This window comes from Prunus avium, chromosome 7, assembly GCF_965620075.1.
Source record: "Prunus avium chromosome 7, drPruAviu1.hap1.1, whole genome shotgun sequence".
Taxonomy (NCBI): domain Eukaryota; kingdom Viridiplantae; phylum Streptophyta; class Magnoliopsida; order Rosales; family Rosaceae; genus Prunus; species Prunus avium.
Genome location: NC_142290.1, coordinates 32902056 through 33170771, shown reverse-complemented (window position 1 = coordinate 33170771; position 268716 = coordinate 32902056). Strand labels below are relative to the sequence as shown.

Here is a 268716-nt window from a genome sequence, read left to right as displayed (position 1 = left end):
CACCGTTAAGAAATATAAAATATGAAAATTTCCATTATTAAGAAAGTTCCTTTCGAATTTATTCTAATTGTACTGATGCTCATTTAATTGCAACCATATATCCACGAATAAAATTGCATCAACTAATTTCATTAAATATCTAAACTTTGATTGATAAATTTATAGCAAAGTTATATTGAATATTTTGTAGCATTTGGAGGAGACGCAAATACGATAACGAGAACCTTCGTTTACATCCAATATATATGAAACAAAAATCCGATGAATAAAATGTAGATGATTTTTTCCCAAGACATTCTACGTGGAAAATTCACTAGTCAGCATCTCACATGCTTTCTTTTTTAGGCCATCACCTGTCACACATATCCTAAAAATATACTATTATCAAAATATATTGTGCTAGAACCATGAGATGTGGTGTGGTGGTAGCTTACCTCATTCCTTAACCATGAGGTTGGGGGTTCGATCCCTGCCCATGGGAATGGAGCGCATTTCGTGGCCAGCCGTTTACCTCCATTGGCAGAGCTCCCGCGGCGAAAGGGATTAGTCACTGCTGTCGGCGGTGGATACCCTTGGGTCTCACCTAAAAAAAATTATATTGTGCTAGTGATTTTCATTGGCATCTTGTTGTTTTGTTGTCCTTGGAATTTTTGGTGAAGAAGAAGTAGCAGTGCATTGGTGGTTTCATTGGCGGATTTGGAGACATACTAGGTGGTTTAATTATTTCTTATGTGATTACTGTTTCTTGAGTTGTAATAATTGTATAAACTCTTTGTAAGTGTTTGTTTGTAGTTTAACGGCTTTTGTGTCAAAATTTCTTTGGCCTTATGTGGCTAATAGTGGAAATACACTTTGTGGGCTTGATATTTCTAGTGTGTTTCTATGTATACGGATTAACCTTACGTGGTTATCATGTTTCTATCTTTACATTAATCCTTATGGGTATTTATATTGTCTCTTATGATCTTTGTACATAATTTATGAATATAATTATCATTTTTCTCGCAAAAATATATTATTATCAAACGAACTTTCAACTATAATTAAGAATTCAACTTCCATCTATATAGAAAAAAATGGACATTGACTGACTCCTAATTTAGTGATTCTCATACTTTTATTTTTAATATTGAAAAATATTTCAAATTAGAATCTCCTTAATAATAAAATTTAAAGCATATAATTATACACACAATATGTTTCTGCCATCTATTAAAGAAAACAGATTTTTGTATAAATGTCACTTGAACTTATATCTCAATTTCAAATTGTCACCATAAAGAAAAATTTAAGAGAAATGTTATCTTAATTTTTCAAAATCCATGATTTGTCATATGACTTTAACACCATTCATTTTCAAGGGGCCCCTTCCTCCATTCCCCCCTCCCCCTCATCCCTCCTCCTTCTCTCTTTACTATGGAACACCTACCCTCCGTACACAAAATTTGTGGAGAGAGAGAAACAGAGGGGAGGGGGGGGATGTCATGTGTGATGTGTTTTGGGGATGGCTGGGGGTGTTGGGGTGGGGGAGAAAGGGAGATAGAGGTCTCTTTTCTCTCTCTTTGTTTTCATTGAAAATGGAAAGACTAAAAGACCCTTAAAATGGATGGAAAATTGAATGGTGTTAAAGTCAAATGAGAAATTATGGATTTTGAAAAATTAAGGTGACATTACTCTGAAACCATGGTATAAGTTTAGGTGACATTTTTACAAAAATCCCTAAAGAAAATGTTAAAAAATAGAGGGTTAATAAAAATAGAGGCAAGGAATGTGCTACTATTTTTGTTACATTTCACACCCACACCACATCCACAGTTTTATAAAAGGAGAGATAATAAGTAAAAGATTATCAATAAATTGCTAATCATCTAACATATACCTTATTTATTAAATAAAATTATGAAGTAGCTAAAAGTTTTATAAAAAAAGAAAATAAGGGAAAAAAAAGAATTTCCACTAATAAAGGTAGCGGCATTAAGTTCTTCGGATTAGCTCAAGTAGTGATGGTGGTATGCAATTGAGTTATGATTTTACTAAGTAAGGCTTCTATTCCCTTCATATGTAAACAAAAGAAAATTAGGGGCACTAGCCTTTTAAATTGACCACATTTAGGAACTAAAGTGAGAAAAGAGAGAAAACCCTAAGGTGATAAAAGTTCTAGCCGTTGCCCTCTTGGGGTCGGTGGCCTCTATCCCTCTACTACTATCCTTCCCTCACAGACGTTCCCTCCCTTTTCCTTCGTTTCCCTCTACCCCCTCTCCTCCTTTGGGCTTTTATTAGTTTTGGTTGGATTTTGGTGTTTTGTTGTCTTGGGATGACGTGGTGGCAGATTGACGTTTATTTTTTTTGTTTTGTGTTTCAATTTTTTGAGTTGCAATAAATGCATCAACTTTTTTGAACTTCTTGTGTGTTTTTAGTCTTACTTGTAGATTTTACTAGTAAGAGTTTAAAGGTTATAGTTGCAGTTGTAGTTTTGTGCGTTGAGGTCTTTGCATGGATTTTCCAGGCTTGTGGCTTTCATGCCATAATTTCTTTGGCCATGTGTAGCTATGAGTGGAAGGTACACCTTGTGGTGTTCATTGTTGCCCGTGGATTCCTCCATATTTGGATGAACTATTTTATGATTATCGTGCTTATGTATTTGTATTAACATTGGTTACTTATATTTGTATTGGCTTTCATGATTGACGACCTTTAGGCATGAATTATGAATACAATTTATTGTATTTCTCTCAAAACAAAAGATATGTATACCATTATTTTTGCAAAGTTGATTAATAAAATATCAATTGATATTAACACTCACCATCAATGCATTTTTTTTCGCATTGTAATTACATGAATATATCTCTAATAAAAAAACTAAAAATTCCCTGTATTTTAATCTTATAAATCTCCTAAACATACTAAAAGATATCAAAATCAATTTCATAGCATGCTCAAGTACACTGAACTAGCTCATAATCAATTTCAATGAGATCAAAACAGAAGGGGCAAAACATACCAAGTTAAATTCTTTGTACACATGTTTAAAGCGTTGAACAAAAATTCAAGGTGGGCCCCACATGCGATCACCTTTCCTGGGTGCCCACTCACCACGTGGTGCTCGAGATGAGAGAATCAAAACTCACAAGAGCCGCGTTTGACGCCTTCTGTATGAGAAAGAGAAAAAGGTACCCGGCTTGCCTTTGCCCACCCAAACAACGACCCCTTTCCTCTCAATTTCCCCTCTCTCTCTCTCTCTCTCTCTCTCTCTCTCTCTTCCTTCCACTTCCACCCAATACCAAGTGTTCGCCTTTCCACAGCTCCGTGTGTCGTCGGTCCTCCTCACTTTTTCTTCTTCCTCCAAGCCCCATACCCATATCATAAATAAACCCAAGGTTTAAAAAACAAAAGTCTGTTGCGCAACGCAACCCGAAACCCGACCCAATGCTCTGTCACATCCTCGCCCGGTCCTCCATTTCCATGTGCGCTGCTTCTGTAGCCACTTCTCATAATTGCAGCTCAAACACCTAGGGTTTTCAATCTCTCTCCTCCAATCCCCTTTACCATTCAATTTTATTACTTCAATTGTAGCTCATGGAGCTCCAGAAAGCTCAGCTCTCCTCCACCTTCTACAGAACTAGTCTAGAGGAAGATGGAGGAGGAGGAGGAGGAGGAGAACAGGCCTTTGACCGGTCGCTGCCGGCCGCGGAGGACCGCATGAGTGTTGATCAATGCGAAGCGATCGGGGACCTGGATGATTCGCAGCTCGTCGGAGCTCCCCAGACGGTCGCCGGCGGCGGCATGGTTGCTGGTAGGGTGGGGCAGGGGATGGCGGACGTGGCGGTCAAAGTGGCGGCGGAGAAGAGCTTAGGGAAACGGAGGCGGGGTCGGCCGCCGAGTGGGCACGTCAGAGCGGCCCCGGTGAGGAAGCAGAACGAAGAAGAGGACGTTTGCTTCATTTGCTTCGATGGTGGAAGCCTCGTGCTTTGTGACCGCAGGTCAGAGTCTGGTTTTTCCGCAGTCTTAGTCAATTGAGTCCAATTATGATTAGTCCTTGCTAGAAAAATCCGAACTTTTACTTAATTTAGCTGTTGTGGGTTAGTTCATTTCCTTATTGGCAATCAAATGGATATTTCATTTTGCGAATGTTTGTTGGTGCTCATTTGCATTGCTTAATTCAATGCTTTGTGGATTGTTACTCGTTAGGGGCTGTCCTAAGGCATACCATCCATCGTGCATCAAGCGGGACGAATCTTTCTTTAAATCAAAGGCCAAATGGAATTGTGGTACGTTGCACTGCATTAATAGCTTGTTCATTTTTCACCAATTTTTGTTTAGTTCTGTAGGCACTCTAGAAATGAGCCATGGGTTTTAATTTTAACTTTTAAATAGTATTCATGGCAGTTTTTGTGAACAGAAAGTTAAGCATCAGGTTGTGAAGGGGTCATTTTTTAGTTAGGGTTGGGCGTAAATTTTATTATCCTGTTATTTATTATCCTTTTAGCGTTAAGTTTTCATCCCTTGGTTGTTTAATTTGTTCACAATTTGGTGTTCTGGTTCTGATGCATTTCAGGTTGGCATATATGCAGCAGTTGTCAGAAGGCTTCACATTATTGGTGTTATACTTGTACTTATTCTCTGTGCAAAGGTTGTACTAAGGATGCTGATTATCAATGCGTACGAGGAAACAAAGGATTTTGTGGAACATGTATGAGAACTATCATGCTAATTGAAAATGTGCAAGGAAATAAGGAAGTGGTATGCTGAAACATGTTTTGGCCTATTTAATTATTTTATGTAGTTATTACTTCCAGTAGTGTAGTTTTTCCTATGAACTGAGGATTCTCAGTTTTTTGGCATTTGGAGAGGGTTTGGATTGATTTAAGAGCAGAAAACTCTTTCATATCAAGAATGCTTTAGGTTTTTGTTTGTTTTATTTCCTTCTTTATTTTTTATTTTGTGCCCCCAGTAGTGCATGCTTATTTGCTGCTGATAGTAAAGTGGCGTTCCATCATGTTCTACCTTTTTGGAGTTTCTTAGGAGACAAATCACCTTGTTTCTATTTTTATTTTAAATTTATTTCCGTCTGGGGGTGCAATTTTATCTCTTTCCTTTCTCATATAACTTTTGTGCAGGCCCAAGTAGATTTTGATGACAAAAGCAGCTGGGAGTATCTGTTCAAGGTTTACTGGAATCTTTTGAAAGGGAAACTATCATTAACTCTGGACGAGCTCATTAATGCTAAAAATCCATGGAAAGGAGCTGCTGTTGTGGTTTGTAAGAGGGATTCTTCGGGTGAACTATATAATGGGGATAAAACAACAGATTCAGGTTCTCTCAACTCTTTTGCAGACCTGGAAGCAACACATTCAAAAAGAAGTAATAAAAAGCCTAGAATTTCCAACAAGGATTTGACTGTTGAAAAATCACTTGGTGGTAGAGGGATGCCTTTCTCTGAAGGCACAGTTTGGGCATCAAAGGAGCTCCTGGCGTTTGTTGCTCATATGAAAAATGGTGATATATCTGTGCTATCTCAATTTGATGTCCAGGCACTTTTGCTCGAGTACATAAAGAAAAACAATCTTCGTGATCCTCGCCGGAAATGCCAAATTGTTTGTGATTCAAGGCTCATAAATCTGTTTGGGAAAGAATGTGTGGGTCACTTTGAAATGTTAAAGCTTCTTGAATCTCACTTCCTTATAAAGGAAAGTTCCAGGGCAGATAATATTAGCAGTGCTGCAGTTGTTACTAGTGTTTCCAGCCAAATGGAGTTTGATGGGATCCATGATAATCAAATGATGATGGGTAATGATAAGAGGCGTAAAACACGTAAAAGAGTAGATGAGAAAGGACCACAGACTAATCCAGCTGCATATGCAGCGATTGATGTTCACAACATCAATCTGATTTACTTGCGCCGTAACTGGATGGAGATTCTTATTGAAGACATTGATAAATTTCATGAGAAGGTGGTTGGTTCAGTTGTGCGAATAAGAATTTCTAGTGGTGATCAAAAGCAAGAGATTTATAGGCTTGTCCAAGTTATAGGTATTAGTTAACACGACCAATGCTTCAAGTTATTTCTTATATTTCCACTGTAATCATGAAAAGTTATGTTGTTGACATCTTTGTGTACAGGTACCAGCAAGGTTGCTGAACCTTATAAAATTGGCACAAGAACAACTGATGTCAAGCTTGAAATCTTGAACTTAGACAAGAAAGAGGTTATACCAATTGATGAGATCTCTAATCAGGAATTCACCCAGGTGAGTAAACTTATTGCCTACTCTCCTCCTCCCAAGGGTGCCTTGATATCACTTACTTGCACATACTAGAACTTTTAGTGATTATTTAATGAATACTTTTGGAACTCAAGTTTAGGAAAGGCGTATAGAGATTGCAAGTAGTGTGATAGTTTAGATATCAATAATGAAGGTGCTTGGAGCGTAATTATTTATTTGAACCCTGCTTTCTTCAGTTATGTGAACTAGCATTAAAGGATGCTTGGGGAACATGTACACTTACAATTAATGACGGACTTGAAATCCATATGCATGCTATTTTCTTGAACCCTCCTTTGTTCAGTTATGTGAGCTAGCATGAAATGGCTTGGGGAAGGTGTACACTTACCATTAATGACTGACTTGAAATCTATATGTACACTTAACATTAATGACTGACTTGAAATCTATATGCACCCTGTTTTCAATCTTTCGTGACATGGAATTAATGATGTAACCAAACAAAATTGGTTAAGGCATGCTTGTGGGTTCATATTTAAGTTTTTCATTCAATCTCTGACAAAAAAAAAAAAAAGTTTTTATTTGGTCTCAAGACGATGGGGATGCTGTTTGTTGCCCATGTTTTAGATGCTCTTTCTTTGTCATCGGTTTTTTTTTTCTTTTCCAGTTGTGATATTTTACTTATGTGTACAGGATGAATGCAAACGATTACGTCAAAGTATAAGGTGTGGGCTCACCAAACGTTTGACTGTGGTAGGTTTGCTTGTTATGCTCTGTTATATGTTATGCTCAAGATATTTGCAACTCGTTTTACGAAGGATTTTTGTGCTTGGTGTGTCAGGGTGAGATTCAGGAGAAAGCAATGGCACTTCAAGCAGTTAGAGTAAATGATGTAAGTTCCGTTACTTTTAAATCTGAGGCAAAAAGAGGATACATGTTTGTTTTTATGGAAGGATTGTAGATAGATTTGGTTGTCTTTTATAGTTACTAGCCTCTCGACCCACGCAACAATATCCTTTCTTATTTTAACTTTATCCCTATATATAGAGAATTTTTGTTAGACGCATACTCTTATTTCCTTTTTGTTTTTTAACTCTTATTTCCTTTTTGTTTTTTAATTATTTGCATTTCAACAGACTATTGTTTTACGCATTTGCCCCTTTAAAATAAAGTAGTTGTGTTTTGAATTTTTTTTTCTTTAAATTGGGTTATTTGAAAATTTAACCACAAGGGCCTTTTGCTTCATATATATATATATATATATAGATTCCTCCAGTTTAAGTATATGCATTGGTTGTTATTGTTTCTCCCAAACAAGTCATCAAGTGCTATTTCTGATACTGGTTTTTGGTTGGCATGGTCTTGCTCTCCGATGTAGTTGCTGGAAGCAGAGGTATTACGGCTTAATCACCTTCGCGACCGAGCAAGTGAAAAAGGACACAGAAAGGAATATCCTTTTTTGTCGATTATTCTAATGCTTTTTTTTCTTTTCCCTCTAATGATTTTGCTTGCACATTGTTGGTTATTCTGTTTGCACTCTCTGTTTACTTTAAATTACTTGTAGCATGTTCTTAAATTGAGAGGTGGTTTCCGTGAGTACCTGTGTACTCTATTCTCGATATTGCCTTGTGCGAGAGATATTTTGGTCCATGTAATTTAAAGTATTCCTTGACCATAGTTTACGCTTAGGGAATGTGTGGAGAAATTACAGCTTCTGAACTCTCCAGAGGAACGTCAGCGCAGACTGCACGAAATTCAGGAAGTGCACCCTGATCCTAGTATGGATCCAAGTTATGAGTCAGAAGAAGACAGTGCTGGAGCATTCGATAAGAAACAAGGTCCCCATTTAATAGACATGGAATTATATCTTATCATTTTCTCCTTTGAAATGGAAGTCTTCTTTTGGAAATGTTAATTTGGGGTTAATTGTGGTGATGTGTATGCAGATGACAAAGTCAAACCAAGGAAATCTGTCTTTGGTAGAAAGGGAAGGGAACCTTTCCCTCAACCATGGGAAGGTGACTTTTCAAATAATATTGGAGGCAAGGCACAGAAAAATCGGGGTAGAGAAACATTTGGAATAAATGGATGCAGTACAATAAAGAATCAGGTCAATCCCACTGGTTTTACGGCTTTTGATTGGAATAATCAATCGGTGGTTGAATCTAATTCATCTACAGAGCTTGCATCAGAAATTTCATCGCTACCCTTATCTGCAGTGATAAAGACGGACCTATCTGTTGATAATTTTGAGACAGACAAGGTATGGCACTACCAGGACCCAACTGGTAAAATTCAAGGACCATTTGCGATGATACAGCTGCGTAAATGGAGTACAACTGGGCACTTCCCTCCTGATCATAGAATATGGAGGATAAATGAGAAACCAGATGACTCCATCCTTTTGGCTGATGCAGTGAATGGACAGTATTATAAAGAACCATTATTGCCACATGACAGCCACTTACTTTCTCAGGGATTTACAGTGGCCTTGGATGAAAGAAACAATGGCCAGGATGCTGGATCAAAGAAGAGTATGAATGCAACTCAAATAGATGGTAAAAAGGTTGAAGAGAGCTGGAACATGAAGCAGGATGGCCAAAGCTTGCATAATAATGGCAACGTTGAACCTGTGAGGTGTACTACACCTGTAGATGTTGTCAATTCCAATGAGGAACAAACCAGAAACCATTTGCAAGGCCAGGATCCATTGAAGGTTAATAGTTCTTCACCCGATAAAGCCCAAGAGAGTGGTTCACTACCTTCACCTGTAGTGCCTGTGAAACCATATGAAACACTAGTAGGAGAAAGTAGAGGAGCAGAAAATAACTCTGATCAGAACAATGGAAATTTGGATCCACCAAAGACAGCTCAGGGTCAAATTATGAATGGACAGTGTACTGAGAACCGATCTGATAGTGAGGGCCATTCAGGCCAATCTTCTGGACAAAACTGGAGACCTCCACCTGTAAGTAGTCCTTCAAATGGCTGTGATTCCAACTCTGATTTAATTCCTTTGTCTAAATCATGTGAGACGTCAGAACAAGATCAGAGGGAACTTAGTTTTCCAGATATTCCCAGTCCCACTCCAAAACCAAGCAATGGAGATTTACTTGGTCAGGCTGCTGAAAATAAGCAGTCTGTATCTTCAAATTTTCCTGTTCAGGATGCTGGACCTAGCTGGAGCACTGCTTCTAGTTTAGGGGGTGGTGGGGCACAACTTCCCGAAGTAGGTGGTGAATGGGGTGGGTATTCCCCAACTCCGGCCAAACCTACTTCTCTTGAGGAATGGGAATCCAGTCTTGTCTCTGCATCTTCTCTAAAACCAAGCGAGATGGCAGGTGATTGTGTTGCTACCGCGGTTTCAGTGAGTGGTCAGCTGACTCATTCTTCCCCATCCCATCCTACCTCTAATGCATCTGGTTGGCAGGACATTCTTACTGGATCCACTGAATTTTGCACTTTAGCTGGTGAATCAGTTTCAGATCTTCTGGCTGAAGTTGAAGCAATGGAGTCTCTCAGCGGCTTGGCTACCCCGACATCAATCATGAATTGTGGAGGTGAATTTACAGAGGGTTCCAAAAATGAGAGTATCAGTTCTGTAGAGGGATTTAGCCCCCCCGACCCTGGTAAAGGTGATGCCTTAAGCTCCAGTGGTGATTTGCGGGTACCTATGGTGTCGGATGAACCACTTGGGGAATGCCAGGGAAATGCTGTTGATCTGCAAAAAGGATGTGGTGTGCATTCTTCCACAAGCACTGAAGCGGAGGGAGACAGAAAACCGAGTGATGTTTCAGTCAACCAATGGGAGGCAGGAACAGAGATCCAAACCACTGCACCACCCAAGGAAAATTGGGACATAGCTAGTACAGACAATCAATGGAAAGCCAGGTCAGAAAGCACAGAAACCAGTTGGGAAGCAGCCCAGGGAAATGCAAACATGGGCTGGGGAGGTGGTCAGGGTATAGTGCAGGGAAACACAAGCATCCATCCAGGTACTCCAGCTGGGGCCATGTTGGAAAGCCAGTCGAGGTACGGCGGAGACAGATTCATCGGTCCAAGAGATCTGGGTTTTCAGAATAGGGATGTAGGTTTTGGTAGGGGTAGGTTCCAATGGAACAGGCAGACATATGGAAATGGAGGAGGTTCATTCAGGCCTCCTCCCAAAGGCCAGCGGGTATGTAAATATTATGAAAGCGGGTACTGCAAGAAGGGAGCATCATGTGGTTATTTGCACCCATGATTTTGGGTGCCAGAACAATTAGACACATTTAATTCTGTAATCATTACTCATAATTAGGAGGCTCTGTTGTTGCCAATGCTGTAATTTAACATGTAAAAGTAGCCATCAAGAGGCTTTAGTGCATAATAATATTTTTTGGGTTAGCTTAGAATTATTCAGAGTACCATGTTGGGTATTCATTCCATGTTTATGTAATATTTGATGAACAAGGTTGTCCACAATGGACGATTACTACTCATAATTCCTTGTGTTTCTTCTTGACTCAGTTTTAACAAGCATTTTGATAGTTTGCTTGATCCATGTGTTTTGATATGATTGTTTACTGGGCTTGGACCATTTAAATTCAAATTCAAGGACTCGTTTGGAATGCTTTTAGGAACCACTTGTGTTCATGAGCATTTTTATAGAAGTGCTTCTATTTAAAGAATGCCTATAAAATTTCTTGAAACTAGTGCTTAAGTGATTCCAGATGCTTCTGTCCAGAAAGTGCTTTAGTGCTTTTGTAAGTTGTAACCCTAGTAGGTACTATCAAATGCTATCACAAGCGTTTTTGGTTGTTCAAAAATGCTCACAAGCGTTTTTGGTTGTCCAAAAATGCTTTTAGACCTTTCAGAAGCACTCTCAAATATATCCTAATAACTAATTAGCTATTCCTGTAGGAGTATTTTACTTTTTAAGGAAATGTTGGAAGGCGTCCCAATGATAAAACAAAAAAGTTTAATTGTTTTTTTTCACTGGAAACCTCTTTCCCAATTGATAAAACAAAAAGTCTCAACATTAGTCCAATTATGAATAAATGCTGTCTAATTTAAGGATAGAAAATGGTTATTTGATTTAATATTTTTATATGATAAATTAGCAATTTGAAGTGAGACATGTAGCAAATGTATCGAAAACAACTCTTCACGTTGCTAAACATGTGCAGAGTCTATTGGAAGAGTTCCTGGGACTGTAGCATCTTTCATGTTTTCAGGGAGGTTAACTTTGCTGCTGACTCTCTGGCTAAGATGGGGCATGAGATGGAATTGGGTGTTCATTGCTTTGTTTTGCCTCCTGGTGGTATTACTGGTGTCCTCCAAGAAGACAGGGATGGCTTTTAAGGTCTAGGTTGATTTATGTTTAGTTGTTGTTTGGGCTTAGCCCTCTTTGTTACCAAAAAAAAAAAAAAAAACAACTCTTCACGTTGCCGCGTGGGCAAGCAAATAAAAACGACGTCTGGGCTGGCTGTCTCTGGTGCGGAGGAGCCAGGAGGAGGAGAAGAAGTTGAATATTTATTTCAATTTAAAACTCGAGCGTCGAGGAGGGCTTCAGGTTGAATCAACAACATTGCCAATTCTCGCGCGATTGAATTTTGTTCACTATTAGTTTGACCGCAAAATAACTACTACAATTAACACAAAAATCACCAAACTCCCATGAATTCAGTTCTCTGAGACTCATGGCAACGACGTCGTTCTTGACGCCGACGCAGAGGTACGCCGCCGGAGCTCTGTTCGCGTTCGCTCTTCACCAGGCTCAGATCCACCAGACCCATCCCCTGCGATTGTCCTCTGAAGAAGAAGAATCAACCGAGGAGCGGACCAGTAGTGTCAGCAGCGCCGACTCCGTCTCCGACGGCCCGGAGCTTTGGGTCCATGAAAACTCGGGTCTCCTCCGACCCGTTTTCAGGTCCATTTCACTCCTCAATTTCATATTTTTATATATTTATTTTATCTGATCTTTCAACCCTGAATATTAGTGGAGCGGTGCAGTGAATTTATATAATAAGGGATTTGAATTGTTGGACTTTCGCTACCCTAAGGCATTTTCAATATTGCTCATGTCGTGAATAGGTTTCTGGAGATTGATTCTGCAGCCTGGTCCGGACTTCAGGAAAGCGCTGCTACTTCTCCTGCTAGCCATCATGTTGGAGCAGTACGTCTGTTTGTTCCAATATTTTGATCACCATTTTATTTTGGGTTAATTTTATATTTTGTTTTTTTAATTGTCTTTGCTATGTTTTTTGACTTTATCATAGTTCTTGAGGTTGCTTGCTGAAGAAGGTGGTGATGGTGATAAGGATGGTTCACAAAGTGCAGATCAAGAACTTGCTTTGTCCAGAACTGTTGATGCTATGGCACTTAGCATGGAAAAGACTTCGGAGTCTTCCCAATCTAAGAAGGAAAAGCATCGTGAATATGAAAATGAATGCCGTGAGAAATTCTCCACAGCTGAGGTGAATAAAAACATTGAAGCAGCGGATGAGCATTTGGAAAGTCCGCAGGAGAAAAGGACCACAGCTGAGGTGAAACAAAAAATTGAAGAGGATGTGCAGTTGGAAAATCTGATGCAGAAATGCTCCACAGCTGATGTGAAACAAAACAGTGAAGGAGTGGGTGCACTTTTGGAAAATCAGCAAGGCACTGGTGGTAATCTGGTTAGTGCCAAAGACGCACTTGCGGCTAGCAGTGAGATTCGTGAGAAAACTATTGGAGAGTTGACAATGCTCAGTTATCAGAGGAAAGTTATGGTTCTCTATGAGCTCCTTTCAGCTTGTCTGGCTGATAAACAAGAAGACAACAAGAAATGTACCCGTCGAAGAAAGGGTTATGATGCTCGGCATCGCGTAGCTCTGCGATTGCTTGCAACTTGGCTTGATGTCAAGTGGATGAAAATGGTATCTATGTTCGCCCTCTGAGTTCCCTCCTAATTTATTCTACATGTGCTTAGGTTGAAATGTTCTTAGGTTAGTTAGGTGTCTTATGATATGATCAGTATGAAAAGATACCTCCTCATTTTCGCTTTTAATCACCAAGATCAGGATAGTATCGTATTTCGATACAAATTGACAGCAACTACATTCCCTTCTTCATTATGGTCACGTTTTATGCTTTTTGTCCTAAACTTTGCTTTGTAGGAAGCCATTGAGACAATGGTTGCTTGCTCTGCAATGGCATTAGTGAAAAAGGAAGAAGAAAAAGAAGAAACCCAGTCACCAAAAAGCAAATGGGCTAAATGGAAGCGTGGTGGTATCATTGGCGCAGCTGCAATAACCGGAGGAACGTTGCTGACAATAACTGGTGGTATGAGACCCTAAAAAAATCTTTGCTTATTGTAGAAGAATTTAAAATCCTTCTACAAATTTTTCAGCTTCAACAGTTTTGGTCTTGCAATTCGTGTAGTTTTACTTTTCTACAGGATTAGCAGCCCCAGCAATTGCTGCAGGACTTGGTGCTCTAGCTCCAACATTGGGCACTCTCATCCCAGTAATTGGAGCAAGTGGGTTTGCTGCAGCTGCAAGTGCTGCTGGAACTGTTGCTGGTTCTGTTGTTGTTGCTGCATCATTTGGAGGTGAATAGGTTTTTTTGGTTGTTGAATCATCTGATTTGCTCTTTATTGTTTCTGTGGGATATATCTTTTGTTTCTACAAACAGTTTCATATTTCATATTCATATTGTATTTGTGCGAACTAATTTATGGTCTACTGCTCACTCTCCATTCAATCAAGCTGCTGGAGCTGGACTCACAGGGAGCAAAATGGCTAGAAGAACTGGAAGTGTCGATGAATTTGAGTTCAGCGCTATAGGAGAAAATCATAATCAAGGCGTGAGTTTTTTTAAGCTCCAAATTCTATTTTAATTTTTTTTCTTCTTATTATTCTACCTTAGGGAGAACTTTTACTATAGTCCGGTGGGCTATAGTTTTGTTTTTACTCTCTCTCTTTACACACACATATCTATAATTAGTGGTTCAAACTGTAATTTTTCTCACCTTATCTCTCAGAGGCTAGCAGTTGAGATCTTGGTTTCAGGATTTGTTTTTGATAAGGAAGATTTTGTAAGGCCTTGGGAGGGACAGGATGACAATTTGGAAAGGTACAGATATTTTTACTACTCTTCAACATGTTTGAAGAACCTGAAAATTAAACTGAACTGATCCAGGCCTTTGAAATCCATAAATGGAAGTTACAGATGAATTATCTATTATGACCTTAACAAATCTATAGGTATGCGCTGGTCTGGGAATCGAAGAATCTAATTGCAGTCAGCACTGCAATTCAGGATTGGCTTACTTCAAGTAATTGGTTTGGATTATTGTTATTTACTGGTAATATGACGATATAAATTGCACATGATATTGAGATTACCTCTGGTTGATGTAGGAATTGCAATGGGGTTGATGAAGCAAGGTGCAATGATGACTGTGTTAGGCACTCTTGTTACTGCACTGGCTTGGCCTGCAACATTACTTGCAGCTGCTGATTTTATAGATAGCAAATGGGCAATTGCTGTGGACAGGTCCTTTTTCACCCTTATCAAGAAGAGTGGGAAAATCTTTCTTTTAAGTTCATTCTTATTTGTGATTTCCAGAAGCTTTGGTCAGGAATGCTGGAGTTACTCCAGAGTAGCAATGTTTGTTGTGAGTTTCTATCTAGACTTGTTCAACCTTTTTTTTATTCCAGGTCAGACAAAGCAGGAAGGCTGCTTGCTGAGGTGTTATTAAAAGGAATTCATGGGAACAGGTCAACATCATAACTTGAAATTATTGTTATCTCATTACTTCAGAAATTCCTGAAAAACCAATCCGAATAATTTTTGTTCGCTCGGGATTTCGTGGACTTCAGGCCTGTAACACTGGTGGGTTTCTCACTTGGAGCACGAGTAATTTTCAAGTGTCTGCAGTGTTTGGCAGAAACTGAAAAGAACGGTAAGTGATAATAATTGCTCATCTATCTCCTCTATCCTGGATTAATAATTATTTCTTTATATTGGCAGCTGAACTTGTAGAAAGAGTTGTTCTTCTTGGAGCACCCATCTCGATCGCAGATGAGAAATGGGCAGCTGCTAGAAAGGTGATAGCAAAATTGGTTTTTTTTGTTTTTGTTTTTCCTTTTTCTCCACCTCCGAAGTTTGCAGAGTTTTATTACAACTTTGGTGCAAGTGTTTACTACCTCCGGATATTTGCAGATGGTGGCTGGAAGATTTGTCAATGCCTACTCCACAAATGATTGGATGCTTGGGATTGCTTTCCGTGCCAGGTATGCAGAATGGGAGATTGTTTTAGTAGAGCCTTTGGTCATACCTGCAAATTTTAGGAATTAGTGGTTGATTTACTGTAGGAAATATGTTAGGCAGGTCTCTCTCTCTCTCTCTCTCTCTCTCTCTCTCCCCTTAGTGCCCAAGCCCACCAGAGAACGCATCTCAACCTTGAACTAGCTTACAACTTGATGGCTATACACTTGTTTATGAATACAATTACGTGCCCATTTCAAGGATTTGATAGAAGGAAATGGGATGGGGTGGGGGTCAGTTTATTGCAGCTCTACTATACTGATAGATTGTTATTTGTTGATTTCCATAATAGTAACTAATGATCACTTTTGAACAGTCTACTTTCTCGAGGATTAGCCGGAATTCAACCTATAAAAGTTGAAGGGATTGAAAATGTAAGTTTTCTCCTCATCTCTCTCTGTCTCTCTCTGCCATCTCAGTTGCTCTTGGGAGGCGCATTACTTCAACTAGAATTCTGTGTTCCCTGAATAGAGCTTACTGCTTGAGATAGTTGCTGAAAAGCAGTACATAACTTAGAGTTCGAAGGGGGATAACGATTGAAACCCTTAACAACATCAGTATGCTTTCTTTGGTATTTGCAGGTTGATGTAACTGATGTGATTGATGCCCACTCTTCCTATCTTTGGGGCGCACAGCAGATCCTGGATCTGCTTGAACTGGAGGCCTATTATCCTGTTTTCCGAAGCACTATTTGCATACAATGAAACTGTAACTATACTACCACCACTCTTCCTTTTCCTGGTTTGCGTGGGGTAAGAAGAACAACACTCGGTGGATCTAGATACTTGTTTTTGTACTTGGTCACTCCATCCATGTCTGTCTTCCATATCTTACTGTAAGAGAACAAAAAAGCGTCTCAAATGCTTGAATAAAATGTGTACATATTATGAGATATCTTGCTCTTTTGGTAATATCCTTGTGTTGTGCCCTTTGCCTGTTATACTATTTGACAAGGCTGGATATCTTCATTTAACCTCATTTAAAACAAAGTTTCTGGGCAGATGAGGGTTAGGCAGTTAGACAGGGCAGTGAGCCCGACTCTTTGCATCCAAGTTCGAATTCATCTTCGTATATTAGATTAATTTAGAGTAGTTAACTTTAAACTATTGCTCGTATTTAAAAAAAAAGTTTCTAAATATCTTCATTAAAAACCAAATACATATAACTCACAGTAAAAATAAAATTTCACCAAATCAGATGTTAGTAAAACTATGGATTGTAAGATGATTCATGCAATGCCTTGCTGAAAATGAGAAGATAAATCAATATACTACGGTAAAAAAGAATTGTTAAGTAAAAAAAAAGAGTCCGGTAAATTCGTTAAAAACCTACTTGTCACACTTTATTTTATTATTCCGTGCGAGTAAAACCACGTGTGACGCCACCTGAGCAAAATGGGGTACAAAAATACGAGAGAGCCAAACCCGCGTGACAGAATGAGAAGAGAGTGAGAGTCACAGTGAGGACGACGACGACGCCATGGCTACGAATAAGAGTACGGAGAAAGAAAAAGGCCCAGAAAAGGTCTCGAACAAAGGGAGATCATGCAAAGGAACACTTTATTATTCAACCGCTCTCAAATCCAAAGCTTACAATCCTATCTGCCTCGGCGTTCCTCGCACCCTCCCTCAAGGTCTCTCTTTCCCTGTAAAACTTCCCTTCTCTCTTTCCTTGTTATTTTCCGTTTGGTTCTCGAGAAAAACAAACAATTAAACATTAGTTCCATCACCAACCGACCTATTTTTTATTTATTAATTCATGAGACACCTGATCGATTGCGGAAGTTTCGATTCTCTTAGAGAATTCTAACTTTTAGGGTTTCGATGTTTGAATTCTATTTTTTTTTAAATTTAAATTTTGTAAACCAGGTTTTAGCTTTTCACCTTATATTTGAGATTCATTCGTGAAAGTTTAGGTTAGGAAAAAGTCATCATCTTTGAGCTGCAGACAGCTTATTTTTTTTGCTTTTCCTATAAAGGATTAATCTTTCTTTGCTAGTTTTGTAAATTTGATTTTAGAACACATTTATTTTTTCTGGATTAGATTGTTTGCTTTGTGCTCTCCTTTTTGCCAGTTGAAACCTTTTTTTATATGAAAGTCGTATGCCACCTACTAATATGTAGATTTGGTGACCAGTGCCTGACGCAGTAGTTGTAGCAACTGAGAGGGAGGCTTCTAGAGAGGATCGACATCTTGCTGATTTTCGTTATGCTTGTGCTGGTTACTCTATGTATTTGGATCGAATTAAAGAAGACCCTTCTCAAAAGAACACATTAGAATTGCCCGTTTGTATTGGCTTGGTGGTAATCTCTCACCCTCTCTTTCGCCCAGAGACTCACACACAATGAAACATTTTATTATGTGCTTATATGAGATGTGGGGGTTCATGTGCTTGATTATTGACTTTAATTGGTTGCTTAAATGCATGGAGATTTGCAATTGTTTTTCTTTGTCTTTTAATTTTAATTTTGATGTTAATTGGATTAGTTATTACTTTACCTTGCTTTACAGTTTACGTAATGAGATCATGTTTAACGAGATCTCAATATATTGTATGATAATGATAATCAGCTATGAGCTATTCACGGAGGTTGTGACTTTTGGGTTTTTGGTGCAAATTGGAGCGGGATCGTTCTTAGATAGCTGGAAGTAATATGGTCTGTGACTTTATGGGCGCATGAAATTTCTAATTAAACAGCTCCTTTTGCGTGCATTAGTTTTTGTTTAGCAAGCAATCTGACTAAATGAGTTGCTGCAGTTTTTGGTTGGCAAAAGAATCCATAAAACATCACCAGCTGCCGCTCCTGTTTCTACCCATGTTCATCACAAAGAGGGTAAGGAAAAAAAAAAAATTTGTTTACCAGTCTCTATTTTTTTTTTACTTGTCATTCTCTTTCCAGGTGTTTCTTACAATAGTTTGCCTTCAATATAGTCAAGGTCTTCCTGCAAAAATGACATGTAGATAGTGAGGTCGTGTGAGTATAATTCCACTGAACTTAGCTTAATTCTGCTAGTTACTGATATGCATTCCAGAGATGGTCGCGTTGGTTAAGAATATATTAACTATATAGTATTTGGTTTCTATAAATGATTTAGAAAAAGTTGTGTACCAAAAACAAGTACTGTTTTTTCATTAAATGTTACATTATCATCTGTTGTCAGCTATTTATCCCTTTTCTTTACCTTCTAGATGTTCGTGAAGTCCCTCAGACTCAGAGGCACCAACCACCTACTCAATCTGCCGGAACTGTTTTCTTGAACAAGTAAGCATATGATTAGACTATCCAAGTGAAGAATATGAAATCCTGGTTTTACGAAACTTTAAGCCTTATTTCGTAAGGGTTATCTTATCTGGTGTTTGTTAATGAATGTGTAGGTTTTCAAGAAATGCAGATCTTGTTGCTTCAGGGGTGACTAAGAACGTGTATAAAGTAGGTAACTACATAAAAGGAAGTCTCTCAGATTTTTTGTTCCCATACAGAGGGAGATCAAAGTAAGATGGCTTGTTGAAGATATCGGACGAATGAATAAATATACTGAAGAAGCGGGATTCGGCTTCAAGTCGACCTGGTTTCTGTGCTTGTTTATAATACCTCACTCCACATTTTGAGCAATATAATGTTAGTGCAACTGCTAGTCGTAGTCGTAGATGGCGATTATTATTTGTTCTCTAACTGTTTATTTAGTTGTGGAGGAATGTGACAAGAGGTTCTGTTATGTATGATACAATGAAATCCAAATTGTGCAATTTGCTAATCTTACCGTATGATTCTCATAAACAACCTTTGTATAACCTTCCTCATAGAACTGGTCGCATAACTATCATGTCAGTGAATTGAATTTAGCTGAGGAGTTTTTGCAAGGAAGGAATGGAGTTTATGTCTCTTCTCTACACATGCGTTCGTCTGTGAGCGACACGCACGTGTGAACGACATTAATGTACCTGCACACGCACATCTTGATATTCATTTTTCTCTTGCCATATTCGAATTCCAATCCATATTCTTTTTCTTTTTTCTTTTATTTTGGGGTAATGGGGGTGTCTCTGACTAAACCAATAAGATTAGATGAAGATAATGTATTGGTCTTGGTTTACTGCCCTATAAATGAGCAACTAGCAGATATCTTCACAAAGTCATTGGCTAAGGATTGATTCCACTACCTTAGGGATAAACTTGGAGTGAAATCAGCTCAAAACTTAAATGGGAGTGTAGAAATGTAAGTAAATGGGAATGTAGAATTGTGAGTAATAAGTTGATTAGCATAAGTATAAGCCTAGAACAATAATAGTGAATACACTTAGCCTCTTAGAATGGCAGGTGTAACGCTCCAAAATATAAGGCTGAAATAAGCTATGTGTAGTGATCTTAGTATAACTAGATGAATGGCTGAGATATAATATGATGCTTGTGTGTATCCAGCTAAGGCTAAACGTCATGAAGTACACGTTTTTGTGTGCTCATTCTCAGATAAGAAATATACATTCCTCTCTGCACTTTCTGGTAGAGAGAAGTAGAGCATTTCATCATTCTTCTATTCTTTCTTCTAGAGCATTCCATAACTCAGCTAGAATACAAAAGCACTAACATGGCCTTAGAACCAGGTTCGATCAATTGAATCTGGGTGTTCTCAATCTGTGAAATCGAGCTACATTAGAGCTCAATCGAGGCTCTGTGAAATTGCTAGAGTTCGATCAAAACCTAAATACAGTTTGTTCGTGGCTTACCTGAGATCAAAGATGGCTGGATTTGGAAGTTCAGAAGTAAGAACTCCGATCTTCTCTAGTGAGAACTATGAGTTCTGGAGAATCAAGATGGTAACTATATTCAAGTCATATGGGCTTTGGAATTTGGTGAAAAAGGGAATTCCGATCCTTGATTCGAAGAAGAAGACCGAGGATACTTCAGAAGATGACTATGATGAAAAAATGGCTACCATCTTCATGAAAGATGCAAAGGCTCTAGGCATCATTCAAAACACAGTTTCCGATCAATTCTTCCCTCATATCACCAATGCTGACTTTGTAAGATGGCATGGGAGCTGCTGTATGGAGAATATCACGGTGGTGACCACGTTAGATTGGTAAAACTCCAAAACCTCATACGTGAATTTGAATACAGTAGAACGCGTGATAATGAGTCCTTATCTGTTTATCTTACTCGATTGAATGAGCTAATTAACCAGATGAAAACCTTTGGTGAGACTCTCTCTAATGAGAGGCTTGTCCAAAAGGTTCTGATCAGTCTTAGTAAGGTTTATGATCCTATTTGCCTGGTGATTAAGAATACAAAAAGTCTAGAAACTGTAGAACTTCAGGAAGTTATCTCAATATTGAAGAGTCAAGAACAACGGTTCAAGCTACATAATGTTGATACAGCTGAAAAGGCATTTGCCTCATTCTCTGTGAGTCCAAAAGGCCAGAACAAGGGTGGCACTCAATCTGGTTCATCTAAATTCCAGAAGAATTGGAATCCTAAGGGCAAGTCATAGGAATCAAAGTCCAAATTTCAGCAGACTAGTTCTACACAGGGTTTGACCTCATCACCATTAGTGAATCAAGAAGGGGCAAAGCCATAGTGCAAAGTGTGTTCGAAGTTCCATTTTGGTGAATGCAGGTATAAATGAAAGCCTAAGTGTTACAATTGTGACAAGTTTGGACATTGGGCTAGAGAATGCACTGCAAGTAAAAATGTGCAGAAAACTAACTATACAAATCAAGTGGAAGTGACAGGAAACTTATTTTATGCCAATAGTACCATCTTTGGAGCAAGTGTTAATGGTGAATGGTATATAGACAGTGGTTGCAGCAATCACATGATTGGAGATAGGAAGCTGCTAGTTGATATAAGAACAAACGTGATAGGCAAGGTACAAATGCCAACTGGAGAGCTTGTTGATGTAGTTGGAATGGGAACTCTAGTGATTGACACTAGCAAAGGTAGAAAGTACCTCAAAGAAGTGATGTATTGACCTGGGTTGAAAAAGAACTTACTAAGTGTGGGACAGATGGATGAGCACGGTTACTATTTGCTATTTGAGGGCAAAATGTTCAGCATCTTTGACAATTCCTCACTGGAAAGTCTTGTTATCAAAGTGGAGATGAAGAGGAATAAATTCTATCCTTTGGCACTATTACCTAATGATCATATTGCTCTGAAAACGAGTGTATCACACTCTACTTGGACTTGGCACAAAAGGCTAGGCCATCTACATCTAAGGGGGCTAAACCAACTCAAAGAAAAGGAAATGGTGCATGAACTTCCATACTTAGAAGAGCTTGATGAAGTATGTGAAGGGTGTCAACTTGGAAAGCAACATAGATAGTGGTTTCCAAAGAATCAAGCATGGAGAGCAAGCAATCCCCTTGAGCTAATTCATGTGGACTTGTGTGGGCCTATGCAAAATGAGTCTATAGCCGGTAACAAGTACTTCATGCTTCTTATAGATGACTGTACAAGAAATATTTGGGTTTACTTTCTCAAATACAAGTCAGATGCACTGAACTGTTTTCGAAAGTTCAAGTCCATGGTAGAATTGCAAAGTGACTTTAGAGTGAAATGTTTGAGAAGTGACAAATGGGGTGAATTCACATCTTGTGAGTTTAACAAGTTGTGTGAAGATGAAGGTATTCAAAGACAACTCTCTATGGCTTACACTCCACAACAAAACGGAGTGGTGGAGAGAAAGAATAGGACTGTGGTTGAAATGGCAAAAGTCATGCTTCATGAGAAAGGATTACCTTACTACTTGTGGGTAGAATCTGTACACACAACTATCTACATACTGAATAGATGTCCTATAAGAGCACTTAGAGATATAACTCCATTTGAAGCATACAGTGGGAGGAAACCAGGGATTGCACACCTTAAAATCTTTGGTTGCTTGTGTTATAGGCATATACCAAGTGAGGTGAGACATAAGCTAGATGCAAAGAGTACCAAGGGGATATTTGTGGGTTATGGAACCTGTGAAAAGGGATACAGAGTGTATAATCCAGTCACTAAGAAGCTTATACTCTCAAGAGATGTTGTGTTTGATGAAAATGCAGCTTGGGATTGGAAGGAAATGCCTGAGAATCATGTATCTGTGACCAGCCATGAAGAGCAATCCAAGGTACCTGAAGCTACATCACCAAAGACACCTCTTGAGAGTCATGATCAAGTTCAGTCACCAAGAGAATCATCTCCTCATGAACCATCAGGTGGCATAAGTAGCAGCATGAGGAATTCTCAAGCCTTTGATCACACTCCGCTAAAATGGGTGAAACTTGGATGATGTTCTAGCACAATGCAATCTTTGCATCATGGAACCTGGGAAATTTGATGAAGCTACTAAAGATGAATCATGGATAAAAGCCATGGAAGATGAACTGTCAATGATTGAGAAAAATGCAACATGGAAGTTGGTGGACAGACCAACTGACAAACCTATAATTGAAGTTAAATGGGTGTTCAAGACCAAGCTCAATCTTGATGGCTCAATACAAAAAATAAGGCAAGACTAGTAGCCATGGGTTATGCTTAGAAACCAGGTGTTGACTATAATGAGACTTTTGCACCAGTGGCTAAACTTGATACAATTCGAACACTAGTTGCATTGGCAGCACAGAAGAGTTGGAAATTGTATCAGCTAGATGTTAAATCTGCTTTCCTAAACGGTGTGTTAGAAGAGGATGTTTATGTAGTCAGCCAAATGGTTTTATGGTCAAGGGGAGTGAAGACAAGGTGTACAAGCTTCATAAAACTCTGTATGGCTTAAAACAAGCACTAAAGGCATGGTATGGTGAAATTGACACCTACTTTGCTCAATGTGGATTTGCAAAGAGTCAAAGTGAGGCCACTCTTTATACCAAAACCAGAGGAGAAGCAGAAATTATGATCATGTCTATATATGTAGATGATATTGTGTATACAGGGAATAGTCAACCAATGTTTGAGGAGTTCAAGAGAGACATGATGGTAAAGTATGAAATGACATACTTAGGGCTCCTACATCACTTTTTGGGAATGAGAGTCATCCAAACTCATACAAGTATCTTTATTCATCAAAGAAAGTACACTGCATCTTTATTGAGTAAATTTGGCTTGAGTGACTGTAAACCTGTTTCTATAGCCTTAGTTACAACTGAAAAGCTGAGCAAAGATGATGACAGTGGTCTAGCAAATGAAGAACAGTATAGGAAGATTGTGGGAAGTCTATTGTATCTCACAGCCACAAGACCTGATGTGATGTATGCAACTAGTCTACTTGCTAAGTTCATGCACTGCCCCACTAATAAGCACTATGCAATTGCGTCAAAGGAACACTTGACTATGGCTTGGAGTATGTGAAAGGAAGAAATGTAGTCTTAATTGGCTACTGTGATAGTGACTAGGGTGGCACAGTTGATGACAACAAAAGCATCTCAGGATATGCTTTTTCCTTTGGTAGTGGAGTCTTTGCTTGGGCCTCAGGTAAACAAAACTATGTTGCTCTCTCTACTGCAGAGGAAGAATATATCAGTGCATCAGAGGCAACTGCACAGGCAATTTGGCTCGGGTTTGTGTTAGAAGATTTTGGCAAATTTCAAGCTGAGGCTACTCCACTTTAGTGTGATAATATTGTTGCAATTCCCATCACAAGGAATCCTGTGTTTCACCAGAAAACTAAGCATATTGATCGATGTGTTTCACCAGAAAACTAAGCATATTGATCGAAGGTATCACTTCATCCAGGATGCTCTGCAAGAAGGAATCATCGACTTGGTTTATTGCCCTATAAATGAGCAACTAGCAGATATCTTCACAAAGTCATTGGCTAAGGATCGATTCTACTACCTCAAGGATAAATTTGGAGTGAAATCAGCTCAAAACTTAAAGGGGAGTGTAGAACTGTAAGTAATGAGCTGATTAGCATAAATATAAGCCTAGAACGATAATAGTGAATGCATTTAGCCTCTTAGAATGGCAGGTGTAAGGCTCCAAAATATAAGGTTGAAATAAGCCACGTGTAGTGATCTTAGTATAACTAGATGAATGGCTAAGATACAATATGATGCTTGTGTGTATCCAGCAAAGGCTAAACGTCATGAAGTACATGTTTTTGTGTGCTCATTCTCAGATAAGAAATATACATTCCTTTCTGCACTTTCTGGTAGAGAAAAGTAGAGCATTTCATCATTCTGCGTTTCTTCATTCTTCTATTTTTTCATCTTGAGCATTCCATAACTCAGCTAGAATACAAAAACACTAACAGGTTGGGGGTCAGTTTATTGCAGCTCTACTATACTGATAGATTGTTATTTGTTGATTTCCATAATAGTAACTAATGATCATTTTGAATAGTCTACTTTCTCTAGGATCAGCCGGAATTCAACCAATAAAAGTTGAAGGGATTGAGAATGTAAGTTTTCTCTTCATCTCTCTATGTCTCTCTCTGCCATCTCAGTTGCTCTTGGGAGGCGCATTACTTCAACTAGAATTATGTGTTCCCTGAATAGAGCTTACTGCTTGAGATAGTTGCTGAAAAGCAGTACATAACTTAGAGTTCGAAGGGGGATAACGATTGAAACCCTTAACAACATCAGTATGCTTTCTTTGGTATTTGCAGGTTGATGTAACTGATGTGATTGATGCCCACTCTTCCTATCTTTGGGGCGCACAGCAGATCCTGGATCTGCTTGAACTGGAGGCCTATTATCCTGTTTTCCGAAGCACTATTTGCATACAATGAAACTGTAACTATACTACCACCACTCTTCCTTTTCCTGGTTTGCGTGGGGTAAGAAGAACAACACTCGGTGGATCTAGATACTTGTTTTTGTACTTGGTCACTCCATCCATGTCTGTCTTCCATATCTTACTGTAAGAGAACAAAAAAGCGTCTCAAATGCTTGAATAAAATGTGTACATATTATGAGATATCTTGCTCTTTTGGTAATATCCTTGTGTTGTGCCCTTTGCCTGTTATACTATTTGACAAGGCTGGATATCTTCATTTAACCTCATTTAAAACAAAGTTTCTGGGCAGATGAGGGTTAGGCAGTTAGACAGGGCAGTGAGCCCGACTCTTTGCATCCAAGTTCGAATTCATCTTCGTATATTAGATTAATTTAGAGTAGTTAACTTTAAACTATTGCTCGTATTTAAAAAAAAAGTTTCTAAATATCTTCATTAAAAACCAAATACATATAACTCACAGTAAAAATAAAATTTCACCAAATCAGATGTTAGTAAAACTATGGATTGTAAGATGATTCATGCAATGCCTTACCGAAAATGAGAAGATAATTGTTTTCTTGATACAAATAAAAAAAAACCATTAGGATAGATTTTTTGAACAAATCAATATACTAAACTATTTATTTTATTATTAAGTAAAAAAAGAATTGTTAAGTAAAAAAAGAGAGTCCGGTAAATTCGTTTAAAACCTACTTGTTACACTTTATTTTATTATTCCGTGCGAGTAAAACCACGTGTGACGCCACCCGAGCAAAATGGGGTACAAAAAAACGAGAGAGCCAAACCCGCGCGACAGAATGAGAAGGGGGTCAGAGTCACAGTGAGCACGACGACGACGCCATGGCTACGAATAAGAGTACAGATAAAGAAAAAGGCCCAGAAAAGGTCTCGAACAAAGGGAGATCATGCAAAGGAACACTTTATTATTCAACCGCTCTCAAATCCAAAGCTTACAATCCTATCTGCCTCGGCGTTCCTCGCACCCTCCCTCAAGGTCTCTCTTTCCCTGTAAAACTTCCCTTCTCTCTTTCCTTTCTTGTTATTTTCCGTTTGGTTCTCGAGAAAAACAAACAATTAAACATTAGTTCCATCACCAACCGACCTATTTTTTTATATTAATTCATGAGACATCTGATCGATTGCGGAACTTTCGGTTCTCTTAGAGAATTCTGACTTTTAGGGTTTCGATGTCTGAATTCTTTTTTTGTTTTAATTTAAATTTTGTAAACCAGGTTTTAGCTTTTCACCTTATATTTGAGATTCATTCATGGAAGTTTAGGTTAGGAAAAAGTCATCATCTTTGAGCTGCAGACAGCTTTTTTTTTTTTTTGCTTTTCCTATAAAGGATTCATCTTTCTTTGCTAGTTTTGCAAATTTGATTTTAGAACCACATTTATTTTTTCTGGATTAGATTGTTTGCATTGTGCTCTCCTTTTTGCCAGTTGAAACTTTTTTTTATATGAAAGTCGTATTGGCCTACCTACTAATATGTAGATTTGGTGACCAGTGCCTGACTCAGTAGTTGTAGAAACTGAGATGGAGGCTTCTAAAGAGGATCGACATCTTGCTGATTTTCGTTATGCTTGTGCTGGTTACTCTATTTATTTGGATCGAATTAAAGAAGAACCTTCTCAAAAGAACACATCAGAATTGCCCATTTGTGTTGGCTTGGAGGTAATCTCTCACCCTCTCTTTCTCTCTTTCGCTCAGAAACTCACACACAATGAAACATTTTATTATGTGCTTATATGAGATGTGGGGGTTCATGTGCTTGATTATTGACTTTAATTGGTTGCTTAAATGCATGGAGATTTGCAATTGTTTTTCTTTGTCTTTTAATTTTGATGTTAATTGGATTGGTTATTACTTTACCTTGCTTTACAGTTTACATAATGAGATCATGTTATACGAGATCTCAATATATTGTATGATAATGATAATCAGCTATGAGCTATTCACGGAGGTTGTGACTTTTGAGTTTTTGGTGCAAATTGGAGCAGGATCGTTCTTAGATAGCTGGAAGTAATATGGTCTGTGACTTTATGGGCACATGAAATTTCTAATTAAACAGCACCTTTTGCGTGCATTAGTTTTTGTTTAGCAAGCAATCTGACTAAATGAGTTGCTGCAGCTTTTGGTTGGCAAAAGAATCTATAAAACGTCACCAGCTGCCGCTCCTGTTTCTACCCATGTTCATCACAAAGAGGGTAAGGAAAGAAGAAAAAAAATTTGTTTACCAGTCTCTTTTTTTTTTACTTGTCATTCTCTTTCCAGGTGTTTCTTACAATAGTTTGCCTTCAATATAGTCAAGGTCTTCCTGCAAAAATGACATGTAGATAGTGAGGTCGTGTGAGTATAATTCCACTGAACTTAGCTTAATTCTGCTAGTTACTGATATGCATTCCAGAGATGGTCGCGTTGGTTAAGAATATATTAACTATATAGTATTTGGTTTCTATAAATGATTTAGAAAAAGTTGTGTACCAAAAACAAGTACTATTTTTTCATTAAATGTTACATTATCATCTGTTGTCAGCTATTTATCCCTTTTCTTTACCTTCTAGATGTTCGTGAAGTCCCTCAGACTCAGAGGCACCAACCACCTACTCAATCTGCCGGAACTGTTTTCTTGAACAAGTAAGCATATGATTAGAGTATCCAAGTGAAGAATATGAAATCCTGGTTTTACGAAACTTTAAGCCTTATTTCGTAAGGGTTATCTTATCTGGTGTTTGTTAATGAATGTGTAGGTTTTCAAGAAATGCAGATCTTGTTGCTTCAGGGGTGACTAAGAACGTGTATAAAGTAGGTAACTACATAAAAGGAAGTCTCTCAGATTTTTTGTTCCCATACAGAGGGAGATCAAAGTAAGATGGCTTGTTGAAGATATTGGACGAATGAATAAATATACTGAAGAAGCGGGATTCGGCTTCAAGTCAACCTGGTTTCTGTGCTTGTTTATAACACCTCACTCCACATTTTGAGCAATATAATGTTAGTGCAACTGCTAGTCGTAGTCGTAGATGGCGATTATTATTTGTTCTCTCACTGTTTATTTAGTTGTGGAGGAATGTGACAAGAGGTTCTGTTTTTTTATTTTTTTTGGGTCTGAACAAGAGGTTCTGTTATGTATGATACAATGAAATCCAAATTGTACTATCATGCAAGTGAATTGAATTTAGCTGAGGAGTTGTTGCAAGGAAGGAATGGAGTTTATGTCTCTTCTCTACACATGCGTTCGTCTGTGACTGTGAGCGACACGCACGTGTGAACGACATTAATGTACCTGCACACGCACATCTTGATATTCATTTTTTTCTTGCCATATTCGAATTCCAATCCATATTTTTTTTTCATTTTTCTTTTATTTTGGGGTAATGGGGGTTTCTCTGACTAAACCAGTAAGATTAGATGAGGATAATGTATTGGTCTTGTGAGCTGGTTCATTAGAAAAGCCAAAGTTATAAAACTAATTAGCAGCACCCCCATGACCAATGGACCTGCCTGCCTCCAGCTAAAAAGGTCTGAATTATCGTAGAGACGATAATACAACTACTTAATTAAGAAACGTGCTTAAGATAATTAGCAGTTTGTGTTCAATTATTAGTAGTTTGCAAAAATAAAATAGAAAAAGGTGGTGCGCGCTGTTTTGGGCAAAAGCTAATCAAATAGCAGCAAGCAAGCAACCGCGAAATCAAACCCAACTCTTTCTTCTCTTCGCGAATCCCAAGAAGGACACAAGGACAACAAGCCTATCCAGGTTCATCCTCTCTTCTTGGATTTCTCAGCTAACAATAAAACCTTCTCTCTCTACGCTCTTAGCCCCGTTTCGTAGCTTTTCCGATACAGGTACTGGATCGGATTCAGTTTTTGTTTCATTATTGCATTCTCGCGTTTCCTTGCGTTTTCTCAGTAACCAAACGGTTCGCATTTCTCTTCCCTGTGTGAAGATTCTCTCATTGTTCTTCGCGCGATTTGTTTGACCGATCAAAGGAAGGTTTCGGACGCCGATTCAGAATCGATTGATATTTTTGTGGGTTGAGATTTTCAACTAGCATTCGGAAATCAGGTTCTGCGGAAATTGAATTCGAATGGCCGCTGCTGCGGCGTGTAAACGGGTCGGGCAATTAGGAACCAATTCGGGGTTCGGATTGTCCGGTTTTGCTTCGAAAGTTGCGGTGTCTCCGTCTTTGGAGTACAGGCATTTGGATTGCAGACTAACTTCTCAGCTCGTCAAATCTAATGGAAAGCGATTGTTTCTCGTCGACACATTAGCCTTGGTGAGCAATCACATCGCTTTCTCTTGCATTCAATTTTCCAAATTCACTTATCTATACGATGTTATTTGAATTTCTGAAAATGATATGTTTGTGAAAAACTCAAATGGCAAAAGAAATTACAGTGACATTGGAGTAGGATGTAATTGAGCCTAATTATATGCTGCATTTCGTCTAGGTTAGGAGATTAGAGGGCCAAGGGGTGCCCTCAAAGCATGCCGAGGCAATAACAGCTGCCATTACTGAAGTGTTGAACGATAGCTTGGAAAATGTGTCTCATTCATTTGTTTCCAAAGGAGAGATGCAGAAAGTAAGTGATTCTCATTTTTACTGTTACTTTTCTATTCTTGATTACCTCTCTGTATATTGGCGTTCATCAATTCATGAGGAGACAATTTAATTATCCGATTGGGTTTTTTGTGTGCATAATATCAGACCGAGATGATCCAAGAATCCAATTTGTCCAAATTCAAATCCGAAATTCAAAGCGCACAGGTACTTACTAGTTCCTTATGTTAATCACTACGTCGGGCTGGTGGTTTTCTATTTGATTGTTGTTGAATTTTCTTTCTGGTAATGTCTTTGTTGGATTCTTTTGGTAAACCAAGAACTTATGTCGCCTGTTTAACTTCTGTTGATTATGAGCAGCCAGGAATTGTGGATTATATTCTTCTAGTTCCCATCCCAAATCTTATTATTGTCTTGCATGCAAACATTGTGACTGAGTGACATTTCTGGAATACCCTTTGTAATTGGTCACAACTGTTTCTTTTTTCAGTTGTGTTTGTCGTGCATAAATAACCACCAAATCATTGATGGTATGCCAATCCAGATTAGATTTCAACTGAAACTGTTGTCTCTAAGCTCCCGTTAACACCAATAGACATGACTTTAGTGCTTCTCCTATCTAATTTTGAGTTAGACTAAATAGTGATCTTCATGAAATATGCCCCCAGTCCCCACTGTTTTTGTATGTGTGTGTGAGAGCATTATGATAAATGATTGTGCCCCAATCATGGCTGATCATAATATTTGGACATTAATATGTTTAGTAGTGTTCATGTACCTAAAGTATGATGCCTCCATTTTCTGGGTGGCTGTTGCATGGTGTGGTGTGCTTCTGATTGTGGATCTTACCAGCAACTATAAGCCAAACATTTAGGATTTCAGTCATACATTTGGTTACTTTGGTTGGCATTTCAGTCTCCTAATCTTCTACATTTGATTTTCTGGGCATGAATTTACTAAACTATTCTATGAAGACCATAATTCTCATTTCATAGGCAGCATATGGGAGATGGAATGAAATTAAGGAACCCATTTGGAACCAATTTTAGATTAAATTGAAATTTTGTCAATATATTGGAAAGGATTTATTAGTTTTTTCGATCATATGTTTCAAAGGTTGACAGCCATGTCTTTATCTCTCTTTAACTTTCTTGCCATATTTACCAATATGGATATAATTGATCACAAGAAGGATAGTTATTGAGTTATCTTTTCAAAGTGACCTTGATTTGTTGGCTAATTTGTTTAAAAATTCCTGCAAGACTCTAAAGAGGCTGAACTCTTATGTTATCTAAAGAATCCTTGCAATGAAAAATAAGGATTTCTTAGTTCCTGGGCTAGCTTCTATTGGTAATTTCATTGAAAAATATGTGATGCAGGGACACCATTTTTCTTCGTTGCAACACGAGACTGAAAAACTTAGGAATGATATAGAGAAGATGCGTAGCGAATTGAGGTCTGATTTACGGAGTTACTTTACTGTCGTTTTCTGTCTGTTTCCTTGTCAGTATGTGTTGGCTTTTTCGTAATGATCTTCACGATGCAAATATTTTCATTGTGATGCAGGTATGAAATCGACAAAGTTACTGCAGGGCAGCGGTTGGACTTGAATCTTGAAAGGGGGTAAATGAATACATTAAAACTTTTTATCCTCTGAGCATCTCAGGAACCTCTGTTTCAGTCACGATATTCACCCTCCTTGTTCATTCTTATGGTTATCGAGTGTAGGAGGATACGGGAAGAGCTATCAAATCAGAATGCAGAAACCAATAACCTTACTAACAAACTTGATCGGGTGAGAATTGGAGCTAATACTTTTCCAATTGAACTAGGAGTGGATGATTTCTTATACTAACTATTACTTGTATATTATTACCAGGAAATTCATGCTCTAAGGGCACAGGTGGAAGCAGCAAAATATGATGTCATAAAATACTGCATAGGTACTCTTGTTTCCATTTCTGCTGTTGGTCTTGCTGTGCTTCGTATCTTGATGTAAACGTTTTTTTATAGCTGACGATGACAAAACCCAATAGGGGAAAAGGTTCATTCTTTTCAAGCTGTTGTATTTTTATTTTCAATTTTTTTGGGTTACAAGCTGTTGTATTTTTAAGAAATATGATAAAGATGTGAAAGATTAGGACATTGTAAGTGGGGCCTAGCCCAAGGAAGAATTCAATTACGCAAACCAAATATTCATCTTGTTAGAATTCAATTAAGTCCTCTTTGCCTCTGTCTTTGTCTCTCTCTGTCTCTCTCATGTGCCAATATGATGCAAGTCCAACGTCAATAAATGATGGGTAAGGAAGTTCATGGGCTGGGTTTGGCTGGGTCTAATATCTATTTATAATTTTGTTCTTTTCAAAAAATATTTAAAAAAAACATCCAATAATAGCTCTGCAACTAATCAATGGGCTATTAAAGACCTCTCATTATATAACTCCTAATTATTCAACACTAGATGAACGGGTCAACTTGACCAAAAAAAAAAAAGATGAACGGGTCAAGTGGACAACTTGTAACCCTTATTTTGTGACTGAAAATCTTTGGGAGTTAAACTCAAGTGGGGTGAGGAATGAAATTGGAGTAATAGGATACGACGACGAGTAGTTAAGAGTTTGGTTGGGCTATTAAAGACCTCTCATTATAACTCCTAATTATTCAACACTAGATGAACGGGTCAAGTGGACAACTTGTAACCCTTATTTTGTGACTGAAAATCTTTGGGAGTTAAACTCAAGTGGGGTGAGGAATGAAATTGGAGTAATAGGATACGACGACGAGTAGTTAAGAGTTCGGTTTCCTCCAATCTAGAAATTAAGAGTTCGGTTTCCTCCAATCTAGAAAATAACAAGGCATTCATCAAGCTATACATACACCTATGTCATCTGTCTCTAGGTCTTCTCTGTACACATCTACATCCTGGGGTGATCCAAAGTTTGATCTCAAAACTCATCAGTCTAATCTGAATGCTGCGTATACACGCAACGCAACTACAGAGACCTTAAAAATAAAAAACAAAACCAGATAATATATTTGGATGGAAATAGGTTGGTGGGTTTGGACTGGATTGGATGGGGTAGTATTCAATCCCACTCCATTTCCCAAACGCAAGGTAAACTTGTAAGCACAGTGGGGTCCTGTTCAAGCACCAAGCCACCAACTTTACAAAAAGGGACAAGGATGGATATATATAATATACAAATATCCCACTGAATCTGATTGGATTGCATATTGGTGGCCCATATGTCTTCTATTGTCCGTATCCCACGTTTGTTGAAGATGGGAAATCTCAGATGGAGCCTCCCCCACCTCACCTCTCAATTGCCCTCATGCCCAGTCTCATTATTCTACCCAAAGAAAACACAAGAAAGGCCTCACGTCCTCCTCACTTGTCCTCCTCACTTGTACTCACTGCACACCTAAACTCAATATATTTTACATCTCTCTCATCTTTCTCTGTATCAATTGTACCAAGTACAAACACGTTTTGTTGCCACCAGGCCCATTACAACACTTTTTTGCACACATGTTTGATTCCTAATTTTCGTGAGTACCTAGTATATTACACCAAGCGCATTACAACACTCTTTTGCATGCACATGTTTGATGCATATTGCACCACGGGCAGGGCCTCCACTCGAATGCTCGTACTCGTATAATTGTGTCTATCTCTTTCATCGCATGATTTATATTGTCAATGGACCCACCAAAATACTCTAACTCATTCATGCCCCACAGAGTATTGGGCTTGACATTTAGCACTAAATAGCAAGCGAAAGAGTCAAAAGTGTCAATTCTTGGAGCTGCTGATGACAGTATGAACACCTTCAGTCGCAAGCATATACAAACTTAATATAAATATTCACACATCCAGCCACAAATATTCCCCAAAGTCACGAGAACACTTTCACTTGCATCCAAAAAAGAGTTACAAATTACACAAAATTATATACCAAGTGTTTGCAATAATAGTATTTATTTTTTTCCACTGTGACAAATATATATATATATTTTTTCAAATTGATCCATTATTTGAATACAATAGTAAGAAAATAAAAATAAAAATAAAAGAGGAAAAAGAGAGGAAATCCAAGACAAATTTCCATACATATGAAACAAATCAAAGAGAGTGTTTATACACAAAGAAAGAGAATACAAATTCCTTCATTTCTTGTTTCCAAAGTCTCTTTTCAATTATTTGTTTTCTGGGTTCTTCCCGAATATTTTAAATATAAAAAAAGGAAAAAAAAAACCCTGCAATTTACCTGTGCGTTGCCGTTTCATTGTTCTGTATACTTGAAATTTTGGGACACCAATTAACCCATGCAAACTCCGTTTTTCTCATCCTCGTCATGAGATCATCAGAGTGGACAAACCACCCTTTTACTCGGTACGGCAATGAGTCGACTCGCTCTGGGAGCGGTGAGTCCAAACACGTCGTTCATGTCGAGCTCACTGGGTTTCATCCCATCAGGCAACTCCCACGTAAAACAGTGGAGCAAATGCCCCACCGCCAACTCCAGCGAGTACAACCCGAGCTGCATGCCCGGGCACGACCTCCGACCGGACCCGAACGGAATGAACTCGAAGTTGCTCCCCTTAAAGTCCGGCACACCTTCTTTCAAAAACCTAGAGGGCTTGAAGGATTCTGCGTCCTCCCACGAGTCCTTGTCACGCCCGATGGCCCACGAGTTGATCATAACGCGTGACTTTTTAGGGATGTGGTAGCCGGCCACCTCCGCGTCCTCCGCCGTCTCGTGCAGGAGCAGTGGAATCGGAGGGTGGAGCCGCAGTGTCTCTTTAAGTGCACATTTTAGGTAAGTCAACTTCTCAAAGTCTCCCTCTTCAGGTCGGCGATCAAGACCCACCACGTCAGCAAGTTCTTGTTGGACCCTCTTTAGTTCCTCTGGGTTCCTCATTAGCTCCGCCATGGCCCACTCTATCGCCGATGCCACCGTCTCTGTCCCGCCAAACATAACATCCTGCATGCAACACATGTCAATTAATTTGTTCATTTATTTAGTTTACTAAATGACTGATATATATGTAATATGTTACGTTGTTAGAATGTCAATCTGATTTGTAATCAATTCAAAACAATATTATACGATAGAAATTTACCGTCTAACAACATAATATGTTAGCATTTTCAGATTTTTCCGAATCTTTTGCCTAATAATTGTGGTTTTATATGGTATAGAATGTGCAATAATTTACCATGATGATGGCCTTGATGTTATCTCTAGTAAGGTTGATGGCGTTTTGCAAATTGTCATCAGGCTCATTTACTTTGGCTTCATCACTGTAAAAAGCCAACAAATCATCCACCATATCAGTTTCACCGCCATTCGATCCCTCACTGTTCTTCTTTTTCTGCATGTGGTCGTCTATGATGCTGTCGATAAATCTATCCAACGACTCACGAGCCCTAGCCAGCCTGTTGTTGAGCCCCTGAGGGTCAACCCAACCAAGGCAAGGAATAAAATCCGCAATATTAAAAGCCCCGAACAACTTCGAAAATTCCTGCAATATCCCAATAAACTCATCCTGCCCTTCCTCCGAGCTCGTCCCGAAGGCCGCCCGATAAATAATATTCTTCGTCAACGAAAAAACCAGCTCCCCGATATTCACAGCCGAACCGGCCTGAACCGCGACTGTGCGGACCGCCTTGTCCACCTCGTCCCTCACGGCGTCCCAGGACTCGGCTCGCTTCCGGCTGAAGAGCTTCATGACGCAGAGCTTACGCATCTGGCGCCAAAAGGGCCCGTAGTGGGCGAAAGCCATGTCGGCGCGGTCGTAGGTGAGGTAGCTGATGGCGATGGTGGCGGGGCGGTTGGAGAAGATGTTGTCCTGGACTTGGAGGACCTGGCGCGCCACGTCAGGGTTTGAAATGCCGACCATGTGGAGGAACCCCATGCGGAGGTGGAAGATGCCGCCATATTGCTTGGCCAGCTTGGCAAGGCCTCGGTGGGTTATTTGGTCCATCATCAGCATGTTGCCGATGATGGGGAGGCCTGTGGGGCCGGGTGGGTAGGGGGACCGTCTTCGTGACCGGTACAGGAAGACTAGGCCGGAGAGGAAGAGGAATGGGATGATGAAGAAGAGTGTCATGGGTTGTAGGGGTTGCAAGGATTGGAGAAGAGAATCCATGTGGTTTATATTTTTTGGGTGTGTAGTGTAGTTTGGTGTTGTGTGCAACTCAAAATGTTGCTAAGTTGGATGAGATATTATGGGGCCTTTTATATACAAAGTTTGTGTGCTGCTGTTGAATTTTAGTCACGCGATTTAGAATTCAAATGAATTGAATAAATTGAAAAGGGTTTGTCTTTTATTTTTGTTTTAATATTGTTTTATGTTTTGTGGTGTGGATGGAAGTTGGACTATTGTCTCTGAATGAGTAAACGTAAAACTAGAAGACGGTGGGAAAAGACTGGGAGATTTATTGATTTCCAAACTGCTTTGACGTATAAGATACGTACCGACATTCTTTTGTATAAACGGTGATGAGGGATATTATCTGATATATACATGAGTTTAGGTCTATTAGTCAAAGCGGTATAAAGGTATTATTTGCTTTTTTCACTCGATTTCGATGTAAAACAAAATAAAAAACAAACAAAAAAGAGAGTAGGTAGCTTTTACTTTTTTTGAGAAAATTGCTTTAATTTGACTTTGTCTGAAGTAAAGCAATTGAATACTTCTAGAATTAATGAACTCAACAGAGAAAATAAAAATTATGAATTATGAAGCTTCCATATACGATTGATTTTCCTTTTTCATTTAAAGTAGAAGAGGGTTGAAATAATTTGTTTTTAAGGACTTTTTCTATTGAAAAAGGAATACTAAACTCACAATACGAATATTAGAACTTGAAGTCAGGAACTTTTCTAAAAGATTATATTGTAACTTGCAAGAAACGAACTCAACTTTTGCAAATATCATCACACTTAAAAAAGAAGAAGCAAGTTCAATAATAACTGGTGTGCACGAATTTCAACAAATTTTAAATGAATCGTCCTAAAAGTTCTACCATGGCTGCAAGACAAAAAACATATGCTGCAATTGTGGACTTTCCTCAAACTAGCCACATATAACGTTGGGTCCTATCTCCTATCAACCCAAATATAAAATAAATGCATTCACCAAATAGTTTGTTTAATTCACAAAATTAATCAGGAAAAACACTTCATGATGGCATGCCTCATTCATCTTTGTTTTTATATGAATTTTGTTATAAACGGTACTTAGAAAACCATCCATCTTAACCGTAACTTATCATTTAACATTTCTAATTCAAAGAATAGCGACCCAGATAGGTACATATTTCACTAGATAAGTTATTGAATCTTGTATAAATTTGTGTTCCTTAAATTTTAATTCAAATTGATGGTCCTTAGAAAACAAACCGAGCTTGTTTTGGGAGTTTCTATTTGTCTTTAGGGTTAAAGATAGCACAGCCAGCTGCCCACCTAATTCTTTATTTCTTCAATTTGCGTCATGATTCATTAGTATAATATCCAAATAGCAAAGTGTATGGTTGAGGCTTCGCATAGAAATTGGTCAGTGTGTCCATGTGAAAGGTGAAAGATTTGATGCAGGACCTTATGCATATCCAGTAGCTGTCGAGGTTTAGACATTCAAGCCATTGACTGTTCCATTTCACCATTTCAACCTCTTTTTTATTTCCCCAAATGTTTTTATAGTAATTGCCATATGTTAAATGGTTTTGTTTTGTTACATAATCTTTATTAATATACTTCAAAACTAAGATAAGATTACAAGATTAGGAGCCAGGTAGCTAGATTGCGTGTTTTAGCATCATGATAACATCATTATTATTTTAAAAATTAATTCAATGGCTGTGGTCTGTGGCCTGTGGGATTTGATTTGATATTTTCCCACTTGTATCATTTTCATCAAATAATATTCATTCCATGAATCCATTAGCAATGTGAATCGCACTGTGGAAAACCTCAGAGCACCCAAAACCATGCCTCATTAGTTGATAAATCATGGCCCATTTTGAGGTGTCTAAATCATTACATGACTTAAATCCCCCAAAATTGAAAAGTTCAGATGTGCTAGTGGACCACCACTTCAGGCCAAAAAAATCATGTGTATTTCCGGCCTATACCTTTCTAAATCAGACATACATCAAGTTAATATGTCTGGACCCCGGATAATGGAAACTAAAAACGACTGCATCACACAATTAATTAAGGGAAGTAACGGTCAACATCTTCAACTGCCACTTGTAAAAATTCGCATTCTTGACCTTGCCATATACGAATACAACACGTATCATGATAACGTGATACAAAATTAAAATTTAATAACGTACGTTATCAATAAAAAAAACAAAACAAATCATATCATAGAAAATCCAACACAATTTAGCCCTTAATAATTGAATAGAATATTAACTACCAGGGGACATTTCCAAAAGGGATTGCCATGCATAAATTCTTCTGGTTTACCTAAAATTTAAGATGAACAATAAGTAGAAGTTTGATAATCATTTAAGATATGCTGCGTTTGTCAAAGATGTAGACATGTATATTGTATCATTTGTATTGACCAAAAACCACAAATGATCCTTGTAGTTTACGGTTATTGGTAGCGATCGTGGTTTAATTTTGTCAATTTAATCTGTTATCATTTTTGATCGGACGTTCAGTTTTCATCAATTTGAATAACTTGGCATCCACTTGTACGTCAAAAGCCTACACTGTCTATGAAACGTCACTGAATCAAGAGGCGGTGGTAGCTAGTTTGGCCGGAAAGTTTGAATTGTAGTAGGAGAGAGAGGATAGCCAGAAGATTGATCAGCAAGGGGAACAGTCTTTTTTGACAAAAGATATGTCTTAGTTTTGGCTCACAGTGCACATCATCGAGGGTCGTCACCTTTTTTATTTCATTGAATTAATTCTCTCTTTTTTTTGGACGAAAACAGTGAATTAATTCTCAGTCAAGATTGCAATTTTACTATAACTTTGTTTTGTTTTGTACGTATTTTCCTTCCTTTCTTGATCAGACAGAACATTTTTTTACACGATTTGAACTTCGAAAACAAAACCCAGTGAATTATTTCGCCGACCCTTCTGGAAATTCGTAGAACTTGATAGAAACAGAGAGAGACATTTCATTTTCACCTTCCTGAGACCTAGCAAACAGATTACATATTTGCATTCATATTCCTATCTCACCAAAACGCGATGTCATTGTAGATCATGACTAGTTACCATGCATGCACCCGTTATACACAACGAGCGTCTCACATATGAGTAGCTGCACATGACCATTCTAATCAAGTCACTCAATTTAAAGATAATATGTTTCTAGTTAGCGAGTTGACATATCTTAATAAAGCTTACTTGGATTAGAAGTAAAATGACATTAACCCTGAAAAAAAACACCAGTAAGTTTGAAAGGTTCACTCGACATTTCATCTTAACTGACATAGAAATTTTGACTTGAAATACAATTGTTGTAACTTGTATGAAAAAACAAACAAAAAAGTGCTTGTTGAATACTATTTATTTCATAAAAAATTATACCAATTGCAAGTACGTAGCTGTCAGGAATCTAGTAAAGCAGAGGCAGTTGGTACCAGAAAAATATACAAGTGTCCCTGTTACTAGTTTTCATTGTTCATAACATGTTGGTGGGGGAGGAGGAGGAGGACAGGTGCATGAAGCTTCCAAAGTTTTCCAGTTTTTCAAATAAATCAATACAAGGACTTTTTGCTGCTGTTTTGATGATTTTGAGCCAACGAATTACCAAAATCCTCTCATCGAATTAATTGAGACTCCCAGTTTGAGGGAGATGGAAGTAGCTGGGTTTATCACAACGCAAACTGCTTGATGTGTCTTCCTTCCTGCAATCCCACCAGAGATAAGCAATAATAATTAGGTAAGCCATTCACATCATTCTTGTCTTAATCAACACACACTCGCCGTTTCATCTTTGTCAATGATCAAGATGGGCAACACTTGTTTTGATCTTATTGGAATCTGACGAAAACGACATCGTCCATGAAAAGATTTTACCCCAGCAATTGAGTGTGTGAAAAACCAACATAAAACAATGGACTGTCTTTTAAGTGTGGCTGTATTCAACAAAATAAAATAAATAAAAATAAAATCTAGAAGCTTACTTGTGACATGGTTCATCTGGCTATATATAGCCGGACAATTTCTTACTTCATGTTTAGTCATTGTGACCTCACCATCAATCTTCCTCCGTTTCATGTCAATCTTTTTACTTCTCTTGTTGCATAATGCTCTCATCACCATGATGGATTCATTTGCTTGTGCTGGTGCCAAAAGCTGCCAAAAGCTGTTTCATGTTTGAATTTTTTTTAAATTTATTTTTTTTTGCCTTTTTAATCATACAATTGTTGATGAGTGAGTGGTATATACTAGTGGTGGGAACATGTCACATTTCAGATAACATTGTTTTTTTGGATTTTCTCTTTCACTTCCAAAAAACCAAACCCCAAATCTTCAATTTGCTGGAGCACACAATTACAAAACTTGGTGGGAAACACCCACAATTTTATTTCATTAGGGTCTATATATATATAGTTATTCTCTTATTCGAATATTCGCACGTTATTATCGTGCGGATGCATGCCATTGTAAATAAAGAGGAAAACAGAGAGGGGTAATAGAAAATACATGCCCTAAAACGTACACCTCAAGTTATAGTTTCAAATCATTTTTCTTGTCAGGGACTTTTCCCCTTTTGTGCATGAATTCTGTCAAGGTGAAGAAAATTTAGGCCAAAAGTTTCGGCCATTAAGGGCATGCAGTAACTCTACTGCTGTTGTTGCTTTATGTATGCATGACATGTTGTGGACGCGTTTTTTTTTTTTTTTGGTGTTAATTATTATCTGCAAATAAATGGTGGTTTTTTTTGACATATGAAGTCCATGATCTCGTGTTTGACGTGTTCATATGAGAGTAAGTGCGGTGTTTTGACGACCATGAATTGTTTATTGGGTGGTTTGGCATTTTGCAGAGTTAGGTGTTTGCACAATTCAGATTAATTCCAGAACACAAAGCATGGAGTGGACCTGACCCCCGCGGTCATGCAACAATGCCTATATGGAAATTTCTATGCTAATTCCATCTAATTACCGAACAAAACATGTTTAATTAATTAATCAACAAATTAAGTGATGGTGATTGTTGAAAAAGAGAGGTCAAGAACTCTTATGTGGGTTTTTTTTCTTTTGCTCTTAAATTGGTTTACGTCTCCTATGGAAATTTGAAACGGTCTCAGCAAGATCACCCAAGTTCCACTAACTGAGATTTACCGCAATAAAAAAACACAGAGGGGAGGATGAAGTTCACTTCTTTTATTAGTTTCAGAAAGAAAATTGAGGAGTTGATGTGGAAATTTGCAACAAAATCTTAATATAAAACTACAATTCTTTTGATTTGGTCAGATTGTTTACTTGGGTGAGTTTTCTTTCCCCTAGATGTGAAACCAGATTAACACTTGATGACAGTCTGATAGGTCAAGTAATAAGATAATGGGTTCCGTAAATGGCTAAACAAAAGTGAAACAAACGAGAACATAAGCATATATGTCATATGCAAACATTGTTAGTTTGGGAAGAAAACTTAGGGAAGGGGGTAGAAAGTGAGGACAAAATCTAACATCACCAATTGAACTGGTGAGAATTGTTCAATTTTGAGTCTTTATCTCTTCAAGAAGTGATGTGAGGACAAATGTAACAGTTCCTTTACTTTTGCTTTTGTTTATTAGCATCCAAAGTTCGGAGGCCAGAAATCAAGCTCGATCGAACTTAGGGTTTAGGACTCCAAACCCAAGTTTGATGTGTAGTTTTAGGCCTATAATTTGAGGTTCAAATCGTAAAGTTTGAAGCTCAATGTCTAGTTAGGACTTAAGTCTCATATTTAGGGCAGAATTCTAAGTCTCCCATCTCCGAGGTCTAAAGTTTGAAACGTATATACTGAAAAGAAAAAAAAAACAAAATTGTTTTTAAATTAAGCCGCACTATTGATAATCCATTCTAACTTTTCTTAAGGATTATATTAAACTCGCATCTTCAAAACTTTATTTGAAAATAACCTACTTATTTACTATGTCCTAGTCCTAGTTTCACCATGAGGTGTACTGTGTATGTATTGGGCTGTCTCATGCTGACCACAAAACTACTTAAATTGCTTTGGGCTACCAGAACATTGGACCAGGCCCTTTAACTTTCTACCGATCAACTACTGTTCGAATTCAAATTCAGTCCACCATCAAACTTGGATCGTTTTGTAACCTGCCACATCCAATGGACCAAACCCAACTCTGAACTTTCTTCTTGTGACTAGTCTGAATGCAAAGACAAAAAATTTGAGACCAAAAGAAAAGAAGGCATAGCTTAAAGAAATGGCGATTTCATCACATGGAAAAATAATGGCATGCACCCACAACTATTGGGGGACCTTATGTGGATTGCACTTCTCAAAATCTCCACCACAAACCTAGAGCCATTATAAACATATATATACTAGACAGCACCACCACCACCCTCCCCTCTCCTCTCCTTGTACTTCCATTCTTTTTTCACGTGGCCACCACTTGTATTCTCATTCAATCGTGAAGCCAAAGGAACCTCAGACTCTCGTCCACCCACTTGTGAATTATTTAGTTTATGTGGAAGGAAGCACAGCTGAAAAAAGTCCAAATTGCTTTTGCTCAAAGAAGAAAACCTAAATTCTGTTTATTTTGACTTGTTACTCTCTTAATGAATCAAGCAAGTTTAATAGCACGAGATAGTACACACTAATCGAATTTGTATTGCAAAGGATCCATTAGTGTTCGAGTCCTAGCATCCGTATAGTGCATGTAAGTTCCTAAAAAAAAATCAAATTTGTATTAATTAATCTGAAGGACAGAGATTCGAACGTGCCTGACAGATAAACAAGTTGCTTATAGAGGACCAACTGGAAGCTTTTCAGTATGCTAATATACAACGAAAGTGGTGGGGGGCTTGGGATACAAACAAAACAAAGATGGGTCTTAGTCTTATAGAGTTAACCAGAGTGATGGAAACAAGAGACTTTGGCTTTTATAAAAAAGGAAAAGCGTGCAGAGGTCACGCAAATAATAAAAAGTGGGGACAAATTGCAAATTGCGCAACAAGTCATCAAATATGATATCTCACTACTACTCTTTGTATGTATTATCTCTTTTGCAGCCTTTGGGAGGGGTTAGGGTTTGCTACTTATTGGAAGTTAGTTATAGTGGGAGCTGCATTGCCAATTGGAAGTACAATATATTCTATTCGAAGAGTATAAAGAGGGTTGGGGATGACTTAGGTTTTTGCATTGATCTCAAGTTCATGAGGCAGAAGATGGAGATTAAGGGTAGAGTGTTTGGAGTTTGTTTAGGTCTCGCTGTTTTTTCGAGCATATGTTTGGTTGATGGGCTCGAACATTCTGATGCAATAGATGGTGGCATTAATGCTGGGTTTAATAATGCCACTGCTGCTGCTATGCCCAAGCTGAATGCTTCATCTGATGAAGTTTTAGTCAAAAGCAATAACAATCAAAATGGAGGTGGAAATGGAGGAGGAGGTGGTGGTGGTGGAGGAGGTGGAGGTGGAGGCGGAAATGGTGGTCGAGGTGGGGGAAGTGGTGGCGGAGCAGGTGGTGGGAATGGTGGAGCTAGTGGAGATGGAAGAGGTAAAGGAGAAGGTAGAGGCCACAAAAGAACAGGAAATGGTAGAGGAAGAGGAAGAGGAAGAGGCAGTGGTGGTGGTGGTGGTGGTGGTGGTGGTGGTGGTGGTGGTGGTGGTGGTGGTGGTGGTGGTGGTGGCGGCGGCGGTGGAGGTGGTGGAGGTGGAGGGAATGGCGAAGGCCATGGATGGGGCGGAGGAAGTGGTGGTGGTGGAGGCGGCGGTGGTGGTAGTAGTGGAGGAGGAGGTGGTGGGGGAGGTGGCAGTGGAAGTGGAGGAGGCGGTGGCGGTGGTGGCGGTCAAGGTGGAGGTTGGGGTTGGGGAGGAGGAGGTGGTAGTGGCGGCAACAACAAGGGTTGTTGGGCTTGGGGATGTGGTGGCCATCCAAAAGCAATTGGAGGAAGGAAAGGCAGTCCTTAGAGCTAATGCAAGGTTTGGTTTTGGGCATGCACATTGCATGAACAAACAAACTTTGTAGAAGGGTGCAAGAAATTGGACCAGTTTCCACGTTTATTTTGGATTATATTGCTTTTACTTTCTGAGCAAACTTTTGCCTCTTTTAAGATCAATATTTCTTTACACTGACAATGTGATGAAAATGTAATAAAAGATACCCAAGTAGGGAACTTTTAGTGAGTGGTGTGTATGTTGTGTTGAAGAGTTATTGGTGATTTGCCAAACACCTACCTATGCGATGCCAGAGAAGAAACTACGAATAAAAAGCTTATCATTTTATGTGCCTCCATCTCATATGATATCATTCTTTCTCATGTTTGCTTTAAATTGATCTTTTTCACTTTTACTGGAGCAGCTAATGCTTCACCTTTTGTGTTACAGATATTTCTTTGCACAATTGCACCCAAACTTTTCACGGAGCTTCTATAACGAGGGGTTATAATGAAGGGGTTCAATCCAACAGTCCAATAATAACTTTGCATTGAATCAAACCGTTATTGAGAACCTCCTCATTAACCCTTTACAAAAACCCCTCATTCTAACCTCCTAAGATTGAGTTAATGTAGAAATGTAAAGATTGCATTGACAGGCCTTTAGGGGAGTTAACTAGGGCCGGAGAGGCTGCCTTTTAGCAAATCTTACATCTTTCATCATGGGCCATTTGGCATTTTAAACTCTAAAACATACTAATATTAATGAATTGTGAGACTTATGAGGAAATCTGAAATGGGTTCGAATCACAAACAATCAATGGGCTCAATGATTGATACCAACTGCAAGTGAAACTATAAGCCTTGCACCAATATAGATAATGGTTTTTTTTTTTTTTTTGATATCTGCTATGTTATGTTGTCTAACGATTTATTAGCATTGTATATGAAAATAAGTAAATTTGGCAATGTGTCATGTTTTACCGTGTTCGTGTTGTGTGAGATTATGTTCAACTCAAACTAGACACGTTAACTTATCAGGTCCAAATATATAAAAACTCAAACTCATTCGCAAAGTTTACGTGTTGTGTCGTGTTTGGTCCGAATACCTAATTTTTCATGTCTCTTCGTATCATGCATATCATTTTGTCAGGTCTACAAATAAGAATCCGATAAATATTGATATTGCTTATCGAATTTGACAAGCAAACATTGCCTACTAGCAATACTGAAACGAGGCCAAACGTGTTTTTTTTCTTCTGATCACATTAAAGCCTAGAGCTTGGGAGTTGTGTTGCAGACCAATTGCATATGCAGATTGCCAGATTCAAGTTATAATAAACACATGCTAGCCTTATAATAATTCTAGATGAACGATCAAGTCAACAGAATTTAGACTTCTAATACTCAATAAACAAGTATGACTTGACAATTCCGATGATATTTTCTCATCAAATAATAACTCAATTCAATGGACCTACATATTGACTTTACAAAATCAACAACAACAATTTTTAAACATACGATAGGATTCAATAATGTGTGGGGGTCGTTTGATGCAGCAATCTTAGTGGTCCCTACAGCACATTCCAATGACTAAATCTTACTTCTCTTCTACCCCAAACAAAATAGCCATGCCGGCTCAATTTGCAAAGTCTATCGTCAATCACTCACACGTGCATGAACGATTTTCAACTAAAGTTCGTCCTTGTGCACTATGGCGATAAATATAGCAAAATTCATTTATGGAAATAACCCATATCTAGTTATCTGCAGTGGTAGCAAAAAGGTGTACCACTTTGGTAGATTAGATAGACATCACAGCACACAAAATGAAATCAACTTGCATTTCGCAATCAAATTATTCGTTGAGGTAATTAAGTCTAAGAGCAAAAGAGTAAAAAACAGAGGGATTATTGGAGTGAACAAGACTCGCACATTATTGGATGGGGCTGATAAGTTAAAACCCTCCTATTTGAAAACGAGTATAATTACAAGAATTTTACAAGGCAGAGGCCAAAAGGCCGTTGATTCTTGAACAAACATTATGGTCAAAAAAGGTTGGGTGAGGTGGGTACAATCACTACTCACTAGCATGTGGGTGTTGAGAGAGAGAGAGAGAGAGAGAGAGAGAGAGAGAGAGAGAGAGAGAGAGCTCTTTTGCCTTTGGATTTTCCAAATGGAGGGCACGAGGCAATCCATTCCGCACAACATCACTACTCTTTTAAGTGAAAGGCCGGCCCAAAATTTTGACCACCTAATGTTTATGCAGAAATAAATATCTTAATTCACCTAATTTAACCACACATCTGCATCGCCATCATCATCAACATCATCATTGTTGTTGATGGCCTTGGGGAGAAAAAACAATGCCAGAAATTTCTTTCTATTTTCTGAATGCGACACATTTTCTGTTATCAAAGGCATCAACTCGATTCAAAACCCTAATTGATTCTATCACTCTATGCGTTGGACGTGTGCTACACTTTTCTCAACACACATAATTTGATTATATAAAGTCCATTTGTATTTAATTAATGCATACTTCTTTTCTTCTCAACAAAGCGATATTTTAAACTACTCTTTTGCGTATACTTCTTTTCTTTTGGGTCATGGGCGTATTTTTCATTTTTTTTACTTGGGAGATATGATAAAGGTTTTGTGGAAGGGAAGGGAAAGCTGAGAAAGTCAAATACCTAAGCAAAATCAAAAGGCATGCAAGACCCACACAAGTGGACAAAGGCATCCCTTGTTAATGTTGCACTATTATGGACGTTGGAGAGAGTGGTTGGAACTGGTGGGAGATGGCCATCACGTAAATGCCACTCAACAATTATGGTAGGGCACCCAGTTGCCATGGCATTTTGCCCACACTTGGTAATTTCTTATGCGTTTAGGTTTTATGTTAGCTTTGGTTTTGGTAGGAAGGAGGCCCCGGAGGGGCCTGATTTTGAAATGCTCTTTCATTATTATGGCTACAACCAATGGAAGTAGCTGAAATTCTTGGCACTACTTTTTTAGCTTCTTCCCTTCAAAAATCAATATTTATAAATATTAAATAGAAGGAAGTTGAGTTTTCATTTCAAAATCAATTGACGATGGGGAAGTAGTCCAACACCTTACAAGTTCTTGCAAAGTTTTCTAACTTTCCAATGTTGGACATTTTCACCTTCACATTGTCACATGTCCCGCACGTGTGATGAATTTTCAAGTCTAACACGTAAACAACACATATTGGGTGACATGTAGCCGTTAGGCTTCACACATAAACAAACCCCATCTAATACCATAAAGAAAGTTGAGTTTCCACCTAATATATTAGTGTTTTCTTGTAAAGATGCGAGAACAAGAAAATACTTTATATTTGACTCTTGATAGTCATGTCTATGTTTGAGTACAAGAATGTGTTTTTTTCTACTTGGAGCCTTGGAATCTTTTATTATTCAAATAATGAAAAGGATACAATTGAGTATCCATTGGGTTGTAATATTTATTTAGTTCAATTCCAACACTAAAATATTTATTTATTTTATATAAAAAAAAGGTATAATTAAGTTGCCCATTGTGCTATTGAATATACAACAATTAGTCCAATCTTAGTTTGCTCTTGCTGTCTAATTCGGCAAGCAGCAAGGTTTACAAAGACAAAGAATAATAGAATGGAAGGGACTTGTATTTTGACTGAAGACAAATGTACAAGTTTTAGGCATAAATTTTGATATAATATTAGGGATGTGACGACAAATGGCATGCGCTTTGTAACTTAGCATTTCTATATGAATTGAATTCACATGGCATCATATTCCCGCCAGCAACAACGCAATTTCGAGGTATATTTGAAAACTTCTCTGCAGTTTTACCCCCACTCAACTCAACATATATAATATATCAAACCTAATGCATCTCTTTCCACACACACACACACACAAGCACCAAAAACACAAAAAGGAAGAAGTGTTTGTATTAGGTTAGAATCATAGGCCTCTAATTCGTACTTATTTTGCTTTAGCCAAAGCATGATATTTACGGCGGCATTCGCTTCTATCAGTTGTTGAATTCACTTACATCAATGGTTGAAAGCCGCCTACACGTCATCACTGTATTTAGTTAGCGTAAAGAGACTTATAAAACCGAAATTGTTGTAATGAATTTTAAAGGAGTTTCCGTTTCGGAATCAAGAAAGGGTTAGTGAACTTTTTGTACATACTTTGTAAGCAAAAAATCCAACATGGAATGATGAGTCATAGCTTGGTGGTAATTATGGCTGTCACCACTTATATGTGTGCCCGCGGCATCCTCTTTTAAATTGTGAAATGGACTGTGACTTAGTAAATGGCTTCGGCTTATCGACTGTTACCTGATATTTTTTTTTCGCCTTTAAAGCCTTCCATGGCCAATGCATGCTTTTAAACCTCGGACAAATATCAATATCCACTGTGAAATGCGAATGCGAATGGCTCCAAACCCAGCACCAAAACCCAAGAAAGAAAGAAAAAAATAACCCTCATCACATCAGGATTTGCAGGCATCGAAGCATCTCCTTTTAAAATCCAACGGTCAGGATTCAGCACAGAACGTGCAGTTTACGCCACGAGAAATTATGTCGTTTAGAGAAAAGCCTTGGCCTCTCTCGTGGCGCGCTCGCTCATAACATTCATGCTTTCCAACGGCCACCAAATTAAAAGGGTTTTGAACGGTTTCAAATTCACTCAAAGGGTCAGTTTCGACAGACCACCAAATCTCCTCCTTTTCCCTCTAAAAATCGAACCAAAAATTAGGGGCAATTAATTAATTTAATTATAACCCAAAAAGATTAGAAATAAAACTTTAATTAGGAGAATTAAATTAAAAACAAACCAAGAATATAATTTAAAAATTAAGTACATATTAAGTAAACTAGTAAAGTCCTGCCTAATCAGTTACATGCCTACAAACCTACCGCACCAACCCATGCAAAGGAAAAACGAAAGAAAAAATGTACACTAACCCGGCCTGTTCGAACCGGGTTCAATCTAATCTAACCCCGGTTCACATTGTCCTCTTCCCTACTTGCTAACTAAAGTTTTAAACCTTTTTCTTTCTGCCTAACCAAAACTGGGCACCACCGGAGGTCTGGTCAAACCGGGTTCGGGCACGCCGGGGACATCCTTCTTCTTCCGCATCTCTAGAACTTTACGGTGGTGGTTGGAGTGCAACTCGCTCGAGAAAGTCGGGCTGCATGCGGGTCGATATTCCGGTAAGAGCCGACCCGACTTGTAACGGACCCCACAGGCGTTACAGAGGGTCTTGGCTCCATTGGGCCCGGTTCTCCACTGCGGGGTCTTCTGCACCCCACAATGGCTGCACCGACGAGGCGGCTGGCTCGAGCTTCCATCCACCAGTCTTCTCTTGGGCTTCTTCGGAGGCTTCTCCACTGACGCGACCGGTTCCCCGCCCGCTTCGGCCGGCTCGTGGTTCTGGGTGGTGGGGTAAATGAGCCAGGGGCTCGACGGAGACGAAGAAGACGACGAGGAACTAGAACTCGAGGATGTCTCCGTCAACGACGGTGACCCCAGTGACCAGACCCGGCCGCCAGTTCGGGTTCGCTTGCTTCTGGCCTTGGCCGGAACCGGAGTCTTGAAACAGGGTTTTTCGGGTAAAGGCGTTGCCGGGTCGGGTCGTTTCTCAGTCTTGGGCTTCTCGGGGATGAACCCTGCCGGCAGAGACGTAGTGAATTCCGTGAAAGATTCCTCGACAAAATGAGACAACCACTCGAGGTTTTCCAAGTCGTCCGCCTGTAAAAATGGTAGCTGTTGGTCAAAAACCACAACCCAAGGCCTCAAAAAGGGTCAAAATCACCATTTTTAAACATGGAAATTGGGAAGAGAAAGTACCGGAACGCTGAGTTCGCTGGTGGGTTCGGGCCCAAGTTCGTTTTTGTCAGACAAATCCGAGTTCTCAGGGTCCTGGGGTTGTTTCTGAGGCGAAACAGAGGCAAAGCCCTTGACTTTATCTTTATCGTCTTCCTCAGCCTCTGTTTCCACAAACCCATCTTCGTTCGAGAAGTCAAGGAGGTCATCGACTGAGAAATCGTCACAAGCGACACCGTTTTGTCCATTGACGCCGCCCCACAACAAGTCATCAAAAACCACTTGTGGGCTCGCCTTGACAGCCATCTCCTTCCTAATACTGGTCTTCAGGGCCGCTTCCACGCATTCCATTTCAGTTTCAACCTAAGACAACAAAACCAGAAAAACCCAAAACCAAAATAAAGCAACATTCTTTCTTTCACTAAACACATAGCGGTTACAGAAAACAACAGGAGGAAACCCAAGCCTTTTTATTTGATTAATTTGAAGACAAAAATGACATTTTTTCATGTATACCTGTTGTGGAGGTAGAGGTGGACGACAGGTTAAGAGCAGAGGAGGATGAGGAGAGAGAGAGGAGAGGAGAGAGGTTGAGGTTGAGGTTGAGGTTGAGGTGGTTGAAGAAGAAGAAGGGATTGAACAAGTAAAGGGATGAAATTGGAATAAAAAGGAGTGGTGAGTTTGGTAAAGCATTGAATTAGGGCTGAAAGCGTCCGTGGCCTATACTAAAAGTGCCCGTTTCTTTCTCTCTCTCTCTCTCTCTCTTTTAATTTACCTTTTTTTTCTTCTCTCCCCACCCATCCACTTTATATATCCACCTATACTGTTCTCTGTATTTACACTTTGGATACGTTTGCAGTCTGTGTACTAAATAAACCGTACTGTTCATAAATAAATATATTTGTTTTTGTAAAAATAAATAAATATGGAAAAATATTCTTTTTTCTGTCTGAAATTACGAGGACTGCCCTTTTGACTGGATTTTTCTTCCCTGTCTGGGTTTTGTACATATATGGGTAGGCCAGGGCGGACCATATCCACAGACAGCTCCCACCCATCTTTATATAACTTCCATTTTCTTTTTTGTTTTTCTTTTTTGTTTTTCTTTTTTGTTTTAATTTTGTAATTTGTAATTTGGATTTTTGGGAGGTGAAGTGGGATAAGAATTATAGGGTGCGGTTCGTCCCACACTAACCACTGCGTCGTGAATACCTAGGAAACCGCCACCTTTGTGTATTTTTCCTTTCTTTTTACTTTTCTTTGAGAAGGAAAGGAATTGGCCATTTCTTTTGACTAATTTACAACATCATCCTACCGCGTTGATCGCCGCTCGTTTTGGTTCTTCACCACTCGAAGCTTTTGTTTCCCCGCTCATAGTTTTCGCACTTTATTACGAACTCAACCGAAATTGGCGCATTGCTTATTTGTTCCTCTTTTTCTTTTTTTGTTCTCACTAACTACTCGTTTGGGACTGCTTCTTTAGGAAGCACTTCTACTTATAAGCGCTTCTATCAAAAGTGCTTTTATAATAAAGACGTTGAAATTTTCATAAGAAATCGAAGTGCTTCTTGAAAAAGCACTTGGGAATGCTTCCTGAAGAAGCACATGGCAGGTGCTTCTCCATAAAGCGCTTCTATGGCCTAAAAGCACTTCTAAACTTTTTGCCAAACGCTGTAAGAAGCGCTTTTGGTTGTCAGAAAGCGCTTTTAACTGTTCCAGAAGCACTCCCAAACGGGCCCTAAATCTCTTGTTTTTTTAAGTGCTTATCAAAAAACTAAATTGAACTGGAATATATCCATTTAGCTTAGATTTTGCCGTTAGATCCTGTTTTAATTAATAGTCCATAATCACTTGCATTGACAACGTACGATCTAAATATAGTTCATTACTTCGAAAAAGTAAGGGAGCACAATTCTTTTGTGTTGAACATTACTTAGCTCCTTTCATTTAAGGAGGCAATTCATATGTACTTACAAATTACTGTCTAATATATTAAAAAAACTCATTCAAAACACATGTTAATAATAACTCCATTATTCTGAAAATTAGACAAGCATTTTTCTTCTAGTGTTTACTTCTATAATTGCATGGCATTGATGATTTCTTTTTCTTTTTTTTTTTAAATGGTGAAAAACATTGCCCCTTGGCTCATATTCAAAATTAAAATAACTTGTGAAATATAGAACACAAATATGAACTATGTTTGGCACACTTGATACATTTTTCTCTGTCCCGTTCGCTTAAGAATCTAAATATGAGGACCTGTGATATCCTGTTTAATAAAAGTTCTTGGATTAATACAACGGCACACATAATTAATAGTCTTTACCCTCCCTTATACTCCTTGGGTGAGCGAGACTGACATTTCCTCTATTAGAGAAGGAATTCTAAACTGCATTTGCTTAAAAGACAAAAAAAAACAAAAAACAAAAACTGTAGAGTAGTATAAATTAACAGGGTTTTCTCTATTTTCCTTCCATAATTCTTGAGAATTTGGAGTAAATGGCGGCAATGAACATGAATACGATATGAATTGTTTGATATCATAAATCATGGCACATACGCAGCTACCATTTGACACTTGTACTCCAAAATAATTAATACAGCTACTAATTTTCTACACGTTGTGTGATCATGACAACATATTAACGAGTTTTCTTCAAGTTGTGATTAACCAGGGCAATTAATTCAGGTTATATCCAACGTGTTAATGTTTTGTGATGTGTCGTAAAACTATTGGCCCGTAGACGCAATACAATGAGTCCAAGCATATTTGACAGGTCACTAATTAATTAGTACTGTATCCCACTTTTATCCACGTATATACATCACCTTAATTAATTTTCCATATAAAACAAAGAAGAGAATCACTGTATCTCAACAAACTGAGGCAAACCAAATTGAATTATTTTATTATTTTGGTCTGATAACCCAAGTTGAATTGATCCATAATTTTAATCAATTCATGAATTGAGGCCAGCCCAGAAATTGGTACGACCAAATTTATATGGTACCCCTGGACTGGAAAACCAAACTCCAATCTGCAATCTCCATAATGATCAAAGTTCAACGACAGTACATACATGGCTTAGAAGCAACGAAAGGCGCAGAAAAGTGATGATACGAACCAATGAGTCAATGACATGGGTCCAGCTTTTGTCTCCAACCTCTTCCAACTCAAATGATTCCCCTTCATTTTTATTTTTATTTTTATTTTTATTTCCATATAAATAGGTCTTCTTGTGTGCTGAGCACTGATCGAACCCTCATAGGTGTGAGCAAGGATGGACCAGGAAATTTTATAGGAGTGGACTAATATTTTTTAATACGAGATCCATTATATTACCTTGTTTTTTCTTTTTAAAAACAGGTTTACATGGTTAATTGGCTATAGGCTATATGTTTATTTTTACACGCAAACGCAAAGAAAATGAGTGGTAGCAACTATTCTTCAATTAACAATTTTTAAATTTTATGGGAGTACACATAAACACAGAGAGTGCAGTCATATAGATCTATAATTGCACAATCACAAGCTACAAGCATTCAACAAAACCAAAAGACAACTAGACTATATAAAAGCAGAGATCAAGTAATTAATAGATTTAATCATAAAAATGACGAGTCATCAATAAAATCCTAGTAAGTTGCAGAAGAAAAAAAATCCCCAAAATTTAATACCCAAATTCTAAATCATAAAAAGTTAACAATAACAATTGAAATTTGAAATTAAACAAAAAGTAAGAGAGAAACTTACTAATATTAAAGAACCCATTGAATATAGGTTGATACAATTTTAAAGAGGAAGAGACCTACTACTTCTAAGCTCTCAAGTTCAAATATAAAGTTATAGCTTACATGGATGGTAATAGAAAAACATGATGTTTGATGTGTGTGGTTGCCTATAGAGATGAAATCTTATGGTTGTGATAGGCTAATTTCAATAGAGAGGGGTGGACTATTTTTAATTAACTTGGGTTTGACTTATAAAATTAACATTAATTTTTTTCATCTCCAAATTTAGCACTAGGTTAGAGTCCCACACTAGCCCATGCCTAAATCCGTCCTTAGGTTTGAGTTGTGTTGTGACACTGCTGCGTGATGTTATTAGGGTATGTTGTTAAAAATAACAATAACATATGCTATAACATTATATTGGTGCACGACACCACGCGACGCTCTAAACCCCTACACTATCAAATTGAATAATTTATAATTAAAAAATTGATAAATTGATATGGCTATCAAATTCCGATCTAATAATATTATTATTAAAGTGGCAATTTTGCACTTAATGCCAAACCTACTCTATTTGTTGAAAAGGACTTGCATGTCACGGGTGATAACACTATTTTGTTATCTCCATCCAATCACACTTCATTATATGAAATTTTTATCATATATGACGGAATATAATTGATTGAAATAACAAAACAATTATTCATGTAATCTACAATTTTTTCTCCTCACTGTCACGTGTTCCAAACCCTCTCTTAAATTATTAGTGAACGCCAGTGGTTGAGTGACTCAGCTCAGATGCGGTAGGGGTGGTTTTGTAACTTCCCGCGGAATAAAAATCGTCAATGGAAACAAAAAAACGAAGAGAGAGAGAGAGAGAGAGAGAGAGAGAGTCAAAATACGTATTTTGAGATTCCAATAGTTGACGGTTTACTAGATGGGGATGGTAAAACAACAACATGTATAAAGAGCCGGCTTCGTAGACTTCCCTTGTCGTTTTCAGCCGCCCAGAGTCGTTTGCTCACGTGGTGGGTTACTATTGGACAGGTGACGTTGCCCAATAAGTCATACGTTATTTTTTCTTTCTTTCAATTATTAGAATTCTTTTTTTTAAGTTTTAAAATTTTGAAATTTGAAAATCAAATTTTGAAAATCAAAATTATGGAAAGGAATGACGACGAAATAGTTTTATTATTATTATTTTTGTTCGGAAAAAAGTAAATAAACGAGTGGGCTTGAAAATTGAATGCGGATTGGCCCTCCTCGGCATATGGAGCCCAACCAGGATACAACGGGGTGCCCCAAATGATATATTTTTTAAAAAAGTGATTGGACGGAAATGCCCTTGGAGTTGGAGCGTGCTGTTGTTTGTGATGATGGTACGGGAAAGTGATGAGAAGTGAAAATACAAACAGAAAGTACGGAATCTTGTGAAATTTCCAATGAAGAAGGTGACTCATGTCTTATATATGTCTGTCCAGTGTCTTTTGTTGGCAATACGGTGCCTTCTTTCATTATGGATATGGATATAAGGTATCTCCATCTATGCGGAAATCCCTCACGAAGCTCGCCAACCGGCTTGGAGGAGGTTTTAAGTTCGACATACGTGAATATGTGTTCGATAGTACTACAAGTGCGACAACTATTTATGACTCTACCCTATTGTAATGATTTAACTTTGTTGTTAGGGAGTTATCAGATTATAATTTCAGTTTTGTAAGTATCTGAACATTTATCAAACAATTAAATTGGTTAGAAGAACTTTCGCACAATCTGTCTTATATGGGAGAAAACAAAATGCAGAAACATCCGAATGCTTGATAATCTGTGAATGGAAAAGGGTCATGCAAGGCACCATTTTCTTAGGTAAATTAACCATGAATCTTCCCAATAGGGTAGTATATCTCTCTCACACTCTTAATAAGGAGGAAGAATTGGATTTAACTTTTAATAGTAATTTACATCTTTCACACTCTTTCTCTTGGTATAGGATGAGGTATTAGGTCTTGGATTTAACTGGGGCAAGTAATTTGAAGTCAGATGTGTAAATTTGGTTATATTCCTTTATGTAAGGTTTTCAATATCAATATACTTAAGTTATTACTGCAGACACGTTGGTTAGCCAAGTTGGCCAGGACACTGAATTCGTCCTCTTGTACCCAAGTTCGAATCTTCTTCCCGTTGATTATATTAATTTAGAGTAAACAAAACATACTTAAGCTACACATATTTTTTTCCTTCTTTGGAACCAGAATTGGAGAATGAAGATGTGTTTATGATGGAGGGCATAGATAAAGTGATAACACATTGGAGATGTGGAGGGTGGACTCTCTCTCTTTCTCTCCCTCTCTCTCTTTCTCTCCCTCTCTCTGCTTCCATGATTGAGTAGATTCCCTTGATTCGTGGTCCCAACCAAGCATGGGTAACATTTTGAGCTGCTTGATGTGGACTGCCATGAATCTGCTTTTCAGGACAAGGGTATGCCTATGCTGCAGGGAAAAGTAAAATTTTTGTCTGAAATTACTGCATCATGTGAGTGCAAACACAGTAGAAATCAGGGGTGAGATTGAAGAGGGGTTGGTATTGTAAGTGATAGATTTGATAGGTACATGAAAAATGAGAGGAGGGTTGAAAAAAAAGGATTGGAACTTACTTCAAAATGGTTGGGATATATTTTATTGGACAACAAAAAGTGTTTTGAACAATGTTATAACTTATAGATATAAACAACTCAGATTTCATTACAAATGCAGAAAAAAATTGTGTTTGATGTTTTCTTCATTGTAACAATAAAAGGTAAAGAGAGTTCCTAGGCCCATCATTCAAAAAAATTTGTCTCCATGAAGGGCTAGAGCTAGAGCCCATCATTTAAATCAAATAAGGAATTTCGGAGGCTGGGCTGTCTTAATAAATTTTTAAGGCAAGTGATTTGAGACACAAAAAAGAAGAACAGAGAAAGTCCCCTTCACTCGTGCACTGCAGAATTTGGAAAACATCCATCTTGCAAACAAATGTGTATGATTTTTTGGAGCTTAAATGCTAACAGAGCCCACTTAATCTGAAGTACAACCAACTGTGACTGACTGTCACAAACTCAATAACACATTCAAATTTGATCAAAGAGGGTCAGAGTTCAACAGTTGGAAGCTGGAACACAGAGAGAAGGAAAAAATAATTTAGAGGTTTTCACTTTTGGCTCCCGTTTCTTTCATTATGAACCCCTTTCAATTTTGAAGGTGTAAGTAGTTTAATGAGCTAGACTTCATACATCAACTGTCCAAGGAGCCTTTGATTGAGTGATATATTTGAACCAGAATACCAGGCAGGATCAATTGTCAAGTTGGTTGATCGGCTTACTGCTCACAACAAATTAGCCTTTCATTTCAGTACAAGGCTAGTAAAGCAAGCATGCTGTCTCTCTCACAAACACACAAGGCCACATACATAAAGACACTCACTTTCACATTGATTTCATAGTTTCAGAGAATGCGGGTGTGGTTGTTAGTCGTTGATGCATCACAGGGGGTGTATGTGCATCAACAATCACCCACACGCAAGTGGACGATTGATGTCTCTATCTGTGCGGCTATGCCTCGCTTTCCTTGCACCACAGTCATGTTTGTGCTCAATTATGGATAACTTGTCTATATGGGTTTTGTTTAGATTTGATGATCATGATCGATAGATGCATAATTGGCACCCAAAATCAAGTCCCCTTCCCTCTTTTTTCGAAGATAGATAGGCACAAATCCTAGTTAGGCTTTTCGTGAGGCAAAAGTATGGAATGCATGTTCTTCAATATATCACATACATACGTCTCCAAAGCTATGCATGTTCAAACAAATAAACATGTGGTGTGGTCCAAATTTGACAGCAAAAACTCCTTTTGGGTTGCTTTATTTGTCCTCAACTTTTTTCTTTTTTCTTCTTTATATATATATATATATATATATATATATATATATATATATATATATATATGTATATCCTTATTTGCATTTTTGTCACACTTTTCGGGTAATATAGTTTTCCAAATTTGGTTTAGCCTTAAGCGAAACGTGCATGAATAGTTTTCTGTGGCACTCGTGAGACACAGATATGAACTCAACAGGACACGTGGCGAAATCAGATGAAGACTGGTGATATGATGAACATTGAGCAGCAGAAGGGGCACAAGGCACTGTCACGTGATGGGCTGAGAAGCAGGACATGGCGGCCTTTGTAATGCAGGCACACCAACCAAACCAGTTGCCCAAAAGCAATTTGCAATTTTTGCAGTCTTCTTCTGCACAATGCAACGCAATTCATGCCTTGGAAACTGCCAACACACGGGCCTTCGGTACTCTAAACCCATATAATCTATCAAACACGTAACTATTTCCATTTTCTGCATCATCCACTTATTATTACAGCTTAATTTAAAACCATATCCCACCACCATTGAGCTTTGGAAGTGGAAACTCTTGATAAGTAGTTTTGTGAGACAATCATTAACGTTTATAAAGAGGGTTAGGATATTTGGACAGGGTAGTACGCTCGCTTCCTTGCACCCAAGTTCGGGTCCTCCTCTCCAAAAGTTCGAGTACTTTGATTATGTGGTATGTTGGATGTGCTCGATATATGAGTATTTTTTGCAAATGTTTTGCTGGTCCCAAAGGTGTTTGTGCTTTTGCTTTGAGAGAAGTGGTCAGAGCTTTTGCTTCTTATAACTAAAAAGAGGGTGAAGGGGAGGAAGTGACAATAATGAACAGGTTATATATATTGCATGAAAATGGTGCATGAAGCAAAGAGGGAGGAGAGTGTGCAGTGAAGCCATCAATGCAAATTGCAGGGAACTTGTTTCTATGTACTGTCAATAAAGGGTAATGCTAGACATACCACATTTTTCATACCACATTCATACCACCTCTCTATTAGAGAGGTGGTATGAATGTGGTATGAAAAATGTGGTAAGCATAGCATAGAGAGGTGGTATGAATGTGGTATGAAAAATGTGGTAAGCATAGCATTTTCTGTCAATAAAAGCGTGCTCTACATGATATAACTGCAGGCAGCAGGCACATATTAATTTAATTTCCAGTTGAAATGTTGTTGTAAAATACAACAAAAAAAATATCTGCACCAGCCGGGAATCGAACCCGGGTCTGTACCGTGGCAGGGTACTATTCTACCACTAGACCACTGGTGCTCTGCTTGTTATTTTTATAGCCAAATAACATAATATATAACATATATGTTTATCTGGTGGCTACGAAAGGATATCAATGGTCATTTAATTTGATTATGAATAAATATTAAATACCTTTCGATTGACATCTCTCTCTTTCCCCTCGTATTCCTATATAAATGCAATGCTTTGTTTTTCGTTTATGGAACCTTTTCAACATCAGAAATTTCTCAATGTGATTGTCACACAATAACGTGGTATTGTCAATTCATTTAGTTATAACACCTGTATTTATTTGTTAATACAATACTTTAGGTTCATGAAATATGAACAATCTCAAAATTTATTCCTTTCATCACCCCACTTTGTGAGGTGATATATCCTCAAAATCAATGCAACATCAAGTACTCCTATCAGCTTAATGTTATTACTTAATTCACTGATTGGGAGTTGTAGCCGGTGTAAAGTAGTATTCTAGCTCAGAATCATGGACATAGCATAATCCAAACACTAGACACCAAAACAAACAACACAACAAGGAGAAAAATACAAGACATGGTTTGAGTCTTGAGGATGACCAGCTTACCTCAATTTGTTTCCTTACAGTATTTTAACATGTTCTAAAACTAGGGCAACGTCGTCCATTGCCCCTATGGCCTGGCCAACATTAAGCTTTTTTTGTTATTTATTATTTATCTGCAACAGATTTGCTAGGGTAGTAGGTATGGACGGTGTTTTTATATTACAAGTAAATACCTGCCTCACATGGTGCTTCAAGGGGTTGAAGATTTAATTAGCCTCTGCTTTAAATCGTGATTCGAGGAGCTTAGGGCTGGAAAAATAGCCGTTAGGGGGACGTAAAGACTCAAACACATCAGAACTTTCAATATTTTAGTGATGCATAAACATTTAAGCCTGCACAAAAAGTAAAGATCTGAACTTTTTAAGTTTTCATCATTAATCAGAATTTCAAGATAAACTTTAAAAATGGAAATTTTGGGGAAAATGCTAAGAGTGGTTACAAGGAGGAAGTGGAGCTCCACACAAGCCAGGATTATCTGCGAAAGCAGACAAGGGGAAAATAGCTTTGTGAGGAGGAATTTTCCCTGACAATTGGTTTCCAGACACATCAAATTCTTGAAGATCCTTCAAATTCAGCACCTCCTTTGGAATAGTGCCACTCAAGTTATTGCTTGAAAAAAGAATTGTAGCCAATTTTGTGGAATGTGCAAGCTCCATTTGTATCCTTCCAGAAAGCCGATTATACACAAGCTTTAGGACCTGCAGCTCACTCAACTTCCCGAGTGACTTTGGTATGCTTCCTCTCAATGGGTTGTGTGATAAAACTAGACTTTTGATAGAAGTCATTGTGGATCTTTCTCCAATGTCCTCATCAATGGGGCCAGTGAACAAGTTGTGAGAAAGATCAATGGAATTAAATTGGCCAAGAGGGTTTTGGGATTCTTTTGAGAATATTGAATCCATGTGGCCAGAGAACTTGTTGGAATGTAGATCAAGATCCATTAGAAGTGAAAGGTTTTTGAATTCAGCTGGGATTGATGCATGGAAACCGTTGTTTGATAAGTTCAGAAATGATAGGCTACTCATGTTGCCTATCCAATGAGGTAACTTCCCTGTCAAGGCATTGCTTGATAAGTCAAGTATGGATATAGATGATGAAGATAACCAACTTGGAAGCTGCCCTTGAATACCAGTTTTTGCCAACAATAGCCTGAAAAGCTTTAATCTTGCAAACCAGGTTGGTATACTAACCAATCCCAAAGGATTGAATGAAAGTTCCAAAGTGTCTAGCCTCTGTAGTTTTGCTAGCTGAGGAGGAATTTGACCCGAGAGTCGATTTCTCGATAAATCTAGTGTTTGTAGGTTATGTAAATTGCCAAAACTTGAAGGAATCTTGCCTGTAAAATGGTTGTTGGAGAAGAAAATGTCAGTAAGAGTTGCTAGATGGCCAATGGTTTCTGGCAGTTTTCCTGAAAATTTGTTGTTCTCGAAAATGAGCCTTTCGATCTTTGGGAGCTGGCCTAGTGATGCTGGTAAAGTGCCTCTGAGCTTGTTTTCTGATAACTGACAAAACCGCAGAGAATTGAGCCCGGAAATCGAAGATGGAATGCTTCCAGTAATCTGATTATGATTGAGATAGAGCAAGACTAATTGGGAAAGTGCACCAATGGATTGAGGAAGTCTTCCACTTATCTGATTTTCTGACAAATCAAGATATATAAGGCTCTTTAGCTTGCCAATGCTAGTGGGAATGCTACCAGAGATATCGTTCCCATGGAGATCAAGCTTTGCTAGCAACACCAACTTCCCAACTGAAGTTGGAATTGGCCCTGACAATCTATTTCCAGATAGGCCTAGTTCCACAAGTGATCTCAAAGATCCAATAACAGAGGAAGGAACAGCACCAGATATATAATTGTCACCAAGAAAGAGCTTCTCCAATCGAAAAAGATTACCAAATGTAGTTGGTATTGAGCCAATGAGCTTGTTTGAATCAAGAAAGAGATGAGTGAGTTGAGATAGCTTCCCAAGTTCTGGTGGTATTGGACCCTTCAAGTCCTTGAGATTACTGAGGTCAAGAAGTTGAAGAGAGGACAAGTTTCCAATATAAGGGGACAAAGTACCAGACATGTACGTGTCGACGATGAAGTCATTGTCTGAAACAAGTCCCGAACGTGAGACATTGACAACTCTGCCAGAGGAGCTGCACGCGACACCTTCCCAGGCAGAGCAGCAGTCAGAGGAAACTGACCATGAATGCAGCAGCTTTGAAGGGTCAGAAATGATGTTATGCTTGAAATGGAGAAGGGCTTGTTTGTCTACAAAATGGCATGCTTTGGAGGCAAGAAATGAGAGGAGCTGTGAGAGAAGGAGGAGCAGCAAGGTTCTGCTGTGAATGGAAATCTTCATTTTCTGAGATAGTAGAATTAATTGGGTGATGGAGAAGGTGTTCTATAGCTAGCTGTGCAGCAGGGAAGAAGTGAAGAGAGAGATGGTAGCTATATTAAAGCTCAAAACTTTTTGTCATGTCTCTCATGTGTATGAATTTATTAAACTAAGCCTCACCTCACACTAAAGTTATCTTCTTCTAACTAGGATGCAAAGTACCCATTAGTGCAGCGTGTATGAGTTTAGTATATTACCGCCCATCCTAATAAAAAAAGTCTTCATAAAAAAAAACTTCCAACTAAGATAAGAAATGCTCTCCATAATTAGTGGGAAGTGACTAGGATTTGTAATTTGGGGTTTAGCTCCACTGTGGCTAATGCTAGTTTTGGTAAGTTGGAAACATAATCTTTTCAAACACAGGAATGAAATCAGTAGGGCCACCATTAAGCTGACTTATTATAGTGTGGCTGCTAATGAGTATTGTGGCTGGATCAATGTTGCCCCATGAATCATGCTGTGGTGGAGGTTGGTAGGTTCCATAATGGAAAGGAAAAATGAAGTCTGTAAATCAATGATTTAAGCAAGAAGCGAAGGTTTGGTATGAAGATAATGTAAACTAACCATTGGACTACTCTTTCAAATCGTGAACTCCGCCACACCACATATTTACTAGAACATCGTCACGTGGTATAAATTTTACTCTTTTTTTCGGACCAGTGGTATAAGTACCACGAAAAAAAGGTATAAAAACTGGAAGCTGTAAAACAGTACAAGCATATTCAGTCTATACGTACATACCGTATAAAAAAGGTATAAAATACCAAATAGTAATCTAAAGAAGTGAGGAGATTGGTTCATCAGAGTGGGGCCCTCAGGCCATCAGAAGCATAGAAAACCACGTGCGCCTAGCGTTCAGGTGTCAGAGGAAGATTAAAAAAAAATCTAGCAAGCTGATTTACTTTGGTCATGTACCACCAGACAAGGACGACCCTTCTCATTACTACAGTATTTAACACAAGATTTCCCACTTCAAAAAATAATCCAATAAAAATAAATAAAAAACCCAAAAAAAGAAAAAAAAAGAAGCAAAAACAGAACGAGAGGAAGCAATCAAAATTAGTAATTTTTATGTCATAATGTTACAAATAATAACGTTTTGATCATGGGATTATTGGGCCGAAGCTTCTGCACTCAGAGAGCGATTTCTGGTCACCACCTTGACAAAAAAAGAAAACTCTTGGGCATCTGTACAAGCAGTTATCGGCCAAACCCACATTTGCAGAACCCGGTTTGAGCACCAGCAACGGACCCGGGATGGGTCCGAATAAGTAATTCCCGCCCAGCAACAACCTCTCGAACGCCGAGACTCCGGATCCGGGTAGGGCCACTTTGAAGGCGTACTGGGTCGGAATCATACCCATGAACTTGTTGTTCTCCAATGTCAAAGCAGAGAGCTTTGGCATCATGGGCAGGAAAGATGGCAGGAGCCCTTTGAGCTGGTTGTTGCTGAGGTCCAGGGCAATCAGCTCGCTCTGGATGCCCAGAGAAACTGGGGGCTGTACGGACGAGAATTGGTTGAAAGAGAGGGTGAGTTGCTGGAGTGATGGATGCTCGAAGAGGTAAGAGGGAACAGAGCCACCGAGTTGGTTGTGACTCAGATCGAGCACCTGCAAAAAACCCAAGTGTTTGATATTTTCCGGGACTGTTCCTTGCAAGCGGTTGTTTCTCATGGAGATTTGGAGCAGAGAGCTCGGGAGGGTTAATGGGATTTGCCCAGAAATGGCGTTGTTGCTGGCGTCCAGGTAGAAGAGGTTTTGCAGAGAACCCAACTCGGGCAACTCGCCGCTGAGTTGGTTCCCTTGGAGCTCGAGTCGTTTCAAGCTCGCCAGCCGATTCAAACTCGGTGGGATTGCGCCATGGAGACCGTTGCTGTCGAGGTATAGCTCCTCGAGGTTGGAGAGTGATCCGATGGATGCGGGTATGGAGCCAGAGAAGGAGTTTCCGGAGAGACCGAGTCGAGTCAGCCGAGTCAGGTTGGAGAGCGAGTCCGGGATTGAGCCGGAGAAGAAGTTGTTGGAGAGGTCGAGGGTTTGGAGGTAAGGGAGGTTCCAGGAGATGGAGGAGAGCGAACCGGAGTAACCGGCCTGGTCGAGACTGAGCTCGGTGACTCGACTCGTTGCTGAGTCGACCAGGTCACACCTGAAGCCGCAGGTGAATCGGTCGCTGAAAAGATTGTCGCAGGGGTCGAGCTTGAAGTCCCATGAGCTTATGCATGAGCCTGGGCTCACTGAGGTGGGGTCCAGAGCGTTCTTGAGCTCCTTGAGAGCTTCTATGTCTCCCCAGAAGGTCTTTGATTCTGCTCCAAGTAGTTGCAGGGTTGTGAGTGTGATTAGCAAAACAGCAAGGGAAGAAGAAGAAGGAGATAAATTGCTATGCACACCCATTTGGTGTTTTCACTCAAGAGTGATGATGGTAACTGTTTGTAGGTTTGAGGGAATATGAATGAAGATAAGGAAGGGGTGTGGAGTTTGCAGATGAAGAGAAAGGACAGCAGGGTTGATCAGGACCGTTCGTTTCCGTGGAAAATCAGAATGAGAATTCTGATGTGGGAGAGAGAGAGAGAGAGCCTTTGCAAAAAGCTCTTTTTGTATTTTGGGGTCAGAGAGTTCAGAGATCTTTATATGATGAGTGGTTTTCTCACGGGCTCACGGCACTTGTCACAGAAATAAAGAGAGAGAGAGAGAGAGAGAGAGAGAGAGAGAGAGAGAGGAGGAAGGTCGTGTGTTGGTCCTAGAGTGGACAACTTGGCTGTATGTATACAGAAACAGTGACGTGTGTTGGTTAGCTGAAGCTGAGAGTTGTTATTACTACTGTCGAGCTGTCGTTGTTTCTCTTTTCTATATCCATGGCCATAATTTTCATAATAAAATGCAAGAGATAATGCGAAAATATTTAACAGTTCGTTAAAAATGAGGAACCAACTAACTTTATTTTTTGGACTCTAGACCAGATCGAGTTGAGATGTGGATTGACTCGTTGAAGCAAAATGCGGGCTCATATATTGAGCCCATCATACTCTGACATTAGGTCCAAAAACTTTTCTATGTCAAAGAATTATTTTACCAAGTAACCCAATATTCTTTCACACCCAAAATGTTTCAACAGTTTCTATAAATTAGTTATTGATTGTGTTTGTGTAGAATGAGGCGATTTTATTTTGCCTTCTTTATGCCAATATGCTTTGGACATCGAATAGGTTCTTTTGCCTTTGCCTATAAGCCACTCGAAATAGCCTCTTTACACAAAAGCAGAACCTACCGGTAAAAAGAAAAGATAAAAAAAAAGGGTGGTTAGAAATTGGAATCAAATGCCAGCAGCGCATGGAATCTAATCCCCTTTGATTCAGTTGTTACAAAGAGCGAGCTCTAAGTTGGTGGGTGATTTTAACAACCGATATCACTAATGTCAAATCGAGCGGTTGAGTTAAGCACTTTTATTATTAGAGCTTATTAGAGCTAACAAACTTGAAAATACAGCAAACTTTCCAAAAAGCCACCCCATTTCCAATATGCAGATTCGCGTTTGGTATTTCCAAGTCCAACCAACCACCATTCAGGAAGATCCTTTAGCATTCCTACTGTGAATTTGGGAAATTAAGCTTGCAAACAAGATGAGTAATGCTAGAGACAGCCATCGACGGGCACGGTGGGTGGCTGTCAGCCGTCGATAAGCATGATTCCTGCAGTGGGGTACCAGTCAACGATGTACACTAAGCGACTGCCTTTAGCATTCCTCAAACAAAATAGGGACCAAGAAATACATCAATTGTCAAAATCCTAGTTGTCTTTTGGTGGGGGTTCGGGATAATGATAAACGGCAAACGTCAACCGTTGAATAACAAACTACTATCAAAACATCGGGCAAAGGCAAGTTGAAATAACAAGGAGCTGGTAATTCCTGTTAGCAGGGGTTACAAAATTAGCTGTTATTTACTTATTTATTTATTTTTGTAATACATCTTTTCTCAACTAATTAATTATACATACATAGATGTAAAATAATAAATGCCTATACATTCTATAATCGAGCATACCAAGTATGAATCTATTTTTAAAAAAATGGAACAAGAAAAGTCACCTTTACAATTTTCTCCAATTATGGACCTCTCCCAGGCGACCATTCAAACTTGGTGTATTTGTGATTTATCTCAAAGACAAAGGCCATTTCCCTAATCTGCAGATTGTCATAAACAATAAATCAATTGGGCTGTCATAAGCCAAGAACACGAAAACAATCCATTGATGAATACTAAATTAGTAGGAGCAATCATGTTTGGGGAAGAAGGAACAAGTGTGGTAGCATAAGAGAAAGCAGAAACTTTGAAGGACGACAGGAGAATCCTACGAGGATATCTGCTGTTTTAGAATTAAGGATGGGAAACCATTACCCTCCTTCATTCTAATCACTTGAACCAAGACCAAGAAGCATATGCTTGAGATAACCCAGAACAAGGAATAAATAGAATTAAAGTAACTAGAGATTTGAAGTGTGACCAGAAAAATAGAAAACCATTTACCTCAATCAAGTTACTTGAACTAAGGCTAACAAGCTGTCCAGTAGTAACTTCTTTGCCATTCAAAAAAATTGAACCCTTGCCAAGATTCTTCAAAGAGAAAGAACCATCTCCTTCCATCTTTATCACAGCCTAGAGAATAAGTAACAATAGTCATAGCCAAATTTCTTGAAAGGAATTTAAAAACAACTAGGACAAATTAATACTTCCACTTTGGTCTAACATGCTGCAATCAGACTTGTGGAGACAATGGCCAAAGTCACATGCTTCATCAGGTTGGATATTTAAAAAATAACATTAAAGAGAAAAGGAGGGTTTTAAGATCATTAACCATTTATGCATATCAGATTCTAATCTACAATCTTAGCCCATCACATCTTGTCCGTTTTCACTCCTTCCTTGCAATATGCTTCAGTTCTCCTTTTGTTTACTCAATTACCAAAGCGCAAAAATAAGGGGGAGGACTGCAAATGGATAAAATGGGAATGTGGAAATCATGACCCTTATTTAATAATACCCTTCAGAAGATAGGGTGTCATGTTTAAAAACTAGTTATTTGACATCTCAATCCCATTCTACAGTTTGTATGAATTATCAAAGAGCAAGTAACTGGTTTCATATAAGCTGACCATCTGCAAATGCAAGTCCTGGAAACAATTGCATTAGGAGAACAAAACAATTCTCACCTGCCGTCTAGATATTTTGTTGTGTAGCCCTTCCTTTCCCAAATCAATATCAACTTCATTATCTTCTGTTGCCCTGCCAAGTATTACCTGCAAAGTAGGAAGAGGTTGCAATAAGGTCTGCAAAGGTGACGTGTGATTCTGAATCAGAACTTTAAAATTTGAAAAACATACCTCAGTTTTCTTAATATATTCCTTTACATGGCGACCATACAATACAGCAAGTGCACCTTTAGATGCAAGATCTCTTTGCATAGAGGATCGTGCACACTGTTCTAATCTCATGATATGCCTTTTAGAATCCTCATCTTGATATGCTGAGGCTGGAAATACCAAGGAAAAGAATTTTAAAAGAAAACAAAAGCTATATTCGAACATAATGGCAGACATGCTATACATTCAACAGTTACATTTAAGACTGAATGGCTGATATGTTCTCCTTCTCAATAACCAGATAGAAATGAAATACAAAATCATGAAAGGCGGTTTTTATAATCTTCATCACTTAAAAACTCAAATATAGATGTTTAAACCATAACAAAGGCCAGTACATAATGCAGAGTAGATTTATCTTACATTAAAAAAAATGACAAGTATAATGTAGTTCTTGAGATTCAAAATCATAGAATTTATACTAACATGGAAATCTTAATAAAGTTCACTTATATACAAGAGTAGCTTTCTTTATATAAGATATCAAAATTCAGAATTGATTAGAAACAGAAGCAGAAGGATCATCAGATACTAGCACAGCACCCAAATTAGAGGAGTTACCTATTTTACTGAAATATGAATCCTGATCATCTGGACATAAATCCATCTCAAGTATCTGAAAAATAACATAAACAAGTTATAGAAGGCAGATCCTAGAAATGAACTTAGTAGGACATAATTATTACCATCTGTTCAATATCAGATGTTATTAACAAAATTAGCTAATCAACAAATGATGTAGGATATGGGTGAATTGAAGATTTTGATAGTTTAGCGGAAGCGAAAACAAAGAAAACAGAGAATTAAACGACCAGACCTATCCTTGCTCGTTCAACAAAATTATTAATGCTTACCATCTGTTCAATATCAGAAAAATAGGGAATGTCAGCATCATCATCATCAACATCGTCATCAGATTCTTCCTCAGATTCTTCACAATCTAGTGCTGAGGGGTTAGCTTCTGGTTCTAGAAAAGTCATTTTAGTAGAACCTGGCTCTGTGATTACGGGTGCAAGTTCTGCAACTGTAGATGGAGCATCTATTCCCTGTTTAGAATAGAACAACCACCTTTAGTGATATATTTTTGCAACAGAAACCAAGAACTTCATAAAGTAATTACATATGAAATCCATTGTATGAAGTGACCCCAGATAAAAATTAACCTCTTCTTTTAGCACTCGATTTGTGATAGACTTAGGAGGTTGATGTGCTGATCTGCATTGGCTTGGGTTGGCGGGGACATTTTTATCATGTTTGGAGACTGAAGCTAGACCGTTACTATCACCATATGCAGCTTTAATTCCAAAAGAAACAAGTGCATGGTTGGGGCTGTTTTCTGTAATTGTGTCGTGTCTGACCATCCGAGGAACCTTAAAAGGTTGTGCAGGATCTTCTTCTTTCGTCAAGGTTATTGTTTGTTGATCACATTTTCTTTTGCCAGTAGAGGACGCTAAACCACTAGCTTCTTTTAAAGTTGGCTGCACTACAGCATGAACTGTTCCAGTAGGTGGAAATATATCATCATTGCATGGGATTTCAGGGTCCTCGGTATTCAATGTGCAAATCATCTCTTTCTCACGAAGTTCAGGAGTACGAGGATTTGGCACTGATGTAGATGATGGATTATTGGCTTCGGAAGAAGAAATATCACGCTGCTCGTCATGCAGAGAGTGAGATGGTTTAGCGGCAACATCCATCTCGGCAGCATGCACATTGTGTGAAACATCCTGGCATGTTTCTGAAATCAAATTTTGTGGTTGACAAGAGTCGGGCATCTTGGCAGTATGCACATTGTGTGAAACATCCTGGAATGAGTCTGAAATCAACTTTTGAGGTTGACAAGGATCAGGCACAACATATTCATGAACATCTTTGGGAGAACTCAACGGAATCGGCTTCAGGCTTTCATTAGAGGACTTATCCATTGACTCCTTTCCATTTACATCCATGAAGGTGAGATCATCCTCATTCGTAAGGTATATATCTGCATAATCACCTCCGGAGATAGTTACAGACCTATTTAGTTCATCGCAAACTTCTCCATCATTCAACATTGCCTCAGAATGGACAACTTCATATTGAGATGAACCAATATTCTCCCCATCCGCATCATCAGGAACTACCAATGTCTTTTCGGCATCCTCACCATTAACCCCGAGGCTCACATCAATTGGCATTTCTGGTGCTGGTACATCCTCAATCGTTTTCCAAAGAGGCTCATCTGTCGATGCATGCGATGGCCCTATATCTTCCACATCCAGGGCATTTGCAAAATCAATTAAATTTTCTCTCTGAGTAGGCAAATCTTCGCAAGCAGGATCGTGGAAAAAAGTATCCTCTCCTAATCCATTCGGCAACAATGAAACCTGTTCCACAAATCCATTAGGGCACCCTTCCCTCACAACTCCCTCCACACCATGATTTCCAATTGGGACACACTCTCCAGCACGAAATGCATCCGCAGCATTGCTCTCATTGCCATTGCAATCCATAAGCAAGGGTTGATTATGATCTCCAACCCCAAAATTTTCCTCTAAAGCCTCGCCATTATCAAGGTGTGGCGCGAACAGAAAATTAGGATCGAAAATTTTTTTGTGATAAGAGTTAGGATCAACGGAATTAGAAGTGCGGAGTCTCTTCTGCATAGCATAATAGTGTTTGCGTATGCTTTCGCCTTTTCGCTTCGAATCCCTAGAACTGCCGACTCTACTAGACTTGAACGCTGCGCTGGAATTGCAACCTTCGACTTCCAGCATCCGAGACGAGGCCTCGGCCGAGATATCGGCATCGTAGAGGAGCGAGGACCACCGCTCTCGCAATTCCCGGACTGAGAACTTGCGCGAAAATCGCACTGCTCCTTTGGCAAGTGCTTCCAGAGAAGCACCTGCCTGCAAATTGTCAAAAAGCACCAAAAAGATTCAAAAATCAAATTTAATTAACTAATCACTCTAATGTGAAAAGGCCAAATTCGAAACAGAAGATGATGATACTTAAGTGGCAGTAACGACAATAATTGAAAAGTAAAAGGACTGAAATGTGAAATGCTGAAATCGAGCGAAAATTTGCAGAGAGGTACCTCCATGGCCTTCTTCAAGCGAAGGTCGTCTTCAGGGATCCAAGGAGGAGCCGAGGCCGCTGCTTCCATGTGGCTTTGGTCCCTCTGATATCGTTTTGAAAATTGAACTTGAAATTGAATTCTAAGCTCTTCGTTTTCAAAATTTGAGAGATCTCTGTAGATTTTGAGGCCTCGAGAGCTGTTAATTTCTGAGAGTGGAGAGAAAGTTGCAGAGACTGAGTCACTGAGTCGACCGAGTTCTGGCGAGTGAAAAATGCCAAAGGTGAAAAGCACCGACTGAGTTGTCTGACTTTACGAACACGCGCGTAACGGTTCACGGACTCGTTGCTGAGTTAAATCTCCATTTTGATTATTATTCGCATTTCTTTCGCTCAGTTTTTTTCTTTTCCTTTTTTAATCTTAATTCTTATGGGATAGAATATTGCTTTCGCTGTGATTTGAATGCAGAATTTTTTCAGCGTTAATTTGTTACCTGTTAGCGACACTCTGTAATTTCATTGGTTGACTTTTCTTATCAGTTTTGTGCAAGAAACAAGTACGGTTTCACCACATTAATTTTGTTCTTTCTAAAATTGTACTTCAGTTTAAATAAGCGACGCCGTTTTCGGAGTGGCAATACGCAAATAGAAGCTCAAGCCCAAGCCCATGAACCCATTAACGTCTTTCTTTATTAAAAGATCAGTTGTATTTTTAGTTTTTGAGTACAAAGTTTACTCTTACTTTTTGGAGTAAGCATCTCAAATATTCCAGTTTTAAAAAGGAAAAAGGCAAATATAGCACAGAAACGGAGTGAAATGTCATCCAAAACCAGCATTCTGCACAATTTAACATTATGATCCGCGCTTGAACACGAGTCGATATGCTAAATGATTAATAACTCAATATATTACACTAGAACTCACGCAAAAATCAAGAAGCTAGTTGATTCGACAAATTAACATAATATACTAGAATTTGAAGAAAAACAAAAAGTATTCTTGTGTATCAATTAGTTCATAATTGATAAACCAATCCCTCTATATCTTAAATGGAAAGGTTGCTAGAGTTTGGAGCCAATACCATGATCAAGATCGCACTCAAAACACTATCAATAGCAGTGTCAGTCAAGATACATTATGGAATACAAACATTATACAAACAAACAAACCCACAAGCAAGAAGGGCACTCAAATTCATTTCAGTTCTTTGGGGCCATTCTCTTAATGCTACATAAAACATGATCATATATATATGCATCTATTTTTAGAAAGATTACCGAGTCCAAGTCCAAGTCTAAGTCCTTGCCTAATTACTTAGTGGCAATTAATCGTCCATGGATCGATCAAGCGAGGCGCAGATCGTGCAGATGAGTAATGGAGGAGCCAAGCGAACTTCCGCCGTGGTGGTGAAGGTTAGAGTGGTCGCGGATGTCTTGGTGGAGGTGGATAGTGAACAAGTTGGACGCCCCATTTGCCAATGCAACCGCAGATTCATATTCTCCCTCATTGACCACGTACCCATATTGTGGATCCTCAGAGGCTAATTCCTGATCAAACTCCAAATTTCCAAACAAAATTACTCAATCAATCAAAAGTGTTCCACATATAAAACTTTAATTAATTTTTTAGGGTGCACATATAAATGCTTGCTTACATAACCATGTAGCATATTTCCTCTTCTTTCCTCCAAGTTCTTCACCTGCAGCAGTGGGATTAATTAACAACACTACCAAATATATATACACATATGGAAAACTATCCAGTAAAAATTCTTAATTACCTTCTTCTTGCTGGTCTCTGTCTGAGTTTTGATCACGTGGTACTGTAAAGAATCCAGCAAAAAGATTAACCTCACACACAAACTTCCATAACAGCTGATTGACAGAGATTATTAAGGCTTCCTTTTAGATTGTCTAAGAAATTGTTTATTATGAAAAATTGTTACCCTATCTTCTCTGAAATTCTACAAAATTGTTTTATTAATGGGGATTTAAGATTTTCAGAATAAAACACAAAAAATACTGTGGAATTTCTGAAACCCTAAGTTAAGATTTAGATCCATGTCCAAGCAACACCAATTGAACTCTGTGATTAACTTATAATAGCAAAAACGAAAAGTTCGAAACAAAAATCTGACCTTCCTTTCACGTATGACCTCCAAGGAAGAAGCCATCTTATCCTCCAGAGAACGCAGCTGCGCATGGGTCAGGCCATTGAGATCATGACCCAACCTCTGCCTGTTAATTTCACAAATATATAATAATATTAATTACCCTGATCAGAAATATTCATCCACTCAACAATAAATTGATTTCTTCTTCAGCAGTTTCCCAATTACCTGATCTCTCTCCTCAGCTTATTGTTGATCTCTTTCAGTTTCCACAAGGTGTCTTTCATTGCCTGCACCCACCAAGAAGCAAACAAATTAACCAGAAACAAAAACTAACAATAATTTATGTATTTTTATCTATATAAAAAAAAGAGAAGATAAAATAATTAAGAGGGTTTGTGCTTGGTTAACCTGGTAGTGTGAGCTCCACAGATCGACCCCCATAGTTTTTTGGTAATCATCATACATCCTCTTGGTCCTGTTACATATATAAAAAATTAAACAAATTAAACAAATCGAAGTGGAACAAAAGGAAGGAAGAAATTAATTAAACAAAAAAATAAAAATAGGGTTTGATGAGAGAGAGAGAAAGAGAGGACGTACGTGGTGGTAGGGCTAATATACTCGTGCATTTTACCAGTGTTGGAGAGCATGATGAGAGAGACCCTGGCATCACAGAGGACGGTGAGCTCCTGAGCCTTCTTGAAAATCCCATTTCTTCTCTTGGAGTAGGTCACCTGCCTGTTTGTGTGGTTTTCGATCAGCTTGATCTCAATCTTCCCACGACCCATGTTTCCTCTCTCAATTTCCTCTATTTTTTTCTTTCTTTGAAAATTTCTATGTCCTTGGATCTTGTTTAATTTCTGAACAAATGGGGGAAGAGGGTTGGTTTGTTTATATAATGAAAGTGAGATGAGGAAGAAGAGAGAGGGTTTCTATATCGGGAAGGTGAGATGAAAAGTTAGTTTGTAGGGTAACCAAGAATGTCGTTGCTGATAAACTGCTAACTGCGTTAACTGCTAAGTAGTGTCTTGTAAAGCTTTATGTATATATAACTAGCCAGCCCTAGTAGACAGACATAGCTTTAGGCTTTAGCTAAAGGTAGCTATAAGGTTAAATTTTACACTATTGAGACCATGACAGCACAAGTCTTGTTCGGCGTGCTTGTTGCTCCGCTCATCAGTTGAAGTTGATCAAGGCCACTTGAGTAAGTGAGAGGAGCTCAAAATTTTAAATGTCTAGGACCAAATGAAATTAGAAATATATATATATATATTATCGTGCGGATGTCATTGTAAACAAAGAAAAAAACAGGGAAGAGTAGTATCCAAGTTCCAAACAAGCAACTCCATCTCCCCTTCTCTCTCTCTAGCTTTATAAGAGGGTATAATTTTTATACTATTCGACCACAAAACATAAAGAGTTTGTATACTAACATACTTTTTTCAAAGTTCAAAATAAGTTAGCTAGTGTCTAGTGATGAAGGTTGAGATTGGAGGAGACAGGAGAGCTGGGATGTGGGTTAAATCTACGTATAACGTATATGTACGTAAAGTTATGAATTTTTAAAGTGGAGACTTGAAGTATGTATCTTTATGCATATCTTTGAGTCTATCTCTTTGAGACTGAAGCTACAAGCCAGGCTCATCATGTTCAAGGTGTAAATCTCTAATTTACTTTGACCTCAATATCGAGGTTGAATGAGTGAGAGACTTCCAAGATATTAACGTTGTGGGTTAGCACACATCTTATGCCCTCTCTCTCTCTCTCTCTCTCTCTCTCTATCTCTCTCTCTCTCTCTTCCTAGGAGAGACATGGCTTCTGAAATATCATCAGAATGAGTGAATGTAAACTACCTCTCTGTAATGTAAAAGCTTCATGCCTCTATATATATATAAAGTTGCTGTTATAAATTCTAATGTTTTTTATTTTTCTCCAAATTTAGGCTCAAAGCCAAAACATGGAAGCCCGGGCTTGCCTCTACTATGGGCCCGAAAAGACTGCCTTCAATCTCGATTTATAAAACAAAACTTGATTTTTTTTCTTCTTCTTTTTAATCAGTGAAATGGAAAGTTCGTATCAAAAAGCAACTAATTCAAATTGTTTGGGGATGTTGGCCTCTTTGACTCACAACATATAGAAGGTCTTATTAATGATCGCTTAAGCAAGTGACTCTTAAGCAGTATGTCTTATTAACGGTCAGAAATCATCCACTTGCATGAGATATACATTTGCAAATTGGCCTGCTTATGATAGAGTAGCATGGCCCAAATCTAAATTCTAATGTTCTTCATTCTTCTCCTCCAAATTTAGGCTCAAAGCCAAGACATGGAAGCCCGGCCTTGCCTCTACTACGGGCCCGAAAAGCCTGCCTTCAAAACAAAACTTGATTTTTTTTATTGCAAGATTAAAGCAATTTTGAAATGTGAAAGATTTAATAATTTGGTTATTATATGTCCAAGATTACTATGTCACTTGTGTTGGACCAAAAAAATACAGAATTGCACCGACGAATGATAATTTTCAAATGTCCTTGTCATGAACCATAAATGCCAAGATATTACGAACCCTAGGAGGCATGCAGATGCCGGCAACCTAAATGGTGTATTCAGAGACTTAAAAGCATGTCCGAACAAGAAACAACACACCGAAAATAACAGGTTTATGATATTTTTCTTTTCTCACCGTGAAAAATAATAATATTGGAGAAGGTCCAGAAATAAATGAAGGTTAAATTAGTATCAACAAAATAAATAAAAATATTGATATCAATCAATATCAAAAGCTTAGAGCATCTTCAATAGCCTCTTCAACAACTTTGAAATGCTAAAATAGGTGAGCTACATAATCAAAACCCTCTCCAATAGCCATGTCGAATTTAGACATCAAAGCTGCATTCTCTTTTTAACTCTGCAGGACTGAGAAGTTGACATTGGCTCTTCAAAATATTTAATTTTACTTTGAAAAAATAAAACCTACCCTGAAAATGTTAAAAACATGCAATTTTTTCGTTAGATATTTATAAAAATACCCAATTCTAGACATGTATTTATAAAAATACCCAATCACTATTTAAACATAGAAACATACCCAAAATGGATTTTGGGTATGTGTGTAATGATGGGTTTTGGGTATGTTTATAAATGGGTTTTGAGTGTGTGTAATGATGAGTTTTGGGTATATTTATAAAGTGTTTTGGGTGTTGGGTATTTTTATAATTTCAGCCCCCATTTTGGGTATTTTAGTGAAACTCCCTTTTTTCGTTTCAAACAATAAATACATAGATATTTTTCACATGTTTTCATATTTTTCATTCTTTTCCATAATATTGCATTAATTGAATTGAAGAGTTTGTTGGAGCATAAATTATTAAAATAGCAAACAAAGCTTTTCAAATTGTCATGTAGGTCAACAAACTTCAATTTGAAAAGTTTAGTTTGCTACTACTGTTGGAGATTTGATTATGAAAGAAATATCTTTCTTCCCAATGCACATGGGGTTATTAATAGCCATCTATTTCATAATTATGACGTAATAATTAAATTAAACCATTGGCCCACTTCCTCTGGATTTCATTTATAGTTTATGGTTATTTGTTAATCGTAGAGGTGGGTTCGGTTTGGGTTGGTTTAGTTTTGGGCTCAACCCAAACACCGAACTATGGGCCTCGGTTTGGCTATTTTGGAAACCGAAACCAAACCATAACAAAGAAGAAGAAGAAGGAAAAAAAAAAAAAAAAAGGGAGACAGGGAGAGGGAGTGAAGACAAACGTAAGAAGAAGGAGAAAAAAAAATAGAGAGAGAGGGACTGATGGAGACAAGACAAACGAAGAAATGGAAAGAGAAGAAAAAGAAAAAAGAAATAAATAAAAAAGAGAAGACAAGATGCATGTGTGTGTTGGGGGTTTTTAAAAAAAATCAGTCAGGCATGTGTGTTGGCTTGCCCAACAACAAAAGCCAGCTTTTTAATTATTTTTTTACTTCGTTAAACTATGTATTATATATAATATTTTTTTAATACCATCGGTTTGATTTGGTTAAACCATGGTTTTGAATATTGCAAATCGTACACCGAACCATATATTTTGGTTTAATTTGGGTTCAAATCGATGACAAAAAAATTTTTTTAAAAAAACTAAACCAACCCAAACCATCAGTTTGATTGGGTGGTTTGACCAGGTTACCAATTTGAATGCCCAGCCCTAGTTTATGGCGACTATGACTTCTCTGTCTCTCCTGCCCCATGAATGTTTTTAGGTAGATAGTGGACTCTAGTTAGTTACCGTTTAACTACATGACAGCAATTGCTAAAAAAGCCTATTGAATCTCAACAATAATCCCTATTTTCAACTTTTTATAAAGATTTTGCTAAAATGTATTGTATGTGGGCAATTTCTGATTGTTGATCGCAATTACATGACACGTTGTAAAGCTGAACCAGCGAGACGTTACTGGAGATAAATAGTGTACACTTTACACCATTACCTAACTTTTTAAACTTGCTGCTGTTGGACATGTCCTCTGTGATCGGGTAGCACATGTGAACGATCCAAACTAGTTCCTTTTCCATTTATTTCTTGCCGTGGTTTTTGCTGATTGGTGGGTCAAGTAGCATTGATTTCTAGCTCGGTTTAAACCAGCAAGACGATAAATGAAAACCAAGTGGAAAATGGAACTTGTGGTTGGTTGCATCAACATAGAAATAGTTGGATTTCTTTTGATGCAACTTCCTTGGTGTCTGCAACTAAAGTTTGTTTCAAAGTTGGCAAACAGAGAACCAAACCAATAAAAGTTCTAGACATTCTTGGAGTTTCAGAGCTTATGAATACCACCATGGAAGCAATTACAGAAGTAGAAGAGACATTGTCTGAGCTGAGGCAGACCTTCAAAAGTGGCAGAACCAGAAGTGTTGCATGGAGAAAAAACCAAGTTAGTGCTCTTCTTCAGCTCATCCATGACCAGGAAGACAAGATTTTCAAAGCACTCTATGAAGACCTAGGCAAGCACCCAGCTGAAGCTTATCGGGATGAGGTAGATTGCTTCTTCTTCTTCTTCTTTTTTTATTTATTTTTTCCTTTTTCAAGGCAAAGAAATTAGTTTGTATATAATATAAGAATTGGCTAATTCTGCTTTTGCTATTTCATTGTATTGTAGATCGGAATTGTGGAAAAAACAATCAACTATACTTTGAGCAATTTGGAGAAATGGGTGGCCCCTAAAAAGGTAATTTGATTAAATGATCTGTTGTTGGGCATGGCTATGAACTCATGAACTTATGTTCAGACTGGGGGAAGATGACATACACATTGGCCTTAGGGTTTAGCTAAAAATGATCAAGGTGAGATGACAGAGTAAAACTGGTAATGAGATTTCAACCCTCCCATGATACTATATCCTCACTTGCCTCTGTACACTAAAACTGATTTTGGGCGTTCTGGTTATTGTCATCTATGTGAATTGCTGGCAATTTTATATTGGCAGAGTCGATTACCGTTGCTTTTGTTCCCCACAAGAGGAGAGGTGCTGCCCGAACCACTCGGCGTGGTTCTCATTTTTGCATCTTGGAACTTCCCAATATGTGAGTCCAGTTATATCCGGATCTTTGACATGATTGTTTCTTTTGCTACACAAGAAGGAAGGAATTCAGCAGTTGCTTTGTGACAACATTTGTAATTGTAACACTAGCGAAAACTGTTCGAATTTTGTTATGTTGATATAAGATTCTCAAATGGAAATATCTCTCGAGTTTTGAGACTTCTGTTGATGAATTAGGCATCCAAGACACCCTGCTTCTACCTTCCCAACTTGGCAATAACAATATCATAAAACTGCATGTTTTAGATTTTTGTTAACAGTTTAAAGGACAAAGTAGAAAAGCTCATGTTCTGCTATTTATGCAGCCTTGGCGTTGGACCCTGTGATAGGAGCAATATCTGCAGGGAACACAGTGGTTCTAAAACCTTCAGAACAAGCACCGGCTTGCTCTTCTTTTCTTGCCAACACCATCCCTCAGTACATGGACTCTAAAGCCGTTAGAGTTATTGAGGGTGGAGCAGAAATTAGCGAACTACTCCTGCAGCAGAAGTGGGACAAGATATTCTTTACCGGTATAGATCTCCACAATTGCCTCAGAATATAGAATTTCTTTCACAATGAACAGATTTCCTTATCATTCCTGGTTTCTTTGGTGATCCGTCATGAAGATTATCAAGAATGCAATACATACAACTGTCATCAATAACACTTTGCTTCAAACACTAATTTGCCTTTCACAATTCAGGAAGTCCGCAGGTAGGGCGCATTGTCATGTCTGCAGCTGCAAAGAATTTAACACCTGTTACTCTAGAGCTGGGTGGAAAATGCCCTACTATCCTAGATTCCTTCTCCAATCCTTCAGACTTAAAGGTTTTCTGAGTTGCTTTATTTTGGTGCCTCTTTAAACTATAAATTTACTCGTATTAAATGCTTTTTTTTTTGTGTTGGCCCTGAAGGTGGCTATCAAAAGAATTGTAGGAGGGAAGTGGGGGCCTTGCAATGGGCAGGCATGTATAGGAGTTGATTATATACTCATCGAGGAAAAGCTTGCTTCCACTCTGGTAAACTTGTCTTGAATAAATTCTTTGATTTATAGTTATGTGAGGACTTTGAGATGATTTCATATCCTAGTTGTATGTCTTTTAGATCGAATTACTAAAGAAAACAGTCAAGAGATTTTATAGTGATAGCCCCAAAGACTCAAAGTGCATAGCCAGAGTCATAAATAGGCGCCATTTTGAGCGGCTGCGCAATCTCCTCAAAGACCCTCTTGTGGCAGCTTCCATTGTACATGGCAGTTCAGTTGACGAAGAAAATCTGTAAGTTCTCAATCCTTTTAGTCGGTTTTTTGAATTGGATAAGATAACTCAGATTTCTTACTTTGTGTGGTGTCTGCTTTTTTTCTTCCCCCCCTGGCTTGAAGTTTGTAGTTTAACAATGCTTTTTGCTGGTCTGGCCCAAGCAACAAAATAATTAGTCTCTGTAGACGCTTATCGGTTTTGTTCTGCAAACTTTTCAGATTCATCGAGCCAACAATCCTGTTAGATCCTCCACTTGATGCTGCAATCATGACTGAAGAAATTTTTGGTCCACTGCTTCCAATAATCACGGTGAGAATTGCTATACCCCCTTTGTGATTATTAACTTCTCCAGTTCTCAAAAACGTTCTTTTTGTCTATTTTTACAGTTGAAAAACATTCAAGAAAGCATAGAATTCATCAACTCAAGGCCAAAACCTCTAGCCATTTATGCCTTCACTAAAGATGAAGAATTCAGGCAACGAATTCTATCGGAAACATCCTCAGGAAGTGTGATTTTCAACGACGTCTTGATTCAGGTACTGCATTTGTTATTTTCTAAGTGTTTTCCTTTTTCCTATTTGCTTTTCAAAACAATAAAAGGAGGCCAAAAACCTAACTACACATCTTTCTATGTACAGTTTATCTGTGATGCTCTACCCTTTGGTGGTGTTGGTCAGAGTGGCTTTGGCAGGTACCATGGGAAGTATTCTTTCGATACTTTCAGCCATGAGAAAGTAGTCATGCGAGGAAACTTCTTCGTTGAACTTGAGCCTAGATATCCTCCATGGAATGACTTTAAAATGAATTTTATCAGATTGGCCTACAATCTTGACTACTTGGGTCTACTTTTGCACTTCCTGGGACTTAAAAGGTAGAATTTCCATTGAGTCATACAAGTGATCTACAAGGTAGAATTTCTATTCCTATATCTTTATTTCGACAGGTCGATTTGGAACAACCTTGCCTGTTTTACTTATTGAGTGCTTTTAAATTTGTGCTGTATGTTTTCTGAAATATGTAGTTTGATACTCGTAACTATTTGTTAAGAAATAATTGGTTAACTGGAGTCTCACAAAGGCAATGCAATACCTGAAAGCATACAAGGAACTTTCTCCTACAACATCATCATGGAAACCAAAAGGATCTCAAAGCACAGGAAGAAAATTAAGACATGAACAAAAGAATTAAACACATTATGTACCAAGGAAATTGATAAAGCAATATTATTCCAAAATTTCATAAAAGTGAACGGTTTCGTCACAATCCAAAAAGTGCCTCTGGCCATTTCTTCTATTTAAATTTTTTTACAATTAATATTCTGGATTTTCCCAAGTCTGGAAATTGGCCTTCATCTATTTCAAATGAAGCAGGGTTTTTCACAGGGGGTTGCCGCCCTTCAAATCTACCATCCATCTGTGAATGATGTCCTTTAAATCTGCCATCTCCTTTGGAATGATGTCCTTCAAATCTACCATCCCTTTGTGAATGATGATTTCTTTCAAATCTACCATCCCTATGTGAATGATGATTTCTTTCAAATCTACCATCCCTATGTGAATGATGATGTCCTTCAATTCTACCATCCTTCTGTGAATCATGTCCTTCAGGAACACCATCTTTCTTCTTGTTCTGTGGTCTGTGGAATTCATTGATGTTAATAGTCTGTGTCTTGATCTTCACGTTAGCACCATCTTTCTTCCTGTTCACCTCTGCAGACTTATCTTGGGGCTTGGGGACAGAGACCTTCTTCTCCTCCTCCAATTTCTTCTTCCCAATAACTCGCATCGACTCAAATTCCTTAACAAGAGTCTCAGTCCTATCACAATCGCCATCAGAGCTTTTTTTCACAACTTCCACATCCTTTTTTTTGGCAACCTCCTTCTCATATTCTTTCAAAGTGAATGTATCAGTAAACTTTTTCTGAACAGAAACAGAACTTACAGCAGCACTGGTACCTTCAGGAGCTGCTGCTGCATTGTTGTCGCCTTGGTTTTTGTTAGCCTCTGCTTCCTTTTTTTGCTTCTTCAGCTTTCTCCGTAGACTTCCATTAATGTTCGGCTTTTTCTTTCCTTCAGAAGAACTCTTGTTGCTGCTTTCATGGACGTCATTACTCTGTATTTGTTGCTGCGTATTCCCCTCTTCCACACCACCCTGTTCTTGTTGCTCCTCCTCCACAACAACTTGAGACCCCTCCTCCTTCTCCAACCCCAACCCATTATTGTTACCATGGTTATTTTCAGCTTCAAAGTATCTTCCTCTTCCTTGGTAACCATTACCTCTCCACCACCTACCCCTCTCATTCCGAAAACCGCCTTGAGCCCTCTGCTGATCATAATTGCCATTATAACCCTCATTAACCCTTCCATAATTTTGGCCTCCATCTTCTACATGGCTCTGACCCCTCCCTTCATAACCACCATTACCCTCTTGGTAATATCGCCTCGGATAATTATAACCATGATTAGCCCTTCCATAATTTTGGCCTCCATTATTACTCTTTCCTCCTTCTTCTACATGGCTCTGACCCCTCCCTTCATAACCACCATTACCCTCTTGGTAATATCGCCTCGGATAATTATAACCGCGATTAGCCCTTCCATAATATTGGCCTCCATTAGCCCTCTGAGGAGGGCCATTGTAATGATTGGACCCCTCAGAGCCAGTACTAGCAGTACCGGACACAGGTCTTACAGCTTTAGGATCAGCACCATTCTGGGACTGGCCATTAATTGGATCAGACTGTGCTGAATCCTTAACCTGCACTCCGTTGCCTTCGCCTTGGCCTTGATCTTGATCTTTGTTTTTGCAAAGAACAATCTGGCTTTTGAGAAAACTGCGGGGAAGCACAAGACGCTTTGCTCGAATAGGCCTGGGATTAGAGTACCAAAACTCTGTCTTCCGCTGCCCTTGTGGCTTCTTCATTTTTTTCTCCTCCTCCCCCTTCTTCTTTTTCTCCTCTTCCTTGTTTTTCTTCACGACTGCCAAAAATGCATCCTCCGCCTTTGCATCGACAATGCCGATGAGCTCATTCTCATCCAAGAGTTTGAATGAGTTGATGAATGTTGCCATGATGGAATCAAAAGCAGGTTTTGCCTAAGCAAGTAGTGAGGGCTTTGCTAGGGTTTCTGATATCAAAGAGAGAACCTTAGAAAGCACAAGGAAAGGTCTCTCATCTTGGCTCTATTTATAAAGAGACCTATTTACTCGCTTTGCTTGCTCTCCAAGCCAAAATCAAATCCTACAGTTGTCCCTTTCCATTAGTAATTGATTCCTACTTGCTCCCCAAGCAAAACATAGGGAAACCAAAAACAAAACAAAAAAAGCTTTATTGTATTTACTTTTTTTATGGAAATCTTACACATGTTTTTTGTTGATGAAAATCTTATCTTTTTTATTATTTATAAAAATCTCCTGGAGGAGACCAAACAAATTCAATAGCCACCACGTGTCTCGGGGAGGATAAAAAGACTAAAATAGCCCTGGTAAAAACTGGGCTAGGTCCCCATCTGAGCCCAACACACCTGTACTTGGGCTCCGGCCCATCTATCGAATTATAATGCAACTTAAAACGAATAAATAAGCTCACGTGGAGAGTCTCAGTATACCCACCTCGTAAAGACTTTGACCACCACCATTCCATTACGAGTACATTGGATCCTAACCAGCCGTGTATGGACGCCGCGCATCGTCATTGTCTGCGCGCGTTCATACCGTACACCCCAGCGCCAGCAAATCACAACCCGCCAGAAACAGAGAATGCCCGAACCCACACGTGCCTGGCCATGAGAGGAGGAGCTATAAGCATCAGAATCTCCAGACTCAACCCAGCGCGACCACGACGACCCTTCTGCGTTCGCGCCACCACCACCGCCCAGAACTCCATGGCCGATCGCGAAGGCGATGCAGCTACAAAGACCCAAGCCACTCAACCAATCGAAACAGCGAAGTCGAAGGAAGAAGAATTGAAACCCGTCAAGGAAGCGGCTCCTCCGCCTCCGCCCCCCGAGAAGCCGGAGCCCGGCGATTGCTGCGGAAGCGGATGCGTCCGGTGCGTCTGGGATGTGTATTACGACGAGCTCGAAGATTACAACAAGCTCTACAAAAGTGATGAAAACTCCAATTCTTGATTTTTGCTTCGTTCGATTGGCTTCAATTTGATTGATGATGTTGTAGATTTGAAGATATTTGTATTCTGGATTTGATTATAGATTTTTTTAATGAAATTCATAATCACCCAAAATGAAATCTTTTTGTATATGCTGCTCAGCTGCTGTGAATCTCTGATGCTTGAAAACTTAAAAATGAAAATTTTGAAAATTGGGGGAATTTTATTATTGGGGCTGCTAATTAATGGGCCAGGCCCACGGGTTTCTTTATGCAATTCTGAATCTTGATATAATTGGAGAATAATAGAATGGTGGGAATGTCGTAACAGAGCGATCGTCGTGTCGTCGTGGGAAGATGCGTAGGTTAGAGTTGTTGGGCGGTGCTGCGATCGCGGCGGTGGCGGCGGCTCTGGTATTGTTGGGAAACGTCGTCGTCGCAGAAGCTTCGACTTCGCCTTCGGCGTTCGTACAAAATGTCATCTACTCCAACAAGATTGCCATCTTCTCCAAATCCTATTGCCCGTACGTTACGTTCTATCTCTGTTGCTTGTTCGTTTTAGCTTTTGTGATAAATTTGAGGTCTTGGGGTTGGGGTCTTAATTGGGAATTCAGAAAGCGATCAAATTGGAATTTGAGAATTACGAGTTGGTCAATTTGATAATTATAAGAGTGTTAATGTCGAGGAAATTTGAAACCATCATCTCAAATGGGACCTTTTTACTAATTTATAAATTACTTTAACTTTGTATTAGTATTTGATTATCAATAAGAAAATTTTCATTTTCATGGTTGTGTTGCATTGTTTTCTAATTCTGGGAAATGAATTGGTGCGTTTCATCTACTAAATCTTCAGTTTTCTGTTATTGAAATGGTTCTCAAGTTGAGTATAAATGTTTAGAAAAAGAACTCCGTGTGTGAATTTAAGTGATGTTGGAATGAGGGATTGTGTGCTGTGCTGTTTTGCTGCTAGGTATTGCTTGCGTGCCAAGCGCATATTCAGTGAATTACATGAGCAACCTTTTGTCGTCGAACTTGATCTTCGAGGTATGACATAGCTATGGCTTTTATGGATCTTTGAGCAGCTGCTTCTCCATAATGTGAAAAAGGTTTGGATTAATTTTCAAAATGTACTTGTTTAGATGATGGAGCCCAAATTCAGAGTGTTCTACTAGATATAGTAGGCCGAACCACTGTCCCACAAATATTTGTGAATGGAAAGCACATTGGCGGCTCTGATGGTGAGCTCTCATCTGTGTTTCTGCTTGCTAGCATGTTTGTGTGTGCTATTAAATATGTTTTCCCTTCCTTCTTTGCCCTGTGGTCAGTTGTTCATCTGCATTGTTACCTTCAGTCTACTTTTTAACTTGTGATTTTACAATTCAGATCTCAAAGCTGCAGTTCTGAGTGGTCAACTTCAGAAACTTCTTAGGATCAGTTGAGGAGATATATATGGAGCTGCATATGGCGATTAATGAGTTAGTTCTGTGACTTTGAAGTTGCTAAAATGGTTGGTGAGATTATGCCATTGTATCTGAATGATGTAACTGCAAAATAATTATCAATGTAGTATTGAATTTGCTTGACCTCATGGGTTTTGGGCATGATTTGACTGTTATTAGGCCGCCATCGTGACAATGTTCTTCTGTTATAACCCCTCACAGACATATATCACAATTGATCAACTATTAGCAACCTGTGTTTTCTATTCTGCAATCCAGATTGAAGCACTAACAACTGTCCCTCTTGTTGATGAGACCAAAGTGATAGTGCTTTCATTTTCCAAACGAATGTAATGTATGGTTTCTTGCATTTATGTTTTCGATGATTACATATATATCTCACAGGGTTACATGCAATTAACAACATGAACAAATACATCTCTATCTTGTTCAGTTCGTGTAGCAAAATTAGTTTGCATCCGAAACGACCTTAATGCTAGAAATTTGTTACATCAACAGTTCCGGCCTACAAACAGTCTGAGAGCACCATATATGAGCCGAATGCTCTGTTTTTTTGAATGTTAAGAAGAATTTCTATCTGCATATGTGTTTGGCCGCCATTTGCCTTTCTGTGCACTGAGCATCCCTTCTTGGTTTTTGGAGACGGTTAGACTAACCTCCCAATGCAGGGACTTCAACAAGTTCTCAACTTCCCCGATTGTGCTGGACTCATCACGGACTATGAATTTACCTCCAGGCCTGACAATCCTATCAATCTCTGCCAGTACAGGAGGAAGTTTGCATCTGCGACAACCAAAATAGGTACGGTTACCATGAATTCAAGATCACAATAGTGATTAGAATTATGAATGTGACGAGTTGTACCTCTTTTTAAGCTTTGAAAATAGATGGTCTGCATGGAGTAGGTCATAGGTTCTGGGATAAGTGCTAAAGGATTCACACCAGTCATGGTATATTCCGAAAAGACCGCGTTCATAGATTATGGGAAGTGTATCTGGTGAATCTACATTCACCACATTCATGACCCACACTTTAAGGTCCTTCAAAGCTGCAGCAAACCTGCACTCACGTAAGCACAACTTAGTTGAGATTACCACTTAGAACTAAGTAAAACAATTAGATAAATATAAGATCATCCTAATTAGTAGTAGTACCCTCCATAAACAGCTCTCATGTCCATGACATTTCTGACATTGGACCAATTAATGCCCAAACTTTTGATGTAAGTGTTATTGATGACTCTTTTCCAGTGTTCATAATCTCTTGCAAAATCTTGGGGTGCTGGCTTCCCATAGATGCCCATCTGGGAGCTGTTTAACCAGTAAGGAGGAGTCTGCAGTCGACTCGGCCATTTCTCAGGCCATTGAGTCCCTCTCTCCGATTTGTCAATCGGTGCCCGGTGCATGCATGCCTGCAGAGGTACGTACCTGCACAAAATACCCGAGTCATGATCAACTTGGCTGATCTAGTGATCTTAATCTTATTATGATCAACTTAGGCTATAGAACTAAAGTCATTATTGGAAGTTACCAGGCAGCATTGGGGTCATCATCGTTGTTGCACATAGGAGGCTGCTTTTGCTTTCTTTGCTCATAGCACTGATTTGAGGTGGGTTTGCGGTAGATGGCGGCCGCAACCAAATTTACCTTATCATTCTTGATGGCAACAACCTCCCAACACATGGACGCCGTCAGCGCAGACATTTCTACAAAATTGAAACATTCTCTTATCGAAATACTCTAGCATCGAATGTTGCCAATATATATAACGGGACAAGGAAACATTTTCCGCTTCACTATACATGTTACATGAAAAAGTTTGGTTCCCTACCCTTCCAAATTTCTACATCTTCTTTCTCCTTGCGGTAAACAGGAGTGGCTGACCACACAAAGTAACCCCCAGGCCGTAAAACCCGATTCAATTCCAAAAGTAGCATACCACCTGCAATGGTACATAAAAGAAATTGCCTAACCTTGTATATAATCAAGGGGAAAAACATTCCAGAAAGATCGAAGCTGATTAAATGAACCTTCTTTGTGCCAAGGGACCCTGCAACGGGCACAATGCACAACATCAAAGACCCTGCTGGGGAAGGGAAGCCTCTGGGAACCCATGACGGCAGAGATTGCAGGTATGCCCCTTTCAAGGGCAAACTGAACTTGAGCCTCATGCTCATCTTTGGGTGCAAATGACATTGTTAGAACCTCTCTGTCGAAAAGATAACCCCCAAAGCTAGCAACCCCACACCCGACGTCCAATATTACTCGAGTGTTCTTTCCCCATGCGATGCCCGGTACTGCCTGCATGCAACCAACAACATTAATTTCTTCATATGACCACTCAATTTTTGCCAAACTTTAGGCTCCGATTTGAGCTAATTAATTAAAACATTCCTAGATCTGTGATTGGTGTTATAATTCACTCCTATTATAACACTCATTTTACTTGTTGATCTTATACTCCAAAGTATAAACTTGTCATCAACTCATGTTATGAAATGTGGATTTGTTACATTATGTAGCGGTTTCTAGTATCATGCAATAATTTCTCGTAAATATATATTTTATAATAAATATAAATATAATTAAATTAGTAATATGGTATCTTCAATTGAATGATTGTTAAATCTAGTCACCTACGTGCACACGTGAGTGATTTCTAACTGTAGATGTATCTAAATTCCATAATGGAGTTCACATACATCAACGACATAAATTAGCTAACACATCAAGATCTATCATGCGTGGATTAAAACTATAGTACTTCTTGCATTACTAGTATACATGTGATAAAATGGTTTTATTTTAGAAAAGTATATCAAAGATGAAGAGATGCTTACGTTTTGAAGAAAGTCAATGTACACGAGGGCGCCATGTATGAACTGGGTCCCACCACCAGGAAAAGTCAACAATTCACCGGACACCTTAACCCAGTTCTGGTGGCCCTTCACCTCCGCCAGCAATGTGTGCGGTACATTATGGTACCATATCTGCTAGACCACAATAAAAAAGTTACATACCCACTCATCCAACCGTTGGATTAATTTCAATCAACGGCATTACGCACCTTGTCTCTGCTTTTCGGCCACTCGATAGATCTCTTGTAGCCTTCGGGGAGTGGGACCAGGCAAGTGGGCCCCTCCTGAGGGCAATGCCTCTCCCGGTGCTCGAAGTGTTTGGTCGAGCGCAATTGTTTCAAAGCTTTCTCGTTATCCAAACAAGGTATATAATCGGGACCCGCAGTGACGTTGCAAATCTGCCACGTGTAACCGTAGATGCCATCCTGACCGTCGGTTTCGTCCTTGCGCCTCTCCTTCTGGTTCTCCGACTGGTCTGCTTGCGTGGACCACGACTTCTTAGACTCCTTCGACTCCTTGGGAATGCCTGAGTTGTCCCCGCCCAGTAACGAATCGCCCGAGTTGGACTCAGTAGCTCCCTGCTTGCTTTGATCAGCTGCATTGCCCGCCTGCTTTTGCTGAGAGTCAAAGTCTTGTTGGGTTTTTTCTGGGCTTTGTTTATTTTGATCAGAAGGTGTTTGAGAAAAGTTCTGACCATCAGATGCCTTGTCTTGTACTAGCAGGGTCGTCGTCATTGCATGGTTCGTCACGTCTGAGAATTGTATTTCACCGATTTTGGTCATGTTGGATTCTGAATTTTGTTGCTCTTGCTTTAGCTGTTGGTTCTGTTGTTCTTTTGCTTTCTGTTGTTGATCACTCTCTGAAGTCTCATTTTGAGATTCTTGTGATGAACTTCCTTGCTGTTCATCTGATGATTGGTTTTGGGACTCTTGTTGTTGCTGACCTTGTTGTGCTGTACCTTGTTGCTGATCTGCAATATCTGATTTTTTGTCATTCCGAAAATCTTGAGAACTTCCTTCTCTGCTTTCAGAATTGTTATTATTTGTTTCTTGCTGATCTTGAGACTTGCTCTCTGAATTAATCATTGGATCATTTCCAGAACTACTGCCTTCTCCATTGCTTGTAAACATTTTCTGGTTGTTCTGATCAGATTGATCCTCAGAACCCTTCTGGCTGTTCTGATCAGATTGATCATCAGAACCCTTCTGGCTGCTGACGCTCTGTTCATCATGGTCAGCTTGTTGTTGGCTATGTTCAGCCACTGAGCTGGTCTGGTCCTCAGACAATTGGCTCTGGCTAATTTCTTTCTCCTTTTGATCCTGCAACTCTTCGCTAACTTGATCTTGCTTATTATCACCACCTCCACTACTATTTTGATCTTGTGTGCTACTGCCCTTTGATGAGTTGTGGGGTAGATCATCGGATTTGATGGCGTCGTCTGGGAGATCACCGGGGTTGTCTTCAAAGGCCTTAGGGTTTTCACCATTGTTATTACTATTGTCATTGCTGGTGCTTTTGGTGATCACTTGGGCCTGATCATCTTCGGAGGAAGCCATGTTCAATGCGGTGTTGGTTGTGTCATCGGGGGAGGCGGTCGTGGCGGTTCGAGTACTTCTGTTGGTGGTTTGTGGTGGAACTCCTGTATTAGAGTAGTTGAGCATCCATACAGCAAAAACACATACTGCTATGAACACCATAATCGTAACAGTTGAGGCGTAAGAATTTGATGATGACGACGACCGCTTGTTACTGCGTGACCTCATTGTGCTCTCTGTATCAGTGTGTGTGAGAGAGAGACAGAGAGAGATGAGGATTTGAGTTGTATTTTTGTGGGAAGAAAAAGAAAAGGATCTAGTTAGTGTGATTAGTTTGTCTAGAGGGATCTATGTTTGTGGAGGAAGATGAAAGCGAACATCGCAATTGAGAGAGACAGAGACAAATTCTAAGTTGGAATGTCTCAAGATCCAAAGGAGTCGGAAAAGGGAATTTGTTATACAACAAATATTTTCTTTTTTCCATGCAAACTAAGCAAATATTGCATGCATGATATATATATATATATATATATATGTGTGTGTGTGTAAGACTGCTTGAGCACACTTCCATGTAAATGTAAGTGTTGGGTTCCCATGCAAGCAGTGAAAGTAGAGAGAACATAAAATAAAAAAAACCCTTTTGGTAAGGCCCAAACCACACTGAAAAAACAAAAACTGGGCCTTGAGTAGCCTCTTAGGGCATTTTAAAGATCCACATCATTGAGACCCAAATAGAATTTTGGCTTATGTGCTTGGAAGGGCTTAATATATGGCCTTAGTTGAGGTCCTATTTCTTAAATATTTGATCAAATTTATTAGCCATTAAATCAAATTGGTTAGTATGATCCAACGGTTAAAAAATAGAGCCTCGCCTAAAGGCCATATATATAACTCTCACTATGAATTCTTGTATGTGCTTGATATTTAGAGCTTGATCAAAGTCTATAGCCCAAAAAGGAGAAGGTTGAGAGCGGGAGTAAAGTATTCTACCACTGAAGTTATAAACCTTCTTTCCATGATGTTTGCTCAAATGAGGATAAGATGTTTGATTAATTAACATTTTCCATGTTAATTACACACAAAATAACCAAAAAAGAAATGCGAGCGAAAGATAGCAGGTTCAAAATGAGTGGTCAGGGTATAGGCATGTATGTATCTTTCAGGTCCCGACTTCCATTGATATGAAACACACCTTTTGCCCCCTTAATTAAAGACACCATGCATGCTTTCTATGAAAACCAAGAACTAGGGAAGATGTGCAGGCCAGTCCACTGAAAATGATATACATTAGCTAGTCTCGTGACCTTCCTTAGGGTAAGGTAACCACCATGCCCAATCATAAACTCAAAAGAAACCATATATTTATATATATATATATATATATATATATATAGAATAGCGCCAAATTTCAATCCATAAGCTATATATATAGAGTTGCATTTGCATATGATCATTTAATTACATGCATGCATTCCAGGTGACAACGCCTCTATTCTATCTCAATGGGGCCTCACCTAACTAGTTTATTACCATGATCTCTCATGCACACATTTAATAATTTGGTTTCGCCGCAAAGGACCCACTAATGTTGTGGTTTGGAGCAAAATATTGCTCCTCTAGAAAAGGTCAAGATGAGTTTGAGTACTAGCATCCGTGTAATGCAGGAAAGGTCTTTTAAAATTAAAAATTAAAAAAAAAAAACTCATTGCTCACCACCTCCACTATGATTGAGTTTAATGTCATTTGGGGCTGTTTATTTTCAAAGTGTTACTAGAGAAATACTTTCTTACTCCACATTCTCCGATAATATATAATTGGATTAATAGTGTGGTAGTGTAATATATGCATGGATGAGTTGAGTTGAGTTAGGTATGGTGAAGAGTCTCATATCATATTGAACAAATACACAAAGGCTTTGGATTCATTGACAGACATAACTTATTGCAAGAATCATCAAACGAATTGTCTTTCTTTCCACGAGAGAATTATAAAAGTTGTATATTCCTTCCCCACCATCGATCAAATAAACGAAAATTTAATTACTTGATGGGTATTGGGTAACTCTTTGACTTGGATTACGACATCATAAGGAACACTATTCTGAGTTTGAATTTGATCAAGATTTGTGTTCGTCTCTTTGATGGTCAAAGCCCTAATAGAATTCAAAACATTGAGTACCGGTAGAACGAGAGGTTTATATTGTGTTCAAAGAGTACTTCCACTTGCTTTGCCAAATCAAAGGCAAATTAAAGGGCTGTAGAATTTATACCATCCATTGAGTGATTTGCATAAAGAATTATAAATTACGTACTATTTGCGAGAAGAAAAAAAAAAGGGGTTCCATATATAGTGTGTGAACATATTATATAATAATTAAAAGGTGTTGTGCCAAAAAAATATAAAAATACCATAAAATCAAAAGGGTTCATGGCAAAAGTTTGATGTTGCCATATTACTATTTTGGGCGGTGCATCACTTTCACCATGCACTGAGCAGGGATATATTGGATGGTATTTATGCTCTGCTTGTCCAATCGAGGCAACTTCAAAATCATGAAAATTCCAAAGGCACAATTCCACCATGTTACCAGCATCATTCACCCATTTTGAAAATGAGTTTTTGTTTAGTTTTTTACGTAACAGTAATACCAAAGGAATCAAAGTTTATATGAATACATTAATGATTGTCGGTGCAAATGGCCAATTGATGAAGACAGTGCGTTCGCCTCTTTGCACCTGACTAAGTTCAATTCCCCTCCTTTTGTCAAAATAAATATGATATATATGTACACATACTATTTACACAAATAAGGGGAAGGGATACAATAAAAACTTTACAATTGGAGGTCTGAAATTCTTGAGACAAGATCAAGTGGCATGACCGTACACAAACACAAAGTGAAGATTATCATCATCTAAAATCTTTAAGTATCAACTTTAGAAGTGTATTAATCAACTTGATGACATCCAATAGATTCTCTCTTTCTTTCTTTCTGCGTGGGCAGGCGTGTCACTGTGTGTCTCCATATTTGCTTGCATGAGAGCTTGAGCTCGGAGGAGGCAACCCATATTTCTTTACATCATTTCAATCCCCTTTATCTCTTTCCTAAAGGTTTGTTTGGGTGTCACGCACAGTTTCCCTTTGATGCTCTCACTCTATCCATTTATTGACTCATTATTTTTTTTTTACTGTAACTTTTCCCCCCATTAAAGACCTCTAACAGGTAAGTTTAAATATATATATATAGCCACGTTTAATTGATGTCCAATGATGGGGCTGAGACATAGGGCATAATATAGTACCAGCATGGTATAATATATATAGATAAGATTGAGTTCCTTTGTTCTTGTGTTTCAGAAATGTTGTTAAACCTTGAGCTCCGGGAACTGTTTTGATGACTTTGAGATGTCACTTTTTTTGTTCCAATTATGATTTAGACTGGCTACCTAATCTTGGACTGTCTTTAATCCTTGGATCCCCCATTCAAGTATGCTTGTTCAAAGTTTTTCTCCTTTTCTTTATGATGATCCACCAATAAATCTTAATTATTGTTTTCTGTTAATTTTGTTATCTAATTATGATTAACAAATAAGGTGATCATAATTTCCAAGGTTTCTATGTGTCTGTAAAAACCGTTAAAGTTGGGTGAAATTTTGAAAAAGTTGCACATGATATTGTTTGTACTAGAAGATAAGCCAAATTCACCCAAACCATCAACGATCCACCAGGACCTCTCATTGACTCAACAGTTGGTCTACACAGAAATTATTAGCCACAAGAAGAAGAAAAAAAAGGCTTAACATATGCTTTTGATCTTCATATCTAAAAGCCAGAGAGTAAGAACCCACTAGTATAGTGGTTTAAAGCAAATGTTCTCTCACAAGAAAGGTTCAGGTTCTAGGTTCGAGTCATTACACTCGTGTGGTGTGTGTAAGTTTAGTATGTTATCGTTTATCTCAATAGGAAATATCCTTAAACAAAAAACAAAAAATCATAAATGTGTGAAGATGGGTAAGTCAATGGCCCTAAGTTAATAATTAACTTGGCTTAAGCATAGAGTGGGGATCGATATAATAATGAAATTAAGTTTAAGTACCCTATGTACTTGTAAAATAAACTTGTGGGCTTATAGCTAAGTTTACTGAGGTTACTATTAGGAACTTAGGGTCAAAATGAAAAAGACTGATAAAATTATTTCCCCATATAATTGTGAATTGGAGTTACGCCTAGCTAGTGTCTAGTACCTAGATATATAGTATTTAATATTAGGGTTTGGACCTCTGAAAATAGCTCAGCTTCATGAATTGGCAATGTTATGGATGTATATGGAATTAGCCGTCTAAATAATAGACAGACACGTTTTGGACTACTCTTTTATTATTTACATTTTTCTTTGTTATTTTTAGGCAAATACTTATTTAACTAAGCTTAAAGGAAGATTATGTTTTGGTCATTTTAGTTAACAATAGCAATCAAGGAAAAAATCCAAATTTCTTTTTGACAAATCCAATAGTTAAATTATTTCAAACACGTGTTCCATAAGATGCTATTTATTTTGTTCACACTCATGTATGTATAGATTGGCCCTAAATGAATCAAAACACTTCTCAAATACATAAGTAAATACTTTTGATCACTTGAGCTACAATCACATTGCAGCTATGAGATATTCTTAAACGAAAGAACTGGCGACTCTACTAGAATAACCCATATAAAGTTTTTATTTTATATTTTTAATATCACAGTAAACGAGTATTTTTATGTTTACTATGAAGTGGATGGTTAACGACAAATTTTCATTATGAGTTAGTTCACACACACACACATTATCAATATATGTCATGTGAGTTCGAATTTGAGATCATTATTTCGCAAGTAAAAGCATTTTCCATTTGGCTAGACCTCATCAACATCTCTCGATAATGTTAAAAGAAGTTTAACAAAACATTTATATTAAAAAAAAAGTTTGATAGCAACGAAAGAACGCAGTTATAAAGTTGAATATTTTCATTGAATTGACATGACAACAAATATACACAGCCATGATGCATTTCTGACTAATAATCTGCTTCTATGGATCCATAGGCCATAAAGTAAATTAGGCAGAAATTTTGAACTCCAAATCCAGTGGTCCTGGGTTGCCTTTCGGCTTGATAACACTTTTAGTTAGGCAAGCACCAACAAATTGGCTCAATTTTGGCTAATATTGACTAATTGAGCGCTGATGAGCATTTAATGAAATTAATTCTACACCATTTTTCTAAAACTTTCACCAAACAATATTTATATCTAACTTTTTAACCGCCATGATAATTACAGACACTGACCTACCAAGTTTTTATCTGTAAGCAACATTGACCTCACCCCTGGCCTGACCCCCAAGGTTTTTCTTTTTCTGGTCAGTGAGCTAAGAGGGTGAGATATATAGACCCAGAATATAGGAACTAACCTGCAGAGAATGCAGAAAAAAGAATTGCTGAGGATTTGGTTAGTTGTTATGAAGGAAAATGGACATATAGGTGGTCGATATTTGTTAAAATATCATAGACCTAGAATATATATTTAATTAATAAGTAAAATGTTACAATATAAGTATATTAATAACAACATGTGCGGGTGTAATTTGATACGAAAATTCTATATTCTAAAGTATTGAGTTATATTTGAATTTTAAGAATTGATACTTGGTCCTTTTATTCTTACAATCTTTTTGACAACTAGTGAACCATGGAATATACAATTTTCTTGTTTATATAAAATTAGATCTCAGTTGGTCAACTTAGAAATGGGACCAAGTGTCTAATCTAGTCCAGTAAATCCAGTCCCACTCCAACAGTGGTTTCAAAGATGAGAAAGGGTGGGCCCAAATTCAGCTCATGATCAACGAAATCATCAACAACATCCACTGTTCATGAGCAACCAGAACCAGCTCTGAGTGAAAGACTGAAACAAACCCCAAGGAATAAAAATGTATGCATGTATGTATTTGGGCTGCTTCTTCGCTTCTTTACAATTGAGAGAGAGAGAGAGAGAGAGAGAGAGGAGGAAGGGAGGCAACCAAATCTTTTGAGCATATTTTTGACTTCCTGTGTATCACATGCCGGTTCCCATCAAACCCCAAATTTATTGCTTTGACAGCGACCTCCCTCCCCTCAGTCTCCTCAAACCCTCCTCTTTGCTTTATCAACCATTTCCCCTGCCACATACATTAATTTACAACTTACTTCAAATGTCAAGTAAGAAGAACCCACTTGAATAATTACTTTGCCCAATTCTTGAGTGCCCAAAAAACAGAAAAAATAATTGGATTGCAAAATGAAAAGGGTACTAATTGGGGTTTCCCAAAAAAGGAAGTTTTTTTTATAACCCTATAATCAATAGCATAACGTTGCTTGCTTGTGACCCAAGAAGGAGGGGAGGGGGTTAGTTAACCTTGGGATTTGTGGTATTTTTTTGGGGGTTACCCTTAATTCCCTTCCTTCTATTTAAATACCTCTTTCAATAATATTTCACTTCCAATAGTCGGAATTAGAGTAATACGAGAGATACCAATTATTATGATGGTGATCTATTTGTTTTCAATCTAGATTCACTCTGAACTTTATTTATTCGCAAATGACGCATTAAACTAAATAAACGCGTTTTGTTTTGTTTTGTTGGCTTCTACTACGATACAGTTGACACAGTAAGTATCCTCTTTCTCTCTCTCTCTCTCTTCTCTGTGGATTTTGTAGAGAAGGAAAGAAAAAGTTTCTCTCTCTTGTTTTGTAAGTTATACATGAAGCAAGCAAAGGAAAAAGGAAAAGGATGGAAATGAAGCATAAAGTAGCTAAGGTGGTAGTCAACCATGGGAACAAACACAGGGCTCGAGAATGACAGACAGACAGACACACCACTGCAGGTACACACAATTATTGGGACTCGCACACATCCATCATTATTCACTTCTCTTCCTTCCTTCCTTCCTTCCCACCACACAAACCCAAAAAACCCAAAACCAACAACACAACAAAAACATAACTAATAATAAATAAAGCCTCCCTTTTTCCTTTTTTTTTCTTTGTTTTTTTTTCACCCACCCTTTTATTTGGGTAACTTAATGCGCGTGCCACACAAGACAGAAAACTTCAACTATATCTTCATGATGTACACAACTAGTTTGTCTTCATGATGTACATAACACAACTAGTTTGTTTTCTATGGACTAAAAATTTAAGGAGGTGATTTTCCCACTCCCCTTTAATTCACATATATTTTTATTTTTTTAAAATATTTTTTATTATAAAATAAAAGGGAGTGTAAGTGAACAAAAGAGGAGGGAGAAGAACATACAATTTTAAAAAAATGGAGTGTAAGTGAATAAAAAGGGAGTGGGAAAATCAGTACTCAAAGTTTAAAACTAAATTGATAACAATTTCAGTTTTCAATTTTTAGTTTTTAAACACTACAAATTTGTTTGGTAACTGATTTCAATTTTTTGTTTTATGTGGAACTTATAAATTGAATATTTTAGGGTCAACTTGTGAATTTGAAATTATAGAATGAAAATGTATGTTACAAAGAGTTTGTATTATTTTTCGGTGAACTTTTTGAAATCATGATGATTTTTTTTTGTTGCAAATTTTGGATATGGAGGTCCCAAGGTTTGGACTGGGTCCGTGGCTAAACGCAATAATCGGGCAGCCGGGTCCAAGTCGGGAGGTTCCAAATATTGAGTTTTGCTAATTAGAGTGCATTTCATGTGCAGTTATGTAAAATTAGTGAATGAAAAATGAGCGCAAACTAAAAACAATTTTAAGTTGCTTTAAAAAATAAGGTTGATTTTAAAAACTAGTTTGCACTTTTTCTTTTTAAATAATGAATATATAGGCATTCTTCACATGATTTCATATATATATATATTTTTTTTCCATAAGACTAAAAACAAAACTAGTGATATTGTATTTGTTTTTTGTTTTGTTCGTTTTCCTTCTCCTCTTCCTCGGCTCCTTCCAATAAGTTAATAACATGTATACAAATTAGATCTTAACCAATTTGTATTAAATATTGAATCACATACTTCGCTTTCGCAAACCCCCTTCTACTAATTAATTAGGATTTAGTAGGTCTAAAAGGATTTTGTTTTGACCTTAAATTTCAATGACAACCCATGCAAGATTCATGAATCTAGACCCATTTCCATGCTTTTCTATTTATGTTCACAAAAAGTAATCATATATGTATTTATTCCTCACATGCATTCTGAATCGACGAACGAGATTCTCGTTTATAAGAACAAATTTCACTTATGCGAGAGATGTGATTATTAATATACGATTAATTATACAGACAAAAGCAGCAAAACAATGTTAAGTAACAAATATTTATAAATAAATTTAAAAGAACCAAAAAAAAAAAGAGACTTGCTTAGTGGTGTATGTCATCAAACATTATAAGCATGAGCATGCAAAGTTGTAGCAACAAGAAGTCCATATGATATATTATTCACATAAACAGGTAAAGTAAGTCGTAGTAGTTAGCCAGCTGTAATTTCAAAAGTTGACAATGACCCCTTATTAATTTACCTTGACATTTCTTTCAATTCCAATCTCTCAGTCTCAATCTCATATGCTATGAGTTCGATTTTATATAAAATTCTTGTTACCCTTGTTACTTTTGGCAACTTGGATGACAACAATACTTGTGCTTTTATTATACACTTCAAATTTATTTTTCCCTGCTCACCTAGTTGTGGATTGTGTTGTTTGTAGTTTTAAGTTGTATGTGCACCCGAATTTCTGTGTTCGAATCTTCCCCCATGTAGTATTGCTTGTATAAAAAACAATTGCGTTAGTAATTGCATAGTACCCAATAAAGAACAATTTAATATGACACTATAGGACCCACTAGTAGAGCAAAGGACCAACTTGTGTAGTGATTTGGAGTAATTGCTCGTCCAATCAAGATTCTGGATTCGGGTCATAACATCCATGTTGTGTGTGTGAGTTTAGCATATTATAAACCCCTTTCAACAGGAAATGTCCTAAAAATAAGAAGTGACATTGTACTATACATATGATTTTATCGTATGAATGAGTGATTGGACGAATTAATTTGTCCAACTTCCACGAAATTCAGTTTGCAAAATCTAACAAAAAAGAAAAAAAAACCCTAGTTGAGTTGAAGTTTCAAGTACAAATAAAAGAAGTGATGGCCTCCCACATAAATATCTGACTTTGAGAACTGAGGGTGGTCCAGTTTTCTATCAACAAAAAGCATTCAGCCACCTCCAACTCGTGATGCCAAAATTCTAGTTACGTATATTTTTGGATGGTTAAGATTTTATTGAGTGAGTGAGAGGTGAGAGAGCAGCTTGTCCTCAACATTTTCAACAGGAACCATGAGAAGTCTATGTCCAATTTGACACCCTAAATCTAATAATTTACCAAATAAACAGAAAATAAAAAGGAAGAGACCATTTTTTTATTATTAATATTTTCGCAAACTGACGAAGATGCCATTCACGTTCTTATGACGTGGCTTGATGTGACTGGGTGGTGCAGTTCCCAACCATGGGCCGATAAACATTCATTTCGGCCGTCGACCGAAATTGGTAGACACAAACTTACAAAAAGAAAATTAGAAATTCAAAACTCCAATTCATTTTTCATTTTAATTTTTCCAGATGTTATTATGAAAAATATAAAAGATAAACACACACACTTTGGGGGGAGACAGAATATTGTACGAGGAAGCTTTGCACTTGGCCGACTCATGTCCCACTAGAGCCATGCCAGGTCAGCTTCTGGGCCCAACAAAATGTTGGGTCCCCCATGACGTGGACAAACTTTTGGTAATTGGTAGGGTCGTAAAACGACCCAAACCCACAACGTTTCACTATTTTGATTTTGAGTGACTATGAAGCTGCATAAATTATTTACTACTACTCCATTGGAACGGCGCGTCGTCCAGCGGTGCGGCGGAGCCCGTAAAACTAACCTTTAACGCCGTTTGTTTATTGCATTAAAAGACGAAACTACCCCTTGATTCAAATAGTCAACTGCAGATCATATGGTCCCACAGTGACTAACTATTCATTAATAAAAGTTTGGAATATGCCGAAATTAGTTTAATTAAATTTTGGGAGAAAAATAAAACACAAATTAAATTATTAAAAGGGGTAATTTAAAAAAAAAAAAGTACGAGGAGGTGGCGCTGTGTTCCCCTATGTTACCGCAATAGATGCAAACAACATGCTTATATTCTAGAAATACGACAAAATACGCCTCTTTTTCACTGCCCAAATCTCTCTACTTCAATAAACAAATAGTAAAAAATAATCTAAAGTATTGCTGACCCCTGAATACTGTTATTGATAAGTTAAAAAATATTAAAACTTTGTACCAGGGTTTAATATGCACATCAATGTAACAAACGTGAGTTAGGTTAATTGGCTAATACAGTATATTAACTTCTTTATATCCGCGATCCATCCTCTACGTATCCTTTTCTCAAAAGAAAAACCATCTCATTGTATATTAGTAACGTAACATTTACTGGATAAATAAGATTTGAATTTACTAAATTGCCCTATGCAGACAAGTGGCCGTAAAAGAGTGGAGGAGAATTTTGCTTTACAGCTAAAGCTTGGTGTAATGACCAACATAATTTTCACCCAAAAAAAAAAAAAAAAGATAAACAATTTGGTCATGTGAAGTGAAAAGGAAAGGTGGAATAAAAGTCGGATAAAAAAAGTGTTAATTATTTACGTGCCGAATATTAATGGTGAATACAAGTGAGTTTTGGAGTGTGTTTAAAAAATAATATTTGGAGCAGAAATAAATAAATTAAAAATAAGGGGAAATAAAAATAAGGGTCTGTCATTAAAGAAAAGTGGCGGGTTTTCCGGTGCAAAAAGGACGAAGGAGCAAAAAGCTGGCGAGACGACACGTATCGATGGAATTGACCGTTGGATGAGCATGCGAATTTAACAGTGATTGATCATTCTTTCTTCCATTTGAGATGAGATTATGACATCCATAGCTAACGAAAAGAGAAAGGTGTTATGTTATACAGTCAGTCACAGAGAGAGAGAGAGAGAAACAAGAGGCACTGCTCTCAGAGCTAAAAAGCTCATCACCTGCAAACAAATCAGAGAGGGAGGGAGAGAGAGAGAGAGAGAGAGAGAGAGAGAGAGAGAGAGAGAGAGAAAGAGAAACTTAAATTTGTGTGAGCAGCTTGTGCAGTGCAGACACAGAGAAAGAGAGAAAGAGAGGCATGGCGGCGTAGCAGTGAGAGAGAGAGAGAGACTTAAATGCTTTGAAATTTACAGACGAACACAGCACAGCACAGCACAGTGAAGAAGAGAAGGGAAGGGAATTAAAAGCGCGATTAACGCTGCCAAACAGAGCCTAACGTCTGTCTCTCTCTCTGTAAATTTTCACCCATTTTCTCCAAACCCAACAAACACTAAGCACACCCAAAACTCTCATATACTCACACAAACTTCACAGATTACATAAAGATTAAAACTTTAAGCACAACAGTAAATACCCATCAGGGAATTGGGTGTGAAATTGGGTTCAGAATTGAGAGTGGAGCTTGATTTTGATATGGATTTTCGGTCACAATTGGGGCAGCAATGGCTGGTTTTTTCTCGTTAGGCAGAGGCGGCAACAACAACCACCAAGATCAAGACCACCATAACAGCAATAACCCACCCCCACCTGATCATCAAATTGCTCCGGAGACGTTCTGGTACAAGAATGAGGACGTGGCAGCTCAGCCGTACAAAGGGTTCGAGCTATGGCAGCAACAAGAGCAGCTCCTCCAGCTCCAAACCCAGCCACCACGCCTCTTCCACCACCACCCCCATCACCATCAAGATCTCTACGCATCCGCTGCCGCTCTAGGCGTGGGGCCCAGCAGCAGGGGCTCGGATGACACGTCGTCGTCGCGGTCGGCCGCCGCGTTGATGATGATGAGGTCGTCCTCCGGCGGAGGCGCAGGTGGAAGCGGAGGAGGAACCGCCAGCTGTCAAGACTGCGGAAACCAAGCCAAGAAAGATTGCATTCACATGAGGTGCCGGACTTGCTGCAAGAGCCGAGGGTTCGACTGCCCGACCCACGTGAAGAGCACGTGGGTTCCGGCGTCGAAGCGCCGCGAGCGGCAGCAACAGCTCATGGCTTTGCAGCAGCAGCAGCAACAACAGCAGCAGCAAGAACATCATCAACAACGACAGCAGCAGCAGCAGCTGCAAGTGATTCGGGGAGAGAATTCCAAGAGGCTGAGAGAAAATCCAAACTCCAATTCTTCCCTTCGCATTCTCGGCAACTCGTCAGGTACTATTATATATATATATATATATATATATATATCTATGTATGTACAGTTTTTTGTTTTTGTTTTTTATAGTTTGAGAAAACAGACTTACTCAGAGTTTCTTGAAAATTTGACCCTCGTCTGAGAGAGAATATTAGGCAGAAGTTCTGAAGAAAAAGAGAGAAAAGAAAGAAAAGAAAGAAAGGGTTTTGGAAGGTAGCGAGTAAAAAGATAAACACAAGAAGTAGAAGAGCATATCGATTGCGTGTGGAGTGGAAATCGACCTCCATAGTAAAAATCTTCTTCTTCTCCTCCATAGTAGAATAGCATATCAGACGTCGTCAGCTTTTTCCTCTCTTTCTTTCTTTCTTTTGATCATTATCTCCCCTTTTCCTTTTCCAATAATACTGTTATCCAGTCGTCCTGACGAGTTTCAACATTGACAGGGAAGAAAGACACACTATTTTTCTTTCTTGCCTTGGCCTATAGCTACAGCTAGCTTTAGCTTACCCTCTTTTGTTATGTGTGCGCTTGTGGCCATCTCTCTCCCTCTCTCCCTCTCTCTCCCCCTCTCTCCCTCTCTCCCTCTCCTTCTCCCTCTGGCTTGTTGATATCTGTGTTCATGTATGTGCGTTTCCTTGCTTTTGTGTGCCTTTCTTTTTCTTTTCTTTAAAAAATAAGATAAACAATTTCTTAATTTCCACTCTTTTCTTTTGTATTATTGTATATACCATGAAGAAAATATAATATAGTTTATATGATGGTTTTGGGCTAATATTACTTTGTGTATGTATTTATGTAGGGTTGGAGTTGGGGAATTTTCCGGCAGAAGTGAGCTCGCCCGCGGTGTTTCGCTGCGTAAGAGTGAGCTCCATCGAGGACGACGATGATCAGTACGCGTATCAGACGGCTGTGAACATAGGAGGCCATTTGTTTAAAGGAATTCTCTACGACCAAGGCCCCGAAACCTCTAACTACAACATGAACATGGCTGCTGCCGCTGCTGCGGCTGAAACTTCATCTGGTGGCGGTGGAGTTAATATCCAGCCGCTCAATCTCATTGCTGGCGCCACCACCGCCGCCAACACAGCCACCATTGGCGGCGGTGATGACGAGGGTGTGGCGGGGGCTTCCACGACAGTTATAGATCCTTCTTCTCTATACCCAGCTCCACTTAACACATACATGGCTGGTACGCAATTCTTCCTACCACCAAGATCTTGATCATCATCATCAAACAAAAGTTTCTCACCACATTCTTCATCCTTCTTCTTCTTCTTCTTGACTGCCTGCTGCGGTCGACTTTGGCGTAGTTAGTTAGTGTGGACTCTCAAATATTTGATAATATCTTTGTAGCAAAATTGACACCCCCTCCCATTTGAACTAGCTTAGCTAGGAGAGCTAGAGAGAGAGAGAGAGAGAGAGAGAGAGTAGAAAGAAACGAGAACCAGCTTAGAGGAAAATGATGCGCAACAACGAACGAGTTTGTTTTGTTGACAGTTTCCAATGCTTGTTAATTAGTTAATTTAAACATGATCATTATTATTCTTCGGTCTGAATTATTTTCTTGTTCAAATTCAAAGATGTTAGTGTTTACTTGATTTCTTCTTCTTTTTTTTGTTTAAATATATGATTTTGTTGTGTTTGGTGGGTATTTTTTCCTCTCCTGGTTTGAAACCCCGTAACACGTTTTGGTTGGATTTGAACTTGGAAGCTGCTTTATTTCCTGTTTACTCGTATGTTTGCCGGTTTGAAATGAATCACGAAAACTTGGTTTCTTCTTTTGTTGGACAAACTTCAAAGACTTCTTGTTTTTCATTTCGGTATGGGCGGTCCAGCCATGCATGACCAGCATTCAAGTTCAAAAGGTCAAGCAACCCTCTCTCTCTCTCTCTCTCTCTCTCTCTCTCAATTAATATTTTACTTCGTTTGACCCTAATCGTAAAATGCATAGATGCGACCTTGATGTTAAAATGGGAAAATTTGCTTACTATCTGCAGTGGTTTAATGCTTCTGCAGGAAGGTATATATAATTACAGAAAATGCTTCACATTTTTTGGAATATATATATGCACATGAACTTAAATAATATTGTTACTTACTGTATGAAAATTTAGGAATTGTAAAGAAAGCAGACAATTGAAAGGCTTTCCTTAGTTTACAAACTATTCTGACCGATTGCATGTTCTCTCATTTTTCATACATCAATGGTCTCTGCAGTTATCTATTTCTCCCTTCCCATTAGAAGCCCCCTTTAAACCTTTTAATTTCAGCTTTGCTTTGGTAATCTTCTTTTGTGCCAAAATATAAATGAATATATAAATTTAAGAGGGAAACATTCTAAGATTGATTAATTAGATAGTAATAATAGATGAGTTTTTCGAGTGTTGCAAGAATTTTAAATGAAGAAAGAATTAAGAATAAAAACTTGAAAAGGAGTCATCTACTAATCATAAATCAAATCTCTGTAAAGCCTATTTAAAGTAACTGAATGCACAAACACATCCCTAAACTCTACGAGCATCTCCAACATAGTTGCTATACCCTGATCCTCAATCATTTTGGCTAGAATGAGGGTAAAACGCAGCTCCAGTGGACTTGCTATATGGCTCTCTATTTTGGAGAACTCCCTATTTGAGTTTGGTGGTTCTCTACGTTTGGAGGACAGAGAAACTGAGGGTTCTCCATTTCTTTCTCTTCTCTCTCCCTAGGCACACAACCCTCACTCACCTCTTACTTTTGACTTTTTAATGAACTTTTTAGAGGGGAGGAGAGGAAACAAAATAAAATATTAGAGATTAACCAAAGTAGAGAACATTGCGGGATGAAACTACTTTTAAGTAGTTTGCTATACCGACTTTCTAGCTAATTTAGCTAAAATTTGGAAACTCACCCGGAGATGCACTAAATCTTAAACCTTAATATGAATACGATGAATTGGTAATCAATTCTGAAACATGTACATGGTTTTAAACAAAACCTTCTTGTTGAAGATAATGGAGAGATCTCCTACTTAATTAATATAGGTTAGGGAAATGATAATCAAATCTTACTGGGGAATACCTTGTATTGCATTACATGTAAACTTGAGCCAAATCTTACTAGGGAATACCTTCTATTGCTTACTAGTCATTTAACTTTGATTCAATGGACATTGGTGAGTAGAAACTTATATGATATATCTAGCTAGCGGTCTGTCAACTATATATGATCCATTTCTAACATATGTGATATATGCAGAGAAGATTTAAACACATCACAATTTTACACTATTTCTGACAATAATGTTGTAGCTACATCTCTCTCTTTCTGTGTGTGTGTGTGTCAGTCTCTGCAGTTTGGGTTTTGTTAATGGAGCAAGTTGTTCCAATCTTTGAAATAGCCAAATTATCTGTGTATGAATCAGTGATAGTACTAGTTTAAATTACAGGGAGAGGTTTTTCACACACACACAACCAAGATGCCATAAGAGTTTGAACTTGAGACCCTCTTATGTGCAAGTCAAGTCTCTTTTCCACTAGGCTAGACCGAATTAGCCTCATATAAGGATTTGCAGGAATGCAGGAATGCAGGAATTGGTTAGTAAGATTGTAGATATTCAATGAAAAAATTTATAACCGAGGACTTTATATCGACAGGTACTGCTTTACAGTAGATAAAATAATTGCACTTGAAATTATTTTGAAGTCCAGAGAGGGTGAATATAGAAATCAAGTTGTCTCCAAACAAAGCTTTCTTTTTTACCTTGATATAATTTTATGAGGAGTAATATGTGTATGACATGTCCTGTCAAAATAATTGAACACATAAATTTGTCACATCAGAAAAACAAAAAATAAGACAATAAAGAAAGGAATGGAAGTAGGTAAAACTAATGTGAAATTTACCACATGAAATGATGCCAGCTTCTCTATCTGTCACCCTCCCGTTAAGTCCTCCCTTAGTTTTCCTCACAATGATATACCTAAAAATGGGTCATAGTATATCATTTATGTGATAGTTTCATTGTGATCAATAAGTTATCATTTTAAATGAATAGGGTAATCCTTGTTACAAATTCAATGTCCATTATATCAAGATATAGTTTAGACACAGTTTATTTTCAAGCCTTGCACAAATTAAATACGAGAAAAAAAATAAAATGATATTTTCTAGTTACTTTCTCTACATTACTAAACATGAAAAATGGTTCATTTCCCATCCCTCCGAAGATATACGGAAAATGATTTCATGCGAATTTCTTTCCATAAACTGAAAGTTTCTTAAGTGATGACTCTAAAATGAATATGGTATATTCTTGTTACAAATCCAGTCTCCATCATATTGACATATAGGAAGAGGGAAAGAGCCAGTTTAGATTCGAAGGGAGATTTCTGTGGTCTATCCATGTTAATGCATGGAATGAGAACTGATTGAGATGTTTCTGTAGAAATTAACCCAGGTCTATGAGTGATGTATCATATCATTTTATGTGCACTTCTTCTTCTACAGGAAGCTAGAAATATATCACATCACGTTTTCTGGTAAATTACAGAAGGGCTTTTCTTCCGACATGTTTACGGCTGGGAATATAAAGCAAATGTGTTACTACAGTGGCGCCATGTGATGCAGCTGTTTTATTGTGGCTTCTTTCCCTAGGAAAATATCTCTTTTCTTCTTTAAATAAACAAAAAATTTACTGACTGGCCAACAGAAAATAAAAAAAATTTGCTCTTGGGATTCCGTAGGAAAATACCTAAATTGCATTTGCCAACTACCCCAAACCAAATTATTATGTTTGTTGAAAAAAAATATCATTAGTATATAATATAATATATAGGGAAAGCCAGGCATTCCCAATGCAAAAATAATTGATATTACTTTTACCAGAAATAATGATGAGAATGACGCCCATGTTTTTTGGCTCAAAAAAACCTTCCACTCAGAATAATATCATGTTTTCTTGAGCAGCACAAGATCCAGAATAAATATTCCTTCCCTGGGACAACTGCGCAAGTTTCTGTCGGGAATTGAATTTTCAGTATTTGTATTGTATCCATCCATTTTCTTCATCGACTGTTTCCCATTTAAAAGTATCTCTCAAGAGCCTATTTGCCATGAAAAATGAAAAATATCAACACGTATTGTATTCTAATTAACATATGTACACTGCAAGTATTGCGTAGAGTGGAGTGGTAATATCATCCTCGTATTCACATGGACACATTAAAATGCTACGTTTTCCGTCAAAATACGTACAAATATACAATCTGTAGTCATGTAAATGAGTAGGTTATTGTCAATCGGGACATTGATCAAGTGGAACTACTTGTAATCTAAATGCTTAGTTGAGAAACAAAAGCTCAGATTTTGGTTAAGTTGACCTAAGTTGCACCGATTAAATGTTAACGATATTCAAACTATATATAGTTTGCAAATGCATGGAAATTGTTGCCCGACTGCGGTCTAGCTGTATTTGTATACGCTTTAGACCACAGTTTTTCTATAGCCGCTGACAGGCGACTTTCTTTTACTATCTTCCAAATACAATGGAAAGTTTGTCTTGTATTAGGGAAACCAATTTGCACCTATAATTTCTCCAATACTTGACCTACGTACATTCAACTACTTCCTTTTTAAATTCCACCATTTTTGCCTAATTAATTCACTTTATCTTTATATGCCCCAAAATGAATTTGACGTTCAAGAAGGTATGTTCTAATCTAATCATATTATTTTGTATATGTAATATTATTATTCTGCAAATCAGATAGAGTCACATCAAATAATGTTATCACAACTACAACATTTGCATTATTCTTTACTCTATTATGGCACATTTTCTCAATACAATTATGAGAGAGCGTAAATCATTTAAGGAGGAAAATGATAGGAAGAATGGGACAATTAATACAACCGGGGTAGGGAAGTATTTATCCCACTAAAACATTGCTAGCTCTCTCCTATAGCAGGAAAGCTTTCAACAGCCTGTAACCCAACAGCTTTATTACTGTGTATCACATAATCACGGTCTAGAATATCTCAGACTTGTGTTTGCCACCAGACCAGCTAGCTAATAGCTCTCTCTCTCTCTCTCTCTCTCTCTCTCTCTATATATATATATATATACACACTTGCTTAGCTACTTTGGTCAGTACAGAAATGGGCAAGAAAAACCCAGACCCATATTATTAGGGTTCTTGTAATGTTTGGCAGTGAATTTTATTTGGCCTTTAATTTAATCTTTGCACATAAGATATATATTTATGTCTAGGGACCCATAGAGCAATATAGTTAAGCACCAGAAATAGCTAGATTCCCTAGTAAGCCAAGCCATGGCACAATCAAAGAGAGCACTAGGGTTTGTTATGGTATATTAGGGCAATCATAGGCAGGCGGGTTGGCATGCATTTTGATCAGCTCTAGGGTGGTAGAGTAGAGTGAGCCCAAGAAAGACATAATGTGGTTTTGTGTGTGTGTGTGTGTTGGGAAGCCATTAGTGAATTATTGTGGTCCCTCAACAAGTGCAATTCTGCTGCAAAAAAAGCTAATTTTGCTTTGGTCTTCTCTCTCATCTCAACTAGCTGTTTTCCTCCGTCCCGAGCCCTATTTGCAAATTCTGAGAAAGCAGTAGAGACTAGAGAGAGAGAGAGAGAGAGAGAGAGCAAATTGGTGCAAGTTAAGTTTTGTTGTTGTTTCCATAATTAACTCGAAAGCCTGTGTGTCTTCTGTCAGCAGCACAAAACAAGGCTGCAAGTAAAAAGGGGTTGAAGCCGTGACTTTTGAGGCACATTTTGGAAGACCAAGCCTTGTTCATCTGCGATGAATTGTCTCTTCATGGACCAGTAAATATTCTTTTGGTTGCTTCATCTCTCGACCGTTACTTGTAGTTTATTTTTATTTTATCCCTTCCAAAATAGGTTGACAACCCGTGTTGCAAAACCACACACAAAATCAATTTGAAGAAATTAATTAATTAAAACCCATCTTACTATAATTTAATATATATTTAAAAAAATTCAAAAATAAAAACCTTTCCCCAGGTTTTGGATCCACGAACAATGGCATCTTTGGGTATACTTGTTTGTATTGACTTTAGTCATAAGGTGCTTGAATGAGACCTAGACCTCCCACTAGCTTTCTGCCCCACGGAATTTTCTTGTGGCAATATCTTACTTTTCTCCAAGAAATCTCTTTGAAATAGATTGATATGGAGGACCTTTCTGAAATGACATGCATGAAAGTGAAAGCCATTTGGGATTTAAATAGAATGTCGTGAGAGGTCTGTCAACATTTCAATATAATGACATATGTATGTACTGAAATGCCTTTTTTTTCTTCTCTTTTTTGGTAAACAAAGAGAATTAAGTTGCACTCAATCAATCAATGAGAGCGCCGGTAATTCCAATCGCGTTGTATATCATTTTTTGTGCTAAGTGTTATTTTCAACAATCTTTTGTACTAAAGTTCGTAGCTGTTTGGAAAGGACCACTAATGTAGTGGTTTGGAGCAATTGCTCCTTGAAGGAAAGATCCTGGGTTCAAGTCCTAGCATTCGTGTAATATGTGTGAGTTTAGCATACTATCACCCCTCTCAATAGGAAGGTTCTCCAAAAAAGAGTTCTCCAAAAAAGAGTTCGTAGCTATTTCTTCTTTGAAACCTACTAAAAGTTCACTAGATTGGCATGATTTAGCTGCACCCACCCATTTGGCAAGCACCCTTCGGCAAGAAAAAGGAGACCCAAGAATTCATTAGCAAATAGAAAAAAAAGTAACTTGGAACGTCGCGTGAAGAACAAAATTAGGAACCAATAGATACACGTAATTTTTTCGACAAAAAGAAAAAGCAGGGGTTGAAATACAGCATATAAAGTTTAATTTGTAAGCTTATGAAAAATTAGATGAAAGAGGAAGCAGAACAGTAAAATTTATATACCAAAATTTTCTATATTAAAAAGAAAAAAAACAGTGAATCAGTCTGAAAGCTTCCCTCAAGTTTAAATATAAGGCTTTTACATGCAAAGCTAACAGGAGTAAATGAACTGCTACAGGAGTAAGGCAGAAAACACGGGAGGCAGGTCTATGGCAGCTCGTCAATCAGATGATGTTTCTAAGGCTAAAGGATACAACCCTCCGTCAGGCTTATGCCAATTTTACTTCATCAAAGGAAGATATCAATGAACTCTCTTTGCTTCTTCAGGGCTGTGGCAATCATTCGTTTAGTATATTCATTATGAAAGCAGTGCTGCTTTCACTGAGCAGATGAAGCACGGGGTTTGCCCTTTATGGAGTTGAGGTGTTGGGTAACAAATACGACTCCCATTACAAGTATGAGGCAACCAACCAGGGTGCTGAAGAAGAGGGCGCCTGGTTGCCTGGTCTGTACGAACCCGTACACCCCGGTGTTGGTCACAATGATAAGATCAGTGAGGCCATCGTTCGAGAAGTCCTCAGTGACCAGGGCGTGTGTAGGTGGTGCTGGAAGGTCAACTGATGTTAAAATACTTCCTCCAGGAGATATCACAACAGCCTCTTGCTCTCCAGCAGCAAGGATCACTTGTTGATTATCATGGACTCGTAACAAGAATGACTTCAGTGTAGGTATCACTATACCAGATTCCATCATCCCTGATGGAGATGGAAGATTTGACCATATAGCACCCGTCGAAAGCTGCCACTGCCAAACAGCACCATGACCATGCAACCCAGGGGAGTATGATGTTACCTGAGAGAAACAACACTTTTAAGATTCCAACTCAGCGTAAGAAAACAGAAGCCTGCACCTTGCCGGCTAACAACTGAATTATGTAAGCAATCCTGTGGGATTCATTTGAGCACCTCGAAATATAATCGTCCCAATCCATCATGCAAGGAATTTGTAATAAGCATAAATTATGACAGATTGGATAATCAACGAAATTTCATTCTGAAAACGTCCCAATTTGATGCCAACATTCTAAAGGTTCTAGCAACTTTTGGAGTGATATGACAACTATAAAGGCCAAACAACTTTTTGGTGCAATCTTAGATTCGTGTATTGAAATTAGATTCAAAACCATTTTGATCTGATAATCCAAACAAAGGTCCATTCTCAAGATAACCACAGGAAGAAGACTAAAAGGACCCAGATTAGCATGCATACCTCACCACGATTTGTCAAGAAGACAACATCACCATGGCTTCCCTTACGATGCCTATGGCCATCACTTCTTGGGATGAGAATGGGAGTTGCTACCTCCAATGAAGCTAAATCATGAGTTCGACCAAAGTTTCTTGAATATTCTCCATGTTGGAATAAGTTAAAAAGGGAATGATGGCATATAGAAGCATTAAATAGTTGTTCTCGTACAGGTACACCAGAGGTCGCAACAGCCCAACAGGGGCGGAGCACTTCCATGGATCCACTGGCAACAGTCTGCTCAGCACCATTTCCCCCTACAGCCTGAAGAGAAGGAACATATTCTGTCACGCTTTTAACCCAGGATTCAGCCAATAACAAAATGTAATATTCAAAGGAAAGGCCACCACTTGATTGAAATTCATATGCAAAATAAAATTAGCCACGCATTTTTTGTGGTTGCAGTCACCAATCATAAGATACATATCATTGTGCTTTAGATCAAATTTTATCCATATAATTGCACGAAAGGGCTGGATTAATGTAAGCTAAATTACTCAGCATGCTCCCTGTACATCACTGAACCTCTAAATAAATGGGAAATTGAAGAGGTAGGTAATCAAAACTCAACAGACATTAACTTCCAACATCCACTGAGCAGCTTTTGTTCATTTATTTGGCTGTTCAAGACCAACTGCAGTTGAGATATAAGACTAGAAAGCAAAGAGATATGCACCTGGACATGATCTAGGACTCCATCGCCATTTATATCAGCATGAAGGCCACCCTCTTGAAGATGAAGCTGGTGAGATCAACAAATTTTAATTTTACGGGCTAAGGCAAATATAACATAAATCTTACTCAACACAACATAGTTTAAGCAGAATATATTAATGTAGAGAAGTATGTCCACATTAGATACATAAGCAAAAGGTGGTGACCTAAAACCACAGGAATATTTCCAATTAAAAAAATGTTTAAAAAAAAGGGACTGAGCTGAAGCAGGGTGAATTATCTCAAAATTGAATTAAAAAAAAAAAAGAAACACGGTTGGCCATTTGTTGCCCAAACAGAGGCATGAACAGCTATTATATCAAGTGTAATTTCACTTTGGTTATGGCACTATGAGGGAAATTGTGTGGGCATTTTGTTTACCTTACAAAAAGTGCGACCAGATGCTAAGTGAATAGCTTCTATTCCTTCTTTTTGATGAGCTACAACAACATTAGGAACCCACCAAAGTTGTGTGTGGTTTGTTATGGTAGGAATATATGGAAATGGCTGCATCAGAAATATAAGCAGGTTAAAAAGCCATTTCAAAAGACAATAAAAAATTCTACCATAAGTAGTTCACAAGTCACACCTTCTTAGGTTTTGCAGAGCCAGCATACTGTGCAGCTTTTCCAATGAAGTTAGAAATTTTTTTTGTTGAGTCTTTTCCAGGAAGATGGTTTTCTTCAGGCTTGTGGAAAGGGTAGTTAATAGTCTTTCCAGATGTTCTCTTCAATATTTTCCTTTTGTGCCTCTTGAACCTTGCAAGTTCCAACAAAGTATCTTCTCTTCTATCCTGATGATGGCACACAAATTGGAAAATCACTTGCCATCTAAAAGAAATACAATGAATAGAACAAAAGTTCAATGAATCGAGTAAAAGACAGTATTTTTAACCTACCCAGTGATGTGGCATAACTCCAAGGATAGATTCTCTGAATTCCCTACATTCAAACTACAATTTAACCTGTATCAGGGAGCTTATCTCACAAAAACATATCAGAAATTTGACCCCAACAAGAATGAATCATAAGAAACTACAGCAACAAGAGAGAGAGAGAGAGAGAGAGAGAGAGAGAGAGAGAGAGAGAGAGAGAGAGAGAGAGAGAGAGAGAGAGAGAGATTTCCATAAGAGCTCATTCAGGCCCATGTCAAGGCAGAACTCAAACATGTTATATGTTTGGCCCATTTCACAAAATTACTATACAAAAAGCAATGAGTATAGGGACAAAGACATCTGACATTGAGCAACAGAAACAGGTAAACCATGCCATTTTATAAAATGGCAGAATAGCATACCTCTCCTGGTTGACGACTGTTCAAAGCCTGAACATCAAGCTTGTAGTTATGCTGTGGAATTAACCGTGATGCATCTGAAGAATGTTCTTCGATATTCTAAACAACCAATAATATAATTAGCTACTTGAGAAGCCAGATAGTTCAATAAGCTTAACCAAAAGATAAATCATCTATTTGAGAAGAGGTGGACACTAGGTAGTAGTGTAATAGCAACGCTCATAAATTAGACCCTACGATGAAAGCTTCTTGCTTCTACACCTGCTAAACATTATACAAGAGAAATTCTGGACATTTTACACTAAAAAGTTAATGTCTTGAGTGTTTGACAAATTGATGATATATTACAATGGCAGCACAGTTCTAAGTGTTTATAGACTGATATAAAATTCTAGGAGAGGTACTGAAGTATCTACACACCAAAGCTCAATGAAGATTAGTATTATAATGGAAAGCAACCCACGTTAATAGTTCTATTTTTGGACTCTTCAATAGTTTTCAATGAGTCTGCGACATACTTACTGATACCCAAGTTGTACACAAAATGGAAAAGGACAGGGAAAAGAGTCATCCTCCAAAATAGCAAAACCTCAAGAAAAAGGAACTGACTTTCTTTTCATGGGGAAATCCTTTTAGCATGTCATGAAGCAGAAAAGTGCCAAAATAGGAAGCATGTGAAAAAAAAAAAGTAACAATATAAAGCACCTCATTCTTTCTGGTCCATCGAATTGCTCCAGAGTCACCAGCAAATGCAAACAATGCAAAATGGCGTAAATCCACAGTTCCTGAATTCTCAGAAGCCTGAGACAAATAGAAATAATCATCAAAACACTCTACTACTAATAACCAAAAAACAAAACTCTACTATGAATAACTAAACAGAAAAAGAACTCCAGCTGTTATTACTGGCTTTCTATAGTTCATCCATTTAGAAGCTCAAAATATAAAGAGAACATATACACTATCATGCCTTACACCAAAAAGTTATAATGCTTCAGTAAATGTAAAAGACTGAAAAACAAATTATCTACTCTAACCACAAAAAGAGTAATTATGAAATCATACAAGACTTTTTCATGCATAAGCCAAAAAATGCTTTTACCTCCTTTTCAGTCAGATTTCTTCTATGCTGATCAGCACTTCTCTCTGCCCTCCCAATTTCTTCAAAAGGGTCCAGGGAAATCTAAAGATCACAGAAGAAATTATTTCTAAGAACATTGAGGAATGATTAACATTTAGAGTCATCAGATTAAACATTAATACAGCATCAACAGGTCAAAATGCAGATGCAGGAATGCTAAAAGTTTGTGATGACATTGGATGCAGGACTTCTAAAGTTAGTGGATAATGCCTCGGCCATCATACCCGATGAATTGTTTAGAAGTTATGAATCAAGAAGATGGCCTGCAAACTTTGTAAACAACCTTGGCGGTTGGGGGAATTTGTAATCATACATGCTTTATCCATTACTTCTCCATAACGGAAACCAGAAAGAGAAGTTTGACTTGTCAACCCAGAATAAATGTAAACAAAGTTAACATAAATACAACAAAAAACATACATGAGGCTGCATTTCCATCCTTCCACCAACAATCACCAATCCTGTATCCCCATGCCTCAAGGTGTAATTGCTTATGGAGATGGCAATCTCCCTATGATGAGCATTATGTGGAAAATCCTCCTGTGGAAATGCCAATAACAAGAATGTGCATTAAAACAAAAAGCACCATTACGTCACTGGTAGCTAATGAGCCAAGTAACCATTTTCCAAGAAAGGTGTGAACAAAATTGAAACTTGCCACAAACCTGCAAATTGACTTCCCAGAGCTTTTTGAGGTTGGAATCGAAGCACATGACAGACCAACCCGATGTAACAACCACCAAAACCTGCCTGGGTCTTTGCCCGGGTCTGAGCTTGTCGATAACCCCGGTAGCCATTGCCACAGGGCGTCTGCCGGAGGATATGCGGATTTTGTCAGGCAACAGGCTCACCTCCGCAAGCACGCGAGCATTACTGAATCCTTCATCCACACGCCTACTATGAGGCTCCAAAACCTAATGACAACAATAACACAAAACCCCCAACCATAGCCAACAAGTAAGCAACAACACTGCTTGTTATTAAAAGAAAGCTAACATGAAAATGAAGTGAAAGAGTGAGAGAGAAAGACCTGGATTTTGGCATCGTGGCTGGCCACGAGGACTTCTTTCTTGCCGTCACCGTTGAGATCGGCGACGATCGGCGGAGGGAGACGGTCGGCTTCGTACTTGATGGGGTAGTCATCGGAGAGATGCATCCATGCCTCTCTGAACGAGAAATCACCCTCGTGCTGAAATTCCAAAAACAAAGCCAATCAGAAACAATTCAATTCGATTAAAAAGAATGAAAAATTCGTTCGTGCTTAGGGTTTGTTAGGGTTTTTGGGGAGCTGACCTGAAGAGAAAAGAAGATGGCGAAAGCAGAGAGCATGAGAATGGCCAAATCTCGCTTCCTCATGTTGAAGCCACGTCCAGTGAGAACCCAATTTTGCAGGGGCTACAGTGCTTGCTTTGCTTGCTTAGCTGCAGAGTTGAGTTGAGCCTCTGAGTCTCTGAGACCGTGAGGCCGTTACTTTCGGCTAGATTTTACCTCCAGTTTCGGACGACGGCGTTCTGACTTCCGAAACCCCTTCCTCCCTCTTTGGCTTTTGCCACGTTCGTTAAGGCAATAGACTACTGCAACGGTAGTACACGTCACCATTTCTTTCTTTTTTTATAATTACATTTTTGCTCATCACCAATTTGTATGTTTAGATGGAGAAAAATAACTAGGAATTTACCTAAGAGTTGGGAATTGAAGAGTGGAAATTGATATTTCTATTGTTTGTCAACTTAAGCAAGGAACTTATTAGATGACATGCGGAAAAAATCATAGAAATTGGGGATCAAAATTCACAAGTTTAATTTCCGCCATAAGAGGCGTTATTTCGCAATTTCTATTGAGTAGGAATTCATTTTTCATTGTAATTTCTGTCATTTACAAAATTCAACATATATAAATCCAAATATTGAAATTATTAATTGTCAAAAATTTAGACGATAAAGATCTAAATTTTGTCATTTAAGAATTCTATGTAATTTTCAATTCCTTTACCCAAAGAGAGAGTTAAGAGTCAAAAATGTTAGCTAGAGAATGTCTTAATCTTCGACCCAGAAAAAAAAAGAGGCAAGGTCTTAATCGACCTGATGGCCCCAGTCCACCCCGCTGCTCGTGCTAATAAGGTAGTCCAGGCCAACCTTTCCAAGAATGAAGCGTCTCACACCACAGAGTCGAGGCAAAATCGTGGCTTCTTGTGCTATACTCTAATTGCAAGGAGAAGTTCTACCCGATGGAAGGAAGATAAATTCTTTCTGATCAAGGGGGCTTGGCCAGGTGAAGAGGAAGAGGGGCAAAGGGAAGAATGGGGCTTGAAGGGCTAGGACCTGAACCGCCAGAGATCTCTTTACAAGCTATTGTTGGCCTTCGCACACCGCAGAGCATGCGAGTTTAGGGACTACTTGAAAGAAAAGCCATCACCATTCTGATTAGGGACTCGTAGCTCACTGAACCTGAAGTCCTGTTTTTATTCCCTCTTTTCCAAAAACCAAAAAAATTATAATCCATATTAATCATATTAATCATAGTCTATATATTATAGTCCTAAAAATATTTTGGACTGTGCCCGCCAATTCGCACCCATGACATTAATCTGTAGTAATCTCGAGGGAGAAAACTAAGGCAACAAATTGTGTAAATGAGCTAGCACTGTAACAAAAGAAGGCAACTTAGAGAATAAAGAAGCTTTGAGGCTTCCAAAGAGTTGCATTCATTTTTTTACATTTCATTACATACGTTCATGTACATTCTTTTGTAGCATTCTTCAAAAACTGCTATTGTATCCAGAGCTAAGGTGGAGTAGGCCTGTGAAGCGCAGTCCAAAAGCACAAAAACACGTGATCTATAGTTAGGGTCTATACACATTCAGAAGGAGAAGTGTCGGCAGGTAGACCTCTTCAACGTTGGTCTAGTTGCAGTGACTGGTTCAGAATGTAGTTCTGAGATTTTATCAAACCGTTTCGGTAGGTTGTTTCATTATCTTTTGCTTCCTCTTTGTCTCTAAATATGAAGCAAGTTGAGCGCTCTTCCTTTTGGCCATCTCCAATTCCTTCTCTAGGTTTTCAATCTGTTTCATTCCAGAAACAAAAGGCAAAACTCAGTATCCCATTATTCAAGTAACTCAGGCAGAAAGTTGAAGTGATGAAGTATGAATCAAAGATGTAATTTGGATACGAGTTTATACATACCGTCTGCCTCAACTCAGTCTCCTTCTGCACCTGTGCCTCACACCTGTAGCAAAAGGGTTTTGTTGGGTTCAACACAACAAAATCATAAAGAGCCACATCATATAGCATGTGAATTCTAGCCCTACCCCCAACTAATATGTCTGGTACTTGAACCTAGAGGTGTTCATAACAAGGACCTACAAATGAATTCCAGACTATTTTATCAAATATAAAATTAAAATGATACCTCATGAAAAGTTGTATATTCTCTTCACATATCTCATCAACTGACATGGGCTCTCTATTGTCGGAAGACATCACTACTTCCGATGACTTCTGCATTTGCATTCAACAATGTAAGAATATTTCAACCAAAAAGAAAACTAAGGTAATGATACAGAGAAATAGAGGATCCATTGTGGCCTATTCCCCTAGAAACCATCGTACACAAGACAACATTTTTATATTTTATAAATGTTTGTGAACATGAGTGTGGTGAACCTGCTGATACAATGTTCACCTAAAACTTCAAGTGGCTGTGTCAATATATTCACAGTTAAGCATTTCAGGTGATTATTGGTTAATGGTATGTTCCTTGTTTATTTACTGACAAATAAGATTTTTCAAGTTAGAACTAATTCCTGCACATTGCAATACATAACAACATATGATAGTCATAGGAAAAAATGAACATTGCAAACATTTAAGACACTGAAGCTAGTGACCAGACTGTCAGCAAACTCATCAACATAACTCCTCAGCCATTTGGACATCCACGGTAAGGAGTTTAACCAAGAATGTTCCTAACCTGCATGTGCTAGCTGTCAACTATACTAAATAGATTGGGATAACAGTGCTAAGAAGCAAACAAGAAATCACTTACACTTCGCGAATCATTTTGAAGGACATTAGCAGAAAGACCAGCCATAGTTTGATCCAGATGCATATCTTTTGGTGTAACTCCAACAGAAGGTTTAAAAGTCTGATCCTTCTGCAGGTTGTGTGCACCAATGGGCTGATATCCCACAAAGTGACAATTGGTTTTCCTGTCTTGTCCAGAACAATTTCCACAACTCAGACCAGTGTAAAAATACGTCATTCCGTGTTGGAAAAACACATCAAACTAAAGTACACCAAACCATGTGTGTTTGTGTATGAGAGAAGGACGTATGGAAAGCATAAACGGACACTAGTAGAGCGATTGATAGTACATTGACATATTTCATGAGAGAAACCCTTCTGATGCATAAATGTATACTACTAGATAGCACACCTAATATTCCATTCATCTATAAATGCCAAGGGAAAAATGCTTGGAATCTAAAATGGAGACCAAAGTTTGCTTCTATGGTGCACTCGTTTTAACTTTTATGAATGTCTAGACCTTCAGTGGCATCAAGCTCCAACTCATGGAGTGGAAGCTTCTTCCCTGAGACCACTTTATAATGGATAAAGAAGTATGCAATTTTCATTTTTATTTTTGGATTTAGTATTGTTTACTTCTCTTTTATGCCTGGTATTTCCTACATACACCCCCCAGTGCGCCTATGATATAAACCCTTTTGCACCTTTTTAATGGAAGTAACTTACCACCAGTTTCTTTTTCTTTTTTTTATTAGGACCAAACATCCTCAACACTGAAACGACAAGAGTGTGGATTGGCGCAGCTAAAATGCTATCCCTAGATTCCCTACCCTTATGGGCAAAAAGTTGCCTGTAAATTGCAAGTTAAAGTAACTCACCAGTACTCATTTACCATTTGTTTCAGCCTAGATTCAAGACGGAAAAACAATGAAGATCTCTCAAAATCCTGCTTATCATGTGCTGGCTCTATAAAATTTGCTTCAAGAATTCCTGTAATATGTACATTAATAAAATTAAGTAAATGAATACATCCAGAACATATCTACGTGAGAAATACAGAGTTAAAGAATGATACCAACAACACCGTTCCCTTTCGAAGAACCATCAGCTGTGACTTTCCAAAAGGGCTGCAACAATGTAAATAAACTCACTGCCTTAGTAAACTAATTGGAATTACTGGCCCACAATTACACAATGCTCATCCTTATCATGTAACCAACTTGGAATCCCATAAACTTTCATGGAAGAACTCAGCTGTACAGGGATCAAAATAATCTACCGAAGTTCAGAACGCTGTGTGACTAAAAATTAAATTCCGATCTTGAACTTCCATATGAGATATATTAATTCACAGCGAAAGCAACGTAAAAATCAAATACATAGAAAGTGCACTTCAGCATTATCAAAACATACCCTGATGAGGCGATTTTTATGGTACAGGTTGAATCCACTAACTCCAAGATCAGGCGCCTCCTTTATGAATCCAATGGTTGTTTCCACTATAACCTTAAACAACGAAATCATGATTTTAAAACCTACTCTCTTTGTTTTTTCAAAACTATAGAACTTCCACAGTGACTTTTATTCATACACTTGAGATTACTTCTCCAAAACCTCAAGAAAACTTCAGAGCTCAAGAAGATTATTGCAGGGAAAAGGAAAGATCACTAGATAAGGATTGATGCTTTTATCTTACCTCATTCAATGTTGTTATCTGAGGCCTGTATGTTTTAACTTCTAAATATTTCAAGTCATCTTTAATATGATATTGCTGTATAGGTTTTCCCCTTAATACAATTTTGAAGTTCGTGAATGTTCTGAGGTACAGAATGGAAGCATATGCCTGACCAAAAGAATATGGTTGAATTAGAATCGTCTCAGTCTGTCAAACCAATAATGCTGAAAACAGAACATTCCATAAAATTTTGATAAGTTACCCTCAATGAATAGCGCATACGGTAAGATATATGGGATTGTATTTTCTGTTGTACTTTAGTTGACTTTCCACCGGCAGCTTCATCTCTCAACCGTATATCCTACATCAAACAAAAGAACCACAAATACTATGAATATTAGGATCCTCTAATCTATATCAATGAATATGTTCCCTCCAACTTTTGAAATAAAGTATATGGAGTACCCTGTTAACATTAATCTATTAAAATTGTACACAAAGTTTTGCATGCTTGATGTCACAAAAAATTTTGTGTATGTTTGCATTTGTGCATGTTTTAAGGGGTTGAAATATCATACAAAGCACTTTTATATTCATCATTGTGTAGAATAAGTTATAAGATAAAAGGATCATCTTCAGAATTGCTGAAAAAGAGAATTATAGCCAATTAGTGGTTATCAGGGCATAGTTTAACTGAGTTGACTTAACCAGTTAATGTGGAACACTATATCATTCAGTTATTCCGTTGAAATTCTGAAGTTCAGACATGTAGATGAATTTTTTTAGTAAATCAGTAATTCATAATAAGACAGTTCTTAATATATATAGCTAAAATATGTCCTTAAGAAAGCTTCTACAATTTACGTTCTTCTGAATAAGTATGGCATACCTCATCATCATCATCAAAACTCAGTTCATATATTCCTTCATCATTTAGCCACAAATTGTATATAACTATTCTTGTTCCATGGGCTCCAATTTCCTCAAACTGGAAAATAGAAATTATAAAAACAAGAACAAGAACAAAAAACTAGTCAGGGAACAACGTATGTTGACGGCAACCTATAAAATAGTAAGTAGTGCATGCAGTAATCAGAGCCTGTACATTCGGTTGAAAAAAAGGGCAGCCTGTATATCCACTACTGTGGTTGTAGAAATGTGATAGCTGAAGGCATCATGGCATGCTGGAAAAATTCAGTGCAGGCACTAACTGGGTGGCCTTAGTAACTTCAGATATTAAAACCTATTTCCCTATTTCTCAAAGGATATCAAAGAAAGGGCAAACCAAGCATATGTTTCTGCCTGCAACACCACAATGGGATTGTTCAAATCCATGTACCAATATAAACTCTTTGTTCTAATGGCTTAAGGAAACATGAAGACTGAAAGCAAGGGCATCTCCGGCATCATAAATCTGTAACATATCCACACAACCCCTTCCAACTAGGTAACAACCATCTGAAAGCAGATACTACCAATGTACAACTTCTGTCAAACAGTTGCTTTTAAGTTAATAAACTTAGGTAGATGATGATATTTCTGTAAGAAGACTCAAATCAAATAACCTGTAGCATGAGATCCTCCTTCGATGCAAAGGGAGACCATTCTAGGATTGTTTTCAAATTAGAAGTCCAGTCATCCTGCGAGCCATAAGTTATTGGTTCAACCCAGTTTCCAGAGATGTCAAAATCAATCTGCAATACAAATAAAACTGAAGTGTTAATTGTGTACACGTATTTCACTGCAAAGTCTCAAGGAGGAAAAGAGAAGCTTGATGTTAACGGGCCAAACAATACCATTGGAACAATAACATCATCCTGTCCAGTTCTCCGGAGGAACGTATAAGATAATAGACCAACACTCTGGGTAGCTTTGCTAAAAGACAGGTGTAAGGGGAAAGTAAGTCATAACATTGAATTTTTTAACTCAATTCTGCAAGCGGAAATTTTATTTATGTCAAGATAAAATAATTAGGGAAAAAGAATATACTAACCCACATGAGTGCGCATATATCAATCAATGAAAATTTTGGAAAAATCACACAAATCCAAGCTAAATGCATACACAACCATTAGGTTTAAATCGTAGCTTCAAGTCAGAACCTTTAGTTTCATGAGGTTGGATGTGTTAATCAACCATATTTGGGCATATGATTGTAAATGCGTGCGGACGTAGTGGAAAAGAAATATGGTAAAGGGCGGGAGTTGATTGCGTCAGCTAGTTTGACAGGAAAGTATTTAGAAAGAAAAAGAAATTAAAAATACCCTGCGCGAATTGCACGGCTGAAAACAATGACATCAGCACCTAGCCGCATGGTACTTGTCTTGAATCCATTACCATCTGAAATGTAAAAGCTTGTCAGACGGCAAGATGAACAAAAACATGCAAACACTTGCAAATATTTCTTTAGCATAAACAAAACAAATTCTAAAACCTAGCTATACATGCAATTCCTTGAAAATTGGTCCAACAAAAATGACATCGTTGAAAATAAACATACAGAATCACATAACTGTGCAAATGATATACTGACAAATCAAGCCAACAGCTAATGAAACAAAAAGATCGGTATAATTACATTGCCCAATAGTCGTGTTTGCCTTCTTAGTAGAATAACCCAAGCTCATGCATTTGCGCATACCTTCAGGATCCATTCCCCCACCATCATCTGCACAGAAAGCATCACCATTTGCAATTTTTCTTTACTGTTTAAGAAATCACATATCAACCACCAATTAATAAACTTAACAATTGAAGACATACCTTGGAAAAGTAAGGCTGGGGAGTTATCTTTCACAACATCAATTTTATCAACTCTCACAAAAGTTGCACCATTTTGTACCTTTATTAAGGTAGAGAAAAAAAAGAAGAAAAAGGATTTAGTGTCTTACTTTCCTTTTTCTTCACTTTTGGGTGCATAAACACATATAGAAAGGCATAACAGCATAAGCTAAAGCTCACCTCATCAACAGCATTGTCCAATAGCTCAGCAATGGCTGCAAACAAAAAACAAATAAGCAGAAATAAAATTGACTGAATTAGTTGAAAATTAGGAAGAAACCCAATTTCGCTAAACATGTAAAGAGGAAGAAGAGCTTACCGCCAAAAGCCCATTTATGCGAAGTAGCATTGGAATGAAGAAACTTGGGATGGACCCGGGCATGCTCCAGCTGCCCTTGGGCAATATAGGGCCTGGCGGTGGGTCCCACGGCATAGTCGCCGGCTTTCCAGAAACTACGAGAGTCTAGGGTTTGACAGTTGGGAGCCAAGGGCTGTTGCTGCGGTTGAGGTGTGGCTTGCGGCGGTGCTCCGGTCGACGAGGCATTGTTGTTCTGGTTCGGTGCTCCGACTCCGGCACCGTTATCGTCGTCGCTGTCTAGCTCCACGACAGGGATGGCTTCCTTCTCTCTTTTAGGCGCCATTTCGAAGGCTCTCGCGTTCACAGTAGAGTAGCTTCACTTCTTTTTTTGGCATGCTCCTCAATAGGACAAAACGCACCGTTTTGGAGGCGAAAGAGAGTAGTTTGGGCTTGGGCCGGTTGGTGAGGGCCATACTTACTAACCCACTAACCAAACATATCAAAAGCACCAAAAACACGCATTGTCTGATTTGGTCTGAAGCTTGAAGCATCGCTGGGTGCTGCTGGGCTCATTTTCTTGACGACGATTCCATTGCCATTCAAAGGTACTCTGCTTCTCTTCCTCTGTGTCTACGATTTGTGTTGTGATACTGTTTTTGCTTTTAGCTACGGTTTCTGCAACCCCTGAAGTTTTCCTGACAGTTTCTCTTATTGGGTATCTAATTTAGGGTAAAAGCAAAACATGTAGGCAGTTGGGTGATGCCTCAAAGTATTTTTATGGTTTAAGTTAGCTAGAAATGCAATTAAAGATGTTGAATTGGGGTTAATAAATGCTAATCGTGTGTGTGTGTGCGTTCCCAAACTAGATGAATATAGCAGACCAGTATAAGGAAGGAACAGTTTTACTAGCTTCTGAATTTATGTTTGCTCCCCGAATAAATAATTTTTTTGAACATTTTTGTGATATGGTGAAGAAATTTCTTTTGGATCTTACCCTTATTACAGTAGGCGATTTCTAAACCAACGAAGATATTATGGCATTACCGTGTCCCATAACCTTATTGGAATAATGGAAAATCTCTTTTTTTAACAAGAGGATTTAATTGTAAGAGTTATCTTGACCCCATGCCATTTTACATAGGAGAAAATAGACGACTACAATTTGATAATGGGGCAATCTCTACTGTTAATGATTTTTTGATAATAGCTTTTCCCGAATTTAATTAGAGTTCATAATGTGTCATAATATTTGGTTGCAATTTGTTTGATGATCTGCTGAAATATGCTGCTTGTTGGAAAATATTGTGTTCTGTTTGGGAAAGAAAGCATTTCTTTTTATTTTTGGGACAATGCATTTGTAAATTCTCTGTGTAAGTGAACTTGGTGCCTTTTATTTTGGAAGCACCTTTGCATTCCGAGCCAGATTTATGAAAAGTATCTAATGTTTTTGAGGCAATTCAGCAGCTTCCAATTTTGGCAATGGAAACAAGTGCAAGCCCTGAGCACAACTTGATGATCGATGGAAGTGCTTCGCCAACTCTGCAAATTGACCCTAGAAGAGCCCGGTTTCCATGCTGCATTGTGTGGACACCCCTTCCTGTTATTTCATGGTTGATTCCTTTCATTGGCCACATTGGCATATGCAGAGAAGATGGTGTGATTTTGGACTTTGCTGGGCCCAATTTTGTGTGCGTGGATAACTTTGCTTTCGGAGCAGCGACTCGCTACATCCAAATAAGCAAAGAAAAGGTATATGCAATCTTCATATCTGAACCCTGATTTTGGCTCCTATGTAGTTACCTTTTATAAACCTGTTGCCATTACTGGAGTGCAATTACTATAAACCTGCTTCATGAGCAGGGACATGCCTATATACCTTTATTTGGTGCAATGAGTAGATGGGAGCTGCTCCCTTAGTCCAACATTTTCGTTTATGTATTGACCTGCTATTCCTGTCTTAATTTGTGTTCATTAAAATTTTGACAAGCAGTGTCACTCTATTCCCAATCCATCTGTGTGTCAAAGCGAGGATCAATACGGGCAGGATGAACCCGGAAGAGACATAATGACATGGGATGATGCGCTTCGGAAGGGCACGCAGGAATTCCAACACCGATCTTATAATATTCTTACCTGCAATTGCCACTCCTTTGTAGCCAACAACCTAAACAGGTTAGGGTTTCGTTCTGGTGGGTGGAATGTGGTGAACCTTGCAGCTCTGATCTTCCTCAAGGGTAAATGGGTGAGCACGGCATCCATGGTGCGGTCCTTTTTACCCTTTTTAATAGCATTCGGTCTTGGAGTTGGATTTGCAGGTTCAACCTTCCTAACTTACTTAGGATTCTTCACCGCATTTCTTGTTGGATGGTTTCTTCTTGGTACTTACTGTTTCAAGAGTGTGATCCATTTGTAAGATTTCTGTTATTTGAAGTCAGTCATACAGAAACCTTGTTTTTAGAGACGTGTGATTCATGTGTATACAACAGTGGCATTTGCCAGCTACTTTGGACATTTTAAATAGCCCCTGATCTCTCCTGTTCATTTCTAAGTGTTTGTTTCCTCCTAAGAAGGCATGTGATCCAAGAATTGAGTGCTGTTCCAATTTTAAAGTTTATAGTTTGTTCTTTTATGTTGGTTTCTTGGATTTGAACTCTGCTTTGGTCTCTCCGACAGATCGAAAGCTTCTGTTACTATGTTTACGTTTATTGGCATTCTCATTATTTCTTAAATAATTAGTCAATTAGCAAGTCTCCAATGAATCAAACGTGCATTCGGACCTGACAACATTAAAACGTAATCATGGTTGGTGGGATAAACACTATTTACAAATTTAGATTTTGTGGGATTTACGTACCGTAAATAATACGGATTCTACTAATAAAACATAGCAATCTTAATGGTGTGAAACAAATCAAGATTGGATTTTAGACACAAACGATTAACCAATTAGCCCTTTACTACAAAATTAAATTATATGGGAGAATTTGATTCGATTGAACTAAACCATTACTTTGTTTGTTACTTTAAAAGGAATCCAACGATTAATTTATCCTAATCCAAGCTCATTACTCCATTCTTCACCGCTTGATTTCACCCCAAAGGCACTAAATCATAATTAGTTTGTCCTCCGACAACAATGATGGAGTCACACGTGGGCTTGAGGATTGCCCTACCCTACAATGCGACAATAAGAACATAACTTCTTCTTTTTTCCACGTTCAATCAAATGACTTTAGAGCAGTCCAAATTACATAGCAATGAAATGAAATGAATCTAGAGATATACCAACACAGCAAGCACAATCAAATCACATGATATATTAGGTGACCACCATACCTTGTTTGTCCGAGTATACCTAACCGGATGCCCTTGATTCTTGCAAGTCAACAGTCAAAGTCTACTCTATCAACGGTTATGATTTAAAGATCCACGGATCATATTGTGGGCTAGCGCACAATACGTCCACCTAACAGCAGCGCTACATTACGCTCGCATTAGCGGTACGTCCATTTACGTTGCATGGGAATCTCCTTTTATACATTGTCCTTATCGATCGTGGCACATTCGTAATTAAACCTAATACTAAGGCCAATTCGGCAGTGACAAACAACCGCGGTTTTTCCTTTTCTTATTTAAGCCAGTGAGAGAGTCCGAAACCAACATAAAAAAAAGCGGACGCGTTTATTCTGTGTGGTATTTTCTGTTTGTTTCTTAAGAAAATTGTAGAGAGCGAGAAAATAATGGCAGCAGAGGAGGGACAAGTTGTCAGTTGCCATACTCTCGATGCATGGACGGAGCAGCTCCAGAAGGGCAACGAATCCAAGAAGCTGGTATTTTATTCAATTGCTCACACCCAAAAAAAAACAATTTTTTTCATATATATATTTGGTTTGCTGTTTGTGGTTTTGGGGTGATTGGGTTAGTACTTTTAATGAATCTGATTAATGGGTTTTGTTTGGTTTTTTTTTTTTCGTATGGAAAAGAAAGAGATTTGGTTGGTTTTCGCTTGGTCTAGATTTATGTACAAAGCGTAAAGATTTGGTTTGGTATTCCTCATCATCCATGCATGAATGAATTAGCCTGATTGCTGCTGTACCGTAGGCAAAGAGGTTCTGTTTGTTTGAATTTGGAATTTTCTTTTGAATTTTGTGATTCTTCCATGGAAATTATGAAGCCCTTGGCTGGATTCGTTCTTGGAAAACATGTTGGTGAAAGCTGTTTAATAAATTGGCTTCGTTTATTTAGCATTTTGTTCAAATTCAAGCGTCTTTTGTTTCCTTTGTTAAAAGTAATATGGAACCTCTTGTTAAGTTTTGTTCGACTCCACTCCACCCTTCAGTGTGTCCTTTATTTGATATCATATAACTAGTTCTTAGGAGAAACACTTACATGAAACAGGATAACTTTGCTATTCCCAGGTAATCACAGTATGTTATGCGTGATAATTTTTTTATTCTAAGTTAGTAGACGCACAACTTTTCTTTTAGCTTTTTTATTATCTGGAGGAAACAAACAGCCAAGGGGCATATGTGTTCATTCTTCAATCTTAAAAGAATATTCCAGCTCAAAGATAATATTTTCCTACCACGTTTATTGCGTTTGCTACGATTGTACATATAAGAATCCTAGGTTGACAACGACTTCTTTGTGCCCCTTATCTTGATAAGGGTATATTGGTGGAACTACATCATGTTGTCTCTCTGACTTAGTCGTTCTCTGTTTTTTATTTTGACCCTCCTGTTACTTTTTCATTTTGGTACCGTGAAATGTTCTTTGTACTGTCGAGCTTCTCTGTGAAGCACTTTTGCTTATAAGTGCTTTTATTATAAAAACGTTGAAATTTTCATAAGAAATTCAAGTGCTTCTTAAAAAAAAAAGCACTTCTATATTTTTCTACCAAACGCTGTTAAAAGTGTTTTTCGTTGTTAAAAAATACTTTAAGCCCTTACAAAAGCACTTCCAAAGTATTTTCCTTCTCAAAGCAGCAGATGTGTCACTGGGACTAGGCTTCAAGAGGCCATGGTGTAGTCATAAAAAATAGTCATGATAGGATGGGGGGATAAGGTTTTTGTTTTACTATTCACATTTTTCTCACAGTAAAATTGTATTGTATTCTTTTACTTCTCTTTCATGTTCTGAGATCATCAATCAAATGCAGATGGTCATTGATTTCACTGCTTCATGGTGTGGACCATGCCGCTTCATCGCACCATTCCTGTCAGAGTTGGCTAAGAAACTGCCAAATGTCATATTCGTAAAGGTTGATGTGGATGAGTTGAAGGTAACATACAAAAATAAAATGAAATCTCTCCTTCTAAAAGTAAAACTGATTTTAGAATAAACTCATTTGCAAGTGAATTTTGTTTTGTTGTTGTTGTTGGTAGTCTGTGGCTCAAGACTGGGCCGTGGAGGCAATGCCAACCTTCATGTTCCTGAAAGAAGGGAAGATAGTGGACAAAGTGGTGGGAGCAAAGAAAGACGAGCTGCAGCAGACTATAGCAAAGCACGTTGCTTCTGCTTCTGCTTCTGCCTGATAACTTATGATATAATTTGCATTATATGCCTATTTATCTTAGACTACATCTACATATATAGCAAAAGCACATGGCCACAGACCTTATGATGCGCTATCAATGTAGACTTTTATTATAAGTTATAACCCCTTTCACTTGTTCTAAGTCTTGTGTGGTATTTTTCATATGGGTATTGCTGCATAAATACAGTTCTATTTAGCTCATTTCATGGTTTATGTTTGCACTTTATGCAAATCTATGAAGTTAGCAGATGACATGCTAGTTTGGCATACTGTGAAAATTCCGTATAGTTGCGGTAGGTACGTCCATAACTTGAGAAGGACCTAGGATGCATAGTTGCGGTAGGTACGTCCATAACTTGAGAAGGACCTAGGATGCATGAGTACATGCTCTTAACCACTTGAGCTACAAACCCCTTGCCAGGAGTACATACTCTTAGTCATTTGAGCTACAAACCCCTTGCCAGTTTGCGAGTCTGGTGTGTTTTTACTTTTACTGTTGAAGGCACTATCATCAAATCGTAAATCATGGGAAATTATTTGCCTTTTTTACTTTCCCTTTGATAGAGGATTCAAAGGATATGCCATCAGAGACAAAGCCGAAGTAACACATTGAAATGGACAACACAAATCTCTCACTTTTCTTTTCATTCATGAACTGCACAGTAAACAAATGGTCATGCTAGGATCCATTCCCAACATGAACCTTAAATACTTAATTAGTTCTGGGGCATCCTTTTTCCCCAACAACAGATGAACAGTAAATCATTCAACAGAAAAACACATCACTTCCCAGTGCCCATATATCCCGTTAAAAGGCCGGGGACCGGGGCTTGACCCCTAGGGACCAAATTGTAGGACCCCAGGTTTCCTACCAACTCACCTAAGTAACAAGTTCACTACTTTACACAACTTCATTAAGCTCACTTAAATTAACAGCTAATTGCCTTTTGGCTCCAAACATAGCTACTACTACTCTTCATCAGAAAGAAAAAAACTATGGCACTCCACCTAACTACATTTCTATCTCGCTGTACTTGAACTCTTATTCTTCTTTGCTTGCCTCTCTTGCTGTGGTGTATAATTATGGGATTAGGTGCAACAATTATGGTATGTTATTTCACACTTTCACTAATCCCTCAAATTGGGTTCCCCGGTCGTTGAAGCTATGGGAGCACAAACAGCTTCAACTGACAGCCGCTTCAACACTTTCGGACATGGATCTCCGAAGTTGCTGTTGGATATGGTGACTGCACATCTCTGCTTCCCTATGCACTTCTGTGATCACAAAAGACAAAAAAGATAGAACACAGTTTTTTAAAAAAAGAGGGTAAGAGTACTAGTACATTATGAAAACTAGAAAGCACTGTTAAGTACCTTCTGTAATACAGAATATGACGTGGCGGCATGGCAAGTTCCTTCTTGGTAGCTCCCACAGGTTCCCAAGGGCGTGCCGAAGCTAGCAAATTTAATGGAAGAGATAGCCTGGCCTGGGTTACACCGTAAATGCACCTTGGGGCTGTGGAAGTCTTCAGCTTTTCCATAGCTTTCGATGTGCCAATTCTTTATTGTTGGGTGGTATTCAGCGACCTCAGCACAAACACTGCTCACCGATCTCTTTACTAGAGAAATTCTTGAGGGATCCCCTCCAAGTTCCTCAAAAATTACCAACAAATTTTGCATTGGTTTTAACCAAGACCGAGGCACATGGTACCTGAAAATGAAATCCACGTGAAATTGAAGGGAAGAATTTGTTTGCTGAGTAAAGCCACGAAATGTTTATGCCATACTTTCATACTACAATTCATGTAATAAATTTTCATCATAGGGTTACTTACACTCGTTGTGTGGGTTGGCCACAACCCATTTGACACTTTGGAGGCCTAAACCCTCCAGCATAACTGCAACCATTGCAATTACCATTAGCAAATGCAGTCCAGTATCTCCCAATACTCTGCCCATTGATCCATATTTGGCCCTTTCCCATTCCTTCCATGTCCAAAGCCAATGGCTCATCCCCTTCGGGTGCATTGAAAAGAGTCTGCAAAGTTAAGTGAGTGAGTTTTAATAATTCAATTCCCAATTTTCCATTACAACATTGAGTTCCATTTCCTTTGTTGCCTACCTTGTGCCAAGTCAATGGCTGCTGTTTTTGTGCAGCTAATGATCCTCGCATCCAATCAACAGAGGAAATAGCATTTGGAGATACAAGATTCATGGCTTCTCCTTTCAATCCAACCTGTCAAAGTATCAGGGATAAGGGAAAACGTTCCTTTGAATATAAATAAAAAAATTTGATTTCTAAAGTAAGATCACTTACCTGGTAGGTCCACTTCTGCCATGACAAGTCCCATTTTCCTTGGTCTAGTCCATGAAGTGCAACTGGGCCAAGGATTCCAGTATTCCATGCCTCAAAGTGGCCCCCCACATTCTTCAACAAAAAACAATAATTTTAAGTCAGGAAGCAAAGAAGGAAAACAAGAAGAAACCTCACTACCAAAAGTAAGGTTTGTGTAGAATAGTAATGAGGTTAACTGTTCATTCATTTCATGATTGCAAAACAGATTCCTCTTTCTTTTCTACTAGGTTCACTATTACTCAATATAGAATATGAAAAATTAATAATCAAGGGCAATGGAACTAACTGGTAATCCAACAGCAACACTCAGCAGTGCGATTCTGTTTGTTCCTGCATGTAGATTGACCTTGCCAGTATATGTGAACCTCCTACTCTGCCTTGTTCCGAAGGAAGAACCTGTAATAATACTTGTTAAAGTTTTTACTACTAATCAGCTAGGGGATATCCATGCAATAAAAAAATGTACCTGAAAGTTGTCCATTAATGAAGATGTGCACAGCATGGCCTGTTGATTGAACAATAAGGGTCGGGAGTTCCCCTCCACGCAGGAAGGACTCAGATGAGCCAATATCAATGCTGCAGGCACATTGAAACAAATACGATGCTTTAATATCTATCTTTAAGGTCTTTTTAAAGCTCTCATATCCTCACTTAATGTTTTTTTTTCCTCTCTGGTCAGAGTCGGGATATCACTGAAGGCATATGTAACACTGTCCTGAGCATATTTGCTTGTTGCTTATGTCTTATGTCAAATTGCATATTAGGTACTTCCCATAGACCAAGATGGTCAAATCGGAACATTCTTTTGAAAGGCTTTCTAAGAATTCATTGCTAGATCTTTCTTCTGTGAATTAGAAATACTTCTGAGAAAAACAGACCAACTGTGGAGAAATCATGAGATGGTGATAAAAAAAAGAGTTAGGTTTAGGAAATTCTCACCTCGTTATGTACCACAGGTAATCAGTACTATCCCTCGTGACATTTATCTGTTCCAAGAGACCAGGAGCGGTGATTGTTGAGCTGTCATCCAGAGAATTAATATCTTCATCATAACTCTCCCATGATAGCTTCTGAATATTTGTTGGTAACATTTCCATTTGTGATGTTTGAACTCCAACCTGGGGAGAAGGAACAAATGACTTCATCTTAAAAACTTTAAAACCCTTCAATGCTACAAGAAAATGAAACAAAGGAAATAAAGATTTGTGTTCCTGAAAGTGTGGTCACAGATTCTGTCGAATACACATATCACATTCCAGAATTAATACCTTTGCAGTGTTAAAGACTACATTTCTGCAATCAGGAAGGATACTGATGGACCAAGGAGGCAGGTTGTAGTGCATGTTATTAAACATCACTCTTGCAGCTGACTTGGAATCGTGGTTTGAAAGAAATGCTGCGCAATCCCCTGATTCTGAAGTGTATACATGAGCCTGAATATGCAAAAAGATACCTAGAGTTTAGCAAACAATAACAACTTAAGCAAATACAAAAATCTAGTTTGAGAAAGAGATGAAAACCTGTTGAAAATTCCCCAGTGAAGTGATGATAGGATCGGCTGAAACTAAAGCACGTTCGCACATCTTAATAGCCCTATGAAGCTCCTTTAGATGACCGTACTTTGGTTGCCTGATTAAACCTATCAAGTTTAAGGGTGGAGCAGTTAGCTATATTATCAAAAGTTCAAAGCTTACATGCAGTGAACTGGTATATCATTACACACACAGATATCCAGCTTGCTTAAGCAATTACTAGCAAACTCATCATTTTGTGGCTGTAATATTTGAGATAAGACTGATGGATGCTGAACATCTGTGCATGTTCAGATCATCAGATACACCTGAAAGAATGCAACCCAGTAACCCATGTAACTCATGGTTCAGTTCATTTTGTGGTTGACACCCATCTCTCTCTCTCTCTCTCTCTCTCTCTCTCTCTCTCTCTCTCTCTCTCTCTCTCTCTCTCTCTCTCTCTCTCTCTCTCTCTACACACATAATAAATCAAACGGAACTCCTGTCACTCCTTGGAAAGAAAGCTGGTAAGTTTTGGTTCTCACCATATTCGTCTAATGGAGCGTCATAGTCATAGCTGGTAGTGATGAAAGGGCCGCCCGCTGTGCGTCCAAAATTAGTACCCCCGTGATACTGTTTCATAATGAAGCACAGGGATTCAGTTTTATATAGGTTTTAAAATTTCACATTCGTACCCTCAAAATAGAAAAAGGAAACTGACCATGTAATAATTAACAAATGATCCTCCTTTCTGTATGAATCTAGCAACTGCATATGCTAAATCCTGAACTGGTCGTTGGTGAATTGGACCGCCAAACTCCGAAAACCTTCACATTTTTGTTGAAGGAAAGAGTGAAAAGAATGTATTTTCATTTGTAGCAAATTAACAAACAAGCACAATAAACATACAAAGCAAACAAGCATAATAAACATACCAGCCACTCCAAGCCTCTGTCCAAATCGTAGGCTTGTAGGGTTTGTTGGGAGCGAAAGAATCACAGTAGAAACCGTTACATGTGTTTATCTGCCACCATCATGCACAAAACATTTCAGTGACCTCTTCGCAAAAGATAGAATGAAACTAGAAGAGATCTTTAATAAAGAATGAAGACACAAGTCACACAACTCTCTTTCTCTTTTATTCTTTTTTTGTTCAAACAAGTCACACAACTCTTTAAGAACTCCAGAATCGGTAACCCATTGCAGGAATGTTAACTAAAGGGAAAATGCAGAACAAGACAAGCTAAGATCTGCAGCACAAATAGTGTTAATTGCTCACCACTGGATCTGGAGCATCTTCTTCCTTGCACATCACCCACGGCACCCCAGTTCCCAACCCAACAGCCATATTTGCCGCCCAAGTCATGTAATTATGGCCAGCCGCTCCAAATAACTTACTCTGTGCTCCGTACTCATTCTCAATCTGAACCAAAGGGAAAAAATTAACAGATTTCCTTATAACTTGACTCAAAATAGTTTAATTTACTGCCAAAAATGAAATCATAGAGCAAAATGGAAAATCCAAAAGGCTCATATACCTGAGAGAGGATGATGGGGCCACCCTGGGATTCAAACAATTTTTCACTCTTCATCAGTCCCACAATCTTTTCGGTGAACCCTTGCATTGCCCTCTGCAACACCAGAAGTTGTACATTATAAAATTATACTGAATATATCCCAGCAAGCTCCCTAAATTCTTCTTAGACAGGTTATGCAACATAATTAAGAACATACAGTAAGGAAGATTAACCTTGAAAGGCTCATTGTCCGTTCTGAAGCTGATGCCCGGAACATACTTCAACCAAACGGGAAACCCCCTAAAAGTCAGAGAGTCAGAAAGGTTAGAAAATTTGTGTCTAAAAAGAAAAAGAAAAATGTAAAAATGGTAGTGAAAATCCTCAAATGCAAAACAAGAGCCAAGATAGTTAGATCGAGAAGCACAAAAAAGAGAGAGGGAGTACCCAAAATTCCATTCAGCACAAACATAAGGCCCAATGCGAAGGTGAGCATAGAGCCCTGCTTTCTGTATGGTCTTGAGGAATCTCACCAGATCGTACCTCCCTTCAAAATTGTACTGAAACCCAGCACAAACACAGCAACATGCATGATTAGAAGAGAAACTAAAAGGCAAACAGAGCAAAACAAAGTAGAAAACTTGGAATGTAAAATGAAAAGAGTAAGTGAAGAGTACATTGCCGGGAGAAGGCTCATGCACATTCCAGAATACATAGGTTTCAACCACATCAAGGCCTCCATCTTTTGCCTTCTGTATCAGATCTTCCCACATCTAAACAACCGACAAAATGAACAGAGGGAAAGAACACAATTTTATGAAACAATTGTTAGAATGGAAGACAAGTGAAATGGCAAAATGGGAAAGATTTGGGTACCTCAGGAGTGCTTCTGGGATAATGTATTGAACCAGAAATGAGGATTCTTCTTTGCCCATTTATCACAATGGCCCTCCTATCATAGGTGACAGTACATTGGACAAGCTGAAACCCCAAGAAGCAAACCAAGCCCAGGAACAAGCACAACTTGGAAACTGAGTTGGTTTCCATGTTTTGCCTTTTCTCTCCGTCTCTCTATCAACTCAAATGGTAGACAGAACTCAAAGCAGAGAATGAATTGTGAAATGTACAGAGAGAGAAAGAGCAAGAGCAGCTAAGAGTGCGGTGAAGCAGCAAGACCAGCAGCAACAAGGTCCATTCACTTCTTTGGTGTCCCACACTCACAGGCCTGAGACTCTGAACTGAGCTATATAATATATGTATATATATAAATTTGGTCACAGAATAAGATAGGAAAATACAGAATTGTATTTATGATTTTTTGTGAATAAATAAGGTAGAGTTACACATGGACCTCTTTACCAACTTGGGGTTAAGCGTTTGGTTTGGAGTGAACCTGTATTTATTACGTGTGTAACAGATACAAACAGCTTGCACCCCTTCACAGTTCACAAATCACCACAAGTGTCAAGGCTCATCTCTGCGTGGCTTCAGGCTACACATGGAGTGGAATTATAACCTGTCAAACAAGCGCAAAAAGGAAAAAGGCAAAGGTAAATGTTTGCATATATGGGCTTAGCCAAATTCGATAGTTCACAAATCACCACAAGTGTCAAGGCTCATCTCTGCGTGGCTTCAGGCTACACATGGAGTGGAATTATAACCTGTCAAACAAGCGCAAAAAGGAAAAAGGCAAAGGTAAATGTTTGCATATATGGGCTTAGCCAAATTCGATAGAATGGATGTGTTTTTTACTCTGCATCTGAGTTCGAATCCTTCTTTCTGTAGTTTAAAAGTCGAATTCGGTAGAAACGATGTGTTTTCCACTCTGCACTCAAGTTCAAATCCCTCCTTCCGTAATTTAGATTTTGAGTTTAAGAAGAATGATAGTTGCCTATTTCATATGCGAAGCATCCAAATTATACAAGTACTGGATATAAAATTAAATTGCTAAATTGCTGATAAAAGTTGGTGGAGAATTATTCAGATGGAGAAAATTAAGGACAATTAACACTTGGTATAAACTAGAACAATAAAGCATCAATCTCTATTGTTATTTTTAATTAAGCAGCCAATTAGTTAGGCCATGTTTGGCAGTAAAAAGGTTTTGACCAGCTAATGTGACTATGAACAAAGGGCATTATTGTCATTTACCAAGCTGAAATGAGAGAGAAAAGGGACATGACCTACAGTAGTCTGTGGAATTTTCCATTGCCATGTGAACCCCAAAACCCTTTTGGTTTCTTTTGCGTCATGTGCGTACCAGAAACTCCCGTAGTCCCTCTCAAGCTCAACTCAAAACCACATCCTTCACATATTTTTGTCACTTTTCTTCCTTCATATTGACACCAACCCAAACCCCACCACCCTTTCTGTCCCAAATTTAATCTCTCTCTCTCTCCTCTCACAGCACAGAAGCACCCAGTAGATCTCTTATCTCTGTCGTCGAAGATCACAAAGACTATCTGTCATTCAAGCCAGAAACCAACCCTCCTTCCTTATTATATTTCTGTGATCTTATTTATTATAGTGGTATAGTTCCAATTTATTGTAGTTATATGATAATTCTCTTTTGACCCAAGCTTCTATGTTACTCATAATTTATTATAGACTTGTGATGAATTCTATTATTCCAGTACGTATTGGGAATATTATATTGTTATGCAACAGAGCTCACATCTAGTGACACCCTCTGGTCAAACTTACCATATCTTTACAATATTCCTTCTTGTATTTTTACATGCCACTGCCATTACAAAGCTTGTTGAGAGTATAAATCCCACGTTTGCAGGGCCGGAGCTAGAGATAGATCGAGAAGTTTAAATATTTGAAGTTCGGAGCAATTAGATGAAGGTAAATGATTTTCTCACTCCCCTTTTATCCATCTACACTTCTTTTTGTTTAGAAAAATGAAGTGTAAGTGGATAAAAAGGGAGTGGGAAAATCAATACCATGAATTGTCCAAAATGCTACAAATGGAGTACATAAAGTTACATGTAAGTTGGTGAACGGGGGTATATCAAGTATATCATTTTCTATGCTTACTGCTATGAATTCAATAGTGGGGAAACATTTTTGTAATTAGGGTAATTGTCATCAATTGACCCTTAGGGTTAAGGAGAAACACTTTCATAAAACGGGGATAACAGTATTTCACGTGTCATATCATTATTAGCAGAGATAGCAAAATACTCCCGTTGAAACCAAGTTTTTCTGCTAGCTAAGAGAGAAACTCGATTTTGACAACTAGAGTTTGGCAGCGGAAGATTGCTACTTACTTGCCTAAAATGTCCAATCAATATTTGGCGCCAGTTCAAGCATATTGTTTCTTGATTAGCGGAAAATAGATTGGTGACCTGATTATTTTATAAATAAAATTCTTAATAAATATAAAGCCGTTGCAACTTTCTCTTTGTTAATAGGACGACATGTACTAGTATGGGATACCAAAATCATCAAAAGCGCCTGCTTTCGTTTTTAGATCATTATTAAAAATGGATTATGATTATAATAATCACATCCCTCATGTGCTCTTTAATTATAGTAAATTAAATCCGTTGTGTTGAGTTGAGAGTCAACAGGGTTGGTCATGATCTGAGTATTGATCTTCTGTCCCTCCCTTCGTATGGTCCCCATGTGCCATGCTTTGTTTAGTAGCCTAGCCTAATCAACCAACTAATTGACCAAAAATAAAATCAACCAATTAGCAGGAAGCTTCTCTGATCTTTCTTTAACTATGGTCCTTCCTTCTTTAGCTTTTTCTTCTCTCTCTCTCTCTCTCTCTCTCTCTCTCTCTCTCTCTCAACTAGCATTGCATTCATAGGCGTGAACAACGGAGAGAATTGAAATGAATTCAATGGAACCCTAACACAGTGGGGCCTTCATCGCACTCACCTCCTATTAGGTCATCTAGATAATACAACTTTCAAGGCTTCAACTAATTACTTGTGGGGGATCCGTTGTGTCGACACCCAAAGGGTGCAATACCAATATTCAATCCTAGTTGGCTTTGGGATCAATCCATGGCCATATGTGGTGGATCCCTAGCTATCCAAGCTGGTGCAAGATCCTATGTAATTAGGAGCTTCTCTATCCGAGCACAACTCAAACGGCATTTTGTTACTTTCAACAAAGCTAACTGTTTTTACTACATTTTTTTAAACCACATTCCAAATCGAATTATGAATAACACTTAGATCATAGATGTTAAAAATGAGGTTGAAAAATATGGTTATGTTATTATTAGTTAGAAGATAAACCGTCAATTAGGATATGCCACATGACTTGAAGATCTATCTTAGAAGTGTGTTGCTGCATAAAGTAGTTTTGCTCAACACTCTCCTAAGTAGCGTGTGTTCGGGATGGGATGTACACAACTAAGCATGTACATACTAAAACATGTATGAGATGAGTGCCTCAACCTTTTAGTCAAAAGCCAAAGGTGCATGCCTTAACCTTTCTGACAAAATAAAATTCGAGCTTATAGTAAGTAACCAGTGTGGACAGCTTTATTATGTTGTAATATTGTTTCATAATTGTTATATATAAGAATAAATTATTTCCTGAAAGAAAATAATTAATGAACTGCAAGTAAAGATATCAATATGGCTAGTAGCAAGGAATTATATGTATAAACTCTCCTATATTGGTGGGTCTTTTGTAAGTTGCCCTAGTAAAATGGGGAACACTACACAACTAACATCTTTCTCCCTATGACTCTGATTAAAGTAATAATTGAAAGACACTTGGGTGAGCACTTTTTCATGTCAAAGTATAAGGGCAGGCCGGCAGGGTTAGTGCCGAAGCCTACCGAAAAAAAGATAAAGTAGTGCATCCACTGAAGACGCAATTTCAGGTTATTTTCATATTAAAATTCACACAAAAAATACCAACCGACAATATTCCGGGTGTTTTTATTTGCATAATTTAGGTTTCCATAACCCAATAACACAAGAAAGCAGTCCAACATTCCCCTTATCACTATCTTCATTATTTTTTTATTTTTTAGTAAAAACGATAAAAATGATAGTCTAAATTATAGAAATAGGCATTTTTCACACACACACACTATGATGCTAAGGGATTCGAACCTAAAACTTCTGATATGCAAAACAATACCATTTTCCATTGGATTAAACTCCGTTAGCATCACTATTTTCATTATTAATTATATAGCATAACACCTTATGTATTACTTAATTTAATCTTGCACCGTACACATGTATTCAATCTCCTTTTTCTCTTCGTACCAAATATTTTTTATTTTTTATTTTTTCATACATACAGCTAATTATTTAACAAAAATCCCACCACTAATCACCTAAAGTATATACACATCGATCTCCCTCTCCTACAAGAAAAAATAATTATGGTATTTTAATTTTTATAAGTAGAAGAAAATGAAAGCACATTTGTCGTAAGCTCTTATGAAAAATCACATCAAATAATATTAATGGAAGGAAGCACGTGACACAGATTAAGGACAAGTGCAATGTTCTGATATATTAAGGACAGGTGCCTCCGTACAACAGCCGAGCGACGGCGGAGTGCATGGTGACGTGGCCGGTATATGGTCCATATATATGGAAGAAGGTGTGGGGTCCAAAGTGTAGTGCTTGGTGTGGGTCCATAGGACGTCGGTGCACGTGCCGTGCATTATTATTTGCCTTGGGGTTTCTCAGATTAACTGCGCGCCGTTTGTTGCACCCTTACCCATACCCTTACCCTTACCCGCCAATATTATTATTGAGAATTTGAGATTAATTAGACGGCGTGCGGGGATTGGCTAGAGACTCGTGATCCTCCTTCTGTTAACGTCGGTGGAAACGACGCCGTTATGGTTAAGCCTCGTTTGGGGAATATTCTCTCTGTTTTTGCTTTCCCTACGCGCCACCGGTTACATTCTGTGTGTTGTAAGGAATTGATTGGGTATGCAATGGAGAACATGAATGCTATTGGTTATTTAAGTAGAGGAATCACGTCACGGGAACTGAGATCGCGTCTTTGTGTGTATGTCCAAAGATAACGGGAGAGTAAGATGATATGGTAACATGAGAAGAAAATTTGGATGTCACCCTCTAACTATTCTTACTAATTCACGCGTTATAAGATGAATGAATGATAATATTGATTTATTATACGCTTTGATAACCTCACTAGGCAATATGATCGTTATGCCAATAAATTATTTGTAAGATAAGAGGATTTATGTTGGATGCAATTGCTAATTAAAATGCTATGTATGCCACCATGTGGTTGGATTAGGCATCTCTCAAGTGCATTATTAACTTCAAAATTATAAAAATTATATTAATGATCACCTCTCTAATATATTGTATAAGTAGACGTCTCTGATATAAGTAGGTACATATATACGTAGGATTCTTTAGAAGAGGGATCTCGTTTTTTATATGTGAAACATCCAAATGCATGCGCAATTGGCGGCCATTTCTCTATAATTCACTTTTGAATCTCATTATGCGTAATGTACTAGGTTTAATTTTTTTTTTTTGTGGTAAATATTATGAGGTGTCTGGGTCAGCTTGCACGCACCTCGACTAATCCCCACTAGCGTAACTGAGCTTGCCGCTGGCCACCAGGTGTTGTAACTACCGAGACTCGAACTGGGGAGCAAACCCAACCGAACCCCAGAGCCTTACCCAAATGACGGACAAACCACTGGGGCATACTTGGCGGTTAGGTTTACAATTTTAAGACTTAAAACCTAATAATACTTCTAAGATGTCACAAGTACGTCACAAAAACACACCAAAGCATTCGGTCAAGACATACATACAAGCTAATTATCAATAAAGAAAAGGTAATTAAGCCGTTGGAATAATGATTAGTAAGCACATGAGCTCCAATCACGGCAGTTAAGAGTAAATTAAGAGAGTGTGGGTGTGGCACACCAAACCCTAATTGCATGCACAAGTTCTGAAAAGAGGGGACTGTGATTCATTAGGGTTTCGGCACGCGCTTGCAAACTACCCATTGCTTCATCTACAAGATTTATTTTGGATAGCATAGATACATACTTTTCGAGCCCATCATTATCTTGAGGACAATTATCTTCTTCCCACTAAGAGGCCTCCTCCCCTTTAAGATGTTGGCCTTCATTATTCTTAGGGTTTTCCATGGCATGAGTCACCCCTGTCCTCTAGAAACTAATTATCATTTTGTGTTCCACTGTTCTTTCAACATGACCACACTTGCTGCAAAGTAGATTTGATACCTCACTTTTCCTTTTTTCCCTTGCTTGGCGGACCATCATCATCCAACGACTAGGACAAGAAAACCGTTAGTTAAAGTTCGAAAAGTTCATGGGACCGTTGAGATGTGCTCATAATTTCTGTGTTGATATTGTGCTTTGCAAACTAAATCTAACCACAAAATTTAAAAAACGCGGCATTAGATTAACTAATTTTGTTCATTAAATGATGTGACAATATTTCGTTTAGTAAAATTTGAATCGATGAGATACTTGACATATCATTGAATACGATTAACGCAAACCCGCCATTTTTATTCTTAACAACGATCACATTAGAGTTTTCCCCTCAAATGTTCTGTTATATAAATTGAAGGGTCCACTTCTCAAGGCATACAAATCAACAGAACCCCTGTGCTCAGTGCTATAATGTGGTTTTTAGTTTGTCAATTAAAACGCTAACATGGATTAGCAAGAAGAAAACAGAGCTTGTGATACCTCATGCATACAGTATAATTAAGTCCCTCCATTTTCTTCATCAAAAAAAAAAAAAAAAAGTCCCTCCATCACTAAACAAGAAGCAATAATATTATGATTCAATCCATGTTTTGGAAACTATAACAAGAAAAAGAACCCATAGCCACTAACACTAAGCTTATTGAAACAATTATGATAAGCAATAATACCGTTAAAACGTAACTATCAAGCGTGGAACCTTTTTTCTTATGAAACGACAGCATTCCGCATTAGCAATAATATAGTTCAGTTCTCTGTGTCGGTGCCTGCTTAATGTTGCATATTAAACTCCCCCCAAAAAATAACATATTACATTGTTGAGTCTAAATCATCATGTCCCTTGATAGTCTTCCGAGGGGCCAATGCAACATAATTACGTTTGGAGGAACAAACTGAACATAATTACTGCAACTAAATATTGCATACTACAGAGGTTTACTAATTTAATGTACGGAGAGGGGGATTGATTGAACTCGAGTGCCAAGGAGCGAGCACACTGCCTTGACCAACTGGACTAACCCACGTCTGCTCTGCTTGCAATTACAAAAATTAAGTATTCATACATATTGCAATTAAATATGATAAATATAATAAAATTATCAAAATTACCACAAAATTTTGGGCCTGAGAATAGCCAAACCATTTTTTTCCAATAAAAAACCAGAAAGAAACATAGCCCAAAATTTATACGAGTTTGGGCCACTGTGAGGCATCTAGCCCAATAATTAAACTATCAATTTGTTATGTGTTCAGTTTTTCATCGCCTAACTTGCGAAGGCAAAACTCCCACCATAGCAACTAAAATTCAAATCTCAACGGTCAGTCACTTTGAAACCAAATTAACGACGAACAACACATATGCTTCGACGCGCCAAATGTCTTTATGGTGTCATCCCCGGGCATGGTTCACTTGGGCAGCTGCAATCGACGTCCAGATATCGCTCCTATCGGAAAATCAACGGCGCAGATGACGACGGCCGTCGGAAAAGAGAGAAGGGTCAAGATGGGTATTTGCAGTTGCACAAGAGCAAAGGCCAACACCTCTTAACCAATCAACGCATTCTCGACAGCATTGTTCGAAAATCCGCAATTAAACCCACAGACACCGTCCTCGAGATCGGACCCGGCACTGGAAATCTTACCCTCAAGCTTCTGGAAGCTGCCAAGAGCGTCGTGGCCGTCGAAATTGATAAGCGGATGGTGGAGGTTCTCCAAAAACGTGTTGCGGAGTGTGGGGTTCAAGATAGGTTGACTGTAAGTCAAATGGCGTTTATGTGTTTGATGAAATGCGTGAACCAAAATTTTGCGCTTTTGCGACGAGTGAGATTAAGGTTTTTGATAATGCGTTTTGCAGGTTATATGTAAAGATGCACTGAAGGCGGAGTTTCCTCCGTTTGATATTGTTGTGGCGAACATTCCGTATGGAATATCTTCGCCCCTGGTGGCTAAATTGGTGTATGGGGCAAGGTCATTTCGGAGTGCCACGCTGCTACTTCAAAAGGAGTTTGCAAGGAGATTGATGGCTAAGCCTGGAGACTCTGAGTTCAACCGGTTGGCTGTGAATGTGAAGCTGGTGGCTAATGTGGAGTTTGTCATGGATGTGAGCAAGAGGGAGTTTGTTCCTTGCCCGAAAGTCGATTCGTCGGTGGTTATAATTCGTCCGAAAGCTGAAGTTCCAAACGTTAATTTGGATGAATGGTGGGCTTTTACAAAGGCTTGTTTTGGTAACAAGAATAAGACACTTGGGGCGACGTTCAAGCAAAAGAAGAAGGTGATGGAGCTGTTGCGGTTGTCCAAATTAGCAGGCTCAAACGGTGAAACTGACAATTATATTTGCAGCAACGACGACAACGGGGATGGAGGAAAGAGCAATGAAGAGGAGCTTTCTTCATCGTCTTGCTCGGAAATGGGAGCGAGTTCCGTCAAGGAGAAGTTAATGGGGGTTCTGAAATCAGCTGATTTTGAGGACAAGCGGCCTTCAAAGCTGTCAAATGAGGAGTTGCTGCATCTGCTTGCATTGTTTAATCAAGCAGGAATATATTTTCATGATCAGTCCAAGAGTAGTAATGCTGAGAATGAATCATTTCCTGTTGCTTACAGTTGATAGCTGTTAGCCTATTAGCTCGCTCATTAATTAGGATGTCATAATAGGAAAATCTTACTATAATATGACAATGATTTGTGTATTTCTTACTATAATAGGAAAGTCTTTTGAAAACAGATCAGTTTATTTCTTCCTGAAATGCTCATGGCTCTAGTATTTCTCTAACTGGATGTAATCTCATGACAGTTCCATAACTAAAATGAATCTAAAACCATGTTTTGAGTTCATTCATCTGATTGTTTTATGTAGAACATTAGTGATGGAAGAATCTTTGACGAAGTGGAACTCATTCCATCAAAGAAAATGATTATCTTGGTATTATTGGTTAAGAGCATTTACCTACACCCGACGACAGACTTCGAATCCCCTTTGTATAAAATCAGAGAGTAGTTAATTTTGCTATAAAAAAAATAAAAAGCAAGACAACAAATACTGGTACGGTACAAAACAATCAAGGCGTTCTGGGCCATTGCACTTCATCTTGGTGTGCATTATTATAGATGTCACTTACCAGCTTTTTAGTGGGTCTTTCTCACAGCATGGATCAAGGATCTTGAACCCCATTCTTTGTTTTTTACTTGGACCCTATCTTTTCTTGATATGGAATTGCAGTTGTCCGTTTCTCTCTTCCTGTACTTTTCTGGCCAGTAGTGCATTTATGCAAGTTTTATCTTCCATGAGGACCATAACTTTTATTCTTTGTAATTCATTTATAATTTTAATCTAAAAGTCTAATTTACAATGGCAGCAGTGGAAGACCAAATATTTTTTAGAGTGATTCTAGATAGGCTAATAATCACTTCTTCACATAACAAATTTAAGTGGTTTTAAGTGATTTTACGGAGAAGCACGTGTGAGATGCTTCTCCCCATAAGTTATCCTAACCCTCCCAAAATCTTTATTATAATCTTCTTATATAACCGACACAAAATTATCAGATTAAACATAAAAATTAATAGCTGGGGACTTAGTACATGTGGGAGTTAGATTCATTCACCCCCACTTGTATTGCATTCAATTTTGAAGGACCAAGGAAAAGGCCCCAAAAACACCAGCAATTTACAAAGATGGTGACACCAGAACTACCCTATAATGCAGATAGAGCCCATCCACCTAAAATGGGGACTTGTTACACCTCTCATGATTGCTTTTTTTTTTTGTTTTGTTTTAATAGCTCGAGATATTATGCTGTACAGAATTTTCTTGATGAGATAATTCAATTGTGGTTGTGATTTGTTCGTTGAAAGATCAAATTATACTTTCTAAAATTCTAAGTGCTTGTGGATGTGACTGAAATGGGCAGCTTCCTCTTCATCTTGACCGTTGGAAAGTGAACAATTTCATCCTTCTCAGCTACCCATCTGCAATGAGGAACCACAAAAATACATAAAGCTATATTGCTAGGTCAATTATTGAAGAAATCATTGGACAAACATAAGCTAGTGGAAAGCAGCAACATTGCCTTTTTCAATCAGGAACATTTTTAATATCCCATTGGAGTAATGATGTGATTAGGGGAAGATTAATACCTGTAATTAGTGACAAGATGATGAAGGAAGATTGATAATTCAAGCCTAGAGAGTTCCAAACCAGGGCACAGCCTCTGTCCTCCACCAAATGGAGTGAAACTACAAGTGTAGTTTACAGCAGCTTCTAACTTCTGCAGTCAAAGAAAACTTATATGAACAATACACTTACAAATTAACATAAATTAAAGCAAGAAGAAGAAGAAGAAAGTTTACCTCCCATCTCCATGGATCAAACTGATATGGGTTTTCATAGTTCTCTTCATCCATGTGAACAGAAGTTAAAGATGCCAAGACACACCATCCTTGTGGTATCAAATACCCTGAAAAACCAACATAAAATTCCTCAAATTGTACATGTTCTTGTTAATTATTTTCTTTATTTTTGGTTTTTTTTAAATAAAAAAAGACAGATACCTTTGATTTCAACATCTTTAAGAGCTTTTCTCCAAATAGCATTGATAATATTTGCCATTCTAAGAGTCTCACTTATCACCTTCAGCAAAAAAAAAAAAAAAAAAAAAGACTTGCTGATGGCAAATATAAAAAATAAAGAAGGAAATATAAAAAGAATGTGATATGATACTGTAAATAGGGACACAATTTATATTCTGTTTCAAACATTTGGGACTCACATTTTGAGTAAATGGCAAGGACAGGTAATCAGTCCATGCATAATTTTCTGAGGAACCAACCTTCTGCCTCTTAAATTCCATGTTCTCATCCTGCATTTACATATGATATATAAATAATAACAAAAAGCATTTAAACAGAAAGACAGACAGACAGAGAGAGAGGCAGTGCTTTTCACTTTAAAATCGAAACCAAGAATTTAAGGACAGCATGTTCATCTGTTTCCTTTCACTAAAATGATCATCCCTTCTTTACTTACACATATATGGAATCCTACTTTTGTAGAAATACAGCAATGCTTCTAAAAATAAAAACACAGTAGCTCTGAGTTTTCACTTTTCACCCACTTTCTCAGCATTTCTTAAAGTCAGAAAGAGACAAAAGGTTTCATATACAATTTTTCAGTATTTTGAGCTTCATTCTACCACTGTACAAGACCAAACAGTCATTTTTTCTGCTTACTCATTTTTCAATCATTGTATTAGTACATAGTAATAAGGTCTTTTGTGTTTGCAAATTTTCACATTGCACTTTACTATTATATAGTCCTTAGGCCCAGTGACGGACCCAGGATCCGAACCTCGTAGGGTCATAGTGTAAATGTTCCAAAGAAAATTTAAGAACGGGTTATTTTTCTTATCTATTTTTTCTCTTCCAAATTTTATTCCTTTCTTGGAAAAATATACTTTGAATGATTTCAATTTGTCATTTTTTTATGTATGTTTTTGAGTGATTTCAATTCGTAAAATTTCAAATCAAACCTATGCCAATTAACCAAAAAATGAAAAAATCACAACCACCTAATCAACAAAAATAAGCAAAAACTTCATCCAACAAATCAAACCAATACATATAAATCATAAATTTCATCCAGGCAATTATAAATTTGATTTCCATTAAATTAAAACTAGTATACATCATCCTTATTTTGATATTAAGATTTAGAACTTACTTGAAATAAAAACTATCACAACAACAGTGGTGCCACAACATGTAGTGGACGGCGGCAGTGGAAACACATCGGCGATACTACAGCAGGTGGGGATTGGGGAGCTTGGGGTTAGGGTTTGAGAAAAGAATAATAGAAATTGGGAGATGAGTTTTAAGGGTTTTTTTGCAACTTGCAAAGATCCAAGTGGAGAACTCATTGCTATGGTGAAATGTTGTACTTGGTAAACAAGTGGAGAACTCATTGCTTTGTTTAGACTTTTTTGTAATATTGGTTTTAGCACTGTTGGAAAAAAAAAGATCCAAAATTTTATTGGGTCAGATATTTTGCCTGCACATCTTGTTCCAATCTGTTGGTTACTGCATTTTGTTCTAATTACAATGAAGAAAAACAAGTTTTTTTAATTTTTTTTGTGTGGAGAAATTCTTAAGTGTTAAATAGTGGTGATAAAACCATGTTGTGGTCATCCTTAGATAAAATTACAAGTAAAGCTCATCATTCATGGATTCTAATTTCTAAGCCAGTCATTGGAATTTGGGAGGAAGAAATAATAATAAATGGAACAAAGTTGACTGGCTGATTCCAAAAACAAAACAAGTTAAAAAGATTAAAAAGAAAACGCGCCAGGTAGGTTTCGAACCTACGGCTTTTTGCTTAGGAAACAAACGTGGGAGAATGGAGGGATACGGAAGGGTTTTTTATTTTAAAAATTTTCCTTGGCCAAAACGACGTCGTTTTGTCCAAGGTGTTTTAAAAAAAAACAGAAGCACGTTGCGCTGCTTCTTCTTCCTCTTGCGCGCAGCTTCTTCCCTCTTCCTCTCAGGCAAAACATCAAGCACTTGGAGGGCAATCCAAGGGGTCACACAGCCAGCTAAAGTGGACCTCCAAGCCTATTTCCATGGCTTCCATGGGGTCGTTTGACCCCAGTGACCCCACTGTGGGTCCGTGCCTGCTTAGGCCCCATTGCACATATAAATCGTACGAGGAGAGCTAGTGTAGACTTTATAGCGAGACCTAAACGACGACTAACAGTTATTCACATGCACATGATTGTCTTTAGCAAAACTCTAAATGATGCAATTGAAATAGTTGTTATTATTCGTGATTGATAGTCAGTTGTTGATTAGCGCAAAGATGAGTGGATGACTGGACGCACGTTGCCTAGTGGTCACAAATCAGCACCGAGGAAAAGTTAATAATAGTGGGTCCACACCTAACAGCCGTTCAATTTAAATCCAACGGCTGCAAAATTTGTATTCACAGCAAAGTGGGCCCCCGGACCGCCCCACAGTCTCTCTCTCCGTCCATGTCTCACTCGTGCGTGCATTCATTCAAGTGTCTAATGAGATGAAAAGAACTTTTAAAAACAAGTCAAACACTTCAGAGATAAAGCTAGTGCGCCCACAGGACCCAGTACCAAAACAGATCCTGACCGTTGGATTAAGGGCAATGGAAAAAAAAGGGGCAAGCGTCCATATATTATGATGTGATATACGTACGTACCCTTAGTTTGTCTAACGCCACAGGGCTGTCACTGAGGAACTTGACGGCTAGGGTCATGGCCACCGGCACAGTCTCTTCTCCTGGGATCATCATCTCTATGATATTCCCCGTGATGAAATCCAACGGCAGGCGTTGCGTCTCGTTGTTTTGGTCACCGCCATCACGTAACAGCACATCCATCGCGTCATTGACTGGACTTGTTTCTTGGATACTATTATTTTCCATAGCCTTTTTCTTCTGCTCCACTATTTTTCCCACCATCTTCAACAATCGCTCCCTAGCCTGCAAAATCCACACAAGCAATATTAGCACTAATAATTAAAAAAAGAAGAATAAAAACCCTAATTAGGGCTCACATGAAGACATGTATACATTTTTTTTTTACCTTGAGAGATTTGTAGAGTCTAGTACCAGGTAGCTTGATTGGTATGCAAATTAAACCTTTGATGAATTCTTCAAATTCTCTCTTGAGAAAGTTCAAATCTTCCCCAGGACCGACGCTCATTAATACTTTAACTAGAATTTCAAATGTTATCTGAAATACGAGTAACGTTTTCTTGTTATATATTTAATATGTTACGTTATCACAATAATGAATTTAAATAACGCGTTGAAACTTTTGGTTGGCATAGAGATGTAGAGACCTTTTGGGTTTCATCTTGAACGTAAATGGGAGATTGCATGTGTCTCCAACGAGCCAGGTTGAGCTTGACAGAGTTTTCAATGTCTCTAGTGATTCGATCTTTGAACTGTGGTGATTTGAGGAAGCCACCGATGAGCCCATGCACTCTCTTATGAATGCTTCCATTTATTTGCAGAATCGAAAATTTTCCCAGCAGTTCTTTAACAGATTTTGGATAAGCAGGGATGAAGGTATTTCCATGGTTTTTTAACACCACCTTGTTCACTTCAGCATCGGTGGACACTATGATTGGAGTTCCCAATATGTTCGTCTTGAACACCTTTCCATACCTGCATGTAGAGAGAGAGAGAGTGTGTGTGTGTGTGTTATTTTCTCATTTAATTGAACTTTGCTACTTTTTCATTGATGATGGGAGGATATTTTGTTGGGAGGCTGAAATCTATGGAGAATAGGATGTGTTGTTGTTAATTAATTATAGCACAGCCTGCAGAAGAAAGAAGCAATAAAGGGGTGTGAAGTCTAAGGCCTAGTTTTTTCTAGCCTTGTAGTAGCTAGTTAGTATAGAGCAGGCTTTTTCTTCCTTTCTTTACTTCTTGGGGTTGTTCCTTTTTCACTCTTGCTTTCTTTTTTGTGCTATTGTCACCATCTGTCATTGAGTGAACAAATTCCATTCTTTTATATACATGTTGGTAACCCTCTTGTTGCCCTGCCTGCCCCAATAATTTATTCTTTTTTCTTCTTCTTTTTTAAAAATAAAAAATCGGTGGTAGGCAAATGTCTATGTCCAAATGAATTCATGTCTCGTTATTAGTTTGAATACAAGCGATAATCTAAAATACTTTAAATTAATATAATTTGTAGGAGGAGAATTCGAACTAGGATATAAAGTGATAACTATGACTTAACCTAGGAGCACCCTGACTAATTGGTCTAATCCAAGTATTGCTTCAAAAACGTTATCCTTTTCTTTGTTGCTCATCTCTTTTCTGGTACACGTTAGATGATTCCCATTAAAGGCTACCTTTACCAACTCGAATCTCTTTTCGATCGAACCCTTTAAGTTTGAGCCAAAAAAGAAAAAGAAAAAAAGGAAAGCAAATATATGAAGAGTTACAGAATCAATCAAACATGGTTGAATATGTTTGGAAGTCAAGTCACGCAAATCTTTTACAAAATTGAAAAGCACATCATCAAAAGCAGGCGTACGTTTTTCAAGTCCATGGAAGTACAGCAGGGCAAATGAAAGATACTTATATTCATAGATGTATAATTCTACTGCTACATGCTACTTGACAGCATAAGCAGGGAAAGAACATGTATCTGTTGTTGACGATATGGTTTGAGAAGAAAGATGCTCGTTTTGATTAAAATATTTCTACACTTTATATTGTATAACATTAAGACCATAATTCCAGGATTAGGATAGTAACGATGGAGAAATTAAATTAGAAATATATATATATATCTTTTGGGAAGAAAAAAAAGTTGCAAATTAATCTGATGGCAAGTGTGAGAGAAAGAGCAGAGAAGAGAGAGCTTACAGAGATCTGCGTTTTTCCATGAAGCTGACAGGTCGAGAGGTGTAGCCACAAGCAATGAAGTCAAGGGTTTCTCCTATCAAAGGCCACCCTAACTTCCCTTTGGGGACTTTAGCACCCTTATTCTTTTGGCTTTCGTTCTTCTTCTTCATCTCCTTAGAAACCCAACACAACGATCCTACAAAAATTCCCACCAAAACCCAACATCCCACAATCCATTCCATCCTCATCACCAAAAGAAAAGAAAAATGAAAAAACCTTTTGTTTCTCTTTTTAACTCCTTGTAATGCTTATATGCAACCCTAGTTGTAGAAACTAGGTAGAAATTAAATACTACTGCAGAACTTTTGAGCAACCCAAGCGGTGGTGATCATGAGCTTCTCACTCCATGCAGCTAGCTCCTCTATTCTATATACTGCAGTCTCTAATAGTTGAGACTTGAGAGAGAGAGAGAGAGAGAGAGAGAGAGAGAGAGAGAGAGAGAGATTGACAAGTCAATGGAGAAACTTGTTGTTTTGTCTTTGTGGGGTGAATTGAATTGAGAATTGAATGAGAGGGCTTGAGTGAGAGATTCGGAAGATCTTAAAGGGTTTCAACAATCATTAAATGAGGTGGTCAAATGTCTTCGGTTTTTTTTCCTTTGTTTCCATAAACAAAAAAGTAAATACAATGTAACCAACGTAATTCACATGTGTTTTAAAATCAGATCCAATTAAAGCTTATCTTTATTCCCAATTAATTTATGATTTTTCACTATGCGGAATTAATTTAGGATATTCATAGATTTGTTTACAGTGGATTTCGCCATGTTTGTCTAATAATATGGGAGCTTTGGCTGTAGATAGAAAAACTTCAGGGATGTGACACAAGAAAGAAAAAGGGGAAAAAAATAACAAAGATGGGGTGATCCTTTAGCATTAATTATAAATGCATATATAAACTTCATATGAGATTTCATGGGCTAGCAAAACTTATGATCTCTTTATCTCTTTTTATTTCCTTTATTCAATTTAGTATAGGGAAAAGGTTACCAGTTGTAGGACCAATAAACCTTAGTAGGAGACTTAATAGTCACACTTAGTTCAATTCTCCTTTTTTCCCCTTCTCCAAGAGGAGTGTTTTCTCACACATATTACGAAGGTGTCACGAGAGTTCAAGCCTGACACAATTGGTCAATAAGTCAAAATCATTTTTCACTAGACTAGACCCCATTAACATAAAAAAATAAATTTAAGAATGAAATCTTAATATAAAGAATCAAATGGTGGAGTGATAACATAACATCAAAATAGCTAGTGCACCTTTTAACTAACGTTATAAAATTTTCTTCATAAAAAGTATATCTTCACTTACATTATTTTATGCATAAGTCCGTAATGTTCACCATGTTTAACCTAAAGCAGGCGTATAATACTCCAAATCATGTACTGATCATTATTTATTAGTGCAAAGACATGCTTCTTGGATATTAGTTTATGAACTCGAATCTTAGCCCCATACGCGAGATCAATTCCAAAGTCACTTATTGCAAGTATGGGGTCGTTTGGTACGGCGGACTGTCATGGACTAGACTAAATCCTAGGACTGTCTTGGATTAGCTCGGATTGGCCTAAGCTGGATTAAGTACTTACCTACGTTTGGTGCTGCATCGGACTAAGAAGTTGGATTATAAAAATAATGAAGACTTATGTTTGGTGTTGTGTCGGACTAAAAAATAATTATTTTAATTAGAAATTTTAATCTAAAAATAAATAAATATATATAACTTTTAAAAAAAATTAATAAAAAAATTGAAAATTATAAATATAGTGTAGCATTTTGGGCTTTCATTTTTGATTCTTTATATTTTTAGGCATTTATAGGGTTTAGAGAACAGGTTGGGCCAAGGGTTTGATAAACAGTATCAGCAGTTAATTTTGAGAGCAAAGGTATTTTCTTTTCTTGAATTTATGGTTCGTGACTCAAAGTTTTCGAATTGGGTTCGAGACCAAGCTGCTCTTGCTGTTCTTGGTCTGGTTAAATTCAATAAGGATGTTTTTGTGGGATTGGTGCTGATGGGTCCGATTGTTAGAGCTTTAATTCAAATGGGTTCATCTTGTTCGATTCAAGTCCTCACTGGACTAGTCAAAATCATCAGAACCTCTCTGGTTGAGTGTGGAGAAATTGTGGAGAAATTTCCATTTTCAAGGGGTGTGGCAAGTTTTGCAGTGCAAGTGGAAGTTGGGGAAGGATTGGAGCAGAGTGAGAAAAGAGCTTTTAAATTGGAAATACTGAAGAGAGTGAGAGAGGCCTCTGTTTCTGATGCAGAGGCAGCTACTGTTGTTGCAGAGGTGCTATGGGGTTCTTCATCCAAAGAAGAAATTTGGGGGGAGCGCTGGGCGCTGGGTTCTGCCACAGTCCGTCAATTGTGTCTGTGGTGGTGTGGTTTTGATTCAAGCAATAAGGATATCCATCGGACTCGTGTGTTCAAAATAACACGCTCGTTATTTTGTGAACCCAATTTCGGCTCTCTATATTAGACACAAGAGTCCGTGTTTTTTTTAAACTGTTGGATTATAGAGTTTCATTTAAGTTAATCCTCTTTTTTACCAAACATGAGTTTCAAGTGTTATTTAACACATACCAAACATGCCCTATATGTTCAAATTTTGGAGTCATGTGGAATTTAACAATAATAACTAATTTATATAGAATTTATAAATGAAATTTTGGATTCTTAAAATTTCAATCCTAAAATCTCACTACCCTTTAAATATAAGATTTCTAATTTCTGTATGACCCTAAGGATATATATGTTATTAAAAATTAGTTTTCCTTTTCCGCAAAACTCAAATACAAAAACCTTTACACTATAAATAATAAATAAAATAAATTGAAAAGCTTAAACTGTAAAATAAAATTAATGGAACAAATAATAGGGAAATAAAAGTAAAATAAATTAAGAGTAAGAATGCAAGTCCGGTATGGTGAAGCACGTCAAAGACGATGTCCTAAAGTCTTTGTACGTAGTCTCCCTATATGCAGGTACTGATAGTATACAAGAATCCAAGATATGACCTCAAAATACACAAGTTTAAGGTCCGTTATGAGCATGTTCACAGTTGAATATATGTCTCCAAATCATAGAACCATTGGCCAAAAAACAAAGAAAGTAGAGAATGCATGAAAGTAGGAGAAGAGATGTAGAGAGAATTAGTCGTGTGTCAAATGTGAATAATGAGTTAAATAAAAAAAATTAAGGCATTAAAAAATAGACTGAAAAATAAAATGTTATAACCCCGCAGTAAATAAAAGAAAACAACCAAAATAAATAAAATAAAATTTACAATTCAAAACTGTAAACTTTGAAAAGCTTTTAAATACCAACATAATCCTAGTCGGTCAACCTCTTATTATGTGCTTTTTCCATCCTATTTTGTAATTAAGCATGTAGATTACTTGCATGAAACTTCTAAGTGGTTAAGAGTATTTACCTCTTCACTCGAGATCAAATATTCAAATTTTCTCACCTTCCATATTACTTGTATTAAAAAAAACATGTGGATTACTATCTAATAAATTGTCTGAGAGAAAAAGAAAAAGAAATGAGAGAGAGAAAAGAGAAAAGGAGGACAAGAACGGTGAGGTGAATGGTGACAGGGGGTCTAGTCGATTATCCATCTCTTCCTCAGTAACAGTAACAATGGTACTACTACTACTACTAGTGGGGGTTCATATTCCTCACGCGCCATATCTCCCCATCAAGGGTCAAATTCCAAGTTCCAACCAAGAAAAAGAAAGCCCGTATCCTTTCCTTTTACCATTCAGGAGAATCTCTAAATTTGAGTCAAATTATAGTTAAAATAGCTAGAAAGCTATTATAGCAAACCACTTAAAAGACGTTTCTTCTAGCAATGATCTCTATTTTGGCTAATATGAAATATTTTATTATTATTTTCTCCTTATCTTTCTCTATCTTTCTCTTGCAAATCCAATATATTAAAAAAATAGGAAAGTAGAAACCCAACCCCACCAACCTTCCAAATGTCTCTATCTCTCTCTCCCTTTTTTTCTCTCCTCCTAGCCAAATTCTCTCTCCTCCTTGCTAGATGTAACAAGCCAAAAGTTGGTTCTCCAAAATAGAGAGCCAAGTATGGAATTTGCTGGAGGATGATTTTCCTTCTTTTTAGCCAAAGTAGCTAGAGATGAGAGAATAGAGTCTGTTGAAGATGCTCTAAATGGATGTGAAATTGTCAAACTTATGTTTTGACTCAGTGCCTATGCCCCAACAATGATTTTTAAGAATGGTGAAAGGTAATTGTGAGCTATTGATGTAAGTAGAATCAATAATATATTAATCGGTTGTAGTTAACATTGCGCGAATGTATGAGCGACTAACAGTAGAACTGCTTGGTTGCAACGAGGAGTAATAAGTGGTTGGGTTGCTCGCTTATTGTGAATTGTGAAATGTGTGTGTGTGGTGCACTCTGAAGGGTCAGTGCTGCTCGTTGACCACTTTTTATTTGCTGCTTGGATAATCATGACAGTTCCATGTCACCCATCTTAGCCATATTGATCATCATCAACATTCTATCACTGGACTGGAGGAATTCATTGATGGAGGCCCTTTGCATTATTTCTGACTGGTTTCATAATTGTCATCCCTGTTGGCTACTTTGGGTCAAAAGTACCATCAAATTTTGGGATGTTGGAATTGGTAGAGATATTTGAGGTAATAGTTTCAACTGTTTCTTGAGGGCAGAATGATGGATGAAGAAAGAAGAAAATTTGACAGCAAATAGCATGAAATCTTCATTTCATTGGGGAATCTGATATTGAAGTGTTTTCAACTGGATAATCAATCATCATCCATACAATTTACACCGCAAACAACATGAATTATTCTGGTCAATTCGGGTTGCATTTAAACAAAATTCATGTCTCAATGGAATTAACTTTGAAGAGGTATAATCTGCAGAATTCACATTCATCAAACCAATGGAAGCCTACTCCAGATAAAAGGCAAGTAGGGTGGAAAGATGAAAATCTCATATATCAAATTACATAGGTTTTTCTATTCAAAAAAAATTACATAGGTTTTCATCAGATCTTTATCACAACTCTATATATCAAAGGCAAAAACGTTGCACTAGCACCTAAACCTTTTTGAAGGTTGAGGCTGTTACTTGTCAGTGAGAATGTCAAAGCTATACACTGCCAGAGTCCCCAAAAAACCAAATTTCATGGGCAAGGAAGACCAAATGCATAATTTGAACCAATCGTTGTTTTACCAGCATCCATAAATTCCCAACCTCCAAGCAAGAAGCTGCTCCAAGCATCCACCTTTGACAAAACATGAATGAAGTAATTCTGTAACGATAAATTACATAAAGAAGTAAAACTACTGCGACATTCATGAGCAGCTCAACCAGTGTGCATATTCATGAACAGCTTTGTTCAACTTCTACTTCCACAGGCAACAGCTTCTTCCTCCACATTGTCATAAAACAAGCTCAATTTACTTATTGCAACAGCCTCTCCAAATAGGGATGCTCTTGTAGATTTCAAAATACGCACTTCAACATAATCACCAACTATGGGATTCCTTTCCTCATTTGAATCAGCATCTCGATGTGGTAACAGCATGTTAGCGAAAGAAACTCTATGGCCTCTATCACTCTTGCCAATGAGTTCTGTATCCGGAGCTCTCTTATTGGGTCCTTCTACTAAGACGAGTTGGGTAGTTCCCACCTGTGAGTCATAACACTGACCTGTGCTCTCACGGAAAGCCTCGATAAGTTCAGTCAGCCTCCTCTGCTTCACTTTCTCTGGAACATCATCAACATAGTTTCTATGTGCATGAGTTTTCTCCCTCATGCTATATGCAAACATGTAAGCCATATCATAACCAACAGCCTTTACAAGGCTCAGTGTGTCTGCATGCTCCTCCTCTGTCTCCCCACAAAATCCTGTAATTAGAAACAAACATGTTAGAAGGGAAAAACACATCATATGCTGAAAGAAAAAAGAAAATATTGTAGGTTACAGGTGGAAAATTGATAAGAAAGAACATTTCAACCGATCAGTTCAGATTTATAAAATCCAGACCAAACACTGAAAATAGATAATAAAATCAGGACACCATAAAAAGGTGAGAAAGAAAGAAACCAGATATCGCAAGTAAAAGCCTCTTTCCAATATGATTTGATACCTACTACAGTACCTTGTAAAAGATTTGCACTGGGCACCGAAAACCATACATATAGAAATGCTTAAGCAAAACATTTTAAGAACTCAGTTAGATTCATAGTAGACATAGAAAAGTACAAGCTGGAATTTTCTTCTCACCCAAAGTTGATAGCAAGTTTTGTAAGCAAGATTAACAAAATTGAATAGAACTCTGACAAGACCTCTTACCGCAGATGAAATCACTGCTGATGCCCACATCTGGAATAATTCTCCGAATCTTTTGCACAAGATCTAAGTATGCCTCACGGGTATAGCCCCGACGCATTCTTTCTAGCACTGTGCTACTTCCAGTTTGAGCAGGCAAATGGATAGATTTGCAAACATTGGGTCGTTCTCTCATTATATACAGTAGCTCATCAGGGAAATCTTTCGGGTGCGGGGATGTGTATCTAAATCTCATCTCTGGAAATTCTGTGGAAAGTCGATCCAAGAGATCAGCAAAACGTGAACCTACTTTTTTCACCTTGCACATGCTGGAAAAGCCTTCACTGTATCTCCAATTGGTTCCTGTTTCAACTTCCTTTTCATACTCAGAGGCATCATTGTAGCTGTTTACATTCTGGCCTAGCAGTGTTACCTCCTTCACACCTTCTTCCCAAAGCTCTGCCACCTCCCTCACAATTGATTCCACAGGACGTGAGCGCTCTCTGCCTCTTGTGAAAGGAACAATGCAAAATGAGCACATATTGTTGCAACCCCTCATAACAGAAACAAAAGCACTAATTGAATTTTTGGCAATTCGAACCGGACTAATATCAGCGTAAGTCTCTTCCAGTGAAAGAAGAGTATTGATTCCTTTCTGCCCATAGTCCACATCTTCTAATAATCTTGGCAAGTCTCTGTACGCATCAGGCCCACAAACCACATCAACCATTTTGTCTGCATCTAGTATCTTGTCCTTTAACCTCTCGGCCATACATCCCAAAACTACAACTTTTGGAGGGCGTTTGGACTGCGACCTCCCTATTTTAACATTGCTTTTCCAGTGCCTTTTGAGAAACCAAAAGTAATTAAGCCGCTGCCACACTTTCTGTTCGGCATTGTCCCTAATAGCACAAGTGTTAATGAAAATAACCTCTGCATTCTCAGGAACATCAACAACTTCACTATACCCAGCATTCTTCATAATAGACAGAACGATCTCCATATCATTAATATTCATTTGACACCCATAAGTCTCATGATAGATACGGCCCATTGGAGGAACTTCTGAAACTTCCGTAGCTGTTACATTCCTAGACATAAAAAAGAGGGAAAAAAAAAAAGAAAAAAAAAGGAGAGAGATATTTGAAGTCTGAGATACAGATCATAAATATGGAAATCGGATGTAAGAACATTCAAACTTTTTAATATTTGTTGGGTTGTCTTTGTATATCCATCTACGGTCTCTGAACTATCAGAATACAATAGGACATTTAATTTCCAAATTTCTCCACAACGGCAGAACATCACAGTATTATTTTAGATCATACGCACTAGCATTTCTTATATCAAAATTTCAACTTAACGTGCATCTCCTATAACTCAACCGTCAGCTAATTTTGAGTGCTTAAAGAATTGTTTTGTGCAGTATTTGTAAAACACAGCTTCCATGAGCTATATAAAATCATGTCTTTATAAGAAAAATCCGCAAATGCCAAATGATAAGCCACAAAGACTATTGCTTTAAGACTTTCTGAGACAACCCAATCCCAATAACTGCATAAAGCCCTGAAACATTAACCAATTCATTGAAATTTCAAAATGAGAATGTGAACTCACTGGGGCTGGGCTTCAGAAGGGGTGAGAGCAGCCTGAGCGACGAAGTAACGGAGGCTTGGGCTCTCAGACTGGTTCGGGAGAGAAGAAGGGTTAGGGTTAGACTGAGAGAAGCTTCTGGAGAAATTGAGACCAAGATTCCTCCTTTGCGGCCGAGGCGTCAGCTGGTGGTGGTGGTAGCTGCGGAAGCTGGACTTTTCTGGTCTCCAATTGAGAAACCTGAGAGTGAAGCAGCATGGTCTCTGGAGCTTCAGGCGCAGAGCACAGTGAGGCTGGTTCAGGATTGAGGAGAGGGACGAGAGCGACGACGCCATTGGTGAGATACTGCTCGTGCTTCGCAGCTTTCTGCGTCAGAGAGAGTTGGATAGGGATTACAGTTTACGACTGAGGAGAAAGAAACCCGGTAATATTACGAAAACCGACATGTCGTTTATTTAGTTAGGCCCGGTCCAATCAGACCTCTCAGTTGCGTATAAATATGGAAGACCAAATTCACTTTCATTTAAGGGAGCTGAAACTCTGAAACTCTGAAACTGAAACTGAAATTGCAAAAATGGAGAGGTTGAGATTGAGAGCTACCGGTCGCTTCTTTAGATACTGTTCTAATAGATCACTCTTTGATCGCCGATTGAACACTAATTCTGAGAATTCAATCCACAACTCTACTTCAGGTATTTTACAATAGAAAAGAAACACTCTTTTTCAATCTCCAATTTGAGTACCTTTCTATCAAATGCTATTTTCTCTCTCTATTATAGTTTGAAAGGAAGAACTGGGTTTGATGAAATATGAGGAATATGATCGTTTGGAATTTGAGAAATGTTTCGTTTGGTTGCTCAGAAAACAGAAATGGTCTTGAAGAAAATGAAAAATATGACTTTTTGTTTGTTGGGTTATTATTGGAGCTCAATGCTGCTGGTGTTTAATTTGTTAAACTATGGACGTGTGGATTACTTTCTTGTAAAATTAATAAGGAATTTTCATCCGAAATAGGTTATGCGCATGGCTTTGGCAAGGATTGTAGAGATTTCCATTTCTTTAGTGATAATCACAAGCGGAATGTTCAGACATGTTTTGGCTTCTTAAGATATCAAGGAGTGACTTTCCGAGATTCTGCGGAAAAGTGTCTTCTTGAAAAGACAAGGAGATTTCAATACCGAGGTTTTGGTTCTTTGGCGGCAAAGGTGCAGAGGAATCCTTCTTTTTCAACGTTAAATTATGATGATATCAGCTATTTTAAGGAAATATTAGGGGAGAAGGGTGTAATTGAGGATGAAGAGTGGCTGGCGACTGCAAATACAGACTGGATGCACAAATACAAAGGCTCAAGTAAGCTTCTGCTGCAACCTCGGTCCACTGAGGAGGTTGACTTCTTCTCTTCCAGGAGTCTTATTATTACCATACAAGTTTCCAGGATTCCTATAGCTCACTCTTAAAAGCCTGAGTTTTCATGTGTGTATGTCTCAATTGCTTTTGATAGATGTATTACAAATTAAGGACTTCTATGTATTTATTTCTCCCTTGCAGGTCTCACAGATTCTTAAATATTGTAATTCCAGATGCTTGGCTGTTGTTCCTCAAGGTGGGAATACTGGTCTTGTGGGCGGAAGTGTTCCAGTTTTTGATGAAGTAATGTGGTTTGTTCTGCTTCTTTAATGGATGAGAGTGGTTATTTATCGGTGGCATTTTCTAGCATCTACCTAAGTTTGAAAAATGAGAGCTTTATCATCTTATTATTGTGACATAATATATTATATACTATGTACAGGCTGTGTAGTTTTGTTAAAGATCTATCATACTTCTGATATTTTCACCTGAGTAGCCTTCTGTATTTGCAGGTGATTGTCAATATGAGTTTGATGAATAACATAATATCTTTTGACAAGGTAGACATTCAGTGCTAAGTATTTAGTCCGGTGCTCCAACAATTCATGAAGTCAATTTTTCAAATGGTTGCAACAGTAAAACTGCATGCTTATGAAGAGATTCTCTGATCCCTACTTTCAGGTGAGTGGTATTCTGGTATGCGAGGGAGGATGCATATTGGAAAATCTGATTACTTTCTTGGACAACCAAGGGTAATTTCTGTAAACTATCACTTTCTTTGCTAACAGGACCTGCAATGACAGGATCAAAGGCCATAAAACAGGGCTACAACTTAATTTATTAGTTGCACGTTCTCCTCATGATTTGCCCACCGCTCTTGTCCTTATTAGTAATTACATGTTTCATTTGTAGATTCTTATCTCTGGTTGTGCAATTTACTTATAATCCAATTTTGGCATATGTACTACTTTAAACTCTTAGATTGTCGCACATTTCCCCCCTTTTTGAATTATGCCCCATGGAAATCTAGATATTCATGTTCTTGTCATATTTAAGCACTTTATGCTTCCATTCAGATTTATTATGCCACTGGACTTAGGTGCAAAAGGAAGCTGTCAGATTGGTGGAAACGTTTCGACCAATGCAGGTGGTTTGCGCCTTGTCCGCTATGGATCACTTCATGGAAACGTACTTGGTGAGGAATTCACATAACTTTGATGTTTGACAGTCATCTGCTTCAAACCTCATTGGTTATCTTAGTTTAAATTGCATATGACTTTTCACCAATAATTATGGACTTCTGCCAAAACAAATAATTTTTTGATTTCTGAAGTATTTAAGAGCTGGTAGAAACTTGATATTTTGCAAATGGCATGGTTCTTAGAGAATCTTTTGTTAATAGTTGTTCTGCACTGAAGTATATTATATTTTACCGTATCTCACAGGTCTAGAAGTTGTTTTGGCTGATGGTAATGTTATTGACATGCTTGGGACTTTACGCAAAGATAATACTGGGTATGACCTAAAGCATTTGTTCATAGGTATGTACTGAACACTTAAATTGTTTTTTATTTCTGTGTAGAAGACTATGATTTTTTAGTGATGATGTGATCGTATAATTTTTGTTTATCACTAATGTAGGCAGTGAAGGATCTTTGGGAATTGTAACCAAGGTTTCCATACTTACCCCTCCGAAGTTATTTTCAGTAAATGTAGCTTTCCTTGCATGCAGCGATTACTTTAGCTGCCAGGTAAGATAGTTTCTTTGACAGGAAATTGTCGCGCTTCTTCATAAGTTCTGCTAAATTAAGCCCAGTAGAATGCGGATATTGATATCCAGTTGTTATTATTATTTTACAAGTTCATCACTTTTTTAGCTCATTTCTCCCGCTTAAAAAAGTGGTTCCTCACCTTTACTCTATAATGTTTATCAGAAACTTCTAATGGAAGCAAAGAGGAAACTTGGGGAAATTCTATCTGCCTTTGAATTTTTGGATAGCAAGTCATTGGATTTGGTGAGCTTTCTGCGACAGATTAGATATTTTCATTATTGGTGCATATCAAGCTTTCAGGTTTCATAGTTTTTCTTTGTTTTTGCTTTTTTTGAATTTTGAGGAACTTAGTGTGTGCTCAACATCTGTAGTTACAACAAACTATATCACCGTCTCTGTTTCGACTTCGATGCAAGTATGGTCCTATTATCATATGCTAGCACTTGTAGCAGTGAAGTGGATGGATGCATAGCATATTGCCTAACATAGCCTTGCTGCCTTATCACTGTTTCATTTTGAACCCTACTCATTGTATTTTACATAGCAGGTTCTAAATCACTTAGATGGTGTTCGGAACCCATTACCTCCCACAATGCACAAATTTTATATTTTGATTGAGACAACAGGCAGTGATGAAACTTACGACAGGTAACCTCTTTTCCACTTGTAATTATTCACCTGCTTGAATAAGAGTGCTTTAACCCTAGCTTAATTAATTTTCTTTAGCATTGAGGTCTAGTTCCTCATTGGCCCCTCTTGGTGGTCCTGTGGTCCTGCAAAGATATCTCCATTTTTATTTCTACTTTTAAACACCTTATTTTGAAACAAGTTAGGGTTTAAAGAAAACTGACACATAACTGGAAATAGAATCTCTATTGTTATTCAGTATCTTTGCTTTTTAGTTAACAATTATTGGCATGCTCATAATCATAAAAATCACATGAGTTATTTGGATACAGACAGAAGCTTGAGGGCTTCCTGCTTCATGCAATGGAAGCTGGTTTGATTTCTGACGGAGCTCTAGCACAAGACATAAACCAAGCATCATCATTCTGGCATATACGTGAGGTACTCTTTTTTCTTTTTTCTTTTCCTCTTCAATCCAAGCCTCGTCCTTGGTTTTAAATTCTCATATTCATGATTATTCAATATGGTGCTTTGCATCCATGAGTCAGGAAGCGATACTAATCTTCATTAGAGAAAACCACTTTTTTCTCGCTTCTGGACCTGTATTTTACTTGCTTTGGTCTCAATTATCAGTGTTGATCGATATACGATAAAAAAATTCACTTTTTTCTCTCATCTCATGATTACTTTTTCCTTATGTTTCTATGCATTCTTATTCTTACTATTCAACCATTTTGACTTTTTCTGTCTGAGAAATTGGTGGCAGGCGGGAAATGTAGCTGCAGGATTGTTAATATATTCCTATCAATCGTTTTCTTGTCATTAATAACCATTTAGTAAGAATAGCAATAATTTCAGCCGTCAGGTCATTAAGATTTTCAATGATCATTATCCCCTTTTTGATATCCATGAAGAAGCAAATATTTACGTCTTTTCGTAAGCATTGGTCATATATATATGGTGGCAGGGAATACCAGAAGCATTGATGAAAGCAGGAGCTGTTTACAAATACGATTTATCATTACCTGTTGAAAAGATGTATGATCTTGTTGAGGAAATGAGAACTAGACTCAGTGAGTAAATGCTTCTTATTGCTTACAATAATTGAAATATTCTTTAGCTTCTTGCTGCAGTGGCCATACCTATCCAATTTAGGGGTTGAGTGGGTTTGGGTGTGGACATACACTTGCGGGTAGTCCCTTGAAAGGGTGGTACTGTTTCAATGGTGCCCTTGTCAAGTATGACACCAGTTTAGGGATTTTATTTAGTTTTATTATTATTCTTTTGTGCAATGTGATCCTGCGACATCTATATTTATTTGGATTGTGGAAGATAATTTTTTTAATAGTAATTTTGAGTATACACTTTTTGTATTGTTTAAATCTTTAGGTGATTCAGCTAATGTAGTTGGATATGGCCATCTTGGAGATGGTAATTTGCATCTTAATATTTCAACTGCACAGTATGATGATGGGGTAATTTCCTTGTTCCTTAATTATAGAGCTATTCGTACATTTTATTTGGTGGAGTTTAATTAATATCTTCAGTGCATCTGTAGATTTTGACACAAATCGAACCCTTTGTCTACGAGTGGACATCTAAGCATCATGGGAGCATTAGTGCAGAGCACGGCCTTGGACTGATGAAAGCTAATGAGATTTTCTACAGCAAGCCAACTGCTACTGTGAGTGTTATGTGAAATATGAGATGGAGAGTGACCTGCTTGGTGTTCTCTTCTCTCTACTTACCCATTGAGACTCTGCAGTTTCTTTATATAAAATGTCTAAACACAGAATCTGCTTGGACAGGTGAGCCTGATGGCTTCCATCAAGAAAATGCTGGACCCCAAAGGGATACTCAATCCGTATAAAGTTCTTCCGCACTCTTAGTTCTTAGCCCTGAAGTAAAGTTTGTGAATATTCTTTCCATTCTTAATTTTAACATGACTGTTTCCTAGAGAGTGATCTCGCATTTGTTTGTGAGATTGAGATGCGTAGAGCAAAAATGGCCAATGACCGACGCCAGCCAAAACATGGAATTGGGAGATGACAAATAATCATGGGAAACATTTTCTTGAACACTGGTTTAGATGTTCTATAAGAATCTCATGTAAATAAAAGTTAGAAAATGCTATATTTTTCAAAGAGTTTATAAATAGTCACTCTTTAATCTTCACGGTCGAGGTTTTGTTGGAAGGTGACAACTTGCAACTTCACAGCTTGCTCAAGTCGACGTCAACCCGATGTCATAGTTTTCGGCCCCGGGGTTCAAAATCCGGCCAAAGAGGTCGGAAAATGTCCGGCTTGCCGCTTGGGATTAAATAATGGATTGGCCACGATTTGTTCTATTCCATGAGACACAGTGCATGCACTTAAACATTGACGCTTTGACATAACATCTTTTGGCGTTTGAGTTAAGGCATTGGCTTTGTTGCTACTTTCCACTTCCATCTGGAAACAAACGGGATTTTGGCAAAATAAAGTTGACCATTACATAACATTGACCTTTGAATTATCCAGTCTACTAATATCGTCAATGATAAATTGGAATATCTAAATTTTTTTGGCCATCAAATTGGAATGTCTATTTGCATCTAGTTCTTTATTCACAACATTATTTTTTAATTTTAATTTTAATTTTTACTTTAAAAATTAATTAAAAAATAAAAAACTTTAAGGTCCATGGTATACACTACGATTTGATCATCACTCATAAAAAAAGATTACTTGTAATGGATTTTAAGAAAAGAATCTCTTGCCTTCCCAAACGTATAATGAAACCAAACATTGGAAGATTGCGCATGAAAGACTTTGCAATGGACAAATTGTCCTGCAACATTTCCATTAATCAAGGCTGGAATATGCTAAATCCTAATTGGCCTCACCAGATACAAACTTTATATTGATAACCTAGAGGTAAAGTGAACTGGAGGCAATGACATAGCCACCTAAGAAAATGGACACAAATTAAAAAAATATGAGGCATTATTTGGTTTTCTTCTTTACTTTTTACTTTCTACTGCTTATTGTGGACATTGAAACACTGCTTTTGAGTTTGACTTGGCCTTTACTCCAGCCGCCGACCACGTAGACTCGATTATAGAACAATAGTTTTAAGTATCGAAGGTGAAAGAGGTATCAAGTTCGAATCACTCATTCTTTTTCTGGTAAAAGAAGAAGAGAAAACAATAGTCTTAAGAATCAAATTCTTGAAGAAAAGTCACTTACTAATTATTTAACTTATCCACCTGCTTGTGGAAGTGCTTGTTTCAAAGGAATATTTGGCAAATTGGCACAACGTGGATATGCATGAAGTTGGGTGGAAAGTGGAACCCTACTTCAAAGATACTGAGAGAATCACTAACTGCCTTTCGGCTTTCACTTTGTGGAGCTCAACTCACAAACTAAAAAACTATAGCCTGTGCGCCTAAGTGTCTCTGTTTTTTTCCTTCTTTTCTTTCAAAGCAAAATGCCCATTTGAAGTGGCCAATGCATATGCTGAAAATATGAAAGATGATTGCCAATTGGTCCAACCAAGAGAATCAATTCAAGTAGTGACAATAGGATCCAATTCCCCAAATCTAATCAACAATGGAACAATCTACAAGTGAACAAATTTAAATCAAAACTGAATCCATTAAGATTCATAGCTTAAAAAGACGTGAGTTAGACCAGTTGATTATGATATGAGACATGAGTTAGACCAGTTGATTATAATATGAGGTTCGAATGCTCTATTTCTCTAAATTAGAGTAGTTATCTATTGTATTATAAAAAAAAAGTGTTTGCATGCAATATGAACTCATATTACAATTCTTTTTTGGATTTTAATTGAACAATATAAAACATAATAAGTGTCCAAACACTTGAGGGAAAAGTCCTACAACTACCAATGAAAAACTCTAAAATAAAAAAACAAAAGAGAGAGACGATGTGATTGGTAGGTAAAAGGAGGCTACGACGTCGTTTAGCGAGGCGCGTAAAGTAACCTCGTCACTGTGAAGAGCCACCTTGGCGAGATAACAATAAGAAAAAAAAAATATAAGTAAACAAATCGGATATGGTGGGGAACACAGACGAGTTGTGAAACCGTGCCCGCCCGGTCCCTCTTTGTCCCTTTCGCCTCGCTCGTCAACACCACCACCACCATCATCACATTCTAATATCTCTCTCTCTCTCTCTCTCTCTCTCTCTCTCTCTCTCGGCCATTTTCTAGAGAAAAAGCATGACCAGCTCCTCCGCCTCCGGTCGCAAGGTTTGCCCTAATTTCACGAGCAGTACAATCTCAGAAGCGCTTTCTTGTGCAATTTCTGTTTTTTGGTTTATTTTTGATTGGGTTTCTTTGTTTTTGTTTTTGATTTTGGGTTTTTTCTTTTGTGTTCGTTTTTGAATTTTCAGACTTTGAGTAAGATTGCTTGCAATCGGCTCCAGAAGGAGCTCCTGGAGTGGCAGGTCAATCCCCCGGCAGGTTTCAAACACAAAGTCACCGATAATCTCCAAAGGTCTTCTCTTTTTTTACTTTCTGTTTGTTTGCCTAGAAAGAAAATTCAACGGAATTAGAGGAGGATAAGAATTTATAACTTATGCGTCTCACACTTATTGCCGTTTTCGCTTTTCTGTTTAAATTTCCTTTCTTTTTTTCCTCCTTAACAGTTTTATTTGGGGAATGAACTCTTTGGGGGTTTATGATGTCTACTTTTGCTCTTCAATGTTTATGCTTTTCTGCTTCAATTACTTCAATTCAATTCATTATTGTGCTGTGGGATTTGTGATGCAAAGGTGGGTGATTGAAGTCAATGGAGCCCCTGGAACTCTCTATTCTAATGAGACCTATCAGCTTCAGGTAGATTTCCCTGAGCATTACCCAATGGAAGCCCCACAGGTTCGTGCAAATCCATCAGTTTGTGTGATATGCATTTGCTTGAACATATATCTACAAATCATTTTATGTTGGGTAGATTTTGATTTCCATAAAACTGTTGATTTAACCTGTTTTGGTCTGAATCCTTGTGGTGGGATGAACAGGTTATATTTATCCCTCCGGCTCCACTGCATCCTCATATTTATAGCAACGGTCATATCTGTTTAGGTAATTTATGGGTTCCAGTTAAGCTTTTGATGTCATAAGTTACTGAAATTTGCTCTGTTTTGTGATAACTGATATGTGATTTGTACATAGTTAAATCATCGATCCTTTTTCTTCTTGGGTACGAGGATTATTTCTTTTTTTCTTTCTTTTTCTTGATTTGGTATTCATCATTTGTTAAAAGTGACAGTCTTGTCCTCATAATGGACTTGAATCATCCTTTGTTGCTTTTTTTTACACGTAAGTTTTTTATCATTACTTGAAAAATATGTAGTCAATGTTTCACTTCAACCTCAGTTTCTTATCAAAACATTTCTTGCTGAAAATATTTAGTTAGCTGAAACAAATTTTTTGTGAGATAATAATAAACTTTACTCCTTTATTGGCTGTTGTGAAAGCCTTGTGAGGACACTATTGCAAAATGGGGAAGGAAGAAGCGGGGGGGAAGGGGGGCGTAGATAGACTGTTTGGAGCCATATCTACTGACTTGGTTGTGAAATTGTTTTCGTGACTTATATTGCATAGTAAGGCTAGCCTTGGAAATCCTGCTGAATGGTGATTTTTGCTGTAGGTTTGGTTGTTCACTGCCAGCTTGGATATGTTTAGTCTGTTAGTTCAGATTAATTTTTATGTAATGGAGATTTTAATCATATAGCACTAAAATTAAAGATGGTATAGTATCACAGCAGCCTTAAGTTGTCATTTTTCATTGCTGACTTCGTGGTGTATCAAACATTCTTTATCTCCCAGGAAACTTGATCCGTTATGAATCCAATGAGTTAAAGTTTAAGTTACATTGTATTTAAAAGAATATGATTTTTTTAGTTTTACCCTTGCTGCCTCACCTGATGTGCTCTTTTGTTGATATGGAATTTTGTAGATATTTTGTACGATTCATGGTCACCAGCCATGACTGTTAGTTCCATCTGTATTAGCATTCTCTCCATGCTGTCAAGCTCCACCATGAAGGTTTGTGTTCCACTTTTTTCTGCAGCTTGGTGTTTTCAAATCTTTTAACTAGCAAGTCTTTTCCCCCTCTCCATTAATATACAGAAAAAAACTATGAAGTATATCATGTCCAGTCACATTTTTGACACTGATTGCATGAGGGTATGCTTCCAATTTATTCTGCTAAAATACCAATCATTATATTGTAAACATTTGGCATGCCCCTTAAGGCATTTGCAATTAAATGGTATGCTAGATTGAAATATGTAGGGGATATGTATCTAAAGCACTTTGTACATGCCTGCAGCAACGTCCTGAAGATAATGACCGATATGTAAAGAATTGTAGAAATGGCAGATCTCCCAAGGAGACGAGATGGTGGTTTCATGATGATAAAGTGTAATTACCCATGCACCGTCTTCCGTCATGAGTTCAAGAAATTAGAGTAGTTGGCTTTTCTGTTCAAAGGATGACGAAGACAAAAGAAAAAGCATTATAAGAAACTGGGGTTTGTCCCAATTGCTCAATAACTCTTTATAGATTGACAATGCCCGGTACTTGTAAAGCAAAGGGAACAATTTGTGTTTCTACTGATTTTTAAGGAACAAACTAAGGTCAGAGGAAGTTGCTTTAAGCTCATAATTTAAGTACCTTTCTTCCTCCTGTGTTTTCTTTTTCTAGAGGTAACTCCCGCCTCCCTTCAGAGAAGTAGGTGTTGGCATGTATGTTTTCTTGATTGTTATACCATGCTATTACTGTCATGTCGAGTGTCGAGTGTCGAGTTCAAAATTTTTGTATGTTTTCATTTGTTTGTGCAATTTGCATACAGTATGCCTTTGGAGAGCATCTCCTGACCTAAAAATGAGGTCATGTGAGGTCATCTTTAATAAAATTCCTTAGATTAATCTAACGGCACATATAGTTAATAATCCTAACTCTCACTCATGCTCCTCTTTTTACTCAAACAAACCCTTTTTTTTTGGGTTTGAATCGCGAGGTGGTCTTGGATGGGCCCCAACTATGGGTGGCACCTTTAAGCCTTGTCTGCCGCGCAAATCTCACGGCCTGGAGTTCCGGGCCGAGGGGATGTGCGTTAACACGGGGTTTCCTGTTTTTGGGTGCGGAGCGGTTGTGCGCGGGCGTGCCAGCACTGTTTACCGTGCGTTGATGTTTAGGTGAGTGTTGGATGGGTGAATGGTGCGCCTGTTTGATCTGTCTTTCTGGTCAAATGATTGTAGCCGAGAGAGGAACTGGTCTCGGCTGTTAGGTTCACGGCCTGAACTACAAGGCCGTCGAGTGATGGTGTTGGTGGTGGGTTTTGGGCGGTGCTCCGGCGCGCTGCTCAGGGAGCGACGGTCGTGTGATATATGAGGTGAGTGAACGAACAAACAGAGATGGTGCTCCGGCGCCTTGAAAATCAAGGGTCGTATGATATATTGATGAATGGATTCTGCTTACAACCTAACACTACTCCTAGGAAAGCAAGTAAAGATATTGAAAGTGCATTACAGAAGAAAATAAGTTGCTCCGTGGGAGGCTTGTTTTGGTGTTTGAACCCTTTGAATGTAGCTTGAGCCTTGTATTTATAGGAAGAGTCCCTGGATGAGTAATCGAGGCTGAATTTGCGCATAGTGGAGTCTGATTAGCGCAAGTGGGTAGTCCAATCGACATTTGGGATCGTGAAGTATGGTGATGAGACCCCAGAAATCCTGGTGAATCTCGGCCGCCGCGCTCAATCGTGGGTTCTGAACCTCTGGCCGTGGAGACGCATTTATGGCCTGGATAGCTGGTGAACCAACATCTCAAGCTATCAGAATTCTTGTGAGAATGTCCACGTCTAATCACTCTGATCTTCATCACCAAATCCTGACTTCAGTCACTTCCCACCTTCCCTCATGCATTAAATGCTACTTTGTGGCCAATGGGTTTTGCTGCATTAAACAGGCACTACTTCATTAAATGAAGCCTGGGACCCTGCTGTCACGTGATGATTTGCCTTTAATGTCTTGGCCGCAATTTTGTTCGGTCTCGGCCTCGGCCTATGCTTGAGGCCGAGATGATCATGCCTTAGCATTTCTTCTTTTATTCTTTAAGGAAGGCGAATATGCCCTGACGAAACGCTGCGTTTCAACCTCTGCGAACAAGTGCCAGGGCCGAAAGGAAGGGCTCCTTCGGCCAGCTCGTGGCCGTGATTTATCAGGCACAAACAAGCCTTAATCACAACCCAGACTAATCCCCGCTCACACCGGGTCGACCTGTAAGGGGTAAAGTATTGGTCAAAGTGGTGACTCCATACGAGAGCAGGGATCGAACTCCTGACCTCTCTTAAGGAATGAGAGTGCCGAACCACTCACACCAACTACCTTGGTTTCAAACAAACCCTTTCAATTTGCAAAAATAAAAATAAAAATAAAAAGAATTTCAACTCTTGTCTTCCTTCCTCTCCAGTAATCTTCTCCTCCTCCTCCTCTTGCTCTTTTTCACAGATGATATAATCTTCTTCTTGTGTCTATTGTTTAACTAGATTTCAAATTTTTTATTTGAAATTTTTTTTATTTATAGAAAATTGGTAATTACTCATCAGAAAACAATTTGGATGTTCTTTCTTTGATTGTGTAGCTTTCTAATGCAAATAATTTGGATGCTAAGGGCTGTGCCCCCTTAGATTTTTATTTATTTAATTTTTTTTAGTTTTATATTTTGAGTAATCGCTTAGAATTAATAGTGAAATATGAAGTAGACTCCATTTCTGTTTGCTTGGTGAAAGATTTTAAGCAAGATATATTGCACAAACTTATATAAAATTTGGAAAATTAATCCAATTTGATGTTAACATTCTCCCCTGAACCATAAATCTTTTATGTCATAAGTATTATTATGACAGTAATCACTACAATAAACTAAAGCAAAAAAGGGATTCTTTTGTTCGCTGTTTGGAATTGCTAATGTGTGATGGAGATATTGAAGGTGTCTCTGTTAACATAATTTGAAACTGGGGAAGGATATAATAGTGAAATTAAATAAGCTTGGTTTGCACAGCAACACCGCACAAAAACCTTCTAATAAGCATGTAATAAGTAAGCTTGATGTTCATGGCAGGAAGACAAATTTTTAGTTCTTGTACATTTATGGTTTGCTATCACAATAGTAACAGTATACACTTACAACATGAAATTCATGCTAAAAGAAATGAAATTTGCGACCCTAACAAATTAGTTGGTTTTCACAGAACCAGCATAAAAATTTCATGCGTGGTTCTCTGCTGCACGAGCTCACGAGCCTTTCCAACAGGGCACAGGCTAGCCTCTCTGCTGAGTAGAAGACGCTAACACGCGTGCAAGAAACTTTTTCTATCAACATATGCCCATCTAATTTTTTCTTTGTAAATATTGATCAAGGCTTTTATTATTATTATTATTATTATTATATATTTATCAGGCATGTATCGAAAGAAATATTTTTTGAAAAATTACACAAACTCGTAAGATATAACGCAGTTAACCCCTAAGAGAGAGAGAGAGAGAGAGAGAGTACAGAAGATAAAAAAAAACTACTAATATACACAATTATTACCCCATGAGGTATAATTTTATGAACATACATTTTCTTCTCGTTTCAATAATTTACCATCTTTAATTGAAAATTGGAAATAAAAAGCTATAAACGTAAATGTTACTACTGAATGAAGGCTTGGAACGACTCAAATTATGAGCCTTCCTATGAATCTACATATGTATGTGTCTTCTTTTAAAAAAGAAGAAGAAAGTTTTAAGTCTTGAAAAAAAAGAAGAAAGTTTTTAACTAACCAAAAAAAAAAGCAATATGCAATAAGAAAAACAGGAAACAAAATCTTCTAATTATTTGGTTCTTTCCCGATTTCTTCCTAACTTGGAGAGCACGAAACGATTTAGGGGTTTACTTGGCGAGCAAGGATAACTGACTCAAGAATTGTATATATATAGAGGGTCAAACCTTCTTCTCCATTGTGCTGATCATAGCATCCATCAGAAACCCTTAGTCTCTCTCTCTCTCTCTCTCTCTCTCTCTCTCTCTCTGATCAATCAGAAACCCTAGGAAACACTCTGTTCTCACTTCTAATCATGGCCAAGTTCGCCAACTCTTTCGACCTGCTGGGCGAGACCGAAGACATCGATGTCAAGGAACTCATCAGCGCGGTTGATGAGAGGGCCGAGTTTTTGGAGGTGAAGAAGAAGGCGATAGAGTCGGCGAAGAAGAAGGCGATGGAGGAGGAGAAGAGGAAGAAGGAGGCGATAGAGGCGGCGGAGAAGAGGAAGAAGGAGGCGGAGAAGAGGAAGGAGGAGGAGAAGAAGGAGCGGCTGAGGCTGAGTATTCAAAAACATTTATTACTCGGAGGACAAAAGAATAATAATGGGTTTTACAGAAGAGGCCAGAACAGCCAAAGGGATTTCAATTCCCAGAATTTTCGTGCTGCGCCGAAATCTGCTGATGATACTAGATCTGTCTCCAGTGCTGCTAGTATTGTGTTGTCAGAGATATCTTTTGGGAGCTTTTGCAGAGAGGATTTTGAAGAGTTGATGAAGAAGAAGGAGACTGAAGTTGTTGCGGAGAAGAAACGGGAAGAACAAGGTGGTGAGGAAGAGGGGAACAAAACCCAACTACAGAGTAATGGGGTCAATGGAAGCAGCAGCAAGAGTTCTTCTGATGGAAAGAAAAAGTCAAATATCAATGGAAGTCTGAGGAGAAAACTGAAGAAGAAGAGGAACGAGGAGAAAAGCCACAGCGAAAATGCAGCAGCTGTTGGTGATACTACTGGTGCTGCTGTGACTGCTCCTGTTCAGAACAAGCCTACGCTTTCGTACACTTTGAAAGAATATGAGAAGATGAATATGAAGAAGAGTGAGAATCAAGAAACCGCTGTCGAACAGCCCCCTCAGCCTGCACAACGGCATCTCGAGCAGCCTCAAGACCACCATCCTGCACAATGGCAGACCAAGCAGTCTGCACAACAGAAGGCCGAGCAGTCTGCACAACGGCAAACCAAGCAGCCTCAATACCGCCATCCACCACAGCCTGCACAACAGCAACCCCAGCAGCCTCGATACCGCCATCCTGCACAATGGCAGACCAAGCAGCCTGCACAACGGCAGACCAAGCAGCCTCAATACCGCCATCCACCGCAGCCTGCACAACAGCAGCCCAATCAGCCTGCACAACAGCAGCCACAGCAGCCTGCACAACAGCAGCTTAATAGCAGGAATGACGGCTCCTGGAATCCAGTGAAGGATCGTAGACGGCGGCAAGATTGGGGGAACTATAACTCTGATGGTAGGTTTGAAGAAAGTTGTTCGCGACAGGCCAGGGTTGCGAATAAGGAATTTTTGATAAATCCTGCTGAATTTCCAACCCTGAGCAGTAAATAATTGTATTTGTTTGGAGATAGATTTTGAACTTTTCCTAGTTGAGTTACTCTACAAGTAGCCATTGAGGCACTTTTTTGGATGGTGATGAAAACTGTTTTCACTTTAATAATTTTTTTTTTTGCAGTATTGCTTTATTAATTTCCTTGGTGTTCAATGTGTCAAATTCCTTAGCCAAATAAAAAAAATTTAAAAATCCAGCCACAGTATGTGAAAGTTTTGGGATAGAAACAATCTTAAACTCTCTTCTAAATCTTCGTATGCACATAGAAATCAAAGCAAAATAATTTGTGTGTCTTCCGGAGTTACGAAGTCTGTTAAATGAGTGTTTTTCTGGGGTTAATTAAGAACATTCAACTTGTCTGTAAAGCATGGTTAATTACATGAAGTCTTGTTGCTGCAGCCTGATAGAGAAGACGAACTTGTGATGGTACGTTGTAAGGCAATTAGCCGGATGCTCATTTTGAGTTGAATATAATCTTAGCTGAATTTCCAACCCTGTAACAATTTTATTATTTAGAAGAAATAGGTTTTTGGTCTCATGTGCAAGACTAACTCATAAAAGTTCCACATAGGGGAAAAATGCAGAGATAAATAAAGCAAAGAGAATTATTGTGCGTGGAGTATGGCCATGTAGTGTAACGAAACAGTGGTTTAAAGTGTTCATTCTCCCTTCCAAATTAGCACCACTATAACTGTAGTCTTCCCAAAATGTTATGCAGTCTGTAGACTTTGGCTCAAAACTTGAAATTTGACTTCAATTGGTGGGTACAAGAAGCAAAGTAACCTCATGATAATAATGTTGAGAAAACTAGAGTACACAACTCTAATATAGAATTATTGGAGACAAAATAAGTAATCAAATTACTTGTATTAGACTCACAAAATATTACAATAAAGCAACTCTTAAAGGAAAGACCAACTCTTAGAAGCACTCTTTCTCACTTTCTGAAAACAAACTCTAGAATACTCACTCACACTCCTCATAAGGACTACTTAGCTCTATAGCTCATCGGTCACTCTTCTTCTTGACTTGCTTCTTGATTCTTGATTGGTTACATTTGAAGGCTTTATGCCTGTTTATAGGAGAGTTAACCTTTGCTCTCCATCGACTTTGGCTTCTCCATAAATCCTAGCCACATGTGTGTGGCATGCTCTAGACAATTCTCAAAGCTTCAATATGGCTGCTGACTTACTTTGCCAATCCACCGACTTGGGCTTTTATACTTCAGCCACTACTATTGTTTTCTCCTAAATTGATCTACATGTATCTCATGTTTATTCTAGTGTTGTAAATGATGGATGGTTCATAGATTGAAAATGAAGAGTAATATTGAGTGAAATACCATGTTTTACAGAAAGTTGAAGACTTGTTGCTCCTAAAAATGGGCTGAGCTGGGCTGTTTATCTTGGGCTTGGTTAAGTATTGATGGGCTGGGTTGATATTTTAACAGATAAAATATAAAATAATTGTTGACTAAAGTTTTCGAGTGGTAGACAAGGCACCTTGATCGAGAGTCTAATACGATGTTTATCATCTTTGACTATTATTGCCCTCAAATCCACCAACTACGCCATCCTTTTAATTCAATGTACATTAATTAAATTATATACAAAGCACCTTAATCATCACTGCCGGCCATTGAGCATACCTCTCTCTCTCTCTCTCTCTCTCTCTCTGAGACCTGAGGACTTGTACAGAGACTCTCTCTCTCTGAGACCTGAGGACTTGTACAGAGATCATGGATTACATGATTGAAGTAAATCACCAGAGGATCAAAACCAATGGAATTTGGCTGCATGTAGCAGAAAAAGGAACAGGTCCTCTTGTTCTCTTGCTTCATGGCTTCCCAGAACTCTGGTACGCTTGGCGCCACCAGATCAACCACTTGGCCGAGAATGGCTACCATGTGGTGGCGCCTGACTTGAGAGGCTATGGTGACTCTGATTCTCCTCTCAACCCCAACTCCTACACCATTTTCCACATAGTTGGAGACCTCGTCGGCTTACTTGACCATTTTGGTCAACAGAAGGTGAGAAGCTTTTCTCCAACCCCAATTAAAAAAAAGAAGTTTATAAAACTGTTCTGTTTATGAATTTTTATGAACATGTTCATGTCATGATTTATGTTTCAGTGAGGTGTTTAAGGATTCTTTGACATTCTTATATGTTTTGTGGTTTGAGAAGGCATATGTTGTGGGGCATGATTGGGGAGCGGTTGCTGGGTGGCATTTGAGCTTGTTTAGGCCTGATAGAGTGATAGGGCTGGTAAATCTATCTGTTCCATACTTTCCGAGATCTCCAACAACTAAATCTACCGAAGCAATCAGAGAATTGTATGGAGATGGAACTCATGTCATTCAATTCCAGGTACCTCCTTAATTTCTCTCCACAATTCTTGTATGCATATGTATATGTGTATGTGTGTGTCACTTTTAATTATGGTTTCTTGGCTGAGAAGGAACCAGGAAGAGCAGAGAGAGCGTTTGCAAGGTATGACTATACGACGGTGATGAAGAAGTTCTTGCTGATAACCGACAACATGATAGCTCCTCCGGACATGGAATTTATTGATTTCCTGGACACAAAATCAGCATTGCCAGCATGGCTAACTGAAGAGGATATCCGGGTCTTCGCTGAAAAATTTGAGGAATCTGGATTCACTGGTCCTTTTAACTACTATCGCGCAATGGACCTGTAAGTGTACAGAAACTTTACTTTGTTCTTCGTTTCTGGAAAGATGTTCTTTCCAAGCTAGGCCTTAGGTACAACCATCATAGGCAAAGATACTTATTCTGTTCCAGTTTTAACATACTTAATTAATCACAAGCTTTTATTCTGTTAACATATAAGATAAGGATAATAACCCCACTTAACTTTGATAACACATGAAATTGAATCCCAAGTCTCTTCCCTGCCTTCGGGCAGAATAAAATACAAGGTAAAGGAAAGCAAAGCCTTTTATTAAGGAAAATGCATTCAGCTCACCTGTGCAGGCTTTGGCCAATACAACAGACCAACTCACCCATGTTGGTCTGCATTACCTTTTGGTCCTTTTGTTTTGTTGACTGATACTAGTGATTGTGATAAACAGGAGTTGGGAGCTTCTTGCACCCTGGCAAGGATTGAAAATTACAGTACCTGTGAAGTTCATGATTGGTGACAAAGATTTCGGCTTTAAGTCAGATGGAAGAAGTGAATATGTGCTAGGTGATGATTTCAGGAGCCTTGTACCCAACCTTGAAGTGGTTGTTATAGGCGGCCACCATTTCATCGAACAAGAGAACCCTCAAGAAGTCTCCAGCCAAATACTTTCCTTCCTGCGTGAACATCCTGTAGATCAATGAAATTGTTTAGTGTGCTTCTGAATAAATCCCAAATGGTTTGTGGGGTACATTGAACCAATATGGGGTTCAACTAGAGCCATCCTTTTCTTTGTTCTGTATCAGGGTTGGATGATTTTCTGTGCTTTGTGTTTGTTCTTTCTTCTTCTTAAGGCATTTAGAAATTCTGTTTATAACCTAATGTGATGGCCTCTTAGATATGGGGAATTACACATGGCATGCCAAATTAACTACCACCTGGATTTGTAAATTAAGTTTTGGAATTTTTTAAATTTATCAGTGACATGAACATAACCAAAAATTTTGTTAACTGTAAGGTGGCTGCATTCAACCTTGTTGATTTGGGGAAGGGTTTAGGCCTTGTTCCGTAACGAAAACCAAAAACTTCATAGATTGAGACAAAGCAAATAGTTTATATTTCTTGGCTGCAGTTCAATACAACCAAATCCTTCTGTTAATTTGTACTTCAAATACTAAAAACTTTTGAAAGATAATTCTACACCTACACAAATTTGTTTTTACAATTAGTTTACTCTATGACCAAACGCCGATGTCGCATTTCCACGATATAACACAAGATGGGTTGCAATAATAACATACAAAACCATATAAGCCGGCAGCCATATACTATAACAATTTTATACACCAAAAAAGAAGAAGAAAATAAAAATAATGGTAGATGGTAGTTTCCAGGAAAATGATCAAGAGGAGACTGTCAAGCACTGACATTTAGCTTCCTGTGGAACCACGGGAATTGTCAACAACAACAAGTACATGACAACTAAGAAATTGAGAAGACGAATAATCAGGTCAAGAAAGTTGTACCTTTCTGCACCATAACTAGCTTTGGAGCATTTGATACGTCTCTCACCTTTGGTCTGCTTCAAAGTTCTCATCTTTGACTGTTTGAAATTCAGAGAGTTGCCAAATCATTTTCCACATATTAATTACACATATATAATTGAGCTACAAAAAGCCAGTCCATTCACACCATTAAGCACACCAGTTGGTTTTATTTTAATTTTATTTTCTGAGACTTGGAGAGAAGAGAATATGAATGAGGTGACTCACCAAAGGATCAAGACAAATGGGATATGGATGCACATAGCAGAGCAAGGGACAGGGCCTCTTGTGCTTCTCCTCCATGGCTTCCCCGAAATATGGTATTCGTGGCGCCACCAGATTGGTTACTTGGCTAAGCATGGCTACCATGTTGTTGCTCCTGATATGAGAGGCTATGGTGACACTGACTCTCCTCTGAGTCCTACCTCCTACTCTATTCAACACCTTGTTGGAGACCTTGTTGGCATTCTTGATCATTTTGGTGAACAAAAGGTTTTTTTCTTTCTTTCCTGTTTTCTTCTTCTGTGTTTTATTTTATAGTGACTGTTTTGATTGTTTGTCTCTCTTATTTGAAAGGCATTTGTAGTGGGACATGACTTTGGAGCCGTTGCAGCTTGGCATCTGAGCCTGTTCAGGCCTGACAGAGTCAAGGCCCTGATTGCACTTTCTGCTCCATACTTTGAAAGATCTTCAAGCACCAGGGATTCTGAATCTGTGAGGCGAATTTTCAGTGACGGGTGTTACGTTTATCAGTTTCAGGTTCTTTTTTAGTCAAGACATGAACATGTTCTTCAAGTTAGCAATCGTGTTATGTGTTTGTGTAATTGTATTTGTAATTTGTGTATGGTGGTAGGAACCAGGAAGAGCAGAAAAGTCGTTTGCAAGATATGATTATTTGACAGTGATGAAGAAATTCTTGCTGTACAACAAGACAGATTATTTGGTAGCTCCTCCTGGAATGGAGATCATTGATTATTTGGAGACACCAGCTGTGTTGCCGCCATGGATTTCTGAGGAGGACCTCCAAGTCTATGCTGAAAAGTTTGAAGAATCTGGCTTCACTGGTGCCCTCAATTATTTTCGTACAATTGAGCTGTAAGTATAGAGTCTGTAGACACACCAACTAACAACCCTTGAAGAATTTATGGTTTACTTGCATAAATTTTTCTACCCCGTTTGGTTTGGTGTTGGGGTGGGTTGTTAGCAAGCTTAATTGACAAGTCAACCGCAAAGAATATTCAAATGGCTTTTGAATTTTAAGAAAATCCCAATTTGATTTGTCTTGTTTTCAGGAGCTTTATTGATGTAACTTGGCTAATCTTTTACATCTGTTAATTTTGAAAATGGGAAACAGGCACTGGGAGCTCATGGGACCATGGCAAGGATCAAAGATAAGTGTTCCATCAAAGTTGATTGTAGGTGACAAAGACATTGGCTTTGAAATTGTGGGTACAAGGGAATATGTGAAAGGAACTGTTCTTAAGAGTCTTGTGCCAGACCTGGAAGTCGTGATTCTAGATGGCCACCATTTTATCCAACAAGAGAAGGCTCAAGAAGTCTCTGACGAAATTCTTTCCTTCCTGCGCAAATTTTCGACATAATAAGACTTTCCTCCACTCTGAATGAGTTTTGTATTTCCTCTTTTTCACAACTTAAATGCTTTGTTGAATATACCTTCCAACACATTTTATTACCGCATTTCCAACCTCAAATAATGTCGTTGTAGCTAGAACGAGTGCTCAAAATTGAGGATCAAAAGAAGACCTTACTCATTCGTTCTAGCAAATTTTAGAAATTTCAGTACATTTTCGTATACAATAAATGTTATTGAAGCAGCAGGAACATTTTTCAGAAGATTTGGGGTGATTCCCTTGTAGAAACCTCTAACGCCCTCAAACCTACAGCCCCAACAAAGAAGGAAAGGTTAGCATCCTAAGACAAGAAAGAAAAAGAGAAATCGAAGGGGATATATATCATGGAAGGAAAGGCCATCTAGCTATCTGATCTCTTGTAACATTCATTACCAATTGAATCAGATAGAGATTTGCATAAAGAAATTATTTCCAGATATTTGCATCATATGAAAGCTAAATTTCATACTTACCGTACAGTTTCCCTTATCACATGCCAGCTATCCATATATCTTGGAATTCCTTCACTGCTAGGTCGTTGCTGACAAAATGAGAAAAATCTCATTAATAAGGAATACGAGCAAAATCCATAAAACATGTAGAATCACAAACGGCAACTTCAAAAGTTATGCTGAAGGGTTTTAGTAATAAAAGCTCGGACTGTTTCAGACTGGGGAAACTTCTAAATATTGAGACCATATATAGAGAAAACATTATGGATATACCTGCAATCGAGATCGCATCACCTGAAAAAAGAAAAGAAAGAAAAAAATCATCACAACCACATAAGTAATAATCTACAAATGAAATGAACATCTAGAAGAATTTTACACCAAAGCCAAAAATATATATTTATGCATGCCTGGAATGGATATGATAGAAGAATAGCAGCAACTTTAGATGATGCCCCCAAAGCTGCATAGTCAACTGAATTCTGTGCAAAAAACAATAGACAATAAGACCTCTAACCAGGGTGGTTAATTTGCCTAATGAGCTCAATCCAAGACCTGATTTGCACGCCCTTAAACTTGAACAGATGGAACCAAAGAGCAACAAACGTAGATTACCATACAACAAAAGATGATCTACATTATAGTAGCTGTGTAAACACCTAGACTTCTCCCAGATGCATCTTCATGAATTTGATATCCTCCAATAAGTAAATTCAATAAAGCGAAGGTTCCATATTCTTCAGGTAAAATAAAGTGGACAAAAAAACTAAATGACAGTTCCCCCACGAAAGTAAGTGTAGAAGAAAAGAAATTAAAATGACAGTGAATGGATAAGATGGATTCCCATTAGTAAAATATGTAGTATATGCGCTTCTATAATAATCCTACACCTCACCACTAGGTAGAGTTAAAGAGCTGTGTTATGAACCCCATATAAGTAGTAGATGATCAGGCACAAGGAATGTATGTGTTTTCCTCAATCATGAACAAAACAAAAACAGGCATAGTGAGCAGAAGAGACGTACTATAATCTGATTCATGTTATTGCCAAACATCTACAAGCCCATACGAACATATACAAAAATTTGTACACCAATTACCAAATCACATTTCCGCACCAACCTGGGATTCTTCATTTGGTGCAGTAAATACTAGACAATTGACTAGAGAATAAATTTACCAACTACCAAAAGGGACCTCTGTATTGAACTATATGTGAAATGGGAATGTAAATTAAGAATTCCAGAACAAGTAGATCTATGGATTAAAATAGGTCCATTACTACAGAACATTAACTGCATGAACAGAGAAATACCAACACTGAATCAGCGCTTCCAGAATGCCTTCTGCTTTTTTTAGACTTGAAATCAACAACTACTTTACGGAGTTCTTCATATGCTGTGAATTGAATAGCACCATGAGATACCTGCTGAAACAACACGAAGATCTGTAAGCTGCAAAGTTGTGAAGCATGAAGGACTAAACAGATTTTTGGCATGAGTGATATATGTGTATACTATAATGCACTTATAATCTTCAAATGTAATTAAGTGTAGAAGTACAAAATAATCTCGAGAAGCATTTCCATCTCGCCACTCAGCAGTGTATATCATCAGATATGTAAGACACCCCCCACCATATTTTCCCACTACAAATTTTTCACAATTTTCTTCAGTGTCCTTTTACATGGATTAACTCTAAGTGTCCAAAATCTTTAAATAACACCACAAAGCATGAACATGGTATTCTTTTAGTGATGGTTAGAAGCTGTACACAGAGGCTCTTAAGTGTCCATGGGAAGAAAACACAGTAAACCCCAAATCCTCTGTACAACTCTTATAAATGATTCAGGAGAACCAAATATTTTTGTTGTTAGTTGTAGATAAAGTGATATACCCATATTGATTGTTTCATATGATTATAAGAGAGAGAGAGAGAGAGAGAGAGAGAGAGAGAGAGAGAGAGAGAGAGAGAGAGAGAGAGAGAGAGAGAGAGAGAGAGAGAGACAGGGAGAGAGACAGAGTCATTATTTTCTAATCTTTAAATATTATACTGTACATCTATGCGAGAAAACAAAGACAGACCGCCATAGAAAAAGCTCATAGACAACAACATACCAGAAAAAGACTGGGAAGAAGACCTTTATAAAGCGCAGCCCATCCTTCCTCTCTCACTATAGTTCTTAAGGCATCTGAAATATGATTAAAAATAAAAAGAAAAAACAAGTTATGAACATAAGGACATAGAAGAAAAATTCTCTGAAATAGACATGTCAAAGGTGATTGAGCAAATGCATTTAAGTGATAGCTTTTGCAAACTCCCAGGAACCAGGAAGTTTTCTAGTTTGGTATTTGTAATGGTGGTGAAGTTTGGGGTTGACTGAGCATGTATGCTTGATATCTTTATTGGCTTTCTGATAAAAAGATATAATTAAAGCAAAGCAAACTTCATGACAATTATAATCCTGTCCTATCTTCTATGAACTACTTGATAGCCAAGCAAACCAATCTTATAAAAGAGTCAAATTCTAGAAGTCTACATCAGGGATAGTTTATCTTCAGCACAAACTAAATAAATAAACAAATAAGTAATATTTAGCATGAAAAAAACTAATTGCAGGCATCACTATCAAGTTAAAGTAAGATATGGAGCAGACCATAAAACCCCGAATATGGTTGAGTTTGATGAAGAGGAGTCTGAAGCTGCAATCTTGTTTTTACAAGCCAAATAGGATTTGTGCACAAAGAAACCTGACAAAATCACAAGGTTGCTATCATCTATAGGTAACCATGTGCTAAAATCCTGCCTACCTTCTAAAAATATTAGAAGGGAACAGAAAATGGAGTTATATTCCTCGGAACACTTGTAAATCATTGCACCAAGCCAAATGACAAAAATGACCACCTTCGGAACAATGTTCTTATAGCATCAAATTCAGGAAGGTGCTAACCTCCAACTGGGAGTCTGGTATATTCAAGGATTCTTTTAACTAACCAGATATTTTCGTTAAAAGTTTCAACAAGTGTCTTGATTTCAAAGTACAAAAAATTGGATACCTAAGGATGCAGAGTTCGGGAATCATGTGTGTGCCATATGCAAATAAAACCGACCACCAGGATCAGATAGCAGTTTCAGAAGAAGGAAAAAATTCCATTAATGTCTTTTCAATCAACGTTTGCAGAATACTCACCAAAGCACCAGCTTCTGCTGCAGAAGCGAGATGAAGACCAGGGCTCAGCTGCTCATCCCTGTTTTTAGAATACCTTTGTTTCGCTCTTCCATAGCTACATAATACAGAGATTTTGTTTAATTCGTAACATCTTTCAGCAAACAAGAACGAAAAAACAAAAAACACAAAAATCCAAATGAAAAAAACCGAATTACAACTGCATTGCGAAGATAGAATCCATTGGCATGCGTGGCAGGAATATTCATCAAGTAAAAAAATTCAATTTACACTGGAGCTGAAGGCATATATTCTAAAATCCCATACATTGTTACTTACAAGAAGAAATATAAGCCCCATGAAACAGTGGAACCAAGAACAGCAGGAGAAAAGCCTGCATAGAGTCCTCCCAAGCGCTGCAAGACAAAGCAATGTGAACCAAATCATCATCAACAACAAAAACCCTTAGGTGGGTTTTGACAAGGTGAGCCGAGGATATATATATATATATATATATATACCTCCAATCGAGCAATAGTGAAAATTGCGTGAGCCGTGTTCTTGTAAGTTGGAAGATTGGAGCCTCGACCATCGTGGACTTGAAATCTCGTACGGACAACGTCTAGAGGATGCATCGCCGCGACAGTGGCGAACCCGGCGACGGCGCCGGCGGTGGCAGTTTCCCACTGCCACTGCGACGCCGACGACATTTGAATTTCACGGCAGATTCAAAAGCTTGATGCTTCCGACTACAGCGGCGGCCGGCAGGTCTTAAACCACCACTGTTGCCTTGTGCTCTGCAGCTTAGGTTCTGAAAGCAGCAGGCTTTTCTCTGCAATCGCTTACCGGTACAAGACCTGGCGGTTTCGATTTGAAATCCTAAAACGACGGCGTTATATGACGAACGACTACCGAGTAACGAGGTGGACTTTGCCTCTGAGTCTTGTCTTGAGTGCTGTCAGTGTCAGAGGCGAAAGACGGCGTCGTTTCAAGTGGAAGGTTGGATACGGTGTCGTTTTGGAAGTGTTTTGACTCGGTGTTTTTATTTTATTTATTATTTTATTTTTTAATTTTTGTGATAAAAGGTTGTTAATACATGTTAGTTGGTTATAACAGATTTTAGTCCAGACACCAAGTAATGAGGGTTCCAATTCCATTGCCAAAGCTAAATGAAATTGGGTTCCATATTTCTGGAAGGATATATGATATATCTATAAAACCCAAGTGGAGAAATAGAAAGCACCTCCCATTTCCCTTTTTCTTCAACAAAATCTCCCGAGACTCTCTCCTGTGAGAAAGATTGTGAAACAAGAAACCATAAAAATGGCTTCGAGAAACAGCTCCAGGCCAGGCATTGCTAATGATCATGATGATGAAGACATGGCTAAAGCTCTTGCTTACATAGAGCACATGATGAGTTGGAAGAAGATGGGCATGCAGAAGAAAATGAGCAACTAGCATTGAAAATCCAAGAATTTGAAGCATTCTTACTAGGCACAGAAGCCATTGCTGCAACACAAGAAGAACAAGAACAACCACAACCAGAACAAGGTTCCTTCTTCTATGGAAACTATGCTGTCCCGCCAGTTCCGAGCCTTCAAGAACCTGCTGCCCTACATGCCAAAGAAGCCATTGCAGCACAACAAGGCATGCCTCTACAACAACAGGAACTAGGACTAGATTGGTTCTGCGGACACTATGTACCTCCTCATCACTTCATTCCATTTCAAGAACCTTGTTCTCCACATGACCTGCAAGCCCAAGAAGCCGTTGCACTAGGTTCATACTATGGAATTCACAACTTTGACCCTCATCATCATCTCCCACCATTCCCAAGCTTCCAACCCTCAATTCAATTTCAAGAACCTGCAGTCTCACATGCCCTGCAAGCCCAAGAAGCCATTGCTGCAGCACAAGGAATGCCTCAACTACCACAACAACTAGAACTAGGATCTTTCCATGGAATTGGAACCTATGTACCTAGTGATTTCCCAGCAATCCCGAGTCTCCAATGCTCAATTCAATTTCAAGAACAACCAGAACTAGAACTGGGTTCATTCGATGGAACTGGCAACTATGTCCCTCCTGATCTCCCACCAGTCCCAAGCCTCCGAAACTTGATTCAAATATGCAGCAAGCCTCTTCAGAAGTTCTTGTCAAACTATGATGTGACAACACTAGCATTAAAGCTGATGAAATGTGACGTAGAAAGGCACGTCTGGCTATTGTTGAATGGCGACAAAGATCTTATACAAGGCATCTGGCTCAAAATGTATGACATTGCTGGTAATGAGTACAGTGTGCAGTTCAAGACCGCAGGAGTTCAAAAAATTCATATGCTGAGATTGGCAATATTTTGTTCGACGTCATCGCCTGGTACGGTAAAAAGATATTACCCTGTGGGCGCCCGGAATTCATGGATTCTCTGGTAGAGGGGAGTTGACGTGGAATTATTCTATTGTGGGCTGGCTTAAAAGAAGCTCCCAATTGTTGTAGGAGTAGCTACTTGTTTCATGGCAGGAATGCCCAAACTGGAAAGCTATGTTTTGTGATCACTTCGGGAAGGCTGCCATTTTTTTAAAACCCTCAGACATTGTTCAACACCAAGACAGAGTTGAGATGGACTGCAGCATGAAAAGGTCTACAAAGTCAATGAAATTTCTCTAGGCTGGATCAAGTTGTGATTTGAGGTGTATTGTATATACATATGGATCAAGTTCAAGATGTAAAAATGTTCCTGGCAGTTGGTATTCCTTTGGTTCGGAATGGATATGATAGAAGAGTAGCTACTTGATCTCTTATAACGTTCACTACCAATCAAATCAGATTTTAGATGATGCCCCCAAAGCTGCACACTCAACTGAATTCTGTGCCAAAAGAAATAGACCATAAGACCTCGTAATCAGACTGGTTAATTTGCCTAATGAGTCTCAATCCAAGGCCTGATTAGCAGACTCTTAAACTTGAACAGATGTAACCAAAAAGCAATGAGACGTAAATTACCATTCAACAAATGATGATCTACACTACAGTAGCTGTGAATACACTTAGACTTCTCACAGATGAATATCTTCATGAATTTAATATGCTCAAGTAAGTAAATTTAATAAAGCAAGAATTCCAAATTCTCCAGGTGATGACATAAAGTGGACCAAGAAACTAAATGAAAATTCCCCCGTGAAAGCAAGTATCGAAGACATGAAATAAAAACGTAGTGAACAGTGAATTGACAAGATAGCTTCCCATTTCTGAAATATGTTAGTATATACACTGCTTCAATAATCCTACAACACACTACTAGGTAGAGTTGAAATGCTGTGTTATTAAACCCACATATGGAGCAGAACCGCAGATGAACAAGCACAAGGAATGTGTGTATGCTGAGCTCATAAACAATAACATACCTGAAAAAGACTGGAGAGAACATCTTTATAAAGCGCAGCCCACTCTTCCTCTCTCATTATGGTTCTTAAGGCATCTGAAATATGATTTTGAAAAGACAGAAAAAAGTTATGAACATAAGCACATAGAAGAAAAATTCTCTAAATTTATAACAGACATGTCACAGACAGGTGAGTGAGCACATGCATTGAAGTGATAGTTATTGCAAATTCCCTTGAAACAGGAAGCTTTCTGGTTTGGTATTTGTAATAGTGGTGAAGCTCTGGGTTGAGCGGACATATATGCTAGATATATCATAATTTGGCCCATCTTTCTGATAAGAAGTTATCAAATTAAAGCAAAGCAAACTTGATGACAATTATAATCCTGTCCTGTCCTGTCCTATCTACTATGAACTACTTCATAGCCAAATGAAAAAATGACGACCTTTCCAAAATGTTCTTGTAGCACCAACTTCAGGAAAATGGTCAGGTCGGGGAAACGGTGTCGTTTGTAAGTGTTTTGACTCATCATATCTCGTTTGGTGGATGGGATTTTATGGTGTTACTGTTTGCTCACTACTTTATTTTATTTATTTTTGCATCAAAACCAATTTGTTAGTTATAACAGGTTTTAGTCCAGACACTAAGTAATGAGGGTTCCAATTGCATTGCCAAAGCTAAATGAAACTGGGTTCAATTTTTCTGGAAAGATATCTATAAAACCCAGGTGGAGAAACAGAAAGCATTTCCCGTTTCACATTTCCCATTTCCCATTTCTTCAAAAAAAATCTCCCAAGAAGACTTCCTTTTGTGAGAAAGATCATGAAACAAGAAACCATAAAAGTGGCTTCAGGAAACAGCTCCAGGCCAGGCATGGCTAATGATCATGATGATGAACACATGACTAAAGCTCTTTCTTACATAGAGCACGTGCTTTTGGATTCTGATGATGAGTTGGAAGAAGATGGACATGTGTTGCTTCGATTCAGCTGCACCAAAATAGATTCAGCTGCATCCTCAACTTGTGATACTCGCAAGTGCACGAGCCGTTTGGTAGTATAGCATATGTAAGTGCGAGGTCGATCCCACGAGGATTGGTGATTGAATGATCCAATTTGTTTTCCCTACACAAAATAGAAATGAAAAAGGAAATAAATAAAAAAAGAAAAAAAAGAAATAACTCAAGCAAATAAGTTCCCAAGTTCAATTAGATTAATGGATTGATTCTAGCTAAAGTATGATTAAGCCATGGTGTTTGGTCAAAACCTTGTGTTCCTAATTCCCTAATTTGATCATTTGTTGTCTAACCTAAAACTAAGCATTAGGAACCCATTAAGCATAGAAGAACATTTTAAACAACCAAGTATGTATCTAATCCCTGTTGTCGAATGTCCATACATACTCTTCCTATCCATAGTTCAATTCGAATTAAAGCATGGTGTCTACTCTTAATTCAAACCAAGATAGCTAACATGCAAGCCTAAATGGTGATCAATCATTCAAACTAGCATATTAACTTATAAGCATAATGAATAAGAACAAAAATCATAATTGAAACTTGGAAACTAATTAAACTTGAATACTTAAGAAAGAATGTACATTACAAATAAAAGTAAAGTAGAACTTGAAAAACTTAAGGAGAATTTCAGCACAAATATTTCATTACAACAATTGAAAACTAGAAAGGAAACTAAGAGAATTTGAGGGAGAGAAGGGAAGGGAGCTCTAGAGAAGTGTTTGAGAGCTCCCCCCCTTGGGGTGTGATTTATGAAGCTTGAAGGCTTCTCTATTTATAGGGCTAAGAGGGAGGAACAACATGATGAAATCCAACACCACAATTCCTCTTTTAATACAACCCATAACTCACACTTCATCTTGTCTATGTTAGTGTGGTTGGAATCAATCTCATCCCATACTTCTTTTGCTGCACCTCAAGCTTTCTTCACATGGGATCAAAGGTGATCAATTGTGGCTGCCTTTTGCTGCCAACCCATGTGGTCTTCTTTTGGTTGTTGAACAAAAACGAGTCTTCTGAACCAGACTTGGTGTAGGAAGGCCAGAGGTTTCAAAACTTATCCAATGGGGCTCAAATTTGGATATGTTATACTAGACACCCATTGGAACAACTTCTATGAAGAAAGTATTCCCATCGGAGTAGTAGAAATGTGCGTTTTGGGCCTTGCAAGTTGGCTGCCGAACAGAGACTGGAATTGACTTCATTTCATTTCTTTGCTTTACATGCATGCACATGCTTTCTCTATAATAACTCCAGCATGTACCAACTTGCTCCTTTAGAATTTCATAGCTGGAATGCCTCCCCACTTCACTCATTATGTTGGATCCAAAGTCAGTTGCAGCATGGGTGAGGCACATGGCTTAAAGGAGGAGACAAGGCTCAAAGCTGGCAGTTGCAAATCCTCCTGAGCATGGTTCTGTGTTGGACGGGTTAAGGACTCCACATATGTTCAATTGGGCTGAATTTTGGATATGTTATACTAGACACCCAATGGAACAAGTTTCATGAAGATCTTCACCTCATTCGAGCCCCATAGCATGCTGATCCAAGGCCAAGAAGTTGACCTACGAAATTGGGCTGGAAAGGGGTTGTAGCCAAAATGTGTTTGTCTTTAAGCTCATATTCCTCATATGCCAATCAGCCCTTAACATGCATGGATTGCATCAAATGTTATCTCTTGCTATCTTAACCTACAAAACACACAAACATAGGTAAGTGACTCAAAATAAAGAGAAACTAAGCAAAACCACTAAGTAAAGAAGGCATGCAAGTGTATGAAATTATGGACTTATCATAATAGAAAATGAATTAAAAGCACAAGTTTAACTCAATAACATAACCAAATCATAAGCTAGAATGGTACAAAATGATATACAATTATGAACCGATCAAATACCCCCAAACCTAGATTTTGTTAGTCCTCGAGCAAAACAAAAGGAAAACAAAGATGAAAACAAAACAAGAAGTTAAGTAAACCACTTCCGCAGGTAACTCGATTGCATTGAGCATATGCAACAAGCCTTTAAACCTCTAGGCATCCCTAGTAGGAGGAGTTGTGTCTCCTGAGGGTTTAACAGAAACGATACCCACAAACGTTTTACTAACTCTACAAAACAAGGTGGTTAGAAAACTTATTAGATTTGTTAGTCCTTAAGCAAAATAAAATAAACACAAAAACCAAAATAAAAATAATTACAAAACCAAAATAAATAAATAAATAAATTTTAAAAAAAATGTAAAAAGTAAACTCAAAACAATCTTTCCGAACATTTTCTGAAGAGAGATGACTCATGCACATAACTCAAAAGTTTTAACAATAAAAGCTCAATTTTAGATATTATTTACAATGTGGCAAAGTTCAAAACACAACATGCTCAAAGTGTAGTAGTGTGATAGCCAAATGCAACAAATTCCCCAATCTTAGTTTTTACACAATTTTTAAAAATCATACAAAGCACAAGTTCAACTTCAAATCTCACCAAAGTTGTCCTCTCACAAATGAATCACTCAGAAGAGGGCTACAATGCAACACTCAGTTATAAACATGATATTAGAGTTAAATCATAAAGGACTTAACTCAAAATAGGAAGATGAAGAACTTGCATTAATATGATCTCAAGAAGGATGCCAAACACTTAAAAGTAAGAAAATGCATGCAATTCAACCATATGACATTTAAGATCAATTTTGGTCTTTATTATAGGTTGTAATGGGGCCAAGGGTGTAAGGTGAGTAAGAAATGAAAGGTATGGATAATACAAAGTCCAAGGAACTCAAAATGTAAGAGCATAAAATAATAGTTTACAAGACTTCGAATCATCATGATTAGATTTTTTCTTTTACATGATCAAAACTCCTTATACCTTCATTTACATTGATTCACACTCCTTTTCAAACACCAATTTATTTTGAAGGCCCAAAAATGAATTTTCAATCAACCACCACTTAATCACAACTTTTTTTTTCTTCTTCTTTTTTTTTTTTTTTTTTTTTTTTATACCAATTGAGTGAAGTTTTTTTTTTTTTTTTTTCTTTATGTAATATCCCTTCCCAAACTTAGCATGAAAAACACATCCGAATTAGAGCTCATGAGTTCCTTAGAAAGGTAAATATTTGTTTTTCGGGCTAAGGCGAGGAAATATAATTGGTAAAATGAAAGAAAAGGTTTACATGTAGGCTCAAAATGGTTAACAATGGAAAATCATGCTTAAGCATGCATAAGGTTAGCTTAAAAGGCACAAACGATCCAAAGAGGGCCTTAATATCATTTCTTAAATGTCATGAAATCAAATTGCAAAAGAATGAATGACTTTTAAGTGTTCAACCAAATCAATGAATAATGAGATCAAACAACAACTTTGATGACAAGAAAATAAGAGTATGTGTATAACACTCATGAAATGAAGAACAAGGCTCAAAAGCTCACATTATATGGTTATATAAGTCTAATTTATGCTTGATACAATTCTTTGGGTCATGCAAATCCTTTAATTGGAAAATTATGAAACAAATGGCAAGTGTAAAGAAGGTTTCAATCATATCATGCTAGAACGATGCCAAATTAATTAATTTTTTATTTTTTATTTACAATAAAAATTTACAAGGAAAAAAAAAATAATAATAAAAATAATAAAATTCAATTTTCATTTAAGTCATGCAAACATTTATCACAATCTCATCAAATGTGTTCGGAAAGTGAAATAAAATCAAAATAAAACAAGACTCAAAATAAAAAAATAAAATAAAAGCAAGACTTAAACAAAATAAAATAAAAATAAAAACAAGCAAATAAAAAAAAATTAAATTAAGGAAAAACCAAATTTACATGTTAAACTCCAATACCCCCAAACCTAGAAATGAACATTGTCCTCAATGTTTAAAATTTAGGCACAAGCAATGTCAAAAATAACAAATGAAGGTATTAAAGCAATAAAAAATCACAAAACACACAAGAGTTAAAATACAAAAACAAAATAATTACAAAATAAAAATTACAAAACAAACAAACAAAAGAAACGAAATAGTAAAACACTCGAAACAGAAAGCCCTAAACAAACAGTCTTACGCAAACCAAAACCCAAACGATTGAAAGCCCAACCCAAAAGAAGGTTAACCCACTTTGAAACCTAAACAACGGTGAAAACCCGACCCACAATGAAATCCGAAGCCCATACGTTTTTTATTATTATTATTATTATTTTTAATTTAAGATGACACGTGAATTGGGAGTGCAAAGACGGGATTTTTGAAAAGAGAAAATGTGGTCCCTAATGCCTTGGTTCCTGGGAAGTCACGGGCAAAAGAGGTGAGGGACGTGTCGGCGCACAGAGGTCGCTTTCACATCCCCCAAGCCAGAATTATTGGGCTCTTGGGTGAAGCGGGACGACTTTTTCACTTTGAAGGTTGTGAAAGGTGAAAATGCAATTAAGGGGAGGTTGGGAAATGGGTGCGGCGATATATAGAGATAAGCCGTAAGGGCCACACATAACCCAGAACCGCAGGGGCTAGGGTTTAGCAGACTAAGTCTATAAAAAGGTAAAAAGAACGGGTGAAAAACACAAACTCAAAAACACACAAAACAGAAAAGAAAGAAGAACAAAGAGTGAGAAATCAAATGGCCTCTTCATACCCTTTTTCGTTGGATCTCAACCTAGCTCCACCGACTCAGACACGAGGCCAAGTAGCGGCACCAGTATGGATGCCCTACTTTGCTTCCGCACGGGGGCCTGTGACAGTAACTGACTCAATACTCCTGGACAACGATGTTGCCATTGGAGTGGCTAGAAATTTAGTGACTCCTAAAGATATACGTGTGCTGGGGACAAGGGATGACAACCGGGTCGTGAGCGATGCCCTGGCACTGAGCGTGCAGAGTACGGCAACAGTCGCAAGTTTGGGTCATCGCCTACTTGCGAAGTCCCATGAGGTAGAGGTGCTAAAGGGTCAATTGGCGGCGGAGCGAAGTATGGTTGAAGAGTGTCAGAGTGCTATAAAAAGCTTGAAAAGGGAGAGGGCAAGGATAGTGGAGGTGAATCGACACCAGCTAGAAGTATTGCGGGACGAGAATAAAAACCTATCAAAGATGGTAGAGTTGTATTCTCGCGACATGCGAAAGCAGCTGGAGGACCTAGACCGACCGAGTAAACGCAAGCAAGCAAATCGCGAGAGTAATTACGCTCAAGCTAAGATTGCGATCTTTGGGAGCTCAAGTGGTGAGCCCCAAGAGGCTGTGCGTGAAGCCCCGGAAGAGGATAGCCAGAGGGCCAAACTCAAAGCTCCAATGGTCGAGACACCGAGCACTGTGAAGAAATGATTTCTACTGCTAATTGTTGTTTTTATTTTATTTTGTTGTTTTTGTAATTTCGTTATTTTATTTCGGAAATAAAAGTAAAGTTGCAGAAGGAAAAAGAAAACGGAAAAGAAAGCACAGTTCCCTAACTAAAATAAAATAAAGATGATAGCCGAAAGGGAAAAGCAAAAACACAAAGCTCTAGAAAATGAAAGTAACAAAAACACAAAACACCAGAAAACACGGAAAAAAGAAAAGTAAAGTGAAAGTTAATGTGCTCCCCCTTGAAGCGATTAGGTCGAGCATGCCCGGGAAATCCGAAAGGGTGTCGACTCCTTCATCAGCATATGTCTATTTAAAGCACACCTCTGCAAGCGGATGATACCCAGCATTTCTTCCTGCAACTCAAGGAAAAACATCAAAAAATTCAGAAACAAAAAAAATGGCATCCTCATGCACTCACCTTGATGATCTCAACCTTGAGCTCTCACTTGCACCACCGAATGCCCAAATAAGGGCTCCTCCAACTCCTGTCTTCCCAAACTCCACATATCATCACGGCACGGCCTCAAACTTTGCTGAGGTAATACCGAACTTTGCTGAGGCAATGCCGAACAGAGCAGTGCTACTGGGTGGCATGATTGGCAGTATACTCACACCGGCAGATCATCTGCATGTGGCACAGCGGTCGGACAAGGTGGCAGTGGAGGAGTCCCACACTTTATCTGTGCTCCATGCGGTCTCGGCTACCAATTTGGGCATGTGATTACTGGCGAGGACACGTGAGTGTGCCGCGCTGAGCGAGGAAGTGGCTTCCTTGAAGGCTATGGTGGCAGACTTGCAGAAGCGGCTTTACTGTGCCAATCAGCATGTGGAAGCACTGCAGAGAAAGAATGAGGACCATGTAGAGCTGCTGCAGATTCTACAAGTGCGAGACAATAGAGGCAAGCCATGATGATGATGAAGATGAAGATGAAGAAGAAGATAATGATCATGTTGTTTTTTATTTTTACTGTTTTTGTTTTTGTTTTTGTTTTTGTTTTTTTTTTAATGTAACGTTTGAAATAAAAAAAATGTTTTAACACTCAGAAATAAACTAACCAACCAAACCACGTAAATAAATACATAAACTAACTTAACAAAACAAAAACAAAAACAAAAACAAATCAAAAACAAAGACACAACAGAAAAGAAAACAAAGAAAATAAAAATCAACTTAATTTAAAAACACACGAATATACAAGCAACTCACGGATGACCAGTTAAGGGCCTCAGAAAACACAGCCAGGGGATCCGGGAAGGTTGGAGGGGTCACAATGGTCCCGCTTAAAACCCAAACTTCTTAGACACCGAAGGTGTCGCCTAAAGAACTCCTAGACACTGTATTGACGGAAGTGCTTACTGGAGTTACCAAAAGTTAGCTCATATGAAAAAAAAAAAAAAAAATTAATTTATTTTTTTTTTAATAAAAGAAATAGAAAATTAAAATTATTGAAATAATAACAAAACAACTAATGAGAAAGGATTGGAATACTCCCCCTTGAAGCGATTAGGTCGAGCGTGATGCATTTGGAGGTCGCGACTTCTCCCACTACTCCACACTTCCTATCTTTATGATTGAAGTTGCCTTCTCTTTCCCTTTATTATTAAGCTATTCTAAATTGCTAAAACAAACACAGAAAACTTGAAATGGAATTAAAAGGATTATGAAATAAAAACTAAAATGAAAAGGAAAATCAACACACATCCAATTCCATGCTTCAAAGCAACAAGCACCAATGGGTTGTGTAAGCTGGGACTTAAACCTAGTTCTCTTGCTTGTTGAGCAATTGTCCTTTTCTGTTGGACTACAAACACAACTTGTCCATTAACGTCATTAACTTTAAAACAAGAAATTGTCAAGTTAAGAAAAATAAAATAAAATAAAGTAGGAAAGCCAAATAGAATCAAACAATGTTACCAATCCCCGGCAACGGCGCCAAAAACTTGTTGCTTCGATTCAGCTGCACCAAAATAGATTCAGCTGCATCCTCAACTTGTGATACTCGCAAGTGCACGAGCCGTTTGGTAGTATAGCATATGTAAGTGCGAGGTCGATCCCACGAGGATTGGTGATTGAATGATCCAATTTGTTTTCCCTACACAAAATAGAAATGAAAAAGGAAATAAATAAAAAAAGAAAAAAAAGAAATAACTCAAGCAAATAAGTTCCCAAGTTCAATTAGATTAATGGATTGATTCTAGCTAAAGTATGATTAAGCCATGGTGTTTGGTCAAAACCTTGTGTTCCTAATTCCCTAATTTGATCATTTGTTGTCTAACCTAAAACTAAGCATTAGGAACCCATTAAGCATAGAAGAACATTTTAAACAACCAAGTATGTATCTAATCCCTGTTGTCGAATGTCCATACATACTCTTCCTATCCATAGTTCAATTCGAATTAAAGCATGGTGTCTACTCTTAATTCAAACCAAGATAGCTAACATGCAAGCCTAAATGGTGATCAATCATTCAAACTAGCATATTAACTTATAAGCATAATGAATAAGAACAAAAATCATAATTGAAACTTGGAAACTAATTAAACTTGAATACTTAAGAAAGAATGTACATTACAAATAAAAGTAAAGTAGAACTTGAAAAACTTAAGGAGAATTTCAGCACAAATATTTCATTACAACAATTGAAAACTAGAAAGGAAACTAAGAGAATTTGAGGGAGAGAAGGGAAGGGAGCTCTAGAGAAGTGTTTGAGAGCTCCCCCCCTTGGGGTGTGATTTATGAAGCTTGAAGGCTTCTCTATTTATAGGGCTAAGAGGGAGGAACAACATGATGAAATCCAACACCACAATTCCTCTTTTAATACAACCCATAACTCACACTTCATCTTGTCTATGTTAGTGTGGTTGGAATCAATCTCATCCCATACTTCTTTTGCTGCACCTCAAGCTTTCTTCACATGGGATCAAAGGTGATCAATTGTGGCTGCCTTTTGCTGCCAACCCATGTGGTCTTCTTTTGGTTGTTGAACAAAAACGAGTCTTCTGAACCAGACTTGGTGTAGGAAGGCCAGAGGTTTCAAAACTTATCCAATGGGGCTCAAATTTGGATATGTTATACTAGACACCCATTGGAACAACTTCTATGAAGAAAGTATTCCCATCGGAGTAGTAGAAATGTGCGTTTTGGGCCTTGCAAGTTGGCTGCCGAACAGAGACTGGAATTGACTTCATTTCATTTCTTTGCTTTACATGCATGCACATGCTTTCTCTATAATAACTCCAGCATGTACCAACTTGCTCCTTTAGAATTTCATAGCTGGAATGCCTCCCCACTTCACTCATTATGTTGGATCCAAAGTCAGTTGCAGCATGGGTGAGGCACATGGCTTAAAGGAGGAGACAAGGCTCAAAGCTGGCAGTTGCAAATCCTCCTGAGCATGGTTCTGTGTTGGACGGGTTAAGGACTCCACATATGTTCAATTGGGCTGAATTTTGGATATGTTATACTAGACACCCAATGGAACAAGTTTCATGAAGATCTTCACCTCATTCGAGCCCCATAGCATGCTGATCCAAGGCCAAGAAGTTGACCTACGAAATTGGGCTGGAAAGGGGTTGTAGCCAAAATGTGTTTGTCTTTAAGCTCATATTCCTCATATGCCAATCAGCCCTTAACATGCATGGATTGCATCAAATGTTATCTCTTGCTATCTTAACCTACAAAACACACAAACATAGGTAAGTGACTCAAAATAAAGAGAAACTAAGCAAAACCACTAAGTAAAGAAGGCATGCAAGTGTATGAAATTATGGACTTATCATAATAGAAAATGAATTAAAAGCACAAGTTTAACTCAATAACATAACCAAATCATAAGCTAGAATGGTACAAAATGATATACAATTATGAACCGATCAACATGCAGAAGAAAATGAGCAACTAGCATTGAAAATCCAAGAATTTGAAGCATTCTTACTAGGCACAGAAGCCATTGCTGCAACACAAGAAGAACAAGAACAACCACAACCAGAACAAGGTTCCTTCTTCTATGGAAACTATGCTGTCTCGCCAGTCCCGAGCCTTCAAGAACCTGTTGCCCTACATGCCCAAGAAGCCATTTCAACACAACAAGTCATGCCTCTACAACAACAGGAACTAGGACTAGGCTGGTTCTGTGAAAACTATGTGCTTCCTCATCATTTCATTCCATTTCAAGAACCTTGTTCTCCACATGTCGTGCAAGCCCAAGAAGCTATTGCGCTAGGTTCATACTATGGAATTCACAACTCTGTCCCTCATCATCATCTCCCACCATTCCCAAGGTTCCAACCCTCAATTCAATTTCAAGAAACTGCAGCCTCACATACCCTGCAAGCCCAAGAAGCCATTGCTGCAGCACAAGGCACGCCTCAACTACCACAACAACTAGAACTAGGATCTTTCCATGGAATTGGAACCTATGTGCCTCGTGATTTCCCACCAATCCCAAGCCTCCAACGATCAATTCAATTTCAAGAACCTGCAGTTCCATGAGCCCAACAATCCCAACAAGCCATTGCAGCACAAGAACAGCCAAAACTAGAATTAGGTTCATGCCATGGATTTCGGAAGTATGTCCCTCCTGATCTCCCACCAGTCCCAAGCATCCAACATTTGATTCAAATATGCAGCCTTTTGAGAGACACTTGAAAAAAACTGATGCGATGTTCTCATTAGAGGTGAAGAACTGTGACATAGAAGAACACGTCTTCCCGTTGTTGAACGGTAATGAAGATCCTACACAAGGCATCTGGGTCACAACGAATGACATTGCTGGTAATGAGCACAATATGCTGTTCAACACCACAAAAATTCGCAAAAATCATAAGCTTTATTGGCAATATTTTGTTCGACATCATGGCCTAAAGTACGAAGATGTTGTTACCCTGTGGGCGTTCAGGAATGCACAAACTGAAAAGCTTTGTTCTGTGATCACTTCGAGAAGGTTGCCAGATTGCAGACATTGTTCAAGAACAAGGCAGAGTTGAGCTATGCACTGCAGCATGAAAAGGTCTACAAAGTTGATGACATTTCTCTAGGTTGAATCAGGTTATAATTTGAGGTGTAGACATTGATCTTTAAGTTGTATAAATGTTCTTGGCAGTTGGCACAACTTTGGTTTGGAGAAACATGCAAAGTACATATCATAAACTTCAACTCTGTGAACCCATTATCAAAATGCTAGGTCTACAACTGTTGGTTTGTAAAAGTAATGAAGTAACTGAAACGATTGAATTGATTGTTAAAAATATGACACAAAGCTTCTGCAGATACATTACTCTATCTAACTCAAAGAAAGATAAGCAAAGCAGTTCTACTAAAGATTGCTTTGCGTCATGAAGATCAGCAGTAGTCTTCTGTGAGACTATGTCAATTGCACATCCGGTGTGATGAACCACTATTTTGCTACTCTACATTTTAACAATCCTTGCCACCTGAACTTGGAACTTCTTCATCCTTATCTCCTCCTGGAAAGTCACCAAAAAAAATATAATCCATCAGATATTCAAGTTGCATAACTGCATTGAACAAGAAAGAAAATATGGTAATGGTGCAATGCTAACGAGTGCTGTCAAAAGTGATTGCCTGAAAACATTGACAAATGATGAGGCTACTTAGGTTAGGTGATACTATTTTTTAAAAAAAACTATTAAGTGAGGGTGCTCAGGTGTATTAAGTGTCTTTCAGGGTTAACCGCAAAACTGATGCGTATACAGCCGCACACATTTGTGAGTGCTGCAGCTAACATTCTCCAGGTCATCCCCAACAATGTCATGCCATAAAGCCCCAAATAGTGCCTATATTAGCAGCTCTGAACACTGGACATGAATCATTACTCTAAACTCATAGTAGTGCCTATATAGGAGCTCTGAAGTTTCAATGAACTTTGCATATGAGCAACAAAATGCCTAAGTCTAGCTCAGAGTTTTCATTAATGTGACAACCCAGCAAAGAGCTTTGTGCCCCATTCGCAACATCTTTGTTAATCATATTGACCAAAACAGGATTTCTAAACCGGATTACTAGAAAACTTTCTCAGTTAACAATACCCAAAAAACAATGAGAAGCTAGCTCCTGCTGCCACACCGCACATTCAAATTCACAAAATGTATGAGCAAAATTGCACAAATTACCTCACTCCATAGAAACTTTGGCACCAACTTCCTTCATCTTCGCGACAATCGAATCTGCCTCCTCTTTCGTAACCCCCTTCTTCAACAGCGTAGGCGCCTTCTCCACCAAGTCCTTGGCCTCCTTCAGCCCCAAACTCGTAAACGTCCTCACCTCCTTAATCACTTTGATCTTCGCTGCAGCATCAAAAGAATCGAGCTTTAAATCAAAAGCCGTCTTCTCCACCTTCTCCTCGCCTTTAGCCGCCGCCGGACCGCCCTTGCCGGGGCCTTTCAAGCCCCCAAATCCCATCCCCGGCATCATCATCGCCATCACCGGCATCTCCTTTATGCCCAATTTCTCCCTCAGAACCTCCGTGAGGTCCGAGACTTCGAGCAAAGTCAGGCCCGAGATCTCATCCGCGATCGCCGATACCGTCCCGGACGGAGGTGGCCGTTGCTCCGGTGCAGCAGTAGTGTAATTGCACACGAAATGAGAACAAATCTGGGGCTTTGATTGGAGAGAGGATAGAGGAGGGCTTTGGGGGTTTAGGGTTTTGTGAATATGAGAAAATTGTGGGGAAATGAACCGTAAATATCTCATTTTTCTGGGGTTGGGGGTGTGATTTCAGGCAATTGGGGTTGTTATCCGAGCATTGTGGTCCTGATTAGGTTAGCATAATCTTGGTGCTTTCATGGCTTCTGAAGCTTAGAAGAGAGTGACTGGTATGGCGCGAGTGTAAGTGACCGCTTGAGCTTGCAGGCATAAACTCTATACGGGGATGGAGGCTTAAGTTGCCCTCCACCAAGGTCTGAACTTCAGACTAAAATTGATGATGGGCCCAAATCCATTAATTGGGCCTTGAACCGAGCTTGGCCCAATGTTTTTTGGGAAATTCTATTTACAATACACCCAACAAGTTAATCAGAACACCCAGACCTAATTTTTAAGATTATAGCATGTTCACATATTAGTTATTAAGAAATTTAGAAAACTAACCGCCGTTTGGTATCCTACTCAAAAATCATGATTTTTTAATCTAAAAAACATGAGTTTTTAAATACTGATTTTAGGATCTAAAAACTTGTTTGGTATTGAACTCCAAACTGTTTTTAAGATCTAAAAAAAATTGAAATTAAAATCAGAAAATCAAAAACCCTAATTGCCAAATTGAAATTATGAAAAGAAAATGAGAGAGGGAGGAGAGACTAGGGAGACGAGAGATGAGAGAGATGGGAGAGCAAGGAGAGAGAGAGAGAGAGAGAGAGAGAGAGAGAGAGAGAGAGAGAGAGAGAGAGAGACGAGAGATGGAGGAGAGAGAGAAAAAAAAAACTATAAAATCTCACTTTTTTGCTTTCAATAATGGGGGTGTTTTTGAATTTTTTTGAGTTTGGGTTTTAAAAAATGGGCCTATCAAACGGGTTTTTTGAACTTTGAACTTAAAATCTGTTTTTAAGTTTATATAATTGGATCCAAGTAGAATACCGAATATGTATTAACTTTTTAGTAGCACAATAAAGATTTTTAGTTTCTTACTCTATTTATTTAAAGATTTTTTTAAATTTTTTTCTTTTAAAGTCACTTGAGGTTCTGCTTGAGCTCTATCGAAAACCCTCCAACAATGCTCAAACTCCTTTGCACAACGTGTCATATGCACTTATTGGTTTTTCTAACGTGCATTATTGGAGCAAATTAAGTCATTTTAGTCTTATGGCCTGTATTCATTAGAGAAAGATTACTTTATGTTCAAAGAAAGCAACATCTTCCTATTATTACTCCTACCCTATAGTCCTTGCCTTAAAAGAAGCAGCTCAAGCAACACTTTACATAGCTAAGTAATGTTTTAACGTTACCACCAATAATGGAACATCTTAAGGGTGAAGGGAAACTTGATGACAAGGATCTGTCTTTAGAAAAATCACTATGATTGTCTTCCGGTCATGCTTCCGAGAACTTCACTTTTTTCTCCATTATTATTTTAATTCTTTGGGTGGGAACGTGAAATTTTTTTATGATTATAGGGTCACTGATGGAATGTTGATGATAGATAAAACCTTGAAAGTTTCTTCAATGGACGCCTTGAGGAATCTGTGCAAAAAGCAACTTCTCTTCTCTCCTGTCTTTTGACAGACTGCATTATCATTATCAAAGGTAGGCCTCATGTCTCTCAATTCTTAGTCCCAACTCCAAAGCCTCATTAGGTGCAATAAAATAACGTACGTAGAAAGATGATAAGAGACGTACGATAGAGGAGCAGTTTGACATGCCTAATTAGTTCAGAAACAGTAAAATTTAACTTTTGTAAGTTTGGGCTCCCAGTTCTAATTTGAGTCCATAATTCATTGTTGTTTCGAAAAGAATATTAAGATGAGTCAAAATAACGTGACAATTTGACGTCTTCTTTGGAGATTCTCTTAGTAATTATGGGGTTTGAGATAATACTAAAAGTAACTTTAGCTTTGTGAATAGCAAGCTTTGTGGTTTCTCTCATTATTGCATTGCGTTACAAAAAAATAAATAATAAACGAAGGTGTAGATTGTTGATGTTAACTAAAATCGAAGCTTTTAAAGATTATTGAAGATGAAAAATACTACAAGTTCCATGAAATACAAGAAGCACTAATATTGCATCATTGGATGTCTACAATATAATGGCCACATCAAGCTTTACAATCAGAATTTATTTTGGGAAAGAGAGAAAAAAAATAACTTGGAAAAGCAGAAAAACACACACTACATATGAATTTTTAGTGGCCCTGAAATCATGCAGTCTGATTGATTGAGTTGATCTTCCTGCATCTCTTTCTGATCTCTCCCCTTGACCCTGTAAGTGGGGAAATATTTCCCATCTTAACCATGGACTTGGCAAACTGCTCAAAGAAAAGCTCAGTGTTCTCAGCATACTGTTGAACCAATTGCTTTGTCACTTGACTCTTTGTGATAAGAATTTCATCTGAGTTCAGGAGGCCCTTGGAAGCCAACAAGTTCTTGAAGTAGCTGTTGTCAAACTTTGTTGGGCTGACAAAGTCCAAGAAAAACAGGGTTTGGTCTCCACCAGATCTTGGGCACCTGGTTCTCAACTGTGCAGCATATGATTGGTCAAGGGTGAAGTCAGCTAAGCCATTGCCTGACTGGTTGTAAAGCCTCTGCCTGAATGAGGTGCATCTGGCATTTCCAATGGTGTGGCTTCCTGCATATCAATGGAAATAAAAAAACTGATTGAGAAACACAAAGCTCAGGGCATGTTAGCTTTTTTGGTAATTTTTATTTTTAGTAAATAATGAAGAACTATGTTGTGTTTTTTTGGCAAAGTTACCAGATAGTGCCACAAGATCAACAATGTTGAGCTTTTGCCTCTTGAACTTGGTGAGAATAGTTTGGAAGGTGTTGTTTGGAGCAGGGATGTTGTTGTTGGAGCCACTTAAACTTGCTCCTTTTGAATCTCTTCTTCCTAGTGGAACCTCCCAGTTTGGCCCCCCAGACTGCAATATGCAGCAACAATTTATAGTCAGCATATGTGAATTTAGGCTTGGGTTCTTACACCATGCAACTTACAAAGCTAAAAATGTAACACCTACTAGCACAGTGGAGTCTCTAGCAGCAAGAGCCAAAATGTCAGCACAGGACACAGTGTTGGGGCACTCTTTCTCTACTGCAGACTTGATTTCATCGATTACTTCGAACCCTCGAGCTGAATTCTGGTTCGGGACAGACCTCTTCTCGGTGATTATGTTCTTGCTGCTGTCCAACAGAATTGATGCATCACAACCCTGCAATATTCAAAATTAGCAACATGATTTTAAGTACATCAGTCATAAGATGTTAACATAACTTCTTTTTTTATTTATCAAATGAGATGCATTAGAATGATTTGATACAAATATGTACCTGTACAAAGCAGTCATGGAAATGCAGCCTAAGCAAAGAGGCAGCCATGCGAGCTTCTCTTGCAACAGCCTTGGCAACAACAGACTTTACAATCTCTATTGCTTTAGGGCAAGAGTGGTCATAAAACTGTGGGTAGAGATACCCACCAAGAGTTTTATCACAGAAACAAAGTGGGACAAAGGCAAGAAGAGAAAGAGCTAGAAGGAAGCTCAAAGACTGAGCCATAATGTTTTCTTTTTTGGGTACTCTTAGTTCAAGTCTAGTAAGATCACTAGAGAAGAAGAAGACTTGAAATCGTCAAATGAAAATAAAGCTCTCCCCAAGACTTGCTTTGATGAATGTTGGGATGGCTTAGGGAGTATTTATTGAGGTGACTTTGTACACAACTTTGAAGAATGAGGTACAGAGAAGCTGGAGTTGGTAACTTACTATTGGTGGTAGCTACATCAATAGACAGGATCAGAAGAGAAGGTTGGAGTTGGTACAAAGCTTTCATGCTTTGGGGTGACTAATCATCATGTTAATTAGCTACAAGGTCTAAGCTCAATCAGCTTATTATAGAAGAACAAACCTTTTTGGCTCATAATCCAAGTATCCTTGACATAGAAAAAATATCAGTACAGTGGGCCTTTCGATCATCAGTTAAGCACTTTACATTAATTGATTACAACAACATCCCACCTTCATTGTGATCTTGGTGTCAGAAAATTCCAATTAGAATAACATGTTAGCAAGCATTTGGAAGGTCCATTAATGTAATTTTCCATGTATTGAAGATTAATAAGAAAATTTGAACTTTGGCTAGAGTTCTACATTAGGGTTCTTCTAACACTCTTTTCTTAAGTTAACACTAGCTCAAGTGGTTAAGAACATTTATCCCTGCACATGCAATCCTAGGTTCGATTCTCCCCTCTCCTAATATCGCTTGTATAAATAAAAATAATTATAAAAAAAAACCTTGTGTAACTTTCAAAATGAACTCCAAATTTTGTTAGGCAATTCTTCTCAAATATGTTAAGCAAACATTTCACCATCCCATGTGTTATTGGATTACAGCATTGCAATTGACTACTGCTGATTCCATATGGAACAAAAGCAGGTCAACCTTTTGTTAATTGTTTTGTGATGACAATAAAGAGAGAGTAGGAGCAGACTCAACTACTCTGTTTGACTGAGTATATAGTTACCCATACTAGATGACTCAAAGCTTCTGATATTGTCAATGTCTGTAAAGGTACCTTAGGGCAAGCCAAAAAATTAGGGCTGAACCCTTCATACTTGGGCACTTTTTCCCCTTTCCCTAACGTTCACATTGAATTTTAATGGCCGTCTAGATGTTCATTGTTCGCATTTTAATGATGCGGGCTCATGGCTGGGAGTGAGAGTTGTCCACTTGAATAGGCAACTGCCCTTTAGCATTTCTTTACACCTAATATTCATCTCATGTCTTCTTTTCTTGTTCTTTTTCTTTCCCCTACTATCCATGAATTGACATTGATTCCTTTATTTTGTAGCTTTTTGACTTCAGGATCTACAATATTAAACGTGTGTGGAGGCATATAGAAAAGTTAAATTATAATCAAGTATGATCACGGGAATATTAGGTTAATCTGGACGATCCAAATATGATAAAAGATATTATTATATGCGGGGATTGGAGAACTACTCCTTTAAGGATCTGATTCCTCATTCGTAAATTTGCGAGTGACACCTTACAGGCCTCAAAGAAAAGAGCATATGCCATCATAGCTCGCATATCCCTATCAACTTTGCTAATGGCTTTCCAAGTCGCTGATGACAAATTAATGAGCAAGAGATCTATATTGATTTCAGTTGATAACTTGAGATTACAACATCCAAAATTACATGCTATGAAATTTGGTCTCGTCAAAAGACAAACAGGTTGTATAACTTCAAAACCCTCACATTTCATGTACTAATACAAGTTAGCTGTGGTTCACCAGTTCGTAACGTTCAAATTGCACCGTATTTTGTTTCGTTCGGCCTTGATGTTCCTTGACTAGAAGCAGAAGAGCGTTCCCAAGAGGCTTCACTGGCAAAAGCAGTATTAAGGTCTTCTTGTCGGGTGTAGCTGTGCCTTGCGTCACTCACCTATTTTTGTAACCCCCCCCCCCCCCCCCCCCAACATTCAACACCATTAGAAAGTCTACAGAGGCCGTGGCAAATAGTATTCCCATTTGCTTCATAACTCAGTTCCCTTTCTTTTCAATTTAAAACTAAAGCATCTTGCAGGGTTTATTTGTCCCAAAGAATTTGAGCCTCATGGAAAATGGGCCAAAGGAATACAAGGAATATTTGTGTTAGTTATGTATACTTACAGTTTCTAAACAAGCGGATAGAATTGTCATTCCCGGCAATGCATCAATCCCACGCTGCATGTGATCAAATAGAAATATATAATTGAGGACATACAAATTGAGACCATGATGAAAAGCTGCAAATTCGGAAACCATCCAAGACTTTGAAGCCATAGAAAAGAGCCTACCTTCCTTTCAACTTGAGTCTTGTAAATAAATCCTCCACAACAAAACAGGGTCGATGAGACAGCGAATCTGATCCAAGACAGTTCATTGAAAAATCAAACTTCAGATAAAATACATAATACATAATTTCTACAATTTATCAATACTATAATTTTCAGTAGGAACTGCCTTACATGCAGGATAACACCCCAAATATAGCCCATCCTCGTGCACTGTTTCCATTTTGGTTCTGCCTGTTTTCTGCAAAATTGAACGAACCAAGCTCTTTCAGTTGATATTATTTCAAACCATTAGTGTTATCAATTCCAACAAATTTACCCCTTGTCTCCACTTTCCCTTATTGGCCATTTAACTTGAATGTAATAATTTCTGAGAGTGATGACATTATTGAGGGACTCATTCCTAATTGGTAGACAGCGAACACAGTCCAATCATGTTTCACCAGCAAGTTCTAGTGCAAGAAGGATAGCTTTAACATGATGTACTACATTGCATTCAGAACTTGTTCTATTAAGATTGGTTGTGTCTCTCCATAATTTGAAACACGGATTTTCAGAAGAGTAAGGGTTGAGAGGGAAGGCAGTAGTTATCAGTGATGGCAGTATGAGCCTACCACACAGTTTGGCAAGAAAAAACTGGATGGGCTCGTAACCCTCTACCGGGATAGTGATATTAACTTCATATGGAGTATCACGAGCCCTTTCACCTGAAAATACAAAAAGAAACTAAGAAGACTTTATTGTAAGGGATATCAAAGCCCACTGCAGCAAAGCATACCCTTACATCTCCAATCAACATTTAACATTGTGGGTGACAAAGTTGTAGGAGGGCTCCCAGTTGCTCCCGACCCTGATACCTTAACCTCCAGACCATTTTCTGGTAAGACCTGCAAATATTTTATTAAACAAAGGATACATACTTGGACCAACTTATTCAATGATAAATGGTTTCCCATGCATCAAAGTATAAGGAATTTGAGTACCTTAATAATAGGTCTTTGCACCAAAGTGGAAAGGGAAGCAATTGCAGTCATATAAAGCGTTACATGTGTCTGCTCAGTCCCAAAGCTGCAAAATGCAAACTTTATTTAGATTGATGGATACTACATTTTCTTTTTGGGGTTAGAGGGAAGGGATGTTAAATGAAGCAAAACAACTCATAATAATTCCTATACCTAAACTCATGGTGAGACTTTTCATAGCCCAATTGAGTCATGCCATCATAAACCTGCAAGTTCATAAAATGGTTCCTTCAGAAAATAATTTACTTTTGCCTGGGAAAATTAATATACATCAGGGAGAATAAAACAATTCTTACAAGTTCCCATGACCGTGGATGGAAACCTACAGTGAAGCCCTTAAATACTCGTGGACCTGGTTTCTCGCATGGAATAGCTAGTTCGAGAAAAACTCTGAAACATTTAGGAATTGCAACAGAATCAGGGAAACATGAGTGTCTCATAATAAATGAAGGCTCCTATATTGAAGCATTTCTGTTATCCCAACACCAGCATGCATTGATTGACTCAATTAACGGAGATTTAACACCACATTTCATTATAATGCAACATAAAGTGGAAATCAAGGTACTATTCAAAAGACCTGCAACTCGACTCATAAGTGACATTGCAGATGCATCCAAGTCCACCTGAAAACAAACAATAGTAATGAATCAGTCTTAGATTACTGAAAATGACAGAGTCAGAGGCAGTACAATATTAATGGTAGAGATGTAACTTGAGGAGGAAAAATTTTTTAAGTAAGTAGTTTTTGATAGAAAACAGGATGAAGTAATGAGACCTTCTGTCAGTGTTTTAATTAGGTATGGAATATCAGAGTTACTTGTAGTTTCCTCTTTCCGCTTTCTCTCTTCCTCTCCCTCTCTAGTGCTCTATCTTTCTTGATGAAACAGTTTGCAAAAATTCTTCTAGTGACCTTTGTCATATCTTAAATCTTATTCCTGAAACTCATCACCTTCTCCCTATCCACCTAAACTTATTATTCTCACCACCTTACTAATAAGTGGCCCCTTTAATTGCAATGGTTCCAATTTGTTAAGGGTCTCCATAGAATTTTCTTATATTATCTGCTGTCCATTCAACCAAAGACAGAGTTCAAAAGGGGGAATATCAATTCCTAGTATAAATGGTGACTGCACATATAACTTAGAAATGAAAGGTACACAACCTGTGCATTGGCCATTTAAACAACTTCCACATATGATGTTTACCTGAATTTAAAGAAGATAAAAAAAGAATTATGAGAGAAGTGGAATGACCGTGATTGCCAATATATATATATGAAAACTTCCAGGAGAATGAAATAAGGGTGCTAGAGGGTGGAAGTTTTCCAGCATAAATCAACCTGAGCTGTTCGTCCCATTTTATCATAACTGTGCTCACAATTCGCCAGGTCGCCATTATAAAACCCCTATATATATATATATATATATATGTTCAGAAATAGAGATAATTATGACAACTGCATTTTCCTATTACATGAAAGAAACCAAACTGTAGTATCATTTTCAACCAAAAAATGAAGAAGCTCACTTGAACAAAGTCAACATGTCCTGAACCAGAAACAAAGTAGTTGAACTTATCAAATCGACCAAAATCTACATATCCCTGCATTAAAATGAGCAAATTCAAACAAAAACACCTAATCGAACACAAACTGAAATTTACTCATGTTATTAATGTGGCAACTTAACAGCCAATTCAGCAATGAAGCTAATAGGATAAGCATATACAGAAGCTTTACATGAAATACTACTGAATGGCTTATATACATACGAACTTTCCAATACAGGCTCATTAAATTAATGAACATAAAAATCAAAAATCAAAAAATCAAAATAAAAGCAAATGGTAAAGTACTTGAGATCATGGTGATATGGACTACCGTTTGTGATCTACTCTCCACATCTTTGCAAAATCGAAGCACCAAGTCGGAGTCCTGTATCATCCCAAACAAACTTATAAGTGACAATACCTCTGGAATCTGAGTATGAACTGAGCTAATTATGAAATTTTACAGCAATATTAAAATTCATAACATGTGTGCACCATAATTTCAATTATCACCGTAACAGAATTGAAATTGAAATTACCTTCCCGTCGTACTCAAACGGATGTCCAATCCAGCTACTCTGGTTAACAGCTTAAGAGAGAACAAATTTCACACAAAATCAAACCCAAACTTGAAGGCAGTAGCATTAAGCATTGTTATTATTATTGTGAAATAATACTAATTAACAAGCCACAGTAATTGTTTGCGTAAGGATACAAAATCGACGACGCGGCTAGAGTTATCGAAAGCGTAGCAATTGGATCTCGGCGCCACGAGTGAGGCTGCTTGAAGCGCCTGTGATACAAGAACTGAAACAAAATATATATATTCACAACTGAAACCTTTGTTTATTCATAAATGACGATATGGAAAGGCTGCTGTTGATTATCGAAAACATGAAGGAATGGAAACGAACCTGTAAGTAGTGCAAACAAAATGCGATGTGAAGAAGAAGAAGAATGAAAGTGCAAACGGCGTCGTAGGCTCTGCATTGCTTGGCATGTACTGTCTGTTAGTGTACCGGCGCCTAGTGAAGAAGAAAGAAGGCCACTCCCGTCCACTGTTGGGCCGTGGGTCGCGACCGCTGTGAGATTCTGGTCTTTTGTCCCGCGAGATAATTTTCATATAATAAATAATGGGCCCCCATTATTTATATTGATTTTTTTTTTTTTTTTGAGTAAATACCACAAGGTATACTCACACCCTTCGGATTAATCTCCGCTCAGGATTCGGTTTGTCCTTGGCCACAAAGTCCTTCTAACGGGTTTCGAACCCTTGCTATTGAGGCACCAAGTAACTCGTAAATTAGAGATGGTAATTTGCCAACCGCATCACACCTTGTGATTTTGATTTAATTTATGTCCCGAATATAAATTATAAAATTAACATTAATTTAATGTGATTAGGATGATATTGACGTATTTGGGGACATAAGTCAAAATTAAAAAATGGACCATGAAAACATGAGGTTTACATTATTGATAATCAACAAATAATTTAATTTAATACGTGACATGTGGTAGCCTAAGCTAGGAAATTAAATAATAAGTATATGAACCAATTCCTTATTCTAATTCTGTTGTATGCAAATAGGAAATGGAGGGAAATTAAATAATAAGTATATGAATCAATTCCTTATTCTAATTCTGTTGTATGCAAATAGGAAATGGATTAAGCTTGTACATCTCCACTGGTTACGGGGTTGAAAAATTTTGGTACAATCCAATCCGTCACTAAAATGAGGGTTGGATAAGGATGTACAATTGGTTTGAGTGTGCTTGAAGTTTGTATATGAGATTAAGAGACTTAAAGTTATAATATATAATTTTTTAATCATAAGGTGTGGTGCGGTTGACAAACTACCATCTCCAATTGGCGAGTTACCTGGTGCCTTAGTGGCAAGGGTTTGAAATCCGTTGGAAGCACGTTGTGGCCAGGGACAAGCCGAACTTCGAGCGGAGATTAATCCCACAATTCGAATGTGGGGACACCTCGTGGTATTTACCAAAAAATTACATATAATATTTTTAAATTAATTTAGCATTTTAGTTTTATGTTACGTCTGAACAATCATATAGTTCTTAAACCCTCCCGTTATAAATATACAAAATTGCACTTGGATAAGTTCATGACGACTTTTTAAAGTGCCAATAACTGCTCCCAAAAGAAAAAGAGTTTGTTTTCAAAAGTAAAAGAAGAAAAGAGAAAGGGGAATTTGATGACAGCAAACAAGTGTTTAAAAATGGGAAGAAAAGGGGAAAAGGAAAGAGAAAACCAAAAAGAAAAAGATTTTGCAAAATGGCATTTGCATTATTCCTAATTCCTAAACAAAAAAGCAAAAGAAGAAAATTAAAAAATTAAAAACCAAAAACCAAAAAAAGCAAAAAGTATTGGTAATGCCAAAAAGGAGCCAAAGACACAGAAGAAAGCAACTCTCTCCTCAACTTGAGCTCCGTGCTCCGTTTCTCTGAACAACACAAATAGCAGAGCAACGAGCTTCAGAATCCGCCATTAATATCACCAACATTTGAAGCTTTCAACGCCAAAGCCACACAGCTGCCTTCGAAATCGAAAAGCCTTTTCATTTATTGTTTATTATTATTATTATTATTATTATTTTCAAGTGTCTTCAATCATAGAAAGCCAAATGTACCAAACCCACCGGTCGCAGTCGAAAATCCAAACCCTAGAATTATGCCGCCGAGGCTCGCAGTAACGGACCTCGCCGACTCTCCAAACCCTAGAGATGGCCAAGCACTCCGTCGGGTGGGTCGCGTCGCAGAAGCGCTGGCTCTTGGCCTTTCTCGTCATGCTCTCCGTCTCCACCTTGATCGCCTTCTTCATCAGAGCCGCCTTCGATTCCTGCGACCATCGCATGGATGTCGTCGACAAGAGGGTTCCTTTGGGCTCGCCCATTGGGACCAGTCCTAGCCCCCTCAGCTTCATGAAGTCCAAGCTCGTGCTGTTAGTCTCGCACGAGCTCTCTCTTTCTGGTGCTGTCTCTGTCTCCATTATTTTATTGCTAATTTGATGAATTTAATGCATTGATTGCAATTTCAGCTATTAGTGGTGTGATTAGTTATGTTAAGCTTTTGATGACTTAGATTATACGTACACAGAAAGTTAGCTACTTAAGATGGCAAAGACACTCATATGTAATGAATTTTTGAGCTACTGGGTTTCCAAATATGGGATGGATTTTTAAACCCATTCAACAATAAGTTCTTGTGCCTTCTCACCAGTCACCCTTAGCTTTGGCTTTTTAATCTGGTATTTATGGAGATGGAGGATATGGCAGCTAGTTTGTTCCCTAGTGTGCTAATGCTTTCTTCTTCTTTTTTTTTTTTTTTTTCTAAACTCGTTGAGTTTAATTTGTATGTGAAAAACTAGGGAAACGTGGGTTGGTGCATTTGCATGTCCTTCCATTTTGTTTGAGTTTAACCGATGATTTCATTAGGGAATTATGTGATGTCAAGATTATGGAATGTAGTACCTTATTTTCTCTGGTATTGTTGGTTCTTATAAAAGGGCATCCATGTTGTGCTATTTGTACATTCATTTGTAACTTACGTAAATTAACTTAATAGGCCGGGGGCGTATAATTATTGGTCCATTTCTGTGTTGTTCAGAGGCCAATAGGCCCAAAAATAAGTTATGTACTGATGTGTGCTCAAGGTGTGAACCAAAAAAATTTCTGGAATTTCTCAGCAATGTGTAACTGCTCAACATAAAATTTCTGTCGTCTTTCGAATATTTGCCTAATTATTGGGATACACTTGTTTTTGTGTCTTCGACACGAACTTACTGCATTTAATGTAATATCATGTAAATGAGGAATATTTCCAAACATTTTGTAGTACACAGACCAACATTCAGTAATATTGGATGAATATTTTGACAGGCGTCAACAGACCAACATTCAGTAATGCGCATATGTTCCTTCTGTTATATTTACTTATATTTGTTGGCATACTGAAATAACATGGAATCGTATGTACTTTGGTTTTTTGTAGGTTAGCATAACCCATGAAAGCTTATCGCCTTCCTTAACCAAATATTTGGCTGAAGATGTATTTTATCCAATCAATTTATGCTCTTTATTTCTCTCTATTTTGGATCATATTTTCCTAAACCCCTTAATCCTAATTTTTTTTTAAAAAAAATGAAAAGAGCTGCATTGTTTTTCTTTTCATTTTAAATCTTTCTTTACATATATCTTACAAACTCTACTGATGGTATGACATATTGAAAATTCTTCCAGGTGGACCTTTGTTGTTGATGGAGCTAGCATTTTTATTAAGAGGTGTTGGCACTGAAGTTTGTTGGGTTACAACCATGAAACCGTCAGATGCAGATGTAGTGATATACAGTTTGGAACATAAGATGTTGGACCGAGGGGTGCAGGTACAAAATCTTAATTTATTTTCAGAAGTTATTGTGAATGTCTTCTTTTGCAGTCTAGTTGTCTACACGTTACATCGTTATCTTTATCATCTCAATATTTCATGATCTTGGAAGCATTGTTTTGTTCACACCGCTGGCCACTTGTTAAGGAAACTAAGCGAAGTAAAACATCTTCCAATTTGATTTTATCTAAATTATGGCCTTGTCTGGCTTTGGTCTTCTACGTGATATTTCCTGTTTCTGATAGGTTTGATTTCTCTGTAACTTCTCAGCACGTTTCTAATAATGCTTTTATACATCTGCAGTTCCTCTCTGAAAATGCCCAAGAAGCTGTAAATACAGCTCTCAAAGCTGATTTGGTTGTATTGAACACCGCAGTTTCTGGGAAATGGTTGGATGTTGTTCTTAAGGAAAATGTTCCCCGTGTTCTCCCGAAAGTGTTGTGGTGGATCCATGAAATGCGTGGCCATTACTTCAAATTGGATTATGTCAAGCACCTCCCGCTTGTTGCAGGTTCTATGATAGATTCGCATGTAACAGCAGAATATTGGGAGAATAGGACTCGAGAACGTTTGGGGTAGGCTTCAAATATTGACTCTTTTTCTTTTTTATATCAAATTTTGGTTTACTATTTCCACTCATTTGCTCTCTGCAGTATCAAAATGCCAGAGACCTTTGTTGTTCACCTTGGAAACAGCAAGGAACTAATGGAAGTTGCTGAAGATAGTGTAGCAAAAAGGGTTTTGCGTGAGCATGTCCGGGAGTCTCTTGGAGTGCGAAGAGAAGATCTACTATTTGCCATCATAAACAGTACGTATTTCAAGCTATTTGATGGAAGTCTACTAATTTCCATTTAAATTGCCGTTAGGAAATGAAAAATAAACAATAGTCTTATGGTTAGTTTGTGCATACCTTGTGAACACTGAAGTACACCGCATGACTACAGGTGTTTCACGTGGAAAAGGCCAAGATCTGTTTTTGCGTTCCTTCTATGAAAGCTTGCGATTGATCCAACAGAAGAAGCTGCAACTGCCAAGAATGCATGCAGTAATTGTAGGGAGTGACATGACTGCTCACACCAAGTTTGAGCATGAACTACGTAACTTTGTATCGATGAAGAAAATTCAAGATCGTGTTCATTTTGTAGACAAAACTCTTACTGTAGCTCCATATCTGGCTGCAATTGATGTCCTTGTTCAAAATTCCCAGGTATTAGGAAGATTTTTCTCTTATTAAATGTTTTTTTTTAATTATATCTTATTTATAGAAAAAGTTGCAGATAGAAGAACATATGATACATATAGGATGCGAAACCATAGTTTTTAATGTGAATAAGTTCCCAGTTAGCGTAACAGTAATCATACATAGGCATTGATATTAATGTCTTTCCCAGCAAGTCTGACCCTAATGTGATTGAAACTACATAAATCTAATTAATAAATCCTTTTTCATCTTCTAATTTTTTTAAAACCCTTCCATAGGCACGGGGAGAATGCTTTGGTAGGATAACTATTGAAGCCATGGCATTTCAGCTGCCTGTATTGGTAAAGAACCTTCCTCTTGTTATTTTGTGTAATATCTTGTAACTCATGCTGCGACTGCTAATCCTATTGACCCATTCCCATTGCCATTTTTCTAATTTCCAAATCAAATATTTATTTCAGGGAACAGCAGCAGGTGGCACCACAGAGATTGTAGTGAATGGAACAACAGGTTTGTTGCATCCTGTTGGGAAGGAAGGGATCACTCCTCTTGCGAAAAATATTGTAAAACTTGCCACTCATGTTGAGAGGAGGCTTACAATGGGGAAGAGAGGCTACGAAAGGGTCAAAGAAAGGTTTCTAGAACACCATATGGCAAATAGAATTGCTGCCGTTCTGAAGGAAGTGTTGCACAAGTCAAAGAGCCACTCAGATTCCTAACACTTTGAGGCCTTTAACTGTCAAGTAGAATGCTACACATGCTCTCTTCTCCTGTTTTAGAGATTTCGTTGCTTAGCAAAAGAAGATGAACTACACTTAGATTAGTGGGTCGATTTTTCTTTTATGGTGACATAATCGCCCCTCAGGTTTCGCTTTCTTATGTACATTGTGTACATATTAAGACATCTAGCCAGTAGCTTGTTCAAAAGCTTGACAATGACATGATCGATTTTGCTAGAGCATGGATTTGAAAAATTGGCAATTCAGTGAAATGCTTGGTGCATAAGGTAAAAACACAGCATCATTCGTAATCTTATAAGGAGATATGTGTGCTGTAAGCCTGTAACTTACTGAATACGCACAAACTGTCTTTTTATGGATTTCCCTGATGCAGTATGGCATTTATACCATTAGCATATTTTTATGGTCGGGGATGGTGATTTGCCAGTTAGTTGTGAGTGGACGACTTCCAGTCATTGATGCATATGAGTCCCAGATTGCATCAACAGCTGGAGGAGATTGCCCACTTGTGCATGCGTGACTGCCCTTTCAGGTCTTTGCCCGTTTTATTTGGTAAATTTTTAAAAAAAGAACATCCAGAACAAAAGTAGGTTTTTATTTGTTGTAATTCGGCATCGTCCATTCACCTTGAACTATGAAAATGGGGGACTTATCGAGCTCGAGCAGTCTCAGCAGTCTCCAAACCATTAACTAAATAAGAATCACTGGCAAGTTGGAAAGAGAGACCCATTACAACTTTAGCCCTTTAGTTTCTAGTTTACATTGATGGATGTAGCAAAACAACTCAGAGTTTGATAACGGTAGAGCAATATTCTTAGCTAATAATCCAGACTTCAAGGAGACTTGGGTTGTGGAGAACCATTTACTGGTTTTCCCTGATGCTTGAGGTTGGGCTTTGTAAACCAAGTCGTATACAGAAACTGCTTCTGAGGCCCTACATGGTTGCAAATTAGTCTAAGCTTCTGCCTCTCCCTCATCCACCTCAACACTATCTTCATGTGCCTCTTGCTCGTCAATCCTCTCAACCCAACTTCCTGAAAACGACTCAGACATTTAATCAAACACTTGGTACGCAATAACTAACTACACCAAAAATGAAGTACGTAATCACAATAGCAGCAGTCAAATCACCTTAACGCGATCCCAGGTTTCAGTAATGGTGAGAGGACCATGCTCCTTGACGATATCGAAGATGGCCCTAGTGATGGTCTGCGTCTGCTCAGGTGGGGTTTTGAGCTCTATGGGTTTCATCTGCGGTTTTGGTTTCCTCGCAATACACCTTATCGCTGTCCCAAACATGTTGCCACTTTCTGTTTTCCAAAACCCAAATCTCACTTTGCTTTAAAGATTAACCCCTACCACCTAACAAAGCAAAATGTTTATCAAGAGCGCTAACATTTGGGTGGGTTTAAAAAGCCTTAAACTTATTTAGTTCTTTTTAATAACCAAAAATCATTTTGTCGAGCTCATAGTTTATTTTTCGGGTTAGAACGGAGGAATCCAACCTTGACCTAGTCTAACCCTAACCCATTTCCGCATCGATCTTCACAACTTGAGCTAACTCCGAGGGCTTGATTAGCAATTCAATGGGTTTGAGTTGCCTGGGTTGTTGAGATTAGCAATTCATTTAAGGGCTTCTTAGATCTAGGTCCAAAACGATTAGCTATCATTGGGTTTAGTTCTCGCGTTTTTTGTATAGTATAGCCGGACGGCTAGACTTGTTTTGACACGTGGCGCCTAATCGCTGGGTACTCTTTTTTTTAAAAAATAGTATAGCCGCACGGCTATACCATTCCACACATGAGCGCCTAGGCTCTGTGCGGATGCTCTTTTTTTTTTATTATTAATAAATAGTATAGCCGCGTGGCTATAATTGAATTTTTTTTTCGTACTAATAGTCTTTATATATACATTGGGATCCTTTTTGTCTTTTAAATTTTTACTCGATTTTCGTTTATCAATAAGAGTGGTTTATAGCATTATCCATTACTATTAGACCAAAACCCGAATCTCTATTATCACCTTTTAATTTTTTACTTTTCTAGAGTTAATACCCGTATGAAGAATTTAGCACTGTCATGTTTAATACTCTATTATACACATACATACGTATTTTTTTAATAATACAATCGTGTTCTGTATACGTCTTACGTTTTTTAAAAAGCTAACATACAATAGTTGTATTGTACATGTACATGGGTATTTTTAATGTTTAATATACGTATTTTTAACAAAATTTTCAGTAAAACACACAAAATTCAAGTATTATAAAAATAATTCTCACATATTATTGAATAAGAATAATATAAGTTATAAAAATTATATTAAAATATTATATAGTGGCCAATTAATATATGATTTGGATATGTTGAAACTAGCAAAAGGCAAAGAATGGTGAAACATTCAAAATACTAGAAAATACCATTGGTTAATTCAAACATTAAGAATTGAAATTATTAATTAAATGAGGATAATATCGTAAATTTACTCTTTTTTTTTAATATTAAAAAAATTAAAAATTAAAACAAAATCAGATTGCTAGTATCTATAAAGTACAAATTAATGCAACTAGGAGGGTTTTTTTTTCTTAATTTTTTAAAATTAAATAATATGGCCGCGCGGCTATGCCTTTCAAATATAATGTATTTAAATGGTATAGCCGCGCGGCTATACTACGATATTTTTCAAAAAACAGTATAGCCGAACGGCTATACGTATTTTTTTGACACGTGGCATCTAATCGCTAGGGATCCTTTTTTAAAAATAGTACAGCCGTCCGGCTATACTTATTTTTTTTTAAATAGTATAGCCGCACGGCTAGACCTGTTTTGATACGTGGCGCCTAATCACTGGGGTGCTCTTTTTAAAAATAATATTGCCGCTCGGCTATACCTGGTTTATTTAAATTTTGTCTAATTTTGTTTAATTTCTTTGGTCATGGAGAACTAATCTCCTCCATAAATCATTATTCAAATGTTTATTACGATTATATAGAGACAATGCACCTGTTTTGTATTGTCCCATCCCAAGCATCTTCAGCGCCCAGATGACAAAATTAATACAGAACTCATCTTTCCTCTTTATAATGGAGTTGCACAAAATATGCCAAGAAAACAACTCTTTCCCCCCAAAAAAAAGATCACAAGATGCACATGAACTAAACTATAAGAAAGAACCACAAAATATCATAGACCAAAAGGATATGCTACTTAAATTCATCCCAAACTGACCAAAGTTAATAAACTCCAATACAAAGCACATACATATAAGGAGCACAATAACAGAATATTTCTAACATAAGGGAGCTGTCACCTGAAACGAAAATATGTACAATGACAGCTTCAACCTAAAAAGACCCAAAAAAGAAAAAAGGAAGAAACAAAACCATGTTCCAAAACCTTACACAACAAAGTACAATTTTACATTCTCCTGTTTTTTCATTGCTTTTCAATCTAGCATTCGATTTGTTTGGCCCTCACAAGTAGGAGATTCAATACCTTCAGTTATCAAGAAGCACATCACGAACAAATTGATCATCTACTTTGTTCAAATTTCCCTGCATAGATGTAGTTTCCTCATCACTTTCAAGCAACTTCATGGCCTCCACCAACTTCTGTTTAACAATTCTCGTTCCTGAATCACACAATGAGCCTATACTGAAAACATTATTTCCTTCATGCATCAACTCACTTAGGCGCAATGATTGAGCAGACTTCCCCATTTTATATGACGACTCATATAAATGACTACTCTCCACAATCCTTTTCTTTGCCCCTTTAGTCCATCTCTTCACTATGTACCTGGTCGGAATGCTTGTGAAGTTTTTTAAATCCAACACTTTTAGGGCATGACGGCACAACAATCCTATAGATTCAAATAACTTACAAGAACAAGAAACCATGGAAGTAGCGGAGTTATATTCAATAATGTAGACTCTTGGATGACCTTCTTCAATTGCTTCATAAATATATTGGTTGCCATCATTACCAACTTCTATCATCCTCACCCCAAAGATACTCATAAGCTCATTTTCAAAGAATGAGTACATTTTAATTGTGTACTCAGAAGCTGCATGCTTAAAGATACCACTATTTGCTCTAAGATGAGGCATACCATTTTTACAACGAAAATCCTCTTCCAACTCTGCTGACCGCACCACTTTTGTTTTTTTCTCGTAATGCTGTACAAGACCAATGAGATCCATTGTTTTCGTAGAAATTTGATGGAATGTACTGGTTATGCTCTCACCTCTATTGGAGGATCTAATATTGGCTGTAAAAGTGTCTAAGCTAAAAGCAGGACACCATTTTTCTCTAAGTGAATATAACTCTTGCAGCCACGAATTGCCCTCAAGGTTGAACTTTCTAATCAAGTCATTCCACGTAGATTCAAATTCTGCTTCAGTGAGACAATCGTGAAAGCATTTGTTAAAGTGCTCCTTGAACTCGTGATTAGAATACTGAGATCCAATATGTTGTGTAGCATTCTTAGATATGTGCCATATGCATAGGCGATGGCGTGTCTCTCGAAGCATAACCGCAATTGCATTTGCCATTGCATTACCCACATCTGTGAAAATGGTTTTCGGTTGCTTATATCCCATGGACTCCAAAAATGTTTCAAACAACCAAATAAATGAGTCAGTGCTCTCATCCGATACAAAAGCACAACCAAATAAGACATTCTTGCAGTGATGATTAACACCCACAAATGGAGCACAAATTAGATTGTATTTCTTGGTTCGAAATGTGGTGTCAAAGCATACAACATCTCCAAAGCAATCATAATCTAACTTGGATCTACCATCTCTCCAAAAATAATTTGTGATCCGATTAAATTGATCCACTTGAACACTGTAGAAAAAACTTGGATCCTCCATTTGTTTATGCTTAAAATAATTTATCAAACTTTGCCCATCCCCTCCTTCTAGCATTTCTTCCTTATTCCTTTGCAAATAATTAAGACAATCTTGATTAGTGGACCCAACATTCTCAGCATTGCCAAACTTTTTGCCCAAGTAAGAGTATGATTTTGTTGGTCTTGTACTCTCATCAACCTTAGGGCCAAGGATACCTGCACGGACACGTGGTATATGTCGACCTGATCGTAGAAATTGTCTTTCTTCAAGCTTAGCAAACTCATGATTATGATCTAGATTGATGTGACTGATCTTCCATATACCATTATCCACGGTGAATCGAATTAGAGCCTTACAACCTGTTCTAGTGTCTAATCTTCTCACCTTTTTCACTTCACACAAATCTTCATCCGATTGAAACCCTTCTTTTGAACAAAAATAGTCCCTTTGCCTGACATTATTTTGCGCATCTCTTCGAATATTCCCTTTACGGATACTAAAACCTTTCCTAAAGGCATAGGTGTTGCATAGATTGTAAGCTTCAGCTTCATTAGACACCTCCATTCCCACTTTTAGTTCATCAATTGCGTCAAATATTTCTTCCTTGTCACTTCTCTCTAATATTTTCCCTTGACAAGTGTAATCCATTATCTAAACCAACTGCCTAATCATAAACAACACATTTTTCAGTACTTTTATTTACAGATAGTAAAATCCAAAATGTAACAGATACGTTGCAAGTAAAAGTTTGTCCATCTATTTGCAAACAAAAATTTTACGTGACAGCATATTAGGCTCAACCTATCAATTATCTAAACCAAAAACCCTAATTTATATGCCCCATTTTGTATCCACAAATCCAAATACAACCCTGGCGATTTTATTCCGTCCATATTGTTTTTTAACCAAATAGAGCGAGCAAAGTTCACAACTTCAGCTATAAAAAATTCCAAAAATATAAAAATTGAAAACAGAACCAAGATCAATCACGAGGGCAATGTAAGTTACCCCAAAATTTCTAAGCTATTAGAAGTCTCTTTCTACGAATTTATCATCCTATATCCAAAAAAATAAAAAATAAAGCATCAAGCTTCATAAACGAAATTCCATAAATTCGCACATCTCATTTCACCAGAACTCCAATTCCAACAATTTTGAAAAATAAAAAGGAAACAGGAATGCATCAATGATCATATGAGCCAGGACCAAGAGAGGATAGAGGAGATACCTGGTTCGCCGAGAAACCAGAGAAGAGAAAGAGACTTGATACGTCACCGTTCGAAGGAGGCCTGCGAGCTGCAACGGGGGGAATTTGGGTTATCGGAGAAGAAGTGAATAGAGAAGAGGACTTTGGAGTTTGGACTGGCCGAGGACTGAGTGACAGCTGAGGTGCTGGGATGCTGTCTCTGGCGCACTGTTCGAAGACAATAGAGTCCATAGAAAGAGATTAGAGACGAACGAAACGCTGCGTTTCGGCTTATGTTTTAGTTGTTCGTTCTCTTTTATGGCGGGTTCCCACAAACTCAAGAGTAATTTTTACTAATAATTTTACGTCCCCAAGTGGTTAAGGATCCCACCCAAGTGATTAAAAGGATTTACCTCTGCACTCAATTCGATGTCTTAAGTTCGATTTCCCCTCTATCGCTATTGATTGTAGAAAAAAAAAAATTAGCCGTTTTTTTTGATGGAGGGGTTTTGGGGAATTTATTTTGCTACAATTACCCCTGCCTTACTAAAAAAAGTGTACTTTTGTAGGATAATGCTATATAACTTCAACATTTCCTATACAATTTATATGGCATGCTCACATTGAATTTGGCACATTATTCTTCTTTTAATATAATTATGTGGTGTATTTTATAATTTGCAATATAAGTTGGAAAAGTTAAAATCAATAAGTAGCATTTTACTTTTTGGTCCAGGTGTGGTTTTCTTTTTAGCAGTCTGTATAGCATTAGCTAGATGAGAATCATTGACAAACTGGAATGGGAGAGAATTAGAACTGTATCACTTAAGCCCTGGTTTTTTACATTATAGGGGTTACAGCAAAACAATTCAAAGTTTGATAATGCAGAGCAAAGCTTCTTAGCTAGTAATTCATAGACTTCAAGGGGACATGTGTTGTGGATAATCATTTACTGGTTTAGCCTGCTGCTTGAAGTTGGGCTCTGTAAACCAAGTCATGCCCAGAACCAGAAACTGCTTCTGAGACCCTACATGGTTGAATATTGGTCTAAGCTTCTGCCTCCTCATCCACCTCCACACTATCTTCATGTGCCTTCTGCTCCTTAATCCTCTCAAACCAACTTCATGAAAATGACCTAGACATTTATTCAGCCAATCCGTACACGGTAATTATATCAAACATGTACAAAGTTACAAATCGAAAAATGAATTCAGTTTGAAACAGCAAAATAGCACTTTTAAATGGGAATCCAATTACCTAATGCGACCCCAGGTTTCAGCAATACTGAGAGGAGGATCATGCCCGTTGATGATATCGAAGATGACCTCAGAGATGATACTGAGACAGTTCACCTGTTTTGTATAGTCTAGTGTCTAGTGAATATTCAAGAGATGAAATTACGAAAAATATACTTACATCAATATCAATACAGAACTCCATAGAACATATACTTTATCAACTATCCTCCACTATATTATCAGAAATATCAATACTGATTTACTTGAAAAAGAAAAGGATGTACAATGCTGGCTTCTGCCAAAGAAGAAAAAGATACTCTAACCTTTCATTTCTGAACATCTTACGCAATGAAGTGCAAGTTTCAGAACAAAAGTAAGCAATACCCTGAACATGTACTTTTCAATATAGCATTTTTCCTTTAGCCATCACAACTGGGGGATTCCACACTTCCATTATCAAGCAGCACATCATGAACAGATTGGTCGTCTACTTTGCTCAAACTTCCCAGCATGTTGGTAGTTTCCTCGTCACTTTCTAGTAACTTTATGGTCTCCGCTAACTTTTGTCTGGCAATCCTCATTCCTGAATCACACAATGAGCCTATACTGAAAACATTATTTCCTTCATGCATCAACTCACTTAGGCGCAGCGATTGGGCAGACTTGGCCTTTCTATATGATGACTTGCAGAACTCATTACTCACCACAATCCCTTTCTTTGCCCCTTTAGTCCATCTCTTCACTATGTATTGTGTCGGTATGCTTGTATAGTTTTTAAAATCCAGTACTTTTAGGGCATGACGGCACAACAACCCCATGGATTCAAATAACTTACATGAACAGGAAATCATGGGCGTAGTAGAGTTGTATTGAATCATGTAGACTCTTTGAAGACCTTCTTCAATTGCTTCATAAATATATTGATTGCCATCATTACCAACTTCTACCATCCTCACCCCAAAAATACTCATAAGCTCATTTTCAAAGAATGAATACATTTTGACAGTGTACTCAGTAGCTGCATGCTTAAAGATACCACTATTTACTCTAACATGAGGCATAGCATTTTTACAACGAAAATCCTCTTCCAACTCTGTGAATCGCATCTTTTTTGTTTTTTGCTCATAATGCTGTACAAAACTAACGAGATCCACTGTTTTCCTAGAAACTTGATGGAAAATAGTGTTTGTGTTCTCACCCCTCTGGCTTGATCCAATATTTGCTGAGAAAGTATCTAGGCTAAATGCAGGACACCATTTCTCTCGAAGTGAATACAACATCTTCAGCCACGAATTGCTTTCAAGGTTGAACATTTTAATCATGTCATCCCAGGAATTTTGAAATTCTACTTCAGTAAAACAATCAAGAAAGCATTTGTTGAAGTGCTTCTTGAATTCAGGATCAGCACAATGACTAGCAAGATGTTGTGTAGCATTCTTGGAGATCTGCCAATTGCATAACCGATGCCGTGTCTCTGGGAACACAGTCTCAATTGCCTTTGCCTTTTCCATTGCTTTATCCTCATCCGTGAAAATGGTTTTTGGCTGTTTATTTCCCATCGACTCCAAAAATGTTTCAAACAACCAAATAAATGAATCAGCACTCTCGTCCAATAAAAAAGCACAACCAAATGAGATATTCTTCCAATGGTGATTGACTCCCAAAATTGGACTACAAACTAGATTGCTGTTGGTTCGAAACGTAGTTTCAAAACATACAACGTCTCCAAAGCAATCATAATCCAACTTTGATCTACCATCTCTCCAGAAATAATTTGTGATTCGACTAAATTGATCCACTTGAACACTGTAGAAAAAATTTGGATCCTCCATCTGTTTATGCTTAAAATAATTTATCAAGCTTTGTCCATTCCATCCTATCATTTCATCCTTACTCCTTTGCAAACAATTAGGCAAATCTTTATTAGTAGATCCATCATTCTCATCACTGCCAAACTCTTTTCCCAAGTATGAAAATGATTTTGCTGGTCTTATAGTCCCATCACTCTTAGAGCCAAGGATAGTTGCACGAACACTTGGTATATTTCGACCTGATCTTAGAAATTGTCGCTCCTCAGGCTTAGCAAACTCGTGATTATGAACTGGATTGATGTAGGAGAGCTTCCACATACCATTTTCCACAGTGAATCGAATTACAGCCTTGCAACCTGTTCTTGTATCTAGCCTTCTCACTTTCTTCGCTTCACATAAGTCTTCATCTACTTGAAATCCTTCCTTTGAGCACAAAAATTCTCGTTGCCGGACATTATTTTGCGAATCTCTTCGAAGATGCCCCTTGCGAATACTAAAACCTTTGTTAAAGGCATAGGTGTTGCAGAACTGGTAAGCTTCAGATTCATCACTAACCTCCATCCCTACTCTCAGTTCATCACTTTCTCCAAATATTGCGTCCTTGTCACTTTTTTCTAATGATTTGCTTTGAAAATCACTATCCATTTGCTAAATCAACCAGCCTAATCATACAGAACAAAGTATTTAGTGCTTGTCCATAACAGAACAGCGAAATGTAAAATGTAAGCCATATGTTTGGTAGGGATTACAAGTAAAAATATTAAAACCATCCTGGATATCAGTTTTCAATCAAATCAAAATAGTAAGTCTCCCTAAAACAGCTTTTAAATTAAAATTTTGAAATCACAAACGCATGTAAGATAACTAAATCATAAATATTGTCTTCAAGAACAATCATTTAATCAGATTCGGCCCCAAACTTTTCTAAACCGTTAGAAGCCATTTTCTATGAAGCAATCATGCAACATCCATAAGAAACTAGCATCAAATTTCATAAACGAGAGAAACCCATAAATTTGATATTAACCTCCTGCCTCCAATACTTTACCTCCAAAATTTCCAAAACGAAAGGGAAAAAAAATACAGCAAAACAGCAATAATCATTTTGGAAAAGACCCAGAGAGGACAGAGAAGCTACCTAGTTCTCCAAGAAAAGAAAGGAGGAGACTTGATGCGACGTCGTCTAGAGGAGGGCAGAGGAATTTGGAGTTTGGGCTCGGGAGTTCTGTTATGCTGTCACTGTGCGACCAAGAGAGCGGCGTGTAGAGATTAGAGAGGAACAAACGCACCGTTTTGCTTTTCCCTCGAGTTATACTGATACGCACCGTTTAATTTGTAAAGCGGGAGTTTCTCCTTCTCTTTTATCAAATGCATTCTCAGAGCCGCGCGCAGCAAGAGGGACTTGGATTGTCCAATGCAAAATCTCTCTCGCCGATTCTCCACAGTCCCAATTCACAAGCTTTTACCTCAGCAGCTTCACCAGCACCAGCCACAGCCAACCAGATTCTTCATCCCCTTCTCCGAGTTTCAGCAGAAGCGGAAGCTCTTGGAGCACAAACTCATCTCTGATCTAGATGGCTGCGCCAATCTCAGCCAAGTCAAGGAGGTTCATGCTCACCTCCTCCGCCATGGCCTCAGCCAGTGCTGCTACGTCCTCACCAAGCTCGTCCGCACGCTCACGAAGCTCGGCGTCCCACTGGACGCGTATCCGCGCCTCGTCTTCCTACAGGTCAAGTACCCGAACCCATTTCTCTGGACGGCTATGATTCGCGGGTACACAGTTCAGGGACCCATTTCGGAGGCGCTGAATTTTTATACTTGTATGCGAAGAGCAGGGACTGGGCCCGTGTCGTTTACTTTCTCGGCTCTCTTTAAGGCTTGTGGGGATGTGCCTGATGTGAACTTGGGTAGGCAGATACATGCCCAGACGATTTTGGTTGGCGGGTTTGCGGCGGATTTGTATGTGGGCAACACCATGATTGATATGTATGTAAAGTGTGGTTTTTTGGATTGTGGGCGCAAAGTGTTTGATGAAATGCCTGATAGGGATGTGGTTTCTTGGACCGAGTTAATTGTTGCTTATACCAAGATTGGGGATATGGGATCAGCAAGGGAATTGTTTGAGGGGTTGCCTGTGAAAGATATGGTGGCGTGGACGGCAATGGTTACTGGTTATGCCCAGAATGCCCGGCCAAGAGATGCGTTGGATTGCTTTGAGAGAATGCAAGGTGCTGGTGTGGGCACCGATGAGATTACGTTGGTTGGTCTCATTTCAGCTTGTGCACAATTGGGTGCATCTAAGTATGCCAATTGGGTTCGAGACATTGCCGAGAAATCTGGTTTTGGGCCTACTGAAAATGTTCTTGTGGGATCTGCATTGATAGATATGTACTCAAAATGTGGGAGCTTGGATGAAGCCTACAAGGTTTTTCAAGGAATGAGGGAAAGAAACGTATTTTCTTACAGCTCAATGATTTTGGGGTTTGCGATGCACGGCCGTGCCAATGCAGCGATAGAATTGTTTCATGAGATGTTGACAACAGAGATAAGACCTAACCGAGTTACTTTTATAGGGGTTCTAACGGCGTGCAGCCATGCAGGCATGGTTGATCAAGGTCGGCAGTTATTTGCAACCATGGAGAAGTACTATAATGTTGTTCCATCAGCTGATCATTATACTTGCATGGTAGACCTACTTGGTCGAGCTGGGCGCTTGGAAGAAGCTCTTGAGCTTGTCGAAACAATGCCGATAGCTGCCCACGGAGGTGTGTGGGGAGCACTACTCGGAGCATGTCGTATTCATGGGAATCCTGACATAGCTCAGATTGCTGCAAACCATCTTTTTGAGCTTGAACCTGATAGTATCGGAAACTATGTAATGCTCTCTAACATATATGCATCAGCAGAAAGGTGGGCTAATGTTTCAAGAGTGAGGAAGATGATGAAGGAAAAAGGTCTGAAAAAGAATCCTGCGTATAGCTGGGTCGAAACGAAGAAAGGGGTAATTCATGAATTCTGTGCGGGTGAAACGAACCATCCAGAGTACGCCGAGATTAAGAAGGCATTGGATGATCTTCTGAACAGATTACAGGCTCATGGGTACGAGCCAAACCTGAATTCTGCGGCTTACGATTTGGGGATTGAAGAGAGGAAGCGCATATTAATGTCGCATAGTGAAAAGCTAGCTCTGGCATATGCATTGCTCAGTACAGATGCTGGAAGCACCATAAAGATTATGAAGAACATTAGGATCTGTGAAGATTGTCATGTTTTCATGTGTGGTGCATCGCAGGTCGCCGGGAGGGAGATTGTTGTGAGAGATAACATGAGATTCCATCACTTCAGTAATGGGAAATGCTCTTGCGGTAACTTTTGGTGATTGAAGACCTGCAGGAGGATGAAGGTTGTTGTAGAAGGCCGGCTCTGAAGTTGTAGCTTTTGGTAATGTTGCTCAAAAACACAAATCCATCTAATTGCCTTGGGTTTCATTATGCAGTCTTTCTAGAGCATTTCATATCATTTACGGAACACAGTTGACAAATTGTATGTAATGGCTAGCATAAGTTTTGAGAGATGTAGAAGTAGAATTGAATTTCATTTAGCTTGATTGATTATTTTATTTATTTTTGTGCTAATGAAACAAGATTTTATTTGTTAACTTTTGACCTTAATTTTCTTGGTTGCTAACAAGTCTATTTTTTTTTTCATTGGGTCAAATATGTTGCTCACAGAAAAGCAAGTCTATATTTATTGAAACAAACGACATACAAAGTACATTACGAAACACAAACGACGTTGCGTATTGAGCATAAAAGAACTGAGCTCACCGCTAGCTTATTATACAGGGCATAATATTACTAATTAACCACTCTTTATACATATTTATATATGAGCACTTATAAATGATATCTAGTGTTGTCCGGGAAGTTTCTCCTTGATCTTGTCCATGATCCCCTTCTTCTCGTGGTGCTCTTCGGTGTAGGCGGTTCCACCATAAGGTGTGGTGGTGGCAGTTGTATGAGTCTGAGATTTGTAGGGGTCATCTGCCCTATGCCCCCCAGTCCCAGGCAGCTTCTCATGGTGGTGCTGCCCGGTGGTCCCAGTTCCACCGTATGTGGTATCGGTTTTGGTTCCACCTGGCAGCCTCTCCTTTATCTTCTCCTTCAACCCCTTCTTCTTCCTCCTCCCTCCTAGCCCATCATCCTCAGACTACAAATCACAATCAATTATCAACTTTATCATAACATATAATAAAATTATTTATGTGCACGCATCTCTATCTCTAACAAATGTGAGACGAGTCTCACTTCTGTTCAAGATGGATGTGATACAAAATATATTGCGCAATCGAGCATATTAAATTCCCATAATTTGATATATTAGAGAGGAAAATAAAAAAAGAGGACTTACAGAGCTAGAGCTTGAGCTACCGGAGCGGTGAAGCACGGCGCCAGTGACGCCGTGGTGCTCTTTCCTGTCATAGTCGTGACCATGCACTCCTTGGCCTTGGCCAGCTGCCGTGGTAGCGGCGAAGTCATGAGGGGCGTACCCTCCAGCGCCCGTGGTGGTTCCAGTCGTAGCAGTGTGATGACCAAGTGGGTTCCCGTACTCGTCCACTCGGGGCCCCACCGGGTTCCCGTACTCGTCGGTGCGGCGGATCGGGTTCCCGTACTCGTCGGTCGGTGTTGTCCCGTACTGCTTGTCATAGCTCGCCATTTTCAAACTGCAAACGCAAACAGCTTCTGAACTTTTGAGTAATTTGAAATGAAGATTTGTTTGGGATTTGATGTATTTGAAATGAGGAATGGGGTTATATATAGGCAATTGGATTGCCAAGGCATGCATATTCTTACACGTACGCGAATAATGACTCCATGCACTGCAGCCACGTTAGCCACTGGGACACCTGGCGGCGATGGGAGAGGACAATTGGATTTTGTTTCTGCATCATAGACAAGATAAGATGTGTATATCATGTGTTGATAGTATTCTTTGTCTTTGGAGTTAAAAGCTCGTGACACTTGACCGCGTAATGCACATGAACCAGTTTGACGATAGCTACCTCTGTGTCTCTGTCTCTGTCTCTGTTGAAAATTATTGGAACTTGTTGCATTGTCACATTTTGACAAGTGGCGCTGTAAAGGTCGTTGGATTAGTCTTCAATTTATCCAGACATTGCTTTTTATTCCAGAGGGGGTTTCTCCCTCCCTAAGCCAACTACTAAAATGTTTCCCTTTATGAACTAAGCAACCAGTCAACGCCAACACCAACTACTTTTTTTTATGTGAATTTGTTATCCCCGGTAAGTTAAAAACATTTATATGAACTATTGTAATTTAAAAAGGAATTAACAACTTTATAAAATGCATAAAAATATCACTTAAATATAAATCGAATTACTTTTTTTTATTTTGGGGGGTGGTAAAGTTGTACTTTCAAAAACAAATACCAGCTTAAACCCAGATTATAGAGCAAAGAGTTGATAAAGGAGATAGCTATGAGTTGATATTGCTGCTCAACAGCTTAAAGCAAGGTTTTGCTGCTCATTAAGATTTCATTTAGACTAATCTAGTTGATCACAAAAATAAATAAATAAATAAATAATATATGTGCATTGAGGTCATAGTGAGCGAAATTTATACTTGAAAACAGCAGACATTAAATAGTTACAAAAGCAAAACACTGTACTCAGACGAGCACATTTATACTTAAACACAAACGACATCCAAATATTACATATTACAAAATACGACATTGTACAATGCTCGGTGGTCACAGACCAACAACAAGCACCGATTTATTATACACAGCAGATAATTATCTGATACGAAATTCAAAATATTATCCATTCCATCTACTAGTTGTTGTGACCAGGAAGCTTGTCTTTGATTTTCTCCATCAACCCCTTCTTCTCATGGAGCTGGGGCTCTCCTCCTGTGTGCCCGACCCCACCGTGACCTGCACTGGTTGGATTCGTTGGGTGGGTGTCATGAGAGTACTGGTCATCCTTAGGTCCACATGGCAGCTTCTCCTTCACTTTGTCCGCTACACCCCTCCTCTCCCGGGTCTCTCCTCCTGTGGCCCCGGCCCCACCGTAAGGTCCGGTGGTTGGGTGCACGTTTTGCCCACCTGGCAGCTTCTCCCTCACTTTGTCAGCTACACCCTTCTTCTCCCGGGTATCATCTCCTGTGTACCCACCCCCACCGAAAGCTCCAGTGCTTGGGTGGGTGTCATGACAGTACTGGTCATCCTTTTGCCCACCTGGCAGCTTGTCCTTCACTTGGCCTATTACACCCTTCTTCTCCCGGGTATCATCTCCTGTGTACCCAGCCCCACCATAAGCTCCAGTAGTTTTGCGGGTGTCATGAGAGTACTGATCATCCTTTTGCCCACCTGGCAGCTTGTCCTTGACTTGGCCTATTATACCTTTCTTCTCCTGGTGCTCTCCTCCTGTGTACCCACCCCCACCGAAAGCTCCAGTGCTTGGGTGGGTGTCATGAGAATACTGCTCATCCTTTTGCCCACCTGGCAGTTTGTCCTTGACTTGGCCTATTACACCCTTTTTCTCCTGGTGCTCTCCTCCTGTGTACCCAGCCCCACCGTAAGCTCCAGTGGTTGGGTGGGTGTCACGACAGAACTGGTCATCCTTTTGCCCACCTGGCAGCTTGTCCTTGACTTGGCCTATTACACCCTTCTTCTCCTGGTTCTCTCCTCCTGTGCACCCAGGCCCACCGTAAGCTCCAGTGGTTGGGTGGCTGTCACGACAGTACTGGTCATCCTTTTGCCCACCTGGCAGCTTGTCCTTGACTTGGCCTATTATACCCTTCTTCTCCCGGGTATCATCTCCTGTGTAGCCGGCCCCACCGTAAGCTCCAGTGGTGGTTTGGGTGTCATGAGAGTACTGGTCATCCTTGTTGCCACCTGGCAGCTTGTCCTTGACTTGGCCTAATATACCCTTCTTCTCCCCTCCTGTGTACCCGTCCCCGCCGTAACCTCCAGTGGTTGTCTGGCTGTCACGAGAGTACTGGTCATCCTTGGAATTAAACGCAGCAGGGACGCCGTGATGCTCAACAACACTAGGTTTTGTATGAGTGGCGTACCCTGCACCAGTTCCGTACCCGGTATCCGCCACACCGTGCTGAACCGGGTTCCCGAACTCGTCTTTCCTGCCGGTTCCGGTGGTGGAGTGATGAACCGGGTTCCCGAACTCGTCAGTATTAGTAGGCTCGGGTGTTGAACCAAAATGCGCCATTTTTCAAAGTACGAAGGAAAAAAACACAAGAAAAAACAACTACAACTCCTGATTAAAACGAAATGAAAGAAACTGACTTTGTTTGGGATGAAGTGATATATTTGAAATCAGAACTGAGGTTGGTTTATATAGGCAACGAATCTACACCCAAAGGCTATGCATGCATAACGCGCATGCCATGCCACGAATAATAATTTCATTAATCTTTACACGTACCCACGTACATAATTAGCAAAGTAAATTTCGTACCTGCCTGATATTCACATTTAGACACGTGGCGATGTTGAGACAGGACACGTGTGTGCCAGTGTCGGCACATAGGAAGATATTTTGTTTCTGTCTGTTTTCCTTTTAGGTCGGGCATAATTAAAGATAAAGATTAAGATAAGATTATATAAGTGGTTCTCGTTGTCTTGAAGTTAAAAGCTGATGACAATTCACCGCGTCCGTATGGAATTGATGACGACAGGAGGAACAACTACCTCTGTACCCGTTCCCACTCCACTAGCTTTTTGACCCTTGTAAAAGTCGTCATTATCTTGATCTTTGTCACACAGGCCGACTCATTGGATGGCTAAGATTCATAAGAGGGATTTCATCGTTCCGTGTATGAGGTTCCACGTGGATGTTATCCATTGGTTCTAGATCTACAGGGTTATTGAATTGAACCGGCCCAATTTCAGCAGTTTGGTCTACAAACGGCCGACATGAAACGGACCAATCTGCAGCCTTATCTCTTAACAATTAGATCAAATTAATTAGTCATTAAACTAAATTAATTCAATATTTAGGGGCCGCCCTTATTATAAAATGACTCTAGATTTAAATGCTTTTTACTAAAAAGAATTTGAGTTTCAAAGCATACGTGGGTTAAGATTGTGACATGAACGGACGCTTTTTTTTTCTTCTGAAAAAGATATTTTATTGTTGAAGATTCTACAACCGACGTCTAGCCATAAAATTCTTTATCTACCACCTAATCATGAATAATAACAGAGGTGAACCTTACTTTTTGCCATCAAGTTTGAATTCCTTATAGATTAGAATAATTTAAAATATTTAGACTATTGCTGGTATAAAAAATCCCTCTCCAAAGAATTAAAACTTGCTTAAACACGAACTGTTGTTAAGAAGAGCAAATATATAGATATAAAGGACTTACAAAGTATGTATCACAAAATACAAAGGACATGGCGCAGAGCTCGGTGTTCACAAACATAAGAACTACACCAAGCACCGCTTATTATACACGTCACACTAAAACATTGAACACAAAACGACACATAGCGTATCAATCTCTTACATAACCCTATTTATTATTATATATATGAAGTGATTTAATGATGTCCACCAGGAAGCTTCGCTTTGATCTTGTCCATGATGCCCTTCTTTTGACGGGTGTGTGTGGTGGTGCCACCGTAAGGTGTGGTGGTGGCGGTTGTATGTCCCCCAGTCCCAGGCAGCTTCTCCTTGATCTTGTCCATCGTGCCCTTCTGCTGGCGGTGCCCTGTTCCGGTGGTGCCGGTTGTATGAGTATGAGATGAGTAGGGGTCAGTAATCTTGTCCATCATCCCATGGTGCTGCTCCGATCCAGTGTGGCCGGTTCCACCGTAAGGTGCAGTGGTGCCGGTTGTATGAGAATTAGATGAGTAGGGGTCATGAGTACCTGGGAGCTTCTCCTTGATCTTGTCCATCATCCCCCTTTCGCGGTGGGGCTCTGATCCGGTGTAGCTGGTGACTGGGTTCCCATACTTATCTGTAGATTGGGCCGTTGCACCATGTTGATTCTGGTAATGCGCCATTTTCAAAGATCACACAATAACACAAAGAAACAAATAGATTGATTTTTTGAGTAGAAAGTAAGTTGTCTTCTTGGATTGGATGGAATTGAAAGTGAGAATTGGGGTTGGTTTATATAGGCAATTACGTAAAGGCATGCATGATGTGCATGTAGGTTAAATTCTTACACATACCTGGGATACTGATTTCATATCTTAGTGCCACGTTAACTACTGAAACACGTGGCAATGTTATGACACGACAACTGTATGTTGGTGCATCGTGCATGGTCCATGGAGTTGGAATATAAGATAAGATTTAAAGTAAGTTAAAGCTGTTGACACTTACCCACCTCCGTGCACTTGGAATATAACTATGTGTAAGAGATATTTATAAGCTTTTGTTATTATTCCTCCTTGAGATTTAGAATTCAAAGTTTTTATAAGTGATGAGATTATGAGGGAGCATGTTGTGGGACAGTGATTAAGTGATCAATTTTCTTATAAATGCTTGCTTAGTCATAATGGCTAATCTCTCACTTGATGCTCCTTCATCATCTCATCATTGACAACTTTGGCTTTGAAATCGTCTGCCGACATGGGACTATACTATTCATGCAGTGCAGGCTAAGTTATGGTTTCAATGGTAATTGATGTTTTATTTTAATAATTGGCTTTTCATAAGAAGTGTGTTCCCCTTCAGTTCAGTTGAGGAATTATTTGAGGGATGGGGCGCTCGTTGGATCTCTTTTAATGAGATCTTGCGGCTGTGGTTGTTTTAGATGTTTTAACCTGTTTTCTTTTTTATGACCCGCAAATACAATCGCCCAAGAAAAGCTAAGACACACGCACAGAAAAGAACGACAGAAGGGGAAGAGCCCACCCTTCCACCATCGCGAGCTGAAGAGCAGGCCCGCCGTTGTGAGCTCAGCTTGCGAGATTCCTATAGCAATCAGGTATGAGTATCGATGGCTATGGTTTTTTTTTGTTCTCTCTTTTTTCTCCATCTGGGTTGCTGTTTTCGATTTGGGATTCTGAGATAGGTTTCTAATTTAGTTTGAAGATTTCTGAGCAAGAGGTTGAGATTACACCTGATTACTTTTGGGTTTGTTGATTTCGAGTATCATGCATATCTGACTTCTGAGAGGGTTGTAATGGATATGAGAAAACAGAAAACCATTTGATCTTCTTGATTATTCGAATAAACTTTGATTTTTGAATGAGTTTGTAAAAATTTAGGTGGTTTACTTATTGTTGTTAAGGTAACAGATATAACTGTTTGAATTGGTTATGGAATGTAGAAAAATGGCCTAAATTTGTTTGAATTTGTTCAGTGATAAATAGGTATGGTATCCTGGGTTATGGTTGTTTCAGTATCCTTTTTCCAGTTTATGTCTCATATTTTGTTTACAATTGCAACCTATAGTGGTGATGCTTTCAATAGTTAAATGATTACTTGCATTGTGACCACAAGTAGGATACCTCTGTTGAGTTCTATTTAGCTGATTAAGGTGTTACGAAAATATAATAATACACATTCGAAATTGTTTTTTTACTTGCTTATGAATTGTTAATATGCATTTGAAATTGTTTTTTGCTAGATAAAAAGTCTAATAGTAGCAATGAAGTTCGTGCAGAAATTTTACAGAGATAAAGGTCTCTCTCAGATATGAATCGAAATGGTTTGATTTGAAGGAGGCAGCAAGTATTATTTAGTTTTTTACACTGCAGTGTTTGTAATACTTTTGGGGGCCTGTTGATTTGAATCCAAAATAAAATGCTACCTATATTCAGTGTGGAAATAATAATGATCATAACTTTCTGGTTGATGAGATGAGTTTGTATGCGGAAAATATGAATAATTAATATGCAGACGATGATGATTTGTCATGCAACTTTTAAATGCTTTTACTAAAAAGAATTTTGAGTTTCAAAGCATACGATGGGTTAAGTCAATGATTGTGACATGAACCGACACCTTCTTTTTATTTTTCTGAAAAAGATATTTTATTGTTGAAGATGCTACAACGTATAGCCATAAAATTCTTTATCCACCACCTAATCATGAATACCATGAATAATAACAGAGGTGAACCTTACTTTTTGCCATCAAGTTTGAATTCCTTGTAGATTAGAATAATATTGATGGTATAAAAAATCCCTCTCCAAAGAATTAAAACTTGCTTACACACGAACTATTGTTAAGAAGAGCAAATATATAGATATAAAGGACATACAAAGTATGTATCACAAAATACAGAGGACATGGCGCAGAGCTCGGTGTTCACAAACATAAGAACTACACCAAGAACACCTTATTGTACACGTCATACTAAAACATTGAACACAAAACGACACCTAGCGAATCAATCTCTTACATAACCCTATATATGAAGTGATTTAATAATGTCCACCAGGAAGCTTGTCTTTGATCTTGTCCATGATGCCCCTCTTTCCAGGGGTGGTGGTGCCACCGTAAGGTGTGGTGGTGGTGTCACCGTAAGGTGTCGTGGTGGTGCCACCGTAAGGTGTGGTGCCACCGTAAGGTGTGGTGCCACCGTAAGGTGTGGTGGTGGTGTCACCGTAAGGTGACGTGGTGGTGCCACCGTAAGGTGTGGTGGTTGTGTCACCGTAAGGTGACGTGGTGGTGCCACCGTAAGGTGTGGTGGTGGTGGTTGTATGAGAATGAGATGAGTAAGGATCATCCGCCCTATGTCCCCCAGTCCCAGACAGCTTGTCCTTGATCTTGTCCATCGTGCCCTTCTGGTGGCTGTACTCTGTTCCAGTGTAGCCGGTTCCACCGTAAGGTGCAGTGGTGCCGGTTGTATTAGAATGAGATGAGTAGGGGTCGGTAATCTTGTGCATCCCAGGGTGCTGCTCCGATCCAGTGTAGCCGGTTCCACCGTAAGGAGCAGTGGTGCCGGTTGTATGAGAATGAGATGAGTAGGGGTCGGAAATCTTGTCCATCATCCCGTGGTGCTGCTCCGATCTAGTGTAGCCGGTTCCACCGTAAGGTGCAGTGGTGCCGGCAGTATGAGAATGAGATGAGTAGGGGTCAGTACCTGGAATCTTGTCCATCATCCCATGGTGCTGCTCCAATCCAGTGTAGCCGGTTTCACCGTAAGGTAGAGTGGGGTAGGTTGTCTGAGAATGAGATGAGTAGGGGTCATGAGTACCTGGGAGCTTGTCCTTGATCTTGTCCATCATCCCCCTTTCGCGGTGGGGCTCTGATCCGGTGTAGGAGGTGACTGGGTTCCCATACTCATCTGTAGATTGGGGCTCTGATCCGGTGTAGGAGGTGACTGGGTTCCCATACTCATCTGTAGATTGGGCCGTTGCACCATATTGGTTCTGGTAATGCGACATTTTCAAAGATCACACAAAGAAACAAATTGAGATTGTAGATTGATTTTTTGAATAGAAAGTAAGTTGTCTTGGATTGGATGGAATTGAAAGTGAGAATTGGGGTTGGTTTATAAAGGCAATTACGTAAAGGCATGCATGATGTGCATGTAGGTTAAATTCTTACACATACCTGGACATCTTAGTGCCACGTTAACTACTGAAACACGTGGCAATGTTACGAGACGACAAGTGTATGTTGGTGCATGGTGCATGGTGCATGGTGCATGGATAAGAGATAGGATTTAAAGTAAGTTAAAGCTGCTGACACTTACCCACCTCCGTGCAATTGGAATATAACTGTGTAAGAGATATTTATAAGCTTTTGTTACTACTCCTCCTTGAGATTGAGAATTCAAAAGTTTTTGTAAGTGTTGAGATTATGAGGGATCAATTTTCTTATAAATGGCTAATCTCTCACCTGATGCTCCTTCATCATCTCATCATTGACAACTTTGGCTTTGAAACCATCTGCCGACATGGGACTATACTATTCATGCACTGCAGGCTAAATGATGGTTTCAATGATAATTGGCATCCAAAAGCATGTTTTATTTTAATCATTGACTTTTCATCATAAGTTTACAATGTAAATAAGGAAGTACCCCCTATTTGGATTCAAATAAAAATACTAGAAAATCAAATTCCCACCAAATCAAAATATGAAAAATCGGTTTTAGTTCAAAATACGATTTAGGCTAAAAATGATGGCTCATTAAGTCAATATATACTTCATACTAAAATCCCATAAAATCAAGTTTCTTATTTGATGTGTAAGGAATAAAAGCCACCAAAAATTATCTTGAGAAAATAATTATTCCGAAAAACCATTTTTCATACTTAGTCAATATTGCACATCCGCTAAAAAATTTCTGAGTCCGCCAGTGACTCCAAGTACTCAGAAGTTTTAGCATTTTTTGTTTTTTGTTTTTTGTTTTGTTTTGGGCTCTATGATTTAAATTAAAACTGATTAGTTAATTAATTATTTAATTAAAAAATAGTATAGCCGGTCGGCTTTACTGGTTTTTTATTATTCATAAATTGTCTTTAATAAATAGTATAGACGATCGGCTATAGTCTTTTACATATATATACATATATATATATATATATATGTACGTATTTCTTAATAATACATTCGTGTTCTATACACGTCTTGCGTTTTTTAAATGCAAACATACAATAGTCGTATTGTATATGTATGTATGTATTTCTAATGTTTTATACATGTATTTTTTACAAAATTTTCAGTAAGACACGAAAAATTCATGTATTATACAAATAATTCTCACATATTATTGAATATGAATAACATATGTTATAAAAATTATATTAAAATATCATATAGTGGAAGATTAATATCTATTTTGGATATGTTGAAACTAGCAAATTACTATTTATAAGGTACAAACTAATGCAACTAGAAGGGTCCTTTTTATTTTATTTTATTTATTAAATCTTATAGCCGCGCGGCTATACTTATTTTTGACATGGCAACTAATCGATAGAGGGTCTTCTTAAAAAAAATAATAAATAGTACAGCCGTACGGCTATACCCCGTGTTTTTAATTTTTTTAAAAATAGACTTGTGACACGTGGCGCATAATGCTGGGGGCTTTTTTTATTTTTAAAAATAGTACCGCCGCACGGCTATACTATTTTACATGCGGGCACCTAGATGTTGTGCAGCAGATACTTTGTTTTTCTCTTTAGTAAATAGTCTAGCCGTGCGGCTATACTCGATTTTTTTCAAATTTTTTTTAAAAAATAGTATAGCCGTTCGGCCTTACCGGTTTTTTAATTTATTTATAAATTATCTTTAATAAATGCTATAGACGATCAGCTATAGTCTTTTATATATATATATATATATATATATATATATATATATATATATATATATAGCTATAGTCTTTTATATATATATATATATATATATATATATATATGTACGTACGTATTTTTCAATAATACATTTGTGTTCTATACACATCTAACGTTTTTAAAAAAGCAAACATACAATAGTCGTATTGTACTTGTACGTATGTATTTCTAATGTTTTATACACATATTATTGAATAAGAATAACATATGTTATAAAAAATTATATTAAAAAATTATATAGTGGCCGGTTAATATCTACTTAAGATATGTTGAAACTAGCAAATTAATAACTATAGAAAGTACAAACTAATGCAACTAGGAGGGTCCTTTTAAAAAAAATAATAAATTAAATAGTATAGCCATTCGGCTATACCTTTTTAAATATAATGTATTTAAATATTAGAGCCGGGCGGCGACACTTATTTTTGACACGTGGCACATATCGCTAGAGGGTCCTATTTTTATTTTTTTAATTTTTATTTATAAAAGTGTATAGCCGCACGGCTATACTTCGTGTTTTTAATTGTTTTTTAAAAATAGACTTGTTTTGACACGTGGCGCCTAATCGCTGGATAAATTAGTATAGCCGCACGGCTATACCCAGTTTTTTAAATTTCCTTTTTTTTTTTTCGGTTACAATTTTTTTAAAATTTCTTTAAACAAGTATAGCCGCACGGCCGTACTATTTTACACTGGGGCTGCTATGTTTTTTAAGTAAATAGTGTAGCCGGATGGCTATACTCCATTTTGTTTCTAATTTTTTTTTATAAAAATAGTATAGCTAGGCGGCTTCACTGGTTTTTTAAATTGTCTTAATAAATAGTATAGACGATTGGCTAGTCTTATATATATATACAGATTTTTAAATAAAATATTCGTATTCTATACACGTCTCACTTTTTTTAAAAAGCAAACGTACAATAGTCGTATTGTACATATATGTACATATTTCTAATGTTTAATACACGTAGTTTTTATAAAATTATTAGTAAGACATACAAATCCTAAAAAGACAATAAATTAACAAGCTAAAAAAATAAAAATAAAGTATTCTATCAAAAAATGTGTTATATTTGACGATTTGGGCAAATTGACATGTGAAAAAAGTATTCATACGAAAAAAAGACACGTTATCAATGGTGTGAGTTAGATTGGCCCAAGTCTAGGTGTTAGATTTATCCAAGTCTTGGTGTGTTTCCAAGTGGTGTAGGGTTCAAACCTCTATTAAGTGTGTAAACTTTGGCAAACAGAAAATAAAGAAGTTTAAATAAGTAGTTGAAAAACAAAACAAAACCCAAACTAAAAACAAATGAAGAAAACGTTAGCAAAACTCTAATCTGATTGGGTTTAGGAATATCCCTATAACCAAACAGGTCCGAAATTTTATTAAAACCCTATTTTTCACCATCGAGGAGCGGCAACAGAAATACAGTCCTCGTTGCTCCACCGCCAAATTTCATAGCTCCTGAAACCTTCACCTTTGTCAAACACAGCAATTTAAGCTCAACCAAGTTTTAAAACGAAGAAGAGGAAATGATATCAGCAATTTCTTGGGTGCCCAGGGGAGTTTCAAAGCCAGTTCCCTCAGTCGCCGACCCGCCCACCAAAGAGGAAATCGATGAGTTAATAAAAACCGGTGCTTTGGAGAGAAGGTGAAGTTCTTCAGCTCGTTTTTTATTTGTCTAATTTTTGTGATCGTAAAGATTGATGCTGAATGACCATTGTCTGTTCTGATAGCTGTTATTGTTCTGAGGCTAAGCTCTGAACTCTTTGATTTTATTTTTTGTTAAAGACGATCACTTCTTTTGCAACAAATTGTTGGTCTTGTTCTTTATGGGGTTGGTAGTTTCTTTCTTGAAGCAAAAGGAAAAGATTGAATTTTTCATGGAGTATATTTGTCATGTGTTTGCTGTTTGGCAAAGAGGGTTCATGCATTTTGGTGTTGATTTTCGACTTGCTGACTTGTATGGTTGTGGTGGGTGTTGTTTTGTGCAGTGGAGATGGTGAAAGTGAGGACGATGATGGAGAAATGGATGTTGAAACCCCAAAGAAGGGTGATCAAATCTCCCAAGCATTAGAGGTAGCAAAAGCACTCGGCAAAGCTTCAAAAGTTACAGAGTCAGGGACCAAATTTGATGATATAACCGATGGATTGAGGGAACTTGACATGGAACATTATGATGATGAGGAGGATGGTATTTCTATTTTATCTTTATTTTCTTGAATTCATTTTTGGAGTATAAGGGGGATTATTCACAATGTTGCTTAAGCTGGAGGTGTTGAACTTGAAGCATTGTTGACATGACCAAAGTTTAAGCTATTAGACAAGGTTGAACTTGAAGCATTGTTGAAGTTACAGAGTAGTAATTTGCTTGAGTTTTAAATGGCTTTATTAGTACTATAGTCTATATGTTTCCTCTCATGAGTGTCAATTAAGATATATAGCTAACAGTGCTTCTTCTTATGTCTAACCTCAGGCATTGACCTGTTTAGTAGTGGGCTTGGAGACCTTTACTACCCTAGTAATGATATGGATCCATATCTCAAGGATAAGGATGATGTAAGTTTTACAACTTAATTATGCCACTGTTTTTGTTCCAGTTTTTGTTGTTCTCTTGTTTTGTGAGGCTAGAAGAGCGATTCGGTTTTTCATATTCAATTTTTAATTTTATCAAAGGACGAGGAGTCTGAAGACAGTGATGACATGACCATTAACCCGACTGATTCAGTCATAGTATGCGCCCGCAATGAGGATGATGTCAGCCAGCTTGAGGCATGTAATAGATAGCTGAAACTATTGTTTCATTTCTCTTTGTCGGTTTGCCACTGATAATAATTGAATTACGTATGAGCAGATTTGGCTGTATGTCGAATCAGAAGATGGTGAATCAAATGTTTATGTGCACCATGATGTCATCATTTCATCGTTCCCCCTTTGCACAGCATGGCTTGATTGTCCTCTCAAAGGTGGAGACAAAGGTGCGAATCATGTGATATTATGCATTTTGGTTGAAGTTGCTTGAGTTTACTCATATATGTGAGTTATATTTTTTAATTGTAATTTATTCTTCTCTTAAGAAAAATGTAATATTTTCTTTTTCTTCTTTTAAGTTTCTGTTAATCATTAGCCTCTATTTGGTGAATCTGAATATTGTTCATCTTCATTGGTTGTTTTCCTAGATATCAATTACAATTTTGTTAAAATTTAGATTTCTGTTACCCATGAGCTCTCATTTTGGCGAATTTAAATGAGATTATCTTATGCATTGTAATTTCTCACTAGACTTCATAGTAATTTGAGATTCAAAGTAATTTTTCATGTGTTTAAACTTGAATCATATGCATTCTCTAGACTTCATAAATTTAAGTAACCAATTTGTTTTATGAACCTTGTATGGTTTATTGGATCATTTCTGATTTTTATCAATATTTGGGGTCTACTCCATTTCCATAAACATATTGCTTGCTTAAATACATGTATATATGGGATATTCCTCTTTTTAGATATCATGTGCTTAGATTTAGGCAATCTTTCAATTAAAGATGCCAGCCACAGCTGGTTCTTTTACAAGTTTATTAAAACGTAGATAAGTTTTCAGTTTCTGCATTGCTTTACCTTTGTATTTAATTCTTTTTTTTCAATGCTGGCAGGGAATTTCATAGCTGTTGGTTTAATGGATGAACCTTCCATTGAGATTTGGGATCTTGACATTGTATGTAGTTTATGCGTTCTACTCTCATTAGATAGGTTTAAGTAGGAAATTGATGGAGATATTATTGCTTTTTCTAAACATTTTTTCTGTTTTTCAGATTGATGAAGTACAACCATGTGTGGTATTGGGCGGTATTGCTGAGATGAAGAAAAAGAAAGGAAAGAAGGTTTGATGCTCAATTCCTTCAATGCCTGGGTTTGATAATCATACAATTCTTTGTCACTTCCTTTTACCAATTCTGCAACTTGCTTTGTGTTAGGCATCAATCAAATACAAAGAAGGCAGCCACAGAGATTCAGTTCTTGGGCTTGCTTGGAATAAGTTCTACAGGTTTGTTAACTCTTTTATAGTTTTGTACTACTTGTTGCTTCAGTGGAAGGTTTATATTCGATATTGTCTTTTCCTATAAACAGAAATGTACTTGCTAGTGCAAGTGCTGACAAACAAGTTAAGATTTGGGATGTGGCTACCGGAAAATGTACTATTACCATGGAGCATCATACAGACAAGGCAAGAATTTAGACAGCATTGCATTTATATCTTTTATCCCAAAATCATATTTTGGATGGTGTGCTATAGAACAAATGCAATCTTGAGCTCTCTATTTTAAGGATTTCAGCTGACTTTTCCTTGCAATTTTAGCAATTTAACCTCAATTTTAACTTCTTCATACTAATTTTTACAGGTTCAGGCAGTTGCATGGAATTATTTTGCCCATCAAGTTCTTCTTAGTGGATCTTTTGATCATTCAGTAGTCTTGGTATATTATTTTTACTTGAGTGTTGCATTCTTTTCATATATTTGTTTTCTGACAAACTTTAGACATTGTCAAGGAACTTTCTTATTTGAAAATTTCATTGACTGGTGAATTTATAATTGTTATGCATTCCAGAAAGATGGGAGGGCGTCATCACATTCTGGCTATAAATGGACAGTCACAGCTGATGTAGAAAGCTTAGCATGGGATCCACACACTGAGCATTCATTTGTGGTGTGTGCTTTGGCTCTTAAGACAGTCATTTTTCATACTCAATTACGAAGTTCTTTGCTTTTTTTTGGTTGATTCCTTGTATCAACACCTGTGTGTGTGTATTATATGTACTTTTAATGTGGATACAGTTACTCTCTGGCTAGATAAGAATTATCATTTATTGATCATCATTCATTTTGTAAATCCATCCAGGTGAGCCTTGAAGACGGCACAGTCAAAGGTTTTGATATTCGGGCTGCCACATCTTCTTCTACTTCTGAGTCTAAACCTAGTTTTACTCTTCATGCACATGACAAAGCTGTTTGCGCAATCTCCTATAACCCCTCAGCACCTAATGTACAGTCCTCTTTCTCTTCACTTTTGGGTACTTTTTATGCTGTTGATTTATGTGTAATCTCACCTTTGTGCTTTTCTTTTCAGCTTCTTGCAACTGGATCCACGGACAAAATGGTATTATGTTCTTCCCATTACCTGCTGAGTCTGTATACCAACCAGATTTGGATATCCTAATATTGTTCCACTACTATTTGTTGCAGGTAAAGCTTTGGGATGTGTCAAACAACCAACCCTCATGCATTTCATCCAGGAACCCTAAAGCAGTAAGTGACATATGATTTATATGCTAACGTAATGAGTTATTCTTCTTTTTCTTATTTGTTTATTTTCAATGAGAGATTGATTGTCGGACTCTCTTCTGAATGTTGTCAGGGAGCTGTGTTTTCTGTTTCGTTCTCAGAAGATAACCCGTTTTTGCTTGCCATAGGAGGCTCAAAAGGGACTCTGGAAGTGAGCCATCTTTCTGTATCTTGTTTATGGGTGGATTTTTGGATATTTGAAAGGCATTTCTATGGTGGATGATGATTGCTAATTCAATGTGGCTGAATTTTCAGGTATGGGATACATCATACGATGCTGCAGTTGCCCAAAGATTTGGGAGTTACATCAAGAAGAGCAGAACCCCACCTGGGTCTTGACCTGGTTAAATTAGAAGATGATTGAGGAATTGTTTTTTCGTTTCTTTTTTCTTTTTGCCTCTTTAAACCTACGAGCTTTTCCATTTTCTAGGGAACAAACAAGTGCCCACCTGTAGAGGTCTTGCAGTTTTGAAATCTTTATGACTTGGATACCCTTCACAGCCTTGGAAGTATACTCGTGTGTAAGCAGGGGTAGTTTTGTTTCCTGTATTAAATTTAATGTTGTGTTAAGGGATGTGATATGCTTGATGACTGAGTGGAAAAGAACAGTTATTCTCTTGTTCAACATGAAAGTCATAATCTTAAGCTCTGGTCCGGCTAACATTTCGATATCATAAATTCTTTTCAATGCAAACTAGTCCAATCTTCCCACTAGTATTGTAGTAGGAATTACAATGTAATTAGAGATGCTCTTGAAGCATTTTGCAAAGTGAAATGGCAAATTGCCGTACTAGGTACGGTAATTGTTGTCTCAACTAAGAAAGGAAATATATTAACCTAAAATATGTCATGTTGTTCAAACTTCTCTGTGGCAAATGTCCTTGAAGGCAAGTTAAGTTTCTAAGGTTATATTAAAAAGAAGAAAGACTGAAAAAACAAGGCATGTCAAGCCAATAATTGCAATTCTTTTTCCAAGGAAAGATGGCTTCTTATTTCTATGATCAAACCTACCTTCTTTATTTTCTAACAATAAAAGAAAAAACATGCACTCTAGCTTTCACAAATTATAGTTAAATTTCTTGCCCATGTGAGCAATTCTGTCATAATTGGTTGGCCACATGCTTTCATCACCTTCCATGGACATTGAAACTTATCATATGCTTGCCTTTCTTTTTCAATTGAATTAGTGGGTGAGCAAGTGCCATGCCCAACAACACATCACATACACAATAGCATGGTTTAACACTTAATTAATCACCTCTATTAGGTCTACGCCTTACCTATATATTTTTAATCTTTTGCATTAAAATCATTTTCCCCATTAAGAACTAGATTTTAGAAAAACGTGCATTTTTGTTATGTAAAGGTATTGTAGTCTATGTTCATAGTATATACTAGTAAGTGGGGCCCAAAGCCTTAATTTATATTCTTCATTGCTTAAAAAAAATTATTGATCAATGTGATCTTATCACTCAGTGACACAATGGGCACTCGGTTGGCTTGCCAACAGAACTAATTGAGCACCTCTTTTCTGACTTCAATTCATGAGCCTCTTTTTCTTCTTCTCTTTTCCTGATAAAACAAAAAAAAATGAAAGGGCATAATATTCCTGCTCGATAAACTCCAAAACGTCACAAGATTTGTCTTCAAATAACATCAGTTTTGCCAATCGGGTCTAGCCTAGTGGAAAAGTGCAAATCACCTAGTGGAAAAGTGCATTGATTTGCAGACTAATGATTAAGTTTGAACCCCATTAACACTTTGTTATTGTGTGTGAAAGAAAAATCATAACGCGTGGGACAATTGATGAGTTATTAATATTTTGTCCTGCATATAAAAATTAGAAGAGGTTCCTATTAATAATGGTCTGATGACTCTGATCTTATAATTAAGTAATGTTCATTATGCTTCTCAACATTGCTTAGAAGAAAGCATCATCCCACCAGCAAAGCACCCAAGCAAAGTTTAAATAAAAATATCAAACTTTCAGAGTCCACTAAATTTGTCTAACCATATGATCCAATCCAACCATGAAAACCATACAAACAAAACAAAAGAAATAAACAATAGGCCAACAGAGAACCCATTAGACTGGAAATGTACATAATGCAGCTGGGGAAGAAAGAGACACTATTCATATTCAAACAAAATAGTATTTTATTAAATCAAGTAATTGACAACCAGAAAGATTGATTGCTTACACAATGCCTATGGGCTTCTTACTTACATCTTAAACTCACTAATTTCTCAAAAACACCACCAGAGAAACTCACTTAACCCATGATTTGAACAAATTAAGATTATTAACACATAAACATGTCAGCAGAAGCCATAATTGGTTGGTTCAAACAGAGAGTGCTCCATGGATTAACAAATCCATCACCACCAATAATCTGAGTGTCTTCTTCTTCAGCCTCAAAAAGCCATTTGCTTGAGTTTATGCAGTCTATGATATCGTTGAGAGACTGCAGTCTGTTGCTGAGCTCATCCATCTGAGCTCTGAGGACAGAGTTCTCTGCCTCAAGGTTCATGTAGAGTTGGTTGGTCACATTCATGCTTGTAAGGATTTGGTGGTTCTCCTTCTTGAGAAGACCAATTTGAGCCGTCAGATCGGTCAGATGCTCCTGTTTGCGCATCCTAGATCTACGTGCCGATTCCCGATTGGATAGCATTCTTTTGCGCTTTCTTTGGTCCATGACCTGATGAGGATCTTCATCAGAGCCTGAGTTCTGAAGCATGCTTGACCCTGAAGAAACCCCACTAGAAGAACCCATGTGGAAAATATGCTTAAGAAAATAAAAAAGCAGTCTTTTCTTTTACCCAATAAAACTAGAATGATTATTTAAACAACCCAGATGCTAATTTTGAAAACAAAATGAAAAAACCTCAAATAAGCAATATAATTACTTATAAGTTGTGATGCAGAGCTATTTTATGAAGAGATGGTGTTCATGAAAACACATAGAACCAGTAGAGGAAGCAGACAGAGAAGGATTGAACTAGGTGGGTTCTACGCCTGAGAGTGGAATTTACCATAAACCCAGAGAGCAGGATTTCACTAAGTACAGGAGACATCAATCTAGCTCAAACATGAAGAACTGTATCTATATCTATGCATGTTGAGCATTAAAAGAGAAAAAGAAGTGCCCAATGTTATGAACTTTAAAGCAGACACAGGTTTTCAGAACCAGGGAGATAGCTATGAGAGGAAAACAGAGAGAAGCAGAGGGACAGAGATAGAGATTAGACCAAATTTTAGAGCAGGAAGAAAAGATAAGGAAGAGGAGGTTTTGAAGAGTGGTGGAGGGTTGAATATATAGACCAGAAACGCCCACCATATAGACATAAACTATTAAGAATATTTAAGAACATGTCTCATTTGTCTCAATATAAAATTATAAGGAAAAGGTAAAGAGAAACACCCGTGTGCAACGGGAATAACACTATTTTGTTATATTCGACTAATCACACTATGCCACGTTTGATAATTTTTCCACTGAACATAGTGTGATTGGGCTGAGAATAGCAATACAGCCCCAAGTTGCAGCCTGACTGATATGGTATGTATACTTCAAAACCAATGTGTCAGTCTTCCCTCTGATTTTGACTGAGCATGAAAAATAACGGAGATGTACTTTTTGAGGTAAATTTGTAAGTGAAACTGCTCAAAAGGAGCACTATTTCATCTCATCTTGAGAAACTATTGTTATGACAGTAAAAGTTTTATTATGTGGCATTTTCTTTTAAAGGGTGAAAAAAGATCCCAGAAGCATAAACTGCTGCAGTAAAGGGCACATGTTTGTGGTCAGAATTTTGAAAGCTGGTCCCTAAACATTGATCAATAATGAAAGGTTACAGCTTGAAGGTCAGGCCCGCCCTGTAGTCTACCAGAATTTTTTTTATGAAATGAGGATAACACTATTTTGTTATCTCCGATCAATCACGCTATGCCAAATGAAAAAGTTATCATGCGTGACATAGCGTGATTGATCGGAAATAGCAAAATAATGGTATCCCGTTACACAAGTATTTCTCCTAGTCTACACCAGTGCCCATTGGCAAGCAGTTGCAGCTATGTGTTTTGAAAAGACACGAGCAGAAAAAAAGCAAATTGAACCTTTGCTGCTTTGAGATTCAAAATAATTTCTCATGTGTTTCTACTTCATTTTTTTTTTGTGATTACAAGGAGGCCGAGGCCAAGACGGAACAAGAAGAAAAAGCTAACAGATCACAGCCCTCCGAAGGGCCCTTCCTAACACATCGTCCAACAAAATGATCAAAATGGAATCCAAAACTGACTCAAAATTATGAAGCCCTAAAGGTAATTCATACCCCAAATTAGCAAGGTGGTCAGCAGCTTTGTTGTGCTCCCTGTAAACATGAGAAATCTTGCAACTCCAATCACAATTTAGCAACAACTTGCAATTTTCAATTAGACAAAAAAGGGAGTGGGATTGGTCAAAAACGTTGGTTTGAATTGTATGCATTTTCTAGATTTTATAAATTTAAGCAACCAATTTGTTTTATGAACTGATTTATTGGATCATTTTTTGATTCATTTTTGCTCACCACTTTAACACAAGGTGTACCATCACCATCATTTTCAACACTTGACATGTGTTCATGGACATAATCATAGTTCCATAAATACATAACAAAAAGTTAACTATGGTTATATCAATGTACATGTGTCAGGTGATAAGAAGAATGATGAGAGTACCCCTTGGATTAAAGTGATGAGTAAAAATATTTCCCTTTTTATATATGATGTGCTTAGATTTAGGCAATCTTTCATTTAAAAATGCCAGCCACAGCTGGTTCTTTTTCAAATATACTCTTCATATTGAACAGTGAACACAAGAAGATAAATGACAACCAATGAAATCTGAAGCAACTTTTTTCTGTGCCTTAAAGAAGCACATGGTCTTGCAAGTTGCCTTGGAGGCTTGGACCCAGTTATTCGAAAAGAGGAGAGGGAAGGCTAGAGGAAACCAGCCGAGAGTAGTGGGCAGTGGTGGGCTGGTAGTGGGTTTTGGGGGTTAAGAAAAGTTTGGCGCATATCGGGTCTTAGGTCCCAAATTGTGTGCTCTGTTTTCTTTATAGTACTTTTGGAAGTGACATGCTTTTTAGAGTAGGATATAGAGTGGGTGCTTTCCTAAAAAGCAGCATTCCATGTAGCAGCTTTGATAATAATTTCTTTTTTCGTTGGATCAAATTAGTTAGCCGTTAAATTAAATTGGTTAGTCTGATTTAATGGTTAAGAGATAGAAGCTCACTTAAAGGCCATATATAAAGCCTTCACCGTGAATGACTCTTGAACCATTTGGGCTGGCCCTAGGATAGGCCTTCTTACTTCTGATGGGCATTGAACTATTAAGAATATGGCCCAAATCATAAAGTGAAAGTACTTGGAAAATTTTGTATAACTTCCTTTCAGGTAAACCAGACCAGCATACTTTTTTTTTTTTTTTTGTGGTTACATTGGGAGGAAAGAAACCCCTTGGGGTTTCGAACCTGGGTTGTCAAGCAGGGGGAAGGGGGAGGCCACCACTGTGGTACCTGCTCTCGACAGACCAGCATACTTTTCAACATATACAATATGCTTGAGTAAGTGACCCATGCATCTACCTATTAAGATTGAGTAGAGAAAATCAAGAAAGGATAAAAAAGAAGAAAATAACAATAATAAAAATAGACGCATCTTTATTCAATGCCCTTGGTTTTTCTTAGGAAATGTCTTACATGCATTATCGATAATACAGAACCACAGTCGTACACTTCAAATAACAAAGCACAATTATATACAGAGTTACAAGACAGTGTGTCCCATTCAGAGACCTCAAGCTACAAAACAAGATAATAAAAAATCTTGTTAAGATCATTATGACTAACAACACATTTCTCTATTGCATGGTTTTCTATTATAGACCAATTGCACGAAGAAGCATTGTTGAGGAAACTGGAAAGCCTTTTGAAAATTACCTAGGCATTCACAAAAGCAGCTTCTGGATGGTAGTGAAGCATCTCATGCCACATCATCTCCCTAATCATTGGTTCCACTAAATTCTCATCTATGTCGAGGTTGATCGGAACCTGGGCAGGAGGATTGCATCTTGGATCATATAACCCTGACATGTAAGGGTGTTGGAGTGCTTCTGTGACAGAGATTCTCTTAGTTGGATCAAACACAAGCATCCTTTGCAACAAGTCTATAGCTAACGGATCAGCTTGGGGGTATAGACGGGAAAAATGTGTTCCCCTAGAATAGGGCAGCGATTTGATGTACTTCCTGGCTTTCGGATTGTCAATGAATGCAAGATCAGGTTCATGCTGGCTACCAAGAACATTGATAATTAGTTTTAGTTGGTTGAGGCATTCAGTTCCAGGGAAGATTGGTTTCCGACCAAGAATCTCAGCAAAGATGCATCCTACGGACCAGACGTCAATGGATGTTCCATAATTGTCACAGCACAATAGCAGCTCTGGTGCACGATACCAGCGAGTGACAACATACTCTGTCATGAATTGGCCAGTACCTCCACTGGTTCGGGCCAACCCAAAATCACATATTTTTAAGTCACAGTTAGCATTGATGAGCAGGTTTCCAGGCTTCAAGTCCCGGTGAAGGATGTTTGCTGAGTGAAGATACTTGAGCCCTCGAAGCAACTACAACGCAAAGTCAAAATTAGTCACAAGCAGAAAAACTACTAGAAGAAATAGATCTAAAAAATTAACTGGAGCTTGGTCTCTAATCACATTTTTTCAAGCTTTGAAATGCACAGAACCCCAAGAGGTTAATTTCTACATAAGAAAATGCAAGAAGCTGCAATTTCTCATTGGTAACATGCGTTCTATTCATTAAGTTCCCACTCCTATTCCCAAAATCATTTGTTTGTACGAATTAAGTTGGCGCAAAATTAGCATCAACCAATTAGAATGCCTACTTCAAAGAATTAATGAAGTAAAATAACACTAGTTGGGAGAAAGCTAATACCTGAAATAGAAAGTATTTGCAATGGTCACTGGAAAGTGGTTGAGAGGACTTTATAATTTGATGAAGATCTGTATCCATGAGCTCATAAACAAAATACACATCCTTGAAACTTGTCCTGTGGATAGGCATCATAACATCCTTCAAAGCAATCACATTCTCGTGCCGGATATGCCTAAGAAGCTTCAACTCCCTCAAAGTCCTCAATGCATCGATTCGGTTCTCAAACACATTATTGATCTTCTTGATTGCAACTTTCTCATTTGTTACCCTATTGATGGACGAGCACACTATGCCATATGCTCCTCGCCCTATGGGTTTGATCGGAACGTACTTGGTGTCAACCTCAAACAATGTTTGCCACATTGAGTAATAATGCTTCCCCCGTTGCCTAATTCCATCTGGAGGCTCAACTAAAGTTGCCATTTTTTTTTTCTGTAAATCACCATAAAATGGTCTAAATGAATCAATACCCAGTATAACTAAAACCACAAATGCTTCTAAGTAACCTTCAGGCAATGAAATATAATAAGAACAACATGAATTACCATATTAACTTACTGGTGAAGCTGGTTGGAACAACAATTTAGACAAGGAACATAAACAAGTGACAAAAGTTGAAGTGCACGACATGCACTGGATGAAAATAATACAAAACTAGAAGACAATATGTCTTGGTGTATTTGCGTGTGTGAAGAAGAGGGAGGCTTTAGAATGGAATCAATCCTTACTTGCCCTTACCACTTCTGGGCTTGGATCTTTTCCAGTCACCCTCTTCCCTGTTTGAGTTATTCTTGTTGCCTTTTCCCTACTTTTTTATATTTCTAAAAAAAATTTCACTTCCCTTTAGGCTTTTCTCTTTTTCTTCTTAAAACCCCACTCTGTCCACTCCTAAACCTTATTTTTTTTCTTTTCCTTGTCGACCCAGCAATTCTCAAATCCCATTCACACCAAAAACTCTCCAGCTTTTACACTCTATCTGTTTCATGCCTTCAAACTCAAAATTGAACAAAGCTAAGCTAAGAAAGCAAGGTTTTTCCCAACACGAAGCTCCCAAATTCACTTCCCAATACCCAATTCATGAATTCGCAGCTCAATTCTACGACTTTACACAAAATTGAAGAAGGAGAACAAAAACCCAGAAGAGAGAAAAGGCCTAACCTCAATAATTGGCGAGCAACATTAATCAGAGAGAGATTCTGAGGTCGTGGAGACAAGTAAGAGGCATGTAGTTGTGCAGATCCCTCCTTTATCTATAAATATATATGGATATAAATGGCTCAAAAGCTCGTAGTGATCAGATCATCACGAGTTATGATTCGTTATCTCGTCGTGATCAGTGAGAGATCTTAGCGACATGCCCCATGGCACGCACAGAGACTAGAGAGAGAGAGAGAGAGATATATATTATATAGAGATAAACGAAAGGTTAGTTTTGGGTTTTGGGTTTGGGGGAATGGGGCAGAGAAATGAAAATGAGCCTAACCCATGACACAACCACACGGCAAATTTCGGTACAAAAACTGCTCAGAAACGACAGCTCTTCTTAACATCCATCTCTCTTTCGGTCTTCGTTTTCTTGCTTCTTTCATGCGCAATCAACACAACCAAATCATGGAAATTAAAGAAACAAACACGCTCACGCTCAGCGTCAACGCCGCCCGCCGACGGCGGCTCCTTGTCAGCTCGGCTTGGTTTGGTTGGCTGACTATTTATCAGTCAATCACTTATCACAAGGAACAGGGCAAGTCTCTCTCACTCATTTATATACCTTTTTTCAACACTTACTTATTTGGAAATTTATGCCTTCAACGGCACAATAATTTTCTAATATTAAAATATTATCACCAAAATTTAATATGGTAATTATAGTTAAGAGATCTAAAATATTCATTTTGGAAATATTAATAGTAATTATAGCTTAATTTTTGTGGATTATACATTAATGGTATACGGGGATTTCGAACTTGAAGAAAAGAGAAGTACCATTATCACGGGCAGTGGCGTAGCCAGGAATTCTCTCAAGGAGGGGCAACATTATTAGCCAAGATAAATGGAAAAGCCATACCACCACCAGACTTGGACTAGGATGGGTTAGAGGAGAAGAAAAATGCAAACAAGGATGTGCCAAGAGAATAAAACTATGAGATAATAGATTAATAACCTAAAATCTTAAGTATCCATTGTTTTTCTACATAAATATATTTTAGAATAAGTTCAATTATATAAGAAAACTTTGATGGTTGTTGTTCCAAAAATATTTAATGGGTTTTAAGACAATATTGGAAGATGTAGCTAATTAAACTGAACATGAATAAAAACACATACGTTGTAGAAGGTCAAACCAATTGCTCTACCACCCACTTCCATATGCTTCATGCCTTCTTTTCTCAAGGTCAAGTTGAAAATAATGAGCAAATAAAAGCCTAAACTGTAAGTGTTACAATTGGGTTTGAAGGGTCATATGACCCTCCTAGGCCTTAATTGGCTCCGCCCTTGAGCACGGGCAGAACTAGAGCCATGTGCAAGGTGGCCTTGGCTCCCACCTCTTTTACAACCCTTTTAACACTTAGAAAAAAAAAATATAATAAAGTAATTTGCTATTAAGTTTTAAATTTTGGCTCTCCTAATCTAAAGATCATTAGATTAACCATTAGGTTAACTAGATGGCTCACACTCTTTCTGTTATTTTATGTGTAACAAAAAAGGAATGATTTAGTGATTTTATAATGCTGATGTATATTACTATGTGTAAAGTTTATGATGGGTGGGAGCTCTAAGTTAGCCAGCTGGGAAAGTAAAGCCTAAAAAACCTAAGGGGTGGCAGTCCAACTTGAAGATATGGCAAGGTTGACACCTCTAGTTGAGAGTTTGCCTTTGCTTTCCCTACAATTCATTCACTCTCTCTCTCTCTCTCTCTCTCTCTCTCGTGTGAATCTTTCAAAGAAACATTCCCATTATATGCTCACTTCTCCTCCCTCAAGCAAGCGGCGTGCCACGTGTAAAGTGGCAGCTGCCCGAGGCCGGTTGCCTTTGCTAGCTTAAGCTTGCTTGGTGGGTGGGGGGTCCCACTTGAGCTTTATCAAACTCTATTATCCAGATTCTAAATCATCTAAGTAGCTCAACTTCACACTTGCTTTCCTGCTAGCAAAACACAAGAAAGTCTTTAGGTACAACTAAAACATGATGAGAAGAGATCATGCAAACACCCCAAATCCAATTGGGTATCTACCAAACACTAAATACTTTACTAATTATTAGACTTTAGAAATTTATTTTGAAATATATATCTGCATAATCATTGACCCCAAATAAAGGAAAGAAATAATCTGCAAAATGGTGATAGTCTGGCAAACTCTGTATCTGACCAAAACTTCTGTTCATTCACATATGTGGTAAACGTTTATGGAACAATAAGTAGAGTAGGAGTGCATTTGGGTGGCTTTGGAGAGCCAACGATATTCAAAGTATTCAACCAAGCATGTGCATCTTTCTTCTTTGTTTGACATTTCTCCTTTCACCAGATGAACTGCATTGCAAGCCAAAAGCATATTAGAAATGTCACAAACTCCACCTAAAATCTAAGGCTGAATTAATATTAGGAACTAAATAGGTGATGTTGTGATCTTAGTCTCAGTCAGTGGCATACCATTTTCTTATTGATCTTATTCTTCTTCTTTTTTTTTTTTTTGTCAAGACTTCCCAAGAGCTCGTCTTGCCGGGTAAGCGACTCCTCCAGAGCCTAAACAAAGAAACCATTTGAATGAGATATCATACACATCTCTATTGAACATTTATTATTGGAAGCAGCAGCAGCATTTGTGCAGCTAAGCTTAACAGCTCTGTTCAAAAAAGTTCATAAAGGAACTTAAGAAACCCAAGATAAGATACCTGCTTTGTTGCCATGAGCTCTTGCTCCAAGGCATCAACCCGGCCTAAAGCAGTTTTCAGCATTCTGTCCTTCTCAGCTGGCACGGTAGCTGGTTTCACATTCAGCATGCTCATTCTCTCTTCCAGTTCAGCCATGCGCTTCATGACAGACATGAGATCTGTACCAGAGATGGCAGGGTATGAAGGCCCCTGCGTTTTGATCATTGTGTCACCATCACAAACAGTGCTGGAGTAGAAGGTGGAATCAGTGAGCTTCTTTGGCATGTTACGCGTCAGTCTGACCATGGTGACTATTCCCATAACAAACGCCATAACAGCAGCCAAAATCTGAGAGCCAAACCCATCAGGAACTTTGCAAGCATCATCCCTGGAAAAACAATCTCCTGCTGCAAGTTAAAGGAAACTCAGAGCCTAGTTATTGCAAAAGACACATAAAAAGAAAGAAAATACAGATATAAGGTCACCTATGTTGTTAGATGATGAACCCTTTGATAGGGCAAAGTTGCTGCTCCTTTGCCAACTTGAATCCACAATTTTACCGACCATTGAGACATGGTCCTTGCATTTGTAAGATTCTTGGATATTTTTCGCTATGGATGCCTGTAAAGATTGTTTATCTTAAAAGACCTTGTTGCAAACTAAAAAAATAAAGTATCCCACTTCAAATGCTGAGTGTTTAGACAATTGTATGTGACCAACAATTCCTATCATACTCAGATTGCAAACAAATAAATGCCTGATTTATCTAGCAATTGTCTCTTACACACAGCTTTGGTAGCAACTAAAATGAACTTGGAAGTCTTTGATACTTACTTCTTCCTGAAAGCGAGAAAGTCCTGGATACTCAATATGCTCCATTGTAAATCTAGGAGAGAAAGGTCGCTTATCAGCTAGAGTTGGAGCTGTGTCACGTTCCTGGGAAGATTATATAAATAAGCTTGAGCTTTTTTTACGACAATAAGCACCAAATGAGATGTATCTTACAAAACCAGTTAAAATCAAGTAAGACCTACTTGAATTCCAGATTTTCTTGAACATTTATGATCACCATTTTGGACCATCTGCATGTGCACAAGTCAAATATATAATAATTTTAATTCAATTGCAAACTAAAGAAGTATACGGAGTTGCAATGATATAGAAAAGAAAACAGAAACAGAATGGTTTGTCCACCTGCATTATCTCTGGGTTTTTCCAGGGGCCCTTATCAGAACGCATACAACCTCCTTGATCAGCACAAGTACATGTACCACCTAAGAACTCGGGCAACTCACTGGAGCAAAGCCAAACCAGAAAGGGAATATCAAAATAAACAAACTGAAGCAGCACCGTGGCGTGTTTAAACAGATGACGCCATTTGGGAACACTTGATAACAATACAGGTTATAAATCCTGGGTTAGCAAAATTAAGAGTGCAAGATAAATTGCACAATTAGAGACTTACCTAGCATCAATTATTTCAAGTAGCTTGCTTTGATACTTATTGCCAAGGACCTGGATGACAATAACTTTCCTTTATTAATAATATGGCCCTGACAAGAACTAGCATTTGTAACATCAAAAGCTACGTACTCACATTTATCTTTGCCGTTGTCTTGGGATCAATGAAGGACTTCACGGTGTTCCACAGCATTCTAAAACCGGGACCAGCATTGATGATAAACATGCGATTCAAGGTCTGCATTGTTCACAACATTTTTTCATGGCATCACAATTCTGCCATCGACGATAAAAGTTCTAAAAATCCAGAAATTTATAGACAAAAAATATGTCAACTTTAAGACAGTACCTCAGGGTAATTGTCACCATCAATCTTCTGAAGGCGAGCAATAAGTTCCCTGGCAGCTTTATTGAAATTTTTAAGTCCCTAAGGCATAAAATTTGTTAAAATAGTTCATTCCATGCAATGAAATGGTGAAAAAACGAGACATGACTTCAAAGACAGAAGAACTTGTGAGACTGCTATGTAAAATATGCACACTGCTTAAACTGTGTATGCCTCTTAAGATCGATTGCAGTCATTATCCATAATGGTTGACATTTAAACAACATAACAGCTTCTCTCTAATTTTCCATAGTGATTATAGTTGTCACATACCACTCCTTGCACATCGAGGATCGTTGTGCTTTGGTCAATGTGCTTCTTTGCTGCAATTGAGCAAGCTGGGAACTTAACAGCAAATGTCCTTTCAAACTCCCGGACATGGTATTTCACATAGCGGTCCATGGTTGTGGCTTGCATCAGCTTGGTCACATCTACTTGCCCTATTCTCTCAATATACACAGGTTGTCCATCCTTGTCTACTCCATGATGTCCTTGGGGATAGTGTTGCAAGACTTCACTGTGTTCCTTGAATTCAAAATCCTAGACAAAAAGATGGATAAATGAGTAACTAATTGATGAATAAATATAAGCAAATGAGAATCTGCTGGAGAGTCTATTACTGGGAAAAATGAAAATATGATCTAAACTGAAAGAAGACAAATTTAATAAATGAAGAGATGTAAAATAAAACAATCAGCAAAATTCAAAAGCCTTACCAACTATTTCTACAGTGATTACCTCCATAATTGTGTCAGCACCGAATTCCTTCCTCCACTCGAGCATGTCAGACCACATTTGCTTGGTTTTCTCGATATCAAATTTTCTGGCCTTCAAGAATCTGTCGTACAATGAATTAAGTTTAGATGAAAAAAACCAAAAAATCAGAAAAAGTATCCACAAAACTGCAAGTGGAACAACAAGAGGAAGAAACCTGAGCATCATATGATAATCATCGTGCTTGGAAGGAAGAAGTTCCTCCAATATAAGTGCCTGGCGCAATGAGTCCACAGCTTGTAACTCCACAGAGTCGTGCACATCCTCAATTTCGACAGACAAGACTTTACTGCTTCTTCTACCCCTTTTGGACAAAGATTTTCTGAACCTAGCGGAGGCATTCATTGCTTTCTTCCTCAACGACGCAACTCTAGTCTTTCCCTCTTCCTCAGAGATGTCGACATCAGATACTGAAATTATACAAAAGAAGATTGTCTATGCACATCAAACATGAGGCATCAAAATTTGCAAAGATCATGAATTTATGAGTCTACCTATGTCAATACATCCAAGGTTTTGTTATTTCAACATCCTAAGGTCCTTTTAAGTGTCAACGCACATTATACATTTAAGAGAAATCCTCACATTTGAAGCATATAGTTATATATACATAATATAAACGTGTCTTGTGAATATACATTGATTCTCAATGATTATTGATGAACAATATGAGACAGAAATGGTAGTTTTATTACCTGGTCTTGCAAAGAGAGATCCAGACATGGTGTCACACGTGAGAAAACGGTTTCCTTCTCCGAAAATCTATGCAAAAGTAGCCAAAGGGCAGAAGAATCAAGCACTCATATCACAGATACAGACCTGGAACCAAAGCCCTGCCCAAATGCCCGCATTTACATTCCCACTCTGGAAACCAAGATCACAAAACAGACCAAATTATGCTATTTATGCTAATTTCCAACCAAATGCAGCTCAAATTTATAAATACATAAATTTAAAAAAAAAACACCAAAACCAAACTGAAAGCAAATTAATTCAAATAAAAATGAGCAGAATTTAGGGGACCAAATTGAACAAAACGACAGTGGGATAGAGGGTTTAGAAGATTATTACATCTGGTGATACACACAGTGGGTGGTCAATCCAAAAAAAAAAAATCAAGGTGGGTTTGGGGCAGAGAGACAACAATGGGTATAAATATCCTGAAACATAGTTGGGGATTTGACCATGCTTAGAAAATGACGGAGAGACAGTGAGGTAGACACGTCGAAGAGAGACAGAAATTAGTATGTTGTTTTCTTTTTTAAGGTTTCGATTCAGAGCTTGGTGTTGACGAGGTCTCAAAAACATCATGCTCATTTTGCTAGTCTTGTGTTATTCTTAACCAACAACAGGGAATGAGACAGAGAAAAAGAGAAGTTGGCGAAATGCAAGGCAACTCCACTCAAATCCTATAGATAACTGAGCTGACTTAACTTCGACCACTAACGTCTGTTTTGCTTGTTTCCCGGGAAAATTATTCTCACTACTTTCAGACATAGTTTATGTGAACACTAACTTGTTTAGATTCTTTGTTAGATCAAACAAACAATTACAAAGAGTATTATGTTAAGATTGAAGCTCAAAAGAAAATCTAACTAAAATGAAATCGAAAAAGACAACCGAAAACAAACAAGAACAAGTACAACTCAATTAAAGAAAGACATACATTGTGTTCTCTTCGTCTGTTTTCTTCACCAAGTGACTTTCTTTTGGGCTAGAAACAAACACCCTTTGTTATATAGCGTTCATTTGGAAATAGTGATTTCAAATCTATAGATTTGAATTTGATTGGTTTGGATTGTATTGTATTTCCTATAAAAAAATTTCTTTGATTTTACTACAAGTTGTAATAGAAGAAAATCTGAAATATATGTATTTGAAATTCTTCATTGGATCTAGCCATTTTAATTACAAAATGTGACACAATATCTTCGGCGCATGCACTTGCGAGAGATTTCTATGCCAGTTAAGAAATTCACCCATTTACTTTTTGTGTTTTTATAGTCATTTTTTCATTATATTTTCTAACTTTATTGCAAATATTCAAACTCTTTCTTTTAAATTCGTTTAATCCAAATGTACATTGTTATTATTTGTGATTATTCAGCATTTAAAAAAAAAACAGATATTTTTCTTAATTCCCCTGAATTCCACACCATGGATTCAAAATTTACAATATTTTCTGGTCAAGCTTCTTGATTTGTTGTCATTTCTCTTTCCAAACTTACCAACCTCCAAGGATTTTGCTTGATTGTTTCCTTATTGGCTGAAATTGCATGTTGGTTGGACGTGAAAAGATTTAGCTCAACCAAGGTGAGCTTGAGTTGACTCACAGCCACGCACTTCTATAGTAAAACTGGGAGTTCAAATTCATTCAGCCTTGATTCTTCCCTTTGATATCTTGGCCATCCGGGTAGGATAGAGTTAGTTTTCCTGAAAAACTGTCATTCCATTGTTGCAATAGTCACACAAAAAATTTCCATAAATAAAAATCCGAAAGTACTTTCTAGTCAATAGGCCTGGAAGAATATATTTACAATGCAATTTTGTTCCTCAGAAAGAAACAAACAGAAAAGATACACTCAGAAGGTAACATAAATTAGATGTGGCAACAAGTATACAAGCATGCAATCAGAAAGCATTTGCAGACTCAGGTATCATTTTCCCTTTTTTTGTCTTTCCTCTTTTTTCAGTCTGAATCAGAATCAAGATTCACAGAGGATCTGACTGTCCCGTGAACACCTTCATGATATCCATCGTCGTCGTTCTTCTCTCCAATTATACCTCTAAAAATGGCAGTTTAGAGACTCCACAACAAGCTAAGGACATTCATGCAACATAGAGCATGTACATATATTACATGCAGTCAAGCTTATTTACAATGAAAACTGAATTGAACATTTGCTAAAATTCAATGGTAGCACTAGCTGGCTAGCACATGACATTTGCATTTAGCTTTTGTGCACTTCCTCCTTCCAGACACCACCTCTAAACCCAACATTCTCAATTGGAAAAGATACCAGCTCTGGGCACCAGCTCACATTGACGACTCTCAATGCTGGCATAACTTGTTGAAGCCTCTCCCATTCTTCTTCGAAATCGGAAAGAGATTCAAACAGTAAGCCCTCAATTTTCCAGACAGTGTTGTCATTCCCCCAAAACTTTTCATTCATCCTTGCAAGATTGCCTGATGATAATGAAAGATACCTCAATATAGGAAGTGAGATGGGATTGAGCCAAGATGGACTAATCTTTCCTGGATAGAATTCTAGGCTGAGCTCATGGAGCTGTTGAGGAGGGAACAGCTTGTCAAGCTTGGATGTGAGGTCATTATTACCATGACTATCAAAGCAACTTATTGACAGATGCTGCAGTTCTTGTAGATTTACCAATACATTGACCTCAGTATCTCCAATCTCATCACAGCAACTCAGTCGAATCCCGAGCATCCTAAGCCGAATTAAATTTCTGAGCTCACCAATCCTGCAACCTTCTAACTGGCTTGATTTGGCTGGTTTGAATCCCACTAACACTTCAAGATTTGAAAGCCTTCCCAAGCCTTTAGGTAGATACTTGAGTGAACCACAATGGCTGGCATCTAAGACCCTTAACTTCTTGAAAGTCATAATACAAGGGGGGAGTATCTTTAAGTTTTGACAGTAGCTGACATCCAAAACCTGAAGATTGCTAAGCTTGTCAAGTGAAGGTGGGAGTTGAACCAACGGATGTGTGTTGCTTACACTAAGGTAGGTTAGGTGTTGAAGAACACCAATCTGATGTAAAAGGCCTGAGAGAGGTGTATCAAAGATTGACCTGGACAAATCCATTGCTCGAAGGCTGCGAGACTCACAAAACTTCTTTGCAGTGTTTGAAGCAATCTTGTTCACTTCACCTGTCTTAGTTGTAGATAACAATGCACGCAGCTTGTGATTGGCCTTCTGAGCCATGCTACTTGCAATACCCAAATGGCGGCAGTTTTTACCTTCTGTGCTGAAAAATGCATCATCTTCTGCCATTTTTATCACCACATCCCGAACCATATCATGAATTTTACATGTGGAGATTGTTCCATGATAAGTCTTGTCCACCACCTCTAGCAAACATCGATTTGTTAGCCCCGAGAAACAATCTTCCCCTGCTGCAATTGCTGATCTACGATTTCTCAGCGGAATAAAACCTTCTCCAAGCCACCAATGTACCAATTGGTCTTTGGTTATGACACAATCTTCAGGATAAAGAGACAAACAAAGAAAGCACGACTTCAAGTAAGATGGGAGTTCATCATAACTCAATTGTAGAGAAGCCATAACTGAGTTATCATTCTCTGCTAATTCATCACGAAAATGGTCTGCGATTCGCCTCCATTCATGATAGCGTGATGGTTTGCAGAGCATTATTCCTCCAACTGCCTTGATTGCTAATGGAAGACCCTTACACTTCTCAACAATCTCCTTTCCAACATTTTCCAGTTCTGGATGCTTACACTCACCTCCATCAGCTGCAAATGCAATCTTCTGAAATAGCAGCCAACTATCATCCTTGCTGAGGCATTTGGGCCAATGCAATCTTGCTTCCTTCACTCCCATTTTCTGTGCAACCTTCTCTATCCTTGTGGTGATAATGATGCTGCTTCCATTTCCCTTTGGCAATGCTTCATAAATTCTGAGCCACCAAGTAACATCCAAGCTCCACACATCATCCATCACAATCAAAAACCTCTTGCCTAAAAGATATTCATTTATTTTCTTTAGTAATTCACCCTTATCGTCTCCTACGCTTGCATCTCCCAAGTTCCTTAACATACTTCTCATGATTTGCTCTTCACTGAAATTTTGAGAAACAGAAACCCAAATTCTTCTATCAAAGTGCTCCTCAATCTTCCTGTCATTAAATACTTTTTGAGCAATAGTGGTCTTCCCCAGGCCCCCCATGCCCACAACTCCAATAGCTAGTATCCCCTTGTCAGCTTCAAATAACCATTCTTTGAGCTTACTCGCATCGCCTTCCAAACCTACGACTTGGGTGTGATCATACACAGGACTGCTCCATCTAGGCATCAGGTCATTTTGTGCATTTATTGGCTCCAGTTGATTCAGCAGTGGAACTCCAAGATAGGATAAAATGTCTTGCTTAATGGTGGCAATTTTCCTGTTGATTTCTCCAAGGCTCTTCCCAGTTTGATATTGGAATGGAAGTTTAAAAGGGTTGGTGCACATAAACCAACCACTGGAAAACAGGCCATCATCTCTTGATTGAAGCTGACAATCTGCTAGTATGTCTTCAGCTTCATAAATCAGTTCTCTTAAATTAGCCATTACGCGACGAACGATCTCATTCTTCCTCTTGAGCCTCTCTGCATCTTTGAGAAAGCTTTGCATCAGTTGAAGCTCAGATTGTAATGTTTCAAATTTGTCCCTGAATTCACTGAAAACGCGGCTCTCCTCTGATAAAGCTCCCAACAACTTCTCCAAGAACACTGTTACTACAGCATCCACCATCTTGCACAAATCTAATAAGAAAATTAAAAGAAAAACTGAGACTTTCTCACATTTTGAACATATATAACATTCACAGTGTAGCAAACTATCAATTATATTTTACAATTATGGACTATTGCTCCTACTCAAAAATCAACATGCCTCAATCCCCTTCTTCCTTTGAACAACCAAGTCTCAACCAAATCTAAAAATATTACTGAAAATGATATGGTCTTTCATAAATATAAAGTCTCCTAATTATATTGACCGAAGAACTGATAGGAATGGAATATATTTACATATTGGTTGATTAAGGATGTAAGCAAAAAGAAACTGTAGAACTGAGTCAGGGTAAAGTGAAACTTACATTAATTGGGTTTTGTTCTCTTTGATAATCTTCTCTCTGCACACCCTGGGATCATGTTTGATCAGACCAAGATTATCATCAAAATAAATAAATAAATAAAGGAGCAAAACTTCTGCAACCAATAAATAAGGAGAAAAAGGGTTCACGATTGACAAAATTTAGGATTATAGAGACACTTACAACTGAACCCTGTTAGAGAACACAAGAATTCTGAACAGTCCTCTGTGTTTCTCTGCTTCCTAGAACACAAGAATTCTGCAAGCTTTGGTTTGGCTCAAATGGAGGAAAAAGGCAGATGCACAGAAAGGAATTTACAGAACAATTCCTTGTCTGTCAACGCCTAAAAGGAACCCAAGTCAACGAGACAAGTTCGAAGAAGTTCTACAAGACAGGGGCGAAATTTCCATCAAATGCTGGTGGTTGCTTCCTGTTGCCTTCCTCGTTGACAAAAGTCAAAGTCTCTGTTTGCATGTCTTTTGCCAGATGAATGAATGGGGCATGAAACTTTTCCTGATCAAGGAAGGGAGGATGGTGTTGGGGGAATTTCTTTGATCAAATAACTTGGGGACATATATATTTGAGGTTGCTTAATTTGAAAGCTTTTTAGACCCCGCAACTCCCAGTATGAAATGAAACAGGCATAGAGGTAGAGCTAGCCATAGTCAAATATATACAATTTCCAGGCCATGAGAGTACAGTTGCCAAGTATTTACTGTGGGGTGGGTGATCGGTGCATATTTATATATCATTTTGTACCCTACTAACTTATAATTTGATTATGTTTTTGAGTTAAACTTATACTTTTAATAAATTTTGTGTTTGTTTCAGTGTAATAAGCTTGAGACTCGTTAAATGCATTTTGGAGACAAGTTAGCTCAAAACGGTGTCTACAAATCAGTCAACTTCACGAATTGGACTGTACTTGCTCAAGAAGAACCAGATGATGAGCCATATATCATTGAAAAGATGCGGAAGTCTAGTTTCTGGAGAATTTTACGGTTTATGACTCCGAGTCTTCTAGAGGAAGTTATGCAAGTTTTGGCAGCTTAAGGTCAAATTCAGCAGCATCTGCGTTACTGGGCCAAAAATGACATTTGAAGGTCTTTCCGATTTTTTCTTGAGTTGGGCTGCATATACTTGGAAAGATAATTCAAAGGGTTTGAAGATCTAAATTTTTCCAGATTTTTTAGGAGGGAAGATCAAGCCCAAAACAAGCCCACAAGCTGACTGCAATGCATTGTCAATTCCAGTCTATTTTCGGCAATCAACTTGCAAGGCCCAAAACGTACACTTGTACTGCTCATATAGGAATACATTCTTGATAAAAGTTGTTCCAATGGGTGTCTATTATGACATATACAAATTTGAGCCTCATTGGATACATATTGAAACCTCAGGCCTTCCTACACCAAGTCTGGTTCAGAAGAATCATTTCTTTTCAGCAACCAAAAGAAAATCACATGGGTTGGCAGCAAAAGGCAGCCACAATTGAACACCTTTGAAAACTCATGTGAAGAAAGCTTCAAGAGCAGCAAAAGAAGTATGAGATGGAATTGATTCCAATCACACTAACATAGACAAGATGAAGTGAGAGTTATGAGTTGTATAAAAAGAGGAATGGTGGTGTTGGAATTCATCATGATGTTCCTCCCTCTTAACCCAATAAATAGAGAAGTTTTCAAGCTTCAAAACACACCCCCAAGGGGGGGAGCTCTCAAATACTTCTCTAGAGCTCCCCTCCCTTCTCTCCCTCAAATTCTCTTAGTTTCTCTTTCTAGTTTTCAATTGTTGTAATGAAATATTTGTGCTGAAATTCTCCTTAAGTTTTTCTTAGTTCAACTTTACTTTTCATTGTTATGTAAATTCTTTTCTTTAGTTTCAAGTTTGATTAGTTTCCATGTTTCAATTATGGTTTTTGTTCTTATTCATTATGCTTATAAGTTAATATGCTAGTTTGAATAATTGATCACCATTTAGGCTTGCATGTTAGCTATCTTAGTTTGAATTAAGAGTAGACACCATGCTTTAATTCAAATTGAACTATGGATAGGAAGAGTATGTATGGACATTCGACAACAGGGATTAGATACATACTTGGTTGTTTAAAATGTTCTTCTATGCTTAATGGGTTCCTAATGCTTAATTTTAGGTTAGACAACAAATGATCAAATTAGAGAATTAGGAACACAAGGTTAGGACCAAACACCATGGCTTAATCATATTTTAGCTAGAATCAATCCGTTAATCTAATTAAACTTGGGAACTTATCTACTTGAATTATTTTCTTTTCTTTCTTTCTTGTTTTATTTATTTTCTTTCTTGTTCTTCTGTTTTGTGTAGGAAAACTGAATTGGATTATTCAATCACCAATCCCTGTGGAATCGACCTCGCACTTACATATGTTATACTAGACCTGGCAATATTGCACACGACCCGTTAACACGACACGAATTCGCACGAAATTATCAGTATTTGGGTTGAGCTTAATGGGTCGGGTTGAAAACGGGTGAACCCGTTAAGCTAACGGGTTGGGTAGGGTCAATTCGCAAATATTCGCATCCACCCGTTAAGGAGGGTAATTTGGTAGTTTTGCTAAATGTGTTTTTAAAAAAATATCCGTCTCCAACTCCAACACCATTCCTCTTTTTTTTATATTCCTTTTCCATCTTTCCTCTTTCTCTCTCCGTTTACTGTCTCTCACCTCCCACTCTCTCTTTTCTTCTTCTTCTTCTCTCCATCTCTTTTTTATTTTTCCTTTTCTTCTTCCTCATTTCGTCATTCTCCATCTCTCCTTTGTTTTCTTCTCTTCTTATTCGTCTTTTCCTCTCTGTCTTTTTTTTTTTAATAAATAATCTAATCTAATCTAATCAACAATTTTTTTTTTCTCTTCTTGTGACCTCCCACTCTCTTCTTCTTCTTCTTCTTCTTCTTTCCATCTCTTTTTTCTCCTTTCCTTCTTCCTCTTTCCGTCATTCTCCATCTTTTTTTTTTTCTTCTTCACTTTTTATCTGCATCTCTCGTCTCTTCCTCTCTGTCTTCTTTTATATATAAATAATCTAATCTAATCAGCCATTTTTTTCTCTTCTTGTTTTTCTTTATGTAAGTTTTCTGGATGGTCATGAAAGTTTTATGGATGGTGTTTATGAGATGGAAATTGAGAGAAAAATGAGAGAGACAATGGTTGCTGGCTATGTGTTTTTTTTTTCCTTTTTTTTTTTCTGGGTTTATTCTTAACGGGTTAACGGGTCGTGTTCGTGTTAACCCGTTAACGACCCGAAACCCGCTAAAACGACCCGTTTGCCAGCTCTATGTTATACTACCGAACGGCTCGTGCATTTACGAGTATCACAAGTTGAGAATGTAGCTGAATCCATTTTGGTGCAGCTGAATCGACGCAACAGGGGCCCATCTCCTTCACATGCATGATGCATCAAACCACACAGAAGCTGCTGGTTGGTGGTTGCTTCTCCTTCCTTGCTGTTGTATATATATAGAAATTTTAGAAAGTACCACATATTTCAAATCCTATGAATTATTGAAGGAGTATAATGGATATTAATTTTCTCCAGTTTGGTACTATAATTAAGAAAGGAACTGCTGTTAATTATTGCATTTTAAAAGTAGCCACTTGCACTCTATGCATGATTGAAACAAGGAGGAGCAGGAAAAACTACGATGCTTATCCTTTAGTTCTTTGACAACATCTTTGGGAATGTGAAAATTGCATTTACGTCTTAAATTGCCTTTTTTTTTGGAAGACGTTTCTTATTGAAAGGGGCGATAGCATACTGAACTAAGGCACACTGCACTACTGAGTCATTTGCCTTAAATTGCATCTTAAGTGAAAGTATATTAGATTTTACTCTAATATTTATATGCCAAGTGTAATTCCTGTCCGACTCAAACTTGGTTTGAAATTCCGCCTGATTTAAGGTATGAGTGAAAAAATAACATATGACCCTATAGAAGCGTTGAGGGTGATTTTGGACCCAAAATTCCACATTTTGAGTTTGGCCTGCTTGCATTCATACAATTGAAAATTAGTGAATGATAACATCAAAATTCTCTCTTCATTTCATCTTTTTCTAATTCAAAAATGTTATTAAAATACACCTCATTCCCAATTCCCCCCTTCTTCCTTTGAACAACCATGTGTCAACCAAATCTAAAAGTATTTGGAAAATTATATGGTATTTCATAAATATAACATCTCCTAATATTGACGCAACCGATAGGAATGGAATGTATTTGCATTGGTTGATTAAGGATGTAAGAAAAAATATAGAATTGAGTCGGGGTAAAGGCAGAGGAAGATGCATCGAAACAATCCTTGTCTTGTTAGTAAAGTCAAAGACAAAACATAGACATCCCTAAATGGCTTGTCTACCACCTTGTTACTTTTCCTTGTTTTCATATTCCTTGTTTTAGGGATGGAAACTCTCCATGTTTCCCTCCATGTCTTGTGCATTGTTTGTAACTAATAATCACCTTGTATACTTGTATATCTAACCCTTCACTAAGTAAGAAACTCAATTGGCAGATTTGAATTCTCTGCAAAACCTATCTTGTTCTTCTTATTATACATTCTCAACTCTCTCAATTACACTATATTTGGCATGGTATCAGAGCAATCGATTTTGGTTGCCTCTGCATAACCTTGTTCTTGCCTAAATCTCTACCTATCCTTGCCCATAATTTGCTGTTATATTATTCCTACCTCATACTTTGCCTTGCCTCAAAATTGGTCTTGATCACAAGCCCTTTTTGTGCTCTTGTTTGCTGAAGTTTTAAGCTATTTCTTCCTCTACATCCTTTTATATACTTACCTCATGGGTGACACCAACGACTCCATCAACGACTCCACGGACGACTCCTCTAAAATCGACTCCACCAAGATCGACTCCACAACACCACCACCACCCCGGTCCTCTCATGACTACTCTCCAATTACTCCTGATAAGTTGGATGGGTCCAACTATCCTGCATGGTCTCGTAGTGTTCGCTTGGCCATCACTGCTCGTCGTATGGCTGGTTTCATTAATGGTAAAAAGATTGCCCCTGCCATTGATGATCCTAGCTATGAAGCTTGGGATGAAGACAACTGTTTGGTGCAGTCATGGCTCCTCAACTCCATGACCAAAAATGTACGTGCCTTATTTGATCACTGCTCAACGGCTTATGCGGTGTGGGACGCAGCTCGGAAGACATATACTGTCACACAGAATAGCTCCAAGTTGTACCAACTCCGTCGTCAGTCAGTCACCACCTCTCAAAGTGGTGAACCTGTGAATGTATTCTACGAAAAATTACACATAATATGGCAGGAAATTGACAGCCTCCGTCCCTGCAAACATACCAATCCCGATGATGTGGCTCTTCACCAACAAGCACTTGAGGTGGAACGTGTGTACGATTTTTTGGGAGGACTCGATCCCAACTTTGATTCCGTTCGTAGTCGGATTCTTGCCATGAATCCGCTTCCAGCAGTCATTGAAGCTTATGCACTAGTGGTAGAAGAAGATAATCGCCAATCTTCCATGCTTGGCGGTGGGAGTGCAATGGCGGTCAAGCCATATCGGCCACCACACCGTACGTCCTCCGGACTTCCCCCCCGGGGTCCCAAAACTGACAATGCAAAGGGAACTGAGAAGTGCACTCATTGTGGTGGTGATCATCTTGTTGAGAAGTGCTTCAAGCTTCATGGTTATCCTGAGTGGTGGGATGCTTTCAAATCCCGCAACAAAACACCCAAGGCAGCATGTGTTATAACTACCGATGCCTCTCCATCTTCCACCCTACTCTCCGACTCCGAATCAGGTACACAACCCACTACATGGATAATTGACACAGGTGCCACTGATCATATGACTTTTGACTCTACTATGTTTTCCACAATATCTTCTAAGTCTCGTCATCCTTACATCACTAGTGCCAATGGAGTCCCCTCTAATGTTGCTGGTGAAGGAACTATATCACTTTCCCCTTCCTTATCTTTATCTCATACACTACTTGTTCCCTCCATCAATTGCAATTTGCTGTCTGTTGGAAAATTACTTGACTCACATAACTGTTATGCCACATTCTATCCTTCCCATTGTCTTTTTCAGGACCTCACGACTCACGCGACGATTGGGCATGGTAAACGAAGAGGGGGGTTGTATTCCTTGACGGTCTCTTCACCACCAAGGGCAGCTCATACTCAAGGTTCCAGCTCACAAGCTCGCAATCAACATCAGATTTGGCTTTGGCATCGTCGTCTAGGACATCCATCCTTTGGCTATCTTCAACGTTTGTTTCCGTCTTTGTTTCGTGGCCTAGATCATTCTCAGTTTCAGTGTGAAACCTGTGTATTGGCCAAAAGCCATCGAACTGTTTTTCCCTTAAGTGATAATAAAACGGAATTCCCTTTTGATTTGGTTCACTCTGATGTTTGGGGTCCTGCTAAAGTTTCTTCCAATGGCAAAAGATGGTTTATTACATTTATTGATGATTGTACTCGCATGACTTGGGTATATTTACTAGCTCATAAAAGTGACGTTTCCGCTGCAATCCGTGAATTTCATGCTATGATTACCACACAGTTCCAAGCTTCCATCAAAGTATTCCGGTCTGATAATGGTGGGGAATATGTGAACAATGTCTTGGCACATTTCTTTCGAGACCAAGGCATCATTCATCAAACCTCCACATCTTTCACTCCGCAACAAAATGGTGTCGCAGAGCGAAAGAATCGACAATTACTTGAGGTTACTCGTGCTTACATGCTGGATAAATCGGTCCCTCACTACTTATGGGGACATGCCCTTCTTTCTGCAGTATATGTAATTAATCGAGTGCCGAGTAGTGTTTTGAAGTTTGAAACTCCACTGAACACCTTGGCTCGTCATGTCTCTCTTCCTACAGTCCTCAAGCTGCCTCCTCGCATATTTGGTTGTGTTGTATATGCTCATGTTCCATCTCATCAAAGAAGTAAGCTGGACCCTTGTGCCATTCGATGTGTGTTCGTTG

General features: G+C 38.1%; 46 protein-coding genes, 1 long non-coding RNA gene and 1 other non-coding gene across 69 annotated transcripts; 21 read left to right on the top strand and 27 right to left on the bottom strand.

The window, feature by feature from the left end:
- Nucleotides 1-3185: 3185 nt before the first annotated feature.
- LOC110757697 (zinc finger CCCH domain-containing protein 44) lies at nt 3186-10766 on the top strand. Its single transcript, XM_021959398.2, has 10 exons — nt 3186-3983; nt 4192-4271; nt 4559-4743; nt 5121-6033; nt 6124-6251; nt 6921-6980; nt 7069-7119; nt 7606-7676; nt 7911-8065; nt 8174-10766. Exons 1-10 carry the CDS (start codon nt 3580-3582, stop codon nt 10468-10470), a joined length of 4344 nt encoding a protein of 1447 aa, XP_021815090.2. The 5' UTR covers nt 3186-3579; the 3' UTR covers nt 10471-10766.
- Nucleotides 10767-11547: 781 nt separating this feature from the next.
- LOC110758177 (transmembrane and coiled-coil domain-containing protein STS1) lies at nt 11548-16413 on the top strand. The gene is made up of 16 exons (XM_088244049.1): nt 11548-11781; nt 11896-12138; nt 12303-12384; nt 12488-13126; nt 13367-13532; nt 13648-13800; nt 13958-14055; nt 14233-14324; nt 14456-14526; nt 14612-14747; nt 14912-14971; nt 15074-15156; nt 15225-15301; nt 15417-15487; nt 15838-15895; nt 16103-16413. The coding sequence occupies exons 2-16, from the start codon at nt 11909-11911 to the stop codon at nt 16223-16225; spliced, it is 2139 nt and encodes a 712-aa protein (XP_088100175.1). The 5' UTR covers nt 11548-11781; nt 11896-11908; the 3' UTR covers nt 16226-16413.
- Nucleotides 16414-16942: 529 nt separating this feature from the next.
- LOC110758208 (uncharacterized) lies at nt 16943-19269 on the top strand. The gene is made up of 5 exons (XM_021960018.2): nt 16943-17154; nt 17658-17824; nt 18280-18355; nt 18712-18784; nt 18898-19269. Exons 1-5 carry the CDS (start codon nt 17001-17003, stop codon nt 19016-19018), a joined length of 591 nt encoding a protein of 196 aa, XP_021815710.1. The 5' UTR covers nt 16943-17000; the 3' UTR covers nt 19019-19269.
- A 6749-nt stretch (nt 19270-26018) lies between these two features.
- LOC110758779 (uncharacterized) lies at nt 26019-28443 on the top strand. Its single transcript, XM_088244284.1, has 5 exons — nt 26019-26234; nt 26748-26914; nt 27372-27447; nt 27805-27877; nt 27991-28443. Exons 1-5 carry the CDS (start codon nt 26081-26083, stop codon nt 28109-28111), a joined length of 591 nt encoding a protein of 196 aa, XP_088100410.1. The 5' UTR covers nt 26019-26080; the 3' UTR covers nt 28112-28443.
- A 169-nt stretch (nt 28444-28612) lies between these two features.
- On the top strand, nt 28613-32038 carry LOC110758186 (coiled-coil 90B-like protein (DUF1640)). 2 transcript variants are annotated; one of them, XM_088244283.1, is made up of 8 exons: nt 28613-29000; nt 29191-29520; nt 29696-29827; nt 29953-30012; nt 31185-31261; nt 31372-31428; nt 31534-31600; nt 31685-32038. In XM_088244283.1, the coding sequence occupies exons 2-8, from the start codon at nt 29332-29334 to the stop codon at nt 31802-31804; spliced, it is 702 nt and encodes a 233-aa protein (XP_088100409.1). In that variant the 5' UTR covers nt 28613-29000; nt 29191-29331; the 3' UTR covers nt 31805-32038. The 2 variants fall into 2 exon arrangements, with proteins under 2 accessions (XP_088100409.1, XP_088100408.1); XM_088244282.1 differs by having other exon boundaries at nt 28613-29089.
- A 1849-nt stretch (nt 32039-33887) lies between these two features.
- On the bottom strand, nt 33888-36027 carry LOC110746968 (ferulic acid 5-hydroxylase 1). Its single transcript, XM_021947189.2, has 2 exons — nt 35026-36027; nt 33888-34790 (listed from the first exon to the last, which is right to left on the bottom strand). The coding sequence occupies exons 1-2, from the start codon at nt 35956-35958 to the stop codon at nt 34170-34172; spliced, it is 1554 nt and encodes a 517-aa protein (XP_021802881.1). The 5' UTR covers nt 35959-36027; the 3' UTR covers nt 33888-34169.
- Nucleotides 36028-42970: 6943 nt separating this feature from the next.
- On the top strand, nt 42971-44255 carry LOC148293353 (uncharacterized). The gene is made up of 2 exons (XM_088256125.1): nt 42971-43625; nt 43665-44255. Exons 1-2 carry the CDS (start codon nt 42986-42988, stop codon nt 43928-43930), a joined length of 906 nt encoding a protein of 301 aa, XP_088112251.1. The 5' UTR covers nt 42971-42985; the 3' UTR covers nt 43931-44255.
- Nucleotides 44256-48741: 4486 nt separating this feature from the next.
- LOC110758471 (GATA transcription factor 5) lies at nt 48742-50515 on the bottom strand. The gene is made up of 3 exons (XM_021960347.2): nt 50262-50515; nt 49770-50108; nt 48742-49670 (listed from the first exon to the last, which is right to left on the bottom strand). The coding sequence occupies exons 1-3, from the start codon at nt 50436-50438 to the stop codon at nt 48981-48983; spliced, it is 1206 nt and encodes a 401-aa protein (XP_021816039.1). The 5' UTR covers nt 50439-50515; the 3' UTR covers nt 48742-48980.
- Nucleotides 50516-57488: 6973 nt separating this feature from the next.
- LOC148293352 (uncharacterized) lies at nt 57489-58796 on the top strand. The gene is made up of 2 exons (XR_015836976.1): nt 57489-58345; nt 58509-58796. It is a non-coding gene; the product is annotated as an uncharacterized LOC148293352 (long non-coding RNA).
- Nucleotides 58601-58671, bottom strand: TRNAG-GCC (transfer RNA glycine (anticodon GCC)). Its single transcript has one exon. It is a non-coding gene; the product is annotated as a tRNA-Gly (tRNA).
- A 420-nt stretch (nt 58797-59216) lies between the features above and the next one.
- On the bottom strand, nt 59217-61779 carry LOC110758453 (uncharacterized). 2 transcript variants are annotated; one of them, XM_088256069.1, is made up of 2 exons: nt 59673-61779; nt 59217-59565 (listed from the first exon to the last, which is right to left on the bottom strand). In XM_088256069.1, exons 1-2 carry the CDS (start codon nt 61579-61581, stop codon nt 59534-59536), a joined length of 1941 nt encoding a protein of 646 aa, XP_088112195.1. In that variant the 5' UTR covers nt 61582-61779; the 3' UTR covers nt 59217-59533. The 2 variants fall into 2 exon arrangements, with proteins under 2 accessions (XP_088112195.1, XP_021816018.2); XM_021960326.2 differs by lacking the exon at nt 59217-59565 and having other exon boundaries at nt 59578-61776.
- Nucleotides 61780-62529: 750 nt separating this feature from the next.
- LOC110758157 (Leucine-rich repeat (LRR) family protein) lies at nt 62530-64298 on the bottom strand. Its single transcript, XM_021959965.2, has one exon. It carries the CDS (start codon nt 64002-64004, stop codon nt 62721-62723), a length of 1284 nt encoding a protein of 427 aa, XP_021815657.1. The 5' UTR covers nt 64005-64298; the 3' UTR covers nt 62530-62720.
- Nucleotides 64299-64941: 643 nt separating this feature from the next.
- On the bottom strand, nt 64942-70521 carry LOC110758263 (uncharacterized). 5 transcript variants are annotated; one of them, XM_088256068.1, is made up of 9 exons: nt 70106-70520; nt 68193-69917; nt 67884-68075; nt 67591-67645; nt 66991-67139; nt 66820-66906; nt 66137-66265; nt 65698-65793; nt 64942-65341 (listed from the first exon to the last, which is right to left on the bottom strand). In XM_088256068.1, the coding sequence occupies exons 1-8, from the start codon at nt 70172-70174 to the stop codon at nt 65716-65718; spliced, it is 2484 nt and encodes an 827-aa protein (XP_088112194.1). In that variant the 5' UTR covers nt 70175-70520; the 3' UTR covers nt 64942-65341; nt 65698-65715. The 5 variants fall into 5 exon arrangements, 4 of the variants coding, with proteins under 4 accessions (XP_088112194.1, XP_021815766.2, XP_021815773.2 ...); XM_021960074.2 differs by having other exon boundaries at nt 64942-65299; XM_021960081.2 differs by lacking the exon at nt 64942-65341 and adding an exon at nt 65365-65517.
- A 629-nt stretch (nt 70522-71150) lies between these two features.
- Nucleotides 71151-73155, bottom strand: LOC110757609 (agamous-like MADS-box protein TM6). Of its 2 annotated transcripts, none has more exons than XM_021959279.2 (7): nt 72797-73155; nt 72605-72671; nt 72422-72483; nt 72221-72320; nt 71864-71905; nt 71738-71782; nt 71151-71639 (listed from the first exon to the last, which is right to left on the bottom strand). In XM_021959279.2, the coding sequence occupies exons 1-7, from the start codon at nt 72982-72984 to the stop codon at nt 71427-71429; spliced, it is 717 nt and encodes a 238-aa protein (XP_021814971.1). In that variant the 5' UTR covers nt 72985-73155; the 3' UTR covers nt 71151-71426. The 2 variants fall into 2 exon arrangements, with proteins under 2 accessions (XP_021814971.1, XP_021814981.1); XM_021959289.2 differs by having other exon boundaries at nt 71151-71630; nt 72797-73149.
- A 3546-nt stretch (nt 73156-76701) lies between these two features.
- On the top strand, nt 76702-80089 carry ALDH3F1 (aldehyde dehydrogenase 3F1). The gene is made up of 10 exons (XM_021959359.2): nt 76702-77223; nt 77347-77415; nt 77674-77770; nt 78093-78299; nt 78473-78597; nt 78684-78788; nt 78874-79046; nt 79247-79337; nt 79415-79564; nt 79667-80089. The coding sequence occupies exons 1-10, from the start codon at nt 77014-77016 to the stop codon at nt 79901-79903; spliced, it is 1464 nt and encodes a 487-aa protein (XP_021815051.2). The 5' UTR covers nt 76702-77013; the 3' UTR covers nt 79904-80089.
- A 191-nt stretch (nt 80090-80280) lies between these two features.
- On the bottom strand, nt 80281-82382 carry LOC110757655 (uncharacterized). Its single transcript, XM_088256048.1, has one exon. The coding sequence runs from the start codon at nt 82095-82097 to the stop codon at nt 80319-80321; it is 1779 nt and encodes a 592-aa protein (XP_088112174.1). The 5' UTR covers nt 82098-82382; the 3' UTR covers nt 80281-80318.
- A 234-nt stretch (nt 82383-82616) lies between these two features.
- Nucleotides 82617-84717, top strand: LOC110757673 (uncharacterized). The gene is made up of 5 exons (XM_021959371.2): nt 82617-83132; nt 83464-83656; nt 84105-84178; nt 84274-84372; nt 84518-84717. The coding sequence occupies exons 1-5, from the start codon at nt 82700-82702 to the stop codon at nt 84571-84573; spliced, it is 855 nt and encodes a 284-aa protein (XP_021815063.1). The 5' UTR covers nt 82617-82699; the 3' UTR covers nt 84574-84717.
- A 437-nt stretch (nt 84718-85154) lies between these two features.
- On the bottom strand, nt 85155-89257 carry LOC110757647 (S-adenosyl-L-methionine-dependent methyltransferases superfamily protein). Its single transcript, XM_021959336.2, has 8 exons — nt 87661-89257; nt 87434-87583; nt 86624-86894; nt 86425-86535; nt 86125-86299; nt 85749-86021; nt 85459-85653; nt 85155-85377 (listed from the first exon to the last, which is right to left on the bottom strand). Exons 1-8 carry the CDS (start codon nt 89212-89214, stop codon nt 85155-85157), a joined length of 2952 nt encoding a protein of 983 aa, XP_021815028.1. The 5' UTR covers nt 89215-89257.
- A 10743-nt stretch (nt 89258-100000) lies between these two features.
- Nucleotides 100001-102845, top strand: LOC110757604 (protein SHI RELATED SEQUENCE 1-like). Its single transcript, XM_021959266.2, has 2 exons — nt 100001-101306; nt 102089-102845. The coding sequence occupies exons 1-2, from the start codon at nt 100607-100609 to the stop codon at nt 102508-102510; spliced, it is 1122 nt and encodes a 373-aa protein (XP_021814958.1). The 5' UTR covers nt 100001-100606; the 3' UTR covers nt 102511-102845.
- Nucleotides 102846-109191: 6346 nt separating this feature from the next.
- LOC110758148 (FG-GAP repeat-containing protein) lies at nt 109192-115163 on the bottom strand. Its single transcript, XM_021959954.2, has 13 exons — nt 114884-115163; nt 114621-114779; nt 114256-114504; nt 114011-114130; nt 113552-113632; nt 113155-113250; nt 112453-112548; nt 112055-112108; nt 111746-111949; nt 111538-111663; nt 111119-111184; nt 110407-110706; nt 109192-109989 (listed from the first exon to the last, which is right to left on the bottom strand). The coding sequence occupies exons 1-13, from the start codon at nt 114944-114946 to the stop codon at nt 109516-109518; spliced, it is 2088 nt and encodes a 695-aa protein (XP_021815646.1). The 5' UTR covers nt 114947-115163; the 3' UTR covers nt 109192-109515.
- A 1073-nt stretch (nt 115164-116236) lies between these two features.
- LOC110758435 (protein MICRORCHIDIA 2-like) lies at nt 116237-122759 on the bottom strand. The gene is made up of 17 exons (XM_021960304.2): nt 122391-122759; nt 122252-122286; nt 122054-122132; nt 121869-121958; nt 121555-121630; nt 121087-121165; nt 120856-120984; nt 120180-120278; nt 119553-119651; nt 119312-119458; nt 119029-119121; nt 118691-118742; nt 118494-118605; nt 117635-117797; nt 116999-117087; nt 116773-116815; nt 116237-116651 (listed from the first exon to the last, which is right to left on the bottom strand). The coding sequence occupies exons 1-17, from the start codon at nt 122710-122712 to the stop codon at nt 116535-116537; spliced, it is 1824 nt and encodes a 607-aa protein (XP_021815996.2). The 5' UTR covers nt 122713-122759; the 3' UTR covers nt 116237-116534.
- An 83-nt stretch (nt 122760-122842) lies between these two features.
- Nucleotides 122843-124998, top strand: RTH (RTE1-homolog). Of its 2 annotated transcripts, none has more exons than XM_021959243.2 (3): nt 122843-122974; nt 123834-124118; nt 124360-124998. In XM_021959243.2, the coding sequence occupies exons 2-3, from the start codon at nt 123849-123851 to the stop codon at nt 124780-124782; spliced, it is 693 nt and encodes a 230-aa protein (XP_021814935.1). In that variant the 5' UTR covers nt 122843-122974; nt 123834-123848; the 3' UTR covers nt 124783-124998. The 2 variants fall into 2 exon arrangements, with proteins under 2 accessions (XP_021814935.1, XP_021814939.1); XM_021959247.2 differs by having other exon boundaries at nt 122866-122974; nt 123831-124118.
- A 1028-nt stretch (nt 124999-126026) lies between these two features.
- Nucleotides 126027-128106, top strand: TRX1 (thioredoxin H-type 1). Its single transcript, XM_021959592.2, has 3 exons — nt 126027-126199; nt 127528-127650; nt 127754-128106. The coding sequence occupies exons 1-3, from the start codon at nt 126110-126112 to the stop codon at nt 127901-127903; spliced, it is 363 nt and encodes a 120-aa protein (XP_021815284.1). The 5' UTR covers nt 126027-126109; the 3' UTR covers nt 127904-128106.
- Nucleotides 128107-128520: 414 nt separating this feature from the next.
- On the bottom strand, nt 128521-134581 carry BGAL3 (beta-galactosidase 3). The gene is made up of 19 exons (XM_088244856.1): nt 134163-134581; nt 133964-134059; nt 133734-133846; nt 133523-133589; nt 133311-133403; nt 133052-133195; nt 132708-132796; nt 132494-132599; nt 132318-132405; nt 131782-131900; nt 131530-131694; nt 131201-131379; nt 130728-130837; nt 130548-130657; nt 130223-130333; nt 130028-130141; nt 129741-129943; nt 129280-129616; nt 128521-129180 (listed from the first exon to the last, which is right to left on the bottom strand). The coding sequence occupies exons 1-19, from the start codon at nt 134331-134333 to the stop codon at nt 129034-129036; spliced, it is 2562 nt and encodes an 853-aa protein (XP_088100982.1). The 5' UTR covers nt 134334-134581; the 3' UTR covers nt 128521-129033.
- A 7192-nt stretch (nt 134582-141773) lies between these two features.
- On the top strand, nt 141774-143338 carry DIM1B (Ribosomal RNA adenine dimethylase family protein). The gene is made up of 2 exons (XM_021978561.2): nt 141774-142263; nt 142364-143338. The coding sequence occupies exons 1-2, from the start codon at nt 141868-141870 to the stop codon at nt 143111-143113; spliced, it is 1146 nt and encodes a 381-aa protein (XP_021834253.1). The 5' UTR covers nt 141774-141867; the 3' UTR covers nt 143114-143338.
- A 742-nt stretch (nt 143339-144080) lies between these two features.
- ROT3 (Cytochrome P450 superfamily protein) lies at nt 144081-150465 on the bottom strand. Its single transcript, XM_088244365.1, has 9 exons — nt 149909-150465; nt 148369-148696; nt 148110-148259; nt 147725-148006; nt 145275-145364; nt 145057-145135; nt 144856-144962; nt 144643-144773; nt 144081-144474 (listed from the first exon to the last, which is right to left on the bottom strand). The coding sequence occupies exons 1-9, from the start codon at nt 150133-150135 to the stop codon at nt 144384-144386; spliced, it is 1485 nt and encodes a 494-aa protein (XP_088100491.1). The 5' UTR covers nt 150136-150465; the 3' UTR covers nt 144081-144383.
- An 816-nt stretch (nt 150466-151281) lies between these two features.
- On the top strand, nt 151282-152527 carry LOC148293351 (uncharacterized). Its single transcript, XM_088244688.1, has 2 exons — nt 151282-151329; nt 151768-152527. Exons 1-2 carry the CDS (start codon nt 151282-151284, stop codon nt 152422-152424), a joined length of 705 nt encoding a protein of 234 aa, XP_088100814.1. The 3' UTR covers nt 152425-152527.
- Nucleotides 152528-154980: 2453 nt separating this feature from the next.
- On the bottom strand, nt 154981-158276 carry LOC110773615 (Methylthiotransferase). The gene is made up of 3 exons (XM_021978148.2): nt 157895-158276; nt 156302-157368; nt 154981-155853 (listed from the first exon to the last, which is right to left on the bottom strand). The coding sequence occupies exons 1-3, from the start codon at nt 158203-158205 to the stop codon at nt 155342-155344; spliced, it is 1890 nt and encodes a 629-aa protein (XP_021833840.2). The 5' UTR covers nt 158206-158276; the 3' UTR covers nt 154981-155341.
- A 107-nt stretch (nt 158277-158383) lies between these two features.
- Nucleotides 158384-163791, top strand: D2HGDH (FAD-linked oxidases family protein). Of its 4 annotated transcripts, none has more exons than XM_021978161.2 (15): nt 158385-158562; nt 158885-159255; nt 159419-159520; nt 159730-159777; nt 159899-159969; nt 160294-160412; nt 160663-160758; nt 160859-160890; nt 161152-161232; nt 161537-161637; nt 161949-162057; nt 162584-162689; nt 163006-163091; nt 163175-163300; nt 163425-163791. In XM_021978161.2, exons 1-15 carry the CDS (start codon nt 158445-158447, stop codon nt 163503-163505), a joined length of 1647 nt encoding a protein of 548 aa, XP_021833853.2. In that variant the 5' UTR covers nt 158385-158444; the 3' UTR covers nt 163506-163791. The 4 variants fall into 4 exon arrangements, with proteins under 4 accessions (XP_088100074.1, XP_021833853.2, XP_021833847.2 ...); XM_021978155.2 differs by having other exon boundaries at nt 158386-158562; nt 160859-160968; XM_088243948.1 differs by lacking the exon at nt 163425-163791 and having other exon boundaries at nt 158384-158562; nt 160859-160968; nt 163164-163300.
- A 1893-nt stretch (nt 163792-165684) lies between these two features.
- UBC17 (ubiquitin-conjugating enzyme 17) lies at nt 165685-168309 on the top strand. Its single transcript, XM_021978766.2, has 6 exons — nt 165685-165870; nt 166014-166117; nt 166395-166497; nt 166641-166704; nt 167582-167670; nt 167957-168309. Exons 1-6 carry the CDS (start codon nt 165841-165843, stop codon nt 168050-168052), a joined length of 486 nt encoding a protein of 161 aa, XP_021834458.1. The 5' UTR covers nt 165685-165840; the 3' UTR covers nt 168053-168309.
- Nucleotides 168310-174655: 6346 nt separating this feature from the next.
- Nucleotides 174656-176604, top strand: LOC110774217 (epoxide hydrolase 2). Its single transcript, XM_021978759.2, has 4 exons — nt 174656-175081; nt 175236-175418; nt 175510-175745; nt 176143-176604. The coding sequence occupies exons 1-4, from the start codon at nt 174791-174793 to the stop codon at nt 176393-176395; spliced, it is 963 nt and encodes a 320-aa protein (XP_021834451.1). The 5' UTR covers nt 174656-174790; the 3' UTR covers nt 176396-176604.
- A 701-nt stretch (nt 176605-177305) lies between these two features.
- LOC110774080 (epoxide hydrolase 3) lies at nt 177306-179292 on the top strand. The gene is made up of 4 exons (XM_021978611.2): nt 177306-177727; nt 177812-177994; nt 178089-178330; nt 178590-179292. Exons 1-4 carry the CDS (start codon nt 177446-177448, stop codon nt 178834-178836), a joined length of 954 nt encoding a protein of 317 aa, XP_021834303.1. The 5' UTR covers nt 177306-177445; the 3' UTR covers nt 178837-179292.
- On the bottom strand, nt 178988-183379 carry FOLT1 (folate transporter 1). Of its 2 annotated transcripts, none has more exons than XM_088244050.1 (10): nt 183006-183379; nt 182824-182900; nt 182509-182602; nt 181975-182068; nt 181436-181509; nt 180634-180747; nt 179729-179800; nt 179592-179612; nt 179340-179407; nt 178988-179133 (listed from the first exon to the last, which is right to left on the bottom strand). In XM_088244050.1, the coding sequence occupies exons 1-10, from the start codon at nt 183192-183194 to the stop codon at nt 179001-179003; spliced, it is 936 nt and encodes a 311-aa protein (XP_088100176.1). In that variant the 5' UTR covers nt 183195-183379; the 3' UTR covers nt 178988-179000. The 2 variants fall into 2 exon arrangements, with proteins under 2 accessions (XP_088100176.1, XP_021834313.2); XM_021978621.2 differs by having other exon boundaries at nt 180634-180744.
- A 13980-nt stretch (nt 183380-197359) lies between these two features.
- Nucleotides 197360-199109, bottom strand: LOC110774250 (Ribosomal protein L12 family protein). Its single transcript, XM_021978790.2, has 2 exons — nt 198350-199109; nt 197360-197683 (listed from the first exon to the last, which is right to left on the bottom strand). The coding sequence occupies exon 1, from the start codon at nt 198927-198929 to the stop codon at nt 198351-198353; it is 579 nt and encodes a 192-aa protein (XP_021834482.2). The 5' UTR covers nt 198930-199109; the 3' UTR covers nt 197360-197683; nt 198350.
- A 1763-nt stretch (nt 199110-200872) lies between these two features.
- On the bottom strand, nt 200873-202713 carry LOC110773562 (peroxidase 72-like). The gene is made up of 4 exons (XM_021978090.2): nt 202215-202713; nt 201905-202096; nt 201643-201808; nt 200873-201516 (listed from the first exon to the last, which is right to left on the bottom strand). The coding sequence occupies exons 1-4, from the start codon at nt 202437-202439 to the stop codon at nt 201089-201091; spliced, it is 1011 nt and encodes a 336-aa protein (XP_021833782.1). The 5' UTR covers nt 202440-202713; the 3' UTR covers nt 200873-201088.
- Nucleotides 202714-204020: 1307 nt separating this feature from the next.
- On the bottom strand, nt 204021-208394 carry LOC110773582 (G-protein coupled receptor). Of its 4 annotated transcripts, none has more exons than XM_021978106.2 (17): nt 208205-208394; nt 208006-208097; nt 207830-207868; nt 207622-207675; nt 207270-207344; nt 207082-207147; nt 206905-206947; nt 206320-206365; nt 206036-206129; nt 205893-205945; nt 205701-205785; nt 205496-205604; nt 205332-205424; nt 204892-204958; nt 204721-204787; nt 204554-204607; nt 204021-204326 (listed from the first exon to the last, which is right to left on the bottom strand). In XM_021978106.2, the coding sequence occupies exons 1-17, from the start codon at nt 208278-208280 to the stop codon at nt 204189-204191; spliced, it is 1251 nt and encodes a 416-aa protein (XP_021833798.1). In that variant the 5' UTR covers nt 208281-208394; the 3' UTR covers nt 204021-204188. The 4 variants fall into 4 exon arrangements, with proteins under 4 accessions (XP_021833798.1, XP_021833806.1, XP_088112068.1 ...); XM_021978114.2 differs by having other exon boundaries at nt 205502-205604; XM_088255942.1 differs by lacking the exon at nt 207082-207147.
- A 1284-nt stretch (nt 208395-209678) lies between these two features.
- Nucleotides 209679-213851, top strand: LOC110774147 (uncharacterized). Its single transcript, XM_021978690.2, has 7 exons — nt 209679-210281; nt 211550-211692; nt 211998-212269; nt 212348-212502; nt 212639-212901; nt 213174-213236; nt 213357-213851. Exons 1-7 carry the CDS (start codon nt 210035-210037, stop codon nt 213612-213614), a joined length of 1401 nt encoding a protein of 466 aa, XP_021834382.2. The 5' UTR covers nt 209679-210034; the 3' UTR covers nt 213615-213851.
- A 362-nt stretch (nt 213852-214213) lies between these two features.
- Nucleotides 214214-215233, bottom strand: LOC110773597 (thiamine-phosphate synthase). Its single transcript, XM_021978125.2, has 2 exons — nt 214767-215233; nt 214214-214669 (listed from the first exon to the last, which is right to left on the bottom strand). Exons 1-2 carry the CDS (start codon nt 214932-214934, stop codon nt 214469-214471), a joined length of 369 nt encoding a protein of 122 aa, XP_021833817.1. The 5' UTR covers nt 214935-215233; the 3' UTR covers nt 214214-214468.
- A 1587-nt stretch (nt 215234-216820) lies between these two features.
- Nucleotides 216821-219946, bottom strand: LOC110774235 (protein FAR1-RELATED SEQUENCE 5-like). The gene is made up of 2 exons (XM_021978777.2): nt 219722-219946; nt 216821-219157 (listed from the first exon to the last, which is right to left on the bottom strand). The coding sequence occupies exon 2, from the start codon at nt 219139-219141 to the stop codon at nt 217135-217137; it is 2007 nt and encodes a 668-aa protein (XP_021834469.2). The 5' UTR covers nt 219142-219157; nt 219722-219946; the 3' UTR covers nt 216821-217134.
- A 533-nt stretch (nt 219947-220479) lies between these two features.
- On the bottom strand, nt 220480-224003 carry LOC110773499 (protein FAR1-RELATED SEQUENCE 5-like). Of its 5 annotated transcripts, none has more exons than XM_088243898.1 (4): nt 223867-224003; nt 221241-223390; nt 220937-221052; nt 220480-220814 (listed from the first exon to the last, which is right to left on the bottom strand). In XM_088243898.1, exon 2 carries the CDS (start codon nt 223371-223373, stop codon nt 221337-221339), a length of 2037 nt encoding a protein of 678 aa, XP_088100024.1. In that variant the 5' UTR covers nt 223374-223390; nt 223867-224003; the 3' UTR covers nt 220480-220814; nt 220937-221052; nt 221241-221336. The 5 variants fall into 5 exon arrangements, with proteins under 5 accessions (XP_088100024.1, XP_021833719.2, XP_088100021.1 ...); XM_021978027.2 differs by having other exon boundaries at nt 220937-221031; XM_088243895.1 differs by having other exon boundaries at nt 220937-223390.
- Nucleotides 224004-224066: 63 nt separating this feature from the next.
- LOC110773512 (Pentatricopeptide repeat (PPR) superfamily protein) lies at nt 224067-226386 on the top strand. Its single transcript, XM_021978045.2, has one exon. It carries the CDS (start codon nt 224143-224145, stop codon nt 226105-226107), a length of 1965 nt encoding a protein of 654 aa, XP_021833737.2. The 5' UTR covers nt 224067-224142; the 3' UTR covers nt 226108-226386.
- Nucleotides 226387-226449: 63 nt separating this feature from the next.
- On the bottom strand, nt 226450-230086 carry LOC110773536 (uncharacterized). Its single transcript, XM_088244687.1, has 3 exons — nt 228587-230086; nt 227139-227613; nt 226450-226937 (listed from the first exon to the last, which is right to left on the bottom strand). Exons 1-3 carry the CDS (start codon nt 229978-229980, stop codon nt 226638-226640), a joined length of 2169 nt encoding a protein of 722 aa, XP_088100813.1. The 5' UTR covers nt 229981-230086; the 3' UTR covers nt 226450-226637.
- A 1017-nt stretch (nt 230087-231103) lies between these two features.
- On the bottom strand, nt 231104-235217 carry LOC110773553 (uncharacterized). Its single transcript, XM_021978080.2, has 3 exons — nt 234323-235217; nt 234162-234286; nt 231104-231791 (listed from the first exon to the last, which is right to left on the bottom strand). The coding sequence occupies exons 1-3, from the start codon at nt 235122-235124 to the stop codon at nt 231318-231320; spliced, it is 1401 nt and encodes a 466-aa protein (XP_021833772.2). The 5' UTR covers nt 235125-235217; the 3' UTR covers nt 231104-231317.
- Nucleotides 235218-238377: 3160 nt separating this feature from the next.
- LOC110774156 (uncharacterized) lies at nt 238378-243044 on the top strand. The gene is made up of 16 exons (XM_021978700.2): nt 238378-238696; nt 239040-239239; nt 239522-239604; nt 239722-239817; nt 239900-240023; nt 240696-240757; nt 240855-240923; nt 241017-241087; nt 241171-241267; nt 241443-241517; nt 241650-241748; nt 241941-242084; nt 242169-242198; nt 242285-242347; nt 242457-242534; nt 242639-243044. The coding sequence occupies exons 1-16, from the start codon at nt 238578-238580 to the stop codon at nt 242720-242722; spliced, it is 1494 nt and encodes a 497-aa protein (XP_021834392.2). The 5' UTR covers nt 238378-238577; the 3' UTR covers nt 242723-243044.
- Nucleotides 243045-244522: 1478 nt separating this feature from the next.
- On the bottom strand, nt 244523-245726 carry LOC110773371 (bZIP transcription factor 44). Its single transcript, XM_021977887.2, has one exon. The coding sequence runs from the start codon at nt 245155-245157 to the stop codon at nt 244687-244689; it is 471 nt and encodes a 156-aa protein (XP_021833579.2). The 5' UTR covers nt 245158-245726; the 3' UTR covers nt 244523-244686.
- Nucleotides 245727-248060: 2334 nt separating this feature from the next.
- Nucleotides 248061-251035, bottom strand: MPK7 (MAP kinase 7). The gene is made up of 3 exons (XM_021978356.2): nt 250536-251035; nt 249378-249809; nt 248061-249049 (listed from the first exon to the last, which is right to left on the bottom strand). The coding sequence occupies exons 2-3, from the start codon at nt 249798-249800 to the stop codon at nt 248366-248368; spliced, it is 1107 nt and encodes a 368-aa protein (XP_021834048.1). The 5' UTR covers nt 249801-249809; nt 250536-251035; the 3' UTR covers nt 248061-248365.
- A 1682-nt stretch (nt 251036-252717) lies between these two features.
- Nucleotides 252718-257604, bottom strand: LOC110773771 (phosphatidylinositol/phosphatidylcholine transfer protein SFH12-like). 3 transcript variants are annotated; one of them, XM_088244428.1, is made up of 15 exons: nt 257531-257604; nt 256560-256728; nt 256022-256274; nt 255829-255928; nt 255364-255630; nt 255055-255132; nt 254842-254943; nt 254710-254759; nt 254439-254538; nt 254279-254326; nt 254079-254180; nt 253730-253865; nt 253266-253651; nt 253024-253116; nt 252718-252903 (listed from the first exon to the last, which is right to left on the bottom strand). In XM_088244428.1, the coding sequence occupies exons 2-15, from the start codon at nt 256585-256587 to the stop codon at nt 252892-252894; spliced, it is 1755 nt and encodes a 584-aa protein (XP_088100554.1). In that variant the 5' UTR covers nt 256588-256728; nt 257531-257604; the 3' UTR covers nt 252718-252891. The 3 variants fall into 3 exon arrangements, with proteins under 3 accessions (XP_088100554.1, XP_088100555.1, XP_021833989.2); XM_088244429.1 differs by lacking the exon at nt 257531-257604 and adding an exon at nt 256936-257245 and having other exon boundaries at nt 253266-253648; XM_021978297.2 differs by lacking the exon at nt 257531-257604 and adding an exon at nt 256936-257244.
- A 724-nt stretch (nt 257605-258328) lies between these two features.
- ZAR1 (HOPZ-ACTIVATED RESISTANCE 1) lies at nt 258329-262358 on the bottom strand. Its single transcript, XM_021978291.2, has 3 exons — nt 261889-262358; nt 261709-261753; nt 258329-261373 (listed from the first exon to the last, which is right to left on the bottom strand). Exon 3 carries the CDS (start codon nt 261360-261362, stop codon nt 258816-258818), a length of 2547 nt encoding a protein of 848 aa, XP_021833983.1. The 5' UTR covers nt 261363-261373; nt 261709-261753; nt 261889-262358; the 3' UTR covers nt 258329-258815.
- Nucleotides 262359-268716: the final 6358 nt, after the last annotated feature.

Excerpts from the sequence above, each read along its gene's own strand:
- LOC110758208 (XM_021960018.2), top strand. The coding sequence starts at position 17,001 with ATGGCTACGAATAAGAGTACGGAGAAAGAAAAAGGCCCAGAAAAGGTC. Across the intron at positions 18,356-18,711 it reads CCATGTTCATCACAAAGAGG|ATGTTCGTGAAGTCCCTCAG; the intron begins GTAAGGAAAAAA and ends TTTACCTTCTAG. Across the intron at positions 18,785-18,897 it reads GGAACTGTTTTCTTGAACAA|GTTTTCAAGAAATGCAGATC; the intron begins GTAAGCATATGA and ends ATGAATGTGTAG.
- ZAR1 (XM_021978291.2), bottom strand. The coding sequence starts at position 261,362 with ATGGTGGATGCTGTAGTAACAGTGTTCTTGGAGAAGTTGTTGGGAGCT.
- LOC110757655 (XM_088256048.1), bottom strand. The coding sequence starts at position 82,097 with ATGGCAACATTCATCAACTCATTCAAACTCTTGGATGAGAATGAGCTC.
- LOC110773562 (XM_021978090.2), bottom strand. The coding sequence starts at position 202,439 with ATGGCTCAGTCTTTGAGCTTCCTTCTAGCTCTTTCTCTTCTTGCCTTT. Across the intron at positions 201,809-201,904 it reads CTAGAGACTCCACTGTGCTA|TCTGGGGGGCCAAACTGGGA; the intron begins GTAGGTGTTACA and ends TGCATATTGCAG. Across the intron at positions 201,517-201,642 it reads TGATCTTGTGGCACTATCTG|GAAGCCACACCATTGGAAAT; the intron begins GTAACTTTGCCA and ends ATTGATATGCAG.
- LOC110758453 (XM_088256069.1), bottom strand. The coding sequence starts at position 61,581 with ATGAAGATTTCCATTCACAGCAGAACCTTGCTGCTCCTCCTTCTCTCA. Across the intron at positions 59,566-59,672 it reads TGGAGCTCCACTTCCTCCTT|GCTTAAATGTTTATGCATCA; the intron begins GTAACCACTCTT and ends CTTTTTGTGCAG.
- ROT3 (XM_088244365.1), bottom strand. The coding sequence starts at position 150,135 with ATGAGGATGGAATGGATTGTGGGATGTTGGGTTTTGGTGGGAATTTTT. Across the intron at positions 148,697-149,908 it reads ATGGAAAAACGCAGATCTCT|GTATGGAAAGGTGTTCAAGA; the intron begins GTAAGCTCTCTC and ends CTCTACATGCAG. Across the intron at positions 145,136-145,274 it reads CCTTGCCATTTACTCAAAAT|GTGATAAGTGAGACTCTTAG; the intron begins GTGAGTCCCAAA and ends TTTTTGCTGAAG.
- LOC110773553 (XM_021978080.2), bottom strand. The coding sequence starts at position 235,124 with ATGTCGCATTACCAGAACCAATATGGTGCAACGGCCCAATCTACAGAT. Across the intron at positions 234,287-234,322 it reads CGGTGACACCACCACCACAC|CTTACGGTGGCACCACCACG; the intron begins CTTACGGTGGCA and ends GTGGCACCACAC. Across the intron at positions 231,792-234,161 it reads AGCTTCCTGGTGGACATTAT|TCTTTGAAAATGGCGCATTA; the intron begins TAAATCACTTCA and ends GTTATTGTGTGA.
- LOC110773371 (XM_021977887.2), bottom strand. The coding sequence starts at position 245,157 with ATGGGTTCTTCTAGTGGGGTTTCTTCAGGGTCAAGCATGCTTCAGAAC.
- RTH (XM_021959243.2), top strand. The coding sequence starts at position 123,849 with ATGGAAACAAGTGCAAGCCCTGAGCACAACTTGATGATCGATGGAAGT. Across the intron at positions 124,119-124,359 it reads TCCAAATAAGCAAAGAAAAG|TGTCACTCTATTCCCAATCC; the intron begins GTATATGCAATC and ends TTTGACAAGCAG.
- LOC110758435 (XM_021960304.2), bottom strand. The coding sequence starts at position 122,712 with ATGGCGCCTAAAAGAGAGAAGGAAGCCATCCCTGTCGTGGAGCTAGAC. Across the intron at positions 119,459-119,552 it reads GTATGCGCTATTCATTGAGG|GCATATGCTTCCATTCTGTA; the intron begins GTAACTTATCAA and ends TCTTTTGGTCAG. Across the intron at positions 117,088-117,634 it reads TTCAAAATGATTCGCGAAGT|AAGTCATCGGAAGTAGTGAT; the intron begins GTAAGTGATTTC and ends ATGCAAATGCAG.
- LOC110774147 (XM_021978690.2), top strand. The coding sequence starts at position 210,035 with ATGGCCAAGCACTCCGTCGGGTGGGTCGCGTCGCAGAAGCGCTGGCTC. Across the intron at positions 212,902-213,173 it reads TCCTTGTTCAAAATTCCCAG|GCACGGGGAGAATGCTTTGG; the intron begins GTATTAGGAAGA and ends ACCCTTCCATAG. Across the intron at positions 213,237-213,356 it reads CATTTCAGCTGCCTGTATTG|GGAACAGCAGCAGGTGGCAC; the intron begins GTAAAGAACCTT and ends TATTTATTTCAG.
- LOC110758157 (XM_021959965.2), bottom strand. The coding sequence starts at position 64,004 with ATGGGTGTGCATAGCAATTTATCTCCTTCTTCTTCTTCCCTTGCTGTT.
- LOC110773536 (XM_088244687.1), bottom strand. The coding sequence starts at position 229,980 with ATGGCGCATTTTGGTTCAACACCCGAGCCTACTAATACTGACGAGTTC. Across the intron at positions 227,614-228,586 it reads CTTCCTGGTCACAACAACTA|CTGCAGTGCATGGAGTCATT; the intron begins GTAGATGGAATG and ends TGGCTAACGTGG. Across the intron at positions 226,938-227,138 it reads GTAGCTCAAGCTCTAGCTCT|TCTGAGGATGATGGGCTAGG; the intron begins GTAAGTCCTCTT and ends TGTGATTTGTAG.
- LOC110774235 (XM_021978777.2), bottom strand. The coding sequence starts at position 219,141 with ATGGATTACACTTGTCAAGGGAAAATATTAGAGAGAAGTGACAAGGAA.
- LOC148293351 (XM_088244688.1), top strand. The coding sequence starts at position 151,282 with ATGTTCACCATGTTTAACCTAAAGCAGGCGTATAATACTCCAAATCAT. Across the intron at positions 151,330-151,767 it reads CGTATAATACTCCAAATCAT|GGTTTAGAGAACAGGTTGGG; the intron begins GTACTGATCATT and ends AGGCATTTATAG.
- LOC110774080 (XM_021978611.2), top strand. The coding sequence starts at position 177,446 with ATGAATGAGGTGACTCACCAAAGGATCAAGACAAATGGGATATGGATG. Across the intron at positions 177,995-178,088 it reads GTTACGTTTATCAGTTTCAG|GAACCAGGAAGAGCAGAAAA; the intron begins GTTCTTTTTTAG and ends GTATGGTGGTAG. Across the intron at positions 178,331-178,589 it reads TATTTTCGTACAATTGAGCT|GCACTGGGAGCTCATGGGAC; the intron begins GTAAGTATAGAG and ends AATGGGAAACAG.
- LOC110773512 (XM_021978045.2), top strand. The coding sequence starts at position 224,143 with ATGCAAAATCTCTCTCGCCGATTCTCCACAGTCCCAATTCACAAGCTT.
- LOC110774250 (XM_021978790.2), bottom strand. The coding sequence starts at position 198,929 with ATGAGATATTTACGGTTCATTTCCCCACAATTTTCTCATATTCACAAA.
- LOC110757604 (XM_021959266.2), top strand. The coding sequence starts at position 100,607 with ATGGCTGGTTTTTTCTCGTTAGGCAGAGGCGGCAACAACAACCACCAA. Across the intron at positions 101,307-102,088 it reads CATTCTCGGCAACTCGTCAG|GGTTGGAGTTGGGGAATTTT; the intron begins GTACTATTATAT and ends GTATTTATGTAG.
- LOC110758177 (XM_088244049.1), top strand. The coding sequence starts at position 11,909 with ATGGCAACGACGTCGTTCTTGACGCCGACGCAGAGGTACGCCGCCGGA. Across the intron at positions 13,801-13,957 it reads TGTTGCTGCATCATTTGGAG|CTGCTGGAGCTGGACTCACA; the intron begins GTGAATAGGTTT and ends CATTCAATCAAG. Across the intron at positions 14,325-14,455 it reads CAGGATGACAATTTGGAAAG|GTATGCGCTGGTCTGGGAAT; the intron begins GTACAGATATTT and ends ACAAATCTATAG.
- LOC110774156 (XM_021978700.2), top strand. The coding sequence starts at position 238,578 with ATGATATCAGCAATTTCTTGGGTGCCCAGGGGAGTTTCAAAGCCAGTT. Across the intron at positions 238,697-239,039 it reads ACCGGTGCTTTGGAGAGAAG|TGGAGATGGTGAAAGTGAGG; the intron begins GTGAAGTTCTTC and ends TGTTTTGTGCAG. Across the intron at positions 242,085-242,168 it reads ATAACCCCTCAGCACCTAAT|CTTCTTGCAACTGGATCCAC; the intron begins GTACAGTCCTCT and ends TTTTCTTTTCAG.
- LOC110758779 (XM_088244284.1), top strand. The coding sequence starts at position 26,081 with ATGGCTACGAATAAGAGTACAGATAAAGAAAAAGGCCCAGAAAAGGTC. Across the intron at positions 26,235-26,747 it reads TCCTCGCACCCTCCCTCAAG|TGCCTGACTCAGTAGTTGTA; the intron begins GTCTCTCTTTCC and ends TTTGGTGACCAG. Across the intron at positions 27,878-27,990 it reads GGAACTGTTTTCTTGAACAA|GTTTTCAAGAAATGCAGATC; the intron begins GTAAGCATATGA and ends ATGAATGTGTAG.
- FOLT1 (XM_088244050.1), bottom strand. The coding sequence starts at position 183,194 with ATGTCGTCGGCGTCGCAGTGGCAGTGGGAAACTGCCACCGCCGGCGCC. Across the intron at positions 181,510-181,974 it reads ACCATATTCGGGGTTTTATG|ATGCCTTAAGAACTATAGTG; the intron begins GTCTGCTCCATA and ends ATCATATTTCAG. Across the intron at positions 179,801-180,633 it reads GAAGCGCTGATTCAGTGTTG|AATTCAGTTGACTATGCAGC; the intron begins GTATTTCTCTGT and ends TTTTTTGCACAG.
- LOC110773771 (XM_088244428.1), bottom strand. The coding sequence starts at position 256,587 with ATGTCTGGATCTCTCTTTGCAAGACCAG. Across the intron at positions 255,929-256,021 it reads GATTATCATATGATGCTCAG|ATTCTTGAAGGCCAGAAAAT; the intron begins GTTTCTTCCTCT and ends ATTGTACGACAG. Across the intron at positions 254,181-254,278 it reads CAAGAAAATCTGGAATTCAA|GAACGTGACACAGCTCCAAC; the intron begins GTAGGTCTTACT and ends TAATCTTCCCAG.
- DIM1B (XM_021978561.2), top strand. The coding sequence starts at position 141,868 with ATGCTTCGACGCGCCAAATGTCTTTATGGTGTCATCCCCGGGCATGGT. Across the intron at positions 142,264-142,363 it reads GGGTTCAAGATAGGTTGACT|GTTATATGTAAAGATGCACT; the intron begins GTAAGTCAAATG and ends TGCGTTTTGCAG.
- LOC110773615 (XM_021978148.2), bottom strand. The coding sequence starts at position 158,205 with ATGGCGTCGTCGCTCTCGTCCCTCTCCTCAATCCTGAACCAGCCTCAC. Across the intron at positions 157,369-157,894 it reads CCTTCTGAAGCCCAGCCCCA|GAATGTAACAGCTACGGAAG; the intron begins GTGAGTTCACAT and ends TTTTATGTCTAG. Across the intron at positions 155,854-156,301 it reads CAGCAGTGATTTCATCTGCG|GATTTTGTGGGGAGACAGAG; the intron begins GTAAGAGGTCTT and ends TTCTAATTACAG.
- LOC110746968 (XM_021947189.2), bottom strand. The coding sequence starts at position 35,958 with ATGGATTCTCTTCTCCAATCCTTGCAACCCCTACAACCCATGACACTC. Across the intron at positions 34,791-35,025 it reads ACATCAAGGCCATCATCATG|GATGTTATGTTTGGCGGGAC; the intron begins GTAAATTATTGC and ends TGTTGCATGCAG.
- ALDH3F1 (XM_021959359.2), top strand. The coding sequence starts at position 77,014 with ATGAATACCACCATGGAAGCAATTACAGAAGTAGAAGAGACATTGTCT. Across the intron at positions 78,300-78,472 it reads GGACAAGATATTCTTTACCG|GAAGTCCGCAGGTAGGGCGC; the intron begins GTATAGATCTCC and ends TTCACAATTCAG. Across the intron at positions 79,338-79,414 it reads CACTGCTTCCAATAATCACG|TTGAAAAACATTCAAGAAAG; the intron begins GTGAGAATTGCT and ends CTATTTTTACAG.
- MPK7 (XM_021978356.2), bottom strand. The coding sequence starts at position 249,800 with ATGGCAACTTTAGTTGAGCCTCCAGATGGAATTAGGCAACGGGGGAAG. Across the intron at positions 249,050-249,377 it reads GCAAATACTTTCTATTTCAG|TTGCTTCGAGGGCTCAAGTA; the intron begins GTATTAGCTTTC and ends TTTGCGTTGTAG.
- LOC110758148 (XM_021959954.2), bottom strand. The coding sequence starts at position 114,946 with ATGAGGAAGCGAGATTTGGCCATTCTCATGCTCTCTGCTTTCGCCATC. Across the intron at positions 114,131-114,255 it reads TCTGGGAAGTCAATTTGCAG|GAGGATTTTCCACATAATGC; the intron begins GTTTGTGGCAAG and ends GCATTTCCACAG. Across the intron at positions 112,109-112,452 it reads ACAGTCGTCAACCAGGAGAG|TTTGAATGTAGGGAATTCAG; the intron begins GTATGCTATTCT and ends GTTAAATTGTAG.
- LOC110758186 (XM_088244283.1), top strand. The coding sequence starts at position 29,332 with ATGGCCGCTGCTGCGGCGTGTAAACGGGTCGGGCAATTAGGAACCAAT. Across the intron at positions 31,429-31,533 it reads GACTTGAATCTTGAAAGGGG|GAGGATACGGGAAGAGCTAT; the intron begins GTAAATGAATAC and ends TATCGAGTGTAG. Across the intron at positions 31,601-31,684 it reads TTACTAACAAACTTGATCGG|GAAATTCATGCTCTAAGGGC; the intron begins GTGAGAATTGGA and ends TATTATTACCAG.
- LOC110758471 (XM_021960347.2), bottom strand. The coding sequence starts at position 50,438 with ATGCTTTACCAAACTCACCACTCCTTTTTATTCCAATTTCATCCCTTT. Across the intron at positions 50,109-50,261 it reads CACCTCTACCTCCACAACAG|GTTGAAACTGAAATGGAATG; the intron begins GTATACATGAAA and ends TTGTTGTCTTAG. Across the intron at positions 49,671-49,769 it reads CCAGCGAACTCAGCGTTCCG|GCGGACGACTTGGAAAACCT; the intron begins GTACTTTCTCTT and ends CCATTTTTACAG.
- LOC110757647 (XM_021959336.2), bottom strand. The coding sequence starts at position 89,214 with ATGAGGTCACGCAGTAACAAGCGGTCGTCGTCATCATCAAATTCTTAC. Across the intron at positions 86,536-86,623 it reads GGTCCCTTGGCACAAAGAAG|GTGGTATGCTACTTTTGGAA; the intron begins GTTCATTTAATC and ends GTACCATTGCAG. Across the intron at positions 86,300-86,424 it reads AGATGTAGAAATTTGGAAGG|AAATGTCTGCGCTGACGGCG; the intron begins GTAGGGAACCAA and ends TCAATTTTGTAG.
- LOC110773499 (XM_088243895.1), bottom strand. The coding sequence starts at position 223,373 with ATGGATAGTGATTTTCAAAGCAAATCATTAGAAAAAAGTGACAAGGAC.
- LOC110758263 (XM_088256068.1), bottom strand. The coding sequence starts at position 70,174 with ATGGAAGCAGCGGCCTCGGCTCCTCCTTGGATCCCTGAAGACGACCTT. Across the intron at positions 67,646-67,883 it reads TTTCTGATATTGAACAGATG|ATACTTGAGATGGATTTATG; the intron begins GTAAGCATTAAT and ends GTTATTTTTCAG. Across the intron at positions 65,794-66,136 it reads GTTCAAGTAACTTGATTGAG|ATTAGGGAAATGGCCTTTGT; the intron begins GTAAATGGTTTT and ends GACAATCTGCAG.
- LOC110757609 (XM_021959279.2), bottom strand. The coding sequence starts at position 72,984 with ATGGGTCGTGGGAAGATTGAGATCAAGCTGATCGAAAACCACACAAAC. Across the intron at positions 72,672-72,796 it reads TATATTAGCCCTACCACCAC|GACCAAGAGGATGTATGATG; the intron begins GTACGTCCTCTC and ends TATATGTAACAG. Across the intron at positions 71,783-71,863 it reads CAGAGACCAGCAAGAAGAAG|GTGAAGAACTTGGAGGAAAG; the intron begins GTAATTAAGAAT and ends CCACTGCTGCAG.
- LOC110757673 (XM_021959371.2), top strand. The coding sequence starts at position 82,700 with ATGGACGCCGCGCATCGTCATTGTCTGCGCGCGTTCATACCGTACACC. Across the intron at positions 83,657-84,104 it reads TTCTCCAAATCCTATTGCCC|GTATTGCTTGCGTGCCAAGC; the intron begins GTACGTTACGTT and ends TTTTGCTGCTAG. Across the intron at positions 84,179-84,273 it reads CGTCGAACTTGATCTTCGAG|ATGATGGAGCCCAAATTCAG; the intron begins GTATGACATAGC and ends GTACTTGTTTAG.
- LOC148293353 (XM_088256125.1), top strand. The coding sequence starts at position 42,986 with ATGATATCTCACTACTACTCTTTGTATGTATTATCTCTTTTGCAGCCT. Across the intron at positions 43,626-43,664 it reads TGGTGGTGGTGGTGGTGGTG|GTGGTGGAGGTGGAGGGAAT; the intron begins GTGGTGGTGGTG and ends GCGGCGGTGGAG.
- LOC110773597 (XM_021978125.2), bottom strand. The coding sequence starts at position 214,934 with ATGTTTGGGACAGCGATAAGGTGTATTGCGAGGAAACCAAAACCGCAG. Across the intron at positions 214,670-214,766 it reads AAACCTGGGATCGCGTTAAG|GAAGTTGGGTTGAGAGGATT; the intron begins GTGATTTGACTG and ends AGTCGTTTTCAG.
- LOC110774217 (XM_021978759.2), top strand. The coding sequence starts at position 174,791 with ATGGATTACATGATTGAAGTAAATCACCAGAGGATCAAAACCAATGGA. Across the intron at positions 175,082-175,235 it reads ACCATTTTGGTCAACAGAAG|GCATATGTTGTGGGGCATGA; the intron begins GTGAGAAGCTTT and ends TGGTTTGAGAAG. Across the intron at positions 175,419-175,509 it reads CTCATGTCATTCAATTCCAG|GAACCAGGAAGAGCAGAGAG; the intron begins GTACCTCCTTAA and ends TTGGCTGAGAAG.
- UBC17 (XM_021978766.2), top strand. The coding sequence starts at position 165,841 with ATGACCAGCTCCTCCGCCTCCGGTCGCAAG. Across the intron at positions 166,118-166,394 it reads GTCACCGATAATCTCCAAAG|GTGGGTGATTGAAGTCAATG; the intron begins GTCTTCTCTTTT and ends TGTGATGCAAAG. Across the intron at positions 166,498-166,640 it reads ACCCAATGGAAGCCCCACAG|GTTATATTTATCCCTCCGGC; the intron begins GTTCGTGCAAAT and ends TGGGATGAACAG.
- TRX1 (XM_021959592.2), top strand. The coding sequence starts at position 126,110 with ATGGCAGCAGAGGAGGGACAAGTTGTCAGTTGCCATACTCTCGATGCA. Across the intron at positions 126,200-127,527 it reads GCAACGAATCCAAGAAGCTG|ATGGTCATTGATTTCACTGC; the intron begins GTATTTTATTCA and ends AATCAAATGCAG. Across the intron at positions 127,651-127,753 it reads TTGATGTGGATGAGTTGAAG|TCTGTGGCTCAAGACTGGGC; the intron begins GTAACATACAAA and ends TGTTGTTGGTAG.
- LOC110757697 (XM_021959398.2), top strand. The coding sequence starts at position 3,580 with ATGGAGCTCCAGAAAGCTCAGCTCTCCTCCACCTTCTACAGAACTAGT. Across the intron at positions 3,984-4,191 it reads CTCGTGCTTTGTGACCGCAG|GGGCTGTCCTAAGGCATACC; the intron begins GTCAGAGTCTGG and ends GTTACTCGTTAG. Across the intron at positions 4,744-5,120 it reads TGCAAGGAAATAAGGAAGTG|GCCCAAGTAGATTTTGATGA; the intron begins GTATGCTGAAAC and ends ACTTTTGTGCAG.
- LOC110773582 (XM_021978106.2), bottom strand. The coding sequence starts at position 208,280 with ATGCAGAGCCTACGACGCCGTTTGCACTTTCATTCTTCTTCTTCTTCA. Across the intron at positions 206,130-206,319 it reads ACTTATGAGTCGAGTTGCAG|AGTTTTTCTCGAACTAGCTA; the intron begins GTCTTTTGAATA and ends TAAATGTTTCAG. Across the intron at positions 205,786-205,892 it reads AAGTCTCACCATGAGTTTAG|CTTTGGGACTGAGCAGACAC; the intron begins GTATAGGAATTA and ends TGCATTTTGCAG.
- D2HGDH (XM_021978155.2), top strand. The coding sequence starts at position 158,445 with ATGGAGAGGTTGAGATTGAGAGCTACCGGTCGCTTCTTTAGATACTGT. Across the intron at positions 160,413-160,662 it reads ACTTCATGGAAACGTACTTG|GTCTAGAAGTTGTTTTGGCT; the intron begins GTGAGGAATTCA and ends CGTATCTCACAG. Across the intron at positions 162,058-162,583 it reads CATTCTGGCATATACGTGAG|GGAATACCAGAAGCATTGAT; the intron begins GTACTCTTTTTT and ends ATATGGTGGCAG.
- BGAL3 (XM_088244856.1), bottom strand. The coding sequence starts at position 134,333 with ATGGAAACCAACTCAGTTTCCAAGTTGTGCTTGTTCCTGGGCTTGGTT. Across the intron at positions 134,060-134,162 it reads ATCCCAGAAGCACTCCTGAG|ATGTGGGAAGATCTGATACA; the intron begins GTACCCAAATCT and ends TCGGTTGTTTAG. Across the intron at positions 133,590-133,733 it reads TGTGCTGAATGGAATTTTGG|GGGGTTTCCCGTTTGGTTGA; the intron begins GTACTCCCTCTC and ends TCTGACTTTTAG.